We start from the raw sequence: 285,755 nt of genomic DNA, 5'->3' as shown, positions 1-285,755 counted from the left end.
GACAAGGATCTGTAGTGCTTTCCATCTCCTTTTTGATAGTTTTATAATTGCCGGACGGGGCAATATGGCACCTTCACAGAGTCTTGAAGGCATTGTTTAAGGTCATTCTGATAAATGGCTACGTCATCTACTGATGGCACCGAGATGGCTTTGGCGTCCCGTTGTGTATAAATGTCATGTTTTGCTGCTATGTGTGTTTGTCCTATGTGTTTGTCCTAATCCGTCATCTGCTGCGTTGGATAGGCTTTATCTGCTACTATTGGAACACTGAAACAATGTATTAAATCTACTGATGTTAATAAGCTAGAACAAAGGGGATATTGCATTTTATTATATGGAAATGCAGAATTTCTTTTAGGACTTCTGTAGCTGCTAATCCTGGAGTACTGGTACTCAAATAACAGATTAAACTATGCACCCACACAGAACTGGGAAATTCATCAGATGAGTTCTCTTTATCTAGACTCTTGGAGTACACCAACAAAAACTCTCCTCTTATCTACCAAACCAGAACTACGAGTTTCTGTACTGTATCTCAACTTAGTCTTTGCTATTGCTAATTCGTTCATGGCAAGATATGTTTTAATAAACTTTCAGACGGTATAGATTCAGAGAATTAGTAGCCAGGGCTGTGTGGAGACTGAGGAGTAGCCCATAGCTTGAACACTGCGGTTGCCATTTGGGACTCACACTGAATCTTGAGCTGTCACAACACCCCAGTGAACTCCCTGCAGAATGGAGACAGGGTGATGCACGTACTGAGAAATAAATGCCTCACTAGGTCTCAGTCAGTTAGCATAGCGATGGTTTCTGTCAAATGAGATTTTTACAGATGGTACACATAGCCTCGGTGCCATTTTGTGTGTGCCAAACTTTTTTTTAAACGTTGTAATTTGATCAATATTGTGAAGCTACTTTAGGGTTGCTTTAGGATTTGACGTTAGTTTAGTGTTCCTTTTGATGGTCAGCATACAGTCCAACGTTGCATCAGAGTTGCCTATGTCTTGAAAATGCAAACAATTAAGGTTACAATTAGGCCTACTTCTATTGCTATTAGCTTATAACCGCAACCACAACTAAAACACTGAAATACAATGTGTAGCTTTGCACCAGAATCCTCTGCAAAAACAATGCCTCTGACTTAATACATACTGTATGTATGGATTCCTAATTTATGATTCCAGCCGTGACAATGACAACGAATGAGTACTAATCCTGTGTGCTGTGTTCCCTTTCCTCCTATGGTCGGCCTTGAGCTGAAGCTGACAGCAGCGAGACGTCTGCTCTCCTCGGGCCTTATCTTATGTCACCAGTGATCAGACGCACTCTACCGTCTCTCTCTCTCTCTCTCTCATCCCTCTCTCTCGCTCTCTCTCTCGTTCCTTGTCTGCTGTTCTCTCTAGCTTACTCCCTCTTTGTAGGGACAGCCCCCATGTTTGTTACTCTATAAACCTCCCTCTCTCTGCATCTTCGGGCTACGATCACAGCCTGATTCTCTTTGATTAGGCTTTGCCCCCGTCCCCCAGAATGTGCAGGCTGACAGAAGTAATTGGTCAAGGTCACTAGGGGTTGCCATAACAACCAGACACGCGAGCCGCAAGGCTTCATGTTCCTGCCTGCATGGCCTCACCAGGCTTAGGCTGCAATCTGTGTGCATCACTGGCTGAGGATGGGTGGGTGGTTGGGCGGCAAGGAGGAGGAGGAGGTAGTCTGGGGTAGTCTGGGAATACGTGGAGGCAGGGATGGGGGCATGTTTTATTTATGGGGAAGGCTGGCGAGGAAAATGTTAAATGTTTGAGCATGGAACAGCCAGTTACAGTCGTTTCTCTTTAAACAGATAATGATACGATATGATAGAACTTTACAGAGTTAAATCTATATGGTTTGTGGTATTTGGGATTTCAGTGATGTTAATAATAATGATTTGTCTTTATATTATTCTACATCTAAGTTTACATCCAGGGAGGTTTTATTAGTCAGATACACATGGCTAGCAGATGTTAATGCAAGTGTAGCAAAATGCTTGTGCTTCTAGTTCCAACAGTGCAGTAACATCTAACAAGTAATCTAACAATTTCACAACAACTACGTAATACACACAAATGTAAAGGGATGGAATACGAATATGTACATATAAATATATGGGTGAGCGATGGCCGAGCCGGCAGAGGCAAGATGCAATAGGTGGTATAAAATACAGTATTTACATATGAGATGAGTAATGTAAAATATGAAAACATTATTAAAGTGGCATTTTTTAAAGTGACTCACAATCCATTTACTAAAGTGGCCAATGATTTGAGTCTGTATGTAGGCAGCAGCCTCTCTGTGTTAGTGATGGCTGTTTAACAGTCTGAAGGCCTTGAGATGGAAGTTGTTTTTCAGTCTCTTGGTCCCAGCTTTGGTGCACCAGTACTGGCATCGTCTTCTGGATGGTAGCGGGGTGAACAGGCAGTGGCTCGTGTGGTTGTTGTCCTTGATAATCTTTTTGGCATTCCTGTGACATCGGGTGCTGTAGTTTGCCCCTGGTGATGCAATGTGCAGACCGCACCACCCTCTGTAGAGCCTTGCTGTTGAGGGCGGTGCAGTTGCCGTACTAGGCACTGATCCAGCCCGACAGCATGCTCTCAATTGTGCATCTATAAAGTTTGTGATGGTTTAAGGTGACAAGACACATTTCTTCAGCCTCCTGAGGTTGAAGAGGCGTTGTTGCACCTTCTTGACCACAATATCTGAGTGGGTGTACCATTTCAGTTTGTCCGTGATGTGTACAGGGAGAAATGTACAACTCCACTACTGTCCTGTCGATGTGGATAGGGGGTGCTCCCTCCCTCCTGTTTCTCCCTTTCCTACCTGCAATAGCCACCCCTGATAAAGATAGGTCTTGGCTTCCTACAGACAAGATCACATACCTTGGCCTCCATAGTGATTCCCCTCTGGTGCCAATCCCAGGTAGCACATTTGGTTCCTTGGAAGTTGTGGAAACGTATGTTTTTGGTGTCACATACGTTTCCTGACGGGTAAAAAACATTTTATTTTTACATTCTTAGAATAGAAGTGAACATTTCAGCTGTTTTGGGAGCATTTCTTTTCAGTTTGGGGAGGTTCTGAGAATGTTTCACTCTGGTTCCTTTAAATTTTTTCACAGGAGGTTTAATTGATTTTTATAGGTTATTTGGAGGCTGTTGAATTAGCTTTCACTGAATGTCACTGAATGTTTCAAAAAAGCTTTTAATGACACTGTTAGCTTATTTTAGGTTAACTTTTTTCTCCAAGCACTGATTGGACAGATGGAAATGAATTTCCTTCGGCATTAATCATGCAAACACATGTATTTTTTATTGCGACACGGCATCAGTGAGATTCAAACCTATAATCTTCTGTTCTCTATCCATGGAATTCATCCACTGCCTGACCAGGATGGTCACATACTGTCATTTTATTCTTTTCAAACAGACCCCATTTCAAAGGAAACACCACTCATTCAGTTGTGGCTAATTTGTGGGCTTGGCCAAGACACCGGAACACACTTAACAAGGTAGAAGATAGAGTTCTGTTCATGCTGAGGAGGGAATGTACAGTGCATTCGGAAAGTATTCAGACCCCTTCACTTTTCCACATTTTGTTACGTTACAGCCTTATTGTAAAATGGATAAAAATATATAATTCTCAATCTACACACAATAACTTATAATGACAAAGCAAAAACAGGTTTTTAGAAATGTTAGCAAATGTATAACAAAATGATTTAAAATACTAAATATCACATTTACATAAGTATTCAGACCCTTTACTCAGAACTTTGTTGAAGCATCATTGGCAACGATTACAGCCTCGAGCCTTCATGAGTATGACGCTACAAGCTTGGCACACCTATATTTGGAGAGTTTCTCCCATTCTTCTCTGTTGATCCTCTCAAGCTCTGGGGGGGGCACTGTACAGCTATTTTCAGGTCTCTCCAGAGATGTTCGGTCAGTTTCAAGTCCGGGCTCTGAGTGGGCCACTCAAGAACATTCAGAGACTTATCCCGAAGCCACTCCTGCGTTGTCTTGGCTGTGTGCATAGGGTCATTGTCCTTTTGGAAGGTGAAACTTTGCCCGAGTCTGAGGTCCTGAGCGCTATGGAGCAGGTTTTCATCAAGGATTTCTTTGTACTTTGCTCTGTTCATCTTTGCCTCAATCCTGACTAGTCTCCCAGTCCCTGCTGCTGAAAAACATCCCCACAGCATGACGCTGCCACCACCATGCTTCACAGTCAGGTTTCCTCCAGACGAGACGCTTGGCAAGAATCTTGTTTCTCATGGTCTGAAAGACTTTAGGTGCCTTTTGGCAAACTCCAAGCGGGCTATCATTTTACTGAGGAGTGGCTTCCGTCTGGCCACTATCATAAAGGCCTGATTGGTTGAGTGCTGCAGAGATGGTTGACCTTATGGAAGGTTCTTCTATCTCCACAGAGGAACTCCAGAGCTCTGTCAGAGTGACTATCGGGTTCTTGGTCACATCCCATGATGGGGGTCCTTCTCCCCTGATTGCTCAGTTAGGCCGGGGGCCAACTCTAGGAAGAGTCTTGCTGGTTTCAAACTTCTTTCATTTAAGAATGATGGAGGCCACTGTGTTACTGGGGACCTTCAATGCTGCAGAAATGTTTTGGGACCCTTCCCCAGATCTGTGCCTCAACTTCCTGACTTGGTTTTTGCACTGACATGCACTGTCAACTGTGGGACCTTATATAGACAGGTGTGTGCATTTCCAAATCATGTCCAATCAATTGAATTTAACACAGGTGAACTTAAGTCAAGTTGTGGAAAGATCTCAGGGATGATCAATGGAAACAGGATGCACCTGAGCTCAGTTTGGAGTCTCATAGCAACAGATCTGAATACTTAAATAACATATTTACCTCTGTTTTTTTTATACATTTACAAACATTTCTAAAAACCTTTTTTTTCTTTGTCATTATGGGGTATTGTGTGTAGATTGAGGAGGAACAAGTCAAGGGGTCTGAATACTTTCCGAATGCACGACATATATTTTTAAATAACATTCTTGAATGTTCTCTGAATGTCACTTAAGTTCTCTTGTGGTTTTTATGGAAAGTTTTCTTAACGTTCTCAGAACTATTTGAGAACATGACTTCAAATAGAACCATGAGGAAACCTGTAGGAAAAGTTATGCTGAAGTACTGAAATTCCTACAGAAGAATGCTTGAACCTTGAACCTTGAACCTTACCAACATTTAATTAAATTTAGCCATGTTTGAGGTTTAATGAAACGTTCTGAAAAAGTAATAAAATCGCCAAGTTCCTTAAATCTGCTGAGAATGTTCCAAAGCCAAGCAACTACGCTGCACCATTCCCAGAAAGTTGTGGGAAGGTTGTATGCGAAATAACTATAGGACAACCCCGCTCTCACCAAGCTCTAAGAAACATATGGTTCTCAGAACGTTATGTGTAAGCTGGGATCTCTCTGTGGTGCTTCATCTTGACCTCCCATCAGGACAACATCATGTCTCCTTGCAGCCTCTCCACTGTACAATCACCTCTCCACTGTACATAACAATCATGTAATTACAGATAGAGGGGCAGACTCGTCTCTCCCTCTGTTGTTACTAAATTGTCTGTAAAGTGCTCTGACCAGGAAAGTGTCTTTGAGTGTTTACCAGCATTTGTGACTTGAGTCTGATAATTATCTGTAGGCCTTGTAGAATAGAAAAATAATTTATTCTATGTGAAACTGATATGGTCTAGTCATTTCTTTCCTATTTTAGTAGACACTCTCATCCAGAGAAACTTACAGTAGTGAGTGCATACATTTTCGCACTGGTCCCCTGTGGGAATCGAGCCCACAACCCTAGCATTGCAAGCGCCATGCTCTAACCAACTGAGCAACATTTTAAAATGTTTTTTTATTTTTTAAAACTTTTATATAACTAGGCAAGTCAGTTAAGAACAAATTCTTATTTTCAATGACGGCCTAGGAACAGTGGGTTAACTGCCTTGTTCAGCGGCAGAACGACAGAACGACCTTGTCAGCTCGAGGATCCAACGCTCTAACCACTAGGCTACCTGCCGCCCCATCACAAACCACTTGAGGTCTCAATGTCCTCAATTACTGTATTGTCCATTGTTTTTCTTCATGGTGATGGAAAGTCTACAGGTACAAACCTAGATGACCAGCCTATGTACAGTAACGTACATTTACATTAAGTGGTTTGTTAGGATGGTAAAATCATACTGCCACAAAAAGTGGTTGTTTTCCATCAGTGGAGGCTCCTCAGAGGAGGAAGAGGAGGACCATCCTCAGTGAATTTCATGAAAATAAATGTTTTACAGTTATCCTTTTTAGATAAAACTATTCTGTATGAAACGTCACCAAATAATAGGTGCTCTGTACGATGGTGTAGCCAGAGGACAGCTAGCTTCCGTCCTCCGCCATCCTTTTGTATTGAAGTCCATTGACTTCAATACAAAACCAAGGAGGCTCATGGTTAGAGAGAGATTGTCATTTTTTTCACATTCATTCATTATCACTTACTTAGCTAACAAATGTAGCTAGCTAGTTTAGCCTACTCAAACACCCTGCTGAAACAGAGGGATGCTATGTTAGCTAGCTGGCTCTGACTATGACTATCCAACACAGCACTGGAATTCTTCCAAGGTCAAGTCAAGTCAAGGTAAGCTTTTGGTTTTACCAATTCATTGCCACCGGGGCCCGCCGGTGTAACTGCTAAACTGCGTTCTGACTGTACACTGTAATGTTACTGCATTATTGTAGGGGGTTTGCTAACACGTTAGTTCTACTAGCTTTGTTGACTATGATGTTATTTTAGGTAATATGGTGACAACAATGTAGGCTGTGTATAGCGGTTATGATATGGTTTGGCTTGGAAAGGCTTTTTTGCCTGGTCCCAAACAGCTGATGTGTTGTGTATTGAAGTCCACGGAGGGACAAGGTGTGAGGATGAGAATGCATAGATGCGAGAAAGAATACAACGTAGGGGCTATAAAAGTGAACTGGGGTGTATTCATCCCGCTGATTCTGTTGAAAAACATTTCTTTAACGGAAGCAAACGGAACAAAACTGGGATAAACATACTTAAACGTGTCCAATAGAAACTCTCATTTGCCACTGTTGGACTAATGATTACACAAAAGTGTGCAAGGCGGTATTGAATGTGTCACTGTCTGTCACCTCTAATTTTTCTCTCGACCTGTGTGCACCTACATTGTATACTTTCATTCATAAACTGTAGGTTGATGCAGGAAGCACCAGTGACTCGGTCAAGGAAAAAGTGGTCAGATGAAGCAGATGCTAAGCTACAATACTGTTTTGCTAGCACAGACTGGAATATGTTCCCGGATTCATCCAATGGCATTGAGGAGTACACAAATCAGTCACTGGCTTCATCAAAAAGTGCATCGATGACGTCGTGCCCAACCAGAAGCCATGGATTACAGGCAACATCCGCACTGAGCTAAAGGGTAGAGCTGCCACTTTCAAGGAGTGGGACTCTAACCTGAAAGCTTATAAGAAATCCCGCAATGCCCTCCGACGAACCATCAAACAGGCTAAGCATCAACACAAGACTAAGATCAAAACGTACTACACCGGCTCCAACACTCGTCGGATGTGGCAGGGCTTGCAAACCATTACAGACTACAAAGGGAAGCACAGCCGAGAGCTGCCCAGTGACACGAGCCTACCAGACAACCTAAATAACTTCTATGCTCGCTTCAAGGCAAGTAATACTGAAACATGCATGAGAGCATCAGCTGTTCCGGACGACTGTGTGATCACGCTCTCTGTAGCCGATGTAAGTAAGACTTTTAAACAGGTCAACATTCACAAGGCCGCAGGGCCAGATGGATTACCAGGACATGTACTTCGAGCACAAGCTGACCAACTGGCAAGTGGTTTTACTGACATTTTCAACCTCTCCCTGTCTTTAATACCAACATGTTTCAATTAGACCACCATAGTCTCTGTGCCCAAGAAGACTAAGGTAACCTGCCTAAATGACTACCGACCTGTCTGTAGCCATGAAGTGCTTCGAAAGGCTGGTCATAGCTTATATCAACACCATTATCCCAGAAACCCTAGACCCACTCCAATTTGCATACGGCCCCAACAGATCCACATATGATGTAATCTCTATTGCACTCAACACTGTCCTTTCACTACTGGACAAAAGGAACACCTATGTGAGAATGCTATTCATTGACTACAGCTCAGCGTTCAACACCATAGTGCCCTCTAAGCTCATCACTAAGCTAAGGACCCTGGGACTAAACACCTCCCTCTGCAACTGGATCCTGGACTTCCTGACGGGCTACCCCCAGGTGGTAAGGGTAGATAACAACACATCTGCCACGCTGATCTTCAACACAGGGATCCCTGAGGGGTGTGTGCTCAGTCCCCTCCTGTACTCCCTGTTCACTCATGACTGCATGGCCAGTCACGACTCCAACACCTTCATTTTATTATTATTAAACTTTTATTTAACCAGGAAGGGCTCATTGAGATTTAAAATCTCTTTTTCAAGATAAGCAGCACCAAGTCATTACAAAAATTACAGACAAACAACATGAAAAACTACAAGTAATCTTAGTAAAAACCGTATAATTCATAAGAGTATAACAAAATCAAAAACAGCAAATTAAAAACATTGACAGGTCAGGGAATCAGTCTCAAGATCATTCATCAGTGATTTCAAAAATACCAATCGGGACAAGTTCTTACAGTTTAAAAGTATTTTGAAAGGCGTCCCAAGACGATGGCGCAGAGTACATAAAAGCACTTTCACCAAATTCAGTTCGGACATTTGGAACAGTTAGCAGGATAAAGTCCAGCGAACGAAGAGAGTACCCACCACATTTCTGAACAATAAAATGCCCAAATAAAAAGGTAGTAAACCCAAAATGGCTTTGTAAATAACAGTATACCAGTGACTGAGCCTACGAGTGACTAGAGAAGGGCAGCCAACCCTGGTATACAAAGTGCAGTGATGCGTAAGGGTTTTGCAGTTTAAAATAAATCTCAAAGTGCCATGGTAAAGGGTGTCAATTGATCTCAAACACTGAGCGGAAGCATTCATATATAAAATATCCCCATAGTCTAGTAAAGGCATAAATGTAGCTGATACTCGCCTCCTTCTGGCTTCAAAAGAAAAACAGGCCTTATTCCTAAAATAAAATCCCAATTTCAGCTTCAATTTTTTTGTAAGTTGTTGAATATGCAATTTAAAAGAGAGGCCGTCATCAATTAAAATTCCAAGATATTTATATGAGGTTACAGTCTCAATCACAATGCGCTGACAGGTAATAATAGGTGAAAAGTTCAGAGATCTATTTCTTGCTTTAGAAAACACCATTAGTTTGGTTTTGTCAGTATTGAGGATACGCTTCAATGTCTGTTGATGTACGTCTGTCAATTGATGTATGTTGATGTCACGACTTCTTCCGAAGTCGGTTCCTCTCCTTGTTCGGGCGGTGTTCGGCGGTCGACGTCACCGGTCTTCTAGCCATCGCCGATGCATTTTTCATTTTCCATTTGTTTTGTCTTGTTTTCCCACACACCTGGTTTTCATTCCCTCATTACGTGTTGTGTATTTAACCCTCTGTTCCCCCCATGTCTTTGTGCATAATTGTTTGTTGTAAGTGCTTGTGCACATTGTTGTCTGGTGCGCGACGGATTTTGTATCCATATGTTGTCATTCTGGATGCCGGTGGTTTTATATATTAAACTGCTCCGGTTATTACCCAGTTCTGATCTCCTGCATCTGACTTTTCTGCCACCAGTTATGCCTTACAGTTGAACAGTATAAAAAGTATTTTGCAAGTTCTGGAAAGCTTTTGTAAGAGACGAGGCACAACAGTAAATAACAGTACCGTCAGCATAAAATTGAAGTTGAGCATTTTGGACATTTTTGTCAAAATTATTTATATAAATACTGAATAAGAGAGGACCAAGTACAGTGCCTTGCGAAAGTATTCGGCCCCCTTGAACTTTGCGACCTTTTGCCACATTTCAGGCTTCAAACATAAAGATATAAAACTGTATTTTTTTGTGAAGAATCAACAACAAGTGGGACACAATCATGAAGTGGAACGACATTTATTTGGATATTTCCCTCAACGTGATCAAGACAAAGGAGATGATTGTGGACTTTAGGAAAAGAAAGACCGACCACGCCCCCATTCTAATCGACCGGGCTGTAGTGGAACAGGTTGAGAGTTTCAAGCTCCTTGGTGTCCACATCACCAGCAAACTAACTAGTGACACTGTCAGTGATTTATTTAGAAGTCAAGGAAATTTTAACCAGCACCACTACCACAGCATTCTGCAGCGATACGCCATCCCATCTGGTTTGGTCTTGGTGGGACTATCATTTGTTTTTCAACAGGACAATGACCCAACACACCTCCAGTGTAAGGGCTATTTTACTTCTTATGGCTGGGGGGCAGTATTGAGTAGCTTGGATGAATAAGGTGCCCAGAGAAAACTGCCTGCTACTCGGGCCCAGAAGCTAATATATGCATAGTATTAGTAAATTTGGATAGAAAAAACTCTGAAGTTTCTAAAACTGTTCGAATGATGTCTGTGAGTATAACAGAACTCATATGGCAGGCAAAAACCTGGAGAAAAAAAACAGGAAGTGGGAAATCTGATGTTTGTAGTTTTTCAACTCATTGCCTATTGAATATACAGTGTCTATGGGTCATATTGCACTTCCCAAGGCTTCCACTAGATGTCAACAGTCTTTAGAATCTTGTTTCAGGCTTCTACTATGAAGGAGGGGGGAATGAGAGCTCTTTCAATCAGGTGTCTGGCATCAGCTCATGTGCATTCCCGTGAGAGCGACCTGCGTTCCATTGCATTTCTGAAGACAAAGGAATTCTCCAGTTGAAACATTATTGAAGATTTATGTTAAAAACATTGTCTGACCTGCGAGTCGTGAATTTGGATTTGTGAACTCAAGGCGCGATCAAAAAGGAGTTATTTGGACATAAATTGTGGACTTTATCACAAAACAAACATTTATTGTGGAACTGGGATTCCTGGGAGTGCATTCTGAAGATCATCAAAGGCAAGTTAATATTTATAACGCTATTTCTGACTTTCACTGACTCCACAACATGGCGGATATCTGTATGGCTTTTTTTTGTGTCTGGGCGCCGTACTCAGACTATTGCATGGTGTGCTTTTTCGGTAAAGGGTTTTGGAAATCTGACACAGCGGTTGCATTAAGGAGAAGTTTATCGAAAGTTCCATGCATAACTCTTGTATTTTCATCAACATTTATGATGAGTATTTCTGTAAATTGATGTGGCTCTCTGCAAAATCACCGGATGTTTTGGAAGCAAAACATTACTTAACGTAACGCGCCAATGTAAACTGAGATTTTTGGATATAAATATGAACTGTATAGAACAAAACATACATGTATTGTGTAACATGAAGTCATCTGATGAAGATCATTAAATGTTAGTGATTTATTTTATCTACATTTCTGCTTTTTGTGACTCCTCTCTTTGGCTGGAAAAATGGCTGTGTTTTTCTGTGACTAGGTACTGACCTAACATAATCATTTGGTGTGTTTTCAACGTAAAGCATTTTTGAAATCGGATCCTGTGGTGAGATTAACAAGACGTTTATCTTTAAAATGGTGTAAAATACTTGCATGTTTGAGGAATTTTAATTATAAGATTTCTGTTGTTGAATTTGGCGCCCTGCACTTTCACTGGCTGATGTCATATCGATCCCGGTAGCGGGATCTAAGCCATAATTAACCAAGAAGGAGAGTGATGGAAATCAAATCAAATCAAATGTTATTTGTCACATACACATGGTTAGCAGATGTTAATGCGAGTATAGCGAAATGCTTGTGCTTCTAGTTCCGACAATGCAGTAATAACCAACGAGTAATCTTGTTTTAGTTTCTGTCTGTAGGCTGGAAGCAACAAAATGGAGTCATGGTCAGTTTTTCGAAAAGGAGGGCGGGGGAGGGCCTTATATGCGTCGAGGAAGTTAGAATAACAATGATCCAGGGTTTTACCAGCCTTGGTTGCGCAATCTATATGCTGATAGTCTTGTTTTCAGATTAGCCTTGTTAAAATCCCCAGCTACAATGAATGAAGCCCCAGGATATGTGGTTTCCAGTTTACATAGAGTCAAATAAAGTTTGTTCAGAGCCATCGACGTGTCTGCTTGGGGGGGAATATATACGGCTGTGATTATAATCTAAGAAAATTCCCTTGGTAGATAATGCGGTCGACATTTGATTGTGAGGAAGTCAGGTGAAAAGAAGGACTTGGGACTATCATTTGTTTTTCAACAGGACAATGACCCAACCTGTATGTTGTTATGATCACACCACGTCTCGTTAATCATAAGGCATACCACCCCCCCCCCCCTCTTCTTACCAGAAAGATGCTTGTTTAGTAATTTAAATTGAATTTGGCGCTCTGCAATTCAGCGGATGTTGACAAAAATGCTATGCGATTGTTTGATGACGGTGCCCCTTGTCAAAATATTTTTCAACCACCACAGGCTTCATAAAATCACAAATAGAGATGAAATATTCACTTACTTTTGAAAATCTTCCTCTGATTTGCAATCCAAAGGGTCCCAGCTACAACATGCATGGTCGTTTTGTTAGATAAAGTCCTTTATATCCCAAAAAGTCAGTTAAGTTGACGCCATCGATTTGAGTAATCCACTCGTTCAACATGCAGAGAAAGAATCCAAAAAGCTACCGCTAAACTTTGGTTCAACAAGTCAAAATACGTTTCTATTCAATCCTCACGTACCCTAAAATGGAATTAAACTATAATATTTAATATGGAAAGAAGTATGTTCAATAGAAAACAAAATAAGCAGGTGTGCGTCCTCTTCGTCGCACGGGCACAGACTGATTTCCATCTCTGGCTCCCAGTACTAAAACTCTAAATTCTTCCTTGTTCGGGAAGAAACAAGCCTGAAACCTTGAACAAAGACTATTGATATCTAGTTGAAGCCACTGGAATTGCAATTAGGGAGCTGGATTTGGATATGACCCTATACGTTCCATTGGAAGAGCATGGGCTCTCAAAGAAATATATTTTCTGGTTGGATTTTCTCCTACTATATCAATTGTGTTATAGTCTCATACATTATGTTAACATTTCTACAAACTTCAAAGTGGTTTCTATCCAATGCTACCAATTAAATTCATATCCTGGCTTCTGGGCCTGAGCAACAGGCAGTTTACTTTGGGCACGTCAGTCAGACATAGCCTCAAGAAGGACAACTTCTTGTGAAACTGGAGGGCGCTCAATTCAAATAAATAATAAATATTATGGATTTTAAACATTTAGGTACATATAAGTATCTTATATCGGCTGAAAGCTTAAATTCTTGTTAACCTCTTCAGACTCTAGGGGCAGTATTTCATTTTTGGATAAAAAGACGTGCCCGTTTTAAGCGCAATATTTTGTCACGAAAAGATGCTCGACTATGCATGGAATTGATAGCTTTGGAAAGAAAACACTCTGACGTTTCCAGAACTGCAAAGATTTTCACTGTGAGTGCCCTAGAACAAAAGCTTCAAGCAAAACCAAGATGTTTCTGCAACCAGGAAATTAACAGGATTTCTGAGGCTACGTTTTGCATTATCTCCTTATATAGCTGTGAATGCGACAGGAATGAGCCTACCCTTTCTATCGTTTCCCCAACAAGGGGTCTGGAGCATTGTGACGTATTTGCAGGCATATCATTGGAAGATTGACCATAATAGACTACATTTGCCAAGTGTCCGCACGGTGTCCTGCGTGGAAATTGGTGCGCAAAACTCAGCTGCTGGTATTTTTCCATGGGATTCTGAGAAAACCATGCTTCCACGAACGGCATATCAATGAAGAGATATTTGACAAAACACCTTGAGGATTGATTCAAACAACGTTTGCCATGTTTCGGTCGATATTATGGAGTTAATTCGGAAAAAGTTTGATGTTTAGGTGACTGAATTTTCGGTTCGTTTCGGTAGCCAAATGTGTAGTAACAAAACGGAGCGATTTGTCCTACACAAAGAATCTTTCAGGAAAAACTGGACATCTGCTATGTAACTGAGAGTCTCCTCATTGAAACATCTGAAGTTCTTCAAAGGTAAATAATTGTATTTGATTCCTTTGCTGGTTTTTGTGAATATGCTGGCGTGCTAAATGCTACGCTAAATGCTAAGCTAGCCATCAACACTTACACAAATGATTGATTTTCTATGGTTCAAAAGCATATTATTATTTATTATATTATATTTTGAAAATCTGAGATGACAGTGTTGTTAAGAAAAGGCTAAGCTTGATAGCAGGCATATTTATTTCATTTTATTTGCGATTTTTAGAAATTGTTAACGTTGCGTTATGGTAATGAGCTTGAGGCTGTAGTCACGATACCGGATCCGGGATGGCTCGGCGCGAGAGGTTAATCTGCACTGTCCGATTTAGAGTAGCTATTACAGCGAAAACATGGCATGTGATTGTTTGAGGACGGTACCCCACATCAAAATACTTTTCCACTGGCACAGGTTTCATACATTCACATATAACGTTTAAATGTTCACTTACTTTTTAATATCTTCCTCTGATTTGTCATCCACAGGGTCCTAGCTATAACATGTAGTGTAGTTTTGTTAGATAAAATCCTTCTTTATATCCCAAAAAGTCAGTTGAGTTGGCAGCATCGATTTGAGTAATCCACTCGTTCAACATGCAGAAAGTCTATCCCTAAACTTTGTTTCAACAAATCAAAATACGTTTCTATTTATTCCTCAGATACCCTAAAATGTAATCAAACTATAATATTTATTTCAGAAAGAAGTATGTTCAATAGGAAACAGGTGCGTAATGTCTTCATGGCACTCACGAACACAAATTTCCAAGACTGTCCTTCCACTAAAACTGATATTTCTTATTCGTTTTTGAAGTTACATCCCTGAAACATTGAACATAGACTGCTGACACCCTGTGGAAGCCATAGGAATTGCATCCAGGGAGCTACTTGTCAATATGACCTTTCTCTTGCATTTCTAAGAGTATGGACTCTTAAAAATAATTCTGGTTGGTTTTTCTTTGGATGTTCTCCTACCATATCGATTGTGTTATATTCTCCTATATTATTGTAACAACTCTACAAACTTCAAAGTGTTTTCTTTCCAATGGTACCAATTACATGCATATCCTGGCTTCAGGGCCTGAGCTACAGGCAGTTTACTTTGTGCACATCATTTAGGCAGGAAGTGGAGAAAAAACGGGCCTAGCCCTAACTAGAATGCCAAGAGTGTGCAAAGCTGTCATCAAGGTAAAGGGTGGCTATTTGAAGAATCTCAAACATAAAATATGTTTAGATTTTTTTAACACTTTTTTGGTTACTACATGATTCCATATGTGTTATTTCATAGTTTTGATGTATTCACTATTATTCAACATTGTAGAGAATAGTAAAAAATAAAGAAAAACCCTTGAATAAGTAGGTGTTCTCAAACTTTTCACCAGTAGTGTATATCGGTCTGCTAATTAGTAATACTAGTAAAGGCCCAGTGCACTATTTTTGTGGAAAATACATGTATTTTTATATATATATAGATTTTTCCAGATTTTTCAGCACCCCTACTTCCCAGGGTTAAGCACTCATGCGAGTGCGAACACCGGGGCCTCACTGCGGTGATGGTCTGCGCTGGCTTTCTGGCTCAGCATGGCACTCTGGAGGTGAAAATGGGCGGCGTCCCATGTCTCCTCCACACGCCTAAACCACCGCAGGAGCCTCGGTCTGACTCTGAAGCTAAGGCGCCAGAACTTGCTGGTACCCCAGTATGCACTGGAAGGGGGAGAGGTTCGTGGAGGAGTGGCGGAACGAGTTCTGAGCCATCTCGGCCCAGGGCATGAACGCTGCCCACTCCCCTGGCCGTTTCTGGCAATACGACTGCAGAAACCTGCCCACATCCTGGTTAACTCTCTCCATCTGCCCATTACTCTTGGGAGGAAACCCTGAGGTAAGGCTGATCGAGACCCCCAGACGTTCCATGAACACCTTCCACACCCTCAAAGTGAACTGGGGACCTCGATCAGACACAATATCCTCAGGCACCCCATAGTGCCGGAAGACGTGTGTAAACAAGGCCTCCGCAGTCTGTAGGGCCGTAGGGCCGTAGGGAGACCGGGCAGAGGGAGGAGATGGCAGGACTTAGAGAACCGATCCAGAATGACCAGGATTGTGGTGTTTCCCTTTGAGGGGGGAGGTCGGTAAGAAAATCCACCGACAGGTGCGACCAAACAGCTCACTGCCCGACCAATCCCAGGATGACCAGAGGAGGGTGACGTGTGGGCCCAATAGATCAACCGGTCACGGGCAGCAGACGGAATGTACAGACTCCCAGCGTGACACTGGAGGGGAGTGGGCTCTGCACATAACGCCTGCTCAATGTCCGCGTCCAGCTCACACACTACTAGCGCCACCAGGCAGGATGCCGGGAGAATGGGAGTGGGATCCATGGGCCGCTCCTCTGTGTCATACAGTCAGGACAATGCGTCTGCTTTCACATTTTGGGAACCTGGTCTGTAGGAAAGGGGGAAAACAAAAAGGGTGAAAAACATGGCCCACCTTGCCTGGCAAGGGATCAGTCTCCTCGCTGCCCGGATGTACTCCAGATTGCAGTGGTCAGTCCAGATGAGAAAAGGGTGTTTAGCCCCCTCAAGCCAATGTCGCCATGCCTTCAGAGTCTTGACGACAGCCAACAGCTCCCGGGTCCCCCATGTCATATTTTCGCTCCGCCGGGCTGAGCTTCTTCGAGAAGAAGACACAGGGGCGGAGCTCTGCTGGCGTACCTGAGCGCTGAGAGAGCACGGCTACAATCCCAGCATCGGACGTATCCACCTCCACTATGAACGTCAAAGAGGGGTCCAGGTGGGCCAGTACGGCAACCGAGGTAAACAGAGCCCTCAGGTGACAAAAAGCCCTGTCCGCCTCAGCCGACCACTGCAAACACACCGGGACCCCGTTCAGCAGTGACGTAATGGGAGCCGCTACCTGACCAAAACGGTAGTAATTGGCAATCCCTAGGAACCGCTGCACTTCCTTTACTGTGGTGGGAGCTGGCCAATTACCCACGGCTGAAATGCGGTCACTCTCCTTGCTCCAACAGTCGACCAAGCACCCTACGCACCCGGGTCATGTAGCGGAGTATATCAGAATGTCATCAATATACACCACAACACCCTGCCCATGCAGGTCCCTGAAAATCTCATCTACAAAGGTTTGGAAGACTGATGGAGCATTCATCAACCCGTATGGCATGACGAGGTACTCATAATGCCCTGAGGTTGTACTGAACGCCGTCTTCCACTCGTCTCCCTCCCGGATACGCACCAGGTTGTAAGCACTCCTGAGATCTAGTTTGGTGAAGAAGCACGCCCCGTGCATTGACTCAATCACCATGGCGATAGGAGGTAGCGGATAACTGTACCTCACCGTGATCTGATTTAGGCCTCTGATTTAGGCCTCGGTAGTCTCTTCCTCATTGAGTCTCCTGCATTTCCCATGGTGCTAGGCCTACCCTGGTCTGGACTTTCCACCATAGTAGCACCAACGGAAACCCCTAAACACCTCCCCGAGCACTCTCGCAACCACCCCGCGAGAGTCCTCCATTGCCAAGAAACAGTGGAGTCATGTCAAGCTAACCAGGGTAGGCCTAGCACCATGGGAAACGCAGGAGAGTCAATGAGGAAGAGACTAATTCTCTCCTTGTGACCCCCCTGTGTCACCGTACCAAGAGGAGCGGTGGCCTCCCTTATCATTATGACCCTAATGTTCGACTGTATAAGGCGTGAACGGGGAAGGGCAAAGCCACAGGAACAATGGGGATCCCTAAACTAAGGGTGAACGTTCTGTCTATAAAATTCCCAGCTGCGCCTGAATCGACGAGCGCCTTATGCTGGGAATGCGGGGAAAACTCAGGGAAAGAAACATACACAAACATGTGTGCAACAGAGGGCTCTGGGTGAGAAGGGCTCACCTGGGATGACGCCAGAGTGCCCTGCCTTCTGCCTCGATTCCCAGAGGAACCAACGCAGCACCGACCGGCAGTGTGACCTCTGCGGCCACAGATGGTGCACGAGTGGGAACCGCCTCCAGTCTCCCTACGCACAGCACCTCCCAGCTCCATGGGTACCGGAGCGGCGGTGCTGGGGGATGGAACCGATAGAACCCGATTTGGACATCCGCCGGTGGCCAGCAGGTTATCCAGCCGAATGGACAGGTCCACCAGCTGGTCGAAAGTGAGGGTGGTGTCCCTGCAGGCCAACTCCCGACGGACGTCCTCGCACAAATTGCAGCGATAGTGGTCGATCGGGGCCCTATCGTTCCATCCCGCGCCGGCGGCCAGGGTCCGAAAATCCATGGCGAACGGGTGGATGGTCGAAGCCTGCCCGGAAGTGGCGTATGAAATCCTCGAAATTGTCCAGCGCCGCATCTCCTTCTCCCCACACGGCGTTGGCCCACTCCAAGGCTTTCCCAGAGAGGCACGAGACGAGGGCGGACACCTTCTCACGACCTGAAGGAGCCGGGTGGATGGTTGCCAAGTAGAGGTCGAGCTGTAACAGGAAACCCTGGCAATCGGTGGCAGGGAAGTCAGATGCAGGAGAGCAGAACTTGGTAATAGCCGGAGCAGTTTAATAGCAAAACCCACTGCATAAAAATAACAAGAATAATTGGGTACAAAACCCCGTCGCGCACCAAACAACACGTGCACAAGCACTTACAATCCCACACAAAGACATGGGGGGAACAGAGGGCTAAATACACAACAAATTATTGAGGGAATTGAAACCAGGTGTAAGGAAAAACAAGACAAAACACATGGAAAATGAAAAGTGGATCGATGATGGCTAGAAGACCGGCGACGCCGACCACCGAGCGCCGCCCGAACAAGGAGAGGACCCGACTTCGGCGGAAGTTGTGACAGGGAGTGTTGTTATGGGGACTGTATGTATGCTTCTTGCGGGTGCATGCATGCATATGTGTGTGTGTTCTGTTCTGTGGCCCCTGGTCCCTTGACAACTCGTCATTTAGCTCGAGGGCCCTGGTCGGCTTGAGGTGACATTGGCTGGGTATTTGTAGTGGAACACATACAGAACGACAGGGCACAATATCAAAGGTGACAGACATGGGAATGGCATTGTTTCAGTTGTATATGTGTTCTTTTGTTTGTGTCGCTTATCCAACCCCAGTGACTTTATTTATTGAAAAATGATTGGTATGGTGGTACATGTAAGTTAGTGTAAGAAAGAAAATAGGCTACAGTATGAATGATTGAGGTACATTTTTATCAGTATGAGTTGCTCCTACACCAACATCAAACCATGACGTTATCTTTAGCCTTCATCAGAAATCACAGAACCATGTCAAAACAACAGTGTTGTTAGTTCCTCCCATCCCACATACGGATGAAGTTACTTGGTTATTACATCATTTCTAATGGGGTTGTATTCTACAAAGGAACGTTCTTGAGACGACCGAGATCAATAAAAACAACCTTTTTGTTGCGTAAGGGCTCATTTCAAGGCATTTACTCACAGAGAGCCAAAGCAGAGATGAGATGTGGAAGAGTCTTTTTGATTCCTCAGACACATTTTTGATACCCTGGTGGATAGCCACATTTAGTTGAAGATTTAATGAGCCAGGGAGCCGAGGAGCTTTCCTTGGATCTCCATGTGAAAAACATTCTACATTATTTAAAGGTATTACTTCACGTCTGAAGCACTCTCCTAAATGAGAGTACAGCTTAGAGAGCTGGCGATAGCCAGGGACTGAACAAAATACGTTATTAAAACCTCAGTGTATGTTAGTGTGTGTGTGTGTGTGTGTGTGTGTGTGCGTGCGTGTTGCCGAGCTTACAACTCACACATATCACTAACGAGGTACGGACCTTAATTGCACTAAGACTGTTGTCGTGGTAATGTCATTGTACAATAAACATTACATACAGGGAGTATTATGCAGATCATAAGTAGGAATCATAAATAGTCTACGTGTGTACCGCACCACAATAACAATACGTGATGTGAATGAGAAGAGACCAGTCTAGCCTGGTGGTCTCTATGGAGATGTTTGAAAGACTGTTTGAAGAGAGCATGTCCGACTTCACCTCAGTAAACCCACGACTACCTACATGCAGAGAGTTTGGTAGTGATGAATATTGCATGTACAGCTTAACATAATTCAGGTCTGTATGCTAACAAGAATTGTCCCTCAGGTAAAATAAATCTTAAATAGATAAATATACTGAACAAAAATATAAATGCAACATGAAACAATTTCAAAGATTTTACTGCTTTACAGTTCATATAGGGAAATCAGTCAAATTAAATAAATAAATTAGGTTTAATCTATGGATTTCGCATTACTGGGAATACAGATATGCATCTGTTGGTCAAATACACCTTAAAAAAAATTGAAAACCAGTCAGTATCTGGTGTGACCACCATTTGCCTCATGCAGCGTCACACATCTCCTTCGCATAGAGTTGATCAGGCTGTTGATTGTGGCCTATGGAATGTCGTCCCATTCCTCTTCAATGGCTGTGCGAAGTTGCTGGATATTGGCGGGAACTGGAACACGCTGTCGTACACCAGAGCATCCAAAACATGCTCAATTGGTGACATGTCTGGTATGCAGGCCATGGAAGAACTGGGACATTTTCAGCTTCCAAGAATTGTGTACAGATCATTATGACATGGGGCCGTGCATTATCATGCTGAAACATGAGGTGATGGCAGCAGATGATCTTGTCATGGTATCGCTGTGCATTCAAATCGCCATCGATAAAATGCAATTGAGCTTGTTTTCTGTAGCTTATGCCTGCCATACCATAACCCCACCGCAACCATGGGCGCTCTGTTCACAAGGCTGACATCAGCAAACCACTCGTCCACATGATGCCATACACATGGTCTGCGGTTGTGAGGCAAGTTGGACATACTGCCAAATTCTCTAAAACAACATTGGAGGTGGCTTGTGGTAGAGAAATGAACATAAAGTGATATGGCAACAGCTCTGGTGAACATTCCTGGAGTCAGCATGCCAATTGCACCCTCCCTCAAAACTTGAGACATCTGTGGTATTGTGCTGTGTAACACAACTACACATTGTCCACAGCACAAGGTGCACCTGTGTATTGACCATGCTGTTTAATCCGCTTCTTGATATACCACACCTGGCAGGTGAATGGATTATCTTGGCAAAGGAGCAATGCTCACAAACTGGAATGTAAGCAAATTTGTACACAAAATTTGAGAGAAATAATTTGGAAAATTTCTGGGATATTTTATTTCAGCACATGGAACATAGGACCGAAAATGTACATGTCACGTTTCTATTTTTGTTCAGTATAAAAGAGCATTGGGTGTTTCCCTGGAGATTGGTTCAAACACTTCATATACAATAACACTGAATGAACGGATCTTGCAAACATATCCTGAACAACACCACTGAGTGATCTTAGACCTTGTATACATCCCAAATGGCATCCTATTCCCTTTATAGTGCACTACTTTTGACCAGGGCCCTTTGGAATAGGTTTGCCATTTGGGACATAGAGGTTGACTCAAATCAGTGTTGCAGTTGCTCAATAGGTTCTCTTGTATTATGAGTGGAGAGTAAATCACTATGGGGAATAGTGAGAAGGCCTTCCTGACAGACCGGCTGGAAGGATATGTGATACTACAGCAGGAAGTTGGCAGCTCCCAATGACCAGAATCATTATCCCACTCAATGAGAGAAAGAAAGGTCAGAAACTATACGTAGTACAGGAGGCTGCATGCCCTATGCAGGTTCTCATCAGACAACATAAAAGAGACTTTGGTGGGAAAATATCTGATTGTGAAGAGACAAAATAATGGGGGAAAAGATTATCTTTGCAGATGTGCCATACAGCATTTACAATAAACCTATTATGACAACAAAACACTCAGTTATGATTATTGGTCTTAGATAGCTACCGCCGACTATACGGTATGTACCAAGTTATTTCTTGTGTGTTATATTGAGCAATTATTATGGGAAATCAGATTTCTCTAAAACGCATCTACTGTTTGTTTACATCATTGTTATAAAATGGTCTGTGGATTATATTGGTATTGATACTCGCCAAGGTTCACTTGCTGTAGTTGTAGCATTTTGCCACAGCATGGCAGTGTAGGTCAGTTTATGAGTCAGGATACAGGAACTCTCGTCCTGTGACTGGTGGAGGCAGATTCAGACCTGTTTCAGTCCTGACCCTATCCTCACCACCAGTCCTCCTGCTGCCAGACCGTTTCTAATCTCAACAGATAAATTAATTGCAAAATCTCAATCTTAATCCTAATCTCAATCCTAATCTACTCTGCCTTAATCTACTGTTGAGCTCTCGCATGCCCAATCCCAGGTTATAAAAAGGCAAATGTTCGTTTTCATTTTCTTTCCTAAAAATAAATTTCAAAATGTAATGTCACGTACACAAGTACAGTGAAATGCCTTTCTTTGAAGCTCTAAACCCAACAATACAGTAAACAATAACAATATAATACACAACTGAGATATGAACTGAACAAGTTCCACAGACATGTAACTAACAGAAATGGAATAATGTGTCCCTGAACATAGGGGGGGTCAAAATCAAAAGTAACTTTCAGTATCTGGTGTGGCCACCAGCTGCATTAAGTACTCCAGTGTATCTCCTCCTTATGGACTGCACCAGATTTGCCAATTCTTGCTGTGAGATGTTACTCTTCCATCACTCTTCCACCAAGGCAGCTGCAAGTTCCCGGACATTTCTGGAGGGAATGGCCCAAGCCCTCACCCTCCGGTCCAACAGGTCCCAGACGTGCTCAATGGGATTGAGATCCAGGCTCTTCGCTGGCCATGGCAGAACACTGACATTCCTGTCTTGCAGGAAATCACGCACAGAATGAGCAGTATGGCTGGAGGCATTGTCATGCTGGTCATGTCAGGATGAGCTTGCAGGAAGGGTACCACATGAGGGAGGAGGATATCTCATTCCGATGATGCTGTGACACACCGCCCCAGACCATGACGGACCCTCCATCTCCAAATTGATCCCGCTCCAGAGTACAGGCCTTGGTGTAAACGCTCATTCCTTCGACAAATAAACGCGAATCCGACCATCACCCCTGGTGAGACAGAACCGTGACTCGTCAATGAAGAGCACTTTTGCCATTCCTGTCTGGTCCAGTGATGGTGGGTTTGTGCCCGTAGGCAACGTTGTTTGCCAGTGATGTCTGGTGAGGACCTACCTTACAACAGGCCTACAAGCCCTCAGTCCAGCCTCTCTCAGCCTATTGGGGACAGTCAGCACTGATGTAGGGGCTGTGCGTTCCTGGTGTAACTCGGGCAGTTGCTGTTGCCATCATGTACCTGTCCCGCAGGTGTTATGTTTGGGTGTACCGATCCTGTACAGGCGTTGTCACTGCGAGGACGATCAGCTGTCCGTCCTGTCTCCCTGTAGCGCTGTCTTAGCCGTCTCACAGTACGGACATTGCAATTTATTGCCCTGGCCAAATGTGCAGTCCTCATGCCTCCTTGCAGCATGCCTAAGGCACGTTCATGCAGATGAGCAGGGACCCTGGGCATCTTTCTTTTGGTGTTTTTCAGAATCATTAGAAAGGCCTCTTTAGTGTCCTAAGCTGTTAGTGTCTTAACGACCGTTCCGCAGGTGCATGTTCATTAATTGTTTATGGTTCATTGAACAAGCATGGGCAACAGTGATTAAACACTTTATAATGAAGATCTGTGAAGTTATTTGGATCTTTACGAAATACCTATGTATCTCTTCATTTTTATGAAACTTGCATGCATTTCTGCAATGAGTGAGACTAAAGGAGGCCAAGCAGGCAGAATGGTGCATTGGTGTGGCTATCAGGGAAAGGAAAATTAAATGATTCATTATCAGGTCAGTATTGAGCTTTGAAAACAATTCTCCTGACTGACTTACTGTGTGAATGCTAAAGCCATATCCCCTCGTTTCCCCTTCCTAAAGTACTTAAGTAAAAATACTTTAAAGTACTACTTAAGTAGTTTTGGGGGGTATCTGTACTTAACTATTTATATTTTTGCCAACTTTTACTTTTACTTCATTACATTAGAATTTGCTCTTAACTGACTTGCCTAGTTAAATAAAATCAAAATATAATTCCAAAAGAATATCATGTACTTTTTACTCCCTACATTTCCCTGACACCTAAAAGTACTCATTACATTTTGACAGGAAAATGGTCCAATTCACAAACTTATCAAGAGAACATCCCTGGTCATCACTACTGCCTCTGATCTGGCGGACTCACTAAACACAAATGCTTTGTTTCACCACGCGCTCTCACCACTGGTGTCCCCCAGGGCTCTGTTCTAGGCCCTCTCCTATTCTCGCTATACACCAAGTCACTTGGCTCTGTCATAACCTCACATGGTCTCTCCTATCATTGCTATGCAGACGACACACAATTAATCTTCTCCTTTCCTCCTTCTGATGACCAGGTGGTGAATCGCATCTCTGCATGTCTGGCAGACATATCAGTGTGGATGACGGATCACCACCTCAAGCTGAACCTCAGCAAGACGGAGCTGCTCTTCCTCCCGGGGAAGGACTGCCCGTTCCATGATCTCGCCATCACGGTTGACAACTCCATTGTGTCCTCCTCCCAGAGCGCTAAGAACCTTGGCGTGATCCTGGACAACACCCTGTCGTTCTCAACTAACATCAAGGCGGTGGCCCGTTCCTGTAGGTTCATGCTCTACAACATCCGCAGAGTACGACCCTGCCTCACACAGGAAGCGGCGCAGGTCCTAATCCAGGCACTTGTCATCTCCCGTCTGGATTACTGCAACTCGCTGTTGGCTGGGCTCCCTGCCTGTGCCATTAAACCCCTACAACTCATCCAGAACGCCGCAGCCCGTCTGGTGTTCAACCTTCCCAAGTTCTCTCACGTCACCCCGCTCCTCCGCTCTCTCCACTGGCTTCCAGTTGAAGCTCGCATCCGCTATAAGACCATGGTGCTTGCCTACGGAGCTGTGAGGGGAACGGCACCTCAGTACCTCCAGGCTCTGATCAGGCCCTACACCCAAACAAGGGCACTGCGTTCATCCACCTCTGGCCTGCTCGCCTCCCTACCACTGAGGAAGTACAGTTCCCGCTCAGCCCAGTCAAAACTGGTCGCTGCTCTGGCTCCCCAATGGTGGAACACACTCCCTCACGACGCCAGGACAGCGGAGTCAATCACCACCTTCCGGAGACACCTGAAACCCCACCTCTTTAAGGAATACCTAGGATAGGATAAAGTAATCCTTCTCACCCCCCTTAAAAGATTTAGATGCACTATTGTAAAGTGGCTGTTCCACTGGATGTCATAAGATGAATGCACCAATTTGTAAGTCGCTCTGGATAAGAGCGTCTGCTAAATGACTTAAATGTAAATGTAAATGTAAATGTTTGTAAATGATGTGTTGTTTGAGGCTGCCCCCCCGACTATCCGGCAATAAAAAAAAGGGAAATGGTGCCGTCTGGTTTGCTTAATATATGGAATTTGAAAATGGTACATTTTAGCAGTTCCATTTAATTTTGATACTTAAGTACATTTAAAACCAAATACTTTTAGACTTTTACTCAAGTAGTATTTTACTGGGTGACTTTCACTTGAGTCATTTTCTATTAAGGTATCATTACTTTTACTCAAGTAAGACAATTGAGTACTTTTTCCATCACTGCTCCCACTTCCTTCCCCCTTTCCTCCCCTTTCCTCCCCTTCCCTTCTCACATCCACACCTCCTGGTCTGAAGAGCCCCTCAGAAAAATAAATCATGCCAAAGATTAGAAGGAAATCCACTGGGTAAATATATATATACAGTATGTATAAAATGAGCCTCTGTCATGATCAGGGGAATTTGAACAGGGGAAATTTGAGTTCAGTTGCCCATCTTGTTTTAAAGGAAGTGGACACGTTTTGGGAAGCTGTGTATTTTGTTCCTTTGATTTGTATGGCGTCATCATGTCAGGCTCAATGAAACTGGGCCAGCATGTGCCTCCTCAATTTCATACATTTTGATTGATAAAAATGTAGCCTACAACATATACTGTACAAAGGAATGAATGGAAATATATTCAAGTAGGCCAACAGTACCCAATAAAATGATTATGATAAATATGTAGCCCGCATGTGGGCTCCAAGACTGCACATCCTGTGAGTCGCTGCCTTTCACTTTCTTTTCACATGACCAGGGAGGGAGAATGTTGAGTAATGGGCCCAGACCTAACCAGCCGGGCCCAAGGGGAGAGGAGTCAGGCTGTGTCTCGATTCTCTATCTTTCTCCTGAAGTGGGCACTACTTCCACACTTCCTCTCATGAATTGAACAATGGTACAAATACGCGTCTGTGACTAGAATTCAGTCAAGTTTGACAGAAACGAATATTAGACCAGGAAGTAGATTTAGCAAGCCAGCAGTTCCAATCCTTCCTTTCATTTCCATTCACTGAGAGTTCCAACTGTTGTCTAGTGCAGCTCTACTGTCAGAATAATCTGGAGATGCAGAAGATATCACTGTTGGATCCTTCTCCATCTACCTTATGGTCTGCAAGTGTGTCAGTATGTGACTGTGCAGGTTCACCAGGCTATCTGAGAGACAATAGTCCATTAACAGCAGACCTGGCTCTCCTCCAGGCCCCGGTCATCTCATCCAGCCTCTCTCTTTGGGCATTAGGAGGGAAAAGGATGAGGAGGAGGAGAGTGTCCTGTAATGAGCCCAAAACCTGTTTCATGAGAGGAATCCAACAACACTGACCAATTAGTGTAGTATCTTACAGCAGCAACAGGATGATGCCTCAGTTGCTATTAAGAGATGATGCAGGAAATGCAGTCGAGCCATAAAGTGCATTGGTGCTTAGTGTAATTGCTCACTTTATTATAAAAGGTGGGAGGAGACGGATAATTAGACAAATAGCAATGTGGCAATAGGAATAATTGGAAAATTACAATTGGCTCCAAACAGTCCATTCTCTCTGACAGGGAATATGGTTTTGAATTCGCTGACTCCCAGGCCTGACATGATGCCATAATATGTTGAAGTTACTGTGTTTCTGTTTGTGAACTCAATCCCGACAAAAGGCAATGTGTGTGTGTGCGTGTCGGGTTGAGGAGGAGCGCTCATCTAGGGGATCTTTCCTCAGCCGGAGAAGCTCAATGCTAGTGTATCGCCGCCTGTACTGAGGTGTGAATTACAAAGAATGACATCATCCTTTGAGAATGTCTCTATACTTGGAGTCTATCGAACACACTAGGCTACGTTTCATATCCCCCAGGCAAAATAAACCTGCCACTTTTTATTTGAAGGACTACAGTCTATCTAACGTACCCCAGGCTTCTGTTGTGCTTACTGTCGATGTGGAGATATCTAAATGTAGTCGTTCAAATGAAAAGTAGCAGGTTTATTTTGCCTGGGGGATATGAAACATAGCCTAGTGTGTCTGGAGCCAGTGCTGCTGAGAATGAGTATTGTTTTACATCCTTCTGATGCCTGCAAGTACTTTACAGTGTTTCCTAATTGTGTAGCTGTTGATAATGTGTCAGTTCTATGCACAGTCAAAGGTGCATGTCTGTCTTAATTGCTCTGGACATGCGTGCTCCGGTTTACCCTCAAAACAGTCCCAAGCCATGTCATTACTCATTAATGAGGAGTTGAACATACACTTGGATGGAAGAGAGCTAAATGTACCAGTAGTCTTGCGATATCAGACCCTAGGGGACATCAACAGCTGGAGTCAACGCTAGTACCACATTAAGTACAGAAACACAAACCTGTTTAAACTGGCTAGAGGCTATGTCATGTAATGACTGGATTGTGGTCACACCACCCTTGTCTCGTCCGCAGAGCACACTACACTACTTCAGGGCTGGAACAGGGAAATGTGGCATGATGCTTTTCAGACAGGCTCTCTCTTTGTGTCGCCCCAATCGTCAGGGATGAGACACAAGTGGAAGGAAGATATCTTAGCCGAGCGCTAACCAATAGCATGTGACAAAGATGCTTTTGTGATGATGAAGCAGCCTCATTGTGTGTGACTGGGAGGATGTTGGAGGCTCTGTGGTGTGGCCCACAGGGAATGGGACCGTCCTCATGTTACAAAGCAGAAGGATTAGGGTTGCAAAAATCTCATAACTTTCCCCAAATACCCAGGTTTTGAAGAATTACTCGTTGGAAAATTTCCCAGAATAAGAAGGGAATAAGCAGAAAATCTGTAATACTCTAACCAGAATTTCTGTCAAACCAAGGATTTTGGGGGAAAGAATTACCAGAATTTAGCCACCCTAAGGAAAGAACCAACCTCCCCCTTCTCATCATGAACTATTCTCCTTTTTTTTGAATGAAGGGGGAAATGAAACATTCACTGTTGAATAACACCAAACCATTACCTCAAGCCCGCACAGCAGAGCAGGCCTAACCAGAAAATCTATGTTGTTGTTTTTTGTTGTCTGAGCTCAGGGATTGATAGTTACAGGATCAGAGACCTAGCTAGAAAAACATTTTTACCCCATCTCACCCGGGAAGTCTTTGACATGCTCTGCTCTGGGAACGGCTCCACTTAAATGTCAGATGTGTTAGGAAGTGAGAGGTCAAGGCTGCATAAAGTGACACACACACACACACATTAGAATGTGCGCAAACACACACACACACACGCACACACACACACACACCACAGAGCCACAGCTCTCTCCTTCACGGGAAACACAAATTCCTTGTATTAATAGCCGGTCCAAGAATGTGTGAACACTGACTTCCTCAGCACAGACAGGAGTACAATTTAAGGTCAATCACACTGCAGGATATGCAATGGGGGTTATCAAACACCATCTCTCAATCTGTAAGGCAGCGTCTCAAATGGCACCCAATTCCCTATATAGTGGAATTACATTGGAACCAGGACCAATAGGGTCAAAAGTAGTGCACGGGTGACATTTGGGACGCAGGTTCTCACTGAAAATGGCGTCAGTAACACAGTCTCTGTATTTATTCAAACACCCAGGCTGTCAAATTGAGCACCGCTCTCTACACGAGTATAGGGTGTCACGCCAATTCACTCTACATGGCTAAAGGGTATGACATTTAACAATGTCTCTCTCTCTCCCTATCTCAATGAGCATCAGTGAGACCACTCTCAGCTGAGCATTCAGGAGCTGAATGGGTAACTGGATACATCACATGACTGTAGGTCTCAGAAATCCATTCTGAGGGCTTCATCGTTTTCAGATTGACATCTATACTGTAGTAGCACATGTTTTATAAATAGGTAGCTATACAGTGCTTTTGGAAAATATTCAGACCCCTTCCCTTTTTGCACATTTTGTTATGTTACAGCCTTGTTATGTTCTCATCAATACCCCATAATGACAAAGCGAAAACAGGGAAAAAATCAAAATGTTTATACATTTTAGAATAAGGCTGTAACGTAACAGAATGTGGAAAAGGTCAAGGGGTCTGAATACTTTCCGGAAGCACTGTATATGGATGTACAGTAAGATGTATTTCCTTTCCTTCCATCTCATATCTTGAATGAAAATCTAATCCATTATTTTTGCTTTGATTGTATGCAACCGGTTTCACTCTGGCGTTGCGTGTGAAGTCAAGGATGACACCACTTGCGTCTGGATGGATTTGAATATTTGGTACCTGCATGGAGAGATAGAACAAGAAAACAAACTCCAATGAAATGTGTCTCAACTGCATCCAAAGATTCTCCAATAGGAACAGAAAGAAAGAGAGTAGCAAGAATATGTAAACATACACACAAACACAAGCAATGCATATGCCTCAAAATGTTACATTCAATACTATTCATCATTTTGGTCACACTTTATTTGGATAGTCAGGATTTTCCATCTGTCGGTGCTCTACAGATGGTCATACTATCAACAAACTATCTGTTGACAAGCAAGTGCTTGTTAAATTTACGGTTAGGGTTAAGGTTGGGGCTCCCGAGTGGCGCAGAGGTTTAAGGCACTGCATCTCAGTGCTAGAGGTGTCACTACAGACCCTGGTTCGATTCCAGGCTGTATCACATCCGGCCGTGATTGGGAGTCACATAGGGCGGCACACAATTGGCCCAGCGTCGTCCGGGTTAGGCCGGGGTAGGCCGTCATTGTAAATAAGAATGAGTTCTCAACTGACTTGCCTAGTTTTAAAAAATGAAGGTTAGGGTAAGAGTTAAGTTTAGGGTTAGTTGAAATGTTACTGATGGTCTCTAGAGCATCTACAGGTGGATTATCAAAATAAAGTGTTATCATCATTTCTCTACAAAAGTGTTAGACTCAACCCTATGGTGAATAGTATCTAGTAAACTTGTCTCACTGGAGGGTTAGTTGTACGTTGAGAACATGGCTGTGTAAAATTCAACACAACCATGCCATTATGAAACCATGGGCCGCTACTGGCATACACATATACACGGCACTGTGAAACCTTTGGCTTGACACCGTAGTCATGACTACAGCCAGGTCCCCCCCACATGCTTTCTGTATGACTCACGTATATGACCCTGGCCGTGACCCTACTCTCCGAGGGTGTCTGTCTCAGGAGGAGTTGGGATATGCAAAAAAACACATTTCCATTTCACACATGCGTATAATACCAAATTCACTCTAACGATATTATTATTATTATTATACACACACACACAAAAACATGGGTATTTCTATAAATAATGGGACAAATGTGTGACATTGGAATAAAACATTCTAAATGGTTTGAAACCAAAAAAATAATAATTATGCAGTTTGTGTGTACATAAAGGAATAAAAGTGAATATATGCAAATTGGCCCATAACTCCAGCTATACAACAACATAAGCCTAGGACTATACATCCTTTACGCAGGGTTCATACAGACATTGATCATTAAAATTCAAGGACTTTCAGGGACTTTTTCAAGCATTTAATCATAATTTTCACGGACCTCAATGTATTGCAATTGTAGAATTTATATATAGCCTACTAAAGAAAAATATAAACAACAACATACAAAGTGTTTGTCCCATTTTTCATAAATATAAGATCCCAGAACCTTTTCATACACACAAAATGTGGATTTCTCTCAAATATTTTGCAAAAGAAATGTTTACATCCCTGTTAGTGAGCATTTCTCATTTGCCAAGATAATCCTGACCACCTGACAGATGTGGCATATCAAGAAGCTGATTAAACAGCATGATCATTACCCAGATGCACATTGTGCTGGGGACAATCAAAGGCCACTCTAAAATGTGCAGTTTTGTCAGACAACACAATGCCACAGATGTTATAAGTTTTGAGGGAGCGTGCAATTAACATGCTGACTGCAGGAATGTTGCATGCATGGCCATTTTTCTGTAGCCTATGTGGTTTACGCAGGCACACATAATAAAGCCATGAATAGAGTTGCATTAATCTCACCATCGCCATTTTTATAATGAGAAAGTGACCAAAAAACAGTTTCCTTTTTTAATGGAAGGATTTGCATGGAAATCCAAGTTGAAGCTAACATTAGAAGTTGTCATCCTCATATAGCAGCATGTGGTTTTACCGCAACAAAGTAGATCAACACCCTACAATTGAAGCTGCGGGAAACAAACGAAAGTGGCCACTCTCACAAAAACGGATCAAAAATAAAATCACAGATAATTATAAGGGAGCAGGATAACTTATAAATTGGCTACAGTAATTACAAGGACGTTTCAAGAACCAAATTGAGAAAATTTCTGATTTTCAAGCTAGGCCTTTTACAGTATTTGAATTTCTGTGCTCCAAATCTCCAAATTCAAGAAGGCTACTTCAAGCCACTTGTATTGTTTAACATTGCAGGTGTGACATGGAAAACAAAATGTATTTGTTCATGTTATTTCATTACCAGATCATATTGTCAATAAGCCCACTAGACTATGTCATTTGTTGTCATTATACCCAGAAGCATGTATGGGAAGAGTGTTGGGTGTTGCGCAATAGTCTAACCTACACAATTGCGCACAGTAGACTTAGTGTCCAATCCAAGGCACAAAAACATATGAAAACATGTACTCATTACCTTGATGCTTTCTCTGTTAAATCTAATAAGACCCTGCTGTAAATCAAGCAGACAACAGACAATCAACCTCAGTTGGCAATGGATATTAGATTTAACATGGTTCCAGGCAAGCAGACAATAGAGTAAGGCAGCTCCAAAATGCAGATGTTTCTGTGACGAAGGGGCAGCCAGGAAAGGACAGCGCATATGCGTGGGTAATCTTCTCTAACTGCGCCGTGATTGGCTCAGTGTTCTGTCACTCATGGGGACACTACAACACCGTAGAATATAAAGGGGAGGGGCTAGGCATTTCAAGCCCCATTGGGAGCTGCCATATATTAACATTAAAAGTGCCTGTCCAAAAACGCTCAAGGACATTGACCACAGATATAATTCCGTCAAATAAAGTTACACCTACCGTAACTTTGATTGGACTAATCATCTCGACATCATAGGCTACTTTCAAAATATTAGCTATCAAGCTAGATTAGATAGCGAGGCAAGCAGTCATCATCATGAATCACGTCAACAATATACTGGAAAATTATTTTCAATCCTTGTCATATGAAGAGAAATTACAAATAAATGTATTGGTGCTCATCAGCCATTGGACATAAACATCACACAACTAGACGGAAATCGAAAATTCAACAATGAGTGGTTTGGAAGGAATCAGTGGCTAACTGCAAGCAAGCAATCACTATTTTGCTTCCCCTGCCAGCTATTTTGTTGAAAGTGTGTGTGTTCCAAGTCCGGGTTTAAGGATTTAAAACATGTCTAAAGGGGTCTCTTTTAAAAGCTTAAAGGGTTAAACATTCACACAAAGCACCATCGGCCAGAAAATATTTAATACATTGTCCATGCTGTCAATTCAGGATGACTTTCGTTGCATTCAAAACAACTGGGAACTCAGAACGTGGAACTCCGAAATCTCCAACTTCAGTGCATTCAAGACAATTGGGAACTCGCAAAAAAATTAACTCCGACTGGGAAAATACATTTTGAATGGTCATCCAACTCGGAATTCCAAGTCGGGAACTCGGGCCTCGTTCTAGAGTACTTTAAGAACTGCCCATGTTCTGAATTCTGTCGCTGGGGATTTCAAAAGTAATAGACCCATGTAATTCTAGTTGATATTGCAAGGGTTGTTTTTTTGCCCAATGCGCTGTCTATGCATTTGTGTACTGTCTATAAAAGTTGATCCGTGTGATTGTATTTTCCTTTTTCCCTTTTAGACCATATAGGTGTCCATTTTGAAAGTGCTGAACGAACGCCTACCTTGTTGCAGCTTGTTTGCTTGCACTTGCATTCGTAAAAGTATTCAGACCCCTTGACTTGTTCCACATTTTCTTACATTACAGCCTTAATCTAAAAAAAAATCCTCATCAATCTACACTCAATACCCCATAATGATGAAGCGAAAACAGCTTTTTAGAAATTTTAGCAAAAAATAAAAAACAGAAATACCTTATTTACATAAGTGTTCAGACCCTTTGCTATGAGACTTGAAATGGAAGTCAGGTGCATCCTGTTTCCATTGATCATCCTTGAGATGTTTCTACAACTTGATTGGAGTACATCTGGGTAAATTCAATTGATTGGACATGGTTTGTAAAGGCAAACACCTGTCTAGAGCTCCAGAGTTCCTCTGTTGAGATGGAAGAACATTCCAGAAGGACAACCATCTCTGCAGCACTCCACCAATCAGGCCTTTATGGTAAAGTGGTATGACGGAATCCACTCCTCACTAAAAGGCATGACAGCCTGCTTGGAGTTTGCCAAAACGCACAGAAAGGACTCTCAGACCATTAGAATCAAGATTCTCTGGTCTGATGAAACCAAGATTCAAATCAAATTTTATTGGTCACATACACATGGTTAGCAGATGTTAATGCAAGTGTTGCGAAATGCTTGTGCTTCTAGTTCTGACAGTGCAGTAATGTCTAACCGTAATCTTACAATTCCGCAGCACCTACCTAATACACACAAGTCTAAGTAAAGGGATGGAATAGGAATATATATATATATATATATATATATATATATAAGAACAGTTGAAACTGGAGCAGTAGCACGACCAGGTGGACTGGGGACAGCAAGGAGTCATCAGGCCAGGTAGTCCTGAGGCATGGTCCATGGGCTCAGGTCCTCCAAGAGAAAGAAAGAAAGAGAGAATTAGAGAGAGCATACTTAAATTCACACAGGACACAGGATAAGACAGGAGAAATACTCCAGATATAACAGACTGACCATAGCCCCCCGACACAAACTATTGCAGCACAAATACTGGAGGCTGAGACAGGAGGGGTCAGGAGACACTGTGGCCCCGTCCGGCGATACCCCCGGACAAGGTCAAACAGGCAGGATATAACCCCACACACTTTGCCAAAGCACAGCCCCCCACGGGGTTATCTTCAACCACCAACTTACTATCCTAAGACAAGGCCGAGTATAGCCCACAAAGATCCCCACGGCACGAACCCGGGTGGAGGGGCGCCAACACGGACAGGAAGATCATGTCAGTGACTCAACCCACTCAAGTGACTCACCCCTCCTAGGGACGGAGATGAGTCTTCAATAAAGACTTAAAGGTCGAGACCGAGTCTGCGTCTCTCACATGGATAGGCAGACCATTCCATAAAAATGGAGCTCTACATGAGAAAGCCCTGCCTACAGCTGTTTGCTTAGAAATTCTAGGGACAGTAAGGAGGCCTGCGTCTTGTGACCGTAGTGTACGTGTAGGTATGTATGGCAGGACCAAATCAGAAAGATAGGTAGGAGCAAGCCCATGTAGTGATTTGTAGTTTAGCAGTAAAACCTTTAAATCAGCCCGAGCCTCAACAGGAAGCCAGTGTAGAGAGGCTAGCACTGGAGAATTCTTTTGGTTCTAGTCAATATTCTAGCAGCTGTGTTTAGCACTAACTAAAGTTTATTTAGTGCTTTATCCGGGTAGCCAGAAAGTAAAGAATTGTAGTAGTCTAACCTAGAAGTGACAAAAGCATGGATTCATTTTTCTGCATCATTTTTGGACAGAAAGTTTCAGATTTTTGCAATGTTACGTAGATGGAAAAAAAACTGTCCTTGAAACAGTCTCAATCGTCAAAAGAGAGATCATGGTCCAGAGTAACGCTGAGGTCCTTCACAGTTTTATTTGAGATGACTGCACAACCATCAAGATTAATTGTCAGATTCAACAGAAGATCTCTTTCTTTCTTGGGACCTAGAACGAGCTCTGTTTTGTCTGAGTTTAAAAGTAGAACATTTGCCGCCATCCCACTTCCTTATGTCTGAAACACAAGCTTACAGGGAGGGCAATTTTGGGGCTCCACCATGTTTCATCGAGATGTACAGCTGTGTGTCGTCCGCACAGCAGTGAAAGTTAACATTATGTTTCCGAATGACATCACCAAGAGGTAAAATATATAGTGAAAACAATAGTGGTCCTAAAATGGAGCCTAGAGGAACACCTACATTTACAGTTGATTTGTCAGAGGACAAACCATCTATAGAGACAAACTGATATCTTTCCAACAGATAAGATCTAAACCAGGCCAGAACTTGCCCGTGTAGACCAATTTGGGTTTCCAATCTCTCCAAAAGAATATGGTGATTGATGGTATCAAAAGCAGCACTAAGGCCTAGGAGCACGAGGACAGATGCAGAGCCTTGGTCTGACGCCATTAAAAGGTAATTTACCACATTCACAAGCACAGTCTCAGTGCTATGATGGGGTCTAAAACCAGACTGAAGCGTTTCGTATACATTGTTTGTCTTCGGGAAGGCAGTGAGTTGCTGTGCAACAGCTTTTCCCAACATTTTTGAGAGGAATGGGAGATTTGATATAGGCCGATAGTTTTTTTTATATTTTCTGGGTCAAGGTTGGCTTTTTCAAGAGAGGCTTTATTACTGCCACTTTTAGTGAGTTTGGTACACATCCGGTGGATAGAGAGCCGTTTATTATGTTCAGCATAGGAGGGCCAAGCACAGGAAGCAGCTCTTTCAGTAGTTTAGTTGGAATAGGGTCCAGTATGCAGCTTGAAGGTTTAGAGGCCATGACTATTTTCATCAATGTGTCAAAATATATAGTATTAAAAAACTTGAGTGTCTCCCTTGATCCTAGGTCCTGACAGAGTTGTGCACTCAGGACAAACTGAGCTTTGGAGAAATACGCAGATTTAAAGAGGAGTCCGTAATTAGCTTTTTAATGATCATGATCTTTTCGTCAAAGAAGTTCATGAATATATCACTGCTGAAGTGAAAGCCATCCTCTCTTGGGGAATGCTGCTTTTTAGTTAGCTTTGCGACAGTATCAAAAAGACTTTCTTATTATATATAGATTATTATAGATTGTTCTTATTTTCCACAATTAAGTTGGAAAAATAGGATGATCGAGCAGCAGCGAGGGCTCTTCAATACTGCACAGTACTGTCTTTCCAAGCTAGTCGGAAGACTTCCAGTTTGGTGTAGCACCATTTCCGTTCCAATTTTCTGGAAGCCTGCTTCAGGGCTTGGGTATTTTCTGTATACCAGGGAACTAGTTTCTTATGACAAATGTTTTTTGTTTTTAGGGGTGTGACTGCATCTAGAGTATTACGCAAGGTTAAACTGAGTTCCTCAGTTAGGTGGTTAACTGATTTTTGTACTCTGACGTCTTTGGGTAAGTGGAGGGATTCTGGAAGGGCATCTAGGAATCTTTGGGTTTGAGAAATTATTGCACGGCTTTTGGTGATCCTTGGTTGGGGTCTGAGCAGATTATTTGTTGCGATTTCAAACGTAATAAAATGGTGGTCCAATAGTCCAGGATTATGAGGAAAAACATTAAGATCCACAACATTTATTCCACGGGACAAAACTAGGTCCAGAGTATGACTGTGACAGTGAGTATGTCCGGAGACATGTTGGACAAAACCCACTGAGTCGATGATGGCTCCGAAAGCCTTTTGAAGTGGGTCTGTGGACTTTTCCATATGAGTATTAAAGTCAACCAAAATTAGAATATTATCTGCCATGACTATAAGATCTGATAGGAATCCAGGGAACTTAGTGAGGAACCCTGTATATGGCCCAGGAGGCCTGTAAACAGTAGTTATAGAAACTGAGTAAGCTGCATAGATTTCATGACTAGAAGCTCAAAAGACAAAAAAGCAGTCTTTTGTTTTTGTAAATTGAAATTTGCTACAGTAAATGTTAGCAACACCTCCACCTTTGCAGGATGCGTGGGGGATATGGTCACTAGTGTAACCAGGAGGAGAGGCCTCATTTAACACAATAAATTCATCAGGCTTAAGCCATGTTTCAGTCAGGCCAATCACATCAAGATTACGATCATTGATTAGTTCATTGAGTATAACTGCCTTGGAAGTGAGGGATCTAACATTAAGTAGCCCTATTCTGAGATGTGAAATATCACAATCTCTTTCAATAATGACAGAAATGGAGGAGGTCTTCATTCCAGTGAAATTGCTAAACAGAACACTGCCATGTTTAGTTTTGCCCAACCTAGATCGACACACAGACACGGTCTCAATGGGGATAACTGACTACACTGACTGTGCTAGTGGCAGACTCCACTAAGCTGGCAGGCTGGCTAACAGCCTGCTGCCTGGCCTGCACCCTAATCGATGCCAAAGGTGCTTCAACAAAGTACTAGAGTAAAAGGCCTGAATACTTATATAAATGTGATTTATTTTTATTTGTAATAAATTTGCAAAAATGTCTAAAAGCCTGTTTCTGTTTCGTCATTATGGGGTATTGTGTGTAGATTGATAGATTTTATTTGTTTATTTATGTATTTATTTCACCTTTATTTAACCAGTTAGGCCAGTTTAGAACAAGTTCTCATTTACATCTGCAACCTGGCCAAGATAAAGCAAAACAGTGCTACACAAACAACAACACAGAGTTACACATGGAATAAACAAACATACAGTCAATAACACAATATAAAAAGTTTATATACAATGTGTGCAAATGAGGTAAGATAAGGGAAGTAAGACAATAAACAGGCCATAGTGACAAAAATAATTACAGTTTACCAATTAAACAGTGGAGTGATAGATGTGCAGAAGATGAATCTGCAAGTAGAGATTACTGGGGTGCAAAGGAGCAAAATAAAATAAAATAAATAAATAACAGTATGGGGATGAGGTAGTTGGATGGGCTGTTTACAGATGGGCTATGTACAGGTGCAGTGATATGTGAACTGCTCTGACAGCTCATGCTTAAAGTTAGTGAGGGAGATAAAAATCAGCGTCAGTGGTTTTTGCAATAAGGCTGTAACGTAACAAAATGTGGAAAAAGTAAAGGGGTCTGAATACTTTCCGATGCACTGTACTTAGAGCTAAGTGTTCATGAAATAATAACAAACATTATGAAATTACTGAACATAAATGTAATAATGTTTGTGTATGGTTCAAAAGTCAAAACTCATTCCGGCATTAATATTGAAGGAGAATGCGGTTCTTATCGAGTTACAAAAATCCACAAGGAGTCAGTAGAAACCATATTTATTTAAGGAAGTCAGTCATATCAGCTATAAGGCTGAATTAACTGTTTCGCTGCCAGACAAGGCTCCGCTGATAGCCAGGTGTAGCGGTGGTAAGGATTCACTCCGTGGTGCTGAAAGGAAAGTTCTAACAGTTTGTAGGCACCGTTTGTCACCATTTTCGTGCAATTAATTAATTGTTTAGTGTTCTGTTATGTAGTGGCTTTTCTGGCACCATCATTGGTTGAGTTTGCCCCAGCAACATTCACAACCTAAAATCGCCACTGGATCGAGGTCTGGGGAGGGGCTCCCGAGTTGCGCAGCGGTCTAAGACACTGCATCTCCAGTCCCTGGTTGGAATCCAGGCTGAATCACATCTGGCCGTGATTGTGAGTTCCATAGGGCGGCACACACTTTGCCCAGCGTTGTCATCGTTTGGCCGAGGTAGGCCGTCATTTTAAATAAGATTTTTTTCTGAACTGACTTGCCTAGTTAAATAAAGGTTAAATAAAAACACATCCAGGCACAACTGTCTTCACCGGTGTAACAAATGAAACACCAAAATATTTTGGACATTCCTCGCGAATACCTTTTGGGCTGTTGTTGCATTGCATGCGCCATCACAACAGCTGTTCCTCACTTCGCTGTCATCCGGAAAATTCCTTCTTGGATCAGATGATAACGTGTGAAAATATCACGGCGTAACTAATCAGCTGGACACCAAACACGCATCCAACAAGTATTATGCATAATTATTGAAGAACCATGTTAATCATAGTATCGATTTAGGTTTTATGTATCAAGGTAAGGTGACTTTTTTGGTTAGAAGTATTTGATTTCTTAATTGCATTTATTATTTGGATTTGTGTGTGCATAAAAACGGTTTTCACCATGTAATATAAGGAGACACAATATGTTACATAGCTACAATGTATTTCTGAGTGTCACGTTCGTTATAAAGATTGGACCAAGGTGCAGCGTGGTATGCGTACATTCTTATTTATTAAAAGAATGAACACTGACCAAACTAACAAACCGAAACATGACGCTATACAAACGAGTGCTGACAGGCAACTACACATAGACAAGATCCCACAAACACCAAAGGGAAATGGCTACCTAAATATGATCCCCAATCAGAGACAACGATAAACAGCTGTCTCTGATTGGGAACCATATCAGGCCAACATAGAATTACAAAAACCCCTAGACCTAGAAAACCCTAGACATAAAAAAAAAACCTAGACAATACAAAAATCCGAGACAATTCAAAACTAGCATACCCACCCCAGTCACACCCTGACCTAACCAAACTCAACAACCCGGTCGCATTCCGCTTCGCTCCACAGGTAGTATCACATTTTCATTTCATTACAGCACAACGGTTTGATTTGCTTGATCGTAGCTAGCTACATAGCTAGCTACATAGCCGTCTTTGTATCAAAGATAATTGTGTAGTCTAGAGCGATTTTCTAGGTTAGCTAGCCAGCTATTGTCGTTCTTTTAACGCAACGTAACGTAATCAACACTGCTAGCTAGCCAGCTAGCCCCCGAATAGCTGCACTGTAGAAACTATTACACTCAACGGAACGACTTGATTAGTGTAGTGTCAACAACGCAGCCACTGCCAGCTAGCCTACTTCAGCAGTACTGTATCATTTTAATCATTTTAGTCAATAAGATTCTTGCTACGTAAGCTTAACTTTCTGAACATTCGAGACGTGTAGTCCACTTGTCATTCCAATCTCCTTGCATTAGCGTAGCCTCTTCTGTAGCCTGTCAACTATGTGTCTGTCTATCCCTGTTCTCTCCTCTCTGCACAGACCATACAAACGCTCCACACCGCGTGGCCGCGGCCACCCTAATCTGGTGGTCCCAGCGCGCACGACCTACGTGGAGTTCCAGGTCTCCGGTAGCCTCTGGAACTGCCGATCTGCGGCCAACAAGGCAGAGTTCATCTCAGCCTATGCCTCCCTCCAGTCCCTCGACTTCTTGGCACTGACGGAAACATGGATCACCACAGATAACACTGCTACTCCTACTGCTCTCTCCTCGTCCGCCCACGTGTTCTCGCACACCCCGAGAGCTTCTGGTCAGCGGGGTGGTGGCACCAGGATCCATAATCTCTCCCAAGTGGTCATTCTCTCTTTCTCCCCTTACCCATCTGTCTATCGCCTCCTTTGAATTCCATGCTGTCACAGTTACCAGCCCTTTCAAGCTTAACATCCTTATCATTTATCGCCCTCCAGGTTCCCTCGGAGAGTTCATCAATGAGCTTGATGCCTTGATAAGCTCCTTTCCTGAGGACGGCTCACCTCTCACAGTTCTGGGCGACTTTAACCTCCCCACGTCTACCTTTGACTCATTCCTCTCTGCCTCCTTCTTTCCACTCCTCTCCTCTTTTGACCTCACCCTCTCACCTTCCCCCCCTACTCACAATGCAGGCAATACGCTCAACCTCATCTTTACTAGATGCTGTTCTTCCACTAACCTCATTGCAACTCCCCTCCAAGTCTCCGACCACTACCTTGTATCCTTTTCCCTCTCGCTCTCATCCAACACTTCCCACACTGCCCCTACTCGGATGGTATCTCGCCGTCCCAACCTTCGCTCTCTCTCCCCCGCTACTCTCTCCTCTTCCATCCTATCATCTCTTCCCTCTGCTCAAACCTTCTCCAACCTATCTCCTGATTCTGCCTCCTCAACCCTCCTCTCCTCCCTTTCTGCATCCTTTGACTCTCTATGTCCCCTATCCTCCAGGCCGGCTCGGTCCTCCCCTCCCGCTCCGTGGCTCGACGACTCATTGCGAGCTCACAGAACAGGGCTCCGGGCAGCCGAGCGGAAATGGAGGAAAACTCGCCTCCCTGCGGACCTGGCATCCTTTCACTCCCTCCTCTCTACATTTTCCTCCTCTGTCTCTGCTGCTAAAGCCACTTTCTACCACTCTAAATTCCAAGCATCTGCCTCTAACCCTAGGAAGCTCTTTGCCACCTTCTCCTCCCTCCTGAATCCTCCTCCCCTCCTCCCTCTCTGCAGATGACTTCGTCAACCATTTTGAAAAGAAGGTCGACGACATCCGATCCTCGTTTGCTAAGTCAAACGACACCGCTGGTTCTGCTCACACTGCCCTACCCTGTGCTCTGACCTCTTTCTCCCCTCTCTCTCCAGATGAAATCTCGCGTCTTGTGACGGCCGGCCGCCCAACAACCTGCCCGCTTGACCCTATCCCCTCCTCTCTTCTCCAGACCATTTCCGGAGACCTTCTCCCTTACCTCACCTCGCTCATCAACTCATCCCTGACCGCTGGCTACGTCCCTTCCATCTTCAAGAGAGCGAGAGTTGCACCCCTTCTGAAAAAACCTACACTCGATCCCTCCGATGTCAACAACTACAGACCAGTATCCCTTCTTTCTTTTCTCTCCAAAACTCTTGAACGTGCCGTCCTTGGCCAGCTCTACCGCTATCTCTCTCAGAATGACCTTCTTGATCCAAATCAGTCAGGTTTCAAGACTAGTCATTCAACTGAGACTGCTCTTCTCTGCATCACGGAGGCGCTCCGCACTGCTAAAGCTAACTCTCTCTCCTCTGCTCTCATCCTTCTAGACCTATCGGCTGCCTTCGATACTGTGAACCATCAGATCCTCCTCTCCACCCTCTCCGAGTTGGGCATCTCCGGCGCGGCCCACGCTTGGATTGCGTCCTACCTGACAGGTCGCTCCTACCAGGTGGCGTGGCGAGAATCTGTCTCCTCACCACGCGCTCTCACCACTGGTGTCCCCCAGGGCTCTGTTCTAGGCCCTCTCCTATTCTCGCTATACACCAAGTCACTTGGCTCTGTCATAACCTCACATGGTCTCTCCTATCATTGCTATGCAGACGACACACAATTAATCTTCTCCTTTCCCCCTTCTGACGACCAGGTGGCGAATCGCATCTCTGCATGTCTGGCAGACATATCAGTGTGGATGACGGATCACCACCTCAAGCTGAACCTCGGCAAGACGGAGCTGCTCTTCCTCCCGGGAAGGACTGCCCGTTCCATGATCTCGCCATCACGGTTGACAACTCCATTGTGTCCTCCTCCCAGAGCGCTAAGAACCTTGGCGTGATCCTGGACAACACCCTGTCGTTCTCAACTAACATCAAGGCGGTGGCCCGTTCCTGTAGGTTCATGCTCTACAACATCCGCAGAGTACGACCCTGCCTCACACAGGAAGCGGCGCAGGTCCTAATCCAGGCACTTGTCATCTCCCGTCTGGATTACTGCAACTCGCTGTTGGCTGGGCTCCCTGCCTGTGCCATTAAACCCCTACAACTCATCCAGAACGCCGCAGCCCGTCTGGTGTTCAACCTTCCCAAGTTCTCTCAAGTCACCCCGCTCCTCCGCTCTCTCCACTGGCTTCCAGTTGAAGCTCGCATCCGCTACAAGACCATGGTGCTTGCCTACGGAGCTGTGAGGGGAACGGCACCTCAGTACCTCCAGGCTCTGATCAGGCCCTACACCCAAACAAGGGCACTGCGTTCATCCACCTCTGGCCTGCTCGCCTCCCTACCACTGAGGAAGTACACTTCCCGCTCAGCCCAGTCAAAACTGTTCGCTGCTCTGGCTCCCCAATGGTGGAACAAACTCCCTCACGACGCCAGGACAGCGGAGTCAATCACCACCTTCCGGAGACACCTGAAACCCCACCTCTTTAAGGAATACCTAGGATAGGATAAGTAATCCTTCTCACCCCCCCCCCCCTAAAGATTTAGATGCACTATTGTAAAGTGGCTGTTCCACTGGATGTCATAAGGTGAATGCACCAATTTGTAAGTCGCTCTGGATAAGAGCGTCTGCTAAATGACTTAAATGTAATGTAAATGTAAAATATAAAGAAAACAGAGATATCTCAGGTCAGGGCGTGACACTGAGCTCTATACCAAAAACTGTCCGACAGCTAGATACAGGATTCTTATAAGGTTAAAGTTCAATGTCTATTTCAACTGATTAATGCTTAATATATTACATAACAACAACTTACACTGCCATAAATGCAAGGACAGAATTTGTTTATGCCACACGATTTTAGACAAATCTGTCAAGACACCAACCATGATAAAGTGTTAAACACAGGTTTTACATCAACTTGTACATTTGATTGAATATAGCTATGATCCCCCTTACATCTTAATTTAATGACATAAAGAAAATGGCAGATTACTATCAATGACGTATCAACAGATGTAACAAGTTGTCCAGTGTAGGAAATCACTGGTACCCTAGTTTACAGAAAGACTCACATACACAAAAATATTTGCAGACAGTCATCTTACAACCAGATCCACAGCAGAACACAACCACGCCAACAAAAGCTTGGAGTCAAAACAAGAGCAACAAAAGTTACATGTCGTTGATATTGAAATACATCTGGATGCATATAAGCAATTATAGGATATTATGACTGTATTAAAAGAGTAGATTGAAATGTCTCTAAAAGTACACCAATATCATATATTATGTCTACGTAAAGACATAAAAGGTCAGCAAAAAAACATGGAAATGCCCTTGAGAGGGAAAAATGCTGGGCTATCTGTTCGCCCAATATGACTTTCTGTTTCTGGTAATGAGTAATGCTTTCTGACCACTTCTCAGTCGTTTGAAACCTGTCACTGTTTCCAGCAAGAAGAACTTGCTACGACATTGCCCTTCCACAATTAGCTCTGTCAGAGAGAGAGCGTGTGCGTGCGTGTGTTGCTCGTGCGTGTGTGTGTGTATGTAGGGGAATACCAATGTTATCAGACACTCCCTTCACAGAAAAAGATTTACCTCTCAGCACTTCCTTTTTTAATTTTTTTTTTTAGTGCAAACCAAACCAAAGAGTCCCTAACGAGGCTGTGAACACCAGATAAGCACTTCCCTTTCGCAGGGGGTGAATTTCTGGGGGGAGGAGGGGTGTTGTTGTTTTTTCCTGTGGGTGTTACTGTACGGTTGGCGCCCAATCAAACCTGTTAAACTTGGGAGTCTACAAACTAGATCTCCATGATTAATTGAGTCAATATATGGATGACAGATGTCAATGTATTTTATTGTGTCTGTTGGCACTAAACATTAATAAATGCTCATTTTAGGTCATGTTATTTCAACAACCACAGGTTAACAGACAATGACAGTGACATCCCTACTGATGGATGCATAACTACTATATGCATTTACAGTATGTAGCATTTATGAATATATTACACATAGTTCATGAATATGTTATGCGTTTTCAGTCAAAAAAAAGCATAACGTTTCCAGTCAATCCTTTTCCTCTTCAGCACCTGGCACTGAAAACTCATGATCCAACATACACTCTCACCTCCTGCAACTCTCATGCAATCTATGAATAGAACTGCATTTTCCATTGCTGTTGACTCCTGTGGTGCCGCTTGAAACACGCAAGCAGACTATGTGTGTGGAGAGGTGATGCCTAAGTGTTGGTCATCATTGCACACTGATTGCAACCCGTTACGGCATGATAGCAGTCAGTCCCGCTCTGCTCCATCTGTTGCAATGAAGACACTGTTATTGCCTGGCATTGCATTTGACGGTGTACACTACAGTATGTACACGGCCCTGTCTGGGCCGTTGTGTCATCCCTAAGAGCTTATACACACACACACACACACACACACACACACACACACACACACACACACACACACACACACACACACACACACACACACACACACACACACACACACACACACACACACACACACACACACACACACACACACACACACACACACACACAAGCCTTAACCGTGGCGCTCTGAGGTCAGAAAAAGGGCTCTAACACGGAGATGTGAAGAAAAATCATTACTGAGTGAAAAAGTTCACCTCAAGGTACAGTGATCAGACTGACAATTATAAAGTTGCCTGGTGTGTAGTACTGGTCTAAACAATGTTTCTCTCTTTCTCTTCCACTTTTTCCTCACTTTCTTTGCTTCCCATTCTCTCCCTCTCAGTCAGTCTCTCCTTTACTCACTTCCTGTGCCTCTACTTCTTTCTCAACCTGTGGCTTGTCTGCTTCTGTTTCTTTTTACTTTCTCTCTCTCTCTCTCTGCTCTCTCCTTTCTACCTGTCAATCATGCTCCTTGCCAATTTCTTAGCCCATCTAGTCTCTCACTCACTTTTTTATTATGTCCCTAGCTACTTCTCATTCACACACTGTCTGACTCAATACCTGTCAATCTCTTGGTTTCTCTTTCACTTCTTATCAATGCTCGTCTTCCCTTTGAATCTTTCTCCTCTTCTTTACTCTTCCTCCCTTAACCTTTTCTCTCAACCTTTCTTTATATCTACCTCTTGTTTTGTCTTCTCCACTCTTCCTCTCTCTCCCTCTGTCTCTCTATTTCGTCCTCTCTCTCGCTCACCCCCTCATGTGTTTCTGCCTGCCACTGTTCAGCAGGTGTCAGGTCTTGCACAACCTCCCCTGTGTGCTGTGTTGTCTGTCTGTGTAGCTGTGCAGTCAGTGGAGCTGGAGCAGTATTTGCATGGCATTACCTCAATCCCGCTCCTCTGACACGTATCACATTCCTAGAAGAGGCTTGACTTTCAGCCACAGAGACAGATTCACTAGCTCGTACCTGAAAGTGAAGGGGGCCAGCTTACGCAATGGCCCAGGGGATTGCTCAACCTCTCCCTCACCGCCAACAGGAACTGTGTCGACACACCAGGAGCGAAAACAAAAGTCAGCGCAAAGAAGTCACTATAGTAACTATCAACACATGCTACCAGCAATTAAATATTCAAAAATGTGGCCCTCCTCCTCTCTTCCCAAAACAAATCGTTGAGAGAGGTTGCTGCACTCCCAGATTAGCCCGAGGCATGTTACTGTAGTTAATTAAATACAGGTTTCACTGTCTGTGCTCATTTGTGGTGCATCTGTATGGAACATCTGAGTGTGTGGTGTGAGAAATACTCATCATCATCTAGCCTCGTACAACCATCCTGATCTCACAGAATTTAGGAGGCTAATTATCACCTCAGACAAGCAAAGATTTCAGGAGAGTCACACTGAGTTATAAGAATACACCACATGACAGTGGTCTGAGGCAGAGGCCACCTTGAGGACACCCAAACCCATCTGATCCTACTCTGTTGTTAGAAGTATGACATTAACACAGTTACACACTGCCTCTTTGTTTAAACCCAGAAGTTCAGTGGAACTATGTTGAGACTGAGGTAATAGGAAGGTTGCTTTTTGCTCTTTGAAATAGGGATGTTCCACAGAATTGATTCCTACCGCCGATTGCAAAAACGTCTACTTAATTTATCAGGAAGAAGGAAGGCTCATATTATCACAGGCTTTAACTCGTGACAGAAACCCTACCTTTCAGAATCCTACTTCTCCAGAGTTCTCACAAGACTCTGTGTCGTTTTCATTAAGTGCATGTGATTATGTCTGAATTGCATCATGCAGTGCTGTACACACTCTCCCCAGTGGGAGTTCGCAAGAAAAATAAAAACAATTTAAAGTTATTTTTATTCAACTGTCAAAAGCGAACAATGCCTGCAATTTGAACCAAACAGAGTGCCGATGGTAGAGGAAGATTATTTTGACCCTGGTGTATGACCCTCTATTGAATTGTCATGCCGACATGCGGCATTACAGAGTGTTTCATCAGAGTTCCAATCCCAAGCCTGCGTGCACTGAAATGGCTGCCACTAACCTAGCAGTCATCTGGGCAAGGGGAGTTAGGTGTTGTATTAGGAATGCGGGTGATATAAGCCTGAAGTAATAAGAAGAATGGGGTTGGGGTTATAAGTGAATTCCTGTATAAATCTGCAGATTTACAGTTAATTCAGAAAGTATTCAGACCCCTTGACTTTTTCCACATTTTGATACGTTACAGCCTTATTCTAAAATGTATTAAATAAATGGTTTTTCTCATCAATCTACACACAATATACTATAATGATGAACTGAAAACATTTTTTTTGAAAATTTTGCAAATTTATAAAAAATACAAAACACAAAAACCCGATTTACATAAGTATTCAGACCCTTTGCTATGAGACTCGAAATTGAGCTCAGGTGCATCTTGTTTCCATTGATCATCCTTGAGATGTTTCTACAACTTGATTGGAGTCCACCTGTGGTAAATTCAATTGATTGGACATGATTTGGAAAGACACACACCTGTCTATATAAGGTCCCACAGTTGACAGTGCATTTCGGAGCAAAAACCAAGCCATGAAGTCAAAGGAGTTGTCCATAGCACTCCGAGACAGGATTGTGTCGAGGCACAGATCTGAGGAAGGGTACCTAAAAATGTCTGCAGTGTTGAAGGTGCCCAAGAACACAGTGGCCTCCATCATTCTTAAATGGAAGAAGTTTGGAGCCATCAAGAATCTCCCTAGAGCTGGACTCCTGGCCAAACTGAGCATTCAGGGGTGAAGGGTCTTGGTCAGGGAACTTGATGGTCACTCTGACAGAGCTCCAGAGTTCCTCTGTGGAGATGAGAGAACATTCCAGAAGGACAACCATCTATGCAGCACTCCACCAACTAGGCCTTTATGGTAGAGTGGCCAGATGGAAGGCACTCCTCAGTAAAAGATATGACAGCCCGCTTGGAGTTTGCCAAAAGGCACCAAAATACTCTCAGACCATGAGAAACAAGATTCTCTGGTCTGATGAAACCAGACTTGCACTTTTTGGCCTGAATGTCAAGCTTTTTGTAGTCTGTGATTGCCTGTAGACTCTGCCACATAGGTCTCGTGTCTAAGCCGTCTCAATTGCGATTGAGATTTGAGATTGAATTCTTCTGCCTGAATACCAAGCGTCACATCTGGCGGAAACCTGGCAACATCCCTACGGTGAAGCATGTTGGTGGCCGCATCATGCTGTGGGGATGTTTTTCAGCGGCAGAGACTGTGAGACTACTCAGGATCGAGGTAAAGATGAACGGAGCAAAGTACAAAGAAGTACAAAGAAATCCTTGCTCCATAGTGCTCAGGACCTCAGACTGGGGCGAAGGTTCACATTCCAACAGGACAATGACCCTAAGCACACAGCCAAGACAACGCAGGAGTGGCTTCGGGACAAGTCTCTAAATAGCCTTGAGTGGCCCAGCCAGAGCCCGGACTTGAACCCGATCGAACATCTCTGGAGAGACCTGAAAATAGTTTGTACAGTGACGCTCCCCATCCAACCTGACAGAGTTTGAGAGGATCTGCAGAGACGAATGGGAAAAACTACACAAATACAGGTGTGTCAAGCTTGTAGCATCATACCCAAGAAGACTCGAGGCTGTAATCGCTGCCAAAGTTGCTTCAACAAAGTACTGACTACTTAAGTAAATGTGATATTTCAGTTTTTTATCTTTAATAAACTTGCTAAATTTACATTAAAAAAAAAACATTTTTGCTTTGTCATTATGGGGTATTGTGTGTAGATTGATGAGGGAAAAAATACTATTTAATCAATTGTAGAATAGGTTCGTAACTTAAAATGTGGGGGGGTCTGAAAACTTTACGAATGCACCGTATATGGGAACTACAGTACAGTGCTATTGCTATTTTATCAACTGTAATCTCTGAAGTATATCATAACCTATTCATACCACTGCATTAATTAGTATCTAGTGCATATCAAATCCCCTCTATCAATCCATATTTAATTCTTGACTGGGTATGAATACTGTACAACCACGCTGACTAGTCCTCATTAAAGTTGCACACAGGATGAACTTCAGTTCCAGGACATTTCTCATGTATCTGTCTGTACCCACCCAGCTATGCAAACGACGTGTCCACTTCCCTTTCCTTCCTGGTGTGCGACTCGGCTGCATGGGGACGACAGGGAGACGGATGCTGTGGTGGCCGAGGGGAAAGCACTAGTACAAAGGAGGATATGAGGAAATCAATCAAAGCTCAGATAAAGCACAGACAGTCCCATCAGTTTCTTGCTCCTAGCAGGATGAAGCTCCCAACACTGAGATGAGTTGGCAACTGCTGATAAGAGTTATTTTCTAATGAACGGCAGTATTATTTTATCTACATTTGAATGACCTTGTCATGAGAGATATCAAATTGTATTTTCCCTGATCTCAATGTGCTAGACTCATATCAGTCTGTCAAATGTGTCAAGGTGCTAGTCAAGTCAATTGTTTTTCGACATGGATTTCACAACCCTCTACATGCAGTTCTGGGGCCTGTTTTACCCGCAGCTGCATGGTCTAGGGGGTCTGGTTACTCACAGGAGTCATATGAGTGGGGAGCGGAAACGCTGGCTAAACCACAGACCTCAGCCACACCACTTCACTACAGTAGTTTCACCCTTTCCTGCTGGAATGGGCCTTGTTGTTGCCAATGGACCTGTGTGGGACTTTGATGGGGGCTGAGATGGGAAATCCTCTCAGAGAATCCAATGGGAAGTGTCCCAGATAATTGCATCCTGATTCCTGACTACTGTCCCAGCCCTGTCTCCAGGGTCCTTAGTGAAATCCCTTGATCACAGAGAACTATTTTAGACTCCAAAACTTCAAAAAGCTGTCTGGTGGAGAATCAATCACATGGAACCCCTTTACATCTATATCTAGCTACCCACTGTCTTAGTTCATCAGAATGACAGAGATCAGTTCAGTCAAAATAGTCCTCTCTCTCCTAAATACAGCTTGGAAAGCAACTAAGATGTTACCTGTTAGTAACACATGTATAAGGGTGTGATAGAGAGGAGCCGGCAGAGAGCAAGATACCAGGTGTAAAATGATCAGTAAAACTACAGAACAATCTACTTTAAAGCAACATTCTTATTGGGGAATCCCACAGGTTGTGACACGCCAAGTCAGTGAGAAAACACAGAAACAGTCACTATGGAGTCAACACCAAACCCTACGACCCACACTAGAGACCGTATAATCTGTACCACAGTCACAGAAAGACTGAGTCATTTATACCTTTGACAGGCTGAACACATCTGTGAACTCAATAGCTCACTACGAGCCACTCAATATACAGTAGACTCTTCCAAAACAAACACAAGGAACCCCCAGGTTAAGACCATTGAATCTGATTTTGATTGATGTCTATGTGGTGGACGTCTGTCAATTGTGTCAAGGTGCTAGTCAAGCCGAGTGTCTCTGTATAGCCTTTCCTACTTTTGCTTTAGCTTTCGACATGGATTGATTGCACATCCCTCATCCAATAAATAGATATTTTGGGAAATATAGTCTGACAAAACAAGCCTAAAAGGTGATACTGTGAGGAAGTTAAAGTGAGTGAGAGAGAGCAAATAAGACTCTGTTTTGATGATCAGAGCTTCATTTTGGATGGGAAAACAGAGCTTAACAATAAGCCAAGGAGAACCCTGCTGTTTTGGTCCATACTTTATGTATGTGTTAAGTGTAGCCAGACCAGACCAGGCTGTGCTCTGTCTCTGGGCATAGCCTGGCGTTAATGGCAGACCACCGTTGAGTCAGAGCACTTGGCCTCTGATTTCATCACATTTTGTTATGAAAGGCATGTGATTCAGAGAGAAAACGCAGCTGACTCGAAAAGGCCACTTTTGTGGCTGGGTGTGGAAATGCATCTGAAATGTCAATCTCAATATAGAGATAGATCCGTTGCACCAGCTAGCAGCGATGGAACGAGATGAAACACAGTGGCTTGGAGGCCTTTAAAAATCACATCTCTTTGCATCACAAAATGGCACCCTGTTCTCTGGGGTCCTAGTCAGGAGTCATGCACTATATAGTGAATAGGATGCCAGCCCTAGTGGTTTACATCTAGCTTGGACTGAAGGCTACAGTGAGCCATGGCAACACTCGGCAACACATACAGCATTACTCTTTACAAATGTATAAATCCTTTTCCTCATTTATTTTCCTTTTTACATGATAATTCCGCATTGGACACAAAATGAAACATTTGGTTGACCCAAATCCTGCCTTGTACTGTACCAGTGAAAATCCCATGTTAATTTAGTGTTCTGTTGAAAATAGGAAATTGCTGATGTGTCATGTGTAAATCTCTTGTGTATTTGTTAGTGCTTTGCCTTAATGGTAGAGACACACATACTGTAGACTATAGGGAAGAGAATGGACTCATTGTGTGTGGCCTTGTCAGCAAAAAAACAAAATACATTTCTCAGTATTTCACTGCATGCTCAACACAGGGTCTTAGTTATTCATTCTCTTTTGACCTGGGCATCCACTGGCTCTGTTCATGTAGACTCCTCGGCTTCTATGCCAGGTCGGTATGATTTTACTTAGCCCACATTATGATTTCATTACAGTCATAAGGCTCTCGTGAGATTGTATTGGTTGCCCTCGGCTACCGGCTCTGTTCGCTTGTGAAAGGTCATTTCGGTTTCAGAGGCCCCATTCTATGTTTACACAAGACTCGGAGATATGTGTTTTACATGACTCACATAAACACAAAGGCAGGAGTTCATTGTGGAGACAGGCTTTTTTATTGTTTTGATAGAAAAGGGCACAAAACAGCTGAACTAACGTTAGGGAGGGGATCAAAGATAGATTGTCTGCACCTTTCCATTGGCTAATGTTAGGCAATAGCCTACAGCAGGAGAATAAACTGGTTCAAACAGCTGTTCAATGTTCATAGATTTTTTTTCTTAATTTACCAAAATAAGTTACAATAGAAGAAAGTCTGTGTTAATTTGTCATTAATATTAACCAGAAAATATCCAGCTAACCCCTCCAAAAAAAACTTGTCAACTGCTTGGAGAATTTCAGTTTCCTTCATGGTCATCACTTCCGAATAATTATTGCATCGTTAGGGACGTGACTTATAATTGTGAAATCTTTCACAAGAACTGCTTAACTCAGCATTTTCCGCTTTGTTTCTGTGTTAAGTTATGCCACACATTTCATCTGAAATAAACAAATAAGGGGAATGAACAGGGAAGTCCCTAATAGGTTATTGGGTGTCATGCTATGCTATCAATGTGAGCGATTGAGTTGAACTTTTCTCCCCCTCAAGTCTATAATCATACACCACTTAAATTAGCATTCCCATCTTTCCTCCCAATCATTTCTTAAATATTTCATCATGTAGTACACACTCTATGGAGTGCATTCACAATCATTTAAAAGCTAGATTCCTTAGTTGCTAAATCCATTTGTGGACTTATGAATGAATGATATATAGTGGGGTCCGAAAATGTTAACCTTGATAAAGATGTGAAATAATGACTGTATAAAATAACTCATTTAAATACTGTGTTACAGTGCCTAGTGAAAGTCTACACACCTATTTGAGTATTCACATTTTGCTGCCTCAAAATTTAATCTAAAAAGGGAACAAATTATATTATTTTTCTACAGATCTACACAACCTACAACCTGCTTATAGAAATGTTCCTTATTAATCCAAAAATAAACAAAGATGTCTTGATTGCATGTCTTCACACCCCAGAGTTGGAAGCACATTTGGCAGCCATTACAGCTGTGATCATTTAGAAAAAATATTATACAAACTTTTCACAACTCTTAGGGCAATATATGTCCATTGTTTTTGTCACAATTGCTCAAGTTTAGGTACATTTAGTTTGGAATCATTGATGGACAGCAATACTCAAACCTTGTCTCTGATTTTCAAGCTAATTTATGTCAGGACTGAGACTAGACCACTCAGGAACACGCAACACCTCTTGGAAAGTCATTCAGGTGTGTCTTTGGCCTAAAAATGTGTGTAATTGTCTCTAAAAAATACAACTCTCTCCCAGGGTTAGGTTTTCAGAAGACTGAGGAGGCTGGTGCTTCCACCAAGTCTTTACTTACCTGATCCTCCTTGATATTTCATTCGGAGTAAAAAGCACGCATTCACATGTACTTGAAATGTTATTGTGAAATAAATGTATATGATAGATATTTATTAATGCTATTGAAATTGTGAAATTATTCCAATGCATCGAGTACCATTTACATTTTTGATGAAATTGAGCACATTGATAGATATTAAGTCAACTTTGAATAAGACCGTAATTGAAACTGTACAGCCTACGGACTTTGTTTGATATCATTCTTCATTGGAGACTATCTGTGCTGGTAGACATCTGCAAATTGGTGCTGGCAGGCTTAAATAATAAATGAATGTCAAATTGTTGCTATTTTTGTTTGCTGTCACAGTTTATTATGAGGTGTAAAAAATTACCCCCAAAATGTGTAACTAGTACATAAGTAGTTTTCTGGCTGGATACTTTTTTACTCTCACAGTACTTGAGTAGTTTCTTTGGATAGCTACTTTTAATTTTACTTCAGTAAATTACAATCTAAGTAACAGTACTTTTACTTAAGTACAGATTTTCAGTACTCTACCCACCTCTGGTTAACTTTTTCAAAAATAACAGGTCAAGAGAAACATGACCACAGTATATAATTGATTGTGGATTAGCCAGAGGCGGCAGTGCCCTTAAACATTCCTACATTCCAACCACACAGAAGCATTCAATTCGGTCAATACACAGAACATCTACTATACTGAACAAAAATATAAATGCAACAAGCAACAATTTCAAAGATTTTACTACGTTACATTTCATATAAGGAAAGCAGTCAATTGAAATACATTCATTAGGCCCTAATCTTTGGATTTCACATGACTGGGAATACAGATATGCATCTGTTGGTTACAAATACCTAAAAATAAAAAAAAGTAGGGTCGTGGATCAGAAAACCAGTCAGTTTCTGGTGTGACCACCATTTGCCTCATGAAGCACAATACATTTCCTTTGAATAGAGTTGATCAGGCTGTTAATTGTGGCCTGTAGAATGTTGTCACACTAATTTGCTGGATATTGGTGGGAACTGGAACATGCTGTCGTACATGTAAAATCAGAGCATCCCAAACATGCTCAATTGGTGACTTGTCTGATCAGTATGTAGGCCATAGAAGAACTGGGACATTTTCAGCTTCCAGGAATTGTGTACAGATCCTTGCGACATGGGGCCGTGCATTATCATGCTGAAACATCAGGTGATGGCGGCGGATGAATGGCACGACAATGGGCTTCAGGATCTCGTCACGGTATCTCTGTGCATTCAAATTGTCATCAATAAAATGCAATTGTCTTCGTTGTCTGTAGAAATGCCTGCCCATACCATAACCCCACCATGGGGCACTCTGTTCATAACATTGACATTAGCAAACCACTCACCCACACGACACCATACAAGTTGTCTGCGGTTGTGAGGCTGGTTGTACGTACTGCCAAAATCTCTGAAATTATGTTGGAGGCAGTTTATGGTAGATAAATGAACATTACATTATATGGCAACAGCTCTGAAGGACATTCCTGCAGTCAGCATGCCAGATGCAAACTCCCTCAAAACCTGAGACTAGAGGTCGACCGATTATGATTTTTCAACGCCGATACCGATTATTGGAGAACCAAAAAAAACGATACCGATTAAATCCGACAATTTTTATTTATTTATTTGTAATAATGACAATTACAACAATACTGAATGAACATTTATTTTAACTTAATATAAAACATCAATAAAATCAATTTAGCCTCATGTAAATAATGAAACATGTTCAATTTGGTTTAAGTAATGCAAAAATAAAGTGCTGGAAAAGAAAGTAAAAGTGCAATATGTGCTATGTAAGAAAGCTAACGTTTCAGTTCCTTGCTCAGAACATGAGAACATGTGAAAGCTGGTGGTTCCTTTTAACATGAGTCTTCAATATTCCCAGGTAAGAAGTTTTAGGTTGTAGTTATTATAGGAATATTTCCCTCTATACCATTTGTATTTCATTAACCTTCGACTATTAGATGTTCTTATAGGCACTTTAGTATTGCCAGTGTAACAGTACAGCTTCCGTCCCTCTCCTCGCTCCTCCCTGGGCTCGAACCAGCAACACAACGACAACAGCCGCCATCGAAGAAACCTTACCCATGCAGAGCAAGGGGAACAACTACTAGAAGGCTCAGAGCGAGTGACATTTGAAACGCTATTAGCGCGTGCTAACTAGCTAGCCATTTCACTTCGGTTATACCAGCCTCATCTCGGGAGTTGATAGGCTTGAAATCATAAACAGCGCAATGCTTGACGCACAAGGAAGAGCTGCTGGCAAAACGCACAAAAGTGCTGTTTGAATGAATGTTTACGCACCTGCTTCTGCCTACCACTGCTCAGTCAGATACTTAGATACTTGTATGCTTGTATGCTCAGTCAGATTATATGCAACGCAGGACACGCTAGATAATATCTAGTAATATCATCAACCATGTGTAGTTAACTAGTGATTATGATTGATTGTTTTTTACAAGATAAGTTTAATGCTAGCTAGCAACTTACCTTGGCTTACTGCATTCGCGTAACAGGCAGTCTCCTTGTGGAGTGCAACGAGAGAGAGGCAGGTCGTTATTGCGTTGGACTAGCTAACTGTAAGGTTGCAAGATTGGATCCCCCGAGCTGACAAGGTGAAAATCTGTCGTTCTGCCCCAGAACGAGGCAGTTAACCGTCAGTAAGCCGTCATTTAAAATAAGAATGTGTTCTTAGCTGACTTGCCTAGTTAAATAAAGGTATTTAAAAAAAAATATTTTTTTAAATCGGCAAATCGGAGCCAAAAAATACTGATTTCCGATTGTTATGAAAACTTGAAATCGGCCCTAATTAATCGGCCATTCCGATTAATCGGTCAACCTCTACTTGAGACACCTGTGGCATTGTTCTGTGTGATAAAACGGCACATTTTAAAGTGGCTTTATATTGTCCCCAGCACAAGGTGCACCTGTGTAATGATCATGCTGTTTAATCAGGTCATGAAACATGGGACCAACACTTTACATGTTGCATTTATATTTTTTGTTCAGTGTACATGTTACTTTCTTAAGGGCGTTGGTTTAAAAGGATCAAATGTCTCTGATGATTTGTTTAGGGGATAATATAAATATTAGGGGTAGGTCATGGAATCTATTTAAAACTGTATAGTCTCGGGAACTTGTTTGCACAACAGCATTTTGGATGCATCACTCTTTAGAAATGGTTTGAACTGCCATTAAAAGTAATGTGCATATAATGCAGTAAGCACAAAGGACTGAAAGCAAAACTCTGTCATCACTGAGCTAAAATAATTAAATAAATAGGGACTGGTGATGGGGGGGGGGGAAGGGGAAGGCCATGGGGATTTACTGCTTCCTCAAAGGGCATTAGACATTAATGAGCCATTAGAAACAATACACAAACTGTGCCTCCCTACGCAATACACAAACACCCACAGCCCAGTTATGTGTGGAGCTGCTCCACTACAGCCAGCAGTAAGAAGCGTTAAAGGCCAGTCATAATGGAACCTGACGCCTGCGACTTTTGATCTGTAAAGAGATTAGCGCTCAGTGTCTAATGAGGGGGAGGTCTGTCAGTGCACAGCTAGTTACAGTCAACAGGGCTAAATAGGTCACGATAGGTTCCAATACAATGTCTGGATGAAGGCCTTAGGACAGGCCATAAGGGACGGTGGCAGCAGTGTGGCCTCTTATAATTCAATTCCAGAAAGATGCATACATTGACAGATGCCAGCGAATTGAATTTCCTCTCCATTGAAAGGCTAGAGGAAGGTGACAGGTACTTTGTAGCTTCTGCTTCAAAGGACAAATCTTTAATGTGATTAATAAAAGAGCAAACCAGATGGCATCATCAGGTTAAGTGGATAAATTAACATAATTATGAAGCTGTATTATAACTGTTCTGTTTAGTTAATGGGAAAATCAGGCTCAGTTCTTTGAATCTGTCTAATCAATCAATCAAATGTATTTATAAAGCCTTTTTTACATCAGCTGATGTCACAAATTATTGTCTTCATTAAATATCTTGAAGAACAATGAGCTATAACTGAAATAGAAGTTTTGTCAAATGTCATTGGGGAGCATGAGCAGCTTTTTTCAGGAGCACGGTCAGAGGAGCAGGTACCATTTGCCTGAGAAGAACACCACTGTCTAACTTGTTTATGCAAAAAGACCTGTCGCTGCAATGGAATTTCTGCTTTCGTAATCTCTTGCATTGCTGTGGCCGTGCCAGAACGAGGCCAAGCCGAGTATGGTTGGCTCTGCTGTTATTTATCTTCCTGGTCACAGTTAAAAAGTCATGCAGATATTTTCCCTAACAGAACCATCCACCACAAAAGCAGCATTATGATGCAATACTCCAAACTTGCCCTTTTCTTTCCCCTGACTGAATTATTACAGTAGTGGGAAGTGGCCCAATTCATGGTAGTGTCTGTCTGTTGTGAATGCCAGGAACTCTGTGGTCTGATAGCTGAAGACCCAAACTCCAAAAGAGCCATTGAAACCCCTAGAAGTACTGATAATCCAATTACCCACAGAAATAAAAGCTATAACCTCTTTGTTAGCTAGGCTAATTGAGCTAGCCCTCTCATTGAGCTTGCCCTCTCCGATCCATGTTCCCCAGGCTGAGAGTCTGTCACCACAGAACATTGTGTAGGGGTTACCAGGACCTTTTGTATCATGGGTTACCAGAACAGCCAAGTCTACATGACTCCAGCATCAAGGCACGCCACTGTGAGAACAGCGACTTATGCTCCCATTGCAATAGGCCTACTGTTGCTCAACCCAGGAAGTATGACTTCAACACAGCTGAGAGTTTCAGAGAAATCTAGTCATTTTCCCCACTAATCAATTTCCTCTGATTGCCATCTATTGTACTGAGATAGTTATTGGTTTATCATTGCACTATTTGCAGACTGCTATGGTGCCAACACAAATTATTCTGTTTCATAATCCTTCCATGTAAATGTTAATACAGAGGGTGATTCATTCATCATCAAACTGTGACTCACAGAGTTAATGAAGGGAGATTGAGGCAGCAGGCAGGCAGGGAGAGAAAGGCTCCCAGAGAATATTTTAGGATATTTAGTGCTGCCAAGTTACATTGCGACGAGTGACAATTTCATGGCTGTAGCCTCAGGCAATGTCTCTACCAGTCATGCAACGCTGTGTGTGCGACTGAAATGTTTCAATATTAAGGCGAGGATGATCTCCCACTCATAGGTCTGACTAGGAGTCATCACGGCACAGGCACAGGACGCTTCCCTCACCCACACACGTGGTGGTTTTACTACCCAAGTAGGGACCAAAACTTCATTCCCATTCAAAATAATTTATTCCCATTCAAAATCATATATTTCCTAAACATTAAATGAACCTAACCCTAATCTTAATCCCTAACCCTAATCACAACCTTAATTGTAACCCTAACCCTAAAATGTAATTTTTTCTTTAGGTTGCCAGCAAAATGTCCCCACAAATTTTCCTTGAATTACTATCCTTGTGAGGACTGTTGGAACCCAAAAGCAGTAAAATGAGTACAATGAGACCACACACAAACACACACCCTCTGACTCAGCTCAAGACCACACCAGTAATGAAGCATTACATCCTATCTTTGGTCACACAAAGACATGACTTTGAAGTGAACGTTGTGCAACTCAAGCACAAGCTCAGGCCATTAAAAGCTACCTATGCAGTACTAAAGATCCATGTGTTTCATTGACATTAATAATGTGAAACTGTCCTCCACGTGTGTGTTAGTGAGTGTTAGTGTACGTGTAAAGGTGTAAGTTGTATCAATAGCCGGATAAAATGTATTTGATCCTTGCCCACTTTATTTCCAGGCTACTGAATTTGTTTAGCTTTGTAATCAATGTTAGGCACTTTTTTCTGATACTTGCAAAATGTGTTGAACATAGATGGTGAGGACAACACACTTCTACTTTCAAAGTCAATTTCTCTACTTTTCCATAGTTACAACAATCAAACAGATATATGCTAACCCAAAATAACCAATGATTTACATATACACAAGATGACTTGACAGGGGCCTCTGTTTTGAAGCCACCGCGCCTCCATCTTGGCAGGTGTTAAAATTATTTTGGAAGATATAGAAATGCATTTATTTCATTTCTACATTTGTTTTTGCCACTTTTATGATATTACAGACACCTTAATGCATACTTTTAAATTATATTATGTGAGCTAAACATAAAACAATATATTTACATTACATTTACATTTAAGTAATTTAGCAGACGCTCTTATCCAGAGCGACTTACAAATGAATATATATAATAATTAAAAAATATAGAGAGATTGTCCTTCAAGTATATAGTTTTTTATGTACTAATGTTACTGTCCCCACTACAACAAACCATATGTCAATACATTTTGTCCTTGAAACATTTAATTGAAATACTATAGTATTCCATTCATTTCTATTTAGGTCTGCTTTTCTGAGGAGTGTCAATATGGCCAACCAGTGGCTTCAAAGTCTGTCCTTGGTCAATACATAGCATCAGTAATCCATGGTTTATATACATGATTAATATTAACCCATCCCTATGTGCATGCCATCCAGAGAGCATGCATTGTGAAGAATGGTGCAATACAATCATTGCTATTGAGTCATAGCAGGGGTGTGGCAAACCCTGTCCAACATATGGTTGGGTTTATAGTGACAATTTGTTTTATCTTATTAAATAACATGCCCAATGTCCTTTGGAGAAAAAAAACATGTTTTTTTTATATATGCAACTCTTGCATGTAGAGTAAATCGTTTTGAATTCATTTGGTCAGTGCACATTTGGATGTATTCCACCTCAACTGGATTTTGTCACATAATTACTTTATGACCACACCTTGCAATTTCAGATTTAAATTGCAAGATTATTTTTGTTCCATTCAATAGATGTAAAATGCCTGGGTGACTATTGCGACGTTCCCCGGCTGATGTCGTCAGACTAGGAGGTGGAGCTACGATGTTGCAATCATGCTCAGTCGCGCATCACCAACTTCACTGCTGTAACAGAAAGGATATTTGAAGCCAATGTGCTGTCCAGTCCATTCTCAATCAGTCGGTGGGGGCACGTCTGATTAGAAATCTACTTTTTAGGGACTGCATTTGGAAATTAAAGGTTTACTATGCGATTGACCAAATAGGGGACGTGTAGCTTACTCTTCTTCCCTATGACCAATTATTTATCTGGACGCGTCCACGAGTTTCCATAACTACTTCGGACAAGTAGGCGCTCTTTCTTCATTATTGTGCAAGAGTCTTTAAACGTATTTTCACTATTTATAGAAGGTTTTGCTGGTTTTCTACTAAAAGTCGCTGGCTTTTTCGCAAGGAAAACACTGGATACACAAGTCGCTACACACCGGGAATGGAACAAAGGCATCTGTACCAACAACAGTAGAGACACCAGTGTTGCCGCCTCTCTTCAAAGCAAAATAACCTATTCAATTTGTCAAGGACTTTAATACATATTTTGCTTTGGATATGTGAACAGACATCCCGCACAACAAACGACGAAATCTAATTTGAACTCGTATGTTATGGTTACATAATTTGCACATGCAACTGTAAATACGTTAGACTCCCTTGAACCACTTTCTTCTAGAAGGAAGAAAAACATTTTGTCTGAAGCGATCCAAATTATTTGGTTTCCTCTACACAGCAAGGGTTTTCTACGTTTACTGCACATTTCGAGTTTCTTGACAAGCAAAGCACTACACCAAAAGCTGGAGTTACCATACCATTGTTCTGTTCTGGAGAGCTGACCCCTTTGTCTACCACTGCCAAGGTAAGAACTTGTTCACAATTTTCACCCTTTCTCAGTATCCTATTTTCATCATACAGTTGAAGGGGTTGCTTGCAGTCCCGACATGTATTGAAAATTCATACCTTTTTTAGTTGTATGTTTTCGTGAAACAGCAATGTTAAACTTTTAGAAAGTGATGGTGCAACTCTCCCTTCCACTCTTCGCGCTCGGTGAAGTATCCCGAGGTCGCTCTATTTCTCAGAATTGCTCGCTTGTCTGACCAGTTTTACCCGGTTCAACAAATATTTATTTCGACTAATAACATGACCCCCATGTGACCTATTCTAGTTATAATGTAAATGCATCATGTTTATTTTACTTGTAAAACTTCAGGCCTTGGCGCAAGCTAAGGGAAGCCTGACGTCACTTTTATCATGACGTCCGTCCATGTATTTAACTTTTTTTTCCATTTGGCTGGCTGAGAGTGACTGACTCACAAGCCACATTTCGAAAGAAACAGTCAGTAATTTGAGTAATGCATATGACAGACAACATTGCTCATCAGTCAAGGCTCCATGGCGTCATCCAATAACTTTTAGCCTGTTATTTAGCACTGCTTAATGGTGGATATGATTCACATCTCCTCTCCAAGTTCCCCAAGTTGTAAATTATGCTTTGTATGTGCAATAAAAAATATAGTATTTGCACACAGTAAGTTTTTATAGATAGTTATGTCACTGTGTATTTGAAATGTGGTTATCAGCCTATCCAATCAAACACAAATCATACAACCCACTAGGATAACCCTACAGGTTACCATGTGGTTCAGTCACGTCCTACACATATTGCGATGAAACCCACTAAAACAATCCATGTGACTCTTTCAGATGAGTGTGAACATATTTCCCGCCCCTGCGCCTACTCGTCCCCTGCGGCTGAAGCGGCTGGAGCTGGATGACCCCCAGGACTACACAGAGGCCCTGAAATGCAAGCGTCCTCGACTGAGCCTGCCACCCTCATCCCCTGGCCTGGCCCCATGCCTGAGGCCCCTGAGACACAGTCCGGGTCCTGTGGGCGCTGACCACCACTGTGTGTCCTGCATCGGGCCCTACGTCCTCCTTGAACCCACAGAGGGAACAGAGACTTACAGGGCCGTCCATAGGGTCACAGAGCAGGAGTACACCTGCAAGGTATGTATTGTAGCTACATGACCAGATAGTGGTGTGACTGTTTGCTTAATCAAGTCGCCCAACTGTCTGTCAGTACTTACTTGATACTGTGCCTGTGAAATCGACCTTTGCACACACATCCCTTTTGTGCCGTTCAAGTTCAGCTTATTTGTCATATGCACAGGAACACACGGTGTTCTTTGACACTCGAATGGGCACATTATCCTCAGGCAATAAAGAATATGCATAGCTGTACTGTAGTCCGGTCTGTAATTTGACCATGAACTTATGAATTGTAACCCAACTCTACCCCATGTCCTCTACCAGGTGTTTTCCATGAGGCGGTACCAGGAGCTCATCGCCCCCTACACCCGCCTGCTGCCCCACGACAACATCTGCCGCATCGCAGAGGTGGTGATGGGCGAGCGCAGCGTCTACGTCTTCTTTCAGCATAACTACGGTGACATGCACTCTTACGTGCGCACGTGCAAGCGGCTCCAGGAGGAGGAGGCGGTCCGTCTCTTCGGCCAGATGGCAGCGGCGGTGGCCCACTGTCACGAGCACGGCGTTGTCCTGCGTGACCTCAAGCTGCGCAAGTTTGTCTTCGTGGACCAGCAGAGGTTAGTAGTTGACACTTTTCTTAAACTTACATTGAGTTTTAGCTGAGGAACATGATCATCTGTTTGCAGGTTAGATTGCCTTACAGTAGTGAGTAAGACCTGTCCCAAATTCATCATCTGAATGTTTAGACAGCCAGGCATATGTGGACTATGTTAACTTCCATTATGTCACTGCTAAAGAAAGCCCTTTAGTTGTGTAACTGTTAAAATGAATCATGACATCATAACTGTCATATAGGACTGCAATTTCTCTAACCCTGTAAACTCCGGTGTTATTCCAGACAGTTATGTAAGCCACTGTATTATGCATGCATATGACCCAGTGCACCACCTGCAAATCACACAAAGCAGAAAACATGATGTCCCACCATGGGGGGTTTGATTACTATGATGACTCAATCTCTCTGTCTGGTTTTCCTTAGGACCAAGCTTGTTCTTCAGAACCTGGAAGACTCATGTCTGCTCCATGGGGACGATGACTCTCTGACGGACAAGCACGGCTGCCCGGCCTACGTGGGCCCCGAGATCCTCAACTCGCGCCACTCCTACTCAGGGAAGGCTGCCGACGTGTGGAGCCTGGGTGTGGTGCTGTACACCATGGTGGTGGGACGTTACCCTTTCCAAGACGTGGAGCCTGCTGCGCTCTTCAGTAAGATCCGCCGGGGGGCATTCACAGTGCCAGAGTCACTGTCAGTGCAGGCCAAGTCGCTGGTGTGCTGCATGCTGCGAAAAGCTCCCTCAGAGAGACTGGAGGCCTCGGAGCTGTTGTTCCACCCGTGGCTGAACTGTTCCAACAACACAACACCTCCCAACACGCACCTCAACCCCAGGAACTGCACTGACCAAGTGGTCCCCAGCTACACCGACGACACGTGTTTCTAGAATAAAAATGTTAAATATCCTCTGTCCTTCATCGTCCACTTTGTCCTACTGATGCAAGTACAGCGGCATAATCTCCATATAGGAAATACTGGTAATGCAGTTTTTTTTTTCTCCCTACCTGACATTTTTGGTGACATTTAAGAAACATATCATAGTCGTAAGGCATTGCAAATGTCTATAACTGCAGTGTTGTTAACCTTGCTGTTAGACATTAGCATGTATATATGTTGAAGTTGTGCTTTTGAAGAAGTTATGAACATGTTATGCATGGCTGTCAATCTGAAGTGTTACCAAATGTATAACATAGTTCTGTGTCAAAGCATCTGTTGGCATCGCAGACAACAAAGCAGTAACTACCAAATACTGTATCTCCTGGCCACGTCGAGGTAGTTGTACACTTGCTGGTCTATGGTCCAATGCAGTTAGTCCCACACTGCTGTGAAACATCAAAAGAGGTGTTTTTCAAAAGCTACCCAACTATTGTGCTTTAACCAATGAAAATGTTTTGTTGACTCAATGGGAAGAACAGGTGAAAAGTCTTCAGATAACATGCCCTATAGAAGCAGTCTGTCGAGCTGTATTCCCCTTCACAAAAAGCAGTAATTTTACTATTTTTTTGTTGAGCAACTCTGTTGGGAACACTAAATCGAAGATCTATATCTGACCGGATTGATACCTGATACCTCCGAACTTGACAAAATCCTGGAATACTTGATGCACGTTTTGTGCCTTTTTATGTAGGCCTACTGTTTATATATTTCAGTGACCGATGGATCCTACCAACCATTGAAGTGCCTTGTTTATCATAACCACAGTTAATGTTTAGTCCCCCTCCCTATATCCCTATCAGAAGTTGAGTTTTGCTTTACCAAAGACTAATGCTGCATTCATAACCAAGTGGGAAGGTGGTATTTACCACATACGACTGGGAAAGTCCACTTGAACGCCCCTCCAACTGGTAATTACTGGTGGAAAACTCGTCTATCATCCCTGACTTCTCTTACATGCTGATCTGAGGTCACCTACTAAGGAAATTTCAGCAGTTAAATGCAACAAAATATTTATAAAAAACAATCTATTACTATGGTTTTTGAACACATTGTATTTACGACTTGACAACTGTTAATTACCACCTTCCCACTTGGGTATGAACGCAGCACTAGGCTAGCCTCAATCATCACTTGTGGTGTGCTGATAGTTTGTCATCTGTGATTCAGTGATCGTTCGCCTCGGTCACAGGGTTTGTATGTTTTTTGACAAACGTATGATGTCAGAGTTAGTATGGTGTCCTAGATCCCTAGACAAGTGTAGTCATTACCTCAGGCGTGAGTTAATGTCTGTAGAAGTATATAGTGCAGTGGGTTAGATCCTGAAGAATACAGTGCTGTAGTGTACTTTAAACATCTTAAACCCATGTAATGGTGAAACTGTGTTAGTATCTGTTGACCTGAAGAAACAAAGGCATCACATACATTACACAGTACTGTGTGTTAGTCGTGATGCCTGCATGCAGTTCGCTGACCCTAAATAGATCTAAGATCCTACACTAAGCCACAGCTCTTATTGTGACTTTGTAAATACTTTTTTGTAAGAAAAGTACACACTTTTTCTGATGTTTGTTTGGTGGATGTACTTTTGTGAACAAGTATTTGTTGCCAGTAAAAATAAACCCTTGAACTGACTGCAAATTAGCTTTTTTTTGCGATAAGACCAAACTGTGTTGTCAGAGATGGTTGTAACACTTCATTGCCCAATCTCTATTTTCAGGGTCAGAAAAATAATTGCAGGAATCAAGAAATTATTTAACTAGAAGCACGCCTTGATTCAACTTGGACTAATATCAGGATGTAACGTGCAAGGACCGAGGTTATGGCCAATTCATACTTAATAGTAAAGATTGTCGGGTTTCTGCTACGGCTGACAATAGTAATGATGCACTACCTAGCCTCATTCCAAGTCTTGTACTGGTTGGATTACACCGATTTTTGAAGAAAACTGACCTGTGTTTGTCACAAAAATAACACATCTACATGATTTAAATCAGTGTTAGAAAAACATGTTTTAGTCAAGACCTTTGTTGTACATGGTGAGTTGGTGATAAATGGAGAAAAACAACAAGTATGAGGTCTTTAAAAGGTGCCAGAAAGAAAATTAAACTCTTCTGCAATGTATTAAATAAATAGGTCAACCTTGCGATGGTAATTTAAAACCAAATGTTTTGACAGATAATATATCCAGGTCTTTAACACAGACTAAAATAAATGTGGCTCTGATACAAAAGCATTAGCCTTCTTTAGCAATATTATCTTGCTTCTTAGTATGTAATTGGACCATATCATCAGGAAGTCAGACAAAAAGCTTGCCTGTCCCTACCATGACAACCACCTGGTCATCACACATGGGCCAAATTGATCACAACAAATCAACAGTGACATCTACAGTACCAGTCAAACATTTGGACACAGCTATGAGGGTTTTTCTTTATTTTTACTATTTTCTACAAAGTAGAATAATAGTGAAGTCATAAAAATATGAAATAACATATGGTATCATGTAGTAACCAAAAAAAGTGTTAAACAAATCAAAATATATTTGAGATTCTTCAAAAGTTAGCCACCCTTTACCTTGATGACAGCCTTGCACACTCTTGGCAGTCTCTCAACTAGCTTCATGAGGAATGCTTTTCCAACAGTCTTAAACAAGTTCCCACATATGCTGAGCACTTGTTGGTTGCTTTTCCTTCACTCTGCGGTCCAACTCATCCCAAACCATCTCAATTGGATTGAGGTCAGGTGATTGTGGAGGCTAGGTCATCTGATGCAGCACCATCACACTCCTTGGTCAAATAGCCCTTACACAGCCTGGAGGTGTGTTGGGCCATTGTCCTGTTGAAAAACAAATGATAGTGGGACTAAGCGCAAACCAGATGGGATTGGGTATCGCTGCAGAATGTTGTGGTAGCCATGCTGGTTAAGTGTGCCTTGAATTCTAAATAAATCACCAACAGTGTCACCAGCAAAGCACCCCACACCTTCTCCATGTTTCATGGTGGGAACCACACATGCGGAGACCATCTGTTCACCTATTCTGCATCTCACAAAGACACAGCAGTTGGAACCAAAAATCTTGAATGTGGACTCATCAGACCAAAGGAGATTTCCACCAGTCTAATGTCCATTGCTTGTGTCTCTTGGCCCAAGCAAGTCTCTTATTTAATGTCCTTTAGTAGTGGTTTCTTTGCAGCAATTCAACCATGAAGGCCTGATTCACCCAGTCTGCTCTGAACAGTTGATGTTGAGATGTGTCTGTTACTGTGAAGCATTTATTTGGGCTGCAATATGAGGTGCAGCAGAGGTAACTCTGGGTCTTCCTTTCTTGTGGCGGTCCTCACGAGAGCCAGTTTCATCATCATAGCGCTTGATGGTTTTTGCAACTGCACTCGAAGAAACTTTCTTGAAATGTTCCGGATTGACTGACCTTCATGCCTTAAAGTAGTGATGGACTGTTGTTTCTCTTTGCTTATTTGAGTCATTATTCCCATCACATGGACTTGGTCTTTTACCAAATAGGGCTATCTTCTGTATACCGCCCCTACCTTGTCACAACACAACTGATTGGCTCAAACGCAATAAGGAAATCAACTCCACAAATGTACTTCTAACAAGGCACACCTGTTAATTGAAATGCATTCCAGGTGACTACCTCATGAAGAGGTTGAGAGAATGCCAAGAGTGTGCAAAGTGTGCTGTTTTCAAATTCAAATAACATTTTATTGGTCGCATACACATGGCTAGCAGATGTTAATGTGAGTGTAGCGAAATGCATGTGCTTCTAGTGCACAGTAATATCTAACAAGTAATCTAACAATTCCACAAAGACTACCTCATACACACAAATGTAAAGGGATGGAATAAGAATATGTACATATAAATATATGGATGAGCGATGGCCAAGCGGCATCAAGGCAATGGGTGGCTACTTTGAAGAATCTCATATTTTGATTTGTTTAACACTTTTGTTGGTTTCTACATGATTCCATGTGTTATTTCATAGTTTTAATGTCTTCACTATTATTCTACAATGTAGAAAATAGTAAAAATAAAGAAAAACCCTTGAATGTGCAGGTGTGTCCAAACTTTTGACGCACGTCTAAAACGTCTCGTTAAGTAGACAAAGAATAAGACAATCAACAAGGAAATAAGTACTGTAGCCATATCTACCTGCACAAAGTATGTATGTCTAAAGCTAATACGCTGATCACTTTGGATGTTGTTGACATTTGAAATCAATATCAGAGTAAATTAAGGACAGGTTTGCGTTAACATCTCTAGGGAGCATGTTCTACACTAGAGGCAGATAGATATACATCACATAGAAGGGACTGGATGCAACTGTAGAATACCCACCTGTATTTTTCTACTATTTTGTACCCAAAGTACGTGTCTCTGTCACATTTTACTTGAACAAAAACAGCCAAGAGCAAGACTTATGCCACATACAGATATAGGATCTTAATTTGAGCCCGTTTGCTCTAGCAGGAAAATAATTCTGCAGCAACAGGAAATGTGAATTATAATTAATAGACATGTTTTGTAAGGGAAAATCCGGCCTAAAATATCAAAGTGGAAATCACTTTTTAAACCTTAAGTACACTACACGTTTAAAATGTCCTGCATTGCAGGAAAGTTCACCTGCAACAGGGCGATCAAATGAATATCCTACATCTGTTAGAGTAACAATGTCCAGCTGGTATTCAGTAGGACAAACACAATACTGATACAGTGGCTGAGGATCGATAACCAGCTAACCAACCACTCACACTACTAGCCCTAAATAGGTAGCCTTCAGTTCTCCCATTAATCACAAATGCTTTATTCTATATTAAGTACATTTCCATCGTGTCATTTGATAAGGAAAGTTGGACGATAGGCATCACGGATCTCTACTGGCAGTTTTTTAGTGAAAGGAAACTCAGACTAGATTTGTTTTGAAACTAGAAGTCTAAAATTACATTTCAAAACACCACACATGGTGAGAGAGCGACAGTTGGACTAAACGGAAACTGCTCTATAGCTAGACTTCTGCGGTCATAAACTCTTCATACAAACTAAAAACTGTTCAACTAAAGCAATACCTAAAAAGACTTTTAAAAGTTATGAAAACACAAGATATGTAAATTAGGCTCAAACAGTACACTCTACAGGCAGAGTTTGTATTTGGTGTGAGAATGCACGTCACACTCGTCCTTAAAACACATCATAGGATTGAGAATCAGAACTAGATTCTGCTGTACTTTTGGAACAGCGATGCAGCAGAATTGTATTTGCTGGCTTGACCCATAAAACTATAGACTGCACCAAGTCCTGTCGCTAAATAAATATAAACATTGTAGGTTTGAGTAGCATTGGTATGGAAGGCATAACATATCCAAGAGGCAGACTGATTCAAGCTGGTATGTGAGTTTTCCATCAGCTAAGTTGAGTATGCCCCCTTGTGTTCAAACATGCCCTCAAGCATGCAGTCTGAGAATGGTCCTAAACCTAAGTTGAGTCCATTTGGTACGACGACATCCTACACTTTGGAATGGTAAAGCTTGAAAAACAGAACATGATCATAACAATCCCAAAATGTGCTTACCAACACTAGCATAGACAATGTGAAATATGTTGCAAATTAATGAGTGCCAGAACTTGCTCCAATACCAGGTCAAACAACACACACCAAACATAAATACTTTTGCTTCTGATAAACAAGGTATGGAGAACATAGCAATGGAAAACTAAAATGAGACACAAATAAAGTAACAGAGTAACAGAGCTCCAAGCTCACAGTCTGACTTCAGTAAAACATGAGATCCACCAAACAAATTAATAAGATTTTTTTAAAAATAAAATCCCAACCCGAACGAGTTTAAGATTGCAAAAGAAATGGTGGCGACGTGGGTACAGACAGACATCCAAGTATACTGTCTGCTTCTTCATGAGAATGAGACTGGCGCGTCACTGGGCACACAGGGCACCATACCTACTGAGAGAAGAAATACATGGTTCAGATTAGAAGATTAGACCGCCCCAAACGATGCATCCACAAACAGTACTAATTCAACATAAAGACTCGAAAACAGTTTCATTCTCCATGTTTTCCATACCAATCACATTTTCAGTTTTTCTATTTGGGGAAACATTTCTGTGAAGAATGCAGGCAGTGTGTTCTCCTCACCTCTCTTCATCCATGTTCTCATCATAACAATCTTCATCCAGCTCCAGGTCCAGTTCGTTGCCAATGCCAGAGTCCCGTGGGGCCATGAATAAACTAACATGCGGAGACAAAGGCAAATGTTGCTCACCACAGACCATTTTAATGTATAAGAAATTCTTTCAGGGATGGCATATAAGTATTTTGGGCATTCGCCAGTCGGAGTAGTAGACAGATTTCTACTGGCCCAGGTAACAGTCGGGTCCAAAATCGGTGCCATGCGATGTTTGAAAAGACAAATATCACTGCCGGGTTAGTTTCTAACAGCCCAGTCTGAAAAGTACTAGCCTCAGGCTAGCGGGCTAGCTTAATTTCTATCCCTTCCCTGGTTCTTTGGCTATGTTGACTGACAGCCAAGGATATTTATCCATGCATTGAGCTTTGAGCAAAAGTTAAGTATTTATTTTGTTGATCGTATTGCCAGTATGCAGTTATATTGTCTTTGACCAACCATGTTCAGATCGTAAACAGATTATTTCCACTCAGATAAAAGAATACCATACCCAGACAACTGTCACTTCAAATGGACATGAGAAGTTTAAAAAAAGGTATAGGTCACTCAAAAATAATACATTCATATTTGGTTAATTAGTCCATTTTTAATACAACCACAAAGAACTGTGCACATCAATCAAGATTATTCAAATTGAGCACTTTCAATACAGAGCACAAAACTGCAATAATGATGTGTTTTTACAGTCTCAGTCTTACCTGACCGAGCGGCATGTGAAGAAGACTATCCTCTTCAGCCTCGTGTTGTAGAAGAAGTAGTTGAAGGACCACATGTTGCCCTCCTCTCCGTACGGGTCAGAGTCCAGGTCTGGGTTGTAGCTGCAACATCCAAAACAAAATGGCCTTTACATTCTGGTTTTCAAATGACATGTACATTAACTACCAAAATAAAGCAAACCCTTGAGTAAATGATTATACAAAGCATTTTGAAAGCAGGTGCTTCCACACAGGTGTGTTTCCTGGGTTAATTAAGGAATTAACATCCCATCATGCTTAAGTTGATGTATAAAAATGCCCAGTTGCCCATTATTTTGCTTACCATTGTTAGAAGAAAATACCTCAGTGACTTTGAAATAGGGGTCTCAAAGGAGCATAGGGGGTTTACAGGGTGTGAGTCTCAGTCACCAGATCTCAACCCAATTGAACACTTATGGGAGACTCTGGAGCGGCGCTTGAGACAGTGTTTTTTACCACCATCAACAAAACAACAAATTATGGAATTTCTTGTGGAAGAATGATGTCGCATCCCTCCAATAGAGTTCCAGACACTTGTAGAATCTATGCCACGGTGTTTTGAAGCTGTTCTGGCTCGTGGTGGCACAATGCCCTATTAAGACACTACGTTGGTGTCTCCTTTATTTTGTCAGTTACCGGTATGTCTCCTCGCACATGTTTAAATGTGGCGGTGCTCGTGCCGGAGCCTGGTGTAGTGATAGCGCTGCCAACTCCAGACCACACATACCCTCTCTACCTTTAAGAAAAAATGGAATTGCTCACCTGTAGATGTCACACTCCGACAGGCAGATCTCTGTGTCAATGGCCTCCCACAGCTGGGGCTGTAGCCGACTGTACTCCTCCCCAGCCGCTGCCGACAGACTGCTGTTCACCGCGTTGAACACCTAACATCATACACTGTGTTAATAATGCCACACAAACACAGAACGTTCGTATTTATCAGGCCCTGTTAGGATTTAGCCAACACTGACCATGTCTAGACATCAACTAATGGATTCAAGCAGTGTCCAAAACTTCATTTTGGAGTTGATCTGTTAGTCCCCTTCCCAAGCCTTTTGTCCTCCAGGTAATGGATTACAGTCTCACACCACATGAGACCAGACAAGCTTTGGGTCGTGTACAAGCTGCCTCGGCACGTCAAGCCCAATCAACTCCAGCTACTGTGTAGTGAAAGCCACGACGCAAAACCAGCAGAATATGCTGGTTCTGGTGCAAGCAATTCCTACCAGCAACGTGAGGCAGGTACAGGCACAGTTGTGTAGGTAGGAGATATTAAATCCTCACCCAGTTTATGCTGGGCTCTCTGCTGAAGTCGTGGCTCTTGGTACGGCTGAAGTCATAGTCGGGGCGGAAGGATTCGTTGAGGGTGGCAATCAGGTAGAAGAGGGTCTTCCTGCTGCACTTGTCAGAGAGAGGCCCCTCTCCCTCGTCTCCACTCTGACTCTGGCTCAACCTACACCACAAAACCACACCCTAGTTAGTGTTATGAATATGTTCAGTGCACACTTGTGAATACTTGTCATTCACACTGTCTGCTTGACAGGAACTAAAGGATTATTCTAGGTCTTCCAAGTGACCAGGCCATGATCATTACAGAATACAGATAGAAGTGTAATGACTAGAACACATTCAATTCACTATCACTATATTATACATCTACTATAAAATGTGTGTGAACACTACATGCATTAGTTACATTTATCTGAAAAACACTGACCATTTCTCCCAAGTACTGAATAGATCTCTACTTCCTAAGACGGCTGAAGAAAATTCACATGCTGCCCCCGGGTCCTCTCCAAATACTACCGCTGCACCACCGAGAGCATCCCGGGTGGTGAAGACGGCCCAGTAAATCACTGGGACCGTGCTCCCACCCATCCAGGACATCTACTCGAAACGGTGCCTGAGGAAGGCACGCAACATCATCGAGGACCCCATACACGAGCTGTTCTCTCCCTTACCGTCAGGCAGGCGGTATCGGAGCATGAGGTCTGATACCAACTAGTGATGGGTCGTTCGCGAACGAACAGCTCTTTTTTAAGGGATCTTTTCGGTGAATGTCTGGAACCGAATCACCTCAGTGAAAGAGCTGTTCATTTAGCTCTCTGATTTGCATACTGCTATTACTGCTTCTTGAGCTCAAAACAATGTTTTTCTGCAGATCTGTAGTCTTACTTGTTGGGGCTGATTCCTGAGGACTGTGGAGGGGACAGGGCTTCCAGGACATGAGGCAGTCCCTCCTGGCAGAACTGTTTGAACATCTGCTTGTCCTCGCCAGCCATCTTGCAAGAGTAGCTTTCGATCCTGAGGAAAGACACAGTGCAAAACAAAAAATGGTTCTTCACATCATGCATCTACTTAAGCAAATTATGTGATTGTGAAAATCAACTTCCTGTGTAACAACGTTAAGTTGTGTTAGGTCTGTTAAATTCTGTGAAAATGTTTTCCCATTTCTAGGTCTACATACCAAATGGGTTGGTGGCACATTGAAGTGTTGAAAACTTACCTTCCTATTATCTGACAGTCCCCCATTTCAATGGTGAGTCTGGTGTTTATGGCTTCAAAACTTGAATTTTCCAGGAGTTTCATCTTGAGTGTGTTTTCTTATGCAAAATATAAATTGTTTAAAATGCACTCATCCCCTGTTTAGCACCTAGTTTTGAATACTACACTGCTATTTGTCACCACCAGGAGGTCAGGTCATCAATTCTGATAAACAAAATTACACTTGTCTTTACACCCCTGTCTTGCTTTGTACACTTTCGTTAAATATTCAACAATGGTCGTACTAATTTAGTTAGGCTAACAATTAGCTTATGCACTGGCCCACAACAAACTCGGTCAAATGTCTCGTTCAAAAAAACAGCGAACGCTTAAACTTTTCAGGCCTATCAAGCTGCGTAGCTAATGGAGCTAGCCATTTTGCTAATCCTGCAACAAAGCTTGCCTTGCATTTAATACCTCCGAGACAACGGGCCGTGGAGAAGAAAGATCCTCAGCTCGCGCGCACAAAACAGTTCGGTGTATTTTGCGTTCGCTTAACTCAACACCAAAGTAACCAATTTCAATAACACACTTCAAATTCAATATTGCACGATTCATTTACGGATGATGTAAATACCTTTGTCGATGGCTTAAGGCACTTATATTTCTGATAAAAATATCTTCCTTTTTACTGTGAAATTTCCAATACCTGCCATTAAATAAACTGAAATTAGATACAAAAATCTTCATCCCAGCTTTTGTATCAGAACTTAAAGAGAAATCCCAGGCTTCTCGAAGCCTTTCGCATTCGATATGCACCTGAATTTGTCTAATAAAACAGCAAAGCAATTTTGTTGTTTTGATCCTTCCTCAGTGTAACTGCACTTCCTTCTTCCCTTACAAGCCCTTCCCCTTTCAGCGCATTTTGCCTCGAGGGGGCGCCATGGGGCCATATAAACATGCAATGACGTATTATCATAACACCCACCCCCTCTTCGTCCATTTGTAGTATCCTTGCACTTGCATTCGAAATTAACACACAAAAAGCAAATATCATGGAATAAATTATTAAAATACATATTGGTCTATCTGGATGTTATGAAACGCCAGTCTCTCATCACTATCTATGTACAGTACTGATATGTCATACATTGCAATATGCAAATTCATAATTTAAAAACGTACTTCCTGAATATAGCTAGCTAAGTTTCGTTTCACTTTTCATTCAGCTAGCCTTATAATCTTGATAATGAAGTAGCTACACGTAAAGAGAAGTGGTTTCAAGTTCTATAATTACGTACAAATCTTTGGCAAGAGAAAAGTTAGTTAATTGTCAACAGATGAGGAAACTCTATGAAGAAGCCTGATAGCCCTATTACGTAACTGCGCGCTGATCAGGTGAGAAACCCATTTGCAGTTTTATCAACTTGAAGCTCGAGCGCCTTTACCACCTTCACTCTGCTGTGTGACCCATTCTATGTAAATTTCTCTCAATTTTGGTAGTCTCTGGATACTTATGGGTAAAGTATCACATGTCGTTTAGCATACAATACAATATTAATAGTAATGGTCTTCCTTATGGGATAGAGTACTGTCAAAGTGAACGTTTCCGTTTCACATGATGTTGTTTTTCACTGTGTGTTATTCTTCTCTGCATCATTACTTTCTTATTCTTGTCATTTCTTAAAATAGGTCCAACTATGACTTCTCCTGAGGTCTTCACAAGCAACTTAGTAGAGGGTAAGAATAGAGCGTTTTCATAATAGTCTCCTATCTGATGTCCTGATCATGTCTAAATGGGTAGGTCAATAAACGGCCAAAGAGCAATGATAGTATGACATCATATGAACGTGAAACGTACAATAGCTGGTCTATTTTTGACAAATTTTAATTGAGTATCGAGAGTTCTGTGCATTGAAGGCAACGTAATTGTTCTATTGCAGCGGAGGAGCTAGCCCAGTTGTTGAGTGAGGCCATCAGCTGTGGTGACAAAGATGAAGCCAAAAGGTGTTCAGAGCAGCTGGCAGAGTTGTGTGTACCAGTATCTGTCATGATCTCCCGCAAGGCTTACTCCCAAGACTCTATTCGGTAGGTGGAATCATTTAGTAGTATTCTTTTGGGTCATACTTTACATTAGTTACATAGGATTAGCCTATAACAGAATAAACGCAAGTGGAATAATCAACATGTAATTAGGCTGTACATTTAAGCACGTGAAGCATAGAAATAGTGCACATAGAACTTCTTATGCTTGCTTTCAATGAGAATGGCACATCTATAACACCAATGTGTATGTGAATTTGGTTGGTTGGCCCACAAAGTGACATATTGCAGCTTTAATAAATTGTAACACCTTTGTAACTGTGTTGTTTTAGTGCTGAGACATTCAGACCCAGTTACCTCTATTGGTTACTTTGCTGCAGGTTGAAGGTGGGAGTCGGGGATGCACAGTCAGAAAACTATATTCCGGTTACTTTGTTGGTAACACTTGACATGACCATTTCAGATTTGAAAGAAAAGGTAAAATAAATAATTGTTGCAACCCATTTTCAACAACAGCTCTGATATTTACTCATTATCTTGAACACACATATTTGCAGTGAAAAAAAGTGGAGACCGAGACCCCATGCATTCTTGAATTTCTCTCTACAGATCAATACTGACTATGGATTTCATCCATCTCTGCAAAGCTGGGTGATCGGTAAGCGTCTGGCACGGGACTCTAAAACTCTGTACAGCCATGGGGTAAGGAAGAATGGAGACCAAGCCTACCTGTACATCAAGTCTGCCCAGGCTGCCAACCTCAGCCGGGAGCAAGTGAACCAGGAGGAGGAGCACCGTCGGCTAGACAGTAAGGATACTCTGTCATACAGCACTGTTTAGTCTTCCAATAAGAACCTAGTATACTGAGCAAGGCACAGGTTGTCAACGTATCAGCTTGTGACACACACATGCACACTTACACCAACCTATACCTTAAAATATTTCCCCCCATTATAGACAGCCATGTTTGTATTTTGACTTGTTGCCATCATGGTATAGGTATCATTGAGTCATTGAGTCCTCTACTGGCCAGAGGAGCAACTGGACCAACCCCACCTCCCAAAACTAAACAACCAGCACCACCTCCTCTGCAACCAAAGCCTCCGGTAAGATTATAATGCAAACTGTGCAATGACTCATTGTATACATATACGATAACCATGACCGTTTCTACAATAATGTGTGCTTGCATATGTGTGTGGGGACAACTAGGTGGGTTGGTCATGCTCTGTGTGCACCTATGCTAACAAGCCAACGAGGCCGGGCTGTGAGATGTGTGGGTCTGAAAGACCAGAAGATTATAAAGTACCTGAGGTTTACCAGCCTGATGAGCAGGAGATCCAGAGACTCCAGCTAGAGGAGATGGCCAATCTACAGTACCAGCAGGTATGCTTTAAACAAGATATGAGTTGCAAGATATGAGATATACACGTGTTACTCAGATTTTCGTTACAATCATGTCATAATTACATATAGCTAAAAAGACACTTGGTATGACTGTTTTTTAATATGTGTAGCCACCTTATTAAATGAGAAAGACAGCGTTCCCTTAATTTTACCACTCTGTTGCTGTGGGACGATGAAGGCATTGGATGAAGAGCGGGAGAGGAATTTCTTGAGTCTGGTGGAAACAGACGCCCACAGCCTCGTCCCCAACACAGAGGAGCTGGACTGTCCTATTTGCCTCTGCTCCATTCCGCCAGGGGAGGGAGCCACACTGCGGGAGTGCCTGCATGTTTTCTGCAGGTATAACACATCTTGGCTACATCTCAGTAAGGGGGTAAATGTTATTTATAATAGGGGTTACATGGAGAAAATCGGACCTCTCTGAAATGAAAATGGACTGCCCTCCCTTCAGCAAAATATATTTTACTTACAACCTCTGAACGCTTGAAAAAAAAACAAGTGACCATCCCCTATACCCAAAATAATAATTAAAATAAAAAAGATGGCAGAGAATATGTATACCGTTTACCCTCACTTCCTGGACAGATTAGAGCCTTAGATACACAGTTTTAGAAACTGTTCTTCATCCTGTAAGCATTACATGGCAATGCAGGAAGAGTGATAGCGCAGAGGGCTGCAGGCCAGGAGGTTGTGGGTGGAGGAATTGACCGACAAAATGTATGGCTATAGCCTAATTTCGTCTGTCAAACAGGTAGGCCTACCTCTTATTTCTTAAATAGGAAGAAATAGACTCAAATATAAAGCCTTCGTGTTGTTACTTAAGTCTAATTTTAAAAAATATATATGGTTGAAATGAATTATGTCTACTTGAATTTGCCTACTTTCAGCACCATGAGGTGTCCATTTCCGATTGATTGTAACGCGGCTGCTGCTTCAGGTTTTAGCCCCACGATGTAAACTACTCAAATTTGGCTTATTGTGATGTCAATAAATATGATAACTACATCATGGACAAGAAACATATTGTTTTTAATAAAATTAATGAAAGTATTAGCAAGCTATCAAAGTTCTCATTTTTGCGCTCTCTTCAAACTGATCAGAACATGGGATATAGGCTAGTCCGCACGCAAGATAGTGCATTTTGTGGACTTGGCCTAATAAATAAAAACATTTGGAAGCAGCCTTTGACTCTCCTCCTGAACTGCCACTGTAAGCCTACACAGCACAGCCATTGGCAGCAGACAAACAGTTTTGGATCAGCAAGAGCAGAGCAGGCCGGGGTTCAGGGTTGGAATATCCATTGCCGTGTGTAATGCAGCCTAGTTTTATTTTCACTGCGGCTATCTTAGAAAAATAACTTTGTTCTGTGCCTCTCCGACCATGCACTTCATAGCCTATGGCCTTGAGACATATACAGGTTAAATGCCTTCTTTTTTGCGTGTTTTCTTTAAACAGGGAGTGTCTTAAAGGAACCATAGTGAATAGCATGGATCCAGAGGTGACCTGCCCTTATGGGGATGAAGACTACAGCTGTGATAGAAAGCTGCAGGACAGGGAGATCCAATCTGTGAGTCCTGCTGGTGCTCTCGCCATTAGCCTGGCAGCCAGTCAGTTTATGCTTGGTTGGCTAAAGAAAAAAATAAGAACTGTACCCAGGCTATCTCACTATAGCTCTCTGTATCAAGTGATGATAATGCCTTGTATCATTTATGTAGGGTGCTAATAATAATAATACATGGCATTTATATAGTGCTTTTCAAAGACCCAAAGATGATTTTTGTGAAAGATATTCATCACCATAACATAAATTTCATCCATTCCATTGTACTCTACAGTGTCCTGTTCTTTGTCTCTTTAGCTTCTCTCTCAGGAGGAGCACCAGAAGCTTCTAGAGCTGAGGCTCAGTATTGCTGAGACGCGGAGTGAGAACAGCTACCACTGCAAAACCCCCGACTGCGCTGGCTGGTGTATCTTTGAGGACGAAGTCAATGAGTTTATTTGTGAGCTCTGCAAAGAGACCAACTGCCTCCTCTGCAAGGTGTGTCAACTTTCTCTCACTCTTCCTCCTTTGTCCCCCCTTGAATGCTAAAATAAATTATGAAGATAACAATAGGTGCTTGGCCAACAACATTTCTGTCAACCTCTTTTTAAGGCCATCCACAAGGACATGAACTGCAAGGAGTATCAAGATGATCTCCGGATCAGAGCTGAGAATGACGTGGCTGCAAAACAGACCACACAGATGCTGGAGGTAATGTGGTAACAGGCAGATAGTATTCCCTTTCAGTGATATAGCACTGTCTTGGATTGAACATGACATACTACACTACTGAACTGCTATTTGAAGTCTGTTTTTTGGGGGGTGAAACATACTATCGGCCTATTATAGTTTTGAACTGAAATATGAAGCTTATGGGTTTAGATTACACATACTGTCAGCCTATTACACTACCGAACCCATATGTGAAGTCTACTGGTATACCCAATCTTGATTAAACCCACTATTGGGTTATTATACGACTGTACTGTGATATGATATCTATGGGTAAACCTAACCTGGAGCTCCTGTTGTCTTCTTCGATAGTCCTTACTGCAGAACGGGGAGGCCATGCACTGTCCTAAGTGTAAGGTCATAGTTCAGAAGAAGGACGGCTGTGATTGGATCTGCTGCCTGATGTGTAAGACGGAGATCTGCTGGGTCACCAAGCAGGCTCGCTGGGGACCAAACGTAAGACAGTTAAGGCCAAATCAAACGAAACATGAATGAGCGTTGCTCGTTCGATGCAAGAAAAATATATTTGCTGTCTAATTTGAAGCGCATGGCGATTTTGACGGCATCGACGCTCGCGGCCCGTCTGATTTCTGTCATTCACTACCACTACCTTTTCGTTTGATTTGCCCTTCAGTTACAACAAACTGTACTCTTACAGCTACTCTCTCCCCACTCTAATACCTCACCGTGCTAGACCATTCTTCTTAGACCTACCCTATGGCACAATTTCAAACATACTTTTGGTCATGTAGTGTATGTGGATACCTGCTCGTCGAGCATCTCACTGTGGAGTTGGTCGCCCCTTTGCTTCCATAACAGCCTCCACTCTTATGGGAAGGCTTTCCACTAGATGTTGGAACATTGTTGCGGGGACTTGCTTCCATTCAGCCACGAGCGCATTAGTGAAGTCGGGCACGGATGTTGGGCGATTAGGCCTAGCTCGCAGTCTGCATTCCAATTCATCCCAAAGGTGTTTGATGGGCTTGAAGTCAGGTCTCTGTGCAGGCCAGTCAAGTTTTTCCACACCGAGCTCAACAAACCATTTCTGTATGGACCTCGCTTTGTCATGCTGAAACAAAAAAGGGCCTTCCCCAAACTGTTCCACATGTTGGAAGCACAGAATCGTTTAGATTGCCATTGTATGCTATAGTGTTAATTTCCCTTCACTGGAACTAATGGACCTAGCCCGGACTATGAAAAACAGCCCCAGACCATTGTTCCTCCTCAACCAAACTTTACAGTTAGCACTATGCATTCAGGCAGGTTGCATTCTCCTGGCATCCGCCAAACCAGGATTCGTCTGTCGGACTGATGGTGAAGTGTTTCATCACTCCAGAGAACGTGTTTCCACTGCTCCAGAGTCCAATGGCGGTGAGCTAGACACCACTCCTGCCGATGCTTGGCATTGCGCATAGTGATCTTAGGCATGTGTGCAGCTGCTTAGCCAGGGAAACTAATTTCATGAAGCTCCCGACGAACAGTTCTTGTACTAACATTGCTTCCAGAGGCAGTTTGGAACTCGGTAGTGAGTGTTGCAACCGAGGACAGACGATTTTTACACACTTCAGCACTCGCCGTCCTGTTCTGTAAGCTTGTGTGGCCTACCACTTCATAGCAAAGCCTTCATTGCTCCTAGACGTTTATATTTCACAATAACAGCATTTATAGTGCTCTAGCGGGGCAGAAATTTAACGAACTGACTTGTTGGAAATGTGGCATCCAATGACGGTGCCACGTTGAAAGTCACTGAGCTGTTCAGTTACACCATGCCCAAACCGGACGCATGCGTGCGCAAATTGTTTTTGTCCCCCCACATCAAATGTGATCACGACATGCAGGTTGAAATATCAAAACAAACTCTGAACCAATTATATTTTGGGGACAGGTCAAAAAGCATTAAACATTTATGGCAATTTAGCTAGCTAGCTTGCTGTTGCTAGCTAATTTGTCCTGGGATATAAACATTGAGTTGTTATTTTACCTGAAATGCACAAGGTCCTCTACTCTATTAATATACACGTAAAACAGTCAACTGAATCGTTTTTAGTCATCTCTCCTCCTTCCAGGATTCTTTTTCTTCTTTGGACTATATGACTTTTGACAACTAACTTTCATAATAAGGTGCGTTACCACAACCGACCTCCGTTTATCTTTCAATCACCCACGTGGATATATGTTCCAAAAAACCAATGAGAAGATGGCACGTGGGTATATGCTTCTAAAGACCAATGAGGAGTTGGGAGAGGCAGGACTTGCAACGCGTTCTGCATCACAAATAGAATCAACTTCTATTTTAGCGTCTGGCAACGCAGACACGCGTTGGCGAGCAGTGTGGGTGCAATGATTGAATAACATGTATGTGTACATTTATTTTGCAACACTCGCTCATGCGACGCGACCGGTGTGGTCAGCATGTAAGGTCATTCTACTGCCATTGTTTGTGTATTGCATGGCTGTGTGCTCGATTTTATACACCTGTCAGCAACGGGTGTGGCTGAAATAGCCGAAACCACTAATTTGAGGGATGTGCCTTCGAAAAGCATTCAGACCCCTTGACTTTTTTTCACATTTTGTTAGGATACAGCCTTATTCTAAAATTGATTAAATGTTTTTTTTCCCCCTCATCAATCTACACACATTACCCCATAATGACAAAGCAAAAACAGGATGTTAGACACTTTTGCTAATTTATAAAAAACAAAAAATGGAAATATCACATTTACATAAGTATTCAGTACTTTGTTGAAGCACCTTTGGTAGCGATTACAGCCTCGAGTCTTCTTGCGTATGATGCTACAAGTTTGGCACACCTGTATTTGGAGAGTTTCTCCCATTCTTCTCTGCAGATCCTCTCAAGCTATGTCAGGTTGGATCGGGAGCGTCACTGCACAGCTATTTTCAGGTCTCTCCAGAGATGTTCGATCAGGTTCAAGTCCGGGCCACTCTGTCTGGGCCACTCAAAAGACATTCAGAGACTTGTCCCGAAGTCACTCCTGAGTTGTCTTGGCTGTGTGCTTAGGGTCGTTGTCCTGTTGGAAGATGAACCTTTGCCCCAGTATGAGATCCTGAGTGCTCTGGAGCCAGTTTTCATCAAGAATCTCTGTACTTTGTTTCGTTCATCTTTCGTTCATCTTTCCCTTGTTCAAATTAAAATCGGATTGTATTTGTCACATGCGCTGAATACAACAGGTTTGGCACACCTTACAACTTAACCAGTTAAGAAAAGTACCTAAAAAAATAAGAAATAAAAGTAACAAATCATTAAAGAGCAGCAGTAAAATAACAGTAGCGAGGCTATATACAGGGGGTACCGGTACAGAGTCAATGTGCGGGGGAACCGGTTAGTCGAGGTAATTGAGGTAATATGTACATGTAGGTAGAGTTATTAAAGTGACTATTCATAGATAATAAACAGAGAGTAGCAGCAGCGTAAAAGAAGGGGGGTGCGTCAATCCAAATAGTCTGGGTAGCCATTTGTTGGCTTGGGGGTAGAAGTTGTTTAGAAGCCTCTTGGACCTAGACTTGAAGCTCTGGTACTGCTTGCCGTGCGGTAGCGGAGAGAACAGTCTATGACTTGGGTGGCTGGAGTCTTTGACAATTTTTAGGGCCTTCCTTTGTCATAGTCTGTTATAGAGGTCCTGGATGGCAGGAAGCTTGGCCCCAGTGGTATACTGGGCCGTTCGCACTACCCTTTGTAGTGCCTTGCGGTCGGAGGCCGAGCAGTTGCCATACCAGGCAGTGATGCAACCAAATGCTTGATGGTGCAGCTGTATAACCTTTTGAATCTCAGGACCCATGCCAAATCTTTTCAGACTACTGAGGGGGAATAGGTTTTGTCGTGCCCTCTTCATCGACTGTCTTGGTGTGCTTGGACCATGTTAGTTTGTTGATGATGTGGACGCCAAGGAACTTGAAACTCTCAATCTGTTCCACTACAGCTCGGTCGATGAGAATGGGGACGTGCTCGGCCCTCCTTTTCCTGTAGTCCACAATCATCTCCTTTGTCTTGATCACGTTGAGGGAGAGGTTGTTGTCCGGGCATCACACGGCCAGGTCTCTGACCTCCTCCCTATACAATGTCTTGTGGTTGTCGGTGATCAGGCCTACCACTGTTGTGTAATCGGCAAACTTAATGATGGTGTTGGAGTCGTACCTGGCCATGCAGTCATGAGTGAACAGGGAGTACACGCACCCCTGAGGGGCCCTTGTGGTGAGGACCAGCGTGGCAGATGTGTTGTTTACCTACCCTTACCTCCTGGGGGCAGCCCATCAGGAAGTCCAGGATCCAGTTGCAGAGGGAGGTGTTTATATCCAGGGTCTTCAGCTGAATGATGAGCTTAGAGGGCACTATAGTGTTGAATGCTGAGCTGTCATCTTTGAATAGAAACCTCACATAGATGTTCTTTTTGTCCCGGTTGGAAAGGGCAGTGTGAAGTGCAATAGAGATTGCATCATTTGTGGATCTGTTGGCGAGGTATGCAAATTGGATTGGGTCTAGAGTTTCTGGGTTAATGGTGTTGATGTGAGCCATGACCAGCCTTTCAAAGAACTTGAAGGCTACAGACGTGAGTGCTATGGGTCTGTAGTCTTTTAGGTAGGTTACCTTAGTGTTCTTGGGCACAGGGACTATGGTGGTCTGCTTGAAACATGTTGGTATTACAGACTCAGACAGGGAGAGGTTGAAAATGTCAGTGAAGACACTTGCCAGTTGGTCAGCGCATGCTCGTTGTACATATCCTGTAATCCGTCTGGCCCTGCGGCCTTGTGAATGTTGACCTGTTTAGTTCTTACTCATATCGGCTACGGAAAGCGTGATCACACAGTCGTCTGGAACAGCTGATGCTCTCATACAGGTTTCAGTGTTAATTGCCTCGAAGCGTGCATAGAGAACTTAGCTCGTCTGGTAGGCTTGTGTCACTGGGCAGCTCGCGGCTGTGCTTCCCTTTGTAGTCTGTAATAGTTTGCAAGCCCTGCCACATCCGACGAGCGTCGAAGCCGGTGTAGGACAATTCGATCTTAGTCCTGTATTGATGCTTTGCCTGTTTGATGGTTCGTCGGAGGGCGTAGCAAGATTTCTTATAAGCTTCCGGGTTAAAGTCCCACTCCTTGAAAGCGGCAGTTCTACCCTTTTGCTCAGTGCGGATGTTGCCTGTAATCCATGGGGTTCGACATCATCAATGCACTTATTGATGAAGCCATTGACTGATGTGGTGTACTCCTCAATGCCATCGGAAGAATCCCATTACATGTTCCAGTCTGTGCTAGCAAAACAGTCCTGTAGCTTAGCATCTGCTTCATCTGACCACTTTTTTTATTGACCAAGTCCCTGGTGCTTCCTGCTTTAGTTTTTGCTTGTAAGCAGGAATCAGGAGGATAGAATTATGGTCAGATTTGCCAAATGGAGGGCGAGGGAGAGCTTTGTACACGTCTCTGTGTGTGGAGTAAAGGTGTTCTAGAGTTTCTTTCCCTCTGGTTGCACATTTAACATGCTGGTAAGTTTCCCTGGATGAGCATTTTCCTGTTTGCTTATGGCTGTATACAGCTCAATGAGTGCAGTCTTAGTGCCAGCATCGGTTTGTGGTGGTAAATAGACAGCTACGAAGAATATAGATGAAAACTCTCTTGGTAGATGGCATGGTCTACAGCTTATCATGAGATACTCTACCTCAGGTGAGCAAAACCTCAATACTTCCTTAGATATCGTTTACCAGCTGTTGTTTACAAATATACATAGACCATCACCCCTTGTCTCGCCAGAGGCTGCAGTTCTATCCTGCCGATACAGTGTGTAACCCACCAGCTGTGTTATTCATGTCGTCGTTCAGTCGCGACTCGGTGAAACATAAGATATAACCATTTTTAATGTCTTGTTGGTAGAATACACGTGCTTGTAGTTCGTCAACTTTATTATCCAGCGATTGTACGTTGGCAAAGGCAGATTAGCCACTCGTCGCTGGATCCTTACAAGGCACCCCAAACTCCTTCCGTGATATCTACATCTTTTTCACCCGCGAATGACGGGGATGAGGGCCTCATCGGGTGTCTGGAGTAAACCCCTCTCGTCCGACTCATTAAAGTCAAATGATTTGTCCAGTTCAAGGTGAGTAATCACTGTTCTGATGTCCAGAAGCTCTTTTCAGTCATAAGAGATGGTAGCAGCAACATTATGTACAAAATAAGTTACAAACAATGAGAAAAAAAATAACAAAATAGCACAGTTGGTTAAGATCCCATTAAATAGCAGCCATCTAGCAGTCATTACTACCCTATCCTGACTAGTCTCCCAGTCCCTGCTGCTGAAAAACACCCCCACAGCATGATGCCAGACGTGGTGCTTGGCATTCATACCAAAGAGTTCAATCATTGTTTCATCAGACCAGAGAATCTTGTTTCTCCTGTTCCGAGAGTCTTTAGGTGCCTTTTGGCAAACTCCAAGCGGGCTGTCATGTGCCTTTTACTGAGGAGTGGCTACCGTATGACCACTCTACCATAAAGGCAGTGGTGGAAAAAGTACCCAATTGTTATACTTGAGTTAAAGGAACAATACCTTAATAGAAAATAACTCAAGAAAAAGTGAAAGTCACCCAGTAACATACTCTACTTAAGTATCAAAAGTATAAATAATGACAAATTCCTGATATTAAGCAAACCACACAGCACCATTTTCCTGGTTTTATGTACCGGTATTATTTTTTTTTTTTTTACAGATAGCCAGGGGCTATCTCCAACACTCAGACGTAATTAAGCATTTGTGTTTAGTGAGTCCACCAGATCAGAGGCAAGATGGATGACTGGGGATGTTCTCTTGATAAGTGTGTGGATTGGACTATTTTTATGTCCTGCTAAGCATTCAAAACATAAAAAGTTCTTCAGGGAAAATGTATGGAGTAAAAAGTAAATAATTTTCTTTAGGAATGTAGTGAAGTAGAAGTTGTAAACATAAATAGTAAAGTACAGATACCCCAAAAAGCAACTTAAGTAAAAATACTTTCGAGTACTATTTAAGTACTTTACACCATTGCATAAAGGCCTGATTGGCAGAGTGCTACAGAGATGGGGGAACCTTCCAGAAGAACAACGATCTCCACTGAGGAACTCTAGAGGTTTGTCAGAGTGACCATTGGGTTCTTCTTCCCCCGATTGCTCAGTTTGGCCGGGCAGCCAGCTCAAGGTCTTGGTGGTTCCAAACTTTTTCCATTTAATAATGATGGAGGCCACCCACTGTGTTCTTGGGGACCTTCAATGCTGCAGAAATGTTTTGGTACCCTTCACTAGATCTGTGCCTCGACACAATCCTGTCTCGGAGCTCTATGGACAATTCCTTCGACCTCATGGCTTGGTTTCTACTCTGACATGCACTGTCAACTGTTGGACCTTATACAGACAGGTGTGTACCTTTCCAAATCATGTCCAATCAATTTAATTTACCACAGGTGTACTCCAATCAAGTTGTAGAAACATCTCAAGGATGATCAATGGCAACAGGGTGCACCTGAGCTCAATTTCAATTTATAGCAAAAGGTCTGAATACTTACAGTACCAGTCAAAAAATAATTTGTATACATTTGCAAAAATGTCTAAAAAAACTGTTATGGTGTATTCTGTGTAGATTGCTGATTTTGTTTTTTCTTTAATCCATTTTAGAATAAGGCATAACAACATTTTGAAAGTCAAGGGGTCTGAACACTTTCTGAAAGCACTGCAGTATATCACTATGGTCACCAAAAGATTTGAAAGTTACCATGCCCAGTTTGAATGCTATACTCTTTATTGAGTCATTCAGATATCTTAGGTCAGATATTAAAATCTGATCGATTCTATAGTGAAAACACAAATCTATATTATTAGCTGATCTACCCCAATCCAGTACTGCTTTGGTGTTAAATACATGGTACAGTACTATAAGGCTTTGCATATCCTGTAGAACTGAGTGTATTAAAAAGTTTGTACCATGGCATTGTTTAATACTCATTTCTGATTGGCTTGAAGGGCATTCTAGCGCGTGCATTATTTCCCCATAATGCATGGTATATTTTCGCAGTAGAATTCAATGGCTATAGTTCGTTCCTACATGTTATATGTTTGAGCTGCTTTTGAATGCAAAAGTATAATAGAAAACATTATTGGCATTGTTGAGTTCAATTTTCATAACAGCAAGCTAGGACACCTGCATTGCTTGCTATTTGGGGTTTTAAGCTGGGTTTCTGTACAGCACCGACATCAGCTGATGTAAAAAGGGATTTATAAATAAATTTGATGGTTTAGTTAGCTAAACTAGCAAGTTGGTTTGTTTTGTCACTAAGTCAACTACTGTCACAATCTTGTAAACTTGCTAAATACATTCATTTCTAGTGGCTAATGTGTTAAATTATAGCCATGGTATGAGGGATAATCAACTCGGGGCTCAATGCGTTCTTTGGAAAATAATTAAACTTGTGTTGGTCAGTTCCACTCCGCTAGTTAGTGCATCTTGGAACTTGTTGATTATTCCTTACGTATCTGATGCCTCTCTGCAGGGTTCTGGGGACAACTCAGGAGGCTGTGGATGTCGATTTGATGGGGCGCGTTGCCACCCTAACTGCCAGAACTGCCACTGAGGGGCCCCACTCCATCTCAACATGGTGCTGGATGGGTAGTCCATATCGGGACACACTCAGTGTCCTGTGAGGCAAGGGGACTATTTTTCACTTCTCAGTAATCCAAACCTGGACTAACCTGAAAAAATCATGCACGGTTGTCAAGGGATGGTTTGGGTAAAAACTTTAGTTCTGCACATGGATCTCAAGTTATTCAGTCCTTTGTGAAGACACTGGCTGGTCTTACTTCCAAAGGACTTTTATATTACTTTGAACACCAATTATCCCTGGGTGGTGTTTCATTGATGGTTCAATTGACATTGGTGTATCACACATTGTATTGCCTAGTTAGAGGAATAATATAAATGTTTTGCTCTATACATGTAGGACGATTGTTAAATATTATGTTAGAGATGTATAACCACCTATATCTGACAGGGGACACTCCATTTAAACAAAACAGGGTTGTGAAATAAATTCAAGATGCTTATTGTTTTCTTTGAGATGCACGCTTCTGTTTTGTTAAATGGCAAGAGTCTTAGACACTGGAAGAATATTGTATATTGTCCTTCATGTAGAAAATAAATGTTGGCTAATTGTTTAACTTCTCATCAGCAGTAAGGTTCTAGTCATGACCTTAAAAGCATTAACACTAGAGATACTAAAACAGATACATATTGTAACCTTGTAATGGGGATAACTATTTACTTTTCTTTGGACTGACCATGTACAACTGTAATTAAGGGATATTTAACATTCATTGGTTCTGTTAGATTTTGTAAGTTATCAAAGGCGGTAATGGACAATCACAATTCTTCTGTAGTTTGGTTTGACCACTCCTCCAGCCTTTATTGGAAGTGTTTTTTTTAACACTCTAGCAGAAGCCATCCATACTCGTTATTGATGACTACAACTAAACCAATCTGTTCAGCATAGCCAATTGTTTTAACACTGCATACAGTGCAGTATAATGCAAGTCTTACCTATGTTCATTTGCTACTTTTTTGAAGGATGATACCATTGCAGGGCACAATTACTTTTGTTTGGCGAATGTAAAGCATTAATTACTTTAGGGAAAATAACTTTTCTTCATGAATGATCCTGAATAAAGGGGTTTTATTGTGTTGTCTGTCTGCTGCTTTGAGTAATTTGTAGCCCTTAGCGTAAACAAAGATGGTAGAAACCTTAGACTCCGGTGATTTTCAACGTTTCCTTCATTTTTTCACGACTGCATCCACCTTGATGAAATAGTCTATATGTAGCGATACATAGGAACTAAACAGATATGTCCACTCAACCTATGCAGTTTGCATTGATCTTGTTTTTTATTCTTTATTGTTCTCATGACAAATATAACAATTCAACATAAAAGGCAGATAAAAACCATTGCAATGATACAGAATGAGGCTATTTCAGTGCAATGAAAACCATCCATGGCTAACACTGATGGAGTCAATAGGCACCGCTGAGTATCTGCGTGTCACAATCGAGTCGATTCTACTCATGTATCTCTGTTGAACCAATTTCAGTAGGTCCAATGCGACACATTCAAATTGTGTCAACTGTAGTCTTTAAGCTCAAGTGACATTTCTTAAAATTAAATGTGCAAAAAAACTTGTCATTTCTACAACCAGGCCATTTGGTGAGTTTGGTTGAAATGTGAGGATAGGGTGTGCAAACAATGTAATATGACTTCATTATTGTGCAATAAAAGCATGGGATCAAGCCAAGGCTCATGGGATTGTCTGGGAGTGCTATCGGTGCTTTGTCGCAGATCACAAAGCTAACCTATTCCAAACCTAACCTAATTTAGGCATGCTGTGGAAAAGAGCTATTGCAAATTGTCATCCATAAGGTCAGAAGCCCCAAGTGGATTCTGTTAATTTAATTTGATATAAATGTTAAATATGGGTGTGCTTGTACAACAATTATATTTCCTACAACTTACTTAACAATAATAATGATGCTTTAGAAAATTTGAAAATTAAGTGCTAAACATACAAAGATGGGACTAAGACGTGTGTATTTGGTCTCGGTACAGAATGAAAGGAAAGGAAGAGGGACATGATGTGCTGAAGGCAGAGGATTCAACTTGATGATCTGCGGGGGGGGGACCATACCAGTGGCGGGCTAGAGGGATCTCTGTCCTTGTGCCAATATGGCCCATGTGAGGTTCAGAGGGACATTTAACTCACCCCTGAACCTGACAGCACAGACCGTCTAAATGAAACCCTATACAGCGCACTAGATAGGGAGCCATTTCAGACACATCCACACTCTCACACACGCTCTTCATTGGCAACAGTTTCGACCCCAGTGACAACTCTTCAACCTAGGAAACCTAAGTCTTTGCTATAAGTTGTCACTTGCCATCACTCCTAATAGTTTAATATCGCTCAGCACAACATTTATCACCATTTGGTTTTATTAACAAATATAAGTTAAATACAACGTTGACAGTCAAGTCTCTGTTCCATTCACGTCCTTCATATTAATGTGGAAAATAACTTCATATTCTCTTTACAAAGATCTCTATTCTCTCTCCTTCCCGTGGATGTCTTCTGCTGTAATGGCCGTCAGCCCCCTTCACTCGCCTACAAGTCCCCTTCACTCGCCTACAAGTCCCCTTCACTCGCCTACAAGTCCCCTTCACTCGCCTACAAGTCCCCTTCACTCTCTCTCAGGGGAAGAGGTGTAGGTCCAGTTTTGGCGCCCACTCTAGGGCCGTGTTGACCAGGGTTAGGGCGGCTGCCCCCAGCGCCACAGTGAGCCCCATGACGGCCAGTCGGACGAAGCGCCGAGCCGTGCTGGGTTGGGCGGTCGCCACCATAGCACCTGCAGCAGCTCCCTTCAGTGCCTGCCTCTCTCTCCGCCGCCTCCGCAGCACCGTGTCCGGCCGCTGCTGCTCCGGGGTCAGATCAAAGTCTTTAAAGGTGGAGGCTGCCATCCTGAGGGACAGATGGCAATGGTTTTAACACCAGGAGGGCTACAGCCATGTTCAAATTCAAGAGTAATTGCTTAATATGCTGATAAGTACATGATAACAGACCTACAGGCTAATGTGAAGGAGGAGACAGAGGACAATGTTATTAACACCAGGCAGCTACTGCTAGGATAGCGCAGAGCAATTTGCATGATTTCATGGCTATTTGGGGCTAACCGTGTTACTTGTTCTAGTACAAAAACTAGTTCTATTGGTCTAGCTTAGGAGAACAAACATCAAAAGGACATGTATTTTTCTAAATATACAGAACCTTCGCTTGGGGTATGTGTGTATTTCTATAAACTAGGATACCCGTGAGGATTTCCTAAGCTGGACAACTTGTTACAGCTGTTGAGAAGTAATTGATAATAATCTGCCAATTTATTTCCATGTCATTATACTAAGATATAAGGGGGGAACATAACTAAATTCAAGAGTTGATTTAAAACCTGTTTTAACCCTCTCTCATGGTTTGTGTTGACAGATTTCTCAAATTGTATGACATAAAACATAACTTGTCTGTCCTTGCATTTATGGCTATGTAAGTTGTCATTATATAATAATATTACGCATGAATCAGTTAAATTAGACATTGAACTTGAACCCTGTAAGAATCCTGGATTGTTTTGTATGGAGATCTCAGAATTTTAAATTTCAAGTTAATGTCACATGCATAAGTACAGAGAAATACCTTTCTTGCAAATTCAAAACCCAACAATGCAATAATCAATAACAATGTTATACTAGAAGAAAAAAAGAAATAGGAAGAGCACAATAAGTAAGCAAGCATACTATATACAGGGTCAGTTTCAATACCATATTTACAATGTGCAGGGACACTGGAGTGATGGAGGCAGATATGTATAAGGGTAAGATGACTAGACAACAGGATATATGATAAACAGAGTAGCAGCAGTTTGTATGTGAGTGAGTGTGCATGTCTGTAGGGTCAGTAGAAATTATATTGTGCATATTAAGTGTGGGTGAACAGATGAAGTGTGTGTGGAAGTGTGTAGGGCCCTGTGAGTGTGCATGGAGACAGTGCACAAATAAAAAGTTCAATTAATTAGTCCATGTAGCTAATTATCAATCTTAATGCTTGTATAATCTGTTCAAGAGCCTGTTGTTGCCAGACTTGATGCACCGGTACCTTTTGCCATACGGAAGCAGAGAGATTAGTCTATGGCTTGGGTGGTTGGAGTCTTAGCGATTTTCCGGGCCTTCCTACCACGCCGCAGTGTAACATTTTGTGTCTCCTTAGGTTACGGCGTGAAAACAGTTTTTATGGGCACACAAATCCAAAATAATGTATGTGATTGCAAAAAACGAATGCTTCTAACCGAGAGTCACCTTACCTTTATACTTAAAACCTAAATTGACACTGTGGTTCTTCAATAATTATGCACAATACTTGTTGGATGCGTATTTTCACACATCATCTGATCCAGGAAGGAATTTTCAGAATGATAGTCAAGTGACAAAAAGCTGTTGTGATCGCGCATGCGATTAAAACAGCCCAAGTGTTCGCAAGGAATGTCAAGAATATTTGTCTCTCATTCGTTACGCTGGTGAAGACAGTTGTGCCTGGATCCACGTTGGATCGAATATCCCTAGTGAATTGTTGTTCATCATCGGTTGTTGTCGGTTTGGTTTACAACAGGATCTCGTTAGATTTAACAGAGAATGCATCAAGGTAACGAGTTCATGATTGGACAGTCTACTGTGTGCAATTGTGTAGGATAGGCTATAGCGCAACACCCAACGCTATTCCTAATAATTATTCTGCATTTATATGGCAACAAATGGCATAGCCTAGTGGGCTTATTGGACAATATGATCTGGTAATGAAATAACATGAACAAAAGCTGAAGAACATAAGCACATCCAGGTACTTTCTGCAGTTGCTGGAGCCAAAATGTATTTATCACGTTGTTTAATTGAAAAACGCAGCACACTGCTGCTCATGCTCCCAGGTGATATTTATCTACAACAACGCCTGATGAAGACCTACGGGTGGAAACGTTGTTGTAGATAAATATCACCTGGGAGCATGAGCAGCAGTGTGCTGCGTTTTCCTTTCTGTTTTTCAATTAAAACAACATGATAAATACATTTTGGCTTCCATGTTACAACTGCAATGTTAAACAATACAAGGAGCTTGAAGTAGCCTACTTGAACTTGGAGCTCAGAAATTCAAGTACTGGTATAGGCCTACCTTAAACATGTGGTGGTTGAAAAGTCCTTGTAATTATTGTAGTCAATTGATAATTATAAGGGAGCATGGGAATTTATCTGTGATTAAATTTTTAACCGTTTTTGTGAGATGTGGCCACTTTTGTATGTTTCCCGCTACTTCAATTGAAGGGTGTTACTCTACTCTGTTGAGGTAAAACCATGTGCGGTTATTATGAGGACAACATCTAATGTTGGCTTCAACTTGGCTTTCCATACAAATCCTTCCGATAAAAAAAAAGCAACCTGGTTTTTGGTCACTTTCTCATTATAAAAACAGCGACGGTGAGATTAATGCTACCGCTATTCATGACTTTATGTGTGTCTGCGTCTGCCACACAGGAAACAGAAAAGTCGCCAGACTTACCCCAATCTATGTAGTCATGCAACGTCCACATTATTCTCATATTTTAGAATGTAATAATTGAATATCAATGCCTAAGCCAGGCCTAAAGAATTCATTCTTTCTAAAGTGGTTATGGCCTACTTTTGGGGGAGGGAGGGTTCTATATTAGGCCCTATATGTACAATTATATAAATGAACCCTGCTTAAAAGATGTATAGTCCTAGACGCATGTTGTTGTATAGCTGGAGTTATGGGCCAATTTGCATATATTCACATTTATTCCTCAAAGTACACATTTGTAACTGCATAAAATGTATTTTAGTTTAGTTTCAAACTATTTAGAAATGTTTATCCCAATGTCACATTATTTATAGAAAGACACACGTACATGTTCAAATTCCTGTGTCATTGTTTAAATACGCTGGAAATAAGTACATGATAATTGTCGTACAGGCTAGTGTGAAGGAGTAGACAGAATTAGCTCAGTGTCAGGTTATTAGCGCACAGTTCACCTGTCAGGGGAGATGAAGGTTATTCTGTCAGACTACACTCTCATCTCAGTGTTAATGAGGGAATTCGACTCGCAACAGCAGGTAAAAAGAGGGGGGAAAGAAAGAGCAAAAGAAAGGGGGAAAGACAGAAAAAGGAAAAGAGGCTTGGAGAAAGGCGATGTAGGAGGAGGTAGAGGATCTAGTGGGGGAGGGTGAGAGAATCCATGGGAGAGACTACGTGACAGAGACAAGCGAGAGAGGCAGGCAGGCTTACTGTTGACTGTACTGCTGGGCAGCCTCCCTGGCCAGCTCGGAGGGGGGGAACTGGACAAAAAGGTCTCCTGCGCGGCTGATGAGCGTCTCGTAGGGCAGGTCCTGGGGGATCTGGGACAGGAGATGGTGTACCGACGCCATGTCACACTCACAGTCCAACACCTCATCCTCCCGGTACTGCACAATCTGGAACAGACACAGACCAAATGGCGTGTGAACGCGCACACACCCACAGTACAACAAGCAGTTAACATTTTATTGAATTCAATAGATGTTATCAAACTTCTACGGCAACTTAGAAGACATTGTCCGAAGACAAGAACACAGCATAAGTGGTCAGCTAAGCTCTTTGCTGCTGGAAAAAAACATTTATTTGTATTTTTTATAAAACACTAGTTGTGAGGCACATTTGAACTAAGGATGGCTAAAGCCACATTTCCAAATATCAGATCCATGTCAACTGACAAAAGGAAAAAATAGGGTTATGTTTGGAGTCACTTAGAAAAATGCTCCACTTTACTCCCAAAAAGGAACACTCACCACAGCAGCAAAGTAGATTGGCATCAGGGGATGGCAGGCCAGGAAGAAGTCATACAACCGCACAACGTGTCGGAAATCTGACAGGACATGGCCAAACCAGGTGATGAGCCAGCTAAGGGCAAAGATGGTGCCCACCTCCGCCCTGAGGACACAAAACGTAGTGACATTTAGCAATAAGTCAAATAATTGGTATTATAGCTACATTAGTTGTGCTCATTAGTTATTTGAACAAATGACTGATTGTACTAACAGAACAAGAGAAAAGATGCTTACTGCTGCATGAAGTCATGCACCTCTGGATTGACCCTCTCGATGATTGGCATCAGATAGTTAAGGATGTGTTTAGTGTTGTCCATGGTGGGGTCCATAAAGTCCCTGCAGTAAAGAAACAGGAGAGAGAAACTGGACACTTGACAAACTGAACCAGAATCAGATAATCAACAAGACAGTCTGTCAAGTCATAAAAATAGGAAGTAGCACTGCGTATTGTTAAATTAAATGCTTCGAGACTTGCCTCGTCTCCAGCAGCAACTGTATAGGATGACTCATCTAGCCAGCTGTGCGCAGTGTTAGAAACTAACAGGAGGTGCTGTTATTGTAACTGGCTACGTTCCATTTTCTACATGGCTTCCCTTCTACTTAAAACCCCTTTGAAAGCCAAGCTCCTATGGGAGGGAAGCACCTAGAGAGACAGAGACCCACCTGAGGTGGTGTGTGGAGAGTTTCTCCACCAGAGCGGTAGCAAGCCGCTCGCCCAGCACCAGCAGGAAGGTGACCACGATGTCATGGTAGCCCTGGTAGTAGTGCAGCTGAGTGTTCCTTCCCAGCACCCGCAGGATGATGTCAATCAGCTCCTCCTGGAGGCCCTCACGCTGCTCGTCTGGCATGCCTACACAGGGAGATGAGTCAAATGTCAAAAGGTCACAAGTCAAAAGGCCCAGCTGATTTCCTCATTATGGGCCAAATCCTAACTAGGGAAAAGCATGTATAACTTGGCCTTTGTGTATATCTTATGCACGGATGTCAACAGGAGACCAAGTTATGCAGGCAGCTCCCAAATTAGGCTTCTGTAGTATACAACTGAAAAAGAAGACGTCACACCCTTCCTGACAAAATGACCAAACTTTCACATACAAAAAGGTTGTCCTGAATTCTTGGCCAGTGAAACACAAGCATGGCAGAATTCCAAAGAATTCCCAGTAATCATTTTGGGACTTTCTGCTGCTTTAATAAATAAAAGCAGTAACATACAGACATCTAGGACACTCCCCAAAAGAAACAAATACAAACTGACAGGGTTGCGTAGTCTGTAGGCCTACATCACCCAAGTCAAATTCAAGCGGGACGCAGGCAGATCAGACAATGATGACAAACCACACCACTGCCTCACATGATTTAGTGCTATTCTAAGACCAGTGTCACTCACCAGGAGGGAATCTTCGCAGGGAACGCTGGACATCCAACAGCACCTGGTTATAGTCCTTATTATTCTCCCGCTCTACTTCCTCTGGAGAAGAGAGAGATCAGGTCACACTTAACTAGGAATGCACGATATATCGGGTGAACATATCGGAATCCGCCGATATTAGCTCAAAAATGCCAACATCGGTATCGGCCGATGTCTAGTTTAACACCGATGTGCAAAACCGATGTCAAAGCTGATGTTCATACCTTTTTTTATTTTTTTAAATATCAAATCAATACATAAAGCACATGAGGGAACACAAGCATACATAGATTACAAACAATAGACAATCGAGCTAGGGGGTACAATATCACATTACAATTACACAAGGACCTTAAGGGACATGCATATACTTACAATTCTAACAGCTTTTTTGTTAGTAGAGCATTTAACCGTCTTAAAATACAGTTCAATTTCTTTTTGTAGGATACGAAAATGTGGTTTTCTGTTTGTAAATTTACATTTGTGTATATGAAATTTGGCCAAAAGAATAATGAAATTAATTACATAAAAATGATTCCGCTTATTTATATTGTATGTAAAGAATCCAAACAGTACATCTCTCCACAAGTGTAAATTCTTCATAAATGTGTTCAATTATAAACCTACTGATGTCTTGCGATGTTCATACCTACAGTGCCTTGCGAAAGTATTCGGCCCCCTTGAAATTTGCGACCTTTTGCCACATTCCAGGCTTCAAACATAAAGATATAAAACTGTATTTTTTTGTGAAGAATCAACAACAAGTGGGACACAATCATGAAGTGGAACAACATTTATTGGATATTTCAAACTTTTTTAATAAATCAAAAACTGAAAAATTGGGCGTGCAAAATTATTCAGCCCCTTTACTTTCAGGGCAGCAAACTCTCCAGAAGTTCAGTGAGGATCTCTGAATGATCCAATGTTGACCTAAATGACTAATGATGATAAATACAATCCACCTGTGTGTAATCAAGTCTCCGTATAAATGCACCTGCACTGTGATAGTCTCAGAGGTCCGTTAAAAGCGCAGAGAGCATCATGAAGAACAAGGAACACACCAGGCAGGTCCGAGATACTGTTGTGAAGAAGTTTAAAGCCGGATTTGATACAAAAAGATTTCCCAAGCTTTAAACATCCCAAGGAGCACAGTGCAAGCGATAATATTGAAATGGAAGGAGTATCAGACCACTGCAAATCTACCAAGAGCTGGCCGTCCCTCTAAACTTTCAGCTCATACAAGGAGAAGACTGTTCAGAGATGCAGCCAAGAGGCCCATGATCACTCTGGATGAACTGCAGAGATCTACAGCTGAGGTGGGAGACTCTGTCCATAGGACAACAATCAGTCGTATATTGCACAAGTCTGGCCTTTATGGAAGAGAGGCAAGAAGAAAGCCATTTCTTAAAGATATCCATAAAAAGTGCCGTTTAAAGTTTGCCACAAGCCACCTGGGAGACACACCAAACATGTGGAAGAAGGTGCTCTGGTCAGATGAAACCAAAATTGAACTTGGCAACAATGCAAAACGTTATGTTTGGCGTAAAAGCAACACAGCTCATCACCCTGAACACAGCATCCCCACTGTCAAACATGGTGGTGGCAGCATCATGGTTTGGGCCTGCTTTTCTTCAGCAGGTCCCGGGAAGGTGGTTAAAATTGATGGGAAGATGGATGGAGCCAAATACAGGACCATTCTGGAAGAAAACCTGATGGAGTCTGCAAAAGACCTGAGACTGGGACGGAGATTTGTCTTCCAACAAGACAATGATCCAAAACATAAAGCAAAATCTACAATGGAATGGTTCAAAAATAAACATATCCAGGTGTTAGAATGGCCAAGTCAAAGTCCAGACCTGAATCCAATCGAGAATCTGTGGAAAGAACTGAAAACTGCTGTTCACAAATGCTCTCCATCCAACCACACTGAGCTCGGGCTGTTTTGCAAGGAGGAATGGGAAAAAAATTCAGTCTCTCGATGTGCAAAACTGATAGACATACGCCAAGCGACTTACAGCTGTAATCGCAGCAAAAGGTGGCGCTAAAAAGTATTAACTTAAGGGCGCTGAATAATTTTGCACGCCCAATTTTTCAGTTTTTGATTTGTTAAAAATGTTTGAAATATCCAATAAATGTCGTTCCACTTCATGATTGTGTCCCACTTGTTGATTCTTCACAAAAAAAATACAGTATTATATCTTTATGTTTGAAGCCTGAAATGTGGCAAAAGGTTGCAAAGTTCAAGGGGGCCGAATACATTCGCAAGGCACTGTATATAAAAAGTAGGTACATTACGTAATGACGCCACGTAAAATTAGCTGCTAAATGTGCAACACAGCATTCCTAACTTAGCCCACAATGTCTGCTGTGTGGCTCGAGCAGTCAACAAGTCGAGCAGTCATTTGAAAGAGTAAGACAGTTTCAGCCAGACAACTCAAAGGCGTAATCCATTAAAGCCAAGATAATGGAATTCATTGCCCTTGACAATCAATCGTTCTCTGTCGTGGGTGATGTTGGCTGTCGCCGACTGGTCGTGCACCGGTAAACACTACCAAGTGCGCTATTTTTCAGATGTTGCCCTACTGGAGTTACACAGTAATGGCGTCACTGCTATTAGCTTTAAGAAGTACATACTATGGAACACCGTTTGGGTCTTTGCGTGTCAAAAAAGATACAGTAGCACTGTCAAAAAATGTACAAAGAAAATTCTGCAAACAAGAAAACACCGGTCACGAACGATGTGTTTACAATACCGCGTTGGTAATAAAGCATCATTTGTTTGACCTCAACATCTGGCGTAGCTAGCACTAATATTCGCCTACCTCCTCATGCCTTTTGCACACATTGTATATAGACTGCCCATTTTTGTACTGTGTTATTGACTTGTTAATTGTTTACTTCATGTGTAACGCTGTGTTGTCTGTTCACACTGCTATGCTTTATCTTGGCCAGGTCGCAGTTGCAAATGAGAACTTGTTCTCAACTAGCCTACCTGGTTAAATAAAGGTGAAATAAAAAAAATAAAAAAAAATAAAAATACAACCAGCCTGAAAACAATGACCAGTAGAAACTGCGGTCATTTTCATCATTCTTAGCAATGATTTAGGAATCCGTGTGAGTAAGTATTAGCTAGGTTGCCACTTGTTGCTCTATTGAAATGTAACTTAAGTTCATGAAAATAAATAGCTAGCCAGCTACTTAACCTTGTTGCCCAAAGCTAACGTTATATGCAGCCAGCTAGCTTCATCTGGCTAGTGAGGCTCGACCGGACCGGGTTGTGAAGCTAGCCACATTAAGGATTAGGCACAAAAAAGGAATTTGCGGTTTGCCTTCTAAATAAAAGTATGTAATTGACAGTGATGAAAATAAGTACAATTAGTATAATTATGCCATACTTTTATTCTGAAGGCTAACCGCAATAATCCTTATTGTGACTAGCTTCACATAGATGGGTCCGAACACCATTAATCAAATAAGAACTGTCTTATAAATTAGGGTTATTTTAGATGGCACCTAGCTATATAGTTAGCGAGCAAACTATAGCTACTGAAACACATGTCGTTTTGCTATGTTTTTGGGAAAGAACATTGAATCCATGAGCTAGCTAGCTTTTAAAAAAATTACCAGCTCTGTAGGTGCGCGAGACAACTTTACCAGCATCATAGCATACATTAATGAATTGTTATGACATATGAAATACGAGTGAGTGGTACATGACGTAAATGTGTAATAACTACGTTGAAAAAAATTACCAACGCGTTAAATTACTATATGATGTGCAGTCATATTCAGGTCCTGATTGGTCAACAAGCTTAAGCGACACGTCAAATCGTGTTAACTAGTATATTTTAAGACACGAAAAGACCCAAACATGGTTCCATAGAAATCCTGTTTGAGAATCAAACGACTGAATAACGAAACAGCGCAGCAAGTGAATAATGAATATGTTTTACTGGTAATGGGGACATATGTAAATGCCAACAAAATAACTTTTTAGTCAGTGTGGTGTGTGTAACCTTTATGTAACCTTTATTTAACTAGGCAAGTCAGTTAAGAACAAATTCTTATTTATAATGACGGCCTACACCAGCCAAACCCGGACGACGCTGGGCCAATTGTGCACCACCCTATGGGACTCCCAATCCCAGCCGGATGTGATACAGCCTGGATTCGAACCAGGGACTGTAGTGGAGCCTCTTGCACAGAGATGCCGTGCCTTAGACTGCTGCATCCATGTGTGTGTTAACTATTTAACTGTAAAAGAATGCTTAAAAGGACACTAAAATTTGAAATATTGGTATCGTTTTTGGCAAGGAAAATATTGGATATCTGTATTGGCCAAAAATGTCATATCGGTGCATTACTACTGTTAACCAACAACGGTTGTTGGGCGCATGGAAGATATATAGGCAATTGCAGTGGGGATGTGGACTCTACTATAATTTATGAAACTCTCAGGTTCAGCAATTAGTAGACTAACTCAAGTGACAAAATCTGCTGTCAATTAAGCTCAGACCCCTGCCAAACCCTAAATCGCCCTTAAAAATAACTCCAATGCATGCCCCTACGCTTGATATAGCACTATTACCCTTTTTAGCCTTAGTGGCATCCCTGGTCTGTCAGTGGCAAGGCAGCTCACCTGATTTCTCAGGCAGGATGTCGGTGGGCACGTTGAGCAGCCGTGGCCACACTTTACAGCGGATCTCATCAGTGAGCAGCCCCCCCTCGCTGATGGCCATCCTCCTCAGCACTGCCACATCAACTGGCGTCACGTTCAGGGCCTGAGAGATCTCCGCCAACTTCCTCTTCCTCCGGGGGTCCCCATCTGTCCACATGACAACGGTTCAGGTGAGGTCTTAACTCACAGCAGTTACAGTAGCATAATGGCCATTAGCCAGAACATCCTCCTGAGATAGCTAAACTTGGAAGCGGACAGGCAAAGTATCCATCAGACCTGGGGTTCCTAAACGTTTTTACTCAGGCCCCCCTTCCAGCAGTGGGGAACATCCTGAACCCCCCCACGCACATGTCTATTTCTATAGGCACAAGCACTGTTCACACCCCTCTTGTTGACACAGAACATTTTGTAGGTTAAAAGCACATTTTTGTGCAATTCTACACATTGTCATATTTATTGTTTATTTATGTGATATTTGAATGACTCAAACATTACAACAAAATGTATGGGCTAAAAAACAGCTGACATGGGCTAGGTGATCTGGACTTTTCTGACAAGTTATAAATAGTTCTCTACGGTATGCAATGACCAGTGGTGTAAAGTACTTAAGTAGTACTTTAAAGTATTTTTACTTACGTAGTTTATTTAGGTATCTGTACTTTACTATTTACATTTGACAACTTTTACTTTTTCTCCACTACATTCTTAAAGAAAAGAATGTGCTTTTTACTCCATACATTTTCCCTGACACCTAAAAGTACTTGCATTTTCAATGCTTAGCAGGACAGGAATCGGTCCAATTCACTCACTTATCAAGACAACATCCCTGGTCATGTCTACTGCCTCTGATCTGTAGGACCCACTAAACACAAATGTTTTGTTTGTAAATCATGTCTGCGTGTTGTGTGCCCCTGGCTATCTGTATAAAAAATTTTTTTTTTTAAAACAGTCTGATGTGCTTATTATAACATACATAAGACACTCACTAAACACAAATGCTTAATTATGTCAGTGTTGGAGATAGCCAGGGGCTATCTGTAAAACAATACATAAAAACAAGAAAATGGTGCTGTGTAGTTTGTTTAATATCAGGAATTTGAAATGATTTATACTTTTACTTTTGATACTCAAGAAGATTTAAAACCAAATACTTCTTGACTTTTACTAAAGTAGTATTTTTCTGGGTGACTTTCACTTGATAATTGGGTACTTTTTCCACCACTGGCAATGACTAACATGACAAGAGGAAAGCTGATGATGCACTACGCAATTTCGAAATTGCACCTTCTGCATTCTACTATTAAAACTTTCAAGAATAAATTGAAAGCTGGACTGAGTTCCTAAAATAAAACATTTTGTTTAGGAAACACTGCATCAGACAAGCAAATACATACCTGACAAAACTGAACTGCAGACACCCAGCTGACTGAAGTGTGAGGGAGTACTTCAGTAAATTAACCACTGGGTTGGGGAGTTACAACCATCATGTAATGTAACGTTAGTACCTGGCTAGCCCAATTCATGACCTTTTGACAGTCCCCCTGCACTGTGCCTTTGCTGGATATTGATGGCACTGTGCCACACAAACTGGCAATACTTGTGTGCTTTCAGGAGTATTAAATATTTATTATAGTTAATTTAGCTATGTATTTTAAGGAAGCCTGTAGTATAACCCCGTTCTCTTATACGTTCCTGGTACTGTTCTGGTGATTGGTGAAAGAGTTAAGGAGACCATGTCAACTAATGCCTGGGTAACTACCAGTCAATGGTGTGTTGTTAGCTAACGTTAATGCATTTCGTTTTCCAGCTGTTAACGTAAACGTTAGCTAGCTAATCTAGTTAAAACAAGTTTGCAAACATGCGTTATGGCAAGACAACTAGTTAGCTAGCCAGACACATTCGTCACATCCTCTCAACTAATTGGGTAACTAGCTAACAGCTAGCTAACGTTAACTAGCTAGCTAAACAAAACAATGAATGTCCATGACGTTAGAATAACGTTACCTTGTTTTCCAATCCCATTCAAAGGTGAAGACGCACCAACACTTCTAGATCTTTTCATGGTTTCCACTACAATCTTCTCGTCATCGTAGATTATACTATTGGATAGATATCATTTTCTTTCTCCAACAAACTGATTAGCTGTACATGACAAATGTTACCAATACCAAGCTAGCCTAGCTAGCTAAATAGATCAGTTATCTACGTCATTCACCTATTGGTTATTTTATTGAAAAGTATAGCCAATTGCAAACATTTGATTACTCACATAATTAACAACGTAATAATTTAGAGAGATACAATTTAGCTACGTTAGGCTTTTGCCGGACAATTAATTTGATCAAAGACTGTACAGTATGAAGATAGGCTAAAACTGCTTATCCAATAGAATTCCCCGATCACACTTGTAGGCGATGTCATGGCGACGTTGTATAGCAAAGGCTCATGCGTATAAACTTGTGATCGGGACTAACGGTCGTCTAGCGCCAAACTCCGCATGTGCCATGTCAAATCAACGGAAGTCTTTCGATATCAAGCCGTTTTTGACGAAAATGAAAACGTGTCAGTTTGTTACTTTCACAAGGTTGGGGTAATACCATGTTCGATTACTTAAAACATTGGCTCGAATCTAAGTTGTGCCTTTAGATTTAGAGAACATTTAAAACTAAATAATAATTGTTCACTTCTCTCATTGACTTCCCGCCTCGTCTGTTTAGCCAGCATTCCCGGAAGTCTCGTGATGTTGCGCCTCTGGGTTTAGAAACTCTGTGATTCGATGCTTTGGTGAAGGTGCCCGCGCTGATTGCTGTCGAGCAGGGGCATGCATATTCATTACGGAAACCATTTACTTAGTACTGTATATGGTTTAGCGTTTAAGAACCAAACGGAAGCAAACATAGCAAAACGACAGTTTTTGGTTTCGTTTAAAAAAACATTTTTCAACAGAATCGGCGTAATTCACACAATGTATATAGACTCCCCTTTTTTCTACTGTGTTATTGACTTGTTAATTGTTTACTTCATGTGTAACGCTGTGTTGTCTGTTCACACTGCTATGCTTTATCTTGGCCAGGTCGCAGTTGCAAATGAGAACATGTTCTCAAGTAGCCTACCTGGTTAAATAAAGGTGAAATAAAATTTAAAAAAATAAAAAATGAATACGCTTCAGGTCATGTTCACGTACAGAGCAAGGATGCTGCTGGAACCCGTCTTTTTTCATATATATATATATATATATATTTTATACGAGGTTAGCCGAAGCCACTGTCCTTTTCAACAAGGGTTGTAATTCCTACCACATACAGACCCAATCAGTCGATATAATGGGGAACTATCATCAGAAATCACGGGATATGAATCAGAGGGGCGCCGCCTGACCCACAAGTAAGTCAGACGGTTCAAATTAACGTTTCATATCGTAATTGCCGAGTGGGCAAAAAGCATCAACCACGGCAGTTATTACACCCAGCATAAATTGGTGGGGGTAATGAGTAATAAATTAATTCGGCCATAATCAATGGATTTCACGACTGGGAATACAGTTGTGCATCTGTTAGTCACAGATACCTTTAAAAAAAAAGTAGGGGTGTGGATCAGAACCTGTCAGTATCTGGAGTGTAGCATAACACATCTCCTTCGCATAGAGTTGATCAGACTGTTGATAGTGTCCTGTGGAATGTTGCCCCATTCATTTTTAATGGCTGTGCGAAGTTGCTGGATATTGGCGGGAACTGGAAAATGCTGTTTTACAGGTTGATCCAGAGCATTCCAAACATGCTCAATGGGTTACATGTCTGGTGAGTTATGCAGGCCAGTTTTCAGGAATTGTGATTATGCAAACATTTTCAGCTTTAAGGAATTGTTTACAGATCCTTGCGACATGGGGTTGTGTATTATCATGCTGAAACATGAGGTGATGGTGGCGGATGAATGGTACGACAATGGACCTCAGGATCTCAACACGGTGTCGCTGTGCATTCAAATTGCCACCGATAAAATGCAGTTGTGTTCATTGTCCGTAGCTTATGCCTACCCATGTCATAACCCCACTGCCACCATGGGGCACTCTGTTCACAACATTGACATCAGCAAACCACTCGCCCACACAACATCAAACACGTGGTCCGCGGTTGTGAGGCCGGTTGGACATATTGCCAACATCTCGAAAACATAATTCTCTGGCAACAGCTCTGGTGGACATTGCTGAAATTGACATTGACATTGCTGAAATTCATTAAAAATCCTACAGTGATTTTCAGGATTTTTTCTCATTTTGTCTGTCATAGTTGAAGTGAACCTATGATGAAAATTACAGGCCTCATCTTGTTAAGTGGGAGAACTTGCACAATTGGTGGCTGACTAAATACTTCTTTGCCCCACTGAATATACACCATGGGACCACACAGCCGTCGTACCGCTCAGGAAAGAGACTCATTCTGTCTCCTAGAGATGAACATACTTTAGTGTGAAAAGTGAAAATCAATCCCAGAACAGCAGCAAAGGACCTTGTGAAGATGCTGGAAGAAACAGGTACAAAAGTATCTATATCCACAGTAAAACGAGTTATATCGACATAACCTGAAAGGCTGCTCAGCATGGAAGAAACCACTGCTCCAAAACCGCCAAACTACGGTTTGCAACTGCACATGGGGACAAAGATCATACTTTTTGGAGAAGTCCTCTGGTCTGATGAAAAACAAAAATAGAACTTTTTGGCCATAATGACCATCGTTATGTTTGGATGAAAAGGGGGGATGCTTGCAAGCCGAGGAACACCATCCCAACTGTGAAGCACGGGGGTGGCAGCATCATGTTGTGGGGGTGCTTTGCTGCAGGAGGGACTGGTGCACTTCACAAAATAGATGGCATCATGAGGGAGGAATATTATGTGGATATATTGAAGCAACATCAAGACATCAGTCAGGAAGTTAAAGCTTGATCGCAAATGGGTCTTCCAAATGGACAATGACCCCAAGTTGTGTCAAAATGGCTTAAGGACAACAAAGTCAAGGTATTGGAGTGGCCATCACAAAGCCCTGACCTCAATCCTATAGAACATTTATGGGCAGAACGGAAAAAGCAAGGAGGCCTACAAACCCGATTCAGATACACCAGCTCTGTCAGGAGGAATGAGCCAAAATCCAACCAATTTATTGTGGGAAGCTTGTGGAAGGCTACCCAAAACATTTGACCCAAGTTAAACAATTTATAGGCAATGCTACTAAATATTAATTGAGTGTATGTAAACTTCTGACCCACTGGGAATGTGATGAAAAAAATAAAAGCTTAAAGAAAATCACTACTATTATTCTGACATTTCACATTCTTAAAATAAAGTGGTGATCCTAACTATCCTAAGACAGGGAATTTTTACTTGGATTAAATGTCAGGAATTGTGAAAAACAGTTTAAATGTATTTGGCTAAGGTGTATGTAAACTTCCGACTTCAACTGTAGGTTGGTCCAGGACAGCCAGCCACATACAGTGCATTTGTGAAGTATTCAGACCCCTTGATTTTTTCCACATTTTGTCACATTACAGCCTTATTCTAAAATTGATTACATCATTTTGTCCCTCATTAAACTACACACAATTCTCCATAATGACAAATTGAAAAACAGGTTTTTATAAATATTTGCAAATGTATTAAAAACAGAAATACCTTATTTATGTAAGGAAATAACGTATGCTATAAGACTCAAAATGTCCATTGATCATCCTTGACATGTGTCTACAACTTGATTGTGTCCACCTATGGTAGATTCAGTTGATTGGACATGATTTGGAAAGGCACACACCTTTCCAAATCACAGGAAAAGGATAGAGGGAAAGATGAATGGCGCAAAGGACAGCGAGATCCTTGATGGAAACCTGTTCAAGAGCGATCAGGACCTCAGACTGGGGCAAAGGTTCATCTTCCAACAGGACAATGACCCTAAGCACACAGCCAAGACGATCCAGAAGTGGCTTCGGGACAAGTCTCCGAATGTCCTTGAGTGGCCCAGCCAGAGACCGGACTTGAACTCGATCGAACATCTCTGGAGAGACCTGAAAATAGCTGTGCAGCAATGCTCCCCATCCAATCTGACAGAACATGAGAGGATCTGCAGAGAAGAATGGGAGAAACTACATACAGGTGTGGCAAGCTTGTAGCGTCATACCCAAGAAGACTTGAGGCTGTAATCGCTACCAAAGGTGCTTCAACAAAGTACTGAGTAAAGGGTCTGAATACTTACATAAATGTGATATCAGTTAATCTTTTATTAATATATTTGCAAAAATGTCCTAAAAACATTATGGGATATTGTGTGTAGATTGATGAGGGGAAAAACGATTTAATACATTTAAAAATAAGTCTGTAACGTAACAAAATTAGGATAAAGGGGTCTGAATACTTTCTAAATGCACTGTAGCTAGGTCCGGCTGGTAGTAGGTCCAGATGGTCAGATAGCTAAGTCCGTCCGGTCAGCGTTATAGTTAGGTCCGGCTGGCTGGCCGACAAGATAGGTAGGTCCGGACCTACCTAACTGGCCGGCAGGACCTACCTACCTAGCAGGCCGGACCTACAACCTCCTGGCCAGCCGGACCTACAACCTCCTGGCCAGCCAGACCTACAACCTCCTGGCCAGCCAGACCTACAACCTCCTGGCCAGCCAGACCTACAACCTCCTGGCCAGCCAGACCTACAACCTCCTGGCCAGCCAGACCTATCTACCTGGCCGACTGGCTGGCCTTACCCATCTACCTGGCTGGACCAACCTACCTTGCTGGCTGGACCTATCTTCCTGGCCTGCCGGCCCTACACTACATTACCAAAAGTATGTGGACTCCTGCTCGTCGAACATCTCATTACAAAGTCATTGGTAATAATATGGAGTTGGTCCCAACCCTGCTGCTATAAAGCCTCCACTCTTCTGGGAAGGCTTTCCACAAAATGTTGGAACTTTGTTATGGGGACTTGCTGCCGTTCAGCCACAAGAGCATTAGTGAGGTCAGACACCGATGTTGGGCGATTAAGCCTGGCTCATAGACTGCGTTCCAATTCATCCCAAAAGGTGTTAGATCGGGTTGAGGTCAGGGCTCTGTGCAGGCCAGTTAAGTTCTCCACACTGATCTCAACAAACCATTTCTGTATGGAACTTGTTTTGTGCACAGGGTTATTGTCATGCTGAAACAGGAAAGGGCCTTCCCCAAACTGTTCCACAAGGTCGGAAGAACAGAATCATCTAAAAGGTCATTGCATACTGTAGTTTTAAGATTTTCCATCACTGGAACGAACAATGAAAAAAAGCCCCAGACCATTATCCTCCTCCACCAAACTTTACTGATGGTACTATGCATTCTAGCAGGTACTGTTCTCCTGGCATCCGCCAAACTCAGATTCTGTCAGATAGTGAAGTGTGATTCATTACTCCAGACAGCACGTTTCCACTGCTCCAGAGTCCATTGGCGTGAGCTTTACACCATTCTAGCCAACCCCATGGCAATGCACATGGTCATCTTAAGCTTGTGTGCTCGGCCATAGAAACCCATTTCATAAAGCTCCCAACGAACAGTTATTGTGCTGACATTGCTTCCAAAGGCAGTTTGGAATTCACTAGAGTGTTGCAACCGAGAACAGACAATTATTACACGCTACACGATTTAGAACTCAGCAGTCCAGTTTCTATGAGCTTGTGTGGCCTACGAGTCATGAAATAAACGTGGTTGCATGAAGATAATGTAAACGTGTGAAAAGTCATTTCAATACCCTCTTTTCCAGGACAAACATACCATACGAGTCTAACATATTTATTCACACAAAACACATTTTTTTAGTAAGGCAACAATATATACACACAATGATTTATATATGAATACCATACGTACAGTTGAAGTCGGAAGTTTACATACACCTTAGCCAAATACATTTAAACTCCATTTTTTCCAAATTCCTGACATTTAATCCTAGTAAAAATTCCCTGTCTTAGGTCAGTTAGGATCACCACTTTATTTTAAGATTGTGAAATGTCATAATAATAGTAGAGAGAATTATTTATTTAAGCTTTTATTTCTTTCATCACATTCCCAGTGGGTCAGAAGTTTACATACACTCAATTAGTATTTGGTAGCATTGCCTTTAAATTGTTTAACTTGGGTCAAACATTTCAGGTAGCTTCCCACAACAAGTTTGCAGGAATGGGCCAAAATTCGCCTGACAGAGCTGGTGTAACGGAGTCAGGTTTGTAGGCCTCCTTGCTCGCACACGCTTTTTCAGTTCTGCCCACACATTTTCTATAGGATTGAGGTCATGGCTTTGTGATGGCTACTCCAATACCTTGACTCTGTTGTCCTTAAGCCATTTTGCCACAACTTTGGAAGTATGCTTGGGGTCATTGTCCATTTGGAAGACCCATTTGCGATCAAGCTTTAACTTCCTAACTAATGTCTAACTAATGCTTCAATATATCCACATAATTGTCCTTCCTCATGATGCCATCTATTTTGTGAAGTGCACCAGTCCCTCTTGCAGCAAAGCACCCCCACAACATGATGCTCCCACCCCCGCGCTTCACGGTTGGGATGGTGTTCTTCGGCTTGCAAGCATCCCCCTTTTTCTTCCAAACATAACGATGGTCATTATTGCCAACAGCTCCATTTTTGTTTCATCAGACCAGAGGACATTTCTCCAAAAAGTACAATCTTTGTCCCCATGTGCAGTTGCAAACCGTAGTCTGGCTGTTTTATGGAGGTTTTGGAGCAGTGGCTTCTTCCTTGCTGAGCGGCCTTTCAGGTTATGTCAATATAGGACTCGTTTTACTATGGATGTAGATACTTTTGTACTGGTTTCCTCCAGCATCTTCACAAGGTCCTTTGCTGTTGTTCTGGGATTGATTTGCACTTCTTGCACTAAAGTACGTTCATCTCTAGGAGATCGAACACGTCTCCCTCCTGAGCGGTATGACGGCTGCATGGTCCCATGGTGTTTATACTTGTGTACTATTGTTTGTGCAGATGAACGTGGTACCTTCAGGCGTTTGGAAATTGTCTACCATTTTTTTTCTGAGGTCTTGGCTGAATTGTTTTGATTTCCCCATGATGTCAAGCAGAGAGGCACTGAGTTTGAAGGTAGACCTTGAAATACACCCACAGGTACACCTCCAATTGACTCAAATAATGTCAATTACCCTATCAGAAGCTTCTAAAGCCATGACATCATTTTCTGGAATTTTCCAAGCTGTTCAAAGGCACAGTCAACTTAGTGTATGTAGACTTCTGACCCACTGGATTTGTGATACAGTGAATTACAAGTGAAATAATCTGTCTGTAAACAATTGTTGGAAAAATGACCTGTGTCATGCATAAAGTAGATGTCCTAACTGACTTGCCAAAACTATAGTTTGTTAACAAGAAATTTGTGGTGTGGTTGAAAAACGAGTTTTAATGATTCCAACCTAAGTGTATGTAAACTTCCGACTTCAACTGTAAATGTATTTCATGACTAACATGTCATTCACTAACAGCACTAGCCTGAACACGGTCATGGTTTAGCATGTCATGTTAAAGAATACCTAATGCTTAAGCCTCTTCAGAAGTCTCCATACTGTTTGGGGTGTCCATTAGCAAGCTGACTTTGTTCAATGTGGCATTTTGTAGAATTCTTTAAGCAGCTACAAGCTTTTGACAGTGATGTCTTTGACATAACATCCCTTTTAGATTGTGTACTATGTGTACTATGAACAATGGGACATCAAATATCAGAACCCTTTTACAAATAACTTGCAATACAAGACCACTGAATCCTATTCATTTACGTACAGTGTAACCAAACTCCAATAGCATATACTGAGCACATTTCTTGTTACTTTCATCAGCAGTGCAAGATACAACAAAAACACATTATTCAATATTTGACACCTTGACCATTGAGGATTCATGTTACGAGGCATTTTGGCCATCTCCTAACCTAATAATTCCAGAGAATATGTGACTTCAGAGTGTTTGCGTGGTGAAAGGTCCATTTTGTTTAGTGTTAAATGTCTCCATATACAGATCACCATTTGGCAACTGAGTTTGACTGTGCAAAGTATAATAATTATAGAAGACAAATGTGTGATAAGCCATCAAATGGCTTACTACTTTCTCTGATACCTCTGTCAGTTTAATACCTAGCTCAATCTTTTGTGCCCTAAACCACAATCTTTTAAAGTCAAATTAGTAGGTTGCTAGAACGTTAATGTTCTTTCTCTTCAAAGCTGAGTCTGAGTTCACAGTCATTTACAAAAATATAATCAGATTCTGCATAACAAACATCAATAATATTGATTAGTAGTGAATTAGAGGATGGCTTGAATACAACACCTTGGAAAAGACCCTGGGTCGTGATGTGTCAGTTCAAACAGATCTGGTTCTATTGTTGCATGAAGCAATATTGGGGCTCAGCTGTAACTGTTCAAAACACACAGAGCTTATTTAACAAAAACGGTTGGTACGGCCATGAAGTGATGAATTATGAAACAAAATATTAACTTTCAGGTTCATATCAAGCCTGTACCATAACGGTGATTTTTTATATTTTTAAATACAATGGAACATTTTGTTGTCTAGCGTTACGTAGCCTGCCTGGATTATTTGTGGGCAGTTGGATTTCAGAGTATCAGACAAGTGATGTTGATTTCAAGATTAAGTGGTTAGGGGATGAGTGGTTTCCTTCGTCTTATTACACACAAATACACACACGCAACCGTGCCCCACACACACCGACACAAATACGGCCCAGCTCTCTCACACAAACTGGCCTTACACACACCCCTCAGCCGTAGTTGTAGGTGAAGTTGTAAGTGCTGGGCTCTTTTGGAACAGGGGGAGGGGCTTCGGGTATGGCGATGTTCTCCAGGTCCAGGAGGCGGAGCTTCATCTCCATGGAGATGAGCGTGTCCAGGTCGCTGCGGGTGAGGTCACTGCCCATCTCTCGGCCCAGCAACGCACACAGCCCATCAGTCCAGACACAGTACTGCTCAGTGCAGGCGGGCGCATGCACGCACACAACACACAAAGCAAATAGAGAGCACGGGTCAGATAACAGACAGTACATTTGCGGTATGTCCTCACATACAACGCAGATCATGTCTTCAGAGTTATTCATTCTGAGGGGTTAAACATGCCGTTCACCTCATATTTGTTGGGGGCCACAAAGTTGAGGTTCTCATCAGGATCGTACAGGACGGAGAAGGCCAGCTCTAAAACCTCCTACCCAAACAAGAGAGCACACCTCATGTCCAAACCTCTAATATAAACATCATACAGTGCACTAGGATGGATTTCCTCTCATCCTCTCCTCGCCTCCTTTTTGAAAAAGGTAATCGAGGAGAGGAGATAAGGAAACGTGAAAACAAATGGGCTTGTATGAAATGAGACTCGTTCATTGGCACATTATCAGACAAATGACGTTTACAGGAGGTGGAATCCCAAAACATGTGTAAAGAGATAAAAATAAATGTAGCTAGTTGTGCTATTTTATAGATAAAAGGATAAGTAGCGTATATGTAACCGGTGTGAAATGGCTCGCTAGTTAGCAGAGTGCGCTAGTAGTGTTTCAAATCAGCGACGTCACTTGCTCTGAGACCTTGGAGTAGTTGTTTCACTTGCTCTGCAAGGGCCGCGGCTTTTAGTGGAGTGAATAGTACCGATGCTTCATGGAAGGCAGTTGTTGATGTGTTCAGAGGGTTCCTGGTTCAAGCCCAGGCCGGGGCAAGGAGAGGGACAGAAGCAACACGGTTACATATAGCTTTTAAATGTGTACATGCTTTTCTCATCTGAGAAAACAGCTGTTTTAAAGGGGATGTGGCAGAATTCAAAAGTCTTCCCGCAGTAGGATACACCGGAGTACCCTCAGCTGGAGATGGCAATCGAGAAGAGGAGCAAAGTCCTCCGTTGGCATATTAACGAACTGACACTCGCATACATATGGAGACCACTTATTGGTTTCCAGGTCACGTAAGAGAGGACGGAGGAGTCGAGGAGAGGACGGAGGAGTGAGAAACTCCCTAAATACTCCATAACCATTGAGCTGAAGAAGTCATGCTAACAGACATCACACCAACAGGTCTATGTCCCAAATTGCACCCTATATCCAAGTAGTGCAGTATATAGGGAATATGTTACCATTTGAGATGCACTCTGCTGATAAGAGGCCACAGTAGCCTACCTTGTTTTGTTTTAGTGCACTCTTCTCCTTCATGTGGGGGCAGTCCTTCCCTGTCACCACAGACTTGATATCAGACACGGGGACTGAAGGGGAAGACGACAAAGAGCAGGAAATTAAGACGAGATGAACAGGCCTTTATCGAAGTCAACCACTGCACAGTTCCACTGACCTAGGTGTGATGTGGATCAGTCAGTGTCAGTCGTAACACTTGACTGGATCGTCTGCCCTCCAGAAGACAAGTGAATCTGTGCAACATCAGCTCAGAGCTAATGCCTCTCCATGTTCATTGAGACTTCACCTGATTAGCTTGCCTTTTGATAGGCAACTTCACTCGAATCTCAAATAGTCACGATTGCACAGGTCACGGTGACCCCATCACTGAGAGTGAGAAGACACAGAGTTGCAGCCAGGAGACTCACTCTTGTCGGTGAGCAGCTCAAGGGGCACTTCCCCCTGCGGAGACTCGTCCAGATCTCCATAGTGCAGCACCTTGTGGTTCAGAGACAGACGGCAGAACCAGAACTTCTCTGAGGAGGACAAAAGATGACGGCAGTGAAAAAAAAACCACAGAAACGTAGTGCTCAGCAAATATTCAAAAGCGTATCTTGTTGCAGGTGCGTAGGAATAATGCTTTTTAAAAGAAAACCTGCACACTGCTCTTGCTCCTATCACTGTTTATTTAAGTGTGTGTACCCACCTTGTCTGCGGCGGTTGCCCAACTTGCGGAAGCAGCTTCCCTCACACAGGCGGTTGAGCCTCTGCTGCTTGATCAGCTCCAGGATCTCTGGCTGAATCCTCTCGCGTAGCTCACTGCAACACAACACTCACATAGGTCTGGTAGCATTGAACAGCAACCAAAACACACACGCGCCAACTAACCTATATTGTTCATAGAGCAGGGTGGGAGTCAACTCCATTTCAATTCAGTCAATTCAGAACGTAAACTGAAATTCCAATTTTCCTGAATGCTTTTCAATGAGAAAAAAAAGTGTAATTGGAATTTCAGTGTCCCACAGAGCCCCTTTAGTGGTCATGGTGGAGAAAGAAAAAAAACAGCCAGGCTAATCCGGTCCCACTGTTTTTTATCCATTCCCTCTAGATTTTGTATTTGTTCCCTCTGTTTTTGTATCCGTTCACAGATTTCTTTTTTCATCGCCTTATGTAGGCTACCATGACAGCCCCACAATGGCCGATAATTATATTTAGGCTGCAATATGTTATATTTAGTCAATTACATGCTTCAAATGGTGATGATCACTGACCATTCAATAGCTTATTTCCAGTTTCAGTGTTTCCATATGCCTCAGAGTCATATGGGCAAATAATAGGTAACGGGCGTACAAAAACCCCTCAAGGTGCAAATACGGTGCAGTGATGAGCTCTCATCCCTAGGCAAGAATTCCATCTGGCTCTGCTTCATGACCTTCGCTGTTCTATATCTGTATTCTGGAAGAGTTCTTTAGCTACCTACCCTAGCCTAGAACTTTGCTAATTTCCAGGTGACGCATTGTCATCCCAACAAAGGAAATAGACAGTTTTAGTTATGAACATAGAGCCAGAGCTGATTCAAACCATCGATCTGTGCCTGGTTGGTTACGTCGCACAAGAAGTTCACCTGCCGAGCACAGGGACGAGTGCATCATTGTACCTGGTAACACCGAAGCCTCTTGGAAATGACACACAATCAATTTGCATGCCTTTCCTTTCTGCCTTCTATGAGTCACATGCACAATTGTAAACAACAAACACACCAAGGCGCTTGGCTGCACCATGTTTTACTGGAGTACTTGGCACTAACTTTATGCACGAGGGGTAAAACACTGGGTCGCAGGGATGAGAGGCGCGCAAAATAGACAACTGTGTAGCCTATTTGGTTTGCAGGTAAACATGCATCATCCAGTTGACTGCTAGTGAGGCTCCTGGCTTTTCAGGCTATTGAAATGACCTTGCCTACTTCATGGGTTTTGCACACCCATTACCTATTTGCCCACCCATTACCTATTTGCCCATATGACTCAGAGGCATATGAAAACACTGAAACTGGAAATAAGCTATTGAATGGTCAGTGATCATCACCATTTGAAGCATGTAATTGACTAAATAGAATTATAGTTAGGCTGCAATATGTTATCGGCCATGTGGGGCTGTCATGGTAGCCTACATGAGGAGAATGCTGTTTTTAGGCTTAGAGCTACACAAATCAGGAATAAACTGAGGGAACGAATAAAGAATCCAAAGAAATTGATTTTTAAAAAACAAGGGAATGGATTAGCCTGGCAGTTTTTTCTCCACCTTGACCCCTAAGGGGCTAGTTTCCTTCCTGAATTTAAATGGAATCGACCCTAATCGTGTCACACAGTACCATGAAACTTTTGAAATGAAAACAAAGTCTGGAGAGGCTAAAATACTGACACGAGGGGTTAAACCCAAACACAAAGGCAGACTAATCTGATGGACAAAGTCAAAAAGTTAACGTGGATGTGGGACTGACATAATGGGTGGTGACTGGAAGTCGTCCTGGCTCATCCTCTCCGACTGGCGCAGACGCAGGATCTCAGAGTAGCTGAGGCCTCGCAGTTTACCCTTCAGATGGTCCAGGGACGAAGGCTTCATGGCCAGAGCCCTGGTGATCTGCTCCCGAACCACCTGCATCACCTGGCCAACCAATGGGTTAACAACCAGAGTCAAACATTTAGTGAAAACCCTGATACATTAAGGCAGCTTAGCTGTCGAAACATTGGCACTTGTTACATTACATTGAAGCCATGCGAGTTATCAGCTTTTCCTTTACCAACCAGAGTCAACCAGATAAACAAAGTGGGATGGATAGGAGTCATTAATGGCCTAAGTCCTAAGTAACCAAGTGATCAACTGACTCCGGTAGATGAACTCTGACCTTGTTGAAGTCCTCAGCCGTGGCCCTCATCTCTTTCCAGGTCTTGTTGAGCAGTTGGATGCAGACGCAGAAGAACTCCTCCCACGCCCGGTCGTGAGTAAAGAACATGGGGTGGTAGTCATTGCAGCCCTCGTTGGCTGAAGAGAAGCAACACACACACACACACACACCATTGAATACTTATTATAATGCATGAGGTTGTCCTGAAAAATTATACATCAGTTATCCCTCTGAGGATACAAGTACATTAAAAATGAATGAGGTTGGCCACTCTGATTAGCTTGGACAAGCCCCAAAAAGATTGAGGCTTCCTTGAATGCCACGTCCGCCTTAAAGCCATCGTAATGTGTGGTGTCCATCTGCGAGAAGTGTACTCACGCAATTCTCCCACTTGTAGTATCTCACACAGCATACGAGTGAGCTCGATGGCACAGCGACCAAAAGGACACTCGTGTTTGTCCTCGCGGCTGCTGTTCTCCAGAACAATCTGATGTGAGTGACACACACATATATATGGTCACACTCAGGAAAACTCAAGTGCTACCATTTGAAATATAAAATGTATTTGTTCAGAACTTTTTGTCACAGAAAACCTTCACTGGAGAGTGTGGTACAGGCTCTGTCTTAAAATGTCACACACACCCTGATGTAGGTGTCCTGGTGCAGCTTGGCCAGGTAGAGCATGTTGTCCAGGGCCAGCATCCCTGGAGGGGTCTGCGTGAAGTCCATGGCAGGGTTCACATGGTTCTGGGGAAACAACCGACAGGTGAGTCAATGACAAGGACAGACCCATAGCAATCCGTTTTAACACATCCACTCACTCTCCGACCCAAACAACCTCTCTAGAGAGCAGTTATACAGATGAAAGCAACCCACTAGCTGGACTCACAGTGAAGCCCAGCATCTTGTAGTCCTTGGTGTACATGGCCTTTCTCTTCTCCGTGCCACTGGGGTCGTTCTCCCCGTCAAACGCAATCCTGCGCAACTCGAAAATGATGTCCCTCTGGGTCTGGAAATGGATGAGCGCAGAACTTTAAAAAACATCAAACGGTATGAGGGTGAAAAGGGTTGAGGTGAAAGACTCAGGGAATACAAAAAGAAAAACTGCTTCTGGTTGTTTTACCTGGTCGCTGGGATCCATCTTGGTCATCATGCGTTCCTCCAGAAGGTTAAAGGTCAGTACCTGCAGCACGTAGAGCTGGTGCGCCATCTCGGCTTTGATTGGTCTGTTGCCTCGGATAACGTGCTGCGAGAGATGACACACATATTAGGAGCAGCAGCACCTCTCCATCTGTACTGTTTAGAAAGCATCATGTTATTATGAAGGGCTGTTTGGTTGTGACTGGTTATCCAAGACAAGTACACTCAGGCTTTCCCCGAAACTCACATTGAGGATGATGGATCGTAGGTGTTTCTGGGCCAGGGTGCTTGCCATCTCCTGAGAGGGAAATAGACAAATACAGTGAGCCTCAAAAGCAAGACCAGTATGGAACAGCTAGGCAATAAGCTTACTACCGGACAACAATATCAAAAGGCTCATTTGAGGAAAGGCTCACAGTCAAATCACTAGGCCCTGGATGGGTTCATAACTGTTACAATTCCATATTTATTGTGTGTGTGTGTGTGTGTGTGGGGGGGGGTCACATCATCAGACATCATCACCAGTGAGACGTCTAATAGTGCAGAACGCAGCTGCTACCACTATAGGGACCCAGAGTTACTATGACAAGATTGCATACTGTATTCTTCCCCACTGACTTCATCTGAGTGGATTGAAATATGAGGGTGGCAGCCCATGGTTCTCTATGGATCAGAGGGAAGAGGGGGCGGAGAGGATGGAGCGAAGGATTGTGGGATGAAGTGTACTCACAGTGAGCCGCTGGTCCAGGGGGTTATTATGCTCTTCCTGAGAGGGGGTGGATTGGGAGGGGTTCCCGGTGATGGCAATGGCAATGGAAACAAATAGTGCACACTTACACATGGTTCACGAGATACAGGCATACATCACAAGATACAGCATGCACAGTAACAGCATGGTACAGTAAGGTACAGCACGATATGGCATGGCAACGCGGAGCACAACAGTACAGTATGTGACATGACACAGCGATGTCCTTGAGTGGATTGCGGGGGAGCCGGATCATGGTCATAAATAATTCGTACACTGCAAATTGACCTCAAGAATCCCAAACAGATATAGCATGACAAAAACAGAATAATTTCAAACCTTGATAACATTTGGATACGATCACATAGGCCTTTGCCTCTATTAATGGGAATACTTGGGAACAGATTTCCTAGATTTCTTGATGATTTTAGCAAAAACTAGAATAAAAAAATATACTTTTTTTTTTAATAATACTTTGTTTTTGCTCACAAAATTTGGGGGTCAAATAAAATTGGGCCAGCGGGCTGGAACTCTAGAGGCTCTAGAGGCTAATTGAGAGAGCTCAGGCTGACACCATGAAGCATGAAATCCTCCCCTCCACCCTCTCAGGGCTGGTCGTCTCAGGGACTGCACAGGAACGACTTTGGGAAACCTTGTTTTAGGTTATTGTCCTGCTGAAAGGTACATTTATCCCCCAGTGTCTGGTGGAAAGCAGACTGATCCAGGTTTTCCGCTAGGATTTAGCCTGTGCTTAGCACCATAGTTTATTTTTTTATTTTTTTTACCCCCAGTCCTTAACCATTACAAACATACCCATAACATGATGCAGCCACCTACGCTTGAAAATATGGAGTGGTACTCAGTAATGTGTTGGATTTGGCCCAAACATAACATATGGTATACAGGACAAAAACGTAATTACTTTAGGTGACTTGTTGCCAACAGGATGAATGTTTTGGAATATTTGTATTCTGTACAGGCTTCCTTATTTTCACTCTGTCAATTATTTTAGTGTGGTGGAGTAACTACAATGTTGTTGATCCATCTTCAGTTTTCTCCAATCACAGCCATTAAACTCTGTTTTAAAGTCACCATTGGCCTCATGGTGAAATCGGTGAGATGTTTCCTTCCTCTCTGGCAAACTGAGTTAGGTAGGATTCCTGTATCTTTATAGTGACTGGGTGTATTGATACACCATCCAAAGAGTAATTAATAACTTCATCATTCTCAAAGGGATATTTCACTGTCTGCATTTGTTTTGTTTTTTACCCATCTACCAATATATTCCCTTCTTAGCAAGGCATTGGAAAACCTCCCTGGTCTTTGTGGTTGAAATTCACTGCTTGACGTTATATATTGTATGTGTGGGGTACATAGATGAGGTAGTCTTTCAAAAATCATGTTGAACACTAATATCTCAGAGTCCATGCAACTTATTATGCACATTTTTACTCCTGAACTTACCTCGGCTTGCCATAAACAAAGGGATGAAATACTTGACTCAAGACATTTCAGCTTTTCATTTTCATTCATTGATTTGTACACATTTAGACATGATGGGGTATTGTGTGTAGGCCAGCGACAAAAAAATCTATGTAACAAAATGTGGAAAAAGTTCAGGGGTGTGAATACTTTCTTAAGGCACTGTAGGTGTTATGCATGTATGAGTGACCATGGTTCAGTGTAAATACACTATATATATATATATATATATATACATACATACACACACAAAAGTATGTGAACACCCTTTCAAATGAGTGGATTTGGCTACTTCAGCCACACCCGTTACTGACAGGTATATAAAATCGAGCACACAGCCATGCATTGTGGAAGGCTACCTGAAACGTTTGACCCAAGTTAAACAATTTAAAGGCAATGCTACCAAATACTAATTGAGTGTATGTAAACTTCTGACCCACTGGGAATGTGATGAAAGAAATAAAAGCTATAATAAATAGTTCTCTCTACTATTATTCTGACATTTCACAATCTTAAAATGGTGGTGATCCTAACTGACCTAAAACAGGGAATATTAACTAGGATTAAATGTCGGGAATTGTGAAAAACTGAGTTTAAATGTATTTGGCTAAGGTGTATGTAAACTTCCCACTTCAACTGTACATATGGTATTCATATATAAAATCATTGTCTGTATATATTGTTGCCTTACTAAAAAAAAAAAAAAATGTTTTGTGTGAATAAATATGTTAAACTGGTATGGTATGTTTGTCCTGAAAAAGAGGGTATAGAAATTACTTTCCACACGTTTACATTATCTTCATGCAATCACGTTTATTGCATGACTCCTCTACATTGTATTGGAGAGGAAGCCATCTACTACATTTGTGTTGTAGCCCTGGACAAACATACCTCATTCAGCTCATTAAGGGCTTGTTGACAAGTTTAATCAGGTGTGCTTGTCAAGGGTTATAATAAAAAGGTGTACTGTTGGGGGTACTCGATGAGCAGGGTTGGGAAACACTGTACTACAGGATTTATTGAACAAAGCTCTAGTCTGTTGTGTAAAGCCTCATTTTAACACGGTTGTCAATGTGGTGGTGACTGTCCCTGTCAACTGTAAGTGCTGTTATTGTGAAATGTAAACGTATTGGAGCGACTATGGCTCAGCCGCAAAGTGGTAGGCCACACTAGCTCACAGTTAGTGAGATAGTGTGTTCCGAACTCACTAATGCTTTTGATTCAGATATTGGAAGTACCAGCCTCTGAAAAACATTCCAACAGCATGATGCCATCACCACCACGCTTCACCGTAGGAATGGTGGCAGGTTTCCTCCAGAAGTATCGCTTGGCATTCAGGCCAAATAGTTCCAGCTTGGTTTCATCAGACCAGAGCATCTTGTTTCTCATGGTCTGAGAGGCCTTTTGGCAAACTCCAACTCCGTCAGGCCACTCTACCATAAAGACCTGATTGGTGGAGTGCTGCAGAGATGGTTGTCCTTCTGGAAGTTTCTCCCATCTCCACAGAGGAACTCTAGATATATGTCAGAGTGACCATCGGGTTCTTGGTCACCTCCCTGACCAAAGCCGTTCTCCCCCGATTGCGCAGTTTGGCCGGGCGGCCAGCTCTAGGAAGAGTCTTGGTGGTTCCAAACTTCTTTCATTTAAGAATGATGAAGGCCACTGTGTTCTTGGGGACCTTCAATGCTGCAGAAATGTTTTTGTACTCTTCCCCAGATCTGTGCCTCGACACAATCCCGTCTCGGAGCTATACGGACAATTCCTTTGACCTCATGGCTTGCTTTTTGCTCTGACATGCACTGTCAACTGTGTGACCTTATATGGACAGGTGTGTGCTTTTCCAAATCATGTCCAATCAATTGAATTTACCACAGGTGGACTCCAATCAAGTTGTAGAAACAGCTCAAGGATGATCAATGGAACCGGGATGCACCGGAGTTCAATTTCGAGTCTCATAGCAAAGGGTCTGAATACTTACGCAAATAAGGTTTCCGCTTTTTATTTTTAATAAATTTGCTAAAATTCTAAAAACCTGTTTCGCTGTTATTATGGGGTATTGTGTGTAGATTGCTTAGGATTATTTTTTATCCATTTTAAAATAATGCTGTAACTAAACAAAATGTTGAAGAAGTCAAGGGGTTTGAATACTTTCCGAAGGCACTGTAGGCCTATGGTCTAGGCTATATGAGGTGTGTGACTTTCATTTGGAAAAAGTCTAACAAAAAAAAGCATAAGCAACAGCTGGGCATGATTCACAAGTGATAATATATCATTCACAAAGTGATAGGCTAATATTGTCACCCATCACAATATTCTTGATTCAATATTGTCTTTACATGTACTAAATATGTGTGTGAAATTTGTTTTAAATTTAGAATGGACCATTATGTCTCGAAACTGGGTCAGTGGAAAATGCGCCATCTATGCAACTAAATAGCGAATGGAGGATGCTTTTTCCGTGGTTAATTTTCATGCCAGGCAGGTTGGCTATACTCCTGTTGTAAAGAGAAGCAATGTGCTTAATATTAGAAAAGTTGAGAAATAAATATAGTAGGTCTAGTCTATAGAAATCTGGTGGGATCCTCTTTTTAGTAGAGGCCATCACTCTGTTTTCTCATGCAATTGCATAGCCTATTGAAATGTTGCGCAACATGAGCTCATGGGCTCTCATGAAGTGTTAAATTAGATTTTCAATTGCATTTGCAATGATGTCAGAGTGATTAGAGGGACTATAGAGAGCTGAGTACCAGGCAGGTAGCATGTTTGTTAGGCTACTAATAGCCATCAGCAGCATCAGAGCTTGGAGAAGCCTAATCACCATGACTAAATGGTCAAGTGGAATTTGACTGCCGTCATGACTCGTGACGGCCAGTGTGTCGGGAATACGGTAACCCCTACTTTTGGTCATGTAGTGTATATTGCAAGGGTACCCTTTCGGTGTATTGGTGAGCAGGTACTGTACTGACCTGCCGTCTATCCTCCGGTGCCTTGAGGAAGAGGGCGTTGATGAGTGCGATGGCATACGTCTGGATCTCCTGATTGGATCTAAAAAGGCATATCAGACACAGCAACACCAGTTAGAAGCATCTGGTTCTAGGAATTCTCACATGGTTACAAAAACTAAAGTAGCAGCTGGTTAAATGTATTAATACAGTACTCAGATAGTATTAGTCTGGGGTTCTGGGGTTCTACACTTCTAAGCTTAGTCATAAGGTTGCGTAGCAAGGCAAGGCTCGTCATTTACGTTTGATTCCACCGACATTAGTAAGTTACGCCACTACATTTCTACACACTAACTTCGACTACATCCCCCACATAGCTGTATGTGGGAGGCCCCAGTGCGTGTGTGTGTGCTCACACTTGCAGGTGTCCGATGAGCTGTCCAACAGTGATATCCTGCGCCACCCGGTGGTAGAGGCTGTGGCTGTTGAGGACCATGCTCTCCAGGATGGCCAGAGAGCGCTGCAGGATTGACACATCCACCATCGGCTGGTTCACATAGCCCGCAATCTGACCAGACAGGATAGGAGGGAAATACTCCATTAAAATGGACACATAAATCTAGGGTCTTCTTGATTACAACTTGGTTTATGGAAGTAGATTTGAAAACTCAAGACTAGGACTTGAAAAGTAGGTCTATCAAATGACATACAGTGGACAAAAAAAGGAATAATATCCATACTTGTGCATAAATGCACAGCCTATAGAAAACGATGTATCTAAATTCTACAGTGCTTGTTGCTGTGCAGCACTTCAGAGGACTTCATCAGGGTGAAAACTTCACAGACAATTCAACTGAAAGAGCTCCAAATAACATGGGGGGGTTGCTAGGTAACCGCAACCCACTCAGTTCTGGCAACCAGTGAGGTGTTGAAGGTCAAGTAATTAAAGAAAAGAGAAGAAAAAAAACATGGGGGAGGACTTCGAGAGAGGCCTCAAACTACTGAACCCACCCAAACTCATTTACCAGTGTTCAAACTGAGAAAGATAGTTCACACTGTATAGGGCCAAGTTCCATCAAAATAAGTCAGAAATACATTGAGTCTTACTTCCATTGTGGATGGTGTAGGAATCTGACAGTGGCTTCCTTATATGACAAGTGTTACATTGAGAGTGTCTGCGTACGAAATGGCACCGTATTCCCTATGAAGTGCACTTTTAACCAGAGCTCTATGCACCCTGGTCAAAAGTTGTGCACTGTATAGGGAATAGCATTTCCGATATATGCAGCCTGAACTGTTTAGTTGAGGCAGGTATGGATTCTGACCTGTTTGATGAAAGACAGAGAGATGAGGTCCCAGGACACTATTCCATGGTCCATCAGCTCCAGGAAGGCAGTAAGAGTGAAGGCCAGCATCTCTCCAAAGCTGATGAGAGGAGACCAGAGTCAGAGGACAACACTCACCAACTGATGGGGAAAAGAAGCAAGACAACTGCAGCCACAAACAGCAAGGTATCAGTATAGAGAAATCAGTGTTAGCCTACGGCAACCATATCCAGAAAGGCTTCTAGTAGCCAGTAGAAGTAGCCCAAGGGCTGTGGTGTGGTATGTACCCTACAACATGGTTTGTCTGTCTGTACGAGACCATAATGAGACTCGCTCCGGAGTGAAGTTTCCCCGTAGGTAGAGATCTAGGATCAGCTTCCCCTCGCCCAATTGTTACCGTAAATCATTAGTGGGGAAAATGCAAAACTGACCCAGGATCAGCGTCTAGTGGCAGTTCACCATACACTGCATGAGACTCACTGGGTGCCGCTCTCCACCAGGCGCGCCAGGGTCCCGATGCCCTCCATGTTGATGAACTCGGTGGCAAAGGTGGGGTCAGCTGACAGCTTGGCCAGCTCCTTCAGGGCCTCCAAGCGGGCATCTATGCCATGAGACTGGATCCTGTCTAGGAGCTGCCGTGCTGCACGGGCCTATTGTGGGTGTGGGGGGTCAGGCAAGGCAATGTTGGCCATTATTGACAGTTTTTTTAAAACTGGTTTACCTCAAAGACTACATTATCTTCATACATGTCGGCAGCGACTGAAACGTATAAGTCAGCAATAGGGTTAGTCTAAAGCAGCTGCTATGTTTTTGATCTGTTTATTAGGGAGAAGCTATACGGATACGTCGGGTGCCCAACTTGATGACATGTCACTCAGCTGAGAGCAGAGTGGAAACTAATGGATTCAGTTCAGTCAGTCGTTCTGATAAGCCCTTTCCAGCTTGATAGTTTATGCTGGCCATCTGGCAACAACAGCACTGCGCTAGTTAAAACTTGTACAAGAAAGTTGTGTTTATTTTTGATGGGCGAGGGATAAATAACTTAGTATTGGTCACCATCTGGAATCTGGATGTCACCGTGACATGCCAATTAGCTAACGTAAGCCGGTGTGAATGACCAATGCAACGGTGTTGTATGTTGTACCGAGGCGCTTCACTGCTTCCCACTGTTGCTTCCCACTGGGCAATAGATTCGTCACCGGGCAGCTGTATAACGTTGCTGGCATTAGCCAAATTTGTTCAATACTCTATTATATTTTTGAGTAGGATAGCAGCCTACACGAGAAATAACTTGCTGTAACTATCAGGATGACCATTGGGCCTCTTACCAGAATGCTAACAAAATGAGCACAAACTAATAGCGAAATCACAAAGACGCTGTTAGCTAAATTCTAATGAGCGAAAACGAACATAAACTAATCCCAAAGACAGGAAAAAACAGCTCATAAATTATACAAGCATAGCTAGTAGCTACCGAATGTCATAAGGAAGAGCAGAATGTGTACACGGAGCACAGAGGAGAAGAACGGATTTTTAAAAAACACTAGTAGGAAGCATAAGGAAAAATGTAAGCTGTACAGATAACTCATCCAGAGCTCTTTGACTTCTGGCAGAAAGCCATTATAAGATATCTGATGGCAAACATTTAGTAGTGAATTGAATACAAGTGTAACGTCATCACCCCATGAACACTGCACAACAGAGCCTCGCCAATATAAAACACTATAGACTCACGAGCTCCCGCCGTCTCCCGTTGTGCTATTTACAAAGACTGGCTCAACTGTTCTGAGAAACTACGGTAAGCTTCATAATGTAAAATAATGTGACAGGTGAAATGAAGAACACAACCTGCTTTATCTCCTAAAGTATTGCACAAGTTGACTGCAGGTATTAAGTTAAAAAGTAGCTACAAATATTCAGATTTATTCAAAAATCTCTAATAAATCATTTTGAAGGTATTGAAAAACCATCCCATGTTTTTTTCCCAAATAACCAGATATGATATACCACCCAAGCCTACCAGAAGATACAGACCCTACCCTTACGCTCGTTTAAACTGAGCTGCACTGGGGTCAGAACGCATTCATAGTTACATTAAGACACCGTGGAGACGACGCAATTACCTACACTGCTCCATTGCTAAGATTGAAATACTGCAAGTTTTTCCCGAAAACTGCCCTTTGCATCCTCATGCTAGCTACCAGTAGCCATTATGGAATGATACATCACAAACAACAAAGGAGCTGATTGGCTGACACTGCCATTCCAAAATTGGCAGCGGTGGCTACTGCTAGCTAGCATGAGGACAAAAAGGGAAGTTTTCCGGGAAAAGCAGCAGTATTTCAATCTTCTCTATGCGGCAGTGTGGAGTACAGTGGCAAATACATTTTTTATTTGATATCCCATCCCTGAATTGAGGTACATTTTTCGACCCATATCTCATGCCGGCTCCTCTGTGTCTTAATGTAAGCATGATTGCATTCCAACCCCAGTGCAGCTCAGTGTAAACAAGCATAAAGGTAGGGTCGGTACCTTCTGGCTGTCCTGCAGTAACTCATTTTTAGGGAAGTAGCTATATTGTAGCTAATATCAGCCAAGGGTGACAGGCAGCTAAAGCACATTTGTTGATTTTGTAGTCCAATAAAAACGGAATAATTCTGAACACTCCCAAGTCCCAACTTCGGCAAACAAGTTTCACATTCTCACTGAAGTTTCTAGCCACAAGCATAAACTAGCTAGCTGAGGAGGGCTCATCAGGATGACTGACTGAACCGAATCCATTAGTCCACACTCAACTCTCACTGCGCGACATAGGTTATCAATTTTGGGCACCAGGCATGTCTGTATAGCCTCTCCCTGTTTATCATTGGTGAAACTATGAGCATTGCAGTCACTATATAGAGTTAATCAAATATACTTAAGAAATACTGGTAATTTACTTGAAAAAAATGAAAATAACTGCATGTACAAGAAGAGAAAGTGTCTCACGGGAGATATGGCTAATCGAAGGATGGTCCCATTCTTCATTTCACTACGGCTCTGGAAAGAAAGATGGTGAACATTGCTACTACCACAGCATGATGCTGTAGCAACAACAACAACTTCATATTGGTGATATGACATACAATATATATACACAAAAATATGTGGGCACCTCTTAAAATGAGTGGATTCGGCTATTTTCAGCCACACTCGTGCTGACAGGTGTATAAAAATCGAGCACACCGCCATGCTATCTCCATAGACAAACATTGCCTGTAGAATGGCCTTATTGAAGAGCTCAGTTGTCACGAATATTACCGAAGGTGACTCCCCTTCTTGTTCGGTTGGCGCTCGGCGGTAGTCGTCACCGGTCTACTAGCTGCCACCGATCCTTTGGTTTTGTGTAATTGGTTTCACCTGTTCCTTGTTTGGTTGTTAGGGTGGGGTTATTTAAGTTTGTTCAGCCCGCTTCTGTTTGTGCGGGCTTGTTTATCTGTATGTGTTAGAGTGGTTAGTGTTTTCTTTTGGGTTTCTCGCTGTCCTTGTATTTTCACGATAGGTTACTTTTGTTCTATAGTTATACCTGGTTTGGTATACTATTTTTGTTCCTGTGATTATTTTTGGACATTAAAGCGCGTTTTTTCCGCATCCTTTGCTCTCTGCGCCTGACTCCACACCTATTCACTCATTGAGCGTTACATCAGTGACTTTCAACGTGGCACTGTCATAGGATGCCACCTTTTCAACAAGTCAATTTCTGCCCTGGTCAACTGTTATTGTGAAGTGGAAACGTCTAGGAGCAACAACGGCTCAGAAGCGAAGTGGTAGGCCACACAAACTCACAGAAAATGACCGCCGAGTGCTGAAGTGCGTAAAATCTTCTGTCCTCGGATGCAACACACATGACCGATTTCCAAAATGCCTCTGGAAGCAAAGACGGCACAATAACTTTGTTGGGAGCTTCATGAAATGGGTTTCCATGGCCGAGCACCCGCACACAGGCCTATGATCACCAAGCTTCAGCTGGAGTGGTTTAAAGCTCGCCACCATTGGACTCTGGGGCAGTGGAAACGCATTCTCTGGAATAATGAATCACACTTCACCATCTGGTAGTCCGACAGACAAATTTGGGTTTGGCCGATGCCAGAATGCAACCTGCCCCAATGCATAGTGCCAACTGTATAGTTTGGTGGAGTAGGATTTTTTTAATGTTTCGGGCTAGCCCCCTTAGTTCCAGTGAAGTGAAATCTTAGCGCTGCAGGTTACGATGACATTCTAGACAATTCTGTGCAAACAGTTTGGGGAAGGCCCTTTCATGTTTTCACATGACAATGGCCCCTGTGCACAAAGAGAGGTCCATACAGAAATGGTTTGTCGACATCAGTGTGGAAGAACTTGACTGGCCTGAACAAAGCCCTGACCTCAACCCCATCAAACACTTTTGGGACGAATTTGAATGCCGACTGCGAGCCAGCCCTAATCGCTAATGTTCGTGGCTGAATGGAAGCAAGTCCCTGCAGCAATGTTCCAATATCTGATGGAAAGCATTTCCAGAAGAGTGGAGGCTGCTATAGCAGCAAAGGATGGGACCAACTCCATATTAATGCCCATGATTTTGTAATGAGATGTTCGACGAACAGGTGTCCACATACTTTTGGTCATGTAGTGTACTAACAGTAACATATTAACTAAGGAACCACGTAGTGTATTATAGTAATGAATTCTGCCAAGGTGTTGAGGCTCACCTGTTCAGTGATGTAGAGCTGAGGACCGTCAGCGTAACGCAGGGCAAACTGCTCAGAGCCAGACAGAGACCAGCTGTGGACACACGCACAAAATCAATTGAAAAGTAGGTGAACGAATTCACCAATTTTCCACTCAATACCAGAGTGCACTGACCTCCCTAAACATGAGGCAGGCAGAAGCTAAACCCACACGTATCTCAATAAGACCTACTGTAATGCTGTGCATTTGTTTTTCCACCCTACAGAAAATACGTACCATGTGCATAAGGTTAATAAAAGTCATTATCGGAGCCTCAAGCATTTCTATTTGCAAGAGGAGCAGATGGAGAAGATTGTACAGGGTGATATTCAGTGGGCGAAAAAAATACATTCAGATGCGAAAGGGAGAGCAAGAGAGTAGGAGGAAGCACTGGAGAGAGAGGGATAAGGAGAAGTAGCGAGTTAGGAAAAGTCTCAGTAATAATAGCCAGACAAGGTGGACCAGGAGACAAGAGAGAGGAAACGGAAAGGCAATGGGACATAAGTATATAAACACATTAAAAGTTCAAGTCTGGCCCCCATCTGAGCCATTAGACCTCCTTTAGTGTATTGGCTAGAGGTGTGTGTTTATTGGCAGTGGTATGTGAGTAAGCGCAATAAAAACTAGGCAAGTCAGTTAAGAACAAATTCTTATTTACAATGACGGACTACCCAGGGCAAACCCAAACGACGCAGGGCTAATTGTGCGCCACCCAATGGGACACTCCCAATCACGGCCAGATGTGATGCAGCCTGGGTTCGAACCAGGGACTGCAGTGACTCCTCTTTGCAGTGCCTTAGACCGCAGCGCCACTCGGGAGCCAAGCAGAAGGTGGAGTACCACAGCATTTATGTGTATCTGGAGATAACACTGAAATGCCTCGTATGTTATTGTAGAAATATCTGCACCTCAAAAGTGAAGAATGACATCCAACATCTTTGAATGCAATAGCATTCTAAACGTGTGTGATAATATAGCATAGTGAATCAATGGGTATGATGGAGCAAGAATGTAGAAAGCATTCAAATGACATTTTTTTGTATTTTGAGCAGAACGTTCTGCAGTATTCCAACAGGCACAAACTGTTCCATTTCTACACATATTATGATATATATAGACCCTTAAAGAAGTCATTTTATAATAAGAATTCTGTCATTGTAATGAAACTCATGTGTGATCCAGTCCATGTGTAATGGCTCTTACTAATGTTCCTTTGTGTGTTCTCAATATGGACCTGCTATACATTTGGCCCTAACTAAGTCTGTCTAGCTAGTACTAATCTTACATAAGTGAACGCAGGGTGTGTGTGTCTGTGTGTGCGTTCACGTGTGTGCTCATATCACACACACATATATATATAAATCAGTCATAAACATAGTGCGGCCATTATCTCCAGCGTGAGCAGAAACAGCTGGGTGTGGACCTGGTGCTTACCCATCACACACCTCCCGTATGATAGAGGACAGAGGCTTCTTCTGCAAACACACAACAAACAAAAAAACAGTCAAACTCTGCAAAGCCACTGGAATCACAGGAAAGTTGCCGATTGGTCATAAAAAGGCCCTATAGCAGAGCTTTACAAAGGCAATCCTGTGGACCCCAAGGGTTGCACGTTTTGGTTGTCTTAGCACTACACAGCTGATTCAAATAATGAACTCATCAAGCTTTGACTATTTGAATCAGCTGTGTAGTGCGAGGGCAAAAACCAAAACGTGCACCCCTTGTTGGTCCCCAGGACAGAGTTTGGGAAACGCTGCCCTAAAGTAACTTCAACAATGGTTCTCATTCCTTGCCTAGCTTGGCATTCAGTGGAAAACAAATGTTGATGGATTTAGTTTCATGTCATTGTCGGCAACATACATTACAGTTCATGCTGAGAGTCGAAAGATGTGCTAGACTTACCAACAAAATCTCAGTAGTTTATGCTGGTCTGAGCAGAAACATACTGTAGATGTCTTTTCCCTACAATTACTTAACATGGAGTCTCTGGAGTTTAAAGTCTCCGGCACCGGGAAAATAGACTTCTATAAAATGTTTGGTTGAGTAGACAGAGTGGATGATTGATGCTGTTAAGGACAAGACCAACCAACACAATCAGCAGCCGAGCACAGTGGCTGTCCTATCGCCTCTGACCACAGAACATCGGCTCTCATTTTTCTGTTAATTTCCCGGCGATTCTACACGTTGAATCGACACTGTTCGCCGATACCAAGCAGGTATTCTACTGCGCATGACCGACATTCATGTTGGTATGTCTTGTCCTTTAGGGGGGTAGACGGGCACTGACCTGGTCAATCTCGATGAGCTGGGCGTTGGCGCCGGGCCACTCGATGGCCACCTTGACGATGTCAGAGTGGGGTGGCATGGCTGCTGTCCTCTCACACGCCCCTGGAGGACAGACATCACAGAGAAGATGAGAGCCCTTTATTACTGTTACACTGTTAGATATAGGGATCCCATGTCTGCCACCATGTTACATTATTACATATGTCACCATGATCACATTATGTTGGTATGAAGGTTTGACAGCAATTTTTACATTTCATAGTTAAAGCCAATTGTGGCTTAAAAACACCATGACGCCTGTCGAAAAGTATTCTAGAAAGCCTGATCCTTATCATTGGCACAAGGTCAGACAAGTACACTCCTCTTAAAATGTACATTTTAGCAACAACATCACTCAATTTTGTCTCATTTACAGTCCAGTTTGTCATAGCCCATCTTTGGTAAAGCTTTCCCCACATGACAAAATGTTGTTTTTAAGAGGGCATGTTAATGTAAAAAGATGGGCCCAGGACAGCTTTTACAGATGCAGTGGCTTAAGGTATCAGCTATCAATGCCATTAAATCCTCAGATGTATTACCCGTGGTAGGTAGCACCACACTTTGTTTAGCTATTACCTACCTCCACTTCAAAAGGGACATTTCAACAGCCTGATGCACAAGCCCAACGATGGGGAGAAAAAGTCTTCTAAATATCAGTGCCCAGGGGTTTTCAACATCAAAGCCCTGCACCACCGAGTAGAAAACAGGCTGATATTATGCATCTTGTAGCCTGAACTAGACTCCAGCTCTGTCGCTGCCAGAAATAGACACGCACTAAAACCAACCAGATTTGACAAAGAAAAACATCCCGTGTCTTGTTAAAACACACATTGTTTTGTCTGTCTTTCGATGCAGTTTTCTCTAGGATTTTTTCAGCAGCGGTGGCAAAGACAGCTGGGGAGGGGGGTGAGGTTTGTGCTCTTTCCTGCGGGGGTCAGGGCACATGCATCCTGGGAGATTTTTTTTATTTTTTAGAACGACTGAGAAGGTCACTTCTGGTGACTTTTGAAAAATACATTCTACTCCAAAATGAAACTTGACAGCATCTGAAATACACTGCTCAAAAAAAATAAAGGGAACACTTAAACACCACAATGTAACTCCAAGTCAATCACACTTCTGTGAAATCAAACTGTCCACTTAGGAAGCAACACTGATTGACAATAAATTTCACATGCTCTTGTGCAAATGGAATAGACAACAGGTGGAAATTATAGGCAATTAGCAAGACACCCCCAATAAAGGAGTGGTTCTGCAGGTGGTGACCACAGACCACTTCCTATGCTTCCTGGCTGATGCCTTAATGTCAATATGTCTTGTCCATTGTTGTTCTGGTTAGTGTTTATTGGCTTATTTCACTGTAGAGCCTCTAGTCCTGCTCACTATACCTTATCCAATTTATTAGTTCCACCACCCACACATGCAATGACATCTCCTGGTTTCAATGATGTTTCTAGAGACAATATCTCTCTATTCATCACTCAATACCTAGGTTTACCTCCACTGTATTCACATCCTACCATACCTTTGTCTGTACATTATACCTTGATGCTATTTTATCGCCCCCAGAAACCTCCTTTTACTCTCTGTTCCAGACGTTCTAGACGACCAATTCTTATTGCTTTTAGCCGTACCCTTATTCTTCTCCTCCTATGTTCCCCTGGCGATGTAGAGGTGAATCCAGGCCCTGCAGTGCCTAGCTCCACTCCTATTCCCCAGGCGCTCTCTTTTGATGACTTCTGTAACCGTAATAGCCTTGGTTTCATGCATGTTAACATTAGAAGCCTCCTCCCTAAGTTTGTTCTATTCACTGCTTTAGCACACTCTGCCAACCCGGATGTTCTAGCTGTGTCTGAATCCTGGCTTAGGAAGACCACCAAAAATTCAGAAATTTTAATTACAAATTACAAAATTTTCAGACAAGATAGAACTGCCAAAGGGGGCGGTGTTGCAATCTACTGCAAAGATAGCCTGCAGAGTTCTGTCCTACTATCCAGGTCTGTACCCAAACAATTTGAACTTCTACTTTTAAAAATCCACCTCTCTAAAAACAAGTCTCTCACCGTTGCCGCCTGCTATAGACCACCCTCTGCCCCCAGCTGTGCTCTGGACACCATATGTGAACTGATTGCCCCCCATCTATCTTCAGAGCTCGTGCTGCTCGGCGACCTAAACTGGAACATGCTTAACACCCCAGCCATCCTACAAAACTTGATGCCCTCAATCTCACTCAAATGATCAATGAACCTACCAGGTACCCCCCAAAGCCTTAAACACGGGCACCCTCATAGATATCATCCTCACCAACTTCCCCTCTAAATACACCTCTGCTGTCTTCAACCAAGATCTCAGCGATCACTGCCTCATTGCCTGCATCCGTAATGGGTCAGCGGTCAAACGACCTCCACTCATCACTGTAAAACGCTCCCTGAAACACTTCAGCGAGCAGGCCTTTCTAATCGACCTGGCCGGGGTATCCTGGAAGGATATTGATCTCATCCCGTCAGTAGAGGATGCCTGGATATTTTTTTTAAATGCCTTCCTAACCATCTTAAATAAACATGCCCCATTCAAGAAATTTAGAACCAGGAACAGATATAGCCCTTGGTTCTCCCCAGACCTAACTGCCCTTAACCAACACAAAAACATCCTATGGCGTTCTGCATTAGCATCGAATAGCCCCCGTGATATGCAGCTGTTCAGGGAAGCTAGAAACCGTTATACACAGGCAGTTAGAAAAGCCAAGGCTAGCTTTTTCAAGCAGAAATTTGCTTCCTGCAACACTAACTCAAAAAAGTTCTGGGACACTGTAAAGTCCATGGAGAATAAGAACACCTCCTCCCAGCTGCCCACTGCACTGAAGATAGGAAACACTGTCACCACTGATAAATCCACCATAATTGAGAATTTCAATAAGCATTTTTCTACGGCTGGCCATGCTTTCCACCTGGCTACTCCTACCCCGGTCAACAGCACTGCACCCCCAACAGCAACTCGCCCAAGCCTTCCCCATTTCTCCTTCTCCCAAATCCATTCAGCTGATGTTCTGAAAGAGCTGAAAAATCTGGACCCCTACAAATCAGCCGGGCTAGACAATCTGGACCCTTTCTTTCTAAAATTATAGGCTGAAATTGTTGCCACCCCTATTACTAGCCTGTTCAACCTCTCTTTCGTGTCGTCTGAGATTCCCAAAGATTGGAAAGCAGCTGCGGTCATCCCCCTCTTCAAAGGGGGGGGGACACTCTTGACCCAAACTGCTACAGACCTATATCTATCCTACCATGCTTTTCTAAGGTCTTCGAAAGCCAAGTCAACAAACAGATTACCGACCATTTCGAATCTCACCATACCTTCTCTGCTATGCAATCTGGTTTCAGAGCTGGTCATGGGTGCACCTCAGCCACGCTCAAGGTCCTAAACGATATCTTAACCGCCATCGATAAGAAACATTACTGTGCAGCCGTATTCATTGATCTGGCCATGGCTTTCGACTCTGTCAACCACCACATCCTCATCGGCAGACTCGACAGCCTTGGTTTCTCAAATGATTGCCTCGCCTGGTTCACCAACTACTTCTCTGATAGAGCTCAATGTGTCAAATCGGAGGGTCTGCTGTCCGGACCTCTGGCAGTCTCTGGGGGTGCCACAGGGTATTCTTGGACCGACTCTCTTCTCTGTATACATCAATGAGGTCGCTCTTGCTGCTGGTGAGTCCCTGATCCACCTCTACGCAGACGACACCATTCTGTATACTTCCGGCCCTTCTTTGGACACTGTGTTAACAACCCTCCAGGCAAGCTTCAATGCCATACAACTCTCCTTCCGTGGCTTCCAATTGCTCTTAAATACAAGTAAAACTAAATGCATGCTCTTCAACCGAGCGCTACCTGCACCTACCCGCCTGTCCAACATCACTACTCTGGACGGCTCTGACTTACAATACGTGGACAACTACAAATACTTAGGTGTCTGGTTAGACTGTAAACTCTCCTTCCAGACCCATATCAAACATCTCCAATCCAAAGTTAAATCTAGAATTGGCTTCCTATTTCACAACAAAGCATCCTTCACTCATGCTGCCAAACATACCCTTGTAAAACTGACCATCCTACCAATCCTCGACTTTGGCGATGTCATTTACAAAATAGCCTCCAATACCCTACTCAACAAATTGGATGCAGTCTATCACAGTGCAATCCGTTTTGTCACCAAAGCCCCATATACTACCCACCATTGCGACCTGTACGCTCTTGTTGGCTGGCCCTCACTTACATTTACATTACATTACATACTCACTTCATACTCGTCGCCAAACCCACTGGCTCCATGTCATCTACAAGACCCTGCTAGGTAAAGTCCCCCCTCATCTCAGCTCGCTGGTCACCATAGCATCTCCCACCTGTAGCACACGCTCCAGCAGGTATAGCTCTCTAGTCACCCCCAAAACCAATTCTTTCTTTGGCCGCCTCTCCTTCCAGTTCTCTGCTGCCAATGACTGGAACGAACTACAAAAATCTCTGAAACTGGAAACACTTCATCTCCCTCACTAGCTTTAAGCACCAACTGTCAGAGCGTCTTACAGATTACTGCACCTGTACATAGCTCACCTATAATTTAGCCCAAACAACTACCTCTTTCCCAACTGTATTTAATTTATTTATTTATTTTGCTCCTTTGCACCCCATTATTTTTATTTCTACTTTGCACATTCTTCCATTGCAAAACTACCATTCCAGTGTTTTACTTGCTATATTGTATTTACTTTGCCACCATGGCCTTTTTTGCCTTTTACCTCCCTTCTCACCTAATTTGCTCACATTGTATATAGACTTGTTTATACTGTATTATTGACTGTATGTTTGTTTTACTACATGTGTAACTCTGTGTCGTTGTATCTGTCGAACTGCTTTGCTTTATCTTGGCCAGGTCGCAATTGTAAATGAGAACTTGTTCTCAACTTGCCTACCTGGTTAAATAAAGGTGAAATAAAAAAAATATTAAAATGTTTTGGTCACTTTTGAATGCTGGCGGTGCTTTCACTCTAGTGGTAGCATGAGACGGAGTCTACAACCCACACAAGTGGCTCAGGTAGTGCAGCTCATCCAGGATGGCACATCAATACGAGATGTGGCAAGAAGGTTTGCTGTGTCTGTACAAGCATAGTGTCCAGAGCATGGAGGCACTACCAGGAGACAGGCCAGTACATCAGGAGACGTGGAGGAGGCCGTAGGAGGGCAACAACCCAGCAGCAGGACCGCTACCTCTGCCTTTGTGCAAGGAGGAGCAGGAGGAGCACTGCCAGAGCCCTGCAAAATGACCTCCAGCAGGCCACAAATGTGCACGTGTCTGCTCAAACGGTCAGAAACAGACTCCATGAGGGTGGTATGAGGGCCCGACGTCCACAGGTGGGGGTTGTGCTTACAAGCCCAACACCGTGCAGGACGTTTGGCATTTGCCAGAGAACACAAAGATTGGCAAATTCGCCACTGGCGCCCTGTGCTCTTCACAGATGAAAGCAGGTTCACACTGAGCACATGTGACAGACGTGACAGAGTCTGGAGACGCTGTGGAGAACGTTCTGCTACCTGCAACATCCTCCAGCATGACCGGTTTGGCGGTGGGTCAGTCATGGTGTGGGGTGGCATTTCTTTGGGGGGGCCGCACAGCCCTCCATGTGCTCGCCAGAGGTAGCCGAGCCTGACTGCCATTAGGTACCGAGATGAGATCCTCAGACCCCTTGTGAGACCATATGCTGGTGCGGTTGGCCCTGGGTTCCTCCTAATGCAAGACAATGCTTGACCTCATGTGGCTGGAGTGTGTCAGCAGTTCCTGCAAGAGGAAGGTATTGATGCTATGGACTGGCCCGCCCGTTCCCCAGACCTGAATCCAATTGAGCACATCTGGGACATCATGTCCCACAGACTGTCCAGGAGTTGGCGGATGCTTTAGTCCAGGTCTGGGAGGAGATCCCTCAGGAGACCATCCGCCACCTCATCAGGAGCATGCTCAGGCGTTGTAGGGAGGTCATACAGGCATGTGGAGGCCACACACACTACTGAGCCTAATTTTGACTTGTTTTAAGGACATTACATCAAAGTTGGATCAGCCTGTAGTGTGGTTTTCCACTTTAATTTTGAGTGTGACTCCAAATCCAAACCTCCATGGGTTGATACATTTGATTTCCATTGATCATTTGTGTGATTTTGTTGTCAGCACATTCAACTATGTAAAGAAAAAAGTATTTAATAAGAATATTTCATTCATTCAGATCTAGGATGTGTTATTTTAGTGTTCCCTTTATTTTTTTGAGCAGTGTATAACAGATGAGCACCACTACACTATAGGGAGATGAGAAAGCAATGGCTGTTTGCTTGTGGCTCTCATTCACCACACTGGTCACTCGGTTTGCTACAAATATACATTGTGACTTGTCACTGATCTTCAAAGGATAGTACAAGAATTTGGGAAATTAAGCATTTTTCTACTAACAAAGAGTCACTAACTCATGGATACCATTCTTGTCTGCGTGCAATTTGAAGGAAGTTGGAAGGTAGTTTCGTGAGACATTGCTAACTAGTGTTAGCGCAATGACTGGAAGTTTATGGGAAAAGCTAACATGCTAGCTGTTCCTGTAGTCCAGCGGTAGGCAACTGATTCAGCCACAGGACAATTTTTGATGAAGGGATGGTCGGGGGTCCGTAACAGTTATAATAATTTGTACACTGCAAATTGACCACCAAACTCAAAAAAAGATTGTATTTGAAAGTAATAATTTTACACCTCGATTGCATTAAGACACAATCACATGGCTCTTTTATTCGTTGGAATAGTAGGTGAACAGATTAACTAAAGTTTTACCTGAATTTCTGGTGATTTTAATATTTTTACCAAAAAATCCCCCTCGCCTGTTGCTGACCACATCTGTAGACATCCAGCATGCTAGCTGTTCACATAGAGGTCCAGTTATTGTGCTAATGCTAGTTAGCAACTTCCTTCAAACTGCATGCAAAGACATAACAATGGTCTCCATGAGTAAAACAAATTATATTTTTTTTAAACAGAGCTTAAATTGCCAAAACATTGCACTATTCTTTTAAAAGCTGCAGCTAAATGAATATATGGGAAACTCCACTATAGGGTGGTATTCTCTGGTGTTACTGCCAGAAAAATCAAAACATTCTCATTCATCGACATTGTATTCAGATGCCTACGGACTGAGAATCTTTCTGCGCATTTCTTTACAGAAAATGTGAATGCAGTCACACACACACACAATCTGGGGTAGTGAGAAACAGCAAGTTTCATACATCCACATCTCTGGCAGGCTCAGTCCTCCCACTCAGGAGCCCTAGAACCTGTACGTGGGCTGGGGTTGGTTTAGCACAGCTCCCCGATCTACTGCAGATACAACAGCACCAGCATCAGGTATACCCCTGCTAGCCTCCCTATTCTAAATCCACAGGGATACTTTGCTCCGCACTCGGCTGGCGTCGTGTGACGACAGATGAGAGTGCGCGTCAAAGCAGTAGAAATCAGTGCCAAGAGCGGGCATTTTACTTGGGGAACCACACAACACATAATCAAGCAGTGCTTGTCACTGTACTGGGCAGATGCCAAATTGCTGTAACCAACATTTTTTGTTGAGTATTGGGCGGTAGGGGGAGAAGGGTAGGGGGCTTTTTGGAGGGGTGGGGGGATTTCCCTCTCCTGTCTCCGGGGGCTGTTATACAGCTCAGTTCATGCTTTTGTTCACATTTGGCATGAAATACATTGCAGTTATAAAGTTAATTTCCTGCAATTGTACACATTTTGCTATCATATGCTATCTCGGCCCCCCAAAACTTCAGAATTGTTTTCTTTGCGTGCCTGTTCAGTAATCCGGCCCCGACTCTGGCTAGAGATCAGATGGTGTGTGGACATGGTTTAAAAGTGTCTGTTTGCTTGCCTTGGTTCTCTGAGGACACCCGAGTTTCAATACGGATATTTTCACAGCAAACAATTTCAGGGACCATGAACTAATAAATTCAAGCATTTCAGTTGATGATCAATTGATTCTACTGAATATATCCTGTACTGCAAAGACAAAGTTAAATTCATAATGTGCAGTAGTAACCTAATGATCAACTCTTAAATGGTCTGTGAAAACACTTGTTTACGTTCTTGAGGAAAATGTCATTCCATTCGTAACACCTCTAATAACAAGCTGGATCCAATTCAATACTGCCTTTTGATAAAGTATTTCCTCTTCTCTCAAATCAGGCAATAATATCCATACATGAGGAGACTTGCCTGGTAGGAAGGATAGGGGATAGGAAGATTTAGCTAAATGAGAACACCAAGTCAAACAACCAGTGATGAGACTTGGCTTGGAATGATGAATGGGGCATTGTGCAACAGGCTGCCTAAACAGGCTGTGAAAAAGCTGCAGAAAAATACTTTGAAGAATTTAGTCCAAGACTGGCAAGTGCAGGACAGCTCATCAGAGCACATTCAGATACTCTGACTTCACTATAACCCACCACATCTACAAATGAAAGAACAAGAAAAACAGACCTGTAAAGTTAACCACACTGTTACACACAAAAGCATATGCTAATGAACCATGTTTCACTGCTGCATACAATTACACAAACGGTTTATAAGAACACATCAAAAGCGTTGGGGATTCTTTGTGAGGGTTAAATTCTCAAAGTAATTTATATTTTTTTCATTTCACAGACAACATGTTTTTCTTGACACACTACCCCACCGTCAGTGCATTTGTGGCCAAACATCAACAACAACAACATGAAAATAGACGCCGGAAGACAAGGCACATGTAATGGCTAACTTAACCTTGCCAGACAGGAACTCCTGCCATGACACATCATCTGGGCCACAATGCTGCCATTGTCTGGGGGTAGAAATAAGAGAAGTCCATTCCCAGTCCCAAATGGGAATAACTAGGGCCTATTAGAGCTCTGGTAAAAAGTAGTGCACTACATCGGGAACAGGGTGCCATTTCAGACACAATCGTCCATTCCCAGTCCGAAAGTCACTGACTAGAGGTCTTCACAGATCCATCCACCTGTACCCGAACACTCAAGACCCAATGCAGGACCGGATCCAGAATTCTAAATAATGTCACGGGTCTGATTTGATTTTCACAGGTCTCGGGTATGTGTAATTTTAACCGACTTGTCCAGAACGGCCGTACAGATTCGAACGAGACCGCTGCAGTAGAAAGAGAAATTGTATTATTTATGCTGCTGCTCTTGCTTTTTCATGAGAGTGGAGTGTGACCTGTGTAGCTTATTGTTGGCCAATCATAAGTCAAAGTGGCAATAGGCTACAGTCAGAGCCTCCATGTGTGGCAAAAGTTAGGAGTGGGGCAAAAAAATATTTAGTCAGCCACCAATTGTGCAAGTTCTCCCACATAAAAATATGAGAGGCCTGTAATTTTCATCATAGGTACACTTCAACTATGACAGACAAAATGAGAAGGAAATAAAATCCAGAAAATCACATTGTAGAATTTTTAATGAATTTATTTGCAAATTATGGTGGAAAGTAAGTATTTGGTCACCTACAAACAAGCAAGATTTCTGGCTCTCACAGACCTGTAACTTCTTTAAGAGGCTCCTCTGTCCTCCACTCGTTACCTATATTAATGGCACCTGTTTGAACTTGTTATCAGTATAAAAGACACCTGTCCACAACCTCAAACAGTCACACTCCAAACTCCACTATGGCCAAGACCAAAGAGCTGTCAAAGGACACCAGAAACAAAATTGTAGACCTGCACCAGGCTGGGAAGACTGATTCTGCAATAGGTAAGCAGCTTGGTTTCAAGAAATCAACTGTGGGAGCAATTATTAGGAAATGGAAGACATACAAGACCACTGATAATCGCCCTCGATCTGGGGCTCCACGCAAGATCTCACACCGTGGGGTCAAAATGATCACAAGAACGGTGAGCAAAAATCCCAGAACCACACGGGGGGACCTCATGAATGACCTGCAGAGAGCTGGGACCAAAGTAACAAAGCCTACCATCAGTAACACAATACGCCGCCAGGGACTCAAATACTGCAGTGCCAGACGTGTCCCCCTGCTTAAGCCAGTACATATCCAGGCCCGTATGAAGTTTGCTAGAAAGCATTTGGATGATCCAGAAGAAGATTGGGAGAATTTCATCTGACCATATGACACCAAAATATAACTTTTTGGTAAAAACTCAACTCGTCGTGTTTGGAGGACAACGAATGCTGAGTTGCATCCAAAGAACACCATGCCTACTGTGAAGCATGGGGGTGGAAACATCATGCTTTGGGGCTGTTTTTCTGCAAAGGGACCAGGACGACTGATCCTTGTAAAGGAAAGAATGAATGGGGCCATGTATCGTGAGATTTTGAGTGAAAACCTCCTTCCATCAGCAAGGGCATTGAAGATGAAACGTGGCTGGGTCTTTCAGCATGACAATGATCCCAAACACACCGCCCGGGCAATGAAGGAGTGGCTTCGTAAGAAGCATTAAGGTCCTGGAGTGGCCTAGCCAGTCTCCAGATCTCAACCCCATAGAAAATCTTTGGAGGGAGTTGAAAGTCTGTGTTGCCCAGCAACAGCCCCAAAACATCCCTGCTCTAGAGGAGATCTGCATGGAGGAATGGACCAAAATACCAGCAAGTGTGTGAAAACCTTGAAGACTTACAGAAAATGTTTGACCTCTGTCATTGCAAACAAAGGGTATATAACAAAGTATTGTGAAACTTTTGTTATTGACCAAATACTTATTTTCCACCATAATTTGCAAATAAATTCATTAATTATTTTTGCCCCACTGTATCTAATCAATGGAAGATGGAATTACAATGAAGGAATTAAAAGTTCAAAGAGAAGGAGAGGCTACAGGCTACTTAATATTCTGAATGGAGTTGTTGTGTAACTGTAGGATGAGAAAGCACATGCACTGCAGCCTCAACTAGCCTAACTAGCAAACGTTACCTAGCTTAACTAGCATTTCCCGGTTTGACGCAGTGAAGACAGGTACTGAGCAATCATATTGGATGATAAATAACCAAGTTACAGGAGCTATTAGTCTACTATAGCGTGAGTCCACTTGATTGGTTGCGGTCTCTAGTCTCTCCCTTCCTGCTCCTGTGCCACTCGCTCACAGTACGTTCACAGAACGACAGCTCCCCTGCCTCCTAGAGCGGCACCTCTCTCTCCCTCTTGCGCTTTCAGGTCTGGTTATCAGTAGCTCAAAAAAATAAAAATTCTGCTGCTTCCCTCACTCAGATCGGACTGGGTATGGATCCAACCCGGTCTATACGGAACGGGTCTAGTTGTCCCCGTGTCCGTTCGGAACAGGTCTATATTCAAAACATTTATTTATATCTGCTCAGGGCGGGAAAACCCCAGGTCCATTTCGGAAGTTGGACCTGTGAAGACCTCTACCGCTGACTTTAGTCTCCACAAAGGAACCTCTACGATAACAGTTTGAGCCACAGCACTAGTCAAGTCCAGTACAAATGGTACTGCAGCTGTCAGCTCCACTTTGTGAATGGACTTCTGATACGTTGCATGGCCATAAGTATGTGGACACCTACTTAACATCTCATTCCAGGATCATGGGCATTAATATTGAGTCCCCCCTATTAGTGAGGTCAGGCACTGATGTTGGGCGATTAGGCCTGGCTCGCATTTAGCGTTCCAATTCATCCCAAAGGTGTTCGATGGGGTTGAGGTCAGGGCTCTGTGCAGGCCAGTCAAGTTCTTCCAAACTGGTCTCGACAAACCATTTCTGTATGGACATCGCTTTGTGCACGGGGGCATTGTCATGCTGAAACAGATAAGTGTCTTCCCCAAACTGTTGCCACAAAGTTGGAAGCACAGAGTCATCTGAACTCAGCAAAGAAAGAAATGTCCCCTCACTGTCAACTGTGTTTATTTTCAAACTTAAACATGTGTAAATATTTGTATGAACATAAGATTCAACAACTGAACAACAAATGCATCTCCTCCTTATGGACTGCACCAGATTTGGCAGTTCTTTCTGTGAGATGTTACCCCACTCTTTCACCAAGGCACCTGCACGTTCCCGGACATTTCTATGGGGAATGGCCCTAGCCCTCCGATCCAACAGGTCCCAGGCGTGTTCAATGGGATTCAGATCCGGGCTCTTCGCTGGCCATGGCAGAACACTGACATTCCTGTCTTGCAGGAAATCACACACAGAATGAGCAGTATGGCTGGTGGCATTGTCATGCTGGAGGGTCATGTCAGGATGAGCCTGCAGGAAGGGTACCACATGAGGGAGGAGGATGTCTTCGCTGTAACGCACAGCGTTGAGCTTGGCTGCAATGATAACAAGTTCAGTCCGATGATGCTGTGACACACCGCCCCAGACCATAAAGGACCCTCCACCTCCAAATCGATCCCACTCCAGAGTACAGGCCTCGGTGTAACGCACATTCCTTCGATGATAAACGCGAATCCGACCATCACCCCTGGTGAAACAAAACCACGACTCGTCAATGAAAAGCACTTTTTCCAGTTCTGTCTTGTCCAGCGACGGTGGGTTTGTGCCTGTAGGCAACGTTGTTGCCGGTGATGTCTGGTGAGGACCTGCCTTAGAACAGGCCTACAAACCCTCAGTCCAGCCTCTCTCGGCCTATTGCGGACAGTCTCTGTCCCTTTCTGCGAGCTTGTGTGGCCTACCACTTTGCGATTGTGTCGTCGTTGCTTCTAGACGTTTCCACTTCACAAGAACAGCACTTACAGTTGACCGGGCAGCTCTAGCAGGGAAGAAATTTAACTAACTTTTAAAGGTGGCATCCTACGGTAGTTCCACGTTGAAAGTCACTGAGCTCTTCAGTAAGACCATTCTGCTGCCAATATTTGTCTATGAAGATTGCATCACTGTGTGCTCAATTTTATACACCGGTCAGCAACGGGTGTGGCTGAAATAGCCAAATCCCCTCATTTGAAGGGGTCCACATAATTGTGTGTGTGCACACACACACACACACACACACACACACAGAGTGTACCTAGAGCTGGCAAGAATGGTGTTAATTTTCTCAGTTCACTGACTAGCCCTACAAAAATCTTTAAAAATTAGGGTATCAATGAAATTCTTGAACCAAAGCAAGCAAACATGACTGATATCTATCATTTAATTTTAAATTAAGGAAATAATTAAGAGCTGAGTCAATATTCTACATGGGGAACAATATGCATGGCATGAAACACTAAGTCCAGCATAGTAAGGATACCGTCTGAATACTAACTCAGAATTCCAGTAGTTGACAGAGGGCCATGTGCTTACAGCCACAATGGTGGAGGAAACGACAAAGCACCAATAAGAAACCAGAGTACATGAAGGACAAGGCTAAGAAAGTCGCTCTGGATAAGAGCGTCTGCTAAATGACTTAAATGTAAATGTAATTAAGAGAAACAGTATGTGTGTGTGTGTGTCTAGGTTGGAGGAGGCGAATCAGACAGTCAGTACATGTCAGGACCTATGTGCCTGGGCAATAAGGGAGGGAATTGAAAACAGATGCCCAGTAAAGCCTGAGAGAGACATTCTTAATTTAGTAGGCTTCTCCCTCTGCCCATAACAAGGACTATGCAGTCTAGACAGCCATCGTGTTCAATGTGAATTCAAAACAAAAAGCCCTACTCCTTTTCCATCCTAGCACAACTTTCCCCCACACATTTGAAGAAGAATCTCAGCCAGGGCTCTTCTCTAATGCCAAAAGGCAAATCTCTCAAGTCGGCAATGCTAATCTCATTAACTGTTAACTTCTTTTGGACTGGGGGCAGTATTGAGTAGCTTGGATGAATACGGTGCCCAGAGTTAACTGCCTGCTACTCAGGCCCAGTTGCTAATATATGCATATTATTAGTAGATTTGGATATAAAACACACTGACGTTTCTAAAACTGTTTGAATGATGTCTGTGAGTATAACAGAACTCTTATGGCAGGCAAAATCCTGAGAAAGAAATCCAACCAGGAGGTTTGTAGTTTTTCAACTCATTGCCTATCAAATACACCGTATCTATGGGGTCATATTGCACTTCCTAAGGCTTCCACTAGATGTAAACAGTCATTAGAACCTTGTTAGATACTTCTACTGTGAGGTGGAGGCGAATGAGAGGGGATTGAGTCAGAAGTCTGGCAGAGACTTACCACACGCGTTCATGTGAGAGTTAGCTTGCGTTCCATTGCAATTCTACAGACATAGGAATTCTCCGGTTGGAACAATATCGAAGATTTATGAAGATTCTATACTTCATTTGACATGTTTATACAAACTGTAATATAACTTTGTCTGAACTTTCGCATGGACTTGCCTGTGCGTCGTGAGTTTGGATTGTGTACTAAATACGCAAACAAAAAGGAGGTATTTGGCCATAAATTATGAACTTTATCAAACAAATCAAACACTTATTGTGGAACTGGGATTCCATTCTGATGAAGATCAAAGGTAAGTGAATATTTATAATGCTATTTCTGACTTCTGTTGACTGCACAACATGGTGGATATCTGTTTGGCTGTTTTGTTGTCTGAGCGCTGTACTCAGATTATTGCATGGTGTGCTTTTTCAGAAAATATTTTTTTTTAATCTGACACAGCGTTTGCATTAAGGAGAGGTGTATCTAAAGTTCCATGTATAACACTTGTGTTTTCATCAACATTCATGATGAGCATTTCTGTAAATTGATGTGGCTCTCTGCAAAATCACCGGATGTTTTGGAACTACTGAACATAACACGCCAATGTAAACTCAGATTTTTGGATATAAATATGAACTTTATCGAACAAAACATACATGTATTGTGTAACATGAAGTCATATGAGTGTCATCTGATGAAGATCATCAAAGGTTAGTGATGAATTCTCTCTATTTCTGCTTTTTGTGACTCCTCTCTTTGGCTGGAAAAATAGCTGTGTTTTTCTGTGACTTAGCTGCTTACATAACATAATCATTTGGTGTGCTTTCACCATAAAGCCTCTTTGAAATCAGACGCTGTGGCTGGATTAACAAAAAGTTTATCTTTAAAATGGTGTAAAATACCTGTATGCTTGAGGAAATGTAAATTATGAGATTTCTATTGTTTTGAATTTGGCGCCCTGAACTTTCACTGGCTGTTGTTGAGGTGGGACGCTACCGTCCCGAATATCCCAGAGGTTAAGTGGGTGCCATTGTTTATGTTTTCTCCTCTCATCCTGGGTCTCATTTTAACAAGATATGGCGACCATCCTCACCTGTTGGAGCGTTGAGTGGGCACCTCACTCACTCTCTCAATCTCACGTTTCAGACCATGGCATCAGTTCCCCTGTAAAGACAGAAACTGTCAAGGCATCTTTGGGTCAAACACTGGTGCAAAGCCTAACAGTGGGAAAGTATCATTAGAGGAACTGTAAAATATAGTCAAACATTCCACCTTTAATGCTTCTCCACCCCTATAAAATACCTTCCTTGAGAAGTTCCCTTTATCCTTTTCTTGGTGTTAATCACCAGTCAAATACTGACAACCTGCCTTCATGCAGACATTCCTTCTAAAACTGTTTTAATTGCATCTCAGATTGGTTTCAATCTTGCAGAACGCTTTTAACTGACATCATTTGAGTGTATTGAATTTCTTATTTTATAGACAGAGGGATTCTGTCTTGCAATTCTTATTGATGTGGGAATGTAAAAACTGCAAGACAAAAATACACATTTTCAAAAGGCATCCTGACTAAAATAAAGGATAATACTGTCTGCTGGTGATGCTGCTGAGGAGCTCAGCTACTCAAGCAACCACTGACGTACCTAATCTGTAAAAGTTAGGAGAGACTTCAGATAACTGATCCTAAAGACCCCATAGCCTACCATGTACTGGCCCTAACTACAAATACTGAGTGGCAATGTTACAGTTATCTTATGGTACAGGAAAATGAGTTAATCCTGTTTTCAGGACTCATGCATGATCCTGGCTCTGGCTCAGGTAGGTAGGTACCTGATCTGATAGGTTACTGAGTGACACGTCCCCAGCTTGCAGGAGGACAAATATCGACCTTCTGTAGAATGATGGGGACAGAGTACCCCCCCCCTCAGACAGATGAGGGTGGTTTCAGTGTGTCACACAAGGCAGCTGGATACATTTGTAACAATGTATCAATTACTGCTGACCACCACCACCTTGTAAGACCAGTGTAATTAAGACAGAATGGGCTGCAGCCACAATGCATAGCTTAACATTCCTGCTCTTAACGCTGTATTTTCAGAAACCTGGACAAATTGTGAAACGGGTATTAATAATCATTTTATAAACCATGATAACCTCACATGTAGCCTAGTGAGCGTTGATAATTTACCGAAGACAGTGGGGCTGTAAATGAGCCACATCGGACGGCAAAGCATGTAAATCCATTTACTAATTTGAGAAACACAGCTACCTTGAATTAAATTGTAGCCAGCGCTCAACATAACTTCTGGGCATTCATATTTCAACAATTAAATCCCCTCCAAGTGAATAAAATCCTAACTGTATGAATTTATAGAACGTATTCGTCTCGAATCACCACACTAAGAAAAAAAAAGCCTACACACGATATTCCATAGGAGAGCGATTTGTTCATTCGCAAACATCTATTTTTCACTAGGCTACTGCCAATGTGCTTTTTGGTCTGCAGGCGCGCAACAGTGACTACAATATAACGACAAAAAAATTATATAATTACTCAAAATGGTTAATTTACTGATAGTAAATAGTTCATGTAACTGCGGTTACCTACCCCATGGCCTGGACCGGATCGCCGCCGTTTGATACTTCCACCAATGCAGCATCTGTGGTAAGACGATACATCACCACGCCTCGTAGGCGGGACATAGAGTATATGTCCATGGCTACTGCACAAGAATCCTGTCTTTCACATAAATTCAACACTTTGATTTTAATCAGTGCATGTGCAGGGCTATGCACACATTAACATTTAATACATATCATAATGTGACATGTACATGTTATAATTGATCTCATGACACCATATTCAAAAAATATGATATCTACCAAGGAAGGAGGGGGGGGGATCTAAAACAGCATTTACTACAGACATGTATGTTTTTATTTTCCATTCAGACAACAGGTAGTGCACATACAGTGCCTCAGAAAGTAATCACAGCCCTTTACTTTATCCACATTGTTGTTTTACAGCCTGGATTTAAAATAGATACAATAGCGATGTTGTGTCACTGGCCTAGATACAATACCGCATATGTCAAAGTGGAATTAGGTTTTTCAATTTTTTTTTTTTTAAATGACAAATTAAAAAAGGCTGAAGTATCTTGAGCCAATAAGTATTCAGCCCATTTGTTATGGCAAGCCTAAATAAGTTCACGAGTAAAAATATACTTAACAAGTCACACAAATTGCATGAACTCCCACTGTGTGGAATAATAGTGTTTAACATAAGTTTTTCATGTCTACCTCATCTCTGTCAAGCACTGAATTTCAAACAAATGAAACCACAAAGACCAGGGAGGTTGCCTCGCAAAGGGCAGCTATTGGTAGATGGGTGTAAAAAAAAAAAAAAAAACTTTAAAGCAGACATTGAATATCACTTTGAGCATGGTGAAGTTATTAATTACACTTTGGATGGTGTATCAATACAACCAGTCATTACAAAGACACAGGAATCCTTCCCAACTCAGTTGCCAGAGAGGAAGGAAACTACTCAGGGATTTCCCCATGAGGCCAATGGTGATTTTTTTTAAAGTTATAGAGGCCTCCCAAGTGACATTGCAGTACTAGCGGCGTCACTACAGATCAGGGTTCGATACCAGGCTGTGTTGCAGCCGGCCACAACCGGAAGACCCATGAGGCAGCACACAATTTGCCCAACGTCGTCCAGGCTTGGGGAGGGTTTGGCCGGCCGGGATATCCTTGTCCCATCGTGCTGTAGTGACTGCTGTGGTGGGCCGGGTGCATGCACACTGACACAGTCGCCTAGTGTACGGTGATTCCTCCGACACAATGGTGTGGCTGGCTTCTGGGTAAGGCGAGCAGTGTGTCAAGAAGCAGTGCGTCTTGGCGGGGTCGTGTTTTGGAGGACGCATGGCTCTCGACCTTCGCCTCTCCCGAGTCCATACGGGAATTCCAGCGATGGGACAAGACTAACAATTGGATATCACGAAATTGGCGAAAAATGAAATAAATGTTGAGAGTTTATCGCTGTGATGGGAGAAAATTGAGGATGGATCAACAACATCCACAATATTAAACCTTATTCAGAGTGAAAAGGAAGCTTGTACGGAATAAAAATATTCCAAAACATGCATCCTGTTTTGAACAAGACACTAAAGTAATGCAGTAAAAAATGTGGCAAAGCAATTCACCTTTGTTGTGTTTGGGGCAAATCCCAGAGTACCTCTCCATATTTTCAAGCATAGTGGTGGCTGCATCATGTTATGGGAATGCTTGTTTTTGTTAAGTGGTGGGTTTTTTTAGGATAAAACAAAAATAATACATGGAATGGAGGCAAAACACAGGCAAAATCCTCGAGAAAAACTGGTTCAGTCTGCTTCCCAACAGACACTGGGAGATTAATTCCCCTTTAAGTAGGACAATAACACAAGGTCAAATCTACATGGGAGTTGCTTACCAAGAAGACACTGAATATGGCTGAGTTACAGGTTTGACTTAAATCTAGTTGAAAATCCATGGCAAGACCTGAAAATGGTTGTCTATCAATGATCAACAACCAAATTGACAGAGCTTGAAGAATTTTGAAAAGAATATTGAGCAAATTTTGAACACTCCAAGTGTTCAAAGATTATAGAATTACCCAGAAAGACTCGGATGTAATCACTGCCAAAGTTGCTTCTACAAAGTATTGACTCAGGGGTGTGAATACTTATGGATATCACATGTACTATATATACACAAAAATGTGGACACCCCATTCAAATGAGTGGATTCAGCTACTTTAGCCACACCGGTTGTTGAAGTGTAAGATTTAACACAGCCATGCAATCTCCATAGACAAACAGTGGCCTTACTGAACAGCTTAGAGACTTTCAACGTTGCACTGTCCAAGGATGCCACCTTTCCAACAAGTGAGTTCATCAAATTTTCTGCCCTGCTAGATCTGCCCCGGTCAACTGTAAGTGCTGTTATTGTGAAGTGGAAACGTCTAGGAGCAACAAGGGCTCAGCCGCAAAGTGGTAGGCCACACAAGCTCACAGAATGGTGATAATCGTCTGTGGAAAGGCGTTCTATGGAATGACGAATCACGCTTTACCATCTGGTAGTCCAAGGAATGAATCTGGGTTTGGCAGATGACAGGAGAACACTACCTGCCCCAATGCATAGCGCCAACTGTATAGTTTGGTTGAGGAGGAATAATGGTCTGGGGCTGTTTTTTTATGGTTCGGGCTAGGCCTCTTAATTCCAGGGAAGGGAGATCGTAATGCTTCAGTATACAATGACATTCTAGACTATTCTGTGCTTCCAACTTCGTGGCAAGTTTTGGAAGGCCCTTTCCAGTTTCAGCACGACAACGCCCTCGTGCACAAAACGAGGTCCATACAGAAATGGTTTGTTGAGATTGGTGTGGAAGAACTTGACTGGCCTGCACAGAGCCCGACCTCAATACCATCAAACACCTTTGGGATGAATTGGACCGCTGACTGCAAGCCAGGCCTAATTGCCCAACATCAGTGACCGACCTCACTAATGCTCGTGGCTGAATGGTTGTAAATCCCCACAGCAATGTTCCAACATCTAGTGGAAAGCCATCCCAGAAGTGTGGAGGATGTTATAGCAGCAAAGGGGGACAAACTCCATATTAATGCCCATGATTTTGGTATAAGATGTTTGACGAGCAGGTGTCCACATACTTTTGGTCACAGTGTATTTCTGAATTTCAGTTTCAATACATTTGAAAAAAATTCTAAAAACATGTTTTCAATTGGTCATTATGGGGTATTGTGTGTAGATGGGTGAGAGAAAAAATCTATTTAATCCATTTTCAATTCAGGCTGTAAGATAAAATGTGGAATAAGTCATGGGGTATGAATACATACTGAAGCCACTGTACATACACCCATAACTGTAAATTTTACACATTCATATTACAGTACTAAGGGATAAGGCTAAAGTAATTATGGTTCACATGAGATTCAAGAGCATTGGAGGAAATTCCCTTTAATCAATCACCAATATGGAATGCTTGTTTAGATAAGTTAGTGGAACTCAACTTACCAACGCCCACTGTACTTAGAAATACTATGTTTTTCAAAATAAAAAAAAGTACCTTTTTTTGTTATCTCCAAACCATAGTTACACATTAGGAAACCAAGTACAATATCAAAAAAATAGTATTTGTTGACCGACTTGACTACAAAGATTGTGGGTGGCAATCTCCAATGTGGCAGTCAAAACATGAATAGACATAAAAGCACATGGTTTACTGTACTTTTCAGCGTTAGGCCTATATTTCACTAAACCACACTGCTGAAAAGTCTTCATTACCATCAATGGTAAAAAAAATATGAGAAGATTCTTTAATTTGCAAGTGTTACATAAAACACATTTATACCTAATGATCTACTGAGACTTGTAGATCTATAAAACCGAATATCTAACATTTAACATCCTTTAGATTAAAACACTGGAATTCATTATTCTTCAATCTTTTTTTTTAAATAACAAAATTGGGACTAAGAATGTGTATTTTAGCTTGGTGGAGACAGCCCAATCGCTACGTTCACCATCAGGCTGGTTCACCATCCAGGCTGTGTGCGTCATCATAAAACTTAACATAGTACAAAAAAAGTCAAAGCATCTGAAATATGGAGGCAAACTGTAAACAGCAGCACCTCGTTTTACGATCATATTTTATCATACATGCTGTCCATCCAATAACAGAAAACACACACCCAAACACACACTTAAAACCAAATGGACACCGGTTTATCAATAGATAGACTATGAGGACAGCTCTTTAAGGCTTGTAACACAACATTAAAATAGAGGGTGGGGAGTGCAATACCGCAAAACATGCACTACTACACAAGCGTTGCAGTTAGTCATTAAAGTTATCCTGGAGTGTAGAAATCAACTCAGACAGTCTTTGTTTCTCATTTAGCAGAAGCATTTGTCATTCACACAAGACAATGCAAGCCACATCAGCCCATATTGCTGTGGTTCCACCAGGAAAACAGCCAGGGGAAGGAAATGCAAAAAATCTGGTACAATTAAGAAATAGTAGCCTTGCCCTGTTCTCTTTTTCATGAGTGAAAAAAATAATCTAGGCAACGCCACTCTCTCACATATATACATGGGTGAAATTGAGAGTTCCAACGTGAGACATTACAAGGGGAGATAGTAAACAGTAGGAACTAGGCTAATCTGTGAAAAATGACTATGGAAAAGCCCATTTAACCCCTGCCTTCGAACACAAAAACATGTCAAATTGAACAGGGGCAAGGGATTACATGGCTGAAGTTTGCACGTCAATGTAAAACATCGGACTCATCTTAGAAGTCCAGCGAAAAGCTCTTTCAAAATTGGCAGTATTCAACCTCACTCCTTAAGGGACTGTCCGTACCAAACTGAAATTCGTATCAAAGATTCTTACATGACTGGCCCGAGACGTGTTCTTTTCCCATTGTCTCTTTTAACATGAAAAGTCATAAACTTGGATGCAACACTTAACACAGACATGGAGACTGAAAAGATCAGCTTAATGAGAAAGCTTTTTTTTTTTTTTTGGTGTGTGTGTTGAGGACAATAGACGCAATTAGACTATACTAGATCCCACTGAGGTCACCGAAGATTGCTGTGGTGGTCCCACAGGTTCGTCAGTATTACATGCAATGAACCATAAGTCAGAGTTACAGTCCCTGCTCCAAAAACAAATGTGTCCAGTTCTCAACACACACACACAATAATTGTACAGCTTACCACATTAAATTAACACATTATCATTTATATTACAGTTAGCTGCTGAGATTAATGCCATGCGATCGACAACCACTGATTGGGTGGTGCAATAGTACTTTAACACTGTCAACTGCTTTTGAGACTAGGTTGTATTAAAACCTAAATGTACTTATCCCCTGTTCCTCATCAAAATAACCAAGTTGTACCGACTCATAAGAGCTTTCTCTTCAGGTTTCAATGAAGACTGCTGAGAACGGAAAGGAAAAAAATATTGGTAAAATACTATACTTGCATCACATGAATCCAGCAGCTACATTTTATACATATAACGCCATTGCACAATGTTAAGCATCATCATACCAAGGTTAGCTGCAGTCGTAAATTGCCACACAAAAGAACATTTTGACTAAGTTTTAGTCAACACAGACCGCACTGTTGGGGTGCAAGGGATGCTGGCTTTACACGACAGCACACTAAATTGGATTCCAGTTCCTTGTCAATTTCATTATGTATAAATTGAGTGTGGAAACTCAGAAAGTTGAAATCCCCGTTTTTCAAGGGATAACCACTGACAGACTGGGCTCCTCTCACTCTAAAAACACTGGTTGAGTAGGTGACTGCCGCCATCTTTAGTTGAGGATGATGTATTAAAATGTCAGACTATAGACTCATTAAACCAAGATGGCACCTTGCCTTCTAATATGGAGAGAACTTTAAATGTGACATAAGATGATGATGACTCTGCTTACATTTAGATTTAACTCCTGTAATGAATTAAAGAAATGTATACACATCCAGGCAAAATTAAATAGACTGCAACCTTCCTTTAAAATGTGTAAATATTCAGGAATACTCAGTGTGCGTTGAGATCAATTCCATTTCAATTAGTTCTTATTGAGTGATAAATACATACTGAACTGTAAAAGTGCCTGTGAGAAGGAAGGAAAGAGAGAATGGCGGTGAAGGTAGAGGAAAAGGGAGAAATAGAGCTGGGGAGGATTGTGAGTGAGGCCTCTACCAGTCTGCATTGTCCCAGGTTTCCTCAGCAGGTTTGGTGGGGGCGGCTGCGGGGCTTTTCTTGCCCTTGGCCTCTCCCCCAGCAGCGTTGTCCCAGTTGTTGTCCCAGGCCTCCCAGCTGTCTCCAGTGCTGTGTTTGTTGTTGGATGCCGCCTTCGAGCCCCAGCTGTCGGAGCTCTTCTTCTCAGCGGCAGAGTTGTCGACGTTGGTCCAACTGTCGCTGCTTGGAGACTTCTTGGGCTTGGAGGAGCTGGCGCTGCCAAAGGACGTCCAGAAGTCCTGCGCAGGGGCCTGGCCTCGTTCTGGGCCTGAGGAGTTGAACTGGTAACCTTCAGTGGCGTCCATGTTCTGGTAGCTCTCTCCTTCTGACCTGTGGGAGAGGGTTCGTCACAAAGAGGGGAAACTTATCTCAGAAATAAAGACCCTCAACTGACACATCACTATGCCAAATTCCAGATTTAATCATTTTGATTTACCCGTCCTCGGGCTTTCCAGCAAAGAAGTCAGTCATGTCTTTCCAGCCTTTTGCACCAGCATCCTGAACCTGAGAAGAGGGAACACATGTCAAACAAAATTGAGAAAACAACAATAGACATGAAATGTTGATAAAAAGTCCACAACACTCACCAAAACAAGTTTACAAATCATGTTTATCAGATTCACAATAGTTCATTGACCAAAGTAAAGGTTGTGTAAGGTTGTACAAGTTAATATGAGTACAATTCAATCTACACAGTACTCACCACCAGAATAACAATAGCAGCAAGAGAAAAGGGAGATACAAATTGCATGAATATCTTCAAAATGTACATCAACACACCCAAACTAGTCTCCTTTTCAGAGTAAGTAGTGCGATGACAGCACCAACGTATTTTGCCCTGCTAAACTTAGGCTAATTCCTGATGAATGCATAGCTTCCCACGACCCTTGCTCAGGAGACTGGTTGTAGGTGTGCAGTGTGGCAGAGGTCTGCCTTCTCCTACCTTGGATGCCAGCCCAGTAATGCCGACGGACATTTCATCTAGCAACTTGCCATCTTTAACCTGGACAAGCCAAATCACCGTTAATGGAAATGGAGACAACTCACAGCATCAAGAGGTGGGTGTGTAAATCAGGACATCACCACAGGCTAGCTCGGGCAGTGATTCTAATTGTGAACAGTTGCACATTTTATTGTGCGCAAAGGAATTAGTCTTAGATTGTATTTTACTGAGAGGACAATAATGTGATGATCAGCCTACTTATGAGACAGTAGGTGATTTCTGTTAAGTCTCAGTCAAGATAGATTTGAAAACACCCATTTTAAGAAGCTGTGTGGAATTTTTCTACATCAAGCAATTAGCTATTGCACATGCACAGTGCACACTATAGTCGGTCACTAGAGCAGACACATTCCAAAGGAGACAATGCAAATCAAATGTAAAGCTGGTTTTATGAAGCATTTAGCCTATTAACTCAACTTTAAACAGTTACCTTTTCGTGGGTAGGTTTGATAACATTCTCATTTAATGTCTGTCCTAACTCTGTGGCCTAGTTGGGAGTGACAGGGAGAAGATGTGTGAATTAAACAGAACAGTTCGACATTCACGACAATGCAAGACAGACTGACTGAATTTCTGAGAAGCAGGAAGCTGAAGCAGGCGAGGGAACTGTCATTCCATTCACTAGGACATTAAACAAGCACAGTCAGCACAGCGAGGGCTGACCCTCAAAAGGGAACTGAGCAATGGAACTGTCATGCAGGGATAAATAACTATGGTTGGCGAGTACAAAACAAGTGGTCATCATGTTGATTATTATGCAAAGATTTTCTTTCTTTGTAAATGACAGGAATGTTCACACTCCTTGAATGGTTTCTCAACCATTGTCTTAAATGGGCCACTAAAGTGAACATGACCAAGAACTTCATAATAATTCATTTAATAATAATAATTTAAACTACGACAACCCTTGACATTAAGATTATCCATCAACTGCTAAATATGTTTTTCTGTCTGCAGCCAAGAAAAGCTCAATGTAACACTACTGGTTAGGCTGTACTTATCCACCATTTTGCAGTGGTGGGTCTGGTCATTTTCACATACATTTTCAGACAGGACACCGATGACCAGCCGACAAGCTTTGGGTGGGAATGAATACATTCATGAAAACAATGAGTAAAATGGGATGCAGGAATATGGACAAAGAGCATGCATTTGTTATTGATTTTACCGGCTCTGGGGGCGGCTTATAGCCCCTTAACTACGTCCAGAGAAAGCAAGGAAGTTAAAGCGACAAACAGTTCAAACTACAGCTCACAGTTATTTATGTCCAGTTCATTTATGAGCAAAAATAAAACAGGGAAACCCGTGGAAGAAAATCTGTTCCATGAGCTCTAAAGGCTAAACATTTGCACTGCCGTTTCTGCTGCAGAGGAAATCACATACAGTGGTGCATCCATAGAATTAAGTTATATCTGGAATAATGATTTTTCCATGGGTACATCATATGGAATTAGGAGGTTGAACCTCTTAACCAATACATGAAAATGTCTTACTCAAATAAATGACTCTAGCTTGGTATTTCCTGAGAGAGGGGACTAGAACTATTTATCTTTAGCAGATCATCATGACTATCCACACTGACTATATGCCCATCCACGGGTCTCTACCTACTCAGACAAATGTTTAAATTATTATTGGATTAGATTTATTACTCCATTATGCTGCTGTCCATTGATTATTGATCGCGATTACCATTAGTATTTACCTATTTGTCCTGCTACTGGTCACTATTACTCTTGTTTACATGTACAGTATATTTTACCATTAGTATATTACCATAAGTATTTATACTGAGTATACAAATTGCTCCTTCAATTACAGACTGACCAGGTGAAAGCTATGATCCCTTATTTGATGTCACTTGTTAAATCCACTTCAAATCAGTGTAGCTAGATGAAGGGGAGGAAACAGGTTACAGAGCCTTGAGACATGGATTTTGTATGTGTGCCATTCAGAGGGCAAGACAAAATATTTAAGTGACTTTGAACAGGGTATGGCAGTTGGTGCCAGGCGCACCGGTTTGTGACAAGACCTGCAACGCTGCTGGGTTTTTCACGCTCAACCGTTTCCTGTGTGTATCAAGAATGGTCCACCAGCCTCCCGGGTGGGGCAGTAGTTAAGGGCGCTGTACTGCAGCGCCAGCTGTGCCATCAGAGATTCTGGGTTCGCGAACAAGCTCTGTCGTAACTGGCCGCGACCGGGAGGTCCGTGGGGCTACGCAGAATTGGCCTAGCGTCGTCCGGGTTAGGGAGGGCTTGGTCAGTAGGGATGTCCTTGTCTCATCGCGCACCAGCGACTCCTGTTGCAGGCCGGGTGCTGTGCGCGCTAACCAAGGTTGCCAGGTACACAGTGTTTCCGCCAACACATTGGTGCAGCTGGCTTCCGGGTTGGATGCGCACTGTGTTAAGAAGCAGTGCGGGTTGGTTGGGTTGTGTATCCGAGGATGCATGACTTTCAACCTTCGTCTCTCCCGAGCCCGTACGGGAGTTGTAGCGATGAGACAAGATAGTAGCTACTAAAAACAAATTGGATGCCACGAAATTGGGGAGAAAAAGGGGTCATATTTTTAAAAATATATATTTTTTTAAATGGTCCACCACCCAAAGGACATCCAGGCAACTTGACACAACTGTGGGAAGCATTGAATTCAGTATGGGCCAGCACACCTGTGGAACGCTTTCGAAGTCCAACTCAATATTAGGAAGGTGTACCTAATGTTTTGTAAACTCAGTATGTGTGCATTTTATTTTAATATATATATATATAACTTTTCAGCCCTGTTTACATGTACAGCAGCAGTCAAAAGTTGACACGCCTACTCATTCCAGGGTTTTTTACTATTTTCTACATTTTCATATGTGCCATGAAATAGCACATATGGAATCATGTAGTAACCCCCCCCCCCCCAAAAGTATTAAAATCAAAATACATTTTATATTTGAGATTCTTCAAAAGTAGCCACCCTTATACACCCGTATTCACGTCATGAAGCAGGAATGCAGGAAAGAACAGCTTAAATAAGCTAAGAGAAACGACAGTCCATCATAACTTTAAGACATCAAGGTCAGTCAATGCGTAAAATTTCAGTCGCAAAAACATGCAGCCACAACAACTGGCTCTCATGAGGATCACCACAGGAAAGAAAGACCCAGAGTTACCTCTGCCGCAGAGGATAAGTTCATTAGAGGATAAGTTCATTAGAGAGTTACCAGCCTCAGATATTGCAGCCCAAATAAATGCTTCAGAGTTCAAGTAACAGACTCATCTCAACATCAACTGTTCAGAGGAGACTGTGTGAATCAGGCCTTCATGGTTGAATTGCTGCAAAGAAACCACTACTAAAGGACACCAATAAGAAGAAGAGACTTGCTTGGGCCAAGAGATACGAGCAATGGACATTAGACCAGTGGAAATCTGTCTAAATTTGACCTTTTTGCTCCCAACCGCCATGTCTTTGTGAGACGCAGCGTAGGTGAACGGATGACCTCCGCATGTGTGGTTCCCACCGTGAAGCAAGGAGGTGGTGGTGTGATGGTGATTTGCTGGTGACACTGTCAGTGATTTATTAAGAATTCAAGGAACAGTTAACCAGCATGGCGACCACAGCATTCTGCAGCAATACCCAATCCCATCTGGTTTGCGCTAATGTGGGACTATTTGTTTTTCAATTGGAAAATGACCCAACACTCCTCCAGGCTGTGTAAGGGCTATTTGACCAAAAAAGAGAGTGATGGAGTTCTGCATCAGATGACTTGGCCTCCACAATCACCCGACCTCAACCCAATTGAGATGGTTTGGGATGAGTTGGAACGCAGAGTGAAAGAAAAGCAGCCAAAGAGTACTGAACTCCTTCAAGACTGTTGGAAAAGCATTCCAGGTGAAGCTGGTTGAGAGAATGCCAAGAGTGTGCAAAGCTGTCATCAAGGCAAAGGGTGGCTACTTTGAAGAATCTAAAATATATTTAGATTTGTTTAACACTTTGGGTTACTACATGATTCCATGTGTTATTTCATAGTTTTGATGTATTCACTATAACGCTAGAATTTAGAAAATATTAAGAATAAAAACCCTTGAATGAGTACGTGTCCAAACTTTTAACTGGTACTGTGTATCATACTAAATCAAATGACGTTTTATTTGTCACATGAGCCGAATACAACAGGTGTAGTAGACCTTACTGTGAAATGCTTACTTACAAGCCCTTAAATCAACAATGCAGTTCAGGAAATTATTTATTTATTTATGCATAAACCCACCTCAACCACTCCAGTAAACCTGCACGTTGAATAAAGGTACCGGCACTGACCTAAACATACTCTTGCATTCTCGTGTTTAAATTTTTTTTTTTTAACTCAGCGTAGTTTATTATTATTATTATTATTATTATTACTGCATTGTTGGAAAGAGCTCTGAAGGTAAGAATTTCCCTGTACTGCTTTACACCTATCGTATCCTGTGCATGTGGCAAATAAACTTTGAAACCTATTTATTACTTGTGTCATGCAAGCATGAGCATAATAATGGTTTGCTTTTTCATCAAAAAGGGATTCACACAATCACATCTTTATCAACTTTGTTAAATGGCATCTCAGACCTGTAAGGTTAAGAGTTTGTACCTACACATTCATATAAATATAGTTGCAAAATGATGCGAGTAAAACAAACATTAACGATATCTTAATAGTAACTAAAAGTTTAAAAAACTTGGTGCTAATCAATCGGGTACTAATGAACTGTTTAATAAAAGAAAGTAATACCTTTAGAGTTGCTGAGGTTGCAAGTTTTGCAGTCTGTTCCAGTGAAAAGACAGAAAAAAAGCTATTAATAAACAGTGAAATTAAGTTCTGTGACAGGATAACAGCTTTCCTTGGAGATACTTACATTATCTTTGGCGACTGCTGCAATTTTGCTTGCTCCGATTGTGAAATTGCTCCAGCCCTATCAAACAAAACATGTCACACACAATTCACCATGACAGATACCTTAAACTCCATGTCTGTGTCCCAAATATAGGGAATATGGTGCCATTTGGGAACCCCCCCTTTACTTCAGGGCCACGCAGATTCCCAGATGCTGTGTCATATTACTGCCGTACCGAGTAAATGGAAGATAGAGCGTTGTTCAGGACATCATCCTCCTTCTTCTCTGGGGTCGGTGTATTCCCAAAGCCAACATAGCGGTTCTCCTGATTCCCACTATAACCGCCACCACTACAGGGGAAATGGTATGTTTGCATAAATTATAAGTCTTCATAAAAAGGTGACCAAAAACATAATACATTACATTTAGGAAATGCTTTTATGTAACGTGACTTACAATCATGCGTACGCATATGGGTGGTCCCAGTGGGAAAGGAAAAAAAATGACAAATATGGATGAAATTGATCTTAAAGCAAAAGTACAAATGTGTACTTTGTGGTATCTTACTGTTGGATTAAGACCCTGTGCTATACATTGGTTGAGCATTTACAGATGAAGTCTTGAAAGTTGTTAGTTAAAATGATGGTTAAGAACATAAAGAGAAAATCAGATTCAAGTTATCTTTAAACAATAGTCAAATGTGCTCTGTGGTATCTTACTTTTGGATTTAGACTGTGCTTTCTGGGTACAATATGTTAACAGTGCATTCGGAAAGAATTCAGAATCTTTGACTTTTTCCACATTTTGTTACGTTACAGCCTTATTCTAAAATGGATTACATAGTTTCCCCCCCCTCACCAACGTACACACAATAACCCATAATGACAAAGCAAAAACAGTATTTAGACCCTTCACTAAGTACTTTGTTGAGGCACCTTTGGCAGCAATTACAGCCTCGAGTCTTCTTGGGTATGATGACACAAGCTTGGCACTAAACTGTCCATCCAGACTCATAGTAAACATCTCCAATCCAAAATGAAATCTAGAATCGGCTTCCTATTTCGCAACAAAGCCTCCTTCATTCACGCAGCCAAACATACCCTCGTAAAACGGACTATCCTACCGATCCTCGATGATGTCATTTACAAAATAGTTTTCAATACTCTACTCAGCAACCTGCATGCAGTCTACCACAGTGCCATCCGTTTTGTTACCAAAGCCCCTTATACCACCCACCACTGCGACCTGTATGCTCTAGTCAGCTGGCCCTTTCTACATATTCATCGCCAGACCCACTGGCTCCAGGTCATCTATGCTAGGTAAAGCTCCACCTTATCTCAGCTCACTGGTCACAATAACACCCTCCCGTAGCACGCGCTCCAGCAGGTATATCTCACTAGTCATCCCCAAAGCCAACACCTACTTTGGCCTCCTTTCCTTCCAGTTCTCTGCTGCCAATGACTAGAACGAAACGCAAAAATCGCTAAAGCTGGAGACTTATATTTCCCTCACTAACTTTAAACATCAGCTATCTGAGCAGCTAACCGATCGCTGCAGCTGTACATAGCCCATCTGTAAATAGCCCATCTGTAAATAGCCCACCCAATCTACCTACCTACCTCATCCCCATTTTTTTTTTATTTACTTTTCTGCTCTTTTGCACACCAGTATTTCTACTTGCACATCACCATCTGCTCATCTATCACTCCAGTGCTAATTTGCTAAATTGTAATTACTTCGCTACTATGGCCTATTTATTGCCTTACCTCACACCATTTGCACACACTGTATATGGACTTTTTTCTATTGTGCTATTGACTGTATGTTTGTTTATTCCATGTGTAACTCTGTTGTTTGTGTCGCACTGCTTTGCTTTATCTTGGCCAGGTCGCAGTTGTAAATGAGAACTTGTTCTCAACAACTTACCTGGTTAAATAAAGGTGAAAAAAGTGTATTTATAGAGTTTCTCCATTCTTCTCTGCAGATCCTCTCAAGCTCTGTCAGGTTGGATGGGGAGTGTTGCTGCACAGCTATTTTCAAGTCTCTCCAGAGTCCGGGCTCTGGCTGGGCCACTGAAGAACATTCAGAGACTTGTCAAGAAGCCACTCCTGGATTGTCTTGGCTGTGTGCTTAGGGTCGTTGTCCTGTTGGAAGGTGAACTTCGCCCCAGTCCTGAGCGGATCTCTCTGTACTTTGCTCTGTTCATCTTTCCCTTGATCCTGACTAGTCTCCCAGTGCCTGCCAAAGAAAAACATTCCCACAGCATGATGTTGCAACGTAGGGATGGTATTGTCCATGTGATGAGCGGTGCCTGGTTTCCTCCAGACGAGACGCTTGGCATTCAGGCCAAAGAGTTCAATCTTGATTTCCTCAGATTAGAGAGTGCTTTAGGTTCATTTAAGCAAATTTCAAGCAGGCTGTCATGTGCCTTTTACTGAGGAGTGGCTTCTGTCTGGCCACTACCACAAAGGCCTGATTGGTGGAGTGCTGCAGAGATGGTTGTTCTTCTGGAAGGTTCTCTAATCTCCACAGAGGAACTCTGGAGCTCTGTCGGAGTGACCATCGGGTTCTTGGTCACCACCCTGACCAAGGCCCTTCTCCCCCGATTGCTCAGTTTGGTTGGGTGGCCAGCTCTAGGAAGAGTCTTGGTGGATTCAAACTCTTCCATTTAAGAATGATGGAGGCCACTGTGTTCTTGGGGACCTTCAATCCTGCAGAATATTTTCTTTTTTTTAATTGCTACTCTTCCCTAGGGGACAGGATTGTGCCTCGACACAATCCTGTCTAGGAGCTCTAGGAACAATTCCTTCAACCTCATTGCTTTTACTCTGACATGCACTGTCAGCTATGGGACCTTGTATAGACAGTTGTTTTACTTTAGTTATTTCACCTTTATTTAACCAGGTAGGCCAGTTGAGAACAAGTTCTCATTTACAGCTGCTACCTGGCCAAGATTAAGCAAAGCAGTGCGACACAAACACAGTGTTACACATGGAACAAACAAACGTACAGTCAATAACACAATAGAACAGCTTATATACAGTGTGTGCAAATGAAGTAAGATTAGGGAGATAAGGCAATAAATAGGCCATAGTGGTGAAATAATTACAATTTAGCAATTAAACACCGGAGTGATAGATATGCAGAAGATGAATATGCAAGTAGAGATACTGGGGTGCAAAGGAGCAAAAAAATAAAATAACAATATGGGGATGAGCAGCGGTCGGTTGAAGAGCACGCATTTAGTTTAACTTGCATTTAAGAGCAGTTGGAGGCCATGGAAGGAGTGTTGTGTGGCATTGAAGCTTGTCTGCAGGTTAGTTAACACAGTGTCCAAAGAATGGCCAGAAGTATAGAAAATGATGTCGTCTGTGTAGAGGTGGATCAGAGAATCAGCAGCAGCAAGAGCGACATCATTGATGTATAGAAAAAAAAAGAGTCGGCCCGAGAATTGAACCCTGTGGCACCCAAATAGAGACTGCCAGAGGTCCGGACAACAGGCCCTCCAATTTGACACACTGAACTCTATCGGAGATGTAGTTGGTGATCCAGGCGAGGCAATTATTTGAGAAACCAAGGCTGTTGAGTCTGCCGATAAGAATGTGATGATTGACAGAGTTGAAAGCCTTAGCCAGGTCAATGAATACGGCTGCACAGTATTGTCTTTTATCGATGGCGGTTCTGATATTATTTAGGACCTTGAGCGTGGCTGAGGTGCACCCCATGACAAGCTCTGAAACCAGATTGCATAGCGGAGAAGGTACGGTGGGATTCAAAATGGTCAGTGATCGGTTTGTTAACTTGGCTTTCGAAGACCTTAGAAAGACAGGGTAGGATAGATATAGGTCTGTAACAGTTTAGGTCTAGGGTGTCTCCCCCTCTGAAGAGGGGGATCTCAGATGATACGAAAGAGGTTGAACAGGCTAGTAATAGGGGTTGCAACAATTGCGGCGGATAATTTTCGAAAGAGAGGGTCCAGATTGTCTAGCCCAGCTGATTTGTAGGGGTCCAGATTTTGCAACTCTTTCCGAACATCAGCTATCTGGATTTGGGTGAAGGAGAAAGCGGGGAGGCTTGGGCAAGTTGCTGTGGGGGGTGCAGAGCTGTTGACCGGGGATAGGGGTAGCCAGGTGGAAAGCATGGCGAGCAGCAGAAAAATGCTTATTGAAATTCTCAATTATCATTGATTTATCGGTGGTGACAGTGTTTCCTAGTCTCAGGTCGGTGCAGTCTCCCGGCATCCCTTCACCAGGGGACAGGATCATGTCCAATCAATATAATTTACCACAGGTGGACTCCATTCAAGTTGTAGAAACATCTCAAGGATGATCAATGGAAACAGGATGCAACCTAAGCTCAATTTCAGGTCTCATAGCAAAGGGTTTGAATACTCAGGTAAATAATAAAAATAAAAAAATTAAAATGATAGTGTGTAGATTACACATTTTTTATTTAATCAATTTTAGAATACGTCTACAATTGCTATTGAAGATAAATTACTTACGTAACAAAATGTGGAAAAAGTCAAGGTGTCTGAATACTTTCCAAATGCACTGTATACACACACAAAACATTAAGGACACCTGCTCTTTCCATGACAGACTGACCCCTATGATCCCTTATTTGATGGCACTTGTTAAATCCACTTCAATCAGTGTAAATGAAGGAGAGGAGTGAGGTTAAAGAAAGATTTTCAAGCCTTGAGACAGACTATGTGTGCCATTCAGAGGGTGAATGGGCAACAAATGATTTAAGCGCCTTTGAATGGGGTATGGTAGTAGGTGCCAGGCACACCAGTTTGTGTCAAGAACTGCAAAGATGCCTGGTTTTTCATGCTCAACTATTTCCAGTGTGTATCAAGAATGGTCCACCACCCTAAGGGAATCCAGTCAACTTGACAACTGTGGGAAGCAATGGAGTCAACATGAGCCAGCATCCCGGTGGAACGCCTTGTGAAGTCCATGCCTGACAAATTGAGGCTGTTTTGAGAGGGGAGGGGGGGGGAGGGGCTGTACATCTGCTTCAGAGACAAGCAAGTCATGGATACAATGGTCTCACCTCTGATAAGAGTTCACATCATCACTCAACCAGTCCTCAAACACCTTGTCTGAAGGGTTTCCCGAGTTCTGGCCAGGGCCCCCTGAGCTACATTGGAAAACCAGCCACAGATTATTTTGGGATGTGATAATATTGGAAATTAGTATTTTGAAAATATTCAAGTCATTGAATACTTTAGCTATATGAAATAACACTTTTCACCCTTACCGATGAGACGTCGAAAGTCCAGTCTTAGCCTGAGGCGGAGTCCAGTCCTTGGCAGAGGAAGTTTCAATAGACCACTCTTTCCCCTCTGCAATGGTTGCAACCTGTCAATCGAATAAAGAGGCATGCATTTCAGTGAGTGAGACCATTATAGGTGTACTGTTTGATATTAGCATTGGAAATTCAGAAATGTTGATTTGGAGTGTCCCCGGCAACTTTACTATGTACATGACCATTAAAATAATGACTCAAAAGGGAGGCTTCCTTACCTTGTCTCTGAAAAGTGCAGCAGGTCTGCTGTTGTATTTGTCCTGCATGGTCCAGGTGGCATCGTAATCATCTTGGAGTTCCAGAAACATACGAAACTTTCCGTTCCCTCCCGCCTTCATCTTCTCCAACTCAATGTCCTTCCACTTGTCCATGGTAACAGAGCGCACAAAGCTACAGTACAGAGATCACATTAGGGGTTAAATACTTCCAAACCGACTTCACAGGAAATGTTACTTCATTTTTTATTTAACTAGGCATGGGACCTTATATAGGAAGACATTTGGATGACTAGGTGAGTATGGTGGGTTAAAGAATATAAGTGGTAATCACCATCTTAGAAGGGCCTGGATGAAGGCTTGAATAATTACTTATTCAGGATAAGAGATTCAACAGTAGAGGTTTGACATTCATGCACAGACGAGCCTCTGCAGGCAAGCATAAATACCAACATTCAGAGAAATTGGCCTTTTGGAATTTACTCACCTAAGGTGTACTCCCAAGCCTCTGTGTTTGCCAGAACATTCCAAACAAATCCAGATCCCATAGGTCACACTCACCCACTGAGGATTGAAGCCCCCACACTCAAAGCAAAGCTGAGAAAAGAGGGGAAATGTTGGCTCACTATTTGATGTCGATATTGAAAACATGGATGTGGACACTATCACATTGAATATCTCAACAGAAATTGTTCACCCACAAGGTCCTAACGTCAGTGTTCATATTAAACCTTAGATAGTTCAGCCTTGGCCCTTTGGGCAATCACGTCGTGACTAAACCAGCTACAACGTTGCTGGTCAAACAGCAAGCTAACGTTAGCTAGCTACTCACGTTGTTTTCCTCCTGGGTCCTCACTTCCTTCAAAACTCTTCTGGTCCTTGGGCTTGCCATTTTGACTGACACTGAAGAGAGTAATTATTAGCAATCTTACACATAAATCATGTCCTAGCTTCTTCTGTTATCACCAACCAAGCCGGCATCAAAGCAATAACACCGTTGACAGACTTTGAAAGCCATACCTTGTTAAATAAACAATATTCGAACTGACTGCAACTAGAAAGCTGAATGTCATTCAATCGTCTATACTATGTATGATAGTGTATCTGAAGAGATCTAATAGTTACTGTAGCTAACTGATGTTAACTACTACTATGCTACTGCTAGCTCGTAGACTCTTACCAGGCTGGGTATTGTAGAACCTAAAGAACGGGGTGTTTAAAGCGTCTCTCTTGCTTAGCTAGTTCGATAAGGCTTTTTGCTAAATACGTGGAGTTAAATGACATCCCATTGAGAAGAGCTATGATAGCGGATTGCAAACACTGGTGGCCATGTTGACAACTAGCCAGTGGCAGATTTGTCTACGTTGGCATTGCAATGCATTATGGGTATATATATATATATATATATATATATATATATATATATATATATATATATATATATATATATATATATATATATATATATATATATACATTATTTTATTATTTTTTTATATATATAAAGGACTGTGACACTGACATTCAAACACTGTTATGTGGAGCATTATTCCATTTGCCTGAGTAATTCGGGATGCATACATAGCCAGCTACAATATTAGTCTATTGAAGATAAATGTCACTTACAAAGCCAAAATGTTAGCGTCATGAGGCTTTCATCTCTACAATAGTAATGGCATATTTTTGTAGGCACATGGTTTGCTGGACGAAGCCTATGGGAAAATCAATGTAGTTTATGGAGAGATTTGGGAAAAACTCCGAAAATAAGGTCTGTGGTAAACACAGGCTTAGGAGATATCATACATTTAGATAATATTCATTAGCTAACGTAACTTTTTGTGAATTTTGAAGCATGTATGAACTTTTTTTTTAAAGCACATAAACGGCTTCTTAATTCATAAAGGTCATGTTAACTGACTGATATTATCTCATAGAACAAAACGCATTAGATCTACTAAGCCTGTGTTAACCTCAGACCTTATTTTGAGTTTTTATCCCCAAACCATGTTTTTTCCCCCATTCATTTGCCCCATAGGAATGGCTCAACGAACCAGAGGTAAGTCATTTGCGGTTTTTAGGACGACAAGTTGGCAAGCTCTATTAATAACAAGTTTAGGCAAATTATGCATAGGTAGTTTTTTATTGTATTTATTTATGTCAATACTGCTAGCTCATTTCAAATTAACATTCAAAGTAGCCTACATTTCATCCCAAATGAAATAGCTAACTAAGCCTAAACATTTTTATAAGGTTAGATCAAGGAAAGCCACAACTTTATCAGAGACATTGGTTTACATCATCAAAATAACACCCATATCTAATCATCAACGATTGGAAATTACGCAACACTTCAAAATAAGCTTTCATAGTCGTGGAGAAATCTAGGCAAATAAATATGAGGCGTATGAGCCATTTGGATCTAACAAGCAACATGCCGGTAGGCCTATTTCTCCATACCAACCCCTCCCCACGAGCCAAAGAACAGACCGTGCATGATCCAATATAAAGTGGTTGGAGGTTCATCAGTGGCGAGTTAAGTGCAACCTCAGCCCACTCACACTCCTGGGGTAGCCTTGCTTTAAAGAACTAAGTAAGATAACATTTTATATATACTGAAAAAATATATAGACGCAACATGCAACAATTTCAACGATTTTAACGTTCAATTCTCTGGCAAAAGCTCTGGTGGACATTCGTGCAATCAGCAAGCCAATTGCATAATTCCTCAAAAGTTTAGACATTTGTGGCATTGTTGTATGACAAAACTGCACATTTTAGAGTGGCCTTTTATTGTCCCCAGCACAAGGTGCACCTGTGTAATGATCATGCTGTTTAATCAGCTTCTAGATATGCCACACCTGTCAGGTGGATGGATAAAATGCTGACTAACAGGGATGTAAACACATTTGTGCACAATATTTGAAAGAAATTAGGTTTGTGTGTGTGTGGAACAATTCTGGGATATTTTATTTCAGCACATGAAACATGGGACTAACACTTTACATGTTGTGTTTGTATTTTTGTTCAGTATATATGCCTATACAGTGCATTCAGAAAGTATTCAGATCCCTTGACCTTTTCCATATTTGGTTACATTATAGCCTTATTCTAAAATTGATTAAATTTGGCGTTTTTCCATCATCAATCTATACAGAATACCCCATAATGACAAAGCAAAAAAAAGGTTTTTAGAAAGGTTTGCAAATGTATTAAAAATAAAGAACTGAAATATCACATTTACATAAGTATTCAGACCCTTTGCTATGAGACTTGAAATTGAGCTCAGGTGCATCCTGTTTCCATTGATCATCCTTGAGATGTTTCTACAACTTGATTGGAGTCCACCTGTGGTAAATTCTATTGATTGGACATGATTTGGAAAGGCACACACCTGTCTATATAAGGTCCCGTAGTTGACTGTGCATGTCAGAGTAAAAACCAAGCCATGAGGTTGAGGGAATTGTTCGTAGATCTCTGAGACAGGATTTTGTCGAGGCACTCTTCATAGTGCTGGCCGCCCGGCCAAACTGAGCAATCGGGGGAGAAGGCCTTGGTCAGGGAGGTGACACTAACCCTAACCCTAACCCTAACCCGATGGTCACTCTGACAGAGCTCCAGATTTCCTCTGTGGAGATGGGAAAACCTTCCAGAAGGTCCAGACAACAATCTCTGCAGCACTCCACCAATCAGGCCTTTATGGTAAAGTGGCCAGATGGAAGCCACTCCTCAGTAAAAGGCACATGAAAGCCCGCATGGAGTTTGCCAAAAGGCACCTAAAGGACAGATCATGAGAAACAACATTCTCTGGTCTGATGAAATCCAGATTGAACTCTTTGGCCTGAATGCCAAGCGTCACGTCTGGAGGAAACCTGACACCATCCCTACGGTGAAGCATGGTGGTGGCCGCATCATGCTGTGCGGATGTTTTTCAGAGGCAGGGACTGGGAGACTCGACAAGAAGTACAGAGAGATCCTTGATGAAAACATGCTCCAGAGCGCTCAGGACCTCAGACAGGGGCAAAGGTTAACCTTCCAACAGGACAACGACCCTAAGCACACAGCCAAGACAACACAGGAGTGGCTTCGGGACAAGTCTCTGAATGTTCTTGAGTGGCCCAGCTAGAGCCCGGACTTGAACCCAATCAAACATCTCTGGAGAGACTTGAAAATAGCTGTGTAGCGACATTCCCTGTCCAACCTGACAGAGCTTGAGAGGATCTGCAGAGAAGAATGGGGAAACTCTATAAATACACATTTTCCCCAAATAACAAACTCCCCAAATACAGGTGTGCCAAGCTTATAGTGTCATACCCAAGAAGACTTGAGGCTGTAATCACTGCCAAAGGTGCTTCAACAAAGTACCGAGTAAAGTTCCTGAACACTTAGTTGTGGCGGGCCAGACAAGGCCCCTGTGGCCACATTTATAAACCATGCATAGTAAAAAATATACCCGAAAATGTGCCAGCCCAGTTTTCACGCAAAGTTAGATTTTTGTTTTTAATGAACTTGAGGGGAGAATGTGCTCACCTCCCTGAACTTTAGATCAGTGGTCACCAACCTTTTTGGCGTGAAGATCACTTTCGCAGTCAAAATCTACCTCTCAGAATTATTTTAAACACGACTTAAAAATTGTAACATATATATATATACACTATTGAACAACAATTAGTCTTTTGTATGCTGTGTCACGACATGCTAAGAGTTCCACATGATTCAGCAAATAAAGGGGTGTTTTTATCACCATAAAAAGGTGAGTGGATTTGTGTCTTGCTCATTTAATGCTCATTCAGAAATGTAGTGTGAAATGTACTCAACTGTTATAAATGAGGCCACAGGACGACTGTTGTAAAGATCGAGTGCCTGTAATGTCTATATATGCCCACTAGATATCAACATGTTCATACAAATGAAGGACACAACTTGGAAACAGCACGTTTGTAGAAGTTTGTAAAACCACTTGCCAACCAACCCAGCACAATTTCACTGATAGGGGCTAAAGCAAAGGTATATTCTCATCCACTGCAATAATACACACTTTCTTGAAGAGGTAGAACCCTTTTTCCATTTGATTTGGAATGTTTTGTTGAATATATTGTGCTGTACTTCACTAACAAAGATTGCAGTTAGATTGCAATATAACTGCAGTATACTGCGTCCAAAATAACACAGTTTTTTTACTGCAGTAAATTTGCAGTGTAACTGCAGTTAAAGTGCAGTATAGTTATTCTGCAATTATTGCCTCCATAATGCCACAGTCGACTGCAGTTACTGCAGTTTCAAAACTGCAATCTTTTTTTGTAAAGGGAATTGTAAAGATATAGAATTACTGAAACATTATTTTTTAAATTTTGTTTAATGCAAAGTCAATTGTTTGGGCATCTTTTGTTTTGAAAAACGTGTTCAATACTATAATACCTTTGAGGCATTAGCTCATTAGCTCAGTTCTTTTTCCAGTACAATATAAACTAATTTGAGGCATACAGAAACAAACAGTCGGGAAGTTTAAAAAAGACATGAACTTCTGAAAAACCATTTCCCTTACTTATTCAAAATAGACCCTGCATGGCTACTAACCTAAAAATGTATTTTATCTGAATCCCTAATCATTTCATCAGTACACATTGTTCTGTGAAACTGTAGAATGTGCTGGACTGTAAAAATGTTACGGTGGGTAATTTGAGGGACCAAAGTACAACCCTGTCTTCAGCGGTAGAGATGTGGAGTCCTGTGTAGCTGTACAGTGTGCATTTCTGCTCTCTGCCAAATGCCAATCTTTATCTGGCAGCAGAGCTATAAAGCGTGCGGCTGCAGGAGTAATTGGCCTATGCGAGGTGTCCATTCCACCATGAATAACTCTACTAGCCTCAGGGTGCGGTTGCCAGTGCTGGTACTGTTGATGGAAGTGGTTTTCCTTGGTCTCTTTGCCGGCTTTGTCACCTACGACGACAATGCCAATGCCAAGTTTCAGAACAATGAGACCAACCCTATGGACAACTCCCTGTATCGGGACTATCCCTTCTTCGCGGATGTGCAGGTGATGATCTTCGTTGGCTTCGGCTGCCTGCTGGCCTTCCTACGGCTCTATGGCTTCAGCGGGATGGTCTTCAACTTCTTAACAGCCACCTTTACCATCCAGTGGGCCATCTTGATGCAGGGCTACTTCCAATTCTACTCTGATGGAAAGATCCACCTTGGGGTCATCAACCTGCTCAATGCTGAGTTTGCCTGTGCCGTGGTGCTCATCTCCTTCGGGGCGGTGCTGGGAAAGACCAGTCCGGTGCAGCTGCTGGTCATGGCCCTGCTAGAGGTCCCTATCTTTGCCTTGACAGAGTGGGCTGTGCTGAAGTACCTAAAGATCAATGACGCAGGTGGCTCCATCCTCATCCACCTGTTTGCCTGTTACTTTGGGTTGGGGGTCACGTTTGTGCTGTATCGGCCTAGCCTGAATGACGGCCACGTCAAGGAGGTTACCAGTTACCAGTCAGACATCCTGTCGTTGATGGGCACCCTGTTTCTCTGGGTGTTCTGGCCCTCTTTCAACTCTGCTCTGACCTTAAAGGGTGATGACCAGCACAGGGCCGTCCTGCACACCTTCATAGGCCTCAGCTCCTCAACGATGACCGCTTTCGCCTTATCTGCCGTATTCAACAAGAGAGGCAAGCTCACCATGGCCGACATTCAAAATGTGACTCTGGCGGGTGGTGTGACTGTTGGGGCCTCTGTGGACATGATGATCTCCCCTGCAGCCGCCTACGCCCTTGGGATCATGGGCTGCACCGCCTGCTTCATGGGATACAGGTACCTCACCCCGTTCATGGCCCGCCACTTCAGGATCCAAGACCAGTGTGGCATCCACAATCTCCACGGCCTCACCGGCCTCATATCCTGCACGGCTGGCATTTGTGCCATCCTCATGGCCAACGAAGAAACCTATGGCCCCAGCATGTACCAGATCTTCTCCCACCGTGCACCCATGGAGGGAGACCCAAAGCTCCTAGAGCTACAGCAGCTGATCCCAGGGCTGAAGCCCGGGCTGGGGCGCACCGCCAAGGAGCAAGCCATCTACCAGGTGGCAGCTATCTTCTCTACCATCGGGGCAGCCGCTGTCGGTGGGGTGCTGACCGGCTTTGCACTGAAGTTGCCCTGTCTCGCTACGCCGTCTGACGAGTTCTGCTTTGACGACGAGCTGTTCTTCGACGTGCCCTCTGATTTTGCCAGCATGGGGGTGCACAAGGCCCCCCCCAGCATAAAGGACATTTAGGACAATACCAAGGTCTGAACTCACATTTCAGGCTTCCAGCCCTGTATGGGGACACTGGGTTAACAATACTGAGGAATGAATGTGAAGGTGTGACGCTGCAAAATGTTGCACATAGTGTTAGCTTTCCACTCTCTCTTATATGACATGAGAAGATGGGATTGACATCTTATACATTCTTGCCAGCTTTCAAGTTCTTTGGCATTTTGATCAATTAAAAAAATATTATTTGAATGTTTGTTGTGTACAGAAGGAATAGCTGCTGTTCATTTTGACCTGTTATTGTTATTGACAATTGTTATACAATTATTTGTTTTGTTAATTTTGCAAGATGACAATTTCAGATGTGCACTTTTTTACAGAGTGAATGTAAGAGTGAGAAATAAAGTGTTATACTGTCAGGAATTTACACAACTATTGGATGATATTGAAATATTCACAATGGGCTGAATTTGTACAAAAATGATCAAAGATTTGACAATACAATTGATGCTTTTTTTGTAGTATGTTTATTGATGTTTTAAAATCATATTTTTGACTTTATTGGAAATAAAACATGAATTATATTAAATTTATATTTGTTATTCAACTTTTTGTTATTTGTTATTAGCCATCATGATAACTTCTATGAAAGCTTTAGTAAACATGCGTTGTTGATCCTCACATCAAGAACACAGTTAGCCCTACTCATGTTCACTTGTGATGTTCATGGTCTTGCACTATAACCTTTCAGATATGAGCTTTTCAATAAGCTTTGTATACCTTTTTTGTCTACGTTACGGTATGTTTTATGTACATCCATTATTAGTTATAAGTTTAGACAGGAAACACTTTTTATGTCTCAAAGGTTGGCATTATCGGAAAACCTTTTTTGTTATGATTCCCAAGAAAGAGAGGTCCATATATTTATGAGGTTATACAAGGGACAGTTGGTGTTACCTGAAAATGTTTTATGTGTTTCAGGTCCATTGACAGATCTTGAGGAGATCTGCATGTTAAAAATGTGTAATTAGTTTAGGAATTTGGAGTAGCTTAACGCTATGCATCTAATCAAACTCTCCAGGACAGATATCTAACACCATTATTCTTCTCACTGTAAAAAAAAAAATACAACTTAGAAAAATGTCCATGGAGCTTAAATATCCAAGTTGGCTGGACTTCATATTGGGAAATTGGTTAGCTGACATGGAATACTCCACTAACCTAATGATTTTTGCTTAAAGTGAGCTGAATTTGTAAGACAATGTTGCGTGAACTGAAATATTTAAGTTGAGTTGAGCTGATCACACAAGAGAGTTTAGTTTGCTGAGACCCGTAATGTAAAATACTGTATTGGCTTAAAAACATGTGTTTCATTAACATATTAACCAATGTACCTTTCGGGCCTGCACACAGACCATATGAGAGAGGAATGTCCAACACAGTGACGAGATCCGATTGATAGTTGTAGCAAACTTGAAAGTATGCCTTATCTACTTTGAAGAACTACTAAAATAGTGATTTCGTCAGACAGCTCTGCAGCATGGGCAACTGTGGTAACCCAATGATCACGGGATACCATTTTCACTGTCCGTCTGCTGTCTGAGAAGAGATAACAGGATGACATTAAGAAATTAAATAATAAAGTCATACATTTAAAAAAATATATATATATACACAACTGAAATATTGTATTTAAGTAAAGTAATGTGAATAAATGATGGTGGTTAATAAGTGATAAGACTTAATGGGCAGTCTCTACGATCATGAGGCTCTTATTAATTGCTTTATTCTGTGTTAGAGACAGTGTAATGTTTTCAGTGTTTTGTCAATTGAATGTTCTCAATATTTGGCTTGGAATTTCAATGAAAAAGCTCTTAAATCAATTCAAGGTCATATTTCATAATGCATTTAATGTAAAAAATATATATAACAATTTAAAACCATGATTTTTTTTTTACAGCAGAACCAAAACCAAACCGAGCCCTAAAAACACTAAATCGCTCAGAACTAGTCTGATGTGAAAATATCTGATGTTATTGGTCAAAATACCAATTTGTGGAAACATTTCCAGAATTTAGCTGCCTGTGTAAACGCAGCCTTCATGCAACGTTAACATACTTGTTCCATCCAAAATAAAAAGTATATTACAGCCATCAATAACCAAATCATTTCCATAGTGGTAATTCTATAGAGCAATGGTAAGGTGTTGTAGTCACTGGCTGTGGGTCCGAGTCCCGGTTGGGGCTACCCACAGAATTTGAAATCTTTTCCCATTGATCTTAAATAGTTCAGCTGAGCGGGTTGGCTTGCATCGTTAAATTGAGAGGACTTGAAATCCAAAGTGTCAATTTGAAAAATCAAGGCAACCAGCTGCATTACGATTTCTAGTTAACTCAACTTTGGCAAATGTGTTGAGACAACTCAGGAATGTACGTTAGCTGGTTGCCTAGATTTTTTTAAGTTGACTCAATTTACAGTGTACGCTGCAGACATTTTGTTCTCAAATGAAATACCAGAGGTCACATAGAGTAATACTTGATTTCAATTACTGACAAGAGATCATACACCATTAACATCTCAATGTAGTGGAACTCAGTCTGGCTTTAAATAAGACCTATCTATCAAGTTCATCTCATGATGAATTATAAAAAGACAAACATTTTATGCTTAATGAACAACCCTACAAAAGGGATACGAAGAAACATCCATTATAAGAGGGAGAGACTAAAGCTTTGTTAGGTAGTAACAATCATTCAACTTTGTGTTGGCTCTTTTACAGTCTTAATCTCCTGTTTGCAATCTTAATCTAGGGTTTACTATTTTATCAGCACCTCAATAATCATACAATTCTATATCAGCACCAACAGCTTATGTTAAGAATGCAACAGGTTGAAGGATCAAGGAAAGGTTGGTTTATAATGGATGATTAGCAGCAATTTATGACCGGCATTGTGATGTAAATGTAGGATCTTAATTTGATCACCCTGTGGCAAGAGATCATCCCTGCAATGCAGGAAATGTCATTTCAACTTGGAAATTTCAAAGTTGATTTTCCCTCACAAAAAAATGTGTCAACCCCTACAAAAATGTCTGTTAATTATAATTCCACATAATAATGAACATTTCCTGTTTCTGCAGGCTTATATTCCTGCTGTAGAAAACTGGCTCAAATTAAGATCCTACATCTGTACCTATTGCCTAATTGCTGACCGGCTCAAGATGTTCTGTTGGAAAACTCCAAGGCAACAAGTACACTATAGGATATATATATATATTTTTTTTTTACAAAAGCCTTTACTATATATATATATATATATATATATATATATATATATATATATATATAGTGTACTATATCTATAGTGTACTAGTAAAGGCTTTTGTGAGAAAAAAATATATATATATAGTGTACTTGGCTGACCCCTATCCGGATAGGTGTTGTGAAATGTGTTGTTTTAAAAGGTCAGCCATAGCACCCCTGTAGCAAATTGGGGTTAAATGCCTTGCTCAAAGACACAGACAAATACTTCACCTTGTCGACTCGGGTATTCAAACCAGCGACCAATGCTCTAACGCCGCTAGGCTACCTATCACCAATAGTTAGGGACTATTGTTGCTGAGTGGACTGTGTTGGTTGAATAATAAAATAATAATTGCCCTCATAAGTAAATTGCCGCTATTAACTACACATTTGTTTTTCAATTCTGTTCAAGGTCGTGGGATCACGTGTTGAATCTTTTAATTTCCATTACAAGGTCCAGAGTTGTTCCTGGTCAGGCTACGTGGTCAGGAAACCCCCTGGCCCCAGACATTAGGAATAAACTATTTTTATTAGCAAGTCGGTGGTGTTTCTTTTGCACTTGATAAAGCAGTCTAGTGTGTGAAGCCCTATGCTGCTGGTCCCCTCTTACAGGAGCTCTGGGCACAGGTTTCCTGATACACAGGGTCAAAGTGGTCAAAACATTGTACTATGTCCACAATGTTGATTTCAGCCAGAGCTTCGACACAATACCATCCACGTTACACATTATCTTTTGGTAGAGAGTACAGAGCAGGATCACTTCAAACTACTTTGAACTCTCTGTCCACTTTCATTTTTGTGGACTTACCACAGCCGCGGGAAGTACGGGTGCTGAGGATGCTGCAGCACCCCCTGAAAAATCTGAATTAATAAGAAAAATAATACATTTTAAAAATATTTTTTTAAATATATATTTTTTCACAAAAGTAGTGTACTGGGCCTTTACTAGTATTAGCGGACCGATATTGTCTTTAGCGCAGGAAAACATATTTTTGCAGCATCTCTGCTTTGGCAAAAAAAGGTAGTTGTACAATTAAGAACAGTATCTTGCAGGATTCAACTGTTGTAATTGTACGAGTTGTTGCCCTGTCCATTTTGGTGTGATTGTCAAAACCCTGTCCTCAAACATTTAAATCAAAAGGTGGAAAGTTATATGCAAAGACACCAAACATCTACAAATGAAATATTGTTCTTGATCAAATAACATGGAAAACAACCACGATATGTGCAGTATTACTTTACCATCCTAACAAACCACTTAATGTAAATATGCATTACTGTATTGTACATTGGCTGGTCATCTATGATTGTACCTGTAGACGTTCCATCACCATGAAGAAAAACAATGGACAATACAGTAATTGAGTACATGGAGACATCAAGTGGTTTGTGATGATGTGGCTCAGTTGGTAGCGCATGGTGTTTGAATTGCTAGGGTTGTGGGTTCATTTCCCAAGGGGGAGCCGTATGAAAAAAGTATGCACTCACTACTGTAAGTTGTCTTGGATAAGCGTGTCTACTGAAAAAGGAATGAATAGACCATTTCAGCTTTCACATATAAATTAGTTGCATAATCTGCAAATTGTTTTAAAAAGGTTAATAATTCCTTAATATGGTATTATCGATTATCGTTATCTCTTGTTTATTCATTTACCATTTTGACCATAAAGTATTTTCTCATGAACAATTATTGCTGGATTATTACTCCTCTGACATCCTTAATGAGAAAAAATGCTGGACAGCACAACTGCTACGTCCGTCGTTAGAAACTAAAGCACTGTAGCGTAAAACAGCAACTATACAAAGACAAGATCCCACAAACTAGGGTGGAAAACAGGCTGCCTAAGTAAGATTCCCAATCAGAGACAACGATAGACAGCTGCCTCTGATTGGGAACCATACCCGGCCAGCAAAGAAATAGAAAACTAGAATTCCCACCCAAATCATACCCTGACCTAACCAAATAGAGAAATAAAAAGGCTCTAAGGTCAGGGCGTGACAGTCTCCCCCCCCCGGCCGGAAAACCTGACTCTATGAGGGAGGGTCCGGGTGGGCATCTAGCCTTGGTGGCGGCTACGGTTTGGAGCATAGACCCCACTCCGCTTGCTGATCCCTCCGCTTCCGTGGAACCGGACCGTGGATCATCGCCGGAGGCTCCGGACTTCCGACCGTCGCTGGAGGCTCCGAACTGCCGACCGTCGCTGGAGGCCCTGGACTGCCGACTGTCGCTGGAGGCCCTGGACTGCAGACCGTCGCTGGGGGCTCTGGACTGCAGACCGTCGCTGGAGGCTCTGGACTGCAGACCGTTGCTGGAGGCTCCGGGCCATGGATCAACACTGGAGGCTTCGTGCCATGGATCATCAATGGAGGCTTCGTGCCATGGATCATCAATGGAGGCTTCGTGCCATGGATCATCAATGGAGGCTTCTTCAGGCCATGGATCATCACTGGAGGCTTCGGGCCATGGATCATCACTGGAGGCTTTGGGCCATGGATCATCACTGGAGGCTTCGGGCCATGGATCATCACTGGAGGCTTCGGGCCATGGATCATCACCGGAGGCTTCGTGCCATGGATCATCACTGGAGGCCGGGTGCGTAGAGCTGGCACAGGATGCACCGGGCTGGAGAGACGTACTGGAGGCCTGGTGCGTGGAGCCTGCACAGGATATACTGGGCCGTGGAGACGCACCGGATGTCTGTAGCGCAGAGCTGGCACAACCCGTCCTGGCTGGATACTCACTTTAGCCCGGCAACTGCGGGGCGCTGGCACAGGACACACTGAGCTGTGAAGGAGCACCGGAGACACATTGCGCAGAGCCGGCGCAGGATATCTTGGTTCGAAGAGATGCACCGGAGACCAGGAGCGCTGAGCCAGCACAATCCGTCCTGGCTTAATGCCCACTCTAGCATGGCAAATGTGGGGAGCTGGCACAGAGCGCACCGGGCTGTGGATGCATACCGGAGACACAGTACGTGTAACCGCAAAGCATGCTGCCTGAAGGGTCACACGCTCCTCAAAGCGACTGTCTTGCTCCCGACTCCAACCCCTCCAAACTCTTTCGTCCCTTTCCACTGCCAACCACTCCTCGCTCAAACGGTCCAAGAATTCTTCCTCGGTCTCGGACTCACCCCTCAGCACTGACGCCCACGTCACCTGGGGTTTCCTCTCGGGTTTCCGTCATGTGCTCTCCTCCTAACCATACTGCTTGGTCCTTTTGTGGTGGGATCTTCTGTTACATCCGTCGTTAGGAGACCAAGGTGCAGCGTGGCAGGCGTACATTTGACTTTATTTTCAAATGACACCAAAAAAAACACGATACGAACGTAAAGCTCTGTAGCGCTAAACGGCAACTATACAAAGACAAGATCCCACAAACAAGGTTGGAAAACAGGCTGCCTAAGTATGATTCCCAATCAGAGACAACTATAGACAGCTGCCTCTGATTGGGAACCATACCCGGCCAGCAAAGAAATAGAAAACTAGAATTCCCACCCAAATCACACCCTGACCTAACCAAAAAAAGAGAAATAAAAAGGCTCTCTAAGGTCAGGGAGTGACAACAACATCTGCAAGAAAGCAGAACATTATAGTACATCTATATCTATGAACAGTTATCTATGCACATAATACATCTGGTCTAATAAATACTGGGTGAATATTTTGTGAACCTATAGTGATATTAATTTCAGTTCATTCCGTTTAAGGAAGTTCATTGGATTTCCAATTCAACAATTGAAAATTATGATTATTTTAAATGAGGATATTCAATTCACCTACTGAATTCACTGACCCAGATGATCTTGCTGCCAATGTTGGTTGCAAATATCCCAATAATCTTTCCTTAGAAGCACTTCATAACCCAAATGTGTTAATAATTTGAAATCAATTACATCGTTAACATTTTCATAAAAGTTTCAACAAAACTAAAAAACCTACTTCAAAAACCAAGGGATTTAATTCCCTGGTACCCTCTAAATTAAAAGCTTGAGAATGGTTTAAGTAGTACAGTAATTAACCCTAGATAGAAAATACATTTCAGACAAACTGATCAAGTTTTTATTATAGTGATGATAACAAACACTTTGTTAAGATAGTGATTACAACTTGCAAAGCCTCATGCCTGTATCTCAAAGCCTAGTCACTCACAATCACTGTTGGAGTATTCTATGGGTTTAAACATGAACATATCAAAAGGTCTATGATGCATTATTACCCTTGCAGGAGAATCCGACCATCAAATGAACTGACAAAATAAATGTGCAAAGAACTTAAATAAATAAAAAATACAGTTTGTTTATTTATGACAAAAGGAGGTATCAACAATTTAGACATAAACCACATGAATTCATATCTCAGAAATATAGAAATGTATTGCCCTTCACAATTTTATCTCCTTAAATGTCATGTTCAGTTTAACCTTAATGTTTGACAGGATCTGGAGATTATAAAACAGCAAACAACATGGTAGACACTCTACCCTAATTGGCATCTGAAAATGTGTGATGGAAATAGAGGAAATAATCCACCTCCAAATACCTTGCATGCAGTGGTGGAAAAGTACTCAATTGTCATACTGTACTTGAGTAAAAGTAAAGATACCATAATAGAAAATGACTCAAGTAAAAGTGAAAGTCACCCAAGTAAAATACTACTTGAGTAGAAGTCTAAAAGTATGTGGTTTTAAATATACTTAAGTATCAAAAGTAAATGTAAACGCTAACATATACTTAAGTATTGAAGGTAAAAGTTCAAGTATAAATCATTTCAAATTCCTTATATTACTCAAACCAGACGGCACCAAAATGTTTTTGTAAATACGTTTTTTTTAACGGGTAGCCAGGGGCACACTCCAACACTCAGACATAATTTACACATGAAGTATCTGTGTTTAGTGAGTCCACCGGATCAGTCTGTAGGGATGTACTCTTGATAAGTGCGTGAATTGGACCATTTTCATGTCCTGCTAAGCATTCAAATCTAACGAGTACTTTTGGGTGTCAGGGAAAATGTATGGAGTAAAAAGTACATTCTTTTCTATAGGAATGTAGTGAAGTAAAAGTAAAAGTTGTCAAAAATATAAATAGTAAAGTAATGTACATATACCCCAAAAAATGACTTAAGCAGTACTTCAAAGTACTTTACACCACTGCTTGCATGTAGCCTCTTACCTCCTACTGGCTTCTTGTTGGTTTAAGGGAATTAGATAAGTAAGTCTGGGCCTTAACAAGTTGTAATAAAGTCTGCAGGGACTGAAGTTAAACCACACAGTTGTCACACACACTGCTCTGCAGAATTTTATATTGGGAAGGAAAAATATTTTTCTAAAGCTGCCAATTAGCGACACTCTGTGGTTATGAGGTGAAACAGCTAGACAACCAGCGTCATCATCTCCAAATCTTGCCAACCAAAAACACAGAAATAAATCTATAACAGATTGAAAAGCATGTCACCAACATTTTGTCTCTCAGACATGGTTGGCATAGCCGTCATTGCCATCCACTGTGTCCAGGGTTTTGGTGCGGTCTATTTGCACTGAGGCATACAGGTCCGAGAGCACAGAGACTGAGTCAGCGTTGTTGTTGGCCATGGTCACCTTCTCCGCTTCCTGTGGCCCCTGTAGTTTCACTACGTCAGAGTACTTCATCTGGGGCTGTGGGGAGCTGCGGCCAGACACCAGTTTAGGGGCCTTCAGAGTCAGGTTGGCATAACAGTCCTGACCTTTGGAGGGCGCCTTGACATAAGGAAGAAACATGGTAAAAGTATGTTCAGTACAATCTTGTCCACCAGCCGGCTCTCTCTAGCAATTGAGCGTGGAGAAATGGTTATGTTTAATATACTGTATAGGTTTTTGATATGGGCTTCTACGTGACATAAAGACTAGGGAAAATAATGAACAATAGCAGGACACATTCTGCTTCACAAGGAGATGGGTGTAGAAAAAGTAGCACCTGAGAGACACTTTTGACCTGGCCATCTCTGAGAGATGAGGAACTGAGTGGGAGGTCTACTCCTGTCAACAAAGAGACAAATGTCGTGATAAAAAGGATCATTACATTCTGCATCACTCATCACATTACATTGTAATGCACAGGGTAAAATGGCGCCGAAGAAGAAGGCAGATGTTTTATGTGCCCAGAAATGAAATGATTCATTGGATCCGTCTAAAACTTTGCACATACACTGCGGCCATCTATTGGCCAAAATCTAAATTGCACTTGGGCTGGAATAATACATTTTGGCCTTTCTCTAGCATTTCAAAGATGATTTTACAAAAAGAATACAAAATAACGTTTTTTTTTTCTTTGTATTATCTTTTACCAGATCTTTTGTGTTATATTCTCCTACATTCCTTTCACATTTCTGCAAACTTCAAAGTATTTCCTTTCAAATGTACCAAGAATATGCATATGCTTGCTTCAGCGGCTGAGCTACAAGCAGTTAGATTTGGGTATGTCGTTTTAGAAGAAAATGTAAAAAAGGGGGCGGATCCTTAAGAAGATTGGTGTAATTACATGTAACTGTACAATAACTACTCTCTTAGAAAACAGAGTGCTATCTAGAACCTAAAAGGGTTATTTGACTGTCCCATAGGAGAGCCCTTTGAAGAACCCTTTTTGGTTCCATGAAACCTTTCCACAGAGGGTTCTATGTGTAACCCCAAAATGTTCTACCTGAAACCAAAAAGGGTTATCTCCTATCTCCTAAGAGTGTATATCAGAAACTAATTTGAAACAAAAAATGACCTGTTTCATTTCATTACCATTCAACATTATACTGACAACATTGAAACCTTGACATTCAAAATTAAAAACTTAAAATCTGTAAACAAGTAGTTTGTAGGAACTTCTTCTCACTAGTCTGGGTGTAGGTGATGTTCCCATAGATAGGGTTGTCCTCCATGTCCCTCACTCTCAGACTAAGACTGGTTGATTCCCATCGAGGTTGAGGAGAGAGGAAACAGTGGGGTCATTAGTAAAGCAGATATTAGCATGTAATAGACGCTTATGATTAAACCAGATAAATGAATCTGAAGATGAGTAAAGACAATAAACAATCAATCCAAAGCCATATATTTTTCAATATAAATGTCTCTATTTTATTTCTCTCTGCATGTTTAGGAAGGGCCCTTTAGGTAAGTATTTCACTGTTACTCTTCACCTGTTGTTTACAAAGCATGTGAAGAATACAATTTGATTTGATTTAGGAAAATCTCTATATACAGTTGGGCAAAAAGTATTTAGTCAGCCACCAATTGTGCAAGTTCTCCCACTTAGAAAAAAGATTAGAGAAAAATCTTGCTTGTTTGTAGGTGACCAAATACTTATTTTCCACCATAATTTGCAAATAAATTCATTAAAAATCCTACAATGTGATTTTCTGGATTTTTTTCTCATTTTGTCTGTCATAGTTGAAGTGTACCTATGATGAAAATTTACAGGCCTCTCTCATCTTTTTAAGTGGGAGAACTTGCACAATTGGTGGCTGACTAAATACTTTTTTGCCCCACTGTATGTCTATATATTTGTCTCTGCATCATTCACTGCAGTCCATCAGATATATATTAGATTCCCAAAAGTATGTGGACATCCCTTCAAATGATTGGATTCAGCTATGTCAGCCACACCCATTGTATAAAATCGAGCACACAGCCATGCAATCTCCATAAATGAACAGTGGCAATAGAATGGCCCATACTGAAGAGCCCACCTTTCCAACAAGTCAGTTTGTCAAATTTCTGCCCTGCTAGTGCTGCCCCAGTCAACTGTAAGTGCTGTTATTTTGAAGTGGAAACGTCTAGGAGCAACAATGGCTCAGCTGCGATGTGGTAGGCCACACAAGCTCACAGAACGGGACCGCCGTGTGCTGAAGTGCGTATCGCTTAAAAATCGTCTGTCCTCAGTTGCAACACTCACTACCGAGTTTAAAAATGCCTTTGGAAGCAGTGTCCGCACAAGAACTGTTTGTCGGGAGCTTCATAAAATGGATTTCCATGGCTGAGCAGCTGCACACAAGCCTAAGATCACCAAGTGCAATACCAAGCGTCGGCTGGAGTTGTGTAAAGCTCACCGTCATTGGACTCTGGAGCAGTGGAAACGTGTTCTCTGGAGTGATGAATCACTCTTCACCATCTGGCAGTCCGTCGGATGAATCTGGGTTTAGCGGATGCCAGGAGAACACTACCTGCCCCAATACATAGTGCCAACTATAAAGTGTGGTGGAGGAGAAATAATGGCTGGGGGCTGTTTTTCACCTCAATCCCATCGAACACTTTTGGGATGAATTGGAACGCCGACTGTGACCCAGGCCTGATCGCCCAACATCAGTGCCCGACCTTACTAATGCTTTTGTGGCTGAATGGAAGCAAGTCCCCGCAGTAATGTTCGAACATCTAGTGGAAAGCCTTACCAGACAAGTGGAGGCTGTTATAACAGCAAAGGGGGGACCGTATTAATGCCCATGATTTTGGAATGAGATGTTCGACAGGCAGGTGTCCACATACTTTTAGCGTAAAATTCATCAGTCAATCAACCTTTTTGTCTCTCTGTCTGTAAGTAATTAATTAGATTACACACCTCCTTCTGAAGCGGGGTAGAAATATATTCCCTTTATCTGTACAACAAAAGAGTGTTCTCTGTCAGTTACATCAATATTTTTTTCATCAGAGGTAGTGTTAACTCTTGACTTTAGCCTTACCTGTACAATGTGTTGTGATACAGCAAAGAATAATCCAGCACACTGAAAATACCAACATTGTGCTGACAACTGCCAGTAGGATCCACAGCTCATAAGACCCGCAGAAAATATCAAAAACTATGGGGAGAACAAAAACAAGATGTGTCTCTACCTCCAGAAGACTCTAAGTTGAATAAATAGGTGAAAGTCAACTGAATGTTCCCCCACACTGCTGTAGAGGCTCACACATGCTTTTTTGGGAGCCTCCAACAGTGTGTGGGTTCATTTTGGTTACGCTATGTAATACATTTAACCTTTTAACGCGGACATCAATCTTTGAGCCTGTGTTTTATCATTTTCAATGGCATGTATATTTGGTCTCCTTTTAAAAAAGAGACCACAATAGTGTGAGTTAAAATATATCCGACTTACCTGTTGTTTGAGTGCTTTTGTTGCAGCTGCCTGCCATGATTTAGAGTTTATAAGCCTAGAAAAGTCATAGACTTCCCTGAGAAAAGGAAAAAGATCAATTAAATCCCTCACTGTTATTTTAAAAGATTGATCCAAGGTGTAATTATATTGAAGCGTAATTAGTAATTCTGTAGTTAAAGTATTATATTTCTAAGTCTATTATATTTGTATTTTAGGGTATTGGTTTTCGAGTGAGGCAGGTTCAACTAGGGTTCTTTCTGAGTGTGTTGCTGCAGGATGTTAGCCTGACATGTTCTCTTGTGCATAAGCAGGGCAATCTGCAGAAAACCACAATCCTTCCTATGAAAACAACTCATGCAGAGCCACATTTTGTTAATGAGCAAAAGACAGAGAGAATATTATGAGTCTTACAGTAACTTCGGAAAGTATTCAGACCCCTTGACGTTTTCCACATTTTGTTAGGTTACAACCTTATTCTAAAATGTATTAAATATTTTTTCTCATTAATCTACACACAATATCGCATAATGACAAAGTAAAAACGTTTTTTTTTTTGCATCATTGCTAATTTATGAAAAAATAAATAAACAGAAATATAACATTTACATAAGTTTTCAGACCCTTTAATCTGTACTTAGTTGAAGAACCTTTGGCAGCAATTACAGCCTTGAGTCATCTTTGGTATGATGCTACGAGCTTGCCACACCTGTACTTCGGGAGTTTCTCCCATTCTTTTCTGCAAGTCCTCTCAATATCTATCAGGTTGGATGGGGAGCATTTCTGCACAGCTATTTTCAGGTCTCTCCAGAGATGTTCGATCGGGTTCAAGTCCGGGCTCTGGCTGGGCCACTCAAGGACATTCAGAGACTTATCCCGAAGCCAGTCCCGCGTTGTCTTGGCTGTGTGCTTAGGGTCGTTGTCCTGTTGGAAGGTGAACCATCGCCCCAGTCAGAGGTCATAAGCACTCTGGAGCAGGTTTTCATCAAGGATCTCTCTGTACTTTGATCCGATCATCTTTGCCTCGATCCTTTTTTAAATACATTCTTTATTTTACCTTTATTTAACCAGGTAGGCTAGTTGAGAACAAGTTCTCATTTGCAACTGCGACCTGGCCAAGATAAAGCAAAGCAGTTCGACACATACAACAAGACAGAGTTACGCATGGAATAAACAAACATACAGTCAATAATACAGTAGAAAAAGTCTATATACAGTATGTGCAAATGAGGTGAGATAAGGTAGGTGAGGCAGTAAATAGGCCATGGTGGCAAAGTAATTACAATATAGCAATTAAACACTGGAATGGTAGATGTGCAGAAGATTAATGTGCAAGTAGCGATACTAGGGTGCAAAGGAGCATGATCAATAAATAAATACAGTACAGGTTACAGTGGTGAGTAGTATATGGGGCTTTGGTTACAAAACGGATGGCACTGTGATAGACTGCATCCAATTTGTTGAGTAGAGTGTTGGAGGCTATTTTGTAAATACATTTACATTACATTTAAGTCATTTAGCAGACGCTCTTATCCAGAGCGACTTACAAATTGGTGCATTCACCTTATGACATCCAGTGAGTCCATTACTGCAACAGCGAGTTGCAGTAATCCAGACGGAGATGACAAGTGCCTGGATTAGGACCTGCACCGCTTCCTGTGTGAGGCAGGGTCGTAGTCTGCGGATGTTGTAGAGCATGAACCTACAGGAACGGGCCACCGCCTTGATGTTAGTTGAGAACGACAGGGTGTTGTCCAGGATCACGCCAAGGTTCTTAGCGCTCTGGGAGGAGGACACAATGGAGTTGTCAACCGTGATGGCGAGATCATGGAACGGGCAGTCCTTCCCCGGGAGGAAGAGCAGCTCCGTCTTGCCGAGGTTCAGCTTGAGGTGGTGATCCGTCATCCACACTGATATGTCTGCCAGACATGCAGAGATGCGATTCACCACCTGGTCATCAGAAGGAGGAAAGGAGAAGATTAATTGTGTGTCGTCTGCATATCAATGATAGGAGAGACCATGTGAGGTTATGACAGAGCCAAGTGACTTGGTGTATAGCGAGAATAGGAGAGGGCCTAGAACAGAGCCCTGGGGGACACCAGTGGTGAGAGCGCGTGGTGAGGAGACAGATTCTCGCCACGCCACCTGGTAGGAGCGACCTGTCAGGTAGGACACAATCCAAGCGTGGGCCGCGCCGGAGATGCCCAACTCGGAGAGGGTGGAGAGGAGGATCTGATGGTTCACAGTATCGAAGGCAGCCGATAGGTCTAGAAGGATGAGAGCAGAGGAGAGAGAGTTAGCTTTAGCGGTGCGGAGCGCCTCCGTGATACAGAGAAGAGCAGATGACATCACCAAAGTCGAGGATCGGTAGGATGGTCAGTTTTACGAGGGTATGTTTGGCCGCATGAGTGAAGAATGCTTTGTTGCGATATAGGAAGCAAATTCTAAATTTAATTTTGGATTGGAGATGCTTAATGTGAGTCTGGAAGGAGAGTTTACAGTCTAACCAGACACCTAGGTATTTGTTGTTGTCCACATATTCTAAGTCAGAACCGTCCAGAGTAGTGATGCTGGACGGGCGGGCAGGTGCGGGCAGCGATCGGTTGAAGAGCATGCATTCATTTTTACTTGCATTTAAGAGCAGTTGGAGGCCATGGAAGGAGAGTTGTATGGCATTGAAGCTCGTCTGGAAGTTAGTTAACACAGTGTCCAAAGAAGGGCCAGAGGTATACAAAATGGTGTCGTCTGCTTAGAGGTGGATCAGAGAATCACCAGCAGCAAGAGCGACATCATTGATGTATACAGAGAAGAGAGTCAGCTTGAGAATTGAACCCTGTGGCACCCCCATAGAGACTGCCAGAGGTCTGGACAACAGGCCCTCCGATTTGACACAATGAACTCTATCAGAGAAGTAGTTGGTGAACCAGGTTGAGGCAATCATTTGAGAAACCAAGGCTGTTGAGTCTACCGATTAAAAATATGGTGATTGACAGAGTCAAGTCTTGGCCAGGTTGATGAATACGGCTGCACAGTAATGTCTCTTATCGATGGCGGTTCTGATATCGTTTAGGACCTTGAGCGTGGCTGAGGTGCACCCATGACCAGCTCTGAAACCAGATTGCATAGCGGAGAAGGTACGGTAGGATTCAAAATGGTTGGTAATCTGTTTGTTAACTTGGCTTTCGAAGGCAGGGTATGATAGATATAGGTCTGTTGTAGTTTGGGTCTAGAGTGTCTCCCCCTTTGAAGAGGGGGATGACTGCGGCAGCTTTCCAATCTTTGGGAATCTCAGATGATACGAAAAAGAGGTTGAACAGGCTAGTAATAGGGGTTGCAACAATTTCGGCATATAATTTTAGAAAGAGAGGGTCCAGATTGTCTAGCCCGGCTGATTTGTAGGGGTCGAAATTTTGCAGCCCTTTCAGAATATCAGCTATCTGGATTTAGGTGTAGGAGAAATGGGGGAGGTTTGGGTAAGTTGCTGTGGGGGGTGGAGGGCTGTTGATCGGGGTAGGGGTAGCCAGGTAAAAAGCATGGCCAGCTGTAGAAAAATGCTCATTGAAATTCTCAATTATAGTGAATTTATCGGTGGTGACAGTGTTTCCTAGCCTTAGTGCAGTAAGCAGCTGGGAGAAGGTTCTCTTATTCTCCATGGACTTTACAGTGTCCCAGTACATTTCTGCTTCAAAAATCCTGACTCTCCCAGTCCCTGCCGCTGAAAAACATCCCCACAGCATGCTGCTGCCACCACCAGTTTTCACTGTAGGGATGGTGCCAGGTTTCTGACAGACGCTTGACATTCAGGCCAAAGAGTTTAATCTTGGTTTCATCAGACCAGAGAATCTTGTTTCTCATGGTCTGAGAGTCTTTAGGTTCCTTTTGGCAAACTCCAAGCGGGCTGTCATGTGCCTTTTACTGAGGAGTGGACATACAAATGGTACCCATGACTTCATCTGACTCTGAGGAAGTAGATAAAGGGTTTCATTGCCAAAATCCCCAAGGGGAATTGTGAGCTTCTCGCGGTGAAGATGGTGTTGGAGGAGTGGAGACACTGGTTGGAGGGGGTGGAACATCCGTTCATTGTGTGGACGGATCACAAGAACCTGGAATATCTCTGCACCGCCAAGCATCTCAATTCCAGGGAAGCTAGATGGACCCTGCTTTTCACCCGGTTTAACTTCTCTCTCTCCTACCGACCAGGATCCAAGAATATCAAGTCGGATGCGCTGTCACGTCGCTATAGAGACCATCCTTCCCACCTCGTGCCTGACGATAGCACTCAGCTGGGGAATAGGGAAGCAGGTCCGTGAGGCGCAGCGTTCCCAGCCGAACCCCGGGACTACTCGGCAAGCTCTGGCTGGTCTCCTTCAACCACTGCCTGTCCCTCACCGTCCCTGGTCTCACATATCCCTGGACTTCGTCACGGGTCTCCTCCCATCTGATGGCAACACCGCCATCCTGACAGTGGTGGACCGGTTTTCCAAAGCCGCCCATTTCATTCCTCTCCTGAAGCTAACCTCTGCCAAAAGGATGGCCCAGCTCATGGTGTAGCACGTCTTCCAGATCCATGGACTCCCAGTGGACATGGTCTCTGACTGGAAAACTCAGTTCTCGTCCCGGTTCTGGAAGGTGTTCTGCACACTCATTGGGTCATCAGCCAGCCTGTCCTCCGGGTTCCACCCTCATTCCAATGGCCAGTCAAGACCAATCAAGACCTGGAGATGACTCTTCGCTGCCTTGTCTCCGCCAACCCCACTACCTGGAGCCAGCAACTCGTGTGGGTTGAATATGCCCGCAACACCCTCCCCTGCTCTGTCACCGGGCTCTCACCTTTCGAGTGTTCCCTGGGTTATCACCCCCCGTTCTTCCCGGAGGAAGAGGTTGGCAGGTGTTTGTCCGCCGCTTTCACCGTACCTGGAAGAGAGCCCGGTCGGCTCTTCTCAAGACGACCTCCAGGTATCGCAACAAGCGGACCGCCACCGGACCCCGGCTCCCTGCTATTGTCTTGGGCAGAGGGTATGGCTGTCCACTCATGATCTGCCCCTCCGGGTGGAGTCCTGCAAAACATCCCCCCGTTTTATCGGCCCTTTCCCCATCTCCAAGATTATTAGCCCCTCTGCTGTTCATCTTCTGTTGCCCCGTACCCTCTGTATACATCCCACTTTTCATGTGTCTAGGATTAAACCTATGTCTTACAGCCCATTGTCTCCTATTTCCAGATGTCCTGAATAGTGTAGTGTTTGGAGCAAATCCAATACAACTGTCACGCCCTGACCTTAGAGAGCCTTTTAATGTCTCTATTTGGTTTGGTCAGGGTGTGATTTGTGGTGGACTTTCTATGTTTTGTTATCTATGATTTTGTATTTCTATGTTTTGGCCGGGTATGGTTCTCAATCAGGGACAGCTGTCTATCGTTGTCTCTGATTGGGAACCTCCTTTCTTTGTGGGAAGTTGTCTTTGTTCATGGCACATAGCCTTTAGCTTCACGGTTTGTTTTGTAGTGTTTATTGTTTTGTTCAGCGTCTTTTCTAAATAAAATAATATGTACGCTCACAACGCTGCACCTTGGTCCTCTTCTTTTAACGGCCGTGACACAACACATTACTGAGTACCACTCTCCATATTTCCAAGCATAGTGGTGACTGCATCATGGTATGGGTATGCTTGTAATCGTTAAGGACTGAGTCGTTTTCAGGACAAAAAATTACGGAATGGAGCTAAGCACATGCAAAATACTAGAGGAAAACCTGATTCAGTCTGCTTTCCATCAGACACTGGGAGATGAATTCATCTTTCAGCAGGACAATAACCTAAAACACAAGGCCAAATATGCACTGGAGTTGCTTACCAAGACAACATTGAATGTTTCTCTATTTGGTTAGGTCAGGGTGTGATTTGGGGTGGGCATTCTCTGTTGTTTGTTTCTATGTTTTGGCCGGGTATGGTTCTCAATCAGTGACAGTTGTCTATCGTTGTCTCTGATTGGGAATCATACTTAGGCAGCCTTTTTTCCTTTTGGTAGTTGTGGGTAGTTCTTCGTTTGTGCATGTAAAGCCTTACTGTCGTTTTTGTTATATCATTGTTTTGTTGGCGACATTTATAAATAAAAGAAAATGCATGCTCACCACGCTGCACCTTGGTCCATTCCATACGACGATCGTGCCACTTACACAGAAAGAATCACAGCTGTAATCGCTGCCAAAGGGGATTCTAATATGTATTGACTCAGAGGTGTGAATATTTATGTAAATGAGATATTTCTGCATTTAATTTTCAAATACATTTGCAAAAATGTCAAAAAACATGGGTGAGAAAACAAATCTAACACAACAAAATGTGGAATAAGTCAAGGGATATGAATACTTTCTGAAGACACTGTATATGTGTGTGGAGATATGCTACGTCCCTCATAACACTTCTCAGGTCCAAGTAACCTCTAGTTAACCTGAGGTCTCCCTCACCAGTTGTCACTCTCCTTATGTCCTGCTGGGCCTGCCCCAGACCATAATAACAGCCAACCACCCACAGTTAATATCGACCAAATGATCATTCTACCCAGCTTCCAAAGGAATATAAAGGAATAAGTAGGACGTGACCTGCAGGACTTTTTGCCACATTTAATATTTAAAAAACTCAATTCGGTGTTAAAAAAGATCTAATGGCAAGTCTGTTGGTGACAGCCCTTTCACAGACTCTCCTTCACAACAAGACAACCAATCATTCCACCACTGGAGTATCCCCTGCATCCTTCAGGCTGGGATAAGATTCCAGTTAGTCAATGGGCCTCGTTGACATGCAAGCTGCATCTGTTGAGTGCCTGCACCCAACTGTTTTAGAATTGGAAACTGTCAAACAGGAAGGATACTGGCCTTGTCGCTGCAGCTTGCCCAAAATGACCAGTTAGCTGTGCAAGCTCTTCAGGCCCTGCCAGAACTACAACCACCACTGGCTACTTTGTCTCCTCACCCTGTTAGGATACTCTCATGTTCTGGTCACCTCAAACACTTTTAATCAATCTTGCACACTTAGTTTCATTGGGTAAAATAAGGAAACATTCAGAGTTGTACATATACGTTTCTAGAGTAGATGACTGTTGTATTACAGTTTGCTTTCCTGTAACTTGGTTACGCTTCTGTGTGCTTGCGTGGTGAAAGGCTTGTTGATATATTTTGCAGAATTGTCCACTGTTGATATGCTGTAAATCTGTGAATGACATTTTAAACATGAACACATATTAAACACTATTTGGCTTCAGCTATTCAAACACAATCCTTCAAGGAACCCAATTCCAATGTCTGAGCCCACTTGTTTTCCTTAGAGCCGGTGACAATAGCCACAACATTTTAAAAAACATGTAACTGTATGTATTTTCATTAGGCAGGAATGAGAGCAAATTTGACTTGGAAAGTTGTCTATTAGTCAGCTACCAAAAAGTAAAGCTTATAATCATCATAAATATTCAAGTTTACATTTCTGCCTGTTGTATTTCGTATTTACAGCTCTATATTTCCAAGATGCATTAAGACATCCTAATGATGTTTGTTTGTGTGTGTAGGAAAGACAATTGACTAGTTGTATTACAAAAAATTGCAATATTGGGTTACATGAGTGTATGCGATCCATCATCCCTTCAGCCAGGCATTATTCTGCACTTTTTGAGTTTAGGGCAGGGATCATCAACTAGATTCAGCCAGGGGTTGATTTGTTCTTGAGCGGATGGTCTGGGGGACCGGAACATAATTACAAATAATTTGTAGACCGCAAATTGACCGCAAGAAGCCCAAACAGTTATAATGTTTGACTAAAACAGAATAATTTCAAAACTTGCTTACGTTTGTATACGATCACGTGTCTCTCTATTGTGCATGGGAATACTTGAGAACAGATTTCTTATATTAAAATAACTTGCAGCTGATTTCCCGGTGTTTTTACAGTCTTTTATGTCCAACAACGAAAATTATACCAACATTTGTATTTATTTTTTATTTTTTTGCTCAGAATAATCGGGGGCCCATTACACCACCCTGCAGTGGTTTATGGGGTGTGTCACAATATCTTTCAATCTAACCACTCTTGCCGTCAAATATTTTTACACAACCATCCATTTCATAAATGGGAAGGGTTAGGGTGTCTCACAAATGTGTGGGCCTTGCCATTAGCCTAGTAAAATAAGGTTGATTCAATCAATCCCCCCCCAAAAAAAGAAAAGAAAATGGTGACATCAACAATATGTGCATAGTATGGTGCGTCTCAAAAACTCTCTTATCCCACCCCTTCGCTAACCTTTCTCTGCTGACTGCTGATGTGTAGCAAGCTACAAACTTGACGGCAGCAGAATGTTTAATTTCGTATCAAAAATACTTGTACTTTTCCTCGTGACTTTCCCATGTGGCCAGATGTCGTTCGGTAAGTAATTTACTATTTCGAATTTGCATTCTTCACTAGCAGTCCAGAGAGAGTTCATTTCAATATTGAAAACTTAGCAAAGTTAACATTGACGTGGCATAATGCAGTTTTTCATTCAGTGATATTTAAAAAAAATACTGCTTTGTCAGAAAGCTTCATGCTCAATATCCTTGTCTGATAAATTAAGTAAACAAATGCATTTAACACAAATTGATACCTCGCATGCTTATGCAAATGCAAATTACCATAGATGCAGTTTTGTGGTTTAAGATAATAAGAAACCCTTATTATATTAATTTACAATACGAAATGTCTCTGACAGGCAATATTGTTGCTCTACGCTGGGTTTCCCTATCTTCTATGGTGACGTGTCCCAGGATCGCCTTTCCGTTAGTGTTGATACATTTTAACACCGGTGATGAGGCCTCTGACTGTTACGTTGTATCTTTGTCTGTTACATAGTGTTCCAATTCATTCAAAGGGCCTACTGCTGAATGATGACCGACTTTACAATTTGCTATCCAAAGTTGTATACAGCATTTTCGAATAATGACCAATCATCAATCATAACATGACCCAGTTTTAGCCTTTAGCCTACACATTCATTGTGAACAGAGTATTGTAATACACCATCATTTTATTACACAATGAACGGATAAAGTTCTTATCGGTGACCATTTGTATCAATTTACTGCTGTCACTATTTTACATTCATTTGATCCAATGTTTGTTTTTGGTGCAAGTGCAACCAGAGTTTTTCATGACAACTGTCATCAACTATTATAGTACCCTCAGGCACACACAGGTTAAGCGGCTTCGTTCTCAGACAGAGGCTGTGTTAAAATGGATTCATCGCTAATGGATTCTTCTCTGTGTTGGGACAGGCCAGGTATCTGCAGAAGAGTCTACGGAAGACATCGCCCCACATGCAACAGTCGATGAGGAAGAGGAGGATGAGTTGCTGGTGGAGGAACATCAGGTCCCAGGCTCAGTATGTGACGTTGTCCGAACTGGGATGAAAGCGGCTTCTATTGTCCCTGCCAAATGAATGTAAGTACTATTTTCTCAATTCAGTGCATTTAATCTAGTTTCTTTCCATTGCATTTTGAAATCTCTCAGGAATCAGAAGATGACTTAGATGAAGATGCTGCAGTTGGAGATGTAACCTCTCACCCTGATGCTGACACCACCATCATCTTTGTGACAGGGGAAGGTTAGTCTTATCTTATTATCTTCCTTTATGGATACTCATATCGTTTTACTCAGTCATTCTGTGTAAGTTAAAGGGAAATATGCAAGACAGCATGGAATGGAATCGTTCACATCAACGGTTTAATTTGTATATCATTGTGCCCTCCATCCAGAGTTCCCAGCCAATGAGATTGCGAGGTTCCTGGTGGGTTTCACCAATAAGGGAAGCCAGGATTTCACTGTCCATTCCCTGGAGGCCTCCTTCCGTTACCCTCAGGACTTCCAGTTCTACATCCAGAATGTGAGTCTGGGTTCTGGGACACGTGATGCTTGCATGCCTCATCTGAGAAATAGAAAGTCCCCTTGAAAACACACATCATTATCTAACACGTTATACATTATAATGGGGTTTGTAGTCTGTTTACTTCCAATTTATTATCTAACAATTACTAGAATATAAACTTCTTATAAAGCCTTTACAAACCCAATAACACATGTTACCCATAACAGAGAGCAATAGTAATGTTGTCTTTTTGTTGGTACTAACTCCGCCATGATTCGTTGGACAAAGCCTATGGTAAAATTTAAATTTGTAGGGTTTTTGGCTAAACACCAAAAATAAGGTCTGTTGTAAACACAGGCTTAAGAGATCTTATACGTTTTGTTCTATGAAATCATCTTCATCAGCTAATGTCGTTTTTTGTGAATTTTGAAGCATTTATGTAATAAAAAAAAGCACAAAAGGCTTCATAATTCATAAAGGTCATGTTAACCCTTAGCCTACAATTTCTGTGCCCCAGCTGAAATCGAATTAACATTTTTAAAAATCCCCTTCAAATCCGTCTGTTTAAGCTAGAGATATCTGTTTTTTTTCTTTACATGGGCTGCGTCTCAATTCACCACATCCGCTGATATCGCCCTTCCGAATCTGCGGTGAAGGGTGGCAGAGCTAGAGCGGTGTCTGTTAGACCATGAGACATCCCGAAAAGCGGTCTTCTCAGAAGAACGACTGAACAGTTTGGCCTACAAAGTATTATGACCCCTTTATGGTGATGAGACGCTCACGAACACAGTGGTGTTTCCCGTTTTGCTCTAGGACGCCCACAAGCCTTATAAGACTTGTCTTAAGGTCCCTGGTACCAGTTTAAAAAATTTATGGAACTACAGTATGGAGATGGTTTACTGCCTGACATAAGGGGATAAATACTGTACATAAATTGTTTCCTGATTTTCCTTATCGCTCAGATGTAGGACAGACGCAGCAGAACAAACTTCCTTTAGATGTTTTTTTTTTTACTATCTGTTGTTTCATATAGTGAATCTATTATTCATTGTGTTTCTATTGGCTAATGGCAGTATGCCAAATTCAATGTTTCATCCAATCATTTTTGTATACTTTTTTTGTTACCTGAAGGGGTCTTAGAATTAAAAATCAAATAACTAAATGATCCTTGGTGTGACCATCTTAAAAAATTCCATATGTTAACAAATATAGAAAATAAACACCTTGAGTTGGAACCCCTCCCCCCTCAGAACAACCTCAATTCGTCGGGGCATAGACTCTCCAATATGTCGAAAGCATTCCGCAGGGATGCTGGCTCATGTTAACTCCAATGATACCCACAGTTGTGTCAAGTTGCCTGGATGTTCTTTGGGTGGTGGAGCATGCTTGATACACACCGGAAACTGTTGAGTGTGAAAAACCCAACAGCATTGCAGTTCTTGACACAAACTGGTGTGCCTCGCACCTACTACCATACCACATACACAATCCATGTATCAATTGTCTCAAGGCTTAAAAATTATTCTTTAACCTGTCTCCTCCCCTGTATCTATATTTATTGAAGTGGATTTAACAAGTGACATCACCTGGATTCACCTGTTCAGTCTGTCATGGAAATAGAGGGTCATGTTAATGTTTTGTATACTCAGTGTACATGGAATACCCTGTAATGCAGTTTTGGGAACTTTCTGCTATTGTTGATCAGAAAAGTAGATGTTTTTGGTATCTAGTTCACAGCCTTGCCCCTGAGCACTGTGGTCCAGCCCCAGCAGCAGGCCTCCTTTGAGTACTCCTTCATACCTGCTCAGTCCATGGCTGGTCGTCCCTTCGGCCTGGTCATCCTACTCAACTACCAGGACAGTGAGGTGAGACTAGATTGATTGGTTGATTGATTGATACATTATTATTAGAGTGTCTTGCATCTTCAAGATACCCAGCCCAGGGTTCTTGACTAGATGTTCAGTAATCCCTTGGAATGTATGGGCTGAGGCGCTGATCTTGGGTTTTGACTGTTACGCAGGGCAACGGTTTCCAGATGGCCATTTACATTTACATTTACATTTAACCAGACCGTCACTATCGTTGAGCTGGAGGAGGGACTGGATGGAGAGACGTAACCATTTCTTTGCATACATCAATTATATTTTTATACTCGTATTTGGTTCAATTAATTTATGTCAGGTACATTTGTTTAAATATGGTAACAAATGTTTTATTGTCGATATTATTATTTTGTCGATTTTACACATTTTGCTTTGTTTCTCCTCCAGAATGTTCATGTACATCTTCCTGACTGGATTAGTTGTCTTGGCGATCTTTGGCATGTACCAGGTGCTGGAGTCTAGGACGGTACGAGTCTTCTCAACATTTTCATCTAAATTGTGATATTCTAAAATATCTCCAGCTCGTTACATGGGGTGGTGAATGTTACATAAATAAATAGCACCTGGGTAAATTAAGTGATGACCTATGTTGTGCAGAGGAAGAGGCTCCCAGTGAAGGTGGAGACGGGCACCGGTGGGATGAACGATGTGGACATCAGCTGGATTCCCCAGGAGACCCTCAACATCATGAGTAAGTTGAGCTTTGTCATGAGCTTGGATACTCTGCCATAGCTTTTCCTCCTGAGTGCAGGGAGACAAATCCATACTCTGCTTATGCAACCACTTTTTTGGAAGCGTACTTTGGTTGAAAAGGCATCCTATTTTTTCATCTTGTCTGTGCAGGGATGAATATCAACTCAATTTTCTACATCTCTCTCTGTTTCTCTCTTTGTCTCTCTTTTACAGGCAAGGCATCGGCATCCCCTAAAGCCTCCCCGAGGAAACGCACTAAGAGAGCGGCTGGAGTAGATCAATAAATCATTCCATGATTCCATGCCATCTTCATATCAATGTCCACCAGGCCCATGTTCAAGGCCCATGCCATCACAAGCTCCAACAACCCAACCAACATCAACCTCTGGGTGGACCTAGTTAGTTACTCAAGAGCTTTTCTGATATGCCCCCAATACATAGGCCTACACCAAACGTTCTTGGACTGAAGAAAGTGGTGTCATGAATGTGTCCCATTTAGACACCACTCCAGCTGGACATTTTGAGGCTGATATAAGACTAAAGACTGAGTAAATGGATCACCATGCCAGATCCATGAAAGATGGGTAAGACGTGGAGTGTTATACCTGCCAAAGAAACCAGTAATGCTACACCAAGTATTTCAATCATCTTGTTTTTTGTTGTTGTACTTTTTGTAATGAATGCTTTAATTTCTGAAGTATTACGATATTAAGGGTTTTGTTCTATTTCATTCTGTGCCTCACGACTCCCTCATGTCGTCTACACAGTCAGGAATTGAGATGGTGACCTCAAAGTTCTTCCAAGGGAAGGGTTTCCTTGTTCATGTCATACTTTGAAATATCATAAAGCTGCTGTGAAATGCTCATTGAAGAGAATTTAGAAAGTAAAGTCCACCCGCTACCAAGTTACATTGTTAAATATGAATGATGCAACTGTATTTCAAACATGACTTGCTGTCAGTGTCAGGTTACATTTTATCCCAGACCATATACCACCATAAATGTACCTACAGTACAGTACATTGGTGAAATGCTGTAATTTTTTTCTAAAAAAAATAAAAGGTAAAAAAATCTGGATAAGAAATGTGTTCACTTTCTTGAAATGTTTGCCGTTTTTCTTTTCTTAAAGTTGAAGTGATGTTCTTTCATGTCACAATGTATGATGTTCTGAAATAAGCACATTAATTGGTCTTTTGATTTTGCTCAGTATTATTCTCCGAAGAAAAAGATGACTGGTGTCAGATAAACAGGGAACCGACTGAGGAGACCAAATATGTACCAATGGGCTATTTGTCTGTTTACTGTCAGCAAATGAGAAACATGGGATGGCACTAAACGTATCTCTGGCGCGGAGCGTCAATGAGGTGAGTGAGAGAAGCGCTCGGAGAGGCAGCACGCACGAAAGGAGCAGGTAACGTCACGGTTGTTCCATTCGTTTTGATCGAGAATAAACTGCAACTGATTCGGCAAATGTTAATCGCCTCCTGTTAACACATATATGCCGCAACAAGTCATTTATTTTGATTGATTCATTTTACTTCGCTTTGATTTCATCTCAATTTATGAGCGATTCTGTTGGATCCCACAGATGGCGCAAGGCACCCTCCGCTGGGTTTGATATGGGATATGGGATTTACGTCGGTGAAGATTTCAAGATTTTGTGCATTTATTGCATTAGGTAAGGCTGGATAAAGTATCATTTTAGATTTATTGGTAGAACAATACTTTTTCGTATTGCACGTTTTATAATATCTTGGATGAAATATGTAATATTTTATTAATTAAGGGTGTAGTCTAAATTTAGATGTTGCATACAGGGTGAGAATAGAGTTGAATTATTTGACAGTGACGAGCCCTTTTCATATTTGAAGAGGTTATCAATAACTCATCATCCCTCAGGTGTGTGTTGTAGGATAGATTTTGGAGTGCTTTAAAGATCTTTGGCCAAAAATAGACTTGCAGAGTTGTGTTGATGTATAAAGCATGTATTAATGCACAAATAATTGAAAGCAAATGACAACAAATATTTTAAGTAGTATCACTTACCCTACATCTGGCATTCTTGTTTAATAAATTAATCCCATGAATTCACTCAGAACATAAGTCTTTATGCAATGTCTGCACATATGCACATATGTCCATATCCATTCTGTTAAATTAAACAATTATTCCTGGTTTTAAACTTTTTGAACCTGTGCAAGCTGAATCATATTGGTGTACTATAACAATATTCATATTGAACAAATAGTAATATAACCACTGCCTACCTTACATCTAGCAAGGCGTTGCTTTTTGGCAGGGGGCAATGGATTGAATGTGAGACAGCCTACAGTGCAGTGGGACTTGGGAATTGAATAGATTTCTTGAAAATGATCCAGGCAAACCAACAAAATCTAGGAGCAGTTGGTCTTTCTTCAGAATCCCAATATAACCCAATCCCTGATTAATTTCAATGTTTTCTATGCTTTTAAAGCGATCATTTCAAGCTGATGTCCCAGACAGTGGCTATTACAGTGACCTTTGATACCTTATCCCTGACCCTAAGCAATCAATACGTGAGTGTGAGAGAGGAGGGAGATGAGAGAGAATTATGACAATCATTCTCACAGGTGGCCTATGCTGATTGTATCTAAATCACACTGTCCAAGCAGGCCAAATATCTCCCATGCAACCCTCGTCATTAAAACTACATTGAGAGGCAATTTGGAATGACTGGAAGAAAAATGTATCCTGCCAAATCTCCTAAAGTCCTGGGAGGGATGCTGAGGGCTGATATTCCTCTGTTTCCTCCATTTTAACTCCAAGAACAACATAGAAGGAGGGTGACCTACTTTTGGCATCCTCCCATTTGTTTCAGGAGACACCCTTTGCTTCAAATAGGGAGATAAATATCTAGATAAAGGTGATACAAGAGCCTATTGTTGTTCTATCATGACATAAAACAATTATATTTGGCCTCTGTAAGTGCAATGCCTGAAATGTACAACGAAACTTATGAGAACAAAGGGGAATTCTTTCCTTAATGCATTTGAATGTATTTTTCTTTCTGTGTTTTGCAGTGTCCCTGACTGTGGCAAGGGTCTCAGCGGCAGATGTGAAGTGTGAGAATATTTATAGGGACTTCTCTGACTGTGTTCTGGAGTTGGGGGAGAGCATGGACAACTACCAAGAGAATGTGACCAGCGAGATGGGAGTGGAAGCTGTGTGCAGGTGAGAGGGGTGTGTGTGTGTGCAGGGGCGGACTGGGACAGGGATTGGGACAATTTGGCCCTGACATTTTCTCCACACTAGCCCATATCACCCTGCCAACTCAAGAATTCAAGAAATACGTTTTTCCATCTAACATGTCCAAGCAGGAATGCATGATTCAATATATTTTTATGTGCATCCTAATCCAGTGACAATTAGACTACAGGCTCGTTGCTATATTTTACTGTCAGAATAGCACTCCAGAATTTCCAATTTTTTTCAATAGAGATTAATTACATTCATCTTTAGGTGCACTATCAGAGGCTAATTAATTTGGGGTTCAACAACAAAGGAAGTAAAAACTCAAAACACATTAACTAGATCGCTAACTTAATATAATATCTACTGCTAGTAGCCATGTATACTCAGTGGCCAATTTATTAGGTACACGATCCCGTACACAAAAATGGTTTGCTCCTACAGACAGTGAGTCATGTGGCCGTGGCTTGACACCTGCCTGGGGTCAACAGTACAGTCTGGTGTCGGTGGTTTAATGGTGTGGGGAATGTTTTCCTGGCACACGTTAGGTCACTTGATACCATTAGAGCAACGTTTGAACGCCACACCTTATAGAATCCATGCCCTGAAGAATTCAGGCTGTTCTGGAGGCAAAGGGGGGTCCAACCAGGTACCTAATAAGCTGGTCACTGTGTATTTATCTAACAATAAATGTAAAGTCCTAAAACAAATGTGTAAGCTACATGTCTCATAGCTACTAGGTGTGGGCTATGAGACCTTACTATTATCATTTTTTAATAGGCCTATGCCCTCGCAATGGCCAGTGCGCATTTTGCACACACGCAGCTCCATATCACAAAGCCATATCAAATATATTGGTTGTAAAATAGTTGCTATTGAGCTGAATATTGAGAGATGAGAAATAAAAAAGTATACGGACCCGAAAGCTGAGACCCTCATCTCTTCGACAGGGACAAGGGGACAAAGCTTCCAAAGCTGTGTCTTCCCCGCAATTGCATTTAAAATGTTATACCATCAGAACGCCTAGAGGGCGAGGAGAATGGCTCGCTCATCAAAGCAGCAGGCCCCAGCGAGGACACAGGCACAGGGGCAGGGCAGACACTTTCATTACAGGAATCATGTTGATAATGCACTTCACTGTTTGAACAAATCATGGGCAAAAAAAAGAATGTTTGAGTGAGGTGACAATGTAGAATGTGCTCTTTCTATGTTTGTAGGCACCCTCTTCATTTTTTACGATCCATGATCTTGGATGTCGAACTGATGACAGAGTCGAGCAGGTCTCTTTGCTCATGACTTTGAATGTGAGTTTGTTTGATCTCAGCTCAGCTTATCAGAAAACCAGGCTGGCCTATCTTGGTAGGGAGGCTGGTTGTTTCCCACTGATCTGCCAAATGCTCACTAGCGATTACTATAACAGAGAACAGGCCCATGAGCTACCGGCCATGTCACCTTTTAATGGTTTTATTTTTATGTAACAAAAATATATTTTTGAGTGTGTCAATTTCAACTAGCCCACCCAACTAAAAAATGGTCCAGCCCATCTGGCTTCCGCCAGAATTGCCAGATGGCCAATCCGCCCCTGTGTGTGCGTATGTGTGTGTGCAATGTACAGCATCCTCTATCCATCTGCACTTACTGTACGTCTGCGTTTGCAGTACACCAGGATCTCATGGAACCTGATTATTCTTACGACCGTAGGCAGATAGAACATATATAGAACAGCGTCTGTATTTTACCAAGCATTCTCCTTCTGCTTGTGTATATCAGATATTGTATTGAAATCCAGCGAGGTGTGTACCTTGCGGAAGAACAGTGGAGAGAAGAAAAAGATGCTGTAACCTCCGAGGGAGATAGCAGAAATGAATGGTGCTGAAACACAGCCACTCTACTGAATAATTTATGACTTTGCTGCAGCAGTAATGAAATTCTGAGGCCATCTTTAAAAAAAAAAAAACATTTTAATGTGTGCATTCCATTACTATAGTACAGTATATTACTGCCTAAGGCTTACACAGGCCTTGCCTTTCCTGGGTGAAAAATGTCCCCTTGCAGCGTCAGCTCTTTTTTCTAATCTAATTTCTGTGGCTAACGGAGGGTTGATTTGCAAAACGCAATAATTTACAGTGTTGCTCGACAGTAGTATAAAAACAACAATTCAAAACAATAATACAACAAACAATACTCCTATAAGACACCTTCAGCCATGTGTTACAGGAGAACTTTGAAGCCTTGCATGTGGGCCGATTAAAGTGCCAGATAAATCAAACCAATAACATTCTTGAATCCAATAGATTGTAACCAATAGCATGTTTTCAAGTCAAATATGAATGAGGCAATGTATGTGTCGGTGGTAAAAAGGCTTTATCAAATACATTTGATTGATGGATCTTTCACCCCTAGCCACTGGGAGGCGTTCCACACGTGTGCCCTGACGGCTCTGTCCGGGTGTCAGGAAGAAGTGGGCTCCATCTGGGAGACCCTGAAAGAAGACTCCAGGAAGATCCGCTTCCAGGGCAGCCTCTTCGACCTGTGCAGCCCCAGCTCGGCCCCCAGCCTGCGCTCGCTTCTATCCCCTCTACCCCTGCTGCTCCTAGGCTTGCTGATCCTGGGAGGGCCCATCTGGCCATCCACATAGATGGGGGATGCCTCCCTCCTCCTCGCTCCCAACCCCATGCACTCTCACATTCCCCGGGGTGGCCGGCTGCATCCTGAGCACATCTGAAAAATGAAGCCAAGGATTGGGGGGGTCAGTGAGTAGAGAATGAATATGGATTAAGGTTAGCACACAGAGCCATGTCTCTATGGAGACGCCATAGACATCTTTGGTACTGGGTAATTAGAAGGCTATGATATCACAGAGCCATTGATGTCTGTGGAGAGACAGAGGGATACCTATCGCTCTGGGTTACCCACCATAGATGTCTATGGCACTAGGTAATTTAGAAGGTTATGTTATCAGGGCCTTAAATATTAATGTCATCATTATTGATGAGTCTGGATAAAAATACACACCCAATACCCAAGCAATTGTAATGAAAACCTATTACAGTATACGCCTATGAAAAAAGCAATTTTAAAGCAATTGGTCAATTTTGTTGACAATCAAGTGAATTCTTTCAACTTTGACCTTTTGACCCCTACACACCAGCCCAATGTTTGGTGTTGCATGGCTGCTATAATGACACCAAAAAGGCATTTTTCCATATTTTTGCTCTGTTAAACAATTTCTTTGGTCATCCTGTTACAGTAGGTGCTGTTAACGTCAGGCAATGCTGTTAACTGAAAATATTGTTCCTTGCTTTATTATGCACTTTACAGTAAAATGCCTAATTTACCGTTTCGTCATTGTGGATAGTTATTCTACCTGAAAATGGTATCTGGTTATGTGAAAATCTTCAGTGTTGTTTTTTGAATCTGTCCTGTATGGAAGCCCAAGTGTATGGCTGTCAATTCATTTGATATCATTGAGTCCATAACAACTATACACAACCGTACACAGTTCACGTCAAAGCACATTCAACTTTACAATAACACAGCTTACTGAGTAGAAATAAATACAAGAGACTTTATTATGAAAGCTAAAATATATAGGACTTAAAGTGGTACTCCAGTCTCCTTTTCACCTGTTAGCACCTGATTTATAAAATAAAAAAGGCGCATCTAAATAAGTGGTCAAAATATGTCATGACATAGCACAAGTGGGGGGGGGGTGGGCCTTTCCTCTTTTGTTCTCTATTGCTCCTCTACTGTTCCTCAAGCAAGGAGGAGGCCGATGACATCACGGAATCCCATCAGACCAACTCCTTAAATGCCCTACTCCTCAAAGTTTGCTCAAAACATTTTTTTTTTTACCCTTTAGTGTGTGTACTTTACTGTATTTAAGCTTGGGATGTATCTTTTCAACAGTAAACGTTAAAACAAATTGCTGGAGGACATCTTTCAGTTAAGGATTCTCTTAGGGTACCACCCTGCATTGTTAGCCCTAATGCCTCAGTGCAATACAGTATTTGATGTTGTCAACAGCTGCAATATATCATCAAACTGAGTCAATATAAATATGCAATTGAAGTCATTAAGTCATTTTCTAGCAATATATTGTAGTGTTAGTGTAAAGGTTTTCTGTTACTGTGCTCTAACCAAATGGGAAATTAGGGGTGAATGCTGACTTAGTGCTCAGACTTTTGCGCAAATCTCTCAATCAAAATCTCCACACACTACTTCAGCCCACACAGGATAATTCTTCTTCTTTTCTTTTGTACCTTTCCAACATTATCTATAGTATGGATCTTTCTCTGCATGGTTGTGTCTAGATATTAGGCTAGATATTCAGTTTAGAATCCATTCCCAAGAGACATAATCCTCCGTAAGCATGTTTGTACTGGTTGTCCTCCACACCTAGTCTGTGCTCCTGAATGTAGTAGCATTCTGTCACCCAATCTGTGTGCCTGGTGCCAAGTGTCCATCATTATTTTTGAACAGCAATGAGTTTCGCATGAGCAATATGTGTTGTAAACACTTTATGGAGTGACTACTTTCCTTTTCCGTGAGATCGGCAGCTAACGAAAGCATGAAAAATATCACATTATTTAAGGGAGATATCATAATCACCAAGTATATTACTATACATGTATGACTGACTGATTATTGAATTACCACAGAGAATTACCACAGAGAAAAATACATCAGTAAACACTACAGAATGTAAGAATTCAATATGTATGTGGTCTTTCAGAGATACCAACTACAGAGTACATTATTTACAAAAAGCCTGTATTAAGTATTGTATTGCAAAGTAATGTGTTTGAAATAAAGTATGAAGTTTGAAATATGACATTCTGTTTATACATGCATGACCATACAGAGGGGATCTACTAATTCAAGATCACACGCTGCTTCTCAGATACTATATTATTTTACTATATATATTTTCCATCACAATCATAGAGAACAGATAGATTCTAGGCACCAAGAGGTTTTGTTGATACGATGTCACTCCTCTGCTTCCCCACACATTTCTTTTTTTAGTCATCTCGTGGCTAGGTGCTAATGAGGACTGGATCCAGTACATAACAGCCCAGCCGCCAATCAGCCGCTCGTTAGTGGGCTCCCATCTGTTCTCCCCCACCTGGCCACAAAGAGAGCAGAGAGGGAGTAGGGGAAGAGGCAGAGGGTCCAGCAGGGCTCAGGGCCCCCGGGGCTCCCCCATGGGAGGCTAACATCCATGTGTGGTGGTAGTGTAAGCCCCTCATTATGTTGCCTCCTCCATCGCTGACATTTCTTCAATCCAGTGTACATCTCCCACAATATCCCACATTACAATACACACAATCACTTTTTTTGTGTGTCAACGTTAGTAGATATCATAAGAAAGTAGGCTTGTATTGCATGTTACAGTATGTATCTTCTTCCTGTACTGTCATGTAATGTGCTGGTGAATAGAAATCGGATGACGAGTAACAACTGAATATTCAGATCTATGTTATTGATGAAAAGTATAAATAATCTTAACATTGGTTCCAGTGATGGAAGAAGTATAAACTATTGAATTGCACTTACTTACAGACACATTTTTCAAAGTATAAGAAAATTAGATGATCCATGACTTTCGTTGGTGCTTATCGTCTACTGGTCTAATGGGTCCTCAGATCCTCAAAAAGTTCTACAGCTGCACCATCGAGAGCATCCTGACTGGTTGCATCACAGCCTGGTATGGCCACTGCTCGGCCTCCGACCACAAGGCTCTACAGGTAGTGCGTACGGCCCAGTACATCACTGGGGCCAAGCTTCCTGCCATCCAGGTCCTCTTTACCAGGCGGTGTCAAAGGAAGGCCTTATGAAGCTGGTTGAGAGAATGCCAAGAGTGTGCAAAGCTGTCATCAAGGCAAAGGGTGGCTACTTTTGAAGAATCTCAAATATAAAATATATTTTGATTTGTTTAACACTTTTTCAGTTACTACATGATTCCATATGTGTTATTTAAAAGTTTATACAAATAAAGAAAAACCCTTGAATGAGTAGGTGTGTCCAAACTTTTGACTGGTGCTGTACATATTAATGTCCTCGACTAATCTGTACCCCCCCACATTGACTCGGTACCGGTGCCCCCTGTATATAGCCTCATTATTGTTATTTTATTGTTACTGTTAATTTTTTAAAACTTTAGTTTATTTAGTAAATATTTCCTTAACTCTATTTCTTAAAACTGCATTGTTGGTTAAGGGCTTGTAAGTAAGCATTTCACGGTAATGTCTACCTACACCTGTTGTATTCGGCACGTGACAAATAAAATGTGATTTGATTTTAATAGATTAAATCCACAACAAGAGCGAACTTTCAACAAATGCATTTACAATATTGCAGGCAATTATAGTTTCATTAGCTTTATTACATAAATGGCTTAAAATGTATTTTTTAAAACAAGTTGTGGTTTAAAATCTGAGAAAAACCATCCCAGGAAAATCTGTGATGTGAAGAGAAGCACTCTTTGCTGTGACAATAGAACAAAAACAAAGGATTTGGTCTTAAAGGGCAACTCCACCACTTTTCAACCTCATATTAATTATCTCCAGCTCCAATCCAGTATCTACATCTGTGAATACTGTGTCTTTTTGATGACATCATCAAAGGTTAAAACAGGTTTTTTTAAACAGCGATTTTTAAACTTTGACATTCGAGGTGAAGTGGGGTGCATGAAGATACCCTCCCTCTTGGTTACTTTTAATCCTACCATGTGATGTCAGAGAGAAGCATTTTTTATTACCTTTTTTCTAATCGTTTTAACCACAGATCGCTTTCACATATGTAGACAATGGTACTGGAGAACATTAATGAGGTTGAAAAGTGGCAAGAGTTTTCCCTTCGAGACTTCAAACGATCAAACTTACTAAGAGTTCAACAACTTGGTGATGTAAAACCCCTTAGCACCAACGCTAGAGGAGAAAGTTGGTGTGGAAACATTACACTGCATAGTCCTGATTTCCACTGCAATTCAAATTAAACAGAAGTTCCAAATTAAGATTCAAAAATGTGAAAGGTCATAGCCTAGGTTATTTTTTTTGGTAAAAATAATTTTCAGACTATGAGAAGGAAAGAGAAAGTGTGTTGAAAATCAGCAGACAACCATTAACACTGAGCATGCTGCTTACTAAAGTAGGTTTACATTTAAACTTACCATAGACTGGCCATGGCACCAGCGAGCAGTCAGGCACACACAGTGACAGCATCCTGTCATAACACAGCTGGTGGCTGACAGACCATCTCCAGAGGGACCATCTGCTCTCCACAGCATCCCATCATATACACGCAACATTTTAAAACCAATAGCATCGTGCTGAGCGAGGAATGATTATCAGATACTTGCTGCTCCTGAAACACTACATGTAAGAATTCAATATGTATGTGGTCTTTCAGAGACACCAACTACAGAGGACATTATTTACAAAAAGCCTGTATTAAGTATTGTATTTCAATTCTTAATTTCTGCTCCCACTACATGGCTCAGTAGGCCTACTTTCATGTGCTTTCTTCCTAACTTTCTTCCTAACTTCCTAACGTTGATTGTATGGTTAAGCTTTGCTGATTCCATTCATCTCTCAAGCTCACATACTTTAATGAGGAATAAAATAGAACTCCATATTTGGTGATCTGTTCTTTACATGTATGACTAGTTTGTTATTGTACCATGTTCAATGTTTATCATTCAACTGGCTCAACTAAAGCTGCACTTTTTTCTCTCTCAACTTTATAGGACATAACCGAAAAGCATGTTCCTGACAACCATTTCTCTATATTCATCATGTGATATCATAATTTAATGCAATTATGAAACTATTCAGATCTTTGTAACACTCTGTAACTAAACTCTGCTTCAAACGGTCTCAAAGAAAGTGGTATCTTAGTCTGTGGTTCAAGGAAGAAGTTAGCATTCACTCTTAGATGTGTAGTACATGTGTAAAAATTAATACAGCAACCAGAACCAATTCAGTTTATCTCCAAGTCCTTGAATCCATTGAGAGGTGTGCAATCTTCCAACTCTGAGCATCTCTGTCTCTAGATACAACTACTGTGTTACTGCAGCTCACTTCCCAGTCCCACCAAGTCTTTGGGCACAAATGTCATACCCCACATCATACTGTACAGATAACTGTAGGTGAACAATTCACAGGGGGTAAGTCAGTGTCACAGAGTTGGGTCAGGTCAGAGGTTAGACTTAGGTCCACTGTTGACTGGGATGGCCCTGAGCTCCGTCCGCATACACAGGTACTCTCCAATCACAGCCATCAGAGCCATGCAGGCCACGTTGACCAGCCACCAGGACAGGGCCGCCGGGAAGTGGGCGTTGTAAATCCAACAGCCTATCATGTGGAAGAAGTGCACAGTGACGGTGAAGTCCAGACACTGCTTCCCTCGGCGGATGAAGAACCACAGGCCCAGGGCACTGACGAAACAGGGAGACAGATGCACGATGAAGGACAACATGACTCAAAACAGGTTGATCTTTCAATTGAAGTGCATGTGTAAATGTAAAAAAAAAAAAAAAAAGTTTTATTCATAGCTCATAGTTAAGTAAAATTACCAAACATTAAAGGGATACTTTGGGATTTTGACAATGAGGCCCTTTAGCTACTTCCCGAGTCAGATGAACTCATGGATACCATTTGTATGTCTCTGTGTCCAGTGTGAAGGAAGTTAGAGGTAGTTTCGCAAGCAAATGCTATCTAGCAATGACTGGAAGTCTATAGTATGTAGTAGCATGCTTCCAGTCATTGCGCTAACACTAGTTAGCAATTGGTCAAGCGCTAGTTAGCAACTTCCTTCAAACTGCATTTAGAGACATACAAATGGTATCGACGACTTCATCTGACTCTGGGGAAGTAGATAAAGTATCTCTTTAAGATTGTAGTCTATTATAGAGCATAATGAATTATTGACCTCATAATAAGCCAGCCTTTCATCAGTGGTACATGACTAGACTTCTTCATACCAGTGAAGTGTTGAGTGAACATGTAGCACTCAGATTTAGGCCAGGGAGCCCAAAATAAATGTTAATTGTGTAGATACTCCTCTAAGAAAACAAAATGGTCCAAACCTCATGTCTCTATCATAAAAAGTTATTGGAGTTTTTACCCTTGTAGGATGGCCAACATTAGGGTGACTAAATCAATTGAGACTAGAGAAATAAGTAGTCAAACATTTTGGAAAATAGCATTGCGTCACCTAGGCTGGACGCTATGCAACAGGCTCACCGTTGAATTCATGTTTCTTCTCAAATCCAGAGGATGTAAACAATTCAAAGGTAAAATAGACATCTATTTTGAGACGAGATATGTAGTATTTTTATATTTTAGTAGACGTTTTCATATTCATGTGAAATTCCTGTTCTTTTAAGAAGATTTATCACAAAATCTCTGAAATGTCAACGAAGCACTGAGCATACCGCAAGTTCTTTATTTTCAAAGCCTTTTACATTTTATTCAGCACGTCATGCTAATTTCTCTTTTTGCGACCAACGGAAACAACTTTGCAGATGACCACAACATGTACAATCATCAAAAAGTGCCTGTGATAAAGCGCACCGCTCTCTCAAGAGCTCCAATGTATTAGCTTACGAAATCGGACTTTTTGGATATAATGTTAATGATATGTTAGAGAAGGACTCTGCTGAACAACTCAGAACATTATAATCATATTTATCTTGGTAAAATGCATTTTATAACATAAGGAAGTGAAATTTCATCACCAAATCGCACTTTCACCCAGAGTGGTTGGACAACATAGCCTCTGCAGAAGTTAGGGCATTCATACTTCTTGTACTTTGAGGAGCAGAGCTACTGTCAAGGAAAGGAGTTTGTGTTTATGCACGACATACCACCCTCACCTAATCATGTCAATGTGGTGCTATATGGAGCCCTCGCATGGTCGCAATGCAGACTTTGATTTGGCCTCAGCAGTCCTTCGGAGGCCCCCATTTGCATCAGATGTACGGAGCCGTATCAAGCATAAATCGACTTTTAGGCCCATTCACTTACCAGGTAAGCGAGTTCAAGATGAATGCCATCATTGAGAGTCTGCCCTGCATTGTTGCAAAACCAAGAACCTGCAAGCATAGAGCCATGTTATGAATCAGTCCACTGTCAACTCAAAATAATAAATAGAAAATCATCTAGGACACATTTCACGAGGACACACCTCATAACTGAAGATCTGGTCCAGCGATCTGTTGGTTTGTACGAGACTATCCACTCCAGCCAGCCACAGACCCAGAAAGCTGTAGTAGATGCATTGCATCAACACAATCTGGGACAAGATGAGGACCGGGTCCCAGATGTAGCTGCGGAAATGACTGCCCATTCCAACGCTTAAGGAGGGGACACGGGGAACCCCGAGCAGCTGACAATTAGTGCAAGGCTACTCCTCTGATGTATAGGGAGTCAGTGACTCAAGACCTGAAATGAAATGGCAGATATTTCACATATTCATTTCAATTGAGTTTGCTAACTAGTACATAACGACCTCGCTAACTAGCTGTTATAAGCATTATTCTAGTTGGCTAGTTAGGCTAACAACATTGCTAGGCTTACTTGCCAACGAACTAGCTAACTGTTAATTAGCTAACTAAGTGACAAACGCGTGTTTTACATGACCTCTTGTATAAAACATTTTAAAAATCTAGCTACTTGAAAGCTGACCGACATTGGCTGACTGGCTTGCTAGCAGTACGTCAACAACTGGTTGATAGCTTCCTTGCTAGCTTTCCGGAAGATACAGACGCTACCATTTCGCTTGTTTACACTGATTGAGCTGCACTGAGGTCGGGACGCAATCATCATTAAGACACCTTTGGAGCTGGCGAGAGATACGAGTTGGAAAACGTACCTCAATACTGGGACGGCATATGCAATGTACTCAATGTTACGAATTTCACACTACATCGAGAAGATCTAAATACTTCTCCTTTTTTTCCAGAATGAAGCCCTTTTCGTCATGCTAGCTACCAGTAGCCATTATGGAATGGTATGTTGTGTTGAACAACATAGGAACACTAATAGTATTTCAATCTTCTCCGTGGAGCAGTGTGGATAAAGGTACCCTTTGGAGTACAGTGGCATATCATTGCATTGAGGTACGTTTTCCGAACCCATATCTTGCGCTGGCTCAATTGTGTCTTAATGTTACCACGATGGCTTTCCGAGCTCAGTGTAAACAAGCTTAACCGAAGGGTCGGTGTCTTCTTCTGCCTGGCAACCTAGCTAGCTACCTACCATAACTAGCTGTCTTGTTAGCAGTAGGTATTATTGACTTTACAAAGCGTCGCCTACTTTTACTGATATTCAATATCGAGTCGGAGTGTTAGGTAGTGAGATATCCAAAAGTACAACAGACATTAAATCCCACCATAAAGCTACGAGAACCTGGAGCTGATGACGAATAACAGAAAACAGCAACACAATCGACCCGGAAGAGATGTTCCTCTATTTCACAAGAAAGGTATGTTGTATCTGGAATGGGAAGGGAAATCCGGCTATTTGAAAAATTATTGAAAAAAAGGTTGAATAAAAACGTTATTTTTTCACTGCTCTGCTTTTGGCTGCCGAGGTTACTACTTCTGGTGTTAGGATTTTGTTTTAAGGCCTTCACAATTTGCAGTAATGTATTTAATTATTCTGAGACTTTTATTTTGACACACATTTCTTTCCTCCGTTTCTCACACTGAAAGTTTGCAGGGCCAAGAGGAAACAAATTAAAGTTTCTAGCGATCAACACAACACATATTAGGTAGGTCTCCAAGACAATGCCATATCAACATTTTGAAACAATTACCGTTGCTTAAATGCTTTGCTTACTTCTCTCTCACAAGTAATGTAAACCACTACTTCAAGGTCTCAGTGCAAGTGACGTCACCGGTTGAAACGCTATTGAGCGCGCACCACCGCTAACTCGGTAGCTATTTCACATCCGTTACAATTGCAAGCAACCTAGTGTAACAGCCACAGTTGTTCAGGTTGCGTATGTTTATAAGAACGGTGGCCGGGGCGTTCGTACACTTTAGTTTAACTTTACTCCGAGATATGCTGGCATTACAGTTCACATGGCATATCACTCCTACCGTCTCGCTACTGTGGAATCCCACAGTGCTAATACATGGACTGGATTATGGCATAATGTTCACTACATTATACCTATTATTTTGTGTAAATGGGGATAAGATGGACAGGTTTGTTCATAACAAATAAATAAGGTTAATAACAAGATGCAATCGTTTGCCGTTAGAGAAAAGAGAGAACATCAATTTAGTTTATCTTTGTGTAGCCGATGTGAAATGGCTAGCTAGTTAGCAGTGGTGCGCGTTAGTGGCGTTTCAATCTGTGACGTCACTTGCTCTGAGACGTCACTTGCTCTGAGACCTTGAAGTAGTGGTGCAGAGCGTCCCTGGTTCGCGCCCAGGTCGGGGCGAGGGGACGGACGTAAAGTCTACTGTTACAAGGGTCGCGGCTTTTGTGGAGCGATGGGTAACGATGATTCGTTTGTATTCTAAAGTAATTAGAAACAGGCATCTATTTCCTAGGCTGTATTATCAGATCAAATTGTATCAGTCACATGCTCCAAATACAAAGGTATTTCAGTGAAATGCTTACTTATGAACCCCTAACCAACAATGCAGTTTGAAGAAATACGGATAAGAATAAGACATAAAAGTAACAAGTAATTAAAGAGCAGCAGTAAAATAACAATAGTGACACTATATACAGGGGGGTACGATTACAGAGTCAATGTTCGGAGGCACCGGTTAGTTGAGGTAGTATGTACATGTAGGTAGAGTTATTAAAGTGACTGCATAGATGACAACAGAGAGTAGCACTGGTGTATAGAGGGGGTGAGGGGGGGGGGCATTGCAAATAGCCATATGACTAGATGTTCAGGAGTCTTATGGCTTGGGGGTAAAAGCTGTTTAGAAGCCTCTTGGACCTAGACTTGGTGCTCCGGTACCGCTTGCCGTGTAGTAGCAGAGAGCAACGATCTGTTTACAGGTCCTCAGCAATTTGAAATAGATTTTGTCCTTCTGAAACATTTTGTTTGTCAGATAGCCGAGGCCTACAGCAAATGTCACTACAAAAGTATAACATTCTGCCATCAAACCTCCAAAGACATTTTATCAAGTTCGCCATTGCTATTTCCTTTAGAAACTGCCTCGGCCTAATTCTAATACTAATACTTCCAAAGTATACAACAAATAGGGGTGTTATTGTCACCATAATGATGGGCATTTTTCAGGTAAAGCTATAATGCTCGTTCACGCGCGCACAGTTTCAAAATGCCGGGATTCATCCAATGGCATTGAAGAGTATACCACCTCAGTCACTGGCTTCATCAATAAGTGCATCGATGACGTCATCACCACAGTGACCGTACGTACATATCAAAACCAGAAGCCATGGATTACAGGCGACATCTGCACCGTCATAAAGGCAAGAGCTGCCGCTTTCAAGGAGAGAGACACTAATCCAGATGCTATGCCCTCAGACAAACCATCAAACAGGCAAAGCGTCAATACAGGACTAAGATTGAATCCTACTACACCGGCTCTGACCCTCGTCTGATATGGCAGGGCTTGCAAACTATTATGGACTACAAAGGTAAACCCAGCTTCGAGCTTCCCAGTGACGCGAGCCTACCAGACGGGATAAATGCCTTTTATGCTCGCTTCGAGGTAAGCAACAAGGAAGCATGCATGAGAGCACCAGCTGTTCCAGACGACTGTGTGATCACACTCTCCTTAGCCGATGTGAGCAAGACATTTAAACAGGTTAACATTCACAAGGCCGCAGGGCCAGTCGGATTACCAGGACGTGTACTCAGAGCATGTGTGGACCACCTGGCAAGTGTCTTCACGTACATGTTCAACCTCTCCACCATAGTCCCTGTGCCCCAAAAAAGCAAAGGTGACCTGCCTAAGTGACTACCACCCCACAGCACTCACGTCGGTAGCCATAAAGTGCTTTGAAAGGCTGGTCATGGCTCACATCAACACCATCATCCCGGAAACCCTAGACCCACTCCAATTCGCCTACCGCCCCAACAGATCCACAGATGACGCAATCCCAATCGCACACCACACTACCCTTATTCACCTGGGAATAAGGAACACCTATGTGAGAATGCTGTTCATTGACTACAGCTCAGCGTTCAACACCGTAGTGCCCACAAAGCTCATCACTACGCTATGGACCCTCAGACTAAACACCTCCCTCTGCAACTGGATCCTAGACTTCCTGATGGGCCACCCCCCAGGTGTTAAGGGTAGGCAACAACACATCTGCCACGCTGATCCTCAACACGGGGGCCCTTCAGGGGTTGGTGCTTAACAGCTTCTACCCTCAAGCCATAAGATTGCTGAACAATTAATGAAATGGCCACCCGGACTATTTACATTGACACCAACTCCCTTTGTTTTTACACTGCTGCTACTCTACTTGCTGTTTATTATCTATGCATAGTCACTTTACCCCTACCTACATGTACAAATTACCTCGAATAACCTGTACCCCCACGCATTGACTCGGTACCAGTACACCTTGTATATAGCCTCATTATTGTTATAACTTTTTTTATTATATTTTTTTACTTTAGTTTATTTAGTAGATATTCACGTCACTCTATTTTCTTAACTGCATTGTTGTTTAAGGGCTTGTAAGTAAGCATTTCACGGTAAGGTCTACACTCGTTGTATTCGGCTCATGTGACAAATTACATTTGATTTGACGGGGCTGATTTATAACAGGAAACATGCCTATGTATGGTGTGCTCCAAATATAAATCTCAATATATTTGTATGTGCACAGTCTTTTACGAAATGTTGCATGCAGATATTTAGTGTGAAATGGACGCAACAGTTATAAATGAGGCCCCAGGTACTCTAATAAAAAGTTCACTACCGAAACAGTGACATTGGGCTGGGAAGTTGGCAAGTTGCACAAGATAAGAGGTTGAAGTTCAGTCTCTGTTAGAGAAAAAATAACTACCGTGAGCTAGAGAAACATTACTTCAATACTAGGCTACTCGGGGTAAGACAACAAAAACTCTCACAAACACTTAATAATATTTTATATTCTCATCTGTATGTTTGATCATTGCACATGTTCTTCTATACATAGGGAGTATTGACTGGCAAGCATGCTTAGAGCACACATGTGTGTGTCGGTGCTATGTCGTCTCTCAGACAAGTTTGTGCTTCAATGGGTCAACATCGACAGGAAGATAGGATGTGTCCAACCTGCAGTGGGTAAGAAAGTGATAGATTAAAGTGATGCAACAAAGGTTTAGTTTACTTTTAAGCCAGAAGTTTTGAAAGAAGCGCTCAAGAGACAAAAAGGGTTCCAAAAATTGTACACGTCTAAACAAAGGAAACACTTGAGTAAATGACGGATACAAAGTATATTGAAAGCAAGTGCTTTCACACAGGCGTGGTTCCTGAGTTAATTAAGCCATTCAAACATCCCATCATGTTTATGTAACCGGTGATGTACCTCTGCGTTGTGTGTGATCGATTGAGACTAAAGACATGGACTTCGGAGATCGGGTTGTTTTAATATATCAGAATTCTCTCTCACATTTGTAGAGCACAAATATGTTCTGCCAATTGTCACCTCTTTTCTACAACAGACGCACAATACAAATGACTGGGATCAGTCGAGAAGCTAGCCATCGTTCACACATACAATACCTTAGCTAGCTAGTAACCACATGTTGAATTCAGAATGTTAATATCATCCTAAAAATTACAATTGCATCAACAATACCATACAGTTATGAGTAAACTCTAAATATACAACATTATTCATGAACAAAACACTTTGTGTCATGACTGTGCATAAAGGAATCTAACTTTTCTGAAGACGACAGAAAAAGCGTGCCTACCTCTCCTAGTGCATCAAAATGATTTCAGCAGGGCAAAACGTAAATATGCGTCCCCCTATTCCCAGGATGCAGGCATGCATAGTAACAAATCAACATGCTATATTAATATCTGAACCTGGTGAAATTCACGAAGTATTTGAACAACTATTACACTTAGGGTCATGTGTATGTATATATATATATATGTGTGTGTGTGTGTGTGTGTGTGTGTATATATATGTGTGTATATATATGTATATATGTGTGTATATATATATATGTATATATATATATGTGTGTGTATATATATGTGTATATATATATATGTATGTGTGTGTGTGTGTGTGTGTATATATATATATATATATATATATATATATATATATATATATACAAAGGGTAGCGCTATCTGGAATCCTTGGGACGTCCTTATCCTACCCCTAACCATAACCCTTACCATTTTAAATTTCAACTTCAATGGGGTAGGGAAATCCCAAGGATTCTGGATAGCAAGGACCCAATAAAAATGCCCAGTTGCCTATTATTTTGGCAACCATGGCTAGAAGAAGAGATCTCAGTGACTTTGAAAGAGGGGTCTCAAAGGAGCATAGGGGGTTTAAAGGGTGTGTGTCTCAGTCATCAGATTTCAACCCAATTTAACACTCATGGGATATTCTGGAACAGCGTCTGAGACCGTATTTTCCAACACCAAATGATGGAATTTCTTATGGAAGAATGGTGTCGCATCCCTCCAATAGAGTTCCAGACACTAGTATAATCTATGTCAAGGTGCATTGAAGCTGTTCTGACAGCTTTGGTGGCTCGTGGTGACCCAAAACCCCCAACTTTATGTTGGCGTTTCCTTTATTTTGGCAGTTACCTGGACATGTATATCACATCATTGTTCTCGAGTCCTGTAACGTGTGCATAAAGAGAGTAAAAACAAAACTGTTATGTGCATGTGCTCTTTGGTGTGCACTGAGCAGACTTGGGCCCGCCATGCAACCTCATTGGACAATACTGGGCTGACCTGATCCCGCCTCCCACTTTTAGTTTGCAACCTCATTGGGCATCATTCCACTTGCCAATCAATTGTCCATCACTAGCATAACGTATCTACCGTTATGCTAGTTTACACTGAGGTTGGAACGCAATTGTGGTTACATTAAGATCTGGTGCCGGAGCAGGATATGGGTCAGAACTCAAATTTGACCTTTATCCACACTGCTCCAATGAGAAGATTTATATACTGCTAGTTTTCCTGGAAAACGGCCCTTTTTGCCCTCATGCTAGCAAGCAGTAGCCACCGTGGCCATTTTGGAATGGCAGTGTCAGCATATCGGCTCCTTTGTTCAACGCAACTCGCCATTCCATTATGGCTGCTGTGGCTACTGGTATCTATCATGAGGACGAAAAGGGCAGTTTTATGGGAAAACTAGCAGTATTTCAGTCTTCTTGATGGAGCAGTGTGGATAAAGGTAACATTTGGAGTACAGTGGCATATCACTGCATTGAGGTAGGTTTCCCGACCCATATCTCGTGTCGGCTCCATGGTGTCTTAATGTAACCATGATTGCATTCCGACCTCAGTGCAGCTCAGTGTAAACAAGCGTAATGGTAGCGACGGCATCTTCTGGCAAGTTCCAAATGATCCAGAAACTATAGAAATGTGATGTATGCTCTCTGTACAATTTGTGGAATGATATCTTAATATTACATTTTTATTCTCAAAATTAGAAACATGGTAGACTAAATTAGTCACAGTTTGATCGTTTTACAAGCTGCCTTCCCCGGGCGAGAAAGCCAAAGTTTTTCCAGCGAGCAGGAGTCACCTGTCAATTTGATCATGCGATTACAGATAATCCTGAATGATGAGAAAGTTACAGGTGGTCAAAGATCATACCCAAGACATGCTAACCTCCCCTGTTATTAGTAATGGTGAGAGGTTAGCATGTCTTAGGGGTATGATCTTTGACCACCCGCAACTTTCTCACTCATCATTATTCACAATTCATTCAGGATTATCCGTAATCATGGGAGTATCCACATTCATTTAGAAGTGTTACATAAACACGGTATATTCTATTCTTATTTACAATAAGTGACTCCAAAATGACACAATACAAAATTTATCATTGGGCACAACATAATCTGAAACACAACCAAAACAAACTACAAATGCACACATCAAGTTTGTAGAGTCTCAAGCTTGATGTAGGCATCGTGCTAGCAATATGCGACCAAATACTACAAATACTTTTCACTACTCTAATACACTATAAGTGCATTTGTCCAAATACTTATAACACCTTCAAATGGGGGGACAAGATGTACTGTCTCCTCATAGGAAACATTTGATCACAAATCCAAAATGGAGTATAGAGCCGAATTAAACGTTTTAGCTCTACTGTCCAAATAAGTAGAGGAATGTATGTATGAATTTGTGGATATCCATCATCCATTTTGCATGATGATGTGTTATGTCCTCCAATTCGCATGATATATTACGAATTCCAAAATATGTAGAATTTGAAAATGCGCGTTCACTAAGTATTGTGTGCCTTTCTCCGACAGGAGAAGATTACAGATGGTGTATTATGAGCCGTACATTGACACGTCAAGTCCAAAAAGGACGGTTTTAAAAAATACTGACGTAGTTTTCTTTCTCCGTTTATTCACTTTAAAAGACGTCATATCCCTCTGGAAGCACATTACATTGTCCAAACTTTTGTCCTTGTCAATACAGATGATGTTGTAACGGTTTTCATCCAGGACCAAAATGCAGCGTGGTTATTTATATAAACCTCTTTAATGAAAGATGAAACCGTGAACACTATACAAAATAAGAAACCGTGGAAAAACCGAAACAGCCCTAACTGGTGCAAAACACAGAGACAGGCACAATCACCCACAAAATACCTAAAGAATATGGCTGCCTAAATATGGTTCCCAATCAGAGACAACAATAAACACCTGCCTCTGATTGAGAACCACTCCAGGCAACCATAGACTTAACTAGAACACTCAACTGAACACAACCCCATAGACTACAAAACCCCTAGACAAAACAAGACACATAAATCACCCATGTCACACCCTGGCCTAACCAACATAATAAAGAAAACACAGAATACCAGGGCGTGACAGATGTTCTATGTGACTATCTTTCTTTTACCTTGACTTTCCCACATTTTCCATTTACTGAAACACCTGTGTCTCACCAGGGCTATGAAGCAGCCACAGTCTACCTCCTTATATCTTGTCCTTTTAAATTGTAACTAAATTACATGAAGTGCAAAATCCCTTGTTTGATCCCATGTTGTTTTTTCGGTGTGCTTCTTAGGCGAAGTGAGATGGAAGACAGGTAGACCAGCTCCCTTTTTGACAGCCAAGCCCAACCGTGCCCTCATAGATGTGCCGATTACCCTAGAGGGACGTCACCTCCCCCCTCACTCACCTATTACGGTGCGTGCCCGGATGCATGACGAGGACGGTGACCTGTGGGAAGCATTTTCTCACTACAACACAGATCGGAGGGGTGTTGTCAACTGTGAGTCAAGTGACCGAGCTACAGTATGCAGGGACTGGGAATCTGAAAGCAAATGGTTTTATTTGAACTATCATACTCTCCTCTCAGACTATCTCACCCTCTCTTCATTCTCCCTCACCTAACTCTCTTCTCCTCACAGTGAGCAGGGATGAGTCTGTAGGGGGTTCCTATGTGGGCTGTGAGCCCATGGGACTATTCTGGGCCCTGCAGCCTGCACCTGGAGAGAGAGAGGGTCTGAGGTGGGAACAGGGATAATAATTAACAAATCATGCAAAGCCATGGACACATTGAATATGATTCAGAGACGCATGCTTTTGATCAACAAAGTCAATCAACACAAAATATATTTTTTAAAGGGATAGTTAATAAAGGATAATACAATTTTTATATATATATATATATATATATATATATATATTGGTCCAGGAGGGGTTGGATACAGTCTTTGTTTTGTATGCAAAGCCCATGATAGTGACAGTTTCATCTGTGTATTTTCCCACAGGCTGCGGAAGAAAAACGTTGAGACTCCGTACTCTGTACAGTTGTCCTTATTAGAGGGTCACGTTCCGGTTCCATCCAAGGAGCAGCGACAGAGAGGGGAACAGGAGCTGGCTGCAGTGACTGTGGAACGCTGGTACATGGCACCAGGGGTCCGGAGAACAGAGATCCGGCAGAACGGAGTAGTGGGGACCTTGTTCTTACCCCCAGGTTTTTTTGTGTTAAATTGTACATATCAAATCATGTTTAGAATCTTTGATTATAGCACGATATATATTACAGAGTATCTTTACATAAAGTATTATGACTGAGACTTTATTCTGAGACTCAGGGTATTTGGTGTTTTCTGTTGTTGCCTCCATAGGTCCAGGTCCATTCCCAGCCATGGTGGACCTGTGGGGTATGGGCGGGGGGCTGATAGAGTACCGCTCAGCTTTGTTTGCTTCCCGAGGCTTTGCCAGTTTCTCCCTTGCCTACTTTGGCCATAAAGACATCCCTGGTCCACTCAACACTATCAATGTGGGAGATGCCTACTTCAAGGTAATAAGGTGGTAGTGCTATGTTTCAAAGTACCAAGGTGATTCACCCCTGTATGTACCTAACATTCTGGCACCTGAGCAAAACTTTATTTTCTCCTTGTTTTCTCCATGGGCATTGACAGACTGCGTTACAGTTTCTCCAGGACCACCCCCAGGTGTGTGGGGACAGGATGGGGGTCATGGGCCTCTCATTCGGGGTCTACCTGGCTCTGCGAATCGCCACTCAAATTGATTTCAATGTAAGTCTGGCCATACAACCCCCTGAAGTGGTCATCTGAATTATTGTTTACTAGTCATCAAACAACTATTAGCCTTGGAAATATGAAATCATGTTTATACCTCTTGTGATCAAGAACTGTTTTGTCTGATGTAGCCTGAGGTGGAATGACCAGCATTTGGGCAAATAAGAAAGTAGAGACTAAAAGCTATATTCAAATATGAAAGGCCTATTAGTATGATGAGTAATATGAGTCTCCTTGTAGGACTGCATCTGGTTTGAAATACCTGGTATTCCCATTCACTCATTTTTTCACCCTCAGCCCAGGTGTGTGATCGGAGTGAATGGTCCAATAGGAAGTTTCAACAAATTCTCGGACAGCGACGGCATGACAGAAAACTTTGAAGGGTTAGTTCCCATGCAAACATATAACAGAAATAAGGTTTGAGAATGAGAGTATGCCTGAAAAGATGACTTGACAGAAACTAAATTAGGCCATTCTCAATCTATTGTGTTATTGCTTAAATGGGGATGCTGCTCTTTTCTTATCCCACCCACTGTTATATTATGTTATAGGAATCAGACGCACTGGAGTTACGATGAAGAGGGCTACGTCAGTTTCAGAGAAGTGACCACGCCCAACAACATTCCACCTGAGAACAAAGCAAATGTATGACCCTGAGTGACCCTCTCAAATATTGATAGGGTCAATAACCCCCTCCAGCCAGCTGCACAGAATTGTAAATTAAAAAAAAAAAAAATTCAAGCAGAACATATTTTATTTTGAGAATCGGTATGAGGAGTACTTGTGCATCTTTTGTGGCAATTAATGTAGAATTTGATTCAGAGGGTTACCGGTACATTAGCCTCATCAAGGCTTCCCTAATTGGAAAGGACAACAACTTGATTTGGAGGTATTGCTACACAAGACTACCTGTACATCTACAAAGATATCATCTGTCTGTGCAGGTTGAAAACCTGTGCTGCCCCCTACTGTGCATTGTGGGTGAAGACGACTTGAGCTGTGCAGCTATTGAGAACGCAGATGAGGTAGGCCTACTTCATGGGATTTCCTTACCATTAAACTACAATATGGCATACTATGGTAGTATATACAGTTATGGCCAAATATATTGGTACCCTTACACATTTCTTAAATAAGTCCTTATTTCTACTAAAATAACTTTACATTTAAAAAAAACAATTAAGTGGGTCACCATTACATTGTTATTGTATTTTCAACATTTCAGAACCACTTTTATTTTTGTAAACTTAAGTTTGCAATTTTAATTGAGAAAATAAAGGCAAATGGTATGGGCTTAATTATTGGCAACCCAGAACTAGTACTTGGTTACACAGCCTTTGGCCAAGATAACTGCAGACAAATGCTTCTTGTAGCCATCATTGAGCTTTGTGCACCTTTCTACTGATAATTTGGGGCCATTTTTGAGTATAAAACTTCCATATTTGAGGGGTGCCCTCCACCAACTGCTGTTTTCTGGACTCTTCTGCAGAACAGTCCTTCTTAACCATTCCTGGATGCTTTTTGATGTGTGTTTGGGGTCTTTGTCCTGCTGGAAGAACCACAACCTCCAATGATGCCTTGTGCACGTTCAAGGCCTCCAGTACTAGAGGCAGCAAAGCAACTCCACAGCATTATCAAACCTGACCCATATTTGATTGTAGGGAGGGTGTTCTTCTCATTGAATGCTTCATTTGGTCATCAGTAAACACAGCGCTGATTTGTATGGCCAAAGCACTCTAATTTTGTTTCAATTCAACACTTCCCCCAGAATTTAGTTTTTTTGCATGCAGTTATCTTGGCCAAAGGCTATGCAAACAAGCAACCACTAGCTCCTGGGTGCCAATAATTTTCTCCATGCCATGTTTTTATTTTCTTTACAACAATACATTTACATTTAAGTCATTTAGCAGACGCTCTTATCCAGAGCTACTTACAAATTGGTGCATTCACCTTATGACATCCAGTGGAACAGCCACTTTACAATAGTGCATCTAAATCTTTTAAGGGGGGTGAGAAGGATTACTTTATCCTATCCTAGGTATTCCTTAAAGAGGTGGGGTTTCAGGTGTCTCCGGAAGGTGGTGATTGACTCCGCTGTCCTGGCGTCGTGAGGGAGTTTGTTCCACCATTGGGGGCCAGAGCAGCGAACAGTTTTGACTGGGCTGAGCGGGAACTGTACTTCCTCAGTGGTAGGGAGGCGAGCAGGCCAGAGGTGGATGAACGCAGTGCCCTTGTTTGGGTGTAGGGCCTGATCAGAGCCTGGAGGTACTGAGGTGCCGTTCCCCTCACAGCTCCGTAGGCAAGCACCATGGTCTTGTAGCGGATGCGAGCTTCAACTGGAAGCCAGTGGAGAGAGCGGAGGAGCGGGGTGACGTGAGAGAACTTGGGAAGGTTGAACACCAGACGGGCTGCGGCGTTCTGGATGAGTTGTAGGGGTTTAATGGCACAGGCAGGGAGCCCAGACAACAGCGAGTTGCAGTAATCCAGACGGGAGATGACAAGTGCCTGGATTAGGACCTGCGCCGCTTCCTGTGTGAGGCAGGGTCGTACTCTGCGGATGTTGTAGAGCATGAACCTACAGGAACGGGCCACCGCCTTGATGTTAGTTGAGAACGACAGGGTGTTGTCCAGGATCACGCCAAGGTTCTTAACGCTCTGGGAGGAGGACACAATGGAGTTGTCAACCGTGATGGCGAGATCATGGAACGGGCAGTCCTTCCCCGGGAGGAAGAGCAGCTCCGTCTTGCCGAGGTTCAGCTTGAGGTGGTGATCCGTCATCCACACTGATATGTCTGCCAGATATGCAGAGATGCGATTCGCCACCTGGTCATCAGAAGGGGGAAAGGAGAAGATTAATTGTGTGTCGTAGCAATGATAGGAGAGACCATGTGAGGTTATGACAGAGCCAAGTGACTTGGTGTATAGCGAGAATAGGAGAGGGCCTAGAACAGAGCCCTGGGGGACACCAGTGGTGAGAGCGCGTGGTGAGGAGACAGATTCTCGCCACGCCACCTGGTAGGAGCGACCTGTCAGGTAGGACGCAATCCAAGCGTGGGCCGCGCCGGAGATGCCCGTCGGAGAGGGTGGAGAGGAGGATCTGATGGTTCACAGTATCGAAGGCAGCTGATAGGTCTAGAAGGATGAGAGCAGAGGAGAGAGAGTTAGCTTTAGCAGTGCGGAGCGCCTCCGTGATACAGAGAAGAGCAGTCTCAGTTGAATGACTAGTCTTGAAACCTGACTGATTTGGATCAAGAAGGTCATTCTGAGAGAGATAGCGGGAGAGCTGGCCAAGGACGGCACGTTCAAGAGTTTTGGAGAGAAAAGAAAGAAGGGATACTGGTCTGTAGTTGTTGACATCGGAGGGATCGAGTGTAGGTTTTTTCAGAAGGGGTGCAACTCTCGCTCTCTTGAAGACGGAAGGGACGTAGCCAGCGGTCAGGGATGAGTTGATGAGCGAGGTGAGGTAAGGGAGAAGGTCTCCGGAGATGGTCTGGAGAAGAGAGGAGGGGATAGGGTCGAGCGGGCAGGTTGTTGGGCGGCCGGCCGTCACAAGACGCGAGATTTCATCTGGAGAGAGAGGGGAGAAAGAGGTCAGAGCACAGGGTAGGGCAGTGTGAGCAGAACCAGCGGTGTCGTTTGACTTAGCAAACGAGGATCGGATGTCGTCGACCTTCTTTTCAAAATGGTTGACGAAGTCATCTGCAGAGAGGGAGGAGGGGGGGGGATTCAGGAGGGAGGAGAAGGTGGCAAAGAGCTCCCTAGGGTTAGAGGCAGATGCTTGGAATTTAGAGTGGTAGAAAGTGGCTTTAGCAGCAGAGACAGAGGAGGAAAATGTAGAGAGGAGGGAGTGAAAGGATGCCAGGTCCGCAGGGAGGCGAGTTTTCCTCCATTTCCGCTCGGCTGCCCGGAGCCCTGTTCTGTGAGCTCGCAATGAGTCGTCGAGCCACGGAGCGGGAGGGGAGGACCGAGCCGGCCTGGAGGATAGGGGACATAGAGAGTCAAAGGATGCAGAAAGGGAGGAGAGGAGGGTTGAGGAGGCAGAATCAGGAGATAGGTTGGAGAAGGTTTGAGCAGAGGGAAGAGATGATAGGATGGAAGAGGAGAGAGTAGCGGGGGAGAGAGAGCGAAGGTTGGGACGGCGCGATACCATCCGAGTAGGGGCAGTGTGGGAAGTGTTGGATGAGAGCGAGAGGGAAAAGGATACAAGGTAGTGGTCGGAGACTTGGAGGGGAGTTGCAATGAGTTTAGTGGAAGAACAGCATCTAGTAAAGATGAGGTCGAGCGTATTGCCTGCCTTGTGAGTAGGGGGAAGGTGAGAGGGTGAGGTCAAAGAGGAGAGGAGTGGAAAGAAGGAGGCAGAGAGGAATGAGTCAAAGGTAGACGTGGGGAGGTTAAAGTCGCCCAGAACTGTGAGAGGTGAGCCGTCCTCAGGAAAGGAGCTTATCAAGGCATCAAGCTCATTGATGAACTCTCCGAGGGGACCTGGAGGGCGATAAATGATAAGGATGTTAAGCTTGAAAGGGCTGGTAACTGTGACAGCATGAAATTCAAAGGAGGTGATAGACAGATGGGTAAGGGGAGAAAGAGAGAATGACCACTTGGGAGAGATGAGGATCCCGGTGCCACCACCCCGCTGACCAGAAGCTCTCGGGGTGTGCGAGAACGCGTGGTTAAATGTAATAAATGTGGTTCTGCAATGTTGAAAATCCAATAACAAGGTGTGACATCCAAATGTTGGTTTTTAAAAATTTCAACTGATTTTTGAAGAAATTGGGAATCATTTTTTTTTTTAAGTACAAGGGTGCCAATATATTTGGCCACAAATGTGTGCTAGTCATAGCTGCTGAGAGTAATAACTTTTTCAATGTCGAAGTCAAAAGCTATGACCAGTTGAATGAACCGATATTTCCTTGGTTTTCAGATTGAGAAGAAGCTTAAAGATGCTGGTAGATCCCACCTGTTCACCCGCCTGTCATACCCCGGTGCTGGTCACCTGATTGAGCCGCCCTACACACCCAACTCCCGAGCCTCCATGTGGACCACACAACCCAAGAAACGTGGGTGGTCCTCTCCTCCCATACACACCTTCACCTCTCTTTCATATTTAGTTTGTCATGCAATTCTGACCTTGTTTTCAGTGATACTTTTTTTTACAAATAGTCATGATTGTATCCTAAAATGATAATCATACTTTGAAAGATTTGTCTTGAAGAACATTTATCAGTCCTTTATTCTTGATTTATATATCCACTTACAAGCACTAACATATGTATTCAAATTTAAAGGGTTTCCAAATAAGGGTATTTGACAAAATGGTAATAGACATTATAATTAACATACAGTATCTCAGAAATGAGAGAACTACATTATGATTTGTATTTTCAGGTTATTTTCCATGTTGTCCTGTTGTTTTTCCATATAGTGATCACTCTCTGGGGAGGGCACCTGGCACCCCACGCTGCTGCCCAAGAGGACGCCTGGAAGAGGACCCTGGAATTTATGGAACGCCATCTAAGGGGAAAGGAAGACAAATAGCCTTTTGACCACTTTGGGATAGAACGGTCCATCTCATATGCATCACTCCTCAATGCAAGACTCAAAACTCACCCAACTATCCAAATTCAAGTGGACTCAATGTTTTCTTTCACTATTTTCACCATACAGATTTTTATGTGAGTGTCTATGTATTATTGTCATTGATTTGTTTGATTTTTATAAACACAACTATTATACCACAATAAAATCTATGTAATGTAAACAAAGTTGCTTTATCATCATTACATCATCTTTATGTGAGAGGGTTACACAGTATGCATGTGTGTTTTGCTGGTCACACACAGACACTCGCTGAAGTCTTTCCCTTTACATTGTGTCACTAACGGCGGTGATCCGTGCTGAAGAGATCATGGCACGTTGATGTCATCATGGCGATCAGAGCGATAAACTCTTGGAAGTCGATCTCCAGGTCTCCGTTCTGGTCCAGGTCTGCAAACAGCTCATCCAGAGTCTCTTTCTCTTGGATATTCTTAAGAGACAAGAACAGTCAACTGTGAAGAGTAATCTGTGTCTGATTAAAACTTGTGTCAGGTTATTGAGTTGAAAATGTCCTATGGGCCCATACATGCTTATAATAAGTAATAAAGCATTCACCTGCAGGCTTTAAGTAAAGTGTAATCATATAATAATCATATAATACTCATCTAAATCATTACAATCAGCAGTTTAATATAATTCATTATTGTATCATTTCTTAATGCCTACAGAAGGCTAAAAAACTATTCCTATTTTTCTAATTGGATGTAGGCCAGTGGTATAACACCATGATGACACACTCCAGCTGAATTGAAATGATAGAGGGTGTTGTCATATGTAGTAATATACTCAGAGGATAGACATATGGGCTGTCCCAAATGGCATCCTATTCCCTATTATAGTGCACTACACTTGTCCAGGGCCTGAACTGCTCTGGTCAAAAGTAGTGCACTATATAGGGAATACACTCTTAGAAAAAAGGTTATTCGGCTGTCCCCATATGATAACTTTTTTGGTTCCAGTTAGAAAGAACCCTTTTGGGCTCCATGTAGAACCCTCAGTGGAAAGGGTTCTACATGGAACCCAAAAGGGTAATTTATACCCTGGAACCAAAAAGGGTTCTTCAAAGGGCTATCCTATACCTAGATGGTGACAGTCAAATAATTATTTTCGGTTCAAGATAGCACCTTTTTTCCTAAGAGTGTAGGGTTCAATTTGGGATACACACAGAGAGTGCCTCACAATTATGAAGTGACTCATCTCATTATTGACAAGATCTTTGAGCTCTGCCTTCTTCAGCTTGCACTTGTGGCCCGAGTATTTATGGAACACATGGATGATGGCGATCATGGCACTCTCTAGCTCTGACATGTTCTGCTCAGTTCTCTGTCAGGAACACAGAACCATATAATTACATATAGAACATTCCAGGCACAGAACAGACACAGCAAGCATAAATCACCTTTCAAATCTATGTTTAAAAGGCCCAGTGCAGTCAAAAATGTGATTTTTCTGTGTTTTATAGGAACACCTTCCTAATATTGAGTTGCCGCCCTTTTTGCTCTCAGAACAGCCTCAATTCGTCAGGGCATGGACTCTACAAAGGTGTCGAAAGCCCTCATGTTGACTCCAATGCTTCCTGCAGTTGTGTCAAGTTGCCTGTATATCCTTTGGGTGGTTGACCATTCTTGATACACACGGGAAACTGTTGAGCGTGAAAACCCCAGCAGCGTTGCAGTTCTTGACACACTCAAACCGGTGCGCTTGACACCTACTACCATACCCCATTCAAAGGCACTTAAATCTTTTGTTTTGCCCATTCACCCTGAAATGGCACATATGCATAATCCATGTATCAATTGTCTCAAGGCTTAAAAATCCTTCTTTAACCTGTCTCCACCCCTTAATCTACAGTGATTGAAGTGAACACTAAGAGGTTGAAATAAAAAAGTGAAATTGTGAAAATGATGAAAATGCACTTTTAGTGTAAGAGCTGTTTGAAAAGACTGCCTGAAATTTCTACCTGTTTTTGGTGGGATGGAGTTTTGGCCTGCCTGGTGATATTACCAAATTAGTTAATAGACCAAAACGAAAGAGCATTCCAAACAGCTAGTTTTCAGTTTTCCACTCCCAACTCAGACCACTCCCAGACAGTCCTAGATAAATTCTTGCTTGAGAATTGCTCTTTGCTATTTTTGTTTCTCTTTGACCGTTTAATTGAAAACAAACACAGTAAGGAGCTTAGTTGTTACCCAGAAATTGTTTGATATTGAGATAAAAATAGCTGCATTAGACCTTTAAATGACTTTGTATGTTCAGAGTTTTGGTTAATACAATTACTGTAGGCTACCCATATACACAAATATATATATATATGTCAATATTATTTAAGTAAATTGGAATTAATAGGAAAGTATTTGAATTGCCAAGTTTTTTTTACTAGTTTCATAGACACTCCCTGTAAGATTAGTAACATCGGCAGTCTTATGAGGCATATTTAGAACTGTATAGTATTATAGGCTATGATTTAATTGTATGTGCTTTCATATTGCTCATCGCTCCTTAGCTAAACTCAATGCTCAAATAGGTCTACATTGTGTTTGCCTTATCGTCTTATAAATGGGAAGAAAAAAAAGCTCATTCAGATCAACTGACCATAGATTGACAAGATGTAAAATACAAAATTACATTGATAACTACAGAAAGACACTTGAGGCGTGGGACAATACAACACCAAAATGATTTTCCTCAACTAACTACACAAACAATTCCACACAAATGCAATAAGTACTGGTCAATTATTTGCTTTATTATATTACCTGCATTTGAAGACAGAACCCAACCGTCTTTCGCTGTATTGTGAGGCTTGGTAGGCTAACGACAAACTGATGCTCTAAGCCTGAGACACTCCTTGATTGCGTCCCAAATGACATCATATTCCCTTTATAGTGCACTTTTTTGACCTCGGTCCAAATGGCTCTGGTCAAAAGTGGTGCACTATATACAGTTCCTTCAGAAAGTATTCACAGCCCTTGACTTGTTCCACTTTTTTTTGTGTTACAGCCTGAATTTAAAATGGATTACATTGAGATTTTGTGTCACAGGCCTACACACAATACTTCATAATGTCAAAGTGGAATTATGTTTTTTAGACATTTTTTAAAATTAATTACAAATGAAACACTGAAATGTCTTGAGTCAATAAGTATTCAACCCCTTTGTTATGGCAAGCCTAAATAAGTTCAGGAGTATACATTTGCTTAACAAGTCATATAATAAGTTGTATGGACTTATTCTGTGTGCAATAATAATGTTTAACTTTATTTTTGAATGACTTCTTCATCTCTGTAACCCACACATACAATTATATGTAAGGTCCCTCAGTCGAGCAGTGAATTTCAAATACAGATTCAACCACAAAGACCAGAGAAGTCGTCCAATGCCTCGCAAAGAAGAGGACCTATTGGTAGATTAAAAAAATAAAATAAATGAATATCCTTTTGAGCATGGTGAAATCATTAATTACACTTTGGATGGTGTATCAATACACCTAGTTATTACAAAGATACAGGCATCCTTCCTAACTCAGTTGCCAGAGAGGAAGGAAACCGCTTAGGTGACTTTAAAGCAGTTATAGAGTTTAATGGCTGTGATAGGAGAAAACTGAAGATGGATCAACAACATTGTAGTTACTCCACAATACTAACCTAATTGACAGATTGAAAAGGAGGAAGCCTGTGCAGAATAATAAATATTTGAAAACCTGCAACCTGTTTTGCAACAAGGCACTAAAGTAATACTGCAACAAATGTGGCAAAGCAATTCACTTTTTGTCCTGAATACAAAGTATTATGTTCGGGGCAAATCCAATACAACACATTACTGAGTACAACTCTCCATATTTTCAAGCATAGTGGTGGCTGCATCATGTTATGGGTATGCTTGTAATCGTTAAGGCCAGGGGTGTTTTTCAGGATAAAAAATAAATGGGGAAGAGCTAAGCATAGGCATAATCCTAGAGGAAAACCTGATTCAGACTGCTTTCCACCAGACACTGGGAGATTAATTCACCTTTCAGCAGGACAATAACCTAAAACACAAGGCCAGATCTACACTGGAGTTGCTTACCAAGAAGACAGTGAATGTTCATGAGTGGCAGAGTTTCAGTTTTGACTTAAATCTATTTGAAAATCTATGGCAAGACTTGAAAATTGTTGTCTAGCAATGATCAACAACCAAATTGACAGAGCTTGAAGAATTTTAAAAGAATAATGAGCAAATGTTGTGTGGAAAGCTCTTAGAGACTTGCCTAAAAATGCTCACAGCTGTAATCGCTGCCAAAGTATGTATTAGTGTTTATTTAAAAAAATGCTTTACAACTGTTATAATTTTTCTTCCACTTTAACATTACACAGTATTGGCTGTAGATCGTTGACAATTATTTATTTTAATCCCACTGTGTAACAAAACAAAATGTGGAAGAGGTCATGCGGTGTGAATATTTTTTTCCTGAAGGCACTGTAGGGAATAAGTCATTGTCCAATTGTTTTTCAGCCTTGTCTCTCAGTGCTCTGAACAGCTAAACTGTATTGATCAGTCCCACGAAAGCTCCTATCAGTCAGCCAGACAGTGGTTATGTCCCAAACGACACCCCATTCTCTTTATAGTGCACTACTTGTATGGCTTTTGGTCATATAGGTCCTGGTCAAAAATATTGCACTGTAAAGGGAATAGCTTGTTATTCTCCATGCAGGCCTACTACAGTAATGATTGATGTATGCAGTATGATAATGGATGCTTCTGGTGGTAATAGAGACAATAGGGCGCCACTAAAGCCATTTCCTCTTCAATTGCGTCACTTACTGGAATTCTCTTAGTGCTGTGTTCATATCAAATGACAAATGCACATATGATTAGATTTGTTTAGGTCACAGCTGCCTTGGATTGAGTATATATTATTGATGTGCCGATGTGGAGAAGAATAGGCTTTTATTCAACACTTTAAATGCTGTGTTGCATAGCTGTCTTATCCGTTCACCTTTCTATGTAAAGATAAATGTATTGAGGGATGTAGAATCGTTTTTAATTGAAAATAATTCATAGGCCTACTTAATAGGGCGTAGGGTCTAGGTCTAGAACTGGTGCAGTTCAAGTTGTCACATTGTAGCTAAACTAACGTAGCACGTGTAGACATATTGCAGCAAGATCATACGACTTTACACACTAGTAGGCAGGCTACAGTACTACATTATTCTAACCTCCGCCCACGTCGGCTGCGATGGAAAAGCCTTCGCGAGCTCAGTGGAAAATCACCTCCGTCCGCCCTTCCGATACGCAAAAACATCCGCACCGACGTAATCAAACAAGAACAGGAAACTACGTTCCTGGAGTAGGGAAATTATATCCCGAGATTGAATTGTCGCCCGTAGCCTATTTGTTTTATTGTAGCCGACTGTAGACTAGCACACGGCATTACACCCATTCAGAAACATCCTTAGCCTGCATTGACACAGGAAACATTAAGCAGATTGGACCGTGACAGCTCAGCTTTGAAGGGCGTTAGACGAGAAAATACCCTAATACGAATCAGCCGGAACATTTCCCGGTAAGAGTCAAATAAATTACAATGTTTTTATATAAAGTAGCGTTCACTGTTGATAGCTTGTTTATATAAACACGTTAACTTTATTTCTAGGTCCATGTTGCTCAAATAGCCTACTCAAGTGGCGAGTGGGTTAGGTTTTTTCACTAATGTAATCAACTACAAAGGCGTGAAATATGCGCACGTAGTGTAGCCTATATTCTGGATGGATTGACCGCAATATTTGAATTGAAATGATTAAGCATTTATATGCCTGGTCGTGCTTGCTTTTCTGTTCTGCGTCACTGTTCTCTGTGTCAATGGGACACACTCTTTCCACGCCACTTCGATAAAAAGTGATTTATTTACATAGCAGGTTAGGAAAGCAATTCCCCTAACCCTTTTCCTAACCTTAACTTGAGTTTCCTCACCTGCTACGTCAATTTTCCTAACCTGCTGCATGCTCTCCTATCCTGCTAAGGAAAAGTAACTTCTGTATCGAAGTGACATTAAGATATTGTTTCCCCTGTGTCAGTTGCCTATTATTGACCATGAACTCTTGTCATATTTGAACAAGACTGTAATCAGTTTAACTCTTACAGAATTACAATATTATATTTTAATGTTAATATTTTGTCTTAAAACATTACGTGTTTGCAGTACCATAACCAGAGTAAAACTTTGGCTGTATTCAGTAAAAAAAAATATTGCCAGTCCAATGGGGCAACCACACAGCTGACTCAATTTACCCAAATTCCATAAGTGCCAATACTTTTCACATTGATAATAAGGAGCAAACAGACATATCAGTTTTAGGCTATTGGACTTATTTGCATGTGGATAGAGAGTGCATGGTTTTATAAAACAGGCTATTGAATGGGGGTCATTATTTTTCTTTGCTCTCACTTACATAGAGATGTCCTAGTTTCATTATTACAGAGGCTATAATTAGGCATGCACTCAGAGGCAGGCCACATACATTCATTAACTATCAATATCAGATCAGACCTCCCCAGGTAACCCAGTTAATTGCTTCTTTACAACCTCTACAGAGTTTGTCTTTGACATCTTCAAGATCCTTTCCCCATTGAGAGAAGCTATGGCCTACAAGGCTGTGGCTAATCATTGTCACTTTTATCTGGAGGGTCACAAGGACATTTTGTAAACCCTTAGGTCAGCCACTCACAGCATAATTTTCTGGGGGAAACAAACCACCACTATCTCTGACCCCATATCTAAGGTACTATCTAAGGCCCTGCTAGCCAACACAGGTATTAACGGTGTTGGCCATCTCTCTCTGTCTCTCTATATCTTACAGGTCAGGTGTCAAGTATGGCTGATCTGCTGAAGCTGCTGCTGCGTGTGGCAGAGAAGGCGGCCAACGTTGCCCGCGTGTGCAGGCAGGAGGCCCCTCTCTTCCAGCTGCTGGTCCAGGAGAAGACTGGAGTGGATAAGAACAAGAAGTTTGTCCAGGACTTCAAGACACTGGCTGATGTTGTGATCCAAGAGATGATCCGCCATGATGTTGGAGCTCAGGTACAGGAACCAAAACACTTCTCATGTTATCATGATGAGGATTGTTTCATGTTTGAAATATTTCCAGGCAAACCTCTGGAGGATTTGTGGCATATCCCTCTCTAGTATAATCAAATGATTTTGGCAATCTTAATGAACCCTCTACTCGTTTTATCCTGTTTTACCTTAGTTTCCTGAAATGATTGACCACATACAAGGAGAGGAGTCTAACAAGTTTGAGAATGGACTAGGTTAGTAATAACACCCACAGTTCAGTAAAACGTATTACTATGTAACAATATGTTAATACAATGCAGGTACATGACTAATAACAGGGTTATAACATTGGTATAAGCGCAACATAATACAATGCAACATGTACTTTTTAATAACAGTAAACCTGTTGATGAAATGTTGACTGTGTGTGCATTCATGCCTGCATCCCAGGGGAGAGTGTGATAGTCACAGTGTGTGGGACAGAGAAGGAGACCGCAGCCCTGCTGGCCACAGTGCTGGATGGGGACCAGACGGCGGCGACTCTCCTGGCGTGTGCCATCCACCAGGACGCTAAGCTCACACTCACTGACACGGGGACAGACGACCTCCACATACCCCTCAGCCCCTCTGACCTGGGAATCTGGATCGACCCCATCGGTAACACCTGACCTAGAGTCACTATTTAAAAACAAGATTTGTCGTATCTCCGTAGACATACATTCATGTAAATTATGGATAATGTCTAGCACTGAGCAGATCCACTTGTATTGTATGGTGTAATTACTACACCTACACCATGGGAGAGATTTTTCCTTGTCCTTTAACACTGTTATAAGCATGGCATTGTATGTATGTTGTTCCTATCGGTTTGGTTGTCGTTCAGATGCCACCAGCCAATACATTGAAGGTCGTGAGGAGGCGGCGGTGGAGGGGCGTCTCTGTCCGTCAGGTCTGCAGTGTGCCCTGGTCCTGATCGGGGTTTACCTCCGCGCTACTGGGGAACCCGTCATGGGGGTCATCAACCAGCCCTTCAACCACAAAGACCCAACAGGGTGAGACTCTAGAACAGGGGTCTCCAACAGGTAGATCACAAGTTACCAGTAGCTCGCAGCCCACCTAATGAGTAGCTCGCCAATCAATTCTAAAAGTACATGCGTCCTTCCATCGCAATGTCATAAACATAAAGCTCCCTGCTACTATCAAATCAAAGCCACATTGACGTTATCCCAACTCTGGTTAACCACTATTTGCTTAAAAAGCCAAACATAACACAATAACTGCAAATTCATTTCCAGCAATATGGCCCTGTCTGTATGGTATGTGCATTTGTCAATCACTCCATATGTAGCCAGTTAGCAAAGCAAATCATAACCGTTTTGTGGGTAGACAGAAAGACTTTCCCCCAAAATCATCTCAATTAGATGTTAACTGCAAAGTAGGCTTACCTGACAGAACTATTGTTATTTTTTATACCCCTTTTTCATGATATCCAAATGGTAGTTACAGTCTTGTCCCATCGCTGCAATTCCCGTACGGCTCGGGAGAGGCTAAGGTTGAGAGCCATGCGTCCTCCGAAACACAACCCTGCCACGCCGCACTGCTTCTTGACACACTGCTCGCTTAACCCTGAAGCCAGCCGCACCAATGTGTTGGAGGAAACACTGTACAGCTGGCGACCGTGTCAGCGAGCATGCGCCCGGCCTACCTGACAGAACTATAAATGATAATTGTTTGTATCAATTGGGTGGCCATTGTTTTGGAAACTCTGCCATGACAGTAGGCCTAGCAGCAGAAACATTACTACATTTACACATTCCTCTTTTGCCAGATGTGCAATTAAAGGGGAATTACACTAAAATCTAAATGTGTTACTTTTTAATCCAGAAATGGTGTTCTGATGTGATTTAAGCATTGACATGGACATCCATTTTCGTTGATACTCTATGAATAATTGTAATATTGAGAGTCTAAAAACATTTTTAAAAATCCCAAACCAGGAAAAATAAAACAGAGAGAACTGAATTTAATTTAATGGGGCCTTATCAACCATTATTTTATTAGCTACAGTAACCAGGGATGAGTTGCATGGTAGAGAAGAATGTGCCTATTTGAAAGCATTAGTAGCTCACAACAGGTTACATTTTTTAAAAGTAACTCTCATGCTAGAAAAGGTTGGAGATCCCTGCTATAGAACCAGAACAGCAATCAGTTCTGACACCAGGGGCATCATTTATAAACGCTGCGTATGTACAAAATATACCCCAAAACGTGCATTCGCCAGTTTTAACGCAAAAGTAGGTATTTCTAAAAATGTTACTTGATGTGAGAATGTGCTTAATTTCGTGCAAACTTTAGACTATGAAAGCACACAATTTTTGGTGGTTAAAGTTTTGCATTGCAAGCAGGCAAATGGGGGATATGATGACTACGGTAGCTTATTCATAAAACCCCAAAAACTGAAAAATATAACAATATTCAATAATTTGTCGTTAATGAGAAGAGCGGAGATCTATTTATTTTATTTTTGCAATCTAAAAAATATATAGTAATAGGAATCTATTTCCTGATCATTTCAGAATAAATTCCTGACCTTTTCTGACTGTGATGGTTTCAAATTCCCAAAGAAGCCTATTCAACAAATTAGGATACAATTCGTCCCATCTCTCATTTAATCTGACCTAATTCACAGTAGTAAATAAGGTATTTCAAATATTTTGCTCCATATGATCAGGAGCGCGGTTAAAATTAAAACATAACAATAGAATTCACAGTTCACCTTGTAATTTCAAATGTTTGTAGTGGGCATCGACAATGTTTCAGAATTCGCGGGAAGCGAACTATTTCAGAAATAGTCACTCCTTTCCTTTGCTGCAGCAAAATCACTGGGGGGTGGTAGCAACACTCCTGAGAACAGTTGATCTAATTTGCCATGGCTCTATCTTTTAGAAACTGCTGTGGCCTAATTTCAAAAGTTCCAAATTAAAACAGAAAATAAGGGGGTTATTGTCACTATAAAAGCTAAATGATGTGCTTTTTCCAGGCGGAATTATAATGCTTGTTCACGATGCGCATAGTTTACGACAAGTCTGATTTATAATGGGAAATATGTGCAAGTATGGCATGCGGCAAGTTTATAAATCTCAATATGTTTTGACTTATTCTTTTCAGAAATGTTGCAGATATTTAGTGTGAAATTTACTCAATTGTTATGAGGCCACTGGGTTATGGTCAATGCTATTTCAGTTCAGTTGATTCAAATAACTCATTGTTACCAATTTAAGTATTGGAACGTTTTTATTTTCAATTATAATTAAACCTGTCTGACACAGAAATAACATACTCAATAATGCTCAGTTTTCACCAAAAAAGCTGCCTTTGTCAATAACATGTTTGATGTGATGTACATATTTGTTGCAGCTGGAAGGGGAAGCATTTCTGGGGTGTGTCGTGTGGGAGCGTCAAAGCCTGCTCAGTACTCAGACCTAAAGACAGACCTGCAAAGACGACAGCAGCGGGAGGACCAGGGCTCTCAGTGGTGATGAGCTCCAGTGAGAAGCAGGCAGTGAAAGAGGCCTTGGCCCCTCTGTGCGGGCCTGACAGGCTGATGTACGCCTCGGGGGCTGGATACAAGATCCTGTGTGTGATCCTGGGCCTGGCTGACGTCTACGTCCTCTCAGAGGGCAGCACATTCAAGTGGGACTCCTGTGGCCCCCATGCCCTGCTCCGTGCACTGGGTGGGGGGATGGTGGACCTTAAAGAGTGCCTCCACTCCTCTGGCTCCAGCCACTGTCAGGGGGGGCACCAGGACCAAGGGGAACTGACCTACCACCAACCCCACACAGAGAGCACTGGGGCAGACCACTGGGCCAACCAGGGAGGCCTGGTGGCCTATCTCAACTGTCAAATTCTCCATAGGGTTATTGGGGAACTGAAGGGCAAGTTTTAAAGGAAGAGTAGCTGATGATGGTGGGCACAAGTATCATTGCTTATAAGGTTGTGCTGCTTAATATTCTATTTTTGGAGGGTCAGTGGTGTTTTTCTATCAACTACGCTGTCCAAGTTATTTTTAACAGCTATATATTTGCAAATGTAAATATATGAAGGAATATAAACATGTTATTAAACTAACTGCAGTAGTTGGTATGTTTAAAGGTGTTTTGTAAAATATTAAGATATACCTAAATGGAAGGTCATTTTAGTTACTGGTTCTCTCATTGTCAAGAAGTGTGTTGGTGGCAAATCAAACTTCAGGGAAGACCGGAGTGCTGTTTTAAGTATCCCATTTATCCCAAAGAAAGATAATCAGAATTGAAAGATACAGGTATGAATGGGAACAGGCATGGTTCAGGAAACAGTAGCACACACTGCACAGATAAAACATGATTTTTGTCTGTCATACCAAAATATGGCTAATGGTAATAACCCTTTTAATTTGTTAAGGATTTCTGCTGGACCTACCAGAGAATCTCTTGATGACCCAGTTGAAGTTGTGGGAGAGGGAGGTGTTTAGTAAATATCCCAGTGTCTCCCTTTTGACAGAAGCACTAATGGTGTGTGAGGTGATAGCGGAGAAAACTCAAATAAGCTGGCTTCTGGAATCTGCAGCGGCCCAGAAAAGGCCTTTTATGGAAGAGAGGTGTGTTCTACACTGTTTCCATAGCGCTAGCTGTATGACTTCGGATAAGTCAGGTCAGAGGAGGAAAAAGACATGAAGTGCCTGTTTCATTTTTGGTTTACTGTAAATTAAGGATTAACTCCTTTGAGGGAATGGGGAAGAACTGTCACGTAGCGATGCCCAGTGGCTTTCTGGAGCTAATGTAGAAAACAGGTAAACCAGGTCATGAGGTTCACAAGGGTTTTGCTCTGTTATGGGATCAGGTTTGTTCAATAGAAGTCAACCTGTGGAGGAGATTATTTTCCACCATCACCTGCACCACTTCATTGACACACCCCAGAGGCTAGTGGGAAACAGTAGTCCAAAGGTGTAGTCATTACAAAGAGCTGGATTCACTCCATAGCACTGAATAGCTAAGTTGTACACCAATTTACATTTTAAAGGCAATGTTTCCGCATTAACGGAGACTGCATTCACGGTAAACACTGCATATGTTGGCTCAGTCGGTATTAACCTTTCAATTTCAAGCACGCTATTGCGCTGAACTTAGGTGATACGGATTGAATCCAGCCCTAAATGTTACTGTCCCGGGTGTCTCTTTGGTCTTCCATCAGAAAAACAGAGCCATCCTATAGGACCAGCAAGTTGTGTTGTGGACCACACCACTTGTGTATAAAAATGGGTGGGATCTAGTGTAAATTCTAAATGAATGAGTGTGCTCCAGAAGGGCCATTAGCAGGTCCCTTGGTTTCTGCTCCATTGGAATGACACAGCATTCTCCTGTCTTGTGAGTTGTAACTTTAAGACACAATTCAATCCACGTAATTCACAAAACAATGAAAGTCCATTCATCCAGCTGTAGGAAATCAACTTTACTATGAAATCCAGAAAAAAGCTAAAATCAACTGAACAGTGATGTTTCACAATTGCAATAAACTCACACTTTCCTACCCCCCCAAAACATATTTTTTTTAAATGCACATTTAACCCCCGATTGTCAGATTTTTTGCAATCTTTGTTTTGCATATACTGTTTAAAAATATAATGGGGAAAAATTAAATGAATCTGGGATTAGCAGGTCCCCCAGCTCTACCACGCTGGGAGCCGTTAGTTGACTTGCCGTTTTAGGCTGCTACTTAAGCCATACATTCTCAAGTCAACTAGGGTATCTAAAACATAATTGACAGCGCAAGCAATTCAGCCTAAAACTGAGATTAAATTAAACCTCCTATAATACCTCCAATTATGTGGACAATTGCATTATTTTTTTCACTGTAAAGAGAGCAAATAAACATGTGCAACAAGGGACCCTAGGTACCACTTAATCTCCCAACATCCACAGAATGACAAATCAAAAGTACAACCAACAAGAGGCTAATGGAACTGATACCAGGGCCTGTATTCATTAAGCGTCTGAGAATAGCAGCACTGATCTAGGATCAGTTTAGCCTTTTCATGGACAGGCCTGATCCTAGATCAGCTCTGAGAAGCTTGATTCATATTGCCCCAGACCTCTTAACATTTAAGAGGAATTAGACAATTTTACCACATTTATTTCCAATACGCCATCTCCACAGGAAAAACAATGATTTGCCATAATGAGTAGAGACATTGTTAGAGATCTGAATTCTGTTCGCTCCATCCCTCTTCAATCTGGAGTATATTGTCTGGGTGTGGGGTGAAAGCAAAGGCAGTGGTAGCTTTTCTTTGAAATAAAATGTGGTGGTAAAAGAACTGTTACTGTTGACATTCAGCTCCCCTGTCTTTCAATCAACCTTTAAACAGTTGGAAAGTAAATGTCAAAGAGTAGCCTCTGATAACTAATCTTTTACACTGCACAGTCATTGTGTTCTCAATGGAAACTTTGTTACCTCCAATCTTTAAAGGGTGCCGAGATGCAATTAGGAGCTGAAACCAGCCTTTTCTTGATCCATAGGATGCCTTCCAGACAATAACACCAATACTTAGAGACTGAAAGCAGTAAATAGCCTAGGTCCTTGACTCTCACAATATAACAGTCTTAATTTTAATGTGAACCTGCTTAAGTTTGACGCCTCATCATAGTGCTTCTACGTGGGATTCAATTTGTTGAGAGACAGATTAAAGTATTCACTGTACTCTAGACAGAGTTGATATCTACATTTGGCAGAGAGATAACTTTCACTCACCAACTTACTTTCCAATAGTGACAAATGTCACAACTATGCAAACGTTCACTCTAACTTCATTAAAAGTAATAAAAATGGCAGAAAATCAGTTGCTCAAATGATAATCTAACCAGGTAACAATTGATCAAAGAAGGCAATGGGCGGAAGGATGGGTGTGTCAAAGCAGTAACGGGCAGACCAGCCCTCTCTCTGGAGACCGTCTTCTCCCAGGATGTAGCTTGAGCCGTTCGAACCAGGAATTCATAAATTCTGATTGGCTTCTTCCAGCCCTGTCCCCTCTCACACGAACACACACAGTTTCACAGTCTTCGCCAAGACCTGAAGCAAGAATAGATTACCTTTTTTTGTTTAAAAAAATAATTACAAACGTGTCAAGAACATAAGCGTCCAATGGCATGTAATGATGCAGGATTGTGCAGGGAAGTAAGACCTAAGGAAATGTGTTTGCATTGTTAGCAATAGGCGTGTGACATCAGTGGCATTGCTACAGCTGTTTCACGAGAAAAAAAACGACAACAAAAAAAACAATGTGAGGGGGAGAAGCAAAAAGACGGTCACCTCCTAACCCCAAATATACTTCAACTCTGAGTTAGTTCCGTCTTCTTCTACACGGTCCAGACTCAAACCTCTGGCTCATTGCGTCTGTATTGTCAGTCTTTTGATACATGAGGCAGCCCCTGACCCGTGTGAATCTTCCTGAGTTTGACTGATCCTTCAACTTATGTACAGTAGGGGGAGGTCCAGGCTCGTCGACAGACATGGCCGTGTGTTGAGTGTCCCCATGTTGCTACGATGACACGTTATAACAATGGCCGCTCTCACCTCTGGAAGGGCTTGCGGACCTTCCGCCTCCTGCGGGGCGGAGGCTTGCCTCCGCTATCGGCCCACGTCTCACTGGGCTCCGGTCGGAGCCCTCCCGGGGGCATGAAGAAGCCAGTCTGTGGTGGAGGGGAGAAAGGTCCACTAGGTCCGGGTCCAGCACCAGAGGGCTGGTGGGGGGTCGGTCCTGAGGGGAAGAAACCCCCATTGGCAGCCATGTCAGGGGGAGGTCCCCCTTGGAAGATGCGGTTGAAGAAGTTCTGCAGGTCAGCGGGGTTGGCCGGGCCTGGAGGAGGGTGCTCTGGGCCTGGAGGTGTCCTGGAAAGCATGGGAGCAGAGTAACATTCATTCTAAAAACATTCTTTACCTCAAGACACTTCAACAGGTGACTCCAGGAAAATAAAGAAATAGGAGCACTCACCGTCTACATAGATCTGAGTTTTATTCACGGGACAAACAGGCTTCATCAGAGCCTTGGGTGGCCTTTCATTCCATTTTAATCTAGCCTATATTTAACCCTGATGCAAGTCATAATGAGATAGTTGCACAAGCACCTGCACAAGCACCTGCACTGACCACAGCATGTGCTCATTTAGAGGGGTCGATCACATAACACCTTGGTTGAGTCCCAATAATCTCTCCTTTCTCCCGAAACATGCACTTGTTCCCTTAATGGATTTGAAAGAAAATGACTGGTATATGGAAACTCTTCAGCCCAGTGGTCACCAACCAGTCGATTGCAATCGACTAGTTGATCTTCAAGGCATTCCTAGTTGATCACCAAACATTTCTGTAGAAAAGCCAACGATTAAAGGCGAACTCTTTTCAGTATTGTTTTTTTTTGTGTTGCGCTGTTGGCGATAGGTGCACTTTATTCAGAAGCCCTGTGCACCAGGTAGGCAAAGTGTTCCCATTTTTAACCATTTCATTTGTCTGAAAAGACAAACTGTCTACCCGGCAGACCAGGAGATCTGTGGCTAAATCAAGTACACCTACTGTGCTGGCCAATCAGACAGCTCAAACCACTGTGCATACCTACAGCGTCCACAAACCATGACCAGAGAGAGGCTGTCAAAGACTACAGCAAAGAGCTGCTTTTCTTATGAGTGAGTTCATGTATATATTTTATTCAGCGCTGTCAACACTTTTTATTCAACACTATTACAAAACGCTCTTCTCTCTACTTCCTCTAGCGCTGCAGCTGCAATGAATGAGTAGCCAAGTGTATCGATAGCCTTGCGTTTTTATTATTATTAGCAGCTTGTTGTGTCCATTTTAATATCGAAGAGTATTTCACTTTCTCTGGTCATAGGAACAACATGAATTTGTGCCTGAGGCAGATGTAGTGCGAGTCGAGTTTCACCATCAGGAGGAAGACTGTGTCCCCTCTCTTGTCAGTCTCACCGGAGGAAAGGAATTGAGAGAGCAGGGACCATGAGAGGCAGTCCCTCTGCTGCACTCTCCCTCCCTCCACTTAGACTAATGCTATGTTCAAAACAACTGGGAACTCGGGAATCTCAGACTTCTGCCTTCAGTGTGTTCAAGACAACTGCAAACTCTGGAAAAACGAGATCCGACTGGGAAAAATCGTTTTGAACGGTCATCCTCGGAAACTCTGCATCTTTGACCTCTTTTTTTTCCAGAGTTCCCAGTTGTCTTGAAAGCACAACCATCAGTCCAGTAAAATAAAATGGATAATTATTAGCTAATTATTTCAATTTATGCTCAGCTGTGTATCGCAAGTGCTACACCAACTGATCTAGTTTGTTATCAAAGCTTGAGTTTTGATATATAATATGGTCTGAGAAAAACAATACTGGCAGGACAGGAATATATCCAATATGCTGTGATAATGTATTTGGCCTACTGCACAAACCTAATTTCTACATAGCTGTTTTATTAGGTTAATGTTAATGTAAAAAAAAAAGGTTGGGGACCATTTTTCTGGCCCATGCCTACACCATGCTTTTACATTTGTGTGAAGTAGTTAAAGAGTGCAGACTTCATGAGGAAAATGAGATTATTGGAACGCAACCCTCCTTAACCTGGGACCAACCTGTGGCGCTGCGTGGAGCTACTGTTGTTCTTGGAGCCGAAGGAGATGTGATAGGGCACGCGGTGTGTGTCTGGAGAGATGCCTATCCTCTGGCAGCCGGCCCACTCTGAAAGGTGAGAGCGGAGAAGGTGACAAAATAATCAATGTGACAATACTGAAGCAAGCGGCTAGGAGGAGAAACAGTCTGTCTGACTTTAGGCGTCTTTATAACTGCATTGTCAGGAACGCGCTTGCAAGAAAAGGCATTTCACTGTACTTGTGCACGTGACAAAAACTTGAAACATAACATTATTTGATAGCTTAGAATTTAATTTAGTTGTAGAGCTTTTGAGCCTGTCAGTTGGCTTGTTAGAGGTTCAAGCAGCGAAGCTGGGTGAAACCCCTATTGTATTTGTTGCCGTTTATTATTTTTCTCCTTCTGGCGATTTGGTGAAAAAAATGCAAATTCTTGTGAGATGTAAGGCCCAGGAGGGTGCAACTTTGCAAGATGGTAAAGGGCCAAGCGCCACACCCAATCATGCAATGCCATTCCAAATGGCTACACGGTGGCACTATAACAAACGATCGAAAATGCAAACTTTTAAAGGTCACACCCCTTTACCGAGTGTCCTAGACTCCTGACATTTGGTACTTAGGTCCCTCCCCTCACAAGGAACACATTTGCCTCAAGGACCCTTAAGGTCCGCCATGATGGATTTTCCGCCATTTTGAATTGTGTGAAAAACACTTAAGACGCTACTCTTCTGACACCGAATGACCAATCACCAAGCTCTTACAAATTATGTTTCTCCAGTCTAGCAACTCAAAAAACATGGCCACTAATGACCAATAAACATTCACGCAGAAATGGTCTGGCACATAAATTCATCATCTATTATTGAAAATATATTTCACAGTTTAGATGGTACAATGTTTCTTTCTCTACACTATACTTGCTTATTTTGTCTCAAACTGAAATTAGCCTAACTATTCAAATGTTTGCAGCCAGGAAATGCCGGAGCTATTTCTGCATAGTGCATCTTTAAATCAATACACAAAAGGCTATGGCATTAGCATCGATGAGAGCCAAACTATCCATGTGGGTGTCATTATAATTTAGCCCAAACTACCTCTTCCCCTACTGTATTTATTTATTTTGCTCCTTTGCACCCCATTATTTTTATTTCTACTTTGCACAGTCTTCCACTGCAAATCTACCATTCCAGTGTTTTACTTGTTATATTGTATTTACTTCGCCACCATGGCCTTTTTTTTGGCCTTTACCTCCCTTATCTCACCTCATTTGCTCACATCGTATATAGACTTCTTTTTCTACTGTATTATTGACTGTACGTTTGTTTTACTACATGTGTAACTCTGTGTCGTTGTATGTGTCGAACTGCTTTGCTTTATCTTGGCCAGGTCGCAATTGTAAATGAGAATATGTTCTCAACTTGCCTACCTGGTTAAATAAAGGTTAAATAAAAAATGTAATAAAATTACACGGCTTGTCAAAGGAATTGGCTTGTTCGACAGTGACCGCATTGCAGTTAGCGATTGCAGACTTACTGATCTACAAATCACCTTGCATTATAAATAACTACTCAAAATGTACCCACAATGCATTACAGTTTTGACGCTCGTGAACACAGCCATAGTTAATCCAGTACCTGTGATGTCGTAGACTTTGCCATCCATGCAGGCGAAGTAGGTGATGCGTAGGCCTAGCAGGCTGGACTCGGCCCACAGGTCTCCCTCCTCGGCGCTGTGGCGTCTGTTACACTCTGCACAGAACCGCGCCTCAGCAGGCTCCCGGTCCATCTCAAACCTCCTGCACACACAGGGAGTAATAAGGGGGAGAGGAGTCAGCAACATAAACTAAACCATGCAGAATGGGATGCTCTTTGTGTCTGGCCTATGCTTGTGTTTCCTTTCTGTAATAAAGATTTAATAGCAAGCAAAATGTATAAATAGAATTTGAGTGATTGGGAGTAGTCACCATATTAATTTAGGTAAATAATGTAAATGACAAGACTGCAGTGCAGGTAAATTATATTACTATTCAAATCCCTCACTTTCACAAAAGTCTGCAGGGTGTTGGTTGTAAATGTATGATATTTTTTCTAGATATTACAGATATTAATTCAGTCTGAGTGACATACCTGTGTTTACCCTCACACTTCGTACACATCATGGTGTTCATAGCTTCCTTCAGGTCATCCTGCAGTTTGGTGAGGAACTCATTCATCGACTTGGAGAGTTCCGTCTGTGCCATGCGCTTCCTGAGAGGACCAGGCAAACAAGTCAACGCCATATCAACGACACCAAACATCCCATCGGCCTTCAGTGCAGTCATTCGATCACGGTTTCCTGCATTTTAATTAAGTAATCTACTCACAGCATGTATTTTCTATGTATCCTGTTACTGAGGAACTAAACCAAACATCTCACAGGCCTTTAGATTGACTATACCATGCTAAGGACAAGAGGTCGCCCGATTAATCGGAATGGCCGATTAATTAGGGCCGATTTCAAGTTTTCATAACAATCGGATATCAGTATTTTTGGGCGCCGATTTGCCGATTTTTAAAAAACCTTTATTTAACTAGGCAAGTCAGTTAAGAACACATTCTTATTTTAAATTACGGCCTAGGAACGGTGGGTTAACTGCCTTGTTCAGGGACAGAACGACAGATTTTCACCTAGTCAGCTCGGGGAACCAAACTTGCACCTTACAGTTAACTAGTCCAACGCAATAACAACCTGCCTCTCTCGTTGCACTCCACAAGGAGACTGCCTGTTACGCAAATGCAGTTAGGCAAGGTAAGTTGCTAGCTAGCATTAAACTTATCTTATAAAAAACAATCAATCATAATCACTAGTTAACTATACATGGTTGATGATATTACTAGATATTATCTAGCGTGTCCTGCGTTGCATATAATCTGACTGAGCATACAAGCATACAAGTATCTAAGTATCTGACTGAGCATTGGTAGGCAGAAGCAGGCCCAAGAACATTCATTCATTCAAACAGCACTTTCGTGCGTTTTGCCAGCAGCTCTTCGTTGTGTGTCAAGCATTGCGCTGTTTATGACTTCAAGTCTATCAACTCCCGAGATGAGGCTGGTGTAACCAAAGTGAAATGGCTGGCTAGTTAGAGCGCGCTAATAGCGTTTCAAACATCACTCGCTCTGAGCGAGCAAGTTGTTCCCCTTGCTCTGCATGGGTAACGCTGCTTCGATGGTGGCTGTTGTCGTTGTGTTGCTGATTCGAGCCCAGGGAGGAGCGAGGAGAGGGACGGAAGCTCTACTGTTACACTGGCAATACTAAAGTGCCTATAAGAACATCCAATAGTCAAAGGTTAGTGATATACAAATGGTATAGAGGGAAATAGTCCTATAATTCCTATAATAACTACAACCTAAAACTTCTTACCTGGGAATATTGAAGACTCATGTTAAAAGGAACCACCAGCTTTCATATGTTCTCATGTTCTGAGCAAGGAACTGAAACGTTAGCTTTCTTACATGTCACTTTACTTTCTTTTCCAACACTTTGTTTTTGCATTATTTAAACCAAATTGAACATGTTTCATTATTTACTCCAGGCTAAATTGATTTTATTGATGTAACATATTAAGTTAAAATAAGTGTTCATTCGGTATTGTTGTAATTGTCATTATTACAAATAAATAAATATATAAAAATCGTCCGGTTAATCGGTATCGGCTTTTTTGGTCCTCCAATAATTGGAATCGGTGTTGAAAAATCATAATCGGTCGACCTCTACTAAGAACCAGTTAGGAATTTCAGATGAAGACATTACCTATTGTGAGAGGCCTGAGTTCTAACAGATGTTTTTTCTTGAAGGTGCAGTCATTTTATCATAGTTTCTGGCATTTGATTTAACTACTGATCAAGTAGTTAGGATGTCTTCTACTCACAGCTCGTATTCCCTCCGTGTCTCTGGGTTACTGACGATGTCCCAGGCAGCCCTGAGCACCTTAAAGGCCTCCCCAGCGCGCGGGTGCTTGTTCTTGTCTGGATGGATCTGAGAGAGGAAGGAAAAGAGAAAGATGGACAGATGTAAGGGGCAGTGCAGATAATGTGCTAGAGCAACTAAGGAAGTCTCAACAGGTTGGCTATCTCTAGTCATTCTCTGATTACTTTTATATTGTGGATATAAAACAACAAAGATACATGCAGCCAGGCAGAGCTACGGGCAAAAATGCTTTGGCATGTGTTCTGACAGGCAAAGCTGAAATTATTTGACCATAATGGCTACACACTCGCCAGTTGATCAGTTCCACTAATTTTTATCATTCACCTGTACTCATAAAATGTAATGCCCATCTCATTTAGACTCACCTGGACAGCCAACTGTCTGTAGGCCCTTTTTAGCTCAGCTTCAGTTGCGTGGGCCTCCACCCCCAACACTATAAAAGGGTCCAGCTCCTCTTCAGGGACCTGAGCCAGCGCCAGCAGTCTCTCCAGCTCCTGCCCAGGCTGGTACCTAACTGCTCCACCGGGAGAATCTGGGGTGAAAGGGGGCACCTGGGTGGTGGTGCCTCTCCTCCTCCTGAACCAGCCGCTGATCCTTTGCACCAGCGAGGCCACCCTTCTCCAGACCTTGGAGTCCTGCATGGCTGTCCACCACCGCTGGCCCCTCTCCCCGCCCAGCCGGACGAGCGTGAACCGAACCCACTGGGAACCCAGCAGCACCACAGCACAGAGGAGTCCGAAGCAGGTCAGGGAGACCTGCCAGACCCACTCCACCGACCGGATGCTCTTATCCACCAAGACCGTTCCAGCGCAACTCACCCTCTCCAGCACACGCCGGGCGTCCGCCTTCATTCCCGGCACGTCTGTGACCTTGTTGAGCAGCTGTGAGCCGAGGTCATACAGGGCTACCCCTGCGGCTTCCACGGCCACCCCACAGCGGTGGGTCACAGAGACAATGAGTTCCACTACCATGTGGATACAGGAGATGCACCAGGGGCTGAGCGACTCTGACAGCAGCTCCCTGAAGGCCAAGGTAAGCTGGGTGCCTGTCTGACGCCGGCCCCGGCCCTGGTGGTGGTGGTGGTTGCGCCTCCGGGCCTGCTTGTGCCTCCCACCACCCGATGACAGGGACCCTTTCGGGAGGTAGGATGATGATGTAGCCTGGGTATTCTGCTCGGAGGCTGCCACCACTCCTCCTCCGCTGTTCCGGAAACGGCTTTTCCTCCCTCCGGCCCCTGAGCTCTTCCATCCAGACTCCCCGTTCATGCCAGGCTCCCTCCCGACTTCGTTTCGGCCTCCTCCATTCTCGTCTTCATCTCCACCCTCAGTCTCCTCATTTCCTTCTCTGACCACATGCTCCGCCCCTTCCTGTTTCAGAGAGACTTCATCCTCTTTGGCCTCTGAAATCCCACAATACTCTGCTTCTTCTGAGTCCTGGTTGATTGGAGTCGGGATATCCTGAGGGGTAGCTTTGAGATAGTCTGTCATGTCCTCTTTGGGAACTGGTTGATGAGTTTCCTCATCTCCTCTGACTTCCCACTGGTCAGGCATGGAGGTGGAAGACAAGAGGGTAGGAACACCTGAGGGCAGCTCTTCAGGGCTCTCCTCAGCTGCCTCTACAGTCCATGTCTCTTCCTCCATCTCGCTCTCAGCCACCCCTTTCTCCATCTTCAGCCCTGTCTCTTGATTAAAGTGCCAAAAAAAAGTCTCCAATCTCACGGCAGGTAGGGACCTTGACCCATTCTCACTGACCGCACCTTCTCTGACACTACACTTCAGCAGGGCTGAAGTGTCAGATAAGGACGGCTGAATAATACTGGAATGGCAGGCGCCATTGTCCACGGTAGCCTGTCCAACGCAGAAACTTTGAAGGCATTGGATCAAGGATCAATCATTACAATCCTTGGGCACAACTGGCCTCATCTTGTATCTGGTTATTGCCTGTGAAAAGAAAGCAAGTTTAAACATTAGCCTTAACACTTTCACTTTATTTGCACTAGAACAAAGGGTATAATCTAAAGGCAAAGCTCACAAAGAAATGACATTAAATAGGATATGGAGTATCTGCATGTATCATTGTTATTATCAATTGTGTTTTCTACTGTAGTTTGCCTTGATCAATATTCTCCATAGCACGCTACATGACCGCAGCACTCAACGAGCTGCTTCACATCGCCGACATTTTGAAAAGATAAACCAAACTCTAAAGCTCTCTGGTTGTCAGTAGTTGCACTAGCTAGAAATATAATTAATTTCTAAAACCATAACTGACTGGAATGGAATATATCAGAGAATACTGTGGGCACTCTTCGGTTCTAGCAAATTAGCTATGTCGCCAACGTCGCGAGCAAAATGACCAACTGTCTCAAGACTAACAGCTAGCTAACATTATTAGTTGCTCGTGTTTAGCTAACTAGCTACTGTAGCTAATGCAATTTAAATCATCTTAACGGCGGATTATTGATAATATTATTTGAGCTATTTTAATGATTACACTGACGGAAATAACATTGGGAAAGATGACAGCCAGTGCAACTCACTTTTCTCTTCCGTAAAGGAAGGGAAGATGATAAAATGTAGTCTTCCTTTCGAAGTGGCTAACCCCAGCCCTGTAGCTGCTCCTCAAATTGACCAAATATGGCAAACAGAAATTCTAGTCGTAGAAAGAAAATGTAGTTATTGAATTGTGTATGAAACTATTCTTATCCTGTATTAGGAGAGTGTTTTCGTTCTGCCTATGCAGATATTATATTTTTTTAATTATCTTGTTCCTGGCTATCGCTGTCCTTGCTGTTTGTCTTACTATTTTTCACTTCCGAGGGCAGCAGACACCTCACATAAACCACTACTGATACGCGAGAAAGAATAAGCACTACCAAGCAAGAATAAGGCCGTGTCGTGACCTCGGCCATTTCCCTTCAAAATAAAAGTCAGCCAATGACGATGGTAAAAAACAATACACTAGTCGAAAATCGTAACATTTTATTTGGAATTTAGTTTAACAATCGAACAAAACAATAAAAATGAAAATAGTTCCTTAAAGCAAATAATGTTACATTGACAATATTGTTAAAGATAGACTCATTTTGACATGAGAAGCCACACAGATATTGGGTTTGTTTGACATGCCGACTGACTGATCTACAAATCACATTTTTTTTGTATCTTTATTTAACTAGGCAAGTCAGTTAAGAAATTATTATTATTATTTATTATTTACAATGGCGGCCTACACCGACTAAACCCTGTACGTTGTGTCCCATTCTACTCAGGAGCAACTCCACAGAGTTTACACCCCCAGCATCATCACTGATAATTTAATATTGGACATACACATTGCACCTTACACAAATTTCTGTACATCGTATTACAGTAAAATAAACATAGCTGATCCCTATAATATGCATTGACTCCTAATGAGCATATATTTTAAGAAGTGCAAAAATTTCATAAGGATGAGAGAAATGAGAGTGATGTCACGCACCCAAGAAGGCTCAACCAATCACTTGACAGATTTGATTAATATTCATGAGTTGCGTCGGGAGGATAGGTTGAGACTTCTTGGTATGTGACGTCACACAGATGCCCGTTTGCTTGCTCGCATGCATGAGCAGTAAATATGATTTGGGAAACCTAGCTTCAGTTTAATTAATTGGGAATAAATGAAAGCTTCACCAGCTAGCTATCAATAAATGTAAGTTTCACTGTCCGATCATTCATTAAACGAGTCCACAAATTGTTATTTGTACCTTTCCACAAACTGTCTGCTGCTTGATATGAGTAAATAAACCTAAATGTATCAAATAATAGGTAATCCACAATTAGTTGGCCAGTAGTAGCTACTGCCTAGCTAGCTACATTTCAGTAATATTTCTATCCTCCTAAATATGGTGGTTACTATGAGTGACTATGAGTTGAACATATTTGTCTGAAAGAGAACTAGTCACCAGTTAGTGTTGCCCATGGTGTAGTACTTTAAAGTATTTTTACTTAAGTACTTTACACCACTGCTAACCAGTTAATTATTATAGCCCATGTGCCCATGAGCTCACGAGTCTAGCTAATGTCGTCGTTTGGTGTCCACGATTAGCTAACTATTAACTAACTAGTTGGCTATTGCATGGCCAGTGTGTGCACATTGCAATCCCTCCTCTGCGACAATGTTATTGGGGTGCGAGAATATCAGATATATCTTTTAATTTTAAGATAACTGTCATTGAAGTTGATGATTACTACTGTTTTTAAATCCGAGGCGAGAGAAATTGTCCACCATGTTTTATGTTTTGGTTTGGGCTCGGAGTGATTTCACTCACTCAAGAAAGGTCAACCAATCACCCGGCAGATATTTGCAGCGTGTTCCTTTGCCCAAGCATTGCTGACCCATGCCCATTCTTTCAACGTCTGGATATGTAATGCCTGCTCCCACTCCCCCTCCCTGGTGCTCGAGGGTACCAGGCTACCCGTCATCATACGCACCTGTTACCATCATTACGCTCAGCTGCGCTCACTGGACTCACCTGGACTCCCTCACTTTGTTGATTGCCCCTGCATATATGTCTGCTCCTCTGGGTTGTTCCCTGTTGTAGCATTGTTTGTCGTGTCATGTTTATGTCCAGATGCTGTTCTTGTTCCATTGTATGTCTGTCTATACTAAATGGTTCCCTCCCTGTACCTGCTTCTCATCTCCTGTGTTTGGCGTTAAAGGATGGGTATTTTACGTATCAGCAAATGCCACGTTCAAAACAACTGGGAACTCAAATCATGACGTCAGTGATCTTCAGGTCAGAAGGTCGGAGCTCTAGAAAGAGGCCAGAGTTCCCGAGTTAGATGAGCGCTCAAATCGATTTTTCTCAGTCTGAGCTAATTTTTTTCAGAGTTCCCAGTTGTTTTGAAAGCACGGAAGTTTGAAGTCTGAGATTCCGAGATCCCAGCTGTTTTGAAAGCGGGATAACTGCAATATATCAATCAATGACACAGTTGATGACATGGCATGCAACCATCGGTTGATGCATGTGTCATGACTGTTCTGTGAGGATCCAAATTGGTCAGATAAGCTTTGAAATAAATAACTTCAACCAGACCCCCTCTCACCCGCAGAGGTGGGGAGAAGGGAACTGGTGGGGTTGACAGCTCACGCCCTGTTGTAAATCAAGGAAAGAACATTCAGGTCTCTTTCTGTCCAAATTCACCCAAGGAATGTGCCTTTGTTTCACAGATTTTCCTGCGGAAACTCTAACACATTCTAAAGTGAATAATGGAACAATCTTTCTAACAGAGAACGTGGGGAATGGTCAGAGGTAACCTAAAATAACTCTGATGTCAGTTTGGTTGTTATTTTGTAATGTCATTAAAATTGTTATAAAGGAAATACTGTAACACACTACATTTACAAAATGTCCATCCTCTACGTTGTGCATAGTATATGAACAATGATGAAAGTGTTTTTGTTAAGAGAGGGATGTGAGTGGTAAGTAGTCACCACCCCCTTAAGTGAGATCAGAGAGCGTCTGTCACGTCTGTTCCCTCTCACCCCCCCCCTTTCCCCTCCACCCGGCGCTTGATGGTGCCAGGCTGCCCTGCATCACGCACTCCTGCCATCTATTACGCATACCTGCCTTCCCTAGTCACACGCATCAGTGATATTGGACTCACCTGGACTCAGTCATCAGCTATTTATTTCCTCCCCTATATTTGTCAGTCCCCTTGCTCCGTTCCCTGCTTCTGCATTAATAGTTTTTTGTTTGTGTTACTCGTTTGCTGACGCTGTCCCTGTCTCGTTCCATGTCCGTTCCTTATTAAATGTTTGACTCCCTGTAGCTGCTTCGTCTTTCCAGCGTCATTCCATGTGACAGTGTCAGCCTGACGGAACCACCCTTTTGATCGAACTGTATAAAATGATGGGTTAAGAATTAACATATTAGGCCAGAGAGACGTAGAGCTGCAGCTCACTTTAAAGTGGTTTGAACTCTGAATCTCAACACGAGGTAGAGACAATAAAGTCACCTCCCAGACAATCACTGGTAAGGCTGATTAGCTGTCCTAAGTAAAGTATCTTTGAAAGTGAATTTAAGTGGGACCATTCTACTACTCTTTTCAAATCACCGTAGTACGCTACTCTCAACAACCCCACTGGGAACTATCGACACGGCTGGCTAGCCTATCTTCAAATAAGCATCTTCCAGAGGGAATGTAAGTAGAATAAACTCTGTAGTTCTGTTCAGGACTACATGACAAGTCACCGGATACCGGACGACCAGCAGAGGAGAACAACAGAGGAACCACGTTTGGACAATCAGAGCCTTACAAGCGTAAGAAGGCCCTGTCTACCAAGAGAAAACGAGGATTTTCAAAATCTTTAGATCTTTAGAGTATAATTCCGGAGATGGTAACTCTTTAAAGAACGCTCTCGTGGTTCCCCAAATCCTAATGAGTTAATTGTTACGTGATTCAATTAATCGTTAGCTGATTAGATAAATAACAGTCATCAGATTAATGAAAGTAAAGTAACAACACATGCAAGGGGGAATATGACCAATGACTTTGCCTACGGCTTTAATAGTAAAGGACATTTTGCCAACGGTACACAAACCACAACCTTGTTTCCCCAAGATTAACCCAATCTTTGCAAGAACATGTTTACGCTCGCTCAAAAATGTTTCTAATGATACTTTAAATGGCAACTGAGTACAAAGAAAATGTGGATGAATGTGGCGTTAATCATAATGTTTCTCTTTATATAAACAAAAAGATATGGGTCTGCAATTGTATTATCTTTAAGTAATTATCTTCAAATTAGTCTATAAAGGACTAATAATTAAATAATAATTTAAAGACTAGAATTATAATAGGCTAACTATTTTCTGACTTATTCCCTATTTAAACAAAACGAGTCATTGTTTATTCAACAATGCAAACATGGATATCATGCAGTCACTTTTTCCTACTGTCAAACACCATCCATTTTCTCATGTCTGCCTTCTCCACCCACCCACACACTCCCCGGTGCATTGCATTCTCTAGCCTATTTCTGCCCATTCCGGATGCTGTATTAAAGTGTGTTCCTCAAGGAGTGTGTGTGTGTGTGTGTGAGAGAGAGAGAGAGAGAGAGAGAGAGAGAGAGAGAGAGAGAGAGAGAGAGAGAGAGAGAGTGTGTGTACTTGTGTGTGTGAGAATAGTCTGTGTCTGTGTGTGTGAGAGAGAGTGTGTACTTGTGTGTGTGTGCGAATAGTCTGTGTGGGCTGTGAGATCAACCAGGGCTTTCAGAAAGGGGAGGTCTGGGGAAGAGAGAGGTAGGAAAGGGGGGCTTGCAACCAGCAGTGGGCACAGCTCACTCTCCAGGGGATTTGTGTCAATCAGTGACAGGCAGGGGATGGATGGATAGGAGGGATGGACTGAACATACTGTGGGTGTCCTCTGCCTCAGAAGACCTAAAAATATCATCTATATTCACACAATTACATGTATGACGAACTTGAAAATAGCCAATCTGATATTTTAAGAGAGCAATCATTATTTCGTATTCAAAACTAAATCTGACTGATCTGGTTCAACTAATAGGCCTACTATTATTTGAATGTTAGGAAAGTGTACTATAGGTCTAACAGACAAAGTAATACATTTCATACACATGTATTTTGATATCTAGAAAAAAAGTATTGCTTATTTGCACGGCTGGCCCGCTTATTAGGCAGGATTAGGCGGCCACCGATGGCTGCAGAGTGACGAGGCGGCATTTTCTGAGCTAAACTGGCCAAGCCGCACCTCCAACAACAACACATAAAACCTCACTTAATTCTGCCCAAAAACACCGAAAATTTCTCTCAACCAGTGGCATATGGGCTTCTTAGGTGAGCGCTGATGTCGCCCTAAGCAGTGCCCACTTTGTCCATTCCCAGCGTGCCTCTCCAGGATGCTGTTGGAGAGAAGCAACTCTGCGGTGCTCCACCAACTTTCCGTCAAAAACTTTCCGTTTCACCCCATTGTCATGATCAGTGGTTTCAAGTTTGTATCTGCACATTTTTGACAAGCTGATCATAATGAAAAATAAAATACTTCTGCATTTCCTGCTGTGTAAACATATTGCAAATAGGCTCATGATAAAGTTGGGTAGCTGATATTCAGAGCTTAAATAGCCAAATTGATTAGTCACAGAAATCAGGACTAATAAACCAATGCAATTACCTGGTTTACAAATGGTGGCCCTACTACATGGATAAAATTTTATTGCAGGCCAACATGGTAGGCTACACCCCAGTAAGCATAAGGTGACGTCTTTTGGACGTCTTTTTTTGGTCCTGTCTGGATATGTTTTTTTGTGTTTTACAAATGGTAGGCTTACCACATAGATGTGCTTTCATAAAATTCAATATCAGACAACACGGTAAGCTACACCTCAGTAAGCACGGACCGACACCAACACCTTTTGGACGTATTTTTTTGGTACAGGACCGACACCTTTTAGACGTCTATGTTTGGTTCAGATTTTGTTTGGTCTAGACCAGCCTTGATTTGGCCCAAACATAGATGTCTATAAATTACTTATTTTCACATTTCATTCAGAACCAAAAATGAGCCTGATTTCAACATCCAGAAAATACATATTTTGAACGTTTGTAAAATATTTCAACATCATGAAAATAAGTATTTTCAACTATCATTTTTTGGTCTCAACTATGGCGGCAGAAAGGCAAGGACCGGCCCTGCTTATTTGGTTGAGAGGGCTCAAACATGTCAGCATGCTTCATCGCCTACATGGTGACCCGAAGGAGGGACATGATAGAGACAATGTGGCTTTGTACAAAATCACATATACTCAACATAAACCATTTAATTTACATTTAAGTCATTTAATCAAGTTAAAACAATCAAAACAATCATGGCCAGTCATGTTTGAGAGTAAGGGCAACACTGCCATCCTGACTGTGGTCAACCAGTTTTCCAAGGCCGCCCACTTCATTCCTCTCCCCAAACTACCCTCGGCCAAGGAGACGGCCCAGCTCATGGTGCAGAACGTCTTCCGGATCCATGGACTGCCTGTGGACATGGTCTTCGACCGGGGTCCTCAGTTCTCGTCCCAGTTTTGGAAGGCGTTCTGCACCCTCATTGGGTTGTTGGCCAGCCTGTCCTCTGGGTTCCACCCCCAGTCCAATGGCCAGTCGGAGCGAGCCAACCAGGACCTTGAGACAACTCTGCGTTGCCTGGTCTCCGCCAACCCCACCACCTGGAGCCAGCAGCTTGTGTGGGTGGAATACGCAAGCAACACCCTTCCCTGCTCTGCCACTGGCCTATCGCCCTTTGAATGTTCCCTGGGGTATCAGCCCCCGCTCTTCCCCGAGCAGGAGGAAGAGGTTGGTGTACCTTCTGCCCAGATGTTTGTCCGCCGCTGTCGTTGTACCTGGAGGAGAGCCCAGTCGGCCCTCCTCAAGATCACCTCCAGGTATCGAAGACAAGTGGTTCGCCATCAGACCCCCGGCTCCCCGGTATCGTCTTGGGCAGAAGGTATGGCTATCCACCCGGGATCTGCCCCTCCTGGGGAATCCCGCAAACTCCCCCTCCCCGATTTATTGGCCGTTTCCCATCTCTAAAATTATTAGTCCCTCTGCTGTTCATCTTCTGTTGCCCCATACCCTTCATATACACCCCCCCTTTCATGTGTCCTGAGTTAAACCCGAAGGAGCCCTTTGTCTCCTGTTTACATTTATACCGGTGTTCTCTGTTTGTCTGTTGCCAGTTCATGTTGTTTGTCTAGTCAACCAGCATTTTTTTGTATTCATCTCCTCCTTTTCCTCAGTCTCTCTTTTCTCGTCCTCCTGGTTTTAACCCTTGCCTGTCCTGACCCTTGGTCACGACTTCCTCCGAAGTTGGTCCCTCTCCTTGTTCGGGCGGCGTTCGGCGGTCGAAGTTTCCGACCATCTAGCCATCGCTGATCCTCTTTTCATTTTCTTTTGGTTTTGTCTGGTCATGTATCACACCTGGTTCCAATCCCATTCATAACATGTTGTGTATTTAACCCTCTGTTCCCCCTCATTGTCCTTGTCGGTGATTGTTTGTTTGTAAGCATTGTGCAAGATATGCTCTGGTGTGCGACGGGTTTTGTACCCACTTGTTTTATTTAGTATATTTTGGTTTTCTGAGTTTTTGAGCACTTATTAAACTGGTCCGTTTTATACCAAGTTCAATCTCCTGAGCCTGACTTTCCTGCCACCAGCATGCACCCTCACACCCTGAGCCCGCCCGCCTGACCACTCTGTCTGCCCTGACCCTGAGCCTGCCTGCAGTCCTGTACCTTTGCCCCTGTTGCTGTAATAAACATGGTTACTTCAACAAGGTCTGCGTCTGGGTTTTACCTTATCCTGATAATAGCTCTGTCTTTGAATTTTAAGAGTGGTTACATTTCTCCATCCCCATTCCTTTGCTTTTCATCGAAACAGGCCAGGGTAGAGATGATGCTTTATTATTGTTTCAACTGCTGATTTCCCCTTTAAGTTAGCCTATTTATAATGAAAAAACTGCAATGTTGTAGACCTAGTGTAAATCAAATTCACAGTGATGCCTGTTGCGTCATCGGGGAATCCCCTATCTCATGCGTCACGTAAAGAATTTACCCAAACGATCGGAAACAGTCCTTCACCATTTGCCAACCACTTGATGATTCTGCCGCACTATTAGGCTATTACTGTATGTCCATGTTGTTTACGACTGTGCTCTAGATCAATAATATTTATTTGTGAAACAGCACCCAAATAACTTTTCTAGTACAATAATATGAGATTCATTAAATTGAAGGTTAGGCTAGCAGTATAGCCTATTTAGAAGCATACAGCTCACCTCACACATTTCTGTGACTGACCAGGCAGAATGGTAGGCTATGTGGTCCACAGTTTTAATTAAAAAGGCTAATTTTAGACAGGTGCATCTTATTGAAAAGTGGGCAAATAAAATCCTAAAATGAAAGGGTTACTAAGCAAACCTCAGTATTTCAGGCCCCCGCCTCCCACATCTCCAATTTGAAAGCCGCCTCTCTACTGGGAGAGAGGAAAGCTCTTTTTCGGTCAGATGGCGTCCGCCCCCAGGTTTCTCGCACCCACACAACCAGCAAAAAGGCAGCCAGCAACCAATACGGTTCGCCGGGGGAAGATAACTGCCAACGAATTCAGACGAGTTATGGGATTTAGCTGGTGTCAACAGCAGTCAGAAGTGAGAAAGATAACGATTGTACAGGAAAATAAAGCGATTATATAAATACATTTAAGGCATTTACAATAGGTTGTGTACAATAGCTTTTTAAAAAGTATGTATTTATCAAATCTCTTACATTGATGGAAACTTAGCTAACGGGACTGGATGGGACTTTTAAAAAAAGAGTCTTCGAGGGATGAGACTTTCGATAAGGTAAAAAGTGAGATAACAATTACGATTGCTGATATAACTTTATTTTTTAGATAATCTAGCCTATTACGAGGTTCTACAGATTGCGCGAAAACTGGATTCGGGTCACTCAGTGCGCGCAGGTCCTCTCTGCCAATTCAGCCATCGGACGATTTGAACGAGGTGAGAGATTATGCTGGAGTTATTTACATTTTTATGATGAAATATTACATTTCACATGCGTGTTTAGTTCCGTAGAAAGATGGAGCATCTGTTATTGCCTTGCACTATGGATGTTCGCTTAATACTATTGTCATTGTTTTTTAAATTATTGTCATTGTTTTTTAAATTATTATTTTCGTAACCGTCGCTTTGTGCATCATATGAACTCGCAAATTATGTCCCCATAAGAATAGGCAAACTATTTTTAACAAACTATTTTTAATTCCCAGATCTTGAAAAAACCAAACAAGTGTGCATGTCTAAACTGTACATTTTTCCAATGACAATGCCATGCGTAATTGGAGAACACGTCCTGCATATTTGAGGTATAGAGGATTGGGCACCCACACGTGAAGTGTTGTCAAAGATGATCATCAATAATAATAAACTATCAGGAAAAGTATGCTTTTGTAGGCTAGTATACGTTTCTCATGTGTAATTTGGGTTCAAATAAAAAATAGTATGGACTTAGTGTTTTCAAGACATTTGATTGATATTGACTTCATGTGTTCTTATATGAGACATTCTGCAACATAACAGATAGTCAAAAGGTGTGACACATTTCTCAATACATTTATTACATTCATTGCGAAAAGGTATGGGTCTTGACGCATGTGCTCCGAAATTGATACATATTTTATTTTACCTTTATTTAACTAGGCAAGTCAGTTATGAACAAATTCTTATTTTCAATGACGGCCTAGGAACAGTGGGTTAACTGCCTGTTCAGGGGCAGAACGACAGATTTGTACCTTGTCAGTTCGGGGGTTTGAACTTGCAACCTTCCGGTTACTAGTCCAACGCTCTAACCGCTAGGCTACGCTGCTACATAAACATGCAATCAAGATGGTTGAGCATTAGGCAAAAACTGGTGAAATTCAGACAAACAGACATACAATACAGTGCCTTCAGAAAGTATTCCCACCCCTTGACTTTTTCCAAATTGTCTTGTTATAGTCTGAATTTAAAATGGATTCAATTGAGATTTTGTGATCTACACACATTACCCCATAATGGCAAAGTGGAATTATGTTTTTGGAAATGTTTACGAATTAATAAAAAATGAAAAGCTGAAATGTCTTGAGTCAATAAAGCCCCGTCTGCATTGGCACTTTGAAATCAACTCTGTTGGCATGACCTTGCTGGGTCAGCTCAAATTGCGTATCCACTGCCTCCAAAAATAAGAAATTATGTCATGTTAGCTTTCAATACGACCTGGCCAGCAAAAATTCCCGCTAGCTAGCTAGCTTATTTCAACTCTGATTTGCTAGCATTTGAGGGCTGACTGTTCTCATAAAAGTTTGAGTAGTACAAAAAATGAATGAAGGACCCAGCTATGGTGCTGATTCGTGTCATGTCTGACTACTGCAGTACTGCTCATCTAAGTGCTAGCTAACAGCAACAAGCCCAGGCGAGCTAGCTACATTGTGTCAGCATCCAGCGGTGATCAGTTTGGTGGTTGCGTAGTAACGGCACCACCAGCCCGAATTCTAATCGAGCTGGCACTAGTTGTGAAACTGGGCTGTCCTGGCCCAGGTTTCCTTAGACACAGCTCGAATTTGGTACTTCCATTCGAAACAGCTCGAATTTTGCACTCACGGGGCTTAAATGGGGCGTTGCTTTTTCTTGGCCAGGTCGCAGTTGTAAATGAGAACTTGTTCTCAAATAGCCTACCTGTTTAAATAAAGGTGAAATAAAATAAAACATAAAAATGAAGTATTCAACACCTTTGTTATTACAAGCCTTAAAAAATATTTGCTTAACTCACATAATAAATTGCATGGTGCAATTGTTGCTGCAGTCATCTGACCAAATCGCCCTCTAGTGGCCTCATGGGTGGAATGTTATATTTTTCATAATTAATACACTTTTACACAGGAAATACCAAACGTCTTCTGTGATGTATATAAAGTGTCATATTGGGATGCAAACAGAAAATGTCATACATTTCAACTGCCAGATTAATTTTTTTAAAAGCCCATAACCATGTGTGAGGTTTATACTTTTGTTTCAAAGTAGATTTGTTTAAGACTACCAAGAACTAACAGATTTTGCAGTAAAAGGTTAACATGATTTCTGAATGACTACCTCATCCTTGTACCCCACACATACAATTATCTGAAAGGTCCCTCAATCGAGCAGTGAATTTCAAACACAGATTCAACCACAAAGACCCGGGAGGATTTCCAATGCCTTGCAATGAAGGGCACTTATTTGTAGATTTAAAAAAAATAAGCAGACATTGAATATCCCTTTGAGCCTGGGGAAGTTAGTAATTACACTTTGGCTGGTCTATGAATACACCCAGTCACTACAAAGGTATAGGCATCCTTCCTAACTCAGAGGAAGGAAACCTTTCAGGGATTTCACAATGAGGCCAATGGTGACTTTAAAACAGTTAGAGTTTAATGGCTGTGATCGGAGAAAACTGAGGATGGAAAAACAACATTGTAGTTACTCCACAATACTAACCTACATGACAGAGTGAAAAGTAGGAATCCTGTACAGAATAAAAATATTCCAAAACATGCATCCTGTTTGCAATAAAGCACTAAAGTAAAACTGAAAACATATGGCAGAGGAATTCCCTTTGTGTCCTGTATACAAAGCGTTATGTTTGTGGAAATTTTCAAGCATGTTGGTGGCTGCATGTTTTGGGTATGCTTGTCATCGACACGGACTAGGGAGTTTTTTAGGATAAAAATAAACGGAATAGCGCTAAAGCACAGGAAAAATCCTAAAGGAACACCTGGTTCAGTCTGCCTTCCAATAGACACAGAAACAAATTCCCCTTTCAGCAGGACAATAACCTAAAACACAAGGCCAAATATACACTGGAGTTGCTTACCAAGACGGCATTGAATGATATTGAGTTTTGCCTAAAATCGGCTAAACTCTTTGGTAAGATTTGAAAATGGCTGTCTAGCAATGATCAACAACCAGCTTCACAGTCTTGAAGAACAAAAAAAATATTAATGTGCAAATATTGTACAATCCAGATGTGCAAAGCTCTTAGAGACTCACAGAAAGACTCACAGCTGTAATCGCTGCCAATGTTGATTCTAACATGTATTGACTCAGGGGTGTGAATACCTACAGTTAAAGTTGGAAGTTTACATACTTAGCCAAATACATTTAAACTCAGTTTTTCACAATTCCTGACATTTAATCCTAGTAAAATTCCCTGTTTTCGGTCAATTAGGATCATCACTTTATTTTAAGAATGTGAAATGTCAGAATAATAGTAGAGAGAATTATTTATTTCAGCATTTTTCACATTCCGAGTGGGTCAGAAGTTTACATACACTCAATTAGTATTTGGTAGCATTACCTTTAAATTGTTTAACTTGGGACAAACATTTCAGGTAACCTTCCACAAGCTTCCCACAATAAATTGGGTGAATTTTGGCACATTCCTCCTGACAGAGCTGGTGTAACTGAGTCAGGTTTGTAGGCCTCCTTGCTCGCACATGCTTTTTCAGTTCTGCCCACACATTTTCTATGGGATTGAGGTCAGGGCTTTGCGATGGCCACTCCAATACCTTGACTTTGTTGTCCTTAAGCCATTTTTCCACAACTTTGGAAGTATGCTTGGGGTCATTGTCCATTTGGAAGACACATTTGCGATCAGCTTCTAACTGATGTATTGATGTTGCTTCAATATATCCACATAATTGTCCTTCCTCATGATCCCATCTATTTTGTGAAGTTCACCAGTCCCTCCTGCAGCAAAGCACCCCAACATGATGCTGCCTCCCCCATGCTTAACAGTTGGGATGGTGTTCTTTGGCTTGCAAGCCTCCCCCTTTTCCTCCAAACATAACGATGGTCATTATGGCCAAACAGTTATATTTTTTTTTAAATCAAATCAAATCAAATCAAATCAAATTTTATTTGTCACATACACATGGTTAGCAGATGTTAAATGTAGTGTAGCGAAATGCTTGTGCTTCTAGTTCCGACAATGCAGTGATAACCAACAAGTAATCTAACTAACAATTCCAAAACTACTGTCTTATACACAGTGTAAGGGGATAAGGAATATGTACATAAGGATATATGAATGAGTGATGGTACAGAGCAGCATACAGTAGATGGTATAGTACAGTATATACATATGAGATGAGTGTGTAGACAAAGTAAACAAAGTGGCATAGTTAAAGTGGCTAGTGATACATGTGTTACATAAGGATGCAGTCGATGATGTAGAGTACAGTATATACATATGCATATGAGATGAATAATGTAGGGTAAGTAACATTATATAAGGTAGCATTGTTTAAAGTGGCTAGTGATATATTTACATATTCCCATCAATTCCCATTATTAAAATGGCTGGAGTTGGGTCAGTGTCAATGACAGTGTGTTGGCAGCAGCCACTCACTGTTAGTGGTGGCTGTTTAACAGTCTGATGGCCTTGAGATAGAAGCTTCTTTTTTTCAGTCTCTCGGTCCCAGCTTTGATGCACCTGTACTGACCTCCCTTCTGGATGATAGCTGGGTGAACAGGCAGTGGTTCGGGTGGTTGATGTCCTTGATGATCTTTATGGCCTTCCTGTAACAACGGGTGGTGTAGGTGTCCTGGAGGGCAGGTAGTTTGCCCCCGGTGATGCGTTGTGCAGTCCTCACTACCCTCAATTACGGTTGAGGGCCTATCCAGGCGGTGATACAGCCCGCCAGGATGCTCTCGATTGTGCATCTGTAAAGAAGTTTGTGAGTGCTTTTGGTGACAGTGAATTTCTTCAGCCTCCTGAGGTTGAATAGGCGCTGCTGTAAACGCTGTCAGTGTGAGTGGACCAATTCAGTTTGTCTGTGATGTGTATGCCAGGAACTTAAATGCTACCCCTCCACTACTGTTCCATCGATGTGGATAGGGGTGTTCCCTCTGCTGTTTCCTAAGTCCACAATCATCTCCTTAGTTTTGTTGACGTTGAGTGTGAGGTTATTTTCCTGACACCACACGAAGCCCTCACCTCCTCCCTGTAGGCCGTCTGTCGTTGTTGGTAATCAAGCCTACCACTGTTGTGTCGTCCGCAAACTTGATGATTGAGTTAGGCGTGCGTTTAAATACAGTCGTTGTGAACAGGGAGTACAGGAGAAAAAACACCCTTTGGGGCTTTGTGTTGAGGATCAGCGGGGAGGAGATGTTGTTGCCTACCCTCACCACCTGGGGGCGGCCCGTCAGGAAGTCCAGTACCCAGTTGCACAGGGCGGGGTCGAGACCCAGGGTCTCGAGCTTGATGAAGCTTGGAGGGTACTATGGTGTTGAATGCCGAGCTGTAGTCGATGAACAGCATTCTCACATAGGTATTCCTCTTGTCCAGGTGGGTTAGGGCAGTGTGCAGTGTGGTTGAGATTGCATCTCTGTGGACCTATTTGGGCGGTAAGCAAATTGGAGTGGGTCTAGGGTGTCAGGTAGGGTGGAGGTGATATGGTCCTTGACTAGTCTCTCAAAGCACTTCATGATGACGGAAGTGAGTGCCGGGGCAGTCGTTTGCTCAGTTACCTTAGCTTTCTTGGGAACAGGAACAATGGTGGCCCTCTTGAAGCTTGTGTTCATCGGGAGCGTCTGCTAAATGATCCCATATGTGAATTGTGTTTCTAGGATCAACTGCCGATGTCACTCAAAAACACATTAACCCTACCTTTCTGCCATGTAGTGGGGGTAGGGGCAAATACATGTATTGTTAATTGGATTAGGGTTAGGGTGATGTCTAGGGCCTAACCCTAACTCTAGCTTCATGTCCACATCCCGGCTCAACCCTTAACCTAACCAAAACCCTTTTCCAAGGGTGCTATTCTTTGCCTGTCCCTATAAGAGGACTCTTTGAAGAACACATTTTGGTTCCAAGTAGAACCCTATTGGTTCCAGGTAGAACCCTTTTGAGTTCCATGTAGAACCTTTAACACAGAGGGTTCTTCATGGAACCCAAAATAGTTCTACCTGGAACCAAAAAGTGCTCTCCTATGGGGATAGCCGAAGAACCCTTTTGGAACCATTTTTTCTAAGAGTATAACCCCAGCTTCATGTCCATTCCTGGCTCAACCCTACACTAACCCTCACTTCATCTCCACATATTGGCTCAACCATAACCCTAGCCATAACTCTAACTTCTTGTCCACATCCAAGCTCAACTCTAACTCCAACTTCAACCCTAACCATAGCGCCAACCCCATGGCTAGGGTTAGGGTTGAGCCAAGGTGTGGACATGAAGCTAGGGTTAGGTTTATGGTTGAGGTTAGAGTCTGTCTGTCTGCCTGAATATCCTTTTGCATTGAATGCTATGTATTTTGACTTGTGTCAATTCTCTTGACACATATTTATGCTTCAATATCATGTCTGTGCTTTGAGAGATGAGAGTGAGAGAGGTGGAGATGGGAGAGAGAAAGACAGATGAGAGTGGGGAAGGGGAGAGAGGGAGATGGTGAAGGAGCAAGGGGATTGAGAGCAAGGAGGTAGCGATGGATGAGAGAGGGGTAGGGAGAGAGAATGGAGGAGGGAGGAAGGATTATTCCATGTAGCAAACAAATTAATAAAGCATTCTGTCCACACAACACAATACATCATAACTGTTTTCTCCTTCCATTGATGAGACATTTATTAAACTTAAGTGGAGTCTTGAGTAACTCTCCTCCGGTCTTTTCCTTCTTTCCTGTCTACAGTCCTACACCATGTCTCTGCCGCGTATGCTGGGCGAGCTGCAGCTGTACCGGGTGCTGCAGAGGGCCAACCTGTTGGCCTACTACGACACCTTCATCCAGCAGGGCGGCGACGACTTGCAGCAGCTCTGTGAGGCTGCAGAGGATGAGTTCCTGGAGATCATGGCGCTGGTCGGCATGGCGACCAAGCCACTGCACGTGCGCCGTCTACAGAAGGCCCTACGCGACTGGGCAGCCAACCCGGCCCTCTTCAACCAGCCCCTGGCCAACATGCCCCTGGGCGGCATCCCGCTGTTCAAGGTGAATGGGACGGGTGCCAGCGGAACCGCCTCCAGCGGACCCAGGAAGTCCCTGAGCAATGGACAGCCAGGGTCGCCGTTCGATAGGGAGGACAGGGCGTGCCTCACCCCTATGTACAGCGGGAGCCCCAGAAGCCCCTGCTCCCAGGCCTCGCCACAGCCCCCGGACACCCACTACAGGGGCAAGCTGTCCCCAATGGACCCCCACTGGCTCAGCCCAGAGCCAGATGGGAACAGTGCCTCTGTCTCAGCCTCAGGGGTGGACGAGGAGCAGCCCAGGTCACCTCTACTCCCCCCTCGTACCCCAGGTCCCTCCACTCCCCCAGCCTCCTCCTCCTCCCTCTCCCCGGTGGTCCTCTCAGCCTGGCCTGGGGGCCAGCTGGACGGAGAGACGGCACGGGCAGTGGGGGAGAGTGTGGACAGGCTCCTGAGGACCCTGCTCAGGTCGGACCCCAGAGAGGTGAAGACACTCCTTAGGATGAACAAGAAGATGGCCAAGACGGTGGGCCACATCTTCAAGATGGCACCTCAAGACATGGCCAAGGAGGAGGAGATCCGCAAGTACAGCCTCATCTACGGCCGCTTCGACTCCAAGAGGAGGGAGGGCAAGCAGCTCACACACCACGAGGTGAGGGCATCAATGTTTCCACTAATAGAGTTATCTGTGTACTAATATATGTGTGAGGCTTGAACATTCCTACTGGGCACAGACGTCAGTTCAACGTCTAGTTTTGAATTGTCAAGTAACCTGAATTCAATGTGAAATCAATCAAAAATGTCACCAGGTCATTGGATTTAGGTTAAAAGTTGGGTGAAAAACCCCACAAAATTACGTTGATTACTTTTTTCAAATCCAATCAGTTTTCCACGTTGCTTCAACGTCATCACATTAAATGTTTTTTTTCAAATGACTTGGAAACAACGTTGATTCAACCAGTTTTTGCCCAGTGGGTTGTATAATTTTTTAAATCATAGTGTTCATATCATTCTAATGTTCTCTTTCCCCTCTCAACTTATTTGATGTCCTCCTCATGTTCAGCTGATCATCAATGAAGCGGCCGCCCAGTTCTGTATGCGTGACAACGCTCTGCTTCTGCGACGGGTAGAGCTCTTCTCATTGGCTAGACAGGTGGCAAGAGAATGCGCCTACACCTCCACACTCAAGCATGCCAGGTAAGGGCACGAGGTTCCACTGTTTAGGGGGTTCCCCACCCCCGTCTGATGACCTTCCCACCCTCTCACCTTCTGTCTCTTCCTCTACAACTAGTCTGTGTCCCCTATGGGCTCTGGTTAAAAGTAGGATCTTCATTTGATCACTCTTTTGTTGCTGAGAATTTTCCTGCATAGCAGAAAAACTCACTTTTAGTGTATTTGAGTTTTAAAAAGGCATCTAAAGTGAAAAATTAACCAACCCCATACAAAAATGTTCATTCATTATAATCCACATAATAATTCACATTTGCTGTTGCTGCAGGATTTATGTTCCTGCTGAAGCAAACTGGCTCAAATTAAGATCCTACATCTGTAGGGAATAGGGTGCCATTTGGGATGCAAAAAGGGAAACCCAAATATAGAGAGACTTATACACTTAGCACACATAGCTAAGGCTGGCCAAGGTCATGCTACTCGTCATGCAGTCAGTGCATCCGCTCCAAAACAAAGTCATACTTTGTGATCAGCTAAATGAAAGCACATTCAAAAACTCAAGCGTCTCATATAATCAATAAGATTTTTTTGTATATCTTTCAAAATCAATTAATAATGTATGTGTTTACTGTTAGTCACATCGCCTCAAGTTTTGGTTACACAACATCAGTTTTTATATACTGAACAAAAATATGAATGCAACATGCAACAATTTCTAAGATTTTACTGAGTTACAGTTCATAGAAGGAAATCAGTCAATTTAAATACATTTATTAGGCCATCATTTATGGATTTCACATGACTGGGCAGGGGAGCCAGGCCCAGCCAATAAGAATTTGCTTTTCCCCACAAAAGGGCTTTATTACAGAAATAAATATTCCTCAATTTCATCAGCTGTACGGGTGCCTAGTCTCAGACGATCCTGCAGGTAAAGAAGCCGGATATGGAGGTCCTGGGCTGACGTGGTTACATGTAGTCTGAGGTTGTGAGGCAGGTTGGACGTACTGCCAAATTCTCTAAAACGAAGTTGGAGGTAGCTTATGGTTGGGAAATGAACATTACATTCTCTGGCAAAAGCTGTGGTGGACATTCATGCAGTCAGCATGCTAATTGCACACTCCCTCAAAACTTGAGACATCTGCGGCCATTGTGTTGTGTAACAAAACTGCACATTTTAGAAGCCTTTTATTGTCCCCAGCACAAGGTGAACCTGTGTAATGATCATGCTGTTTAATCAGCTTCTTGATATGCCTTACCTGTCAGGTGGATGGATTATCTTGACAAAGGAGAAATGCTCACTAACGGTTGTGTAAACAAATTTGTCCACAAAATTGGAGAGAAATAAGCTTTTTGTGCATTACGGAACATTTCTGGGATTTTTTATTTTAGCTCATGAAACATGGGACCAACAATTTGCATGTTGTGTTTATATTTTTATTCTGTATAATTTAATTGGATATAATGAGCTACTACTTGCTAATGAACTAACAGACAGAAGGGCAAAATGAATCCTGGAGTTTGCACAAGAGGATTGCTCTTTTACTTTATTATTTATTTATCTTATTACAGAACAAGTGCAGATGACTGCAGTTTATCATCCCAAAAGAGAGTGAAACATGAGGTGAGTGGGCTAGGGTCTCTGAACCCCGAACAAGAAAGATTTAAAACTATATCAAACTCTATTTTCATTTGTTAGTGTGTCCACAAAAGCTGTTTTGTCAACGTAATATTAGTATCATGTTGAGCCATACAGCATTGGTAGACAATGAATAAGCTGTAATTAGAATAAATCAATGAAATTGCAAAAATTCATACACTGTCATTTATACCATAGATACTTTTCAATCAGCCCTATCAATTTTATGCCATTAGTACATTTCAGTAGTAATTGCATTGTAACACACACACACTATGACATTTGGTGTGTGTTTCAGGTGATACTGTCAGAATGTGTGTCCTCCCTCCATGGTGTGGAGGGTTCAGAGGGCGTGTCCCAGAGGGCTGACGAGGACAGCTTATCAGGAGAGAGTCTGGACAGCTTAACACAAGGTACCGTTGAAGTCGGAAGTTTACCTACACTTTGGTTGGAGTCATTAAAACTTGTTTTTCAATGACTCCACACATTTCTTGTTAATTAACAAACTATACTTTGGCAAGTCAGTTAGGACATCAACTTTGTGCATGACACAAGTACATTTTACAACAATTGTTTACAGACAGATTATTTCACTGTATCACAGTTCCAGTGGGTCAGAGGTTTACATGCACTAAGTTGACTGTGCCTTTAAACAGCTTGGACAATTCCAGAAAAGTATGTCATGGCTTTAGGACCTTCTTATAGGTTAATTGACATCATTTGAGTCAATTGGAGGTGTACCTGTGGATGTATTTCAAGGCCTACCTTCAAATTCAGTGCCTCTTCGCTTGACATCATGGGAAAATCAAAAGAAATCAGTAAAGACCTCAGAAATAAATTGTAGACCTCCACAAGTCTGGTTCATCCTTGGGAGCAATTTCCAAATGCCTGAAGGTACCACGTTCATCTGTACAAACAATAGTACGCAAGTATAGCCACCATGGGACCATGCAACCGTCATACCGCTCAGGAAGGAGACGCGTTCTGTCTCCTAGAGATGAAAGTACTTTGGTGCGAAAAGTGCAAATCAATCCAAGAACAACAGCAAATGACCTTGTGAAGATGCTGGAGCCAACAGGTACAAAAGTATCTATATCCACAGTAAAAACGAGTCCTATATTGACATAACCTGAAAGGCCGCTCAGCAAGGAAGAAGCCACTGCTCCAAAACCGCCATAAAAAAGCCAGACTACGGTTTTCAACTGCACATGGGGACAAAGATCATACTTTTTGGAGAAATGTCCTCTGGTCTGATGAAACAAAAATAGAACTGTTTGGCCATAATGACCATTGTTATTTTTGGAGGAAAAAGGGGGAGGCTTGCAAGCTGAAGAACACCATACCAACTGTGAAGCATGGGGGTGGCAGCATCATGTTGTGGGGGTGCTTTGCTGCAGGAGGGACTGGTGCACTTCACAAAATAGATGGCATCATGAGGAGGGAAGTTATGTGGATATATTGAAGCAACATCTCAAGACATCAGTCAGGAAATTAAAGCTTGGTCACAAATGGGTCTTCCAAATGGACAATGACCCCAAGCATACTTCCAAAGTTGTGGCAAAATGGCTTAAGGACAACAATGTCAAGGCATTGGAGTGGCCATCACAAAGCCCTGACCTCAATCCTATAGAAAATGTGTGGGCAGACCTGAAAAAGCGTGTGCGAGCAAGGAGGCCTACAAACCTGACTCAGTTACACCAGCTCTGTCAGGAGGAATGGGCCAAAAAAGCTGGGAAGCTGGTGGAAAGCTATCTGAAACGTTTGACCCAAGTTGAACAATTTAAAGGCAATGCTACCAAATACTAATTTAGTGTATGTAAACTTCTGACCCACTCGGAATGTGATGAAAGAAATCAAATCTGAAATAATCACTCTCTCTACTATTATTGTAACGATCTGGGTGTAGTGGGTGCAAAGTCAGGCGCAGGAAACAGAGAGTTCAGGGTAGTGCTCTTTAATACACAAACGGTGAACATAAGCCACCCCACGAAACACTGGGCGCTCACAAAAACACATGCCCCAAACATGGGGCCTAAAACAGTCCAGCAAAACCCATGAACAGGGAAAAAACACATTCACCTCAAACGTGCACAAATGTCACACAAACAATCCCGCACAAAGAGCAGGCGGGCCGGCTGGCTAATAAAGCCCAACTAATCACCAAAATACATAACAGGTGTAACCAATAAACAGACAAGGAGGGGGAGGAAAGAATCAGTGGCAGCTAGTAGGCCGGCGACGACGACCGCCGATCGCCACCAGAACGGGAAGGGGAGCCACCTTCGGTAGGAGTCGTGACAATTATTCTGACATTTCACATTCTTAAAATAAAGTGGTGATCCCAACTGACCTAAGACAGGGAATTTTTACTGGGATTAAATGTCAGGAAAAAAAAATGTTGTGAAAAACTGAGTTTAAATGTATTTGGCTAAGGTGCATGTAAACTTCTGACTTCAACTGTACATACAGTGTCCAGATCCAAATGTATTTTCTTTAACACTAGTATGTATATCAGCTCAAGTCAGTAAGTCTTGCATGTAAATACAGTAATTGTTGAACACATTTAGCACTGATCTTGTACAGTAAGTGTCACTTAATCATATTTCATTCCCAGACATTCTTTATGTGTTTCTCTACATGTCACACTGCTCCACTGACTACAAAGCACTATTGATAATAGTTCATGTTTTCTGTAGTGTCCAGCTATGTCCCAAATGGTACCCTATTATCTATATAGAGCCCTATGGGCCCTGGTCAAACGTAGTACATTACATAGGGAATAGGATGCCATTCTTGACTCAGCACAGTCTTGTCAAGAAGCAGCTTATGTGATTGGTTCAAAATGACATTTACACCTAACCCTGTCTGTCCTAATAGATGTAGCCTCACAGTGCAACCAATCTCCATCCCCCCGCCCCCCCACCGACACCTCCATCCCTGCCAACTGGAGTCGCCATCTCATGCAACAAACGCTCATGGATGAGGGGCTGCGATTGGCTAAGATGGTGTCACATGACCGAGCTGGCAAGCTCAGCCTTAGGTCAGAGGGGACACATACCACAGGTGACTTTCTGAATAATGGCTTACAAACATTATCATTCACGAGTTATCATGCTAACACTCTTAAAGTGATAGTCTGACTTTTTCATGCCTAAAAATGTGTGTTATGTTGAGACGAGTCCATCCCACAACATGTGTTATGTAGATTCGACTGCATGTCTCTATCTCAATTGAATTGGAAAGATGGGCATTGTCTCATTTCATCATTTTTAAACAGTGCCTATCTTTCCTATTCACTTGAGTTTGAGACATACAGCAGAATTGAACTAAATCAACTCAACAAATGTCCTGGGACATTGACTGGGACGTTGTCTCCTGATATTAAACCACATTCGAGGTATGAAAACATTTGACAAACCTACATGATCACTTTAACATACTGCCCCTGGAGCCAGTATTGTTGTCTAGGGTGATGCCTCCCACATTCCGGTGCTGCTTCTCTAGCTGGGGCTGGAGAAGAACTAAAGGATAGAAATTAGTTGGGGGATAGAGAGGGGAGGCTGAGGAGGCAGCATCCAGCTACAGTTTAGATTAGAAAGTCATACTGAAAGTTGACATGGATGTTAGTACAGTCAAATTGCCATGAGGTCTTCTAGCATAGGTTAATAATAGCGACACTTAAAATGATTGTACTTAACCCTTTCCTCGTCACATTTTGTCACTCATCATTAAAATGTAAAAGTGAAGCCATTGAGATGCAGTAGTACTGGGCTGTCACAGTAGGCAGGGTGGAGAAGATAAAGGGAGACAGAGAGAGAGAGTGGGAGAGAAAGAGTGGGAGATAAAAAAAAAGAGAGAGAGAGAGAGAGAGAGAGAGAGAGAGAGAGAGAGAGAGAGAGAGAATAATGGTGGGGGGCCAGAGGAAGTGCTGTGGGGGCAGTAGAAACGGAACCCCCCCTCCCCCTCACTCCTCACCAGCTGACGTCACATTGTGTTAGGCGTGTGGGCTGAAGGGCGGGATGGATTGAGAGAGGGGGCTAAGAAGTGGGTGGTAATTGGAGGGGCGTTGCATTGACTCACCAGGCGACAGAGAACAAAAATAAAAACCTGTGGGCAGGGAAATGGCACAGGCTTTTTTTCTACCTCTTCCTCAACTTCTTAAGTAGAGGGGAAAAACAACCAAAATGACATGTTTCATCTCTCTATGACGTTGGTCTCCCTCTCACTTCCCCTCCGTCGTCCGTTGTTCTTCTCACTCACTCTGGTTTCCTTCTCCATTTCTCTCACACTAACTCAAGGCAACACGACTTGTCTTCTCTGACTGTACTGACTCCATCTACAGTATTATCCTATTAGCTTATAAGTGGGTTCACATTTTGGCAGACAAAACCCTTGACATTTAAATTCAAGTTCTTGACATATTACATTTCAAATATTAAAGAGTGCTACCATAGTTGCATGGTGTTGTATTTCCCCTTGTATTATTTTGATTAAGTGAAGTACTCTATACCAATCAAATGTTCAGGGGGAGTAATAATGTATTGTCTCAGTCGGCCATATAGGCTAACAGTCCTTATTGTTCCTCTTCCAGACTTTGAGGTCAAGGTGGAGAGGAGGGGCTCGATAGCAGTGTGCAGCAGCAGCAGCCCTGGCAGCACCAAAGATGACTCGGACCACAGGGGAAAGTAGTGAAACCAACCACTCATCATCCTGAGAACCCATCAACAACCCTGCCTCTCAGCTCCACTCTGATCTTGGAGGGCACAACTCAGCAGGTTTTACATCTGTACTTAAACCATTGACACTTGGGAGTACTGGGGAGGGGAGGTGGAATGAATCATTCCAATTTAAATCCATTTTGGATCCCAAATGACATCCAATTCCCTACATAGTGCACTACTTTTGATCAGAACTCTGGTCAGAAGCAGTGCATTATATAGGGAATAGGGTGTTATTTGGGACGGAGCCCATGATTGGCTGAATCGGGTGGTTCAGGGAGAGGTAAACATCATAAACCTTCTAATACTATGGCCTTCCAATACTGAAATTGAGGGATAGGCACTCTACAACTTTACCTCTGTATATAGTGTGCCCAAACACTCCAGCGGGGGCTTTAGCAACATGCATCCACTGGGCTACGGTAACACTTACACAAATGTAAGAGGTATGTCACACACTGATGTGACAATGTCTCTGTTTGCCCACTTTGAACATAATCCCAATCCCCATAATCCCCTCCTCCCCCACCCCGCCCCCAGGACAATGGATGCAAAATGTTGATATCATGACTAACTTTTGGTGCTATTTTCGTTCTGTTGATACAAGGTTGTCACTGAGATTAGGATAAGTATCTGTTATGACACTGCCGTTAAAGATTGGTTTTACAAAGTGTCACTAATTTGAGTGTTGACCGTTAGATGATAAAGGCAATGTGTACAGAGAAGATAATCAGGTTCAGAGGCCTTTTTCTTCCAATACTGCAGCAACTGTCACTGACACCCACTGAAACTGTTAATTTAGAGGGGTGGGTTTGGATGTTAATATGTTAACACTATTGAGCCCTTAGATTAAATTGGTTGGTGAACTCAACATTCTTTGATTTAACTTAATAAGGCTTAAACAGGCAACAATAATTTGCATAACTCTTGAGGCAATTACTAAATTAGCAATGACAAGAATGCTCATCTCCCGATGTTATTATTTTAATACAGTATGTATGTCGCATCAAACACTAAATTCTTTGATTATGAAGTTTTGGAGAATTCACTTTTTTTGTAAGAATACATAGATGTTACTGGGAATGAATGTTTAAAAGAAAGGTGTTTGGATGGTTAGGAAATCAGGGAGAATCCAGGACATTACATTTTCTGCATCTGAAAAGGTCCCCTATTTCCTATATAATGCACTACTTCTGAACAGGGCCTGCCTCTAGTCAAAGGTGGTGCACTATATAGGAAAAAGGGTGCAATTTGGATGGACACATTATTTCCATGAAGTACCTAAACTGTAACCTCCTGCCTCACAAGCATTAAACAACCTCCTCCGTTTGTTATGCTGAACAGCAGATTATTTATTTTGTTAAATCTCAATAAATGTTATTTTATTGTTTTAAAATTCTTGTTGTGGCTCCATCTGTTGCACTCCTTGTGAGGAAATCCATCCACCCCATCTGTTGCACTCCTTGTGAGGAGCATAAGTGTCAAATGTATGATAAGGCTGAAGAATCCTGCGTCAATCGAATGCTGCCAGTAATTCCAGAACTAATAGAAAAGCACTAGGTCCAAACAGTCATATTCCCACTCTCCCCGCACTATCACCACCACCATCATCATCACCGCCTCCGCTCCATCAAGTTGTTTGTTCCTTCCAGTTCTAAGCTAACATGACTGTATTTGTGATGTCACCTGCCTCAACTCCCTGTGAGCCCCCCCCCCCACCCCACCAGCATCATAATGAGAGAGCAGACTAAATATAGCGAGATATAGCTGCCAACCTGGTGGCTCGTTGAGGAGGTCTGCTGTGTACTTTTGCATCGCTGCTCTGACTGTGAAAGACCCAGGTTGTATTCCGAATAGCGCCCTATTTTCTATATAGTATGCTACTTTTGACCAGAGGAATATAGGGAATATAGTGCCATTTGACACATCCCAAACACAAATGACTGATCACTGTGGGAACATAATAAGCTGTTCCAAAAAATAAATAAATACATCATCTTTTCAAACTAGAATGTACATATCAATTACAAAAACTACATAAATACACAAAGAGACAATATCAAAAGTATTATTTGAAGAAAATTGGCCTCATTTATTAATCAATTCAGCTCTACATTCAACAGAGAATCATGACAGAAATTGTACTTACATAGTGTCTGTGTTGGATGAAACCTCTTATCTCCAAAATAGAAAACAGCCATACTTTACCATTAACAAACATACAATTAAGAAACTTCAGAAGCTATTTTGAATACATTGTCTTGACCCTAGAGTCGATGCATGTAAAAATGTCAATGCACAATGAAAAAAATTAATGGTTACGAAGTTACGAGGTTTTCCTTCGAAAGCAACGATAGGATAAATATACAAGTATATTTCTATGTTTATACATATATTATGTGTAACATTATAATGGATTGTGTAGCTGTTTATAAATGACTGTATGTCCTTTTATTATATCTAGTAATAAAACAGTACCAGTAATAACGAGATAACGGAGACAAATCCCATGATGTAGCCTACCATATGTTGTTACTGCCCTCTAGTGCTATAAGAAAACAGTGGTATATGTACATTTCTCAGTTTCATAGAAAACAGACTGTTTAATCAATACATATATGTTGTAAGAACTTTTTTCATTGAAATCAATAATACATTTCTTGGGGAAAACAAGCAAATCTCATAAATGGTCTAGGTGATGTGTGTGGAGGTGGCAGGTAGGTCACAATGCAGAAACAACTTTAAGGGGAAATCACTACTCTAGATGATGCAGAAGCAAAATTATGGGGAAAACACTACTCTAAGTGATGCAGAAGCAACATTATGGGGAAACCACTACTCAAGGTGATACAGAAGCAACATTATGGGGAAACCACTACTCAAGGTGATGCAGAAGCAACATTATGGGGAAACCACTACTCAAGGTGATACAGAAGCAACATTATGGGGAAACCACTACTCAAGGTGATACAGAAGCAACAGTATGGGGAAACCACTACTCAAGGTGATACAGAAGCAACATTATGGAGAAACCACTCCTCAAGGTGATGCAGAAATAATATTATGGTGAAACCACTACTCTAGGTGATGTAGAAACAATATTACGGGGAAACCACTACACTAGGTGATGCAGAGGAAACATTATGGGGAAACCACTACTCTAAGTGATGCATAAACAATATTATGGGGAAACCACTACTCTAGGTGATGCAGAAACAATATTATGGGGAAACCACTACACTAGGTGAAGCAGAGGAAACATTATGGGGAAACCACTACTCTAAGTGATGCATAAACAATATTATGGGGAAACCACTACTCTAGGTGATGCAGAAACAATATTATGGGGAAACCACTACTCTAGGTGATGCATAAACAATATTATGGGGAAACCACTACTCTAGGTGATGCAGAAACAATATTATGGGGAAACCACTACTCTTGGTGATGCAGAAACAATATTATGGGGAAACCACTACTCTTGGTGATGCAGAAACAATATTATGAGGAAACCACTACTCTAGGTGATGCAGAAACAATATTATGGGGAAACCACTACTCTTGGTGATGCAGAAACAATATTATGAGGAAACCACTACTCTAGGTGATGCAGAGGAAACATTATGGGGAAACCACTACTCTAAGTGATTCAGAAACAATATTATGGGGAAACCACTACTCTAGGTGATGCAGAGGAAACAGTATGAGGAAGCCACGAATCTAAGTGATGGGGAAACAGCTACTCTAGGTGATACAGAAACAATGTTATGGGGATTCTAGATTACGTGTGTGTGGAGATGTTATGGGGGAACCAGTGTTCTAGATGATGTGGGTGGAGTCGGTGCAGGGAACTAGTGTTCTAGGTGATGTGTGTGTGATGGAGTTGGTGCAGGGAAGTCAGTGGTTCCCAACCATTTTCGTTTACTGTAACACAAACAGTTTTTTGCTCTGCCTGGAGTACACCTGAATTACACCCTCATGTGCGTTTTACCAGTAAGCCTATGGTCTCATCGGTCTTCTCAAGTATTTATTTCCCCTGGTTGGGAAATAATGTTCTAGGTGATGTGTGTGTGGAGGTGGCACATGAAGTCTCCCCTGGTGGTGGTGTGGCCGGGGAATACAGCATTACAGAAGTCACACACATGAGACTGCAGCGCCACCTCTGACATCAGCATCATCCCCCCGTTCTGGCTTAGAAACTCACTGTCCAGGAAGGAGCCACATGCCGAGGGCATCTGAGCAGGGGGGAGGAGAGAGAGGTTTTAGGGGAGGCACAGGGATAGGGGGAGGGAGAGGACAAACAGATGTTACGTTTAATGACATGACTCGTCAAAAAAATAAAATGAAAGGGGAGAAACCTACCCTGAACATTTGTCGGGTCATATCATCACTCCAAAATCGACCTGCTTGCTTCGAGTCCCCAGAGACACTGGAGGGTGCCGTCTCTTCATTACCCCCAGGTAGGTCCAGAGGTCCTGGGGGGGTGGCTTTGAGGACCTCCTTCCTTTCTGTCCCTGGATGAGCAAAGTCCAGCCGTAGTCTGCCCAAATCCCCAGCCAGTAGATTAGTGAGTGACCCCATGGACCCAGATGGCCTTATAATGCCATAGTGTGCAGCAGGGTTGTGTGTTGGGACCATTGGGGTTTCCGGCCATGCAGGGAGAGCAACGGAGCTCTTCTGGGTACACTGGATTGGGATTGATGCCATTACGCTGGGGTCTCCATCAGGAACAGGGGCTCCTCCTAAGGAAGGAATAAGCACGTATAAGTAGTCGCTCAGGATAAGATCAGTTTGCTAAATGACAAACATGTAAATGTAGCCTACTACATTCATTGATATTGTATATATGCACTGAATTCACTGATTTTGACACTCATCGTAAAACAAAGATAAGAATCTGCAAAATAGGCATGGCATGAGAAGTATATCATTTTTGGTACTACAACAAGGAAATGGGAGTGACCTTGCTGTGTCCTCAGTTTCTCTGTGAGTTTATTGAGTAAAGCAGCCTGCTTCAGACACAGCAAGCGCAGTTGGAGGAACTCCCTGTACAGCTCTGTGTACGCGTCCTCCATCTCATGAGCACAGGGATCTTTACAAAGCCATCTGAAAAGAGACCCGTACATTACAATGTACATGAAAAATTATAATGTTCCAGTACGAAAAATAGATTTAGAGGAGGGACTTCTGCTCCTGTGATTGTAAAACGCTAAAGCTTTCTAAAGCTATAGCATGTTATGCTTTCGTCAGCAATGTGCCATGTATAGTTCCCTTCCCTCAAATTGAGTCTAAAGAAGGAAGTAATAAGGAAAAAGGGAACCAAGTCGAGGGGAGAGAATGGAGTCCTATCCTACAAAACACATCTGGTGGGTCTCTTTACGTGCAAAGTCAAATACATATAGACATCAGTGAACACTTTTAATAATACATGGCTCTAAATGTACTAATTACAACTGATATTTGGTATTTCAAACACATTTCTTCCCCCAGACATAATCAATCACATTTGTCTTTTTCAAGAGGCATATTCTATTCGATTTATGACAAGAATTGTAAACTGTACATGCACTCTTACTCTCTACAAGGAACTCAAACAGAACGCGCTAATAACACATTCATAACAAACCAGGAAAACACAGACAATGTCATTACATGTGCATGTCTTGTACAGGCTTTCTATAAGGTCATGTTTAAAGTTCCATACATGTTTGATATATCCAACCTACAAATGACCACTTACATTACATGTTGAAGTGTATAGATAGGACTTTTGTGATGATCTTTTAGAGTTGTATTTGGAAACCTACGTATGCGATGTTCTGTCATTACATTTAAAATAGCCAACTGTAATTCTTGAAAACAAAGCACATCTTATCCTAGCTTCAGACGTTGTTTTCACTGATTTAATCTACTGTACACGAAGTTGAGATAAAGTCAACTCTGGGCTCATTTTGGTCCAGGCATTTTAAAGATGGAAACACCATAGTGAACACACTTAAACTGACAAAGGTGAAGATGAATATAACTTACGACCTTGTATGGTCTTCCCCAATGACACGACAGGATATCACTTTGAACACGATTTCATATCTTACATATATTGAGAAGAGGCGGAGAGTACTTGCCGTACTGTTGATTTTAGCCTACCTGTTAAACACAATAATCCCCGAAACAGGAACAGGAAAAGTTGTTCTTACCGAATGCCATTATAACCGGATCATCTGTTGAACTTTCAAGAAGAACAACAGTAAAGTTGAGTTATTTCCGGAAAAACTGCTGAGCTTCGGAGCAGCACTTGACACATTGTTGATCTCTTAGTTGGTGAATCAAGGATTTAAAGTGGGCATATATTAATCAGCACAGATGCAGACAAAAGGTTATACATCTCATAGTGTTATATACACACGAAGTCCATGATTAGAACCTGTATATAGGTAAAACAAAGAACAAAGCCCACCACCTGGGGCGGCAGGTCGCCTAGTTTACTAGCGGTGGGCTTGTAAACGAAAGTGTTGCTAGATCAAATCCCAAATCCCTCTGCCCAAGGCAGTTACCCCACTGTTCCTCATTTCGTTTCGTGGTATGGTTATGTAAACAATTTGGACCTGACAGACCCTTGATCATTTTACAATGCACCATACTTACAAAGTTAAGTAGTTAACTAAAGAAGTGACACCTACAGTACAGTACCACCAACTACACACAACATGACATTTTCGAAAAGTGTGTGTGTGTGTGTGTGTTTCAAGTTTTATTGTCACATGCACAGTGAAATGTCTTTATTGCAAATTCAAAACCCAACAATGCAATAATCAGTAAAAAAACATGAAATAAGAATAAGACATATGAAATACACAATAAAGTAACTAAGTAAGTAAGCATACTATATACAGGAAATATTTTTAAAAGTCAGTTCCAATACCATAGCTACATGTGCAAGGATACTGGAGCGATGGAGGTAGATATGTATAGGGGTAAGGGGAGACTAGGCAACAAGATATAAGATAAAAAAGAGTAGCAGCAACTTGTATGCAAGTGGGTGTCCAGGTGTGTAGAGTCAGTATACATCGATGTGCATATTATGCCTAAGCGAGCAAATGATGAAGTGAGTATTTGTGTGTGTGTGCGAGTGTGTAGGGCCCTGAGAGTTTGCATAGAGACAGTGGAAAGATTGAAATAAAAGGTCAATAAAGATACAAGGTTAACTCAGATAGTCTGTGTAGTTATTTTGTTAGCTATTTATCCGTCGTATTGCTTAGGGATGGAAGCTGTTCAAGAGCCTGTTGGTGTCAGACTTGATGCACAGGTACCTCTTGCCGTGCGGCAGCAGAGGAAATATAATATCATCTATTGTGAGAGCTTGAGTGTGTGTGTGTGTACGTACGTGTGACTGAAACCATATGTGTGACGTATCATGCACAGTGGAATGGATTAAGACATACAGCACAGTAGCAGTCAAAGCCATCCATGCACTGACTCATTGATTCTCCACATGTTAGCAATTGATCCGTTTGTTTAATTCTATGCCTCTCTGTCCAGAGAAAATTAGATGAATGGTTTCTGTTCCATTAGAATTAGTCTGAGAGCAAATGAATACATTTAACAAAGAGTCTGGTTGCAGCTGCATGCTTTCTTCCTCTGGTCAGGGGCTGGGGTAGTTCACGGAGAGCAGGACCATGTTGTGCAGCAGTAAAGATGTCTCTGATTCTAGAAAGCACAGAAAAGAGGACACAACATAAAACAAAATAATGCATACTATCTGAGATTTATGAGCATGACTGACAAGTGACACAATTGGAAATTAAATAATTAACATCCAGGTCAAATTCAATCATTTATATTTTTACAGCTTTCCAGGCAGTAGCCCCAGCTATGGAAGTATAGGCTGTCAGTTAAACGTCTAAATATCAATGATGTAGGAGTAGTTATCCTATTACATAAACACATTACTGACGGGCCTCCTAAGTGGTGCAGCGGTCTAAGGTGTCGCTCCAGATGCGGGTTCGATCCTAGGCTGTGCCGCAGCCGGCCGCAACCGGGAGACCCATGAGGTGGCGCACAATTGGCCCAGCGTCGTCCAGGTTAGGGGACTGTTTGGCCGGCTGGGATGTCCATGTCCCATCGCGCTCTAGCGACTCCTTGTGGCTGCCGGGCCCATACATGCTGACTATGGAATAAAAGTGAGGCTTTTATTGCGCAATCTAATTCATGCTGATAAAAAATGGACATATGCTCAAACTCGCACACTTTTGATAGACTTGAAGGGGCAATTTGTAGTTGCTACATCCATTTTTGAACCTATAAATTAAAACAAAAATATATATATATCCATTGATTCTTGAAGAATATAATTTATAAATGCCTCATGAGCTTAGTTCCACTGTCACAATACATGCAAACCCAAAATATAAGCTTGTTTTCCTCCAATGTTTGTAAACATTGTAAATGTAAACAAACACTGTATAGCCTCATAACATGGTTAAAACTAGAATTTTGATATCATGGATGGTCAGTTCTTGCATCCATAGCTCTGCCTATTAATCTGAGTGTGGTTACATTTCTCCAGGCCCATCCCTCAGTTTTTTTTACCAAAACAGAGGCGAGGGCGACCGTTTTGTTATTGTTTCATCTATGGATTTGCCCTTTTAACATCTGAAATATATCAGTGTCTCCAACAAAAAGGTAAACAATAGGCCTATAGCAAATGCAGCATATGGCATTCATTTTCCACATGTAAATAGCACTTTTCAGTAGTGCTCAAAGCATGACATTCCATGAGCGGAGCATTTATTTTTCAACTGGAATCAATGAGCCCAATCAGTCCTCCATGACAACAGAGTAGGGCTGGCTAATAAATCCTTAGTTTTGGGATTATGCTCAGGTAAAACTATTTGGATAATCTATACTTCCATATTTCCAAGTCCTATTCTTGAAGATCAAGGGGTATAACATAATAATAATAATAATAATATATGCCATTTAGCTGACGCTTTTATCCAAAGCGACTTACAGTCATGTGTGCATACATTCTACGTATGGGTGGTCCCGGGAATCGAACCCACTAACCTGGCGTTACAAGCGCCATGCTATACCAACTGAGCCACAGAAGGACATTTATTGGAATAACTGTAATTCTGATAGACTTTGGTTTTTTATGTAAATATATAATTTAATCGTGTTATTATATGTAGTAGGAAGCGATGGGTTAGGAGAAATTTAGCATCTGTATATGGCCAGCTATGTAAACTTGAACATGATGTCGTTCAATTGGTAACATACATTTTTGTCTTCTTCTAATGTCGCTTAAGGGGAAAGTAACTAAATGTAATCAGATTACGTTACTGAGTTTGGGTAATCCAAAAGTTACATTACAGATTACAATTTTGGACAGATAACTAGTAACATAAGGGATTACATTTAGAAAGTAACCTCCCCAACCCTGTGCATAGATAATAAACAACGAGTAGCACCAGTGTAAAATCAAAGGGGGGCGGTGTCAATGTAAATAGTCTGGCTGGCCATTTGATTAATTGTTCTGCAGTCTTATGGCTTGGTGGTAGAAGCTGATAAGGAGCCTTTTGGACCTAGATTTGGCACTCCGGTACCGCTTGCCGTGCGGTAGTAGAGAGAACAGTCTCATACTTCGGTGACTGGAGTCTGACAATTTGTTGGGCCTTACAAGTAGACAATGGACCTGATCGGACAGCTCAGAGCCTCTGCTCTTTTCTGTCCATAAGCAACAATTGGATTGGTGGAAGAGGCAGGGCAGGCCTTAAAATTATTATTTTTTTTACTTAAAAAAAAAATATATTTTGTATTTAGTATTTTTTTATTATTTTTTTCTCTCTCCATTCTCCCTCCTCTCTTACATTTACATTTAAGTCATTTAGCAGACACTCTTATCCAGAGCGACTTACAAATTGGTGCATTCACCTTATGACATCCAGTGGAACAGCCACTTTACAATAGTGCATCTAAATCTTTTAGGGGGGGTGAGAAGGATTACTTACTCTTCTAGGTCAGCTTCAGCATTATGGACTTGGGTGTATCTGTGGTCCATTTGGCCTGTCCCACAGCTTCCTTCATTGATGGGTTGTGAGTGGCTCTGTTGATGAACTTCTGGCCAATGACTGACTGTCTGTTGTTGATTGATGTCAGTCCAGATATGCTGTTAACGTAGTGGTTGCTGATGTATCTTGGTAGTCTGTAAGCCATTTTTGCTGCCATGTTTTGGACTATCTGTAGCAGATTCATCTGTTGCGGTGAAGCTGTTATCCAGGCTGGCAGGGCGTATTCAAAGAGGGGGCGGATGTAGCTGATGTAGACTTTCAGCACTGTCTGAGGTGAGGCTCCATATTTTCTTCCGCACAGCGTTTTTAGGTGGTTTAGTCTTTTTCGTCCCTCTCTCTCTATGTTCGTTATATGGGTTGTCCAGCTCATGTTCTTCTGGAAGGTGACTCCAAGGAATTTTGCTTCTTTTCCTACTTTTATTGTTTCACCGTAGAGTTTGAGATCTATGGGTTTCCTGTTTTTTTCCCCCTGTGCTTTTTGTGAAGAGGACACATTGGGTCTTTTGTGGGTTCAATTTTACTCACCACATGTTGGACCACGACTCGATCATTTCAATAGACTTCTGGAGGTTTTTTGCAGCAAGTTGAGGACATTTGGAGCTGGACCAGTAGCAGAGGTCATCGGCAAACTGTGAGACTTGTCCTGGGCCTTCCTCTGACACCGGTCCAGGCGCATGCGCACTTGGGTAAAAAAAACAATACATTCTTTCCAGACAATATGTTTTCGGTTGCTTGGAAATATTTATGTAAAACTTTTTTGGAAGCACATACCGGGCTGGACGGCAGTAAAATTACGATAGTTGCTCAGTGAAACTTGATAACGAACGTATTTTGACATAAACATTGCTGTCTAATGGCAAAATATATGGTAGCATCTAGGCTATTAGCCTAGGCAGTCGGTAGTGCAGATCTAGCGCCCATGCACTAACTATCCGCTGCCTAGGCTACATATTCATCGTCTCCTCTGCCCAGATACCGGTTCAGAGGATGACTAAGCCCTAGAATGACAATGACCGACAAAGCATTTAGAGCACGCTACTCTCCATCTTGCAATAATATTCAGATAATGTTCAAGTTATTCAGTACCTTAGTCTTTGTTAGGGTAGCATTGGGGTGTATATTGACACTGTTGAAATTGATAACTGTATTGTCGTTGTTACACAGCATTGGATCTCTCTCTTGCACAGCGCCATGGTAGTATTTGCAGGGTGAGTCCATGAAACTCGTTGCAAGTGCTGCAAACAAATTTTCAGGGTAAGTTGCTAGAGGCAGGTTGATTTGTTGCTAAAAGTTGCTAAATGACGTTGTGATGTCACTGCGTGATAACGTAAAACTGCGTCATTACGTAGAATACACAATAACGTTACTTAAATTTACTGGCCATCTCGGCAAAAGATGTGATTTGACATTTGTTCAGGGACAGACTCCCACTTTTTTCTTTACTTCTGGCTGTACAGTTTTGATTGAGACATGTTGATTGATGTTGTAAGTTCTGTTCAAGATCAAACATTCGTGACCAATTATATTCATTAGGTTTGGATCGTCAAACCCGTACTACTACTACTGCTGCAGCCAGCCAACAATGATTTGCAATGTACTGAAATTGCTGCTGGCCTGCTGCTGACGTCACTCACAATGCATTTTTACAGCCAGGCACGTGTGTTGTGACTGAGTGTGTGACAGAAAATAGTGTTTGTGTCATTTAGAGGGAAAATACATGCATTTTAGCGTTTGGGTCACTTTTCAAAATTTGCAAAAAGTTCCAAATACATGTTTAAAAGTAGCTGCATTTGTTGCTAGGTGCTGTTTGAAAAAAAAAAGTTGCCAGGGTAGTCTAAAAAGTTGCTAAATCTAGCAACATCACTGGTCGTTGCCATGCTTGCAAGATATCAGGGATCAAACGTTACTTCCATTGGCTGGAACGATTACCACAATGTATGCAATAGTTTATATAGTTGTGTATACTACACTCAGAAATATTTAGAATATTATTGACTTGTGAACTCTAAAATTAAATAGTTTTGTAGCTACAACATGTACTCTCAGCATGTAGGTCACATTTATCTAAAACTTAACTCACTTGAGATGCCATGGATGGATCCATTGTAGGGACACTAAATAGCCAGCAGATGTCAATCTTGCACATCAGGCTGAGTAGAGCAGTCTGTCAGATTTTAATTTTACCTTTATTTAACCAGGCCTGAACTGCCTGTTCAGGGGCAGAACGACAGATTCGTACCTTGTCAGCTCAGGGGTTTGAACTCACGACCATCCGGTTACTAGTCCAACGCTCTAACCACTAGGCTACCCTGCCGCCCCAACTTGTAGGTCCTACAAGTTGCCCGCTGGTGAAGCCCAAACAAGACTAGTTAAAGGTGAAGACCTGAATTCGGAGTGAGTGCTTGCAAAGTGAAATAAACGTTCAGAGTGAGGTATTTACATATCACAGTTAAAACAAGATATGATACCAGACACTGCTTTATTAAAATGACATGGTATGAAACCGTCATTTGCGCCATTAGATGAGGGATACTAGCTAGAAGTGAGACTGTTGCCTATAGCTGGTGCTACAA

At 42.3% G+C, this 285,755-nt stretch overlaps 15 protein-coding genes, 1 long non-coding RNA gene and 1 pseudogene across 43 annotated transcripts; 8 read left to right on the top strand and 9 right to left on the bottom strand.

The window, feature by feature from the left end:
* Positions 1-43,650: 43,650 nt before the first annotated feature.
* Positions 43,651-61,948, bottom strand: LOC127932220 (uncharacterized). 2 transcript variants are annotated; one of them, XR_008144616.1, is made up of 4 exons: positions 61,284-61,948; positions 49,352-49,456; positions 45,921-46,277; positions 43,651-45,114 (listed from the first exon to the last, which is right to left on the bottom strand). It is a non-coding gene; the product is annotated as an uncharacterized LOC127932220 (long non-coding RNA). The 2 variants fall into 2 exon arrangements; XR_008144615.1 differs by lacking the exon at positions 43,651-45,114 and having other exon boundaries at positions 45,217-46,277.
* Positions 60,335-65,493, top strand: LOC118388732 (tribbles homolog 2-like). Its single transcript, XM_035778142.2, has 4 exons — positions 60,335-61,182; positions 62,028-62,330; positions 62,637-62,929; positions 63,352-65,493. Exons 2-4 carry the CDS (start codon positions 62,028-62,030, stop codon positions 63,809-63,811), a joined length of 1,056 nt encoding a protein of 351 aa, XP_035634035.1. The 5' UTR covers positions 60,335-61,182; the 3' UTR covers positions 63,812-65,493.
* Positions 65,494-67,851: 2,358 nt separating this feature from the next.
* On the bottom strand, positions 67,852-74,202 carry maf1a (MAF1 homolog, negative regulator of RNA polymerase III a). Of its 2 annotated transcripts, none has more exons than XM_035778141.2 (7): positions 73,320-74,202; positions 72,989-73,117; positions 72,098-72,266; positions 71,576-71,697; positions 70,778-70,897; positions 70,031-70,123; positions 67,852-69,835 (listed from the first exon to the last, which is right to left on the bottom strand). In XM_035778141.2, exons 1-7 carry the CDS (start codon positions 73,400-73,402, stop codon positions 69,811-69,813), a joined length of 741 nt encoding a protein of 246 aa, XP_035634034.1. In that variant the 5' UTR covers positions 73,403-74,202; the 3' UTR covers positions 67,852-69,810. The 2 variants fall into 2 exon arrangements, with proteins under 2 accessions (XP_035634034.1, XP_035634033.1); XM_035778140.2 differs by having other exon boundaries at positions 67,852-69,838; positions 73,320-74,201.
* A 165-nt stretch (positions 74,203-74,367) lies between these two features.
* On the top strand, positions 74,368-88,721 carry rbck1 (RanBP-type and C3HC4-type zinc finger containing 1). Of its 2 annotated transcripts, none has more exons than XM_035778135.2 (13): positions 74,368-74,695; positions 74,990-75,037; positions 75,241-75,385; positions 75,721-75,817; positions 75,950-76,148; positions 76,340-76,446; positions 76,553-76,726; positions 76,926-77,086; positions 78,203-78,314; positions 78,606-78,785; positions 78,900-78,998; positions 79,332-79,475; positions 87,536-88,721. In XM_035778135.2, the coding sequence occupies exons 2-13, from the start codon at positions 74,998-75,000 to the stop codon at positions 87,614-87,616; spliced, it is 1,539 nt and encodes a 512-aa protein (XP_035634028.1). In that variant the 5' UTR covers positions 74,368-74,695; positions 74,990-74,997; the 3' UTR covers positions 87,617-88,721. The 2 variants fall into 2 exon arrangements, with proteins under 2 accessions (XP_035634028.1, XP_035634027.1); XM_035778134.2 differs by lacking the exon at positions 74,368-74,695 and adding an exon at positions 74,698-74,817.
* A 175-nt stretch (positions 88,722-88,896) lies between these two features.
* Positions 88,897-103,392, bottom strand: LOC118388729 (TBC1 domain family member 20-like). Of its 2 annotated transcripts, none has more exons than XM_035778137.2 (9): positions 103,270-103,392; positions 102,590-102,684; positions 100,547-100,732; positions 95,887-95,967; positions 95,163-95,349; positions 94,734-94,835; positions 94,461-94,602; positions 93,922-94,106; positions 88,897-90,543 (listed from the first exon to the last, which is right to left on the bottom strand). In XM_035778137.2, exons 2-9 carry the CDS (start codon positions 102,645-102,647, stop codon positions 90,276-90,278), a joined length of 1,209 nt encoding a protein of 402 aa, XP_035634030.1. In that variant the 5' UTR covers positions 102,648-102,684; positions 103,270-103,392; the 3' UTR covers positions 88,897-90,275. The 2 variants fall into 2 exon arrangements, with proteins under 2 accessions (XP_035634030.1, XP_035634031.1); XM_035778138.2 differs by lacking the exon at positions 103,270-103,392 and adding an exon at positions 102,855-103,235.
* A 4,970-nt stretch (positions 103,393-108,362) lies between these two features.
* Positions 108,363-147,224, bottom strand: LOC118388727 (engulfment and cell motility protein 2-like). Of its 4 annotated transcripts, none has more exons than XM_035778129.2 (23): positions 147,147-147,224; positions 145,632-145,702; positions 130,339-130,439; positions 129,486-129,526; positions 128,033-128,105; positions 126,294-126,344; positions 123,786-123,955; positions 123,306-123,405; positions 122,397-122,548; positions 122,005-122,083; positions 117,539-117,574; positions 117,056-117,106; positions 116,792-116,914; positions 116,558-116,677; positions 116,311-116,415; positions 116,047-116,155; positions 115,669-115,805; positions 115,264-115,427; positions 113,470-113,582; positions 113,192-113,299; positions 112,773-112,855; positions 111,737-111,814; positions 108,363-111,578 (listed from the first exon to the last, which is right to left on the bottom strand). In XM_035778129.2, the coding sequence occupies exons 3-23, from the start codon at positions 130,414-130,416 to the stop codon at positions 111,378-111,380; spliced, it is 2,172 nt and encodes a 723-aa protein (XP_035634022.1). In that variant the 5' UTR covers positions 130,417-130,439; positions 145,632-145,702; positions 147,147-147,224; the 3' UTR covers positions 108,363-111,377. The 4 variants fall into 4 exon arrangements, with proteins under 4 accessions (XP_035634022.1, XP_035634024.1, XP_035634025.1 ...); XM_035778131.2 differs by having other exon boundaries at positions 122,403-122,548; XM_035778132.2 differs by lacking the exon at positions 117,539-117,574.
* Positions 147,225-150,530: 3,306 nt separating this feature from the next.
* On the bottom strand, positions 150,531-166,118 carry LOC118388726 (ADP-ribosylation factor GTPase-activating protein 1-like). 7 transcript variants are annotated; one of them, XM_035778122.2, is made up of 14 exons: positions 165,925-166,118; positions 165,577-165,647; positions 165,232-165,341; positions 164,748-164,919; positions 164,482-164,582; positions 164,275-164,361; positions 159,452-159,566; positions 159,238-159,294; positions 159,114-159,146; positions 155,525-155,554; positions 154,787-154,843; positions 154,297-154,356; positions 153,790-153,857; positions 150,531-153,683 (listed from the first exon to the last, which is right to left on the bottom strand). In XM_035778122.2, the coding sequence occupies exons 2-14, from the start codon at positions 165,634-165,636 to the stop codon at positions 153,311-153,313; spliced, it is 1,323 nt and encodes a 440-aa protein (XP_035634015.1). In that variant the 5' UTR covers positions 165,637-165,647; positions 165,925-166,118; the 3' UTR covers positions 150,531-153,310. The 7 variants fall into 7 exon arrangements, with proteins under 7 accessions (XP_035634015.1, XP_035634017.1, XP_035634016.1 ...); XM_035778124.2 differs by lacking the exon at positions 154,297-154,356 and having other exon boundaries at positions 153,790-153,851; XM_035778123.2 differs by lacking the exon at positions 155,525-155,554.
* Positions 166,119-170,476: 4,358 nt separating this feature from the next.
* On the top strand, positions 170,477-172,591 carry LOC118388725 (ammonium transporter Rh type B-like). The gene has a single exon (XM_035778121.2). It carries the CDS (start codon positions 170,509-170,511, stop codon positions 172,003-172,005), a length of 1,497 nt encoding a protein of 498 aa, XP_035634014.1. The 5' UTR covers positions 170,477-170,508; the 3' UTR covers positions 172,006-172,591.
* A 19,905-nt stretch (positions 172,592-192,496) lies between these two features.
* LOC118389511 (translocon-associated protein subunit alpha-like) lies at positions 192,497-197,918 on the top strand (annotated as a pseudogene).
* A 288-nt stretch (positions 197,919-198,206) lies between these two features.
* LOC118389510 (neuritin-like) lies at positions 198,207-204,909 on the top strand. The gene is made up of 4 exons (XM_035779413.2): positions 198,207-198,256; positions 198,434-198,523; positions 199,905-200,055; positions 202,477-204,909. The coding sequence occupies exons 2-4, from the start codon at positions 198,472-198,474 to the stop codon at positions 202,709-202,711; spliced, it is 438 nt and encodes a 145-aa protein (XP_035635306.1). The 5' UTR covers positions 198,207-198,256; positions 198,434-198,471; the 3' UTR covers positions 202,712-204,909.
* A 1,450-nt stretch (positions 204,910-206,359) lies between these two features.
* Positions 206,360-211,576, bottom strand: LOC118388722 (protein SYS1 homolog). Of its 4 annotated transcripts, none has more exons than XM_035778112.2 (4): positions 211,471-211,576; positions 210,265-210,521; positions 210,105-210,172; positions 206,360-208,513 (listed from the first exon to the last, which is right to left on the bottom strand). In XM_035778112.2, exons 2-4 carry the CDS (start codon positions 210,424-210,426, stop codon positions 208,273-208,275), a joined length of 471 nt encoding a protein of 156 aa, XP_035634005.1. In that variant the 5' UTR covers positions 210,427-210,521; positions 211,471-211,576; the 3' UTR covers positions 206,360-208,272. The 4 variants fall into 4 exon arrangements, with proteins under 4 accessions (XP_035634005.1, XP_035634006.1, XP_035634008.1 ...); XM_035778113.2 differs by having other exon boundaries at positions 211,395-211,506; XM_035778115.2 differs by having other exon boundaries at positions 211,338-211,487.
* LOC118388720 (acyl-coenzyme A thioesterase 1-like) lies at positions 211,418-226,561 on the top strand. 4 transcript variants are annotated; one of them, XM_035778109.2, is made up of 12 exons: positions 211,418-211,563; positions 211,793-211,851; positions 219,314-219,520; positions 219,660-219,759; positions 220,023-220,228; positions 220,383-220,558; positions 220,680-220,796; positions 221,097-221,182; positions 221,351-221,444; positions 221,744-221,824; positions 225,721-225,856; positions 226,222-226,561. In XM_035778109.2, the coding sequence occupies exons 3-12, from the start codon at positions 219,448-219,450 to the stop codon at positions 226,332-226,334; spliced, it is 1,182 nt and encodes a 393-aa protein (XP_035634002.1). In that variant the 5' UTR covers positions 211,418-211,563; positions 211,793-211,851; positions 219,314-219,447; the 3' UTR covers positions 226,335-226,561. The 4 variants fall into 4 exon arrangements, with proteins under 4 accessions (XP_035634002.1, XP_035634000.1, XP_035633998.1 ...); XM_035778107.1 differs by lacking the exon at positions 211,793-211,851 and having other exon boundaries at positions 211,425-211,563; XM_035778105.2 differs by lacking the exons at positions 211,418-211,563; positions 211,793-211,851 and adding an exon at positions 215,229-215,356.
* On the bottom strand, positions 226,012-231,729 carry LOC118388723 (protein S100-B-like). Of its 3 annotated transcripts, none has more exons than XM_035778118.1 (4): positions 231,590-231,729; positions 227,574-227,717; positions 226,666-226,824; positions 226,012-226,310 (listed from the first exon to the last, which is right to left on the bottom strand). In XM_035778118.1, the coding sequence occupies exons 2-3, from the start codon at positions 227,700-227,702 to the stop codon at positions 226,675-226,677; spliced, it is 279 nt and encodes a 92-aa protein (XP_035634011.1). In that variant the 5' UTR covers positions 227,703-227,717; positions 231,590-231,729; the 3' UTR covers positions 226,012-226,310; positions 226,666-226,674. The 3 variants fall into 3 exon arrangements, with proteins under 3 accessions (XP_035634011.1, XP_035634010.2, XP_035634009.2); XM_035778117.2 differs by lacking the exon at positions 231,590-231,729 and adding an exon at positions 229,151-229,269 and having other exon boundaries at positions 226,638-226,824; XM_035778116.2 differs by lacking the exon at positions 231,590-231,729 and adding an exon at positions 229,151-229,268.
* A 57-nt stretch (positions 231,730-231,786) lies between these two features.
* Positions 231,787-237,560, top strand: inpp1 (inositol polyphosphate-1-phosphatase). The gene is made up of 6 exons (XM_035778111.2): positions 231,787-231,936; positions 233,231-233,448; positions 233,618-233,678; positions 233,875-234,081; positions 234,308-234,476; positions 236,842-237,560. The coding sequence occupies exons 2-6, from the start codon at positions 233,245-233,247 to the stop codon at positions 237,368-237,370; spliced, it is 1,170 nt and encodes a 389-aa protein (XP_035634004.1). The 5' UTR covers positions 231,787-231,936; positions 233,231-233,244; the 3' UTR covers positions 237,371-237,560.
* A 127-nt stretch (positions 237,561-237,687) lies between these two features.
* Positions 237,688-249,928, bottom strand: LOC118388719 (dnaJ homolog subfamily C member 14-like). Its single transcript, XM_035778102.1, has 8 exons — positions 249,606-249,928; positions 247,432-249,006; positions 247,008-247,114; positions 245,224-245,343; positions 244,732-244,892; positions 243,083-243,188; positions 241,030-241,344; positions 237,688-240,525 (listed from the first exon to the last, which is right to left on the bottom strand). Exons 2-8 carry the CDS (start codon positions 248,731-248,733, stop codon positions 240,507-240,509), a joined length of 2,130 nt encoding a protein of 709 aa, XP_035633995.1. The 5' UTR covers positions 248,734-249,006; positions 249,606-249,928; the 3' UTR covers positions 237,688-240,506.
* Positions 249,929-257,982: 8,054 nt separating this feature from the next.
* LOC118388718 (NGFI-A-binding protein 2-like) lies at positions 257,983-274,679 on the top strand. 2 transcript variants are annotated; one of them, XM_035778101.2, is made up of 8 exons: positions 257,984-258,261; positions 258,507-258,615; positions 265,317-266,240; positions 266,652-266,785; positions 268,328-268,379; positions 268,693-268,807; positions 271,272-271,457; positions 272,986-274,679. In XM_035778101.2, exons 3-8 carry the CDS (start codon positions 265,326-265,328, stop codon positions 273,081-273,083), a joined length of 1,500 nt encoding a protein of 499 aa, XP_035633994.1. In that variant the 5' UTR covers positions 257,984-258,261; positions 258,507-258,615; positions 265,317-265,325; the 3' UTR covers positions 273,084-274,679. The 2 variants fall into 2 exon arrangements, with proteins under 2 accessions (XP_035633992.1, XP_035633994.1); XM_035778099.2 differs by lacking the exon at positions 258,507-258,615 and having other exon boundaries at positions 257,983-258,456.
* A 499-nt stretch (positions 274,680-275,178) lies between these two features.
* LOC118388717 (uncharacterized) lies at positions 275,179-279,746 on the bottom strand. Of its 6 annotated transcripts, none has more exons than XM_052527021.1 (5): positions 279,260-279,746; positions 278,076-278,218; positions 277,475-277,854; positions 275,989-277,347; positions 275,179-275,950 (listed from the first exon to the last, which is right to left on the bottom strand). In XM_052527021.1, the coding sequence occupies exons 2-4, from the start codon at positions 278,185-278,187 to the stop codon at positions 277,168-277,170; spliced, it is 672 nt and encodes a 223-aa protein (XP_052382981.1). In that variant the 5' UTR covers positions 278,188-278,218; positions 279,260-279,746; the 3' UTR covers positions 275,179-275,950; positions 275,989-277,167. The 6 variants fall into 6 exon arrangements, with proteins under 6 accessions (XP_052382981.1, XP_052382980.1, XP_052382983.1 ...); XM_052527020.1 differs by having other exon boundaries at positions 279,310-279,746; XM_052527023.1 differs by having other exon boundaries at positions 279,143-279,279.
* Between the last annotated feature and the right edge of the window lie 6,009 nt (positions 279,747-285,755).

Source organism: Oncorhynchus keta, chromosome 10 (assembly GCF_023373465.1).
Source record: "Oncorhynchus keta strain PuntledgeMale-10-30-2019 chromosome 10, Oket_V2, whole genome shotgun sequence".
Taxonomy (NCBI): Eukaryota; Metazoa; Chordata; class Actinopteri; order Salmoniformes; family Salmonidae; genus Oncorhynchus; species Oncorhynchus keta.
Note: the sequence above shows the minus strand (reverse complement) of the source record. Positions and strands in the feature narration are given on the sequence as shown.

Bases quoted from the DNA above. Each gene is read 5' to 3' on its own strand.
- LOC118388725 (XM_035778121.2), top strand. From the start codon at position 170,509: ATGCCAATCTTTATCTGGCAGCAGAGCTATAAAGCGTGCGGCTGCAGG.
- LOC118388722 (XM_035778112.2), bottom strand. From the start codon at position 210,426: ATGGGCAGTCATTTCCGCAGCTACATCTGGGACCCGGTCCTCATCTTG. The intron at 210,173-210,264 runs GTGTGTCCTCGT...CTATGCTTGCAG, and splicing joins ACCAGATCTTCAGTTATGAG to GTTCTTGGTTTTGCAACAAT. The intron at 208,514-210,104 runs GTAAGTGAATGG...CTGTTTCGTCAG, and splicing joins ATCTTGAACTCGCTTACCTG to TGCCCTGGGCCTGTGGTTCT.
- LOC118388719 (XM_035778102.1), bottom strand. From the start codon at position 248,733: ATGGAGAAAGGGGTGGCTGAGAGCGAGATGGAGGAAGAGACATGGACT. The intron at 247,115-247,431 runs GTGAGTCTAAAT...TTCCTCTCTCAG, and splicing joins ACAGACAGTTGGCTGTCCAG to ATCCATCCAGACAAGAACAA. The intron at 243,189-244,731 runs GTACTGGATTAA...CTCACCTTTCAG, and splicing joins CAAAGTCTACGACATCACAG to AGTGGGCCGGCTGCCAGAGG.
- inpp1 (XM_035778111.2), top strand. From the start codon at position 233,245: ATGGCTGATCTGCTGAAGCTGCTGCTGCGTGTGGCAGAGAAGGCGGCC. The intron at 234,082-234,307 runs GTAACACCTGAC...GTTGTCGTTCAG, and splicing joins AATCTGGATCGACCCCATCG to ATGCCACCAGCCAATACATT. The intron at 234,477-236,841 runs GTGAGACTCTAG...TATTTGTTGCAG, and splicing joins AACCACAAAGACCCAACAGG to CTGGAAGGGGAAGCATTTCT.
- LOC118389510 (XM_035779413.2), top strand. From the start codon at position 198,472: ATGGGATTTACGTCGGTGAAGATTTCAAGATTTTGTGCATTTATTGCA. The intron at 198,524-199,904 runs GTAAGGCTGGAT...TGTGTTTTGCAG, and splicing joins TTGTGCATTTATTGCATTAG to TGTCCCTGACTGTGGCAAGG. The intron at 200,056-202,476 runs GTGAGAGGGGTG...TTTCACCCCTAG, and splicing joins GGAGTGGAAGCTGTGTGCAG to CCACTGGGAGGCGTTCCACA.
- LOC118388732 (XM_035778142.2), top strand. From the start codon at position 62,028: ATGAGTGTGAACATATTTCCCGCCCCTGCGCCTACTCGTCCCCTGCGG. The intron at 62,331-62,636 runs GTATGTATTGTA...GTCCTCTACCAG, and splicing joins AGCAGGAGTACACCTGCAAG to GTGTTTTCCATGAGGCGGTA. The intron at 62,930-63,351 runs GTTAGTAGTTGA...GGTTTTCCTTAG, and splicing joins GTCTTCGTGGACCAGCAGAG to GACCAAGCTTGTTCTTCAGA.
- LOC118388729 (XM_035778137.2), bottom strand. From the start codon at position 102,647: ATGAAAAGATCTAGAAGTGTTGGTGCGTCTTCACCTTTGAATGGGATT. The intron at 100,733-102,589 runs GTAACGTTATTC...TCATGTGGACAG, and splicing joins GAATGGGATTGGAAAACAAG to ATGGGGACCCCCGGAGGAAG. The intron at 95,350-95,886 runs GTGAGTGACACT...CTCCCTGTGTAG, and splicing joins CCTGCGAAGATTCCCTCCTG to GCATGCCAGACGAGCAGCGT.
- maf1a (XM_035778140.2), bottom strand. From the start codon at position 73,402: ATGAAACTCCTGGAAAATTCAAGTTTTGAAGCCATAAACACCAGACTC. The intron at 71,698-72,097 runs GTGAGGATTTAA...GTATGATGTTAG, and splicing joins GAGAGCCCAGCATAAACTGG to GTGTTCAACGCGGTGAACAG. The intron at 70,124-70,777 runs GTAAGACTGAGA...TCCGCATGTTAG, and splicing joins TTCACATGCCGCTCGGTCAG to TTTATTCATGGCCCCACGGG.
- LOC118388718 (XM_035778099.2), top strand. From the start codon at position 258,409: ATGGGACTTTTAAAAAAAGAGTCTTCGAGGGATGAGACTTTCGATAAG. The intron at 266,241-266,651 runs GTGAGGGCATCA...CCTCATGTTCAG, and splicing joins AGCAGCTCACACACCACGAG to CTGATCATCAATGAAGCGGC. The intron at 268,380-268,692 runs GTGAGTGGGCTA...TGTGTGTTTCAG, and splicing joins AAAAGAGAGTGAAACATGAG to GTGATACTGTCAGAATGTGT.
- LOC118388717 (XM_052527019.1), bottom strand. From the start codon at position 278,938: ATGACAGAACATCGCATACGTAGGTTTCCAAATACAACTCTAAAAGAT. The intron at 278,219-278,852 runs GTAAGTGGTCAT...GTCTCTTTTCAG, and splicing joins TATACACTTCAACATGTAAT to ATGGCTTTGTAAAGATCCCT. The intron at 277,855-278,075 runs GTCACTCCCATT...TTCCTTCCTTAG, and splicing joins GAAACTGAGGACACAGCAAG to GAGGAGCCCCTGTTCCTGAT.
- LOC118388720 (XM_035778105.2), top strand. From the start codon at position 215,248: ATGCTTAGAGCACACATGTGTGTGTCGGTGCTATGTCGTCTCTCAGAC. The intron at 221,445-221,743 runs GTATGACCCTGA...CTGTCTGTGCAG, and splicing joins CACCTGAGAACAAAGCAAAT to GTTGAAAACCTGTGCTGCCC. The intron at 221,825-225,720 runs GTAGGCCTACTT...CTTGGTTTTCAG, and splicing joins CTATTGAGAACGCAGATGAG to ATTGAGAAGAAGCTTAAAGA.
- LOC118388723 (XM_035778117.2), bottom strand. From the start codon at position 229,267: ATGATGTCATTTGGGACGCAATCAAGGAGTGTCTCAGGCTTAGAGCAT. The intron at 227,718-229,150 runs GTAATATAATAA...TGTTCCTGACAG, and splicing joins GGTTCTGTCTTCAAATGCAG to AGAACTGAGCAGAACATGTC. The intron at 226,825-227,573 runs GTGAGGCACTCT...TTGTCTCTTAAG, and splicing joins AGATGAGTCACTTCATAATT to AATATCCAAGAGAAAGAGAC.
- rbck1 (XM_035778134.2), top strand. The intron at 76,447-76,552 runs GTAAGATTATAA...GGGGACAACTAG, and splicing joins CTCTGCAACCAAAGCCTCCG to GTGGGTTGGTCATGCTCTGT. The intron at 77,087-78,202 runs GTATAACACATC...TTCTTTAAACAG, and splicing joins TGCCTGCATGTTTTCTGCAG to GGAGTGTCTTAAAGGAACCA.
- LOC118388727 (XM_035778129.2), bottom strand. From the start codon at position 130,416: ATGCCACCCCACTCTGACATCGTCAAGGTGGCCATCGAGTGGCCCGGC. The intron at 113,583-115,263 runs GTCAGTCCCACA...GTTGTGTTGCAG, and splicing joins TTCCAGTCACCACCCATTAT to TGAGCTACGCGAGAGGATTC. The intron at 113,300-113,469 runs GTGGGTACACAC...TGTCCTCCTCAG, and splicing joins GGGCAACCGCCGCAGACAAG to AGAAGTTCTGGTTCTGCCGT.
- LOC118388726 (XM_035778122.2), bottom strand. From the start codon at position 165,636: ATGGCAAGCCCAAGGACCAGAAGAGTTTTGAAGGAAGTGAGGACCCAG. The intron at 159,295-159,451 runs GTACGGCAGTAA...TTTGTTTGATAG, and splicing joins CTCTATCTTCCATTTACTCG to GGCTGGAGCAATTTCACAAT. The intron at 159,147-159,237 runs GTAAGTATCTCC...TCACTGGAACAG, and splicing joins CAGCAGTCGCCAAAGATAAT to ACTGCAAAACTTGCAACCTC.